Source organism: Mauremys reevesii, linkage group 7 (assembly GCF_016161935.1).
Source record: "Mauremys reevesii isolate NIE-2019 linkage group 7, ASM1616193v1, whole genome shotgun sequence".
Lineage (NCBI taxonomy): Eukaryota > Metazoa > Chordata > Testudines > Geoemydidae > Mauremys > Mauremys reevesii.
Window position 1 is genome coordinate 20,269,035 of NC_052629.1, and position 243,176 is coordinate 20,512,210.

The 243,176-nt window shown below is 42.9% G+C and overlaps 3 protein-coding genes across 7 annotated transcripts; 1 reads left to right on the forward strand and 2 right to left on the reverse strand.

The window, feature by feature from the left end:
- Positions 1 to 641: 641 nt before the first annotated feature.
- Positions 642 to 29,454, reverse strand: OAT (ornithine aminotransferase). The gene is made up of 10 exons (XM_039480923.1): positions 29,315 to 29,454; positions 22,221 to 22,447; positions 15,842 to 16,066; positions 15,632 to 15,727; positions 10,097 to 10,224; positions 8,283 to 8,405; positions 6,497 to 6,625; positions 4,882 to 4,995; positions 3,711 to 3,855; positions 642 to 1,651 (listed from the first exon to the last, which is right to left on the reverse strand). The coding sequence occupies exons 2-10, from the start codon at positions 22,417 to 22,419 to the stop codon at positions 1,491 to 1,493; spliced, it is 1,320 nt and encodes a 439-aa protein (XP_039336857.1). The 5' UTR covers positions 22,420 to 22,447; positions 29,315 to 29,454; the 3' UTR covers positions 642 to 1,490.
- Positions 29,455 to 57,615: 28,161 nt separating this feature from the next.
- NKX1-2 (NK1 homeobox 2) lies at positions 57,616 to 60,527 on the reverse strand. The gene is made up of 2 exons (XM_039546523.1): positions 60,393 to 60,527; positions 57,616 to 60,306 (listed from the first exon to the last, which is right to left on the reverse strand). The coding sequence occupies exons 1-2, from the start codon at positions 60,433 to 60,435 to the stop codon at positions 59,660 to 59,662; spliced, it is 690 nt and encodes a 229-aa protein (XP_039402457.1). The 5' UTR covers positions 60,436 to 60,527; the 3' UTR covers positions 57,616 to 59,659.
- Positions 60,528 to 68,667: 8,140 nt separating this feature from the next.
- Positions 68,668 to 238,805, forward strand: LOC120408967 (phospholysine phosphohistidine inorganic pyrophosphate phosphatase). 5 transcript variants are annotated; one of them, XM_039546183.1, is made up of 8 exons: positions 68,668 to 68,883; positions 93,433 to 93,620; positions 101,002 to 101,155; positions 107,126 to 107,189; positions 109,986 to 110,078; positions 124,377 to 124,468; positions 184,822 to 184,899; positions 236,624 to 238,805. In XM_039546183.1, exons 1-8 carry the CDS (start codon positions 68,717 to 68,719, stop codon positions 236,718 to 236,720), a joined length of 933 nt encoding a protein of 310 aa, XP_039402117.1. In that variant the 5' UTR covers positions 68,668 to 68,716; the 3' UTR covers positions 236,721 to 238,805. The 5 variants fall into 5 exon arrangements, with proteins under 5 accessions (XP_039402117.1, XP_039402118.1, XP_039402121.1 ...); XM_039546184.1 differs by lacking the exon at positions 184,822 to 184,899; XM_039546187.1 differs by lacking the exons at positions 184,822 to 184,899; positions 236,624 to 238,805 and adding an exon at positions 147,920 to 147,990.
- The last annotated feature ends 4,371 nt before the right edge of the window (positions 238,806 to 243,176 follow it).

Below are 243,176 nucleotides of genomic sequence, written 5' to 3' on the forward strand. Positions count from 1 at the left end.
CGGCCTTTCTTATGTTCTTATGTTCTTATGTTCTACCATTCGAGTGCAGCTTAGGATAGAACACTGGGAGGAAGATGCCATGGTTGATATGAAATTGGGAGACAATCTTTAGGAGGAAAGCCGGGTAAGGCCTTAGAGAACAGGAACTTAGAGAAACTACTAATACTACTAACTAATAATCTAACTGTATACAACTGATAGTGGGACACTGCTAAAGGCACTTGCAAAAGCAAGAGCGAGGGAAGTTCCAGCTAGCCATCATCGGCGGGTAAGAAGGAACTGAGGGGGGGTTGGGTCGGCAGGGCCCTATATTGGGTGCCATGGAGGCGCAACTCCAGGGGTCACCTACGGATACTGCTAGGGGAAAAATCTTCTGGCTGTCGTGCACGTAGCTCAGAATTGACATGAACAAGCACTCGAAGGAGTATCCTAGTGAAAGATTAGCAGTGACCATCACATGTGCCTGTTTAGTACTATACCCAGCAATTTCCAAAAGGCAGGAAGGGTTAAAAGCACTAGTCCTGAAGGAAAATAAAGCAGAAACCTCCAATGTTAAGATGGCTGCAAACAGATGGGATGTTCATTAATACAAAGGAGTCACTTGGCCACAGCTACAAAGAAAAGCTCTTGTCAGGTTCAAGTTAGGCTAATCCTTTTTTAATGCATTGACAGTTTTAATTGAACATGGACATTTCTTAATACAAGATGTATTTACTGTAATGTAAATAAACATCAAATTATAGGAGAACAGTTTTAGAATGGCAAACCAAGATCTGTACAATGATTAGTTTCACAATCTGTAAAATAGAACACTGATCACATTCTTGAAAACAATTACTGTTGTCATACATTCAAGAGATTTTACATACAGAGTATAAGCTGGTCTGTGACACATTTATCAGTAGAACATCCAGTTTATCAAACCTTTACAGTTAGATGCCTTTTTATAATTGCAAAAGAAGAACAAAAACATTGTGCCATTCTTGATGCTTTGAGGATGGGAGCCAGGATTTCTTGGCGTGACAACCAGTAGTGTCCACAGCAAGAGATTCAGCCCTACATGTACAGCACCAAGTGAGATAAAATGCCAAATACAAACCTTTGTGCAGTTATACGAAAGGGTAATGTTTATTATTAAAATATGCATAAATTACACATTCAACTTTGGCTGAGACCTTTAGCAATTTAACAGATGTCTGCATACAGGCTCCTCTCAAGACGTTTAACTTAAAGCATACAATACATAATTGGTTGAATAGCTTCACTTCTTCATTTGCAAATAGTCACAAGAGATTGGAAACTTCAGAGTCATGATTTACATTCTTCCGATCCATTATAATTTAAGTACCTAAACATAACTAAGTTTTAGAAGTATAAGTCCTTTAAGACATACAGGAGTGGATGTTTGCTTTGAGAGTGGGGTCTTTATAGCACATCTTTCAACTGCATCTGCTAGTTGACCCAAGATGATGTGCTGAAACAACATGTCTTCAGAAAGACAGAATGGTTTTATGAATGATTTCAATGCACTCTCTGATTTCATCCTCCTTGATCACAAGCGGGGGTGCCAGCCTGATGATGTCACCATGTGTGGGTTTGGCGAGAAGTCCATTATCACGAAGCCGCAGACACACTTTCCAGGCATCATAGTCTAAAGCCCAAAAAAATTAAAAAAATTATGCTACAGAATATTAAGTGTCACCATGTTAATCTGTAGTGTGTGGTACCAGACTGCAGCATCTTTGCTGTCTGGCAGTAATTAGATTACATATGCAATGTTCTTTATCTTAGGTGGCCAATCCATTTATGAGCTACTTCCCAGGTAAATGTTAGCCATGCACACATGGGACAGTGGCATATCCATATTTTGTCTCCAGCACAGGTTTTCTGCTATTCTGCTGCTGAGAACTTGACAAGGAAATCAGATACAGATACAAATTTATTCTGGACTACAGTAGCTAGATATAGAACAGACAGGGATGGCGCATCCAAAAGTTCTGTCCTCCACAGAACACATATCCCTTGCTCTGATGAGATTACTATCCATCTAGACCCTTCCCTCCTTCCCAATCACTGTAATTTTTAGGAGCCCAGATGCTAAAATCTAAATATAAACCAAGTGAAGAAAGAGAGAGGAGGTTACAATAAGGTGCATATGATATACTGTCATAAATAAACAGATCAGGGTTAAGGTCTCTTTTCCCTGGAAAGGGTTAACAAGCTCAGTAACCTGAGAAACACCTGACCAGAGGACCAATCAAGGAACAGGATAATTTCAAATCTCTGTGGAGGGAAGCCTTTGTCCGTGTTCTTTGTTTGCTCAGATCTCTCTTTGGATCTAAGAGAGGTCAGTCATGTCTCCAAGTTCTCCTGGAGTAGTTTCTACTATTTAATAGTAAGTATTAATTAGAAAGGCGGATTAGTCTTTTGAGTTGCTTTCTATATTTGCAATTGTGTGTTTGCTAAAGGAAATTCTTTATTCCTGTTTGCTGATATTGCTTTTACTGAGAAAGGGGGGAAGGGGGAATTCTCTCCAGAGATTGATAAGTTTAGACCCTGTGTATTGTTCCAGCTTGGTATCACAGAGACAGTGACTTTTCTTTTTATTCTTTAATAAATTCTTTTCTATTAAGGACTTGGTTGATCTTTCTTTGGGTGGATTCTCAGGGAAAGGGGAGGGGGAGGTATCCCTCTGTAGTTAAATCCCGGTGTCTCTCCTAGGAAAAGGGAGGGGGGAGGAAGCAGGGGAAAATGGTTTATTTCTCCTGGGTGTAAGAACTCCATGGATTTGGGGCTCTTGGAATCCCCTACGATTTTGGGGAAGGACTGTGTCTCAATCCACGTACCTGATTGAGTGGTGGCAGCTTTTACTAGATCTAAACTAGGATTTTAGTTTAGAGGGAAACCAGTGCAGGTCCCCATTTTAGAACCCAACAGCTCTAAGTGGGGGTGAGACCTATGACATATACCTAAATCAGTGCATAATGTCTTTAAACTACCAAGGTAACTGCAGCATCTCTCTGCAGCACTTTACCACAGAAAGCAACAGGACTAGAACCAGCAGAAAAAATGAATGAGAGTATATGAAAACACTACTCTGTATTCTGCACTTTCAGGTGAAACTCAAGGTGTTAGTCCCTGGAAACTGATCTCTTCCCCTCCCAATACCTCATTGTACTCATTTGTGACACTTTACCTCTTTATTCCAGGACTGACAACCTGGGAGTACAGCAGCAATGCATGCTAATAGTGTGCCTTCAACTCTAGAAGCTATTCCCTCTCTTTGTGTGGCTGGGATGGACTTTCAGGGCACAGTGCAAAAGACATCTCCATCTGTTCCATCCAGCTTTGTTTGGGCAATTAGCTGGGAGGGTATTTATTGACCGTGATAAAGATGTGTGATGTCTGTTGCCAGCACTGGTTTGATAGTTTAGCATTTGTTATATCTATGGGAATTTACAATGATTGATGTAACATAAACTAACCAGCTTTCTCTGCTTGAAATTACACGCACTAGAAAGGAAAAGTATCTCTTGTCAGAAACATGCAGTTGTTTGGACACACTGCCACTGGAGAGTAAGATGAGTTAGCCATGATTTGAAACCCAAGGTGCTGTAATTAACTCATCCTCCATTTCACGCAATATCTGCAAGTCAAGTTAAAAACCTGTCACTCGCTTTAGCTTTGCAACTGGTTGAGAGTTTTCTTACCTTTAGTTTGACGGATAACAATAGCATTTAGTAATCCTTTTCCTCTGACACAGGTCACAATGTCTGATGGAGTCTTCATGAGCTCACTCCTTAAAAGGTTGCCCATTGCTTCTGCATTTTCACTTAAGCTTTCTTCTTCAATCACCTAAAAAGAAGTTGAAGCTGAAGATAACCGAAGGGCTTTTTGGTTGTTTCAGTCTCTCTGCTAAGGTGGACTACACCATACTGGTATGTACAAACATGAAATATATTACCCAGTACAGCACTTAGTGTTGGGGTACAAAAAACGGTATCTGCTAGAAAAATCGTGGTGGAGGCTGACCATCCAAGCTGATTACTTGTACATAGGGGTCCTTAATACTTCACAGCAACAAGCTCTGAATTGCTCTGAATTTTTAATCCAAACTCAGCCTTCTTTTGCTTGTTACTTTCATGTGTTGTTTTTTTTAAACCACACACAAGCAGGACACTCTTCGAAGACACAATCTATTAATCCAAAAATTTGCCTGAATCTATATACTGGACAATACTTAAAAAAAAAAAAAAAAAGCTTCATGATTTACCGGGAAACTTACATTAAATAATTATGAAAGCATGGATTCCTTGACATGATATTGTAACAGCATCTGTTTTGAACTCTGACACCACAGATGTTTGAGTAAACAAACTATAGCAGACTCACATCCTTCTACACACTATAATAAAATGACAAAATTTAAAAGCTTTTTTATTAAAAAATGGCATAGGAGAATGTTATTTTATTAACTCCTTATAATGCCATTGAAATATTTGGTCTTCCACTAGACAAAGCTGATATGTAAAGTGTTATCATCCCCAACTTTTTTATACTGGACTATTTAAGAATTTTAAAACAGTAAAATTAATAGAAAGTGGAGGATACATTTCTAACAGTTATTTCAGAATGTGTTTTGTAACAGTCAATATATACAAATTATAGTATCTACCATCAGTTTTCCACTCCTATCTAAACATAAAATTCAGATGGACAGCACCACTAGAAATGTCATTTATTTAGTAAAATTTTGAAGTTGTTATTCTCCATTGTTTATACACATCAACTTTTGCTAAAGTGTATCATTTAAACATAAGCAATCAAAACAAATGTAATATTGTCCCTGGAACGTCAAAATCTTAGCTAGAACCTACATACCTCAAGTGCTGCCATAGCCACACGGCAGGCTAATGGATTTCCTCCATATGTAGATCCATGTTCACCTGGCTTAATGGTCAGCATAATATCATCATCACACAGTACTGCTGATACCTAAAAATTGGGAAGGTCCACCAATTCACATGCATATATGTAATGATCAAAATAACTTTACTCTTAGACCAGACTTTCTTCAGTACCTATGAATTGGTAGTTTTCAGTCTGCACAGTTTGTTACAAATATCCACATTCCTGCACAGATTCCACATCCACAGATCTAAATAGAAGGAAAGGCTGTTTCTAAGCTAACTAAGTTTGGAAGGATTAGATTTATATCAGTAAAACATTGATTTTACCATGCATACACAAACTGATGAAACAGTATTTTAAGTGATAACAGAAATATACAGATAGGCAAAGAAAGAAGAACTCAGCTTGAGAACTCAGAGTTTAATTTAGGGATATTTACTTTGCATATTTTGACATAATGTTGGTAATTTGTGTTTTAATAGTTCTAAAGCTTTAACTTTATGAATGTCAACTGTCATTAAATAATTGTCTAATTCCCCCACTGTCTGATCCTCCCATAATTCCCTGCAACTGTGAAAATTTAAAAATAAAAAGATAAAAAACTGAAAAAAGCTTAAAAAAAAATAGAAAACAAATTCTGCCAAGCCTAAATATAAACCACTTAACTACATAGGTACTGTATAATGTCTTAGTAGATATGAGAAGCATTTTGCATTGTTTAGCATTTTGGGGGGGGGGATTTTAATATTCAGTATTCTGATTAACAGCTCAGATAGAGCTCCAGGCAGCAGTAATGCTTAATTACTGGTTGTAGCTTTCCTACTCAGCAGGAATTTCATTACGTCAGAGCCATTTAAGCCAGTTCACATGAGCATTCTGGACAACTGAAACAAGATGAAGACTAATGCTCACTCAGAAACAAATCTTTAACAGAAGCCATTTTAATGTGTGCATGAAAATTTTCTTCAGCTTTCAAAGTTAATCCAGCTCAGCACAGAAACAGCAATGAAATAGCTCTATGAGAACTGGAGCATAGAATGATGGGTACTCTAACACAGAGAGGAATCCTGCCCTTAACATTTTGATAGTTACAGTTGTTCCCGCTTGTTAGGATAACATTCAACGAGACACAAGCGACATACTGCAGTACTTTGAATGTCAGAACCACAATACCTTAAATCACCACCATAAGAACTAGGATAGTTCATACCGTTTATACTAATTTGGAAGTCAATCCTCCAAAGAACAAGTCTCGGTGGTTGGCTTGGAAGATGATAACAAATGGTCCTGCTCTTTCGGCAGGCATACCATTAGTCCAATCATTAATATATAGTGCTTACTATACTAACAGTTGGACAAGCTACTAACAAATTGTGTATTTCATGAATTTCACCTGTATTTCTAGCAAGTTAGGGTATCTGGTTCAGAGTACCTCATAATTCTGGAAGCAATTATTCCTATATGTACATACATCACCTTCCCCAAGAATGCCACACATCAGATCAATTTTACATTTAATTTGTGACAATATAGTCTCTCCAATATGAGCGGTTAGTTTAAACTGAAACAGTGTTTTGCTACTTACAGGATATAAGCCACCAGAAAGGGCCTTTCCAAGGAGCACCAGGTCAGGTCTCACATTTTCATGGTCAACAGCCAGCATTTTCCCAGTTCTAGCTAAGCCAGTCTGTATTTCATCAGCAATAAACAGAACCTTTGCAAAAATTCAACAATGGATGACAGTTTACTCAGATATCGAATAAAGATTTAGACATACTGATCTTTCAGAAAGTTAACATACAACATAGCAAAGTCACCCCTAGTACCTGAAATACCTGCCAACTAACCTACACTGAGCGCTCTTCTTTTTCCGCCGCAAAACTCCTGAAAACCCATTGTTTCCATGACACACAGACTGTAATGACTGCTCGACTTACTATACGGTAATTTTTACATTAAGACTTCTTTGGGGCAGACAAGAATTCTATTTTGCATTTAGCACATTCCACATTATTTTATATAGAACTTCAGGTGTTATAGCAGTATAACAAGGGGTCATATTTTCCCTCATCATTGGCCTCACTGTACTCCCACTGAAGTCAATTCAGTGACTGCAGTGGGAGCAGAAGCAGGTTACTGCTGAGCACTTTTGACAACCCTAGGTAGTAAGTCTATTGGTCTTGTAATAAAATAAATTACAAACACTACAATCTTAAATTACTTTATCCTAAGATGCAACCTATAGTCACGTTGCCACATGGAAAACACCCATGGTGGAGGAGGAAGATGACGACAGCCTAAGGAGAGAGAAGCATCGACTATGTCTGGAGAAGGAGATAATTGTGGGAAAGATAATTGCAGGAAAGTCTAATTGCTGCTATTATATTTGTCCTCACTTTAAAAAGAGAGGGATTATGAAGCAAATACTCCACTATGAAGAGGATGCACTGTTTGGATTTTTGTACAAAATAGTTGAATAGGGAGAACATAAGACAATCACTGTCAGGCAAAAGACACTAACAGAGGCATGTGGGATATTAATGTTAATTAAGTGCTTTATAGGGACCTAAAGTAGTACTAGCTACATATTAATTTTTTGACCATTCTCTTAGGAGCTTCCGGAGGAAACCAGAATTCCATGTGCATCCTGATCACAAATGATCTTATCTGGATGGCAGGATCTGCAATGGCAGCAGTTGTCTCACTGACTCAATTAACTGAGGAGATAAACAGACAATTCCACTAATTTGAGAGAGTGACACTAGTGATTAGCCTGGCCCATTGTGTTTATATGGAATGCAGATCTGGGGTTGGACGCAGCCATGAGTAGCTTGCCCTAGTGCCAGTGAACTGTGTCAGTTGCATTGCATGGAGAATTAGGAGGTATGCCTCTGGCACCAAGAGACTGAACACAGCTTTTGGCTAGCTAGCATTATTCCTCAACAGCAGCTATATTTCTCTAGGCACAGAATTAATTAAAAAAGGGACAAACTCAAATGCTTTACACTTCCATTTCATCTTGACTACTGTTAATACCATGACACACTTGATTTCACCCAGACACATCATGTTAGATCTAGCCCGCAAATTCGATTCCCATCACTGTGAAATTTAAGAAGTTAATAATTAGATAACACACTACTGAGAAACAAAAGAACTAAGTATTAACTACTGCTGCTCCAAAATACTGTAATGGCTTGTCATGAAGGATCTGAAAAATGCACTGTAGTTAGTCTCATTTATACTGGAAGAAAACAAATGGTTTAACAATACATCAAGGCCTCAACATTGCCTTGCAGGCCAAGATTCTGGTAATTACTCAACTTTGGCAGGATGCATCTTAAATTATTTAGCTAAAATGAATTACTTACATTGTGTATTGTGCAGAGCTCTCGCACTCCTGTTAGATAACCTTCATCAGGGACAACCACACCTGCTTCACCTTGAATTGGTTCAACCATGAAAGCTGCTACATTTGGATCCTGAAGTGCACGCTATGAAGGACGTGTGGATTGGAAGGAGGAAAAAAAATCCATTTACTGAAGTTTAGTCATGGAAATAGATGACTCCCTGTAACAGAACCTAAATCTAACCCCAAATTTTTACCTTAGATAAGCACGTTGGGTCACATTAACAATGTATTTTAACATTTATTGGCATGAAGGACTAAAGGCTAGATTTCAATCATCATGTACCTTGAAAAATTAGTCTGTTTGCATGCATAAGAGATTAGAAGCCTTAAAAGAGGTTGGGCACCCAGACAAGGAGCTTATCAAATCAGTTAAATGTATTAACTTGGTTAACCTCTTGTGAGAACTCTTGAGAGAGAAAAGCAATTGAACAATAGTAGCTCCTGGATCTCCTCTCAAGAATGTAGCCATTCAAGTGCAGCTTTATCATTCCATAGCAGGGTCTGCAGACATGTCAACACACATTCAACCTTAAAAGTTTGAGGAAATTCAGAGACTAAGCATTCATAGAGGGGTTTTGCTACAGCTTTCTCAATAAACTTTCCGCCATAAAGGTAGAGACAAGGTTAGAACTGGCAAGATTTGTCAGCATTAAGAGAAGTTTTCTTAAGCAAAGACCCAAAAATTGCCAGTATGAGATGCTGGCTCCTCAGCCACCCAGAAAGAGACAGTCAGAGCCTCCCTTTAATAACACAACCAATGTATGTTTATTATCAGACAGAATAAGTATGGGTCTAAGTTACAGGCCACATCTCAAAGCACCTCCAGAACCTAAATGAAGTTGACTGAAACCAGATAAATACAGAGCTTCCACCATGAAGGTTGATAGTCGGATCCAATTTTGAATAATCTTATCCTCAAAGCAACTAAAAATACTGAAAAACCTTTGTTTCTGTAAGAATTAAGCGTGTAGTCTCAATAGAGTTAAGAAACAACCATCTTTACCACATCAATCTCCACCTCCTCTCCAAATCACTGGCATCCTTGTTGGCACAGAGACTGAACTAACCTCTCACCCCATAAGAGTTGTCTCCAGATCATGGCTAAAGTATATGAGAAAGGCAGATGGTAGAGCTTGCACTCCCACTGAGCTTTACTTATGCTATGGCTAAGTGGAAGCCTTCAGTCTCCGAGGCTACTAATCCAGCATCCTATTAGCACTAAGATGCACTTATTTATTTGGGCTAACAACAAGCCTGGCCAGTAGCTTGATGGGAAACCTCCCAAGAAAACCCGGAATGTTGCAGGAAGTGGTGTTAGCACTTCAGTTAGGTAAGTAAAACACCACCCCAGCATGGTTTTAGGGGACACTGTGCTATTGGAAGTGACTTACATTCAAATGTCAGGCCTAATCATTTGGCCATTGAAAAGCCGTTTGTCAGAAAAGTAGGTCAGGGAATTGGGACTAATATCAAAGTTTTAGTTTTTGTATTTATTCTGCCTATCCAAATTCCTTCTGCTGTTCAAGATATACATGGTATTCTTCACTCATCTCCTGAGCACTTTACTATTGTGCAATCTACTGCAAGTAGTATAATTCTCCCTTTGGGTTCTAAAATGAAAACTGCAAAAAAACTAAACAAGTACAAAAAGTTATATTTTGTAGTCATAAACATTTGTTCCAAGGGTAAATCATGTTCACTTTCTTTGCATCAGTATTTACACTACAAGGAGAGATTAAGAATGATATTTTAGAGGAAGTTATTGTGAAATACCTCAAGAGCTGGAAGGTCATTGTACGGAATTACTTCAAAACCTGGCATAAATGGTCCAAACCCATCATAACTAGTTGGATCTGTAGAGCTAGAGATAGCAGACATTGTTCTGCCCCAGAAGTTCCCAGCTAGAAGGAGGGGAAAAAATAGATATTGAATACTTGTAAAGGCATTCAACTGTAGCACTTAGCAAACAGAATTATTGTATGTTTTCAGCTATGAGATGGTTAGAATCTTGTAAAGCACCAGTCAGTATTGGTGATGGGGCAGCAACCAGAGTTCAAGCTGGTTGATTTTTATTTTTTTAATGAGTTATTTAATATCTCAGGCCCTTTGCTAATTTATGAGTTTACAAACACACTAAGACTATTTGTCTCCCCATTGCTATATGAAAGGCACCAGAAACAAAAACAAAAAAAAGCCCGATGCCACATCACCCACCAACACCACAAGAGAAAATAGACTATTCAGGAGAAAAATTATTATGCTGCAAGTCCTAGCAAGTGAACAAAAACTGGAAAAGGTTAAAAACATGTTATTAATCTGAGCTGTTACACAGTAACTAGCAGATAAAATATTCAGAAAGAAGACCAGCTTTTAAGTGGATGGTATCCTTTAACATGGCTGCCAGTAAGAGACCAGAGTTAAACTGACTAAATTGACTATAAACAGAAGTGAAATATTAGTACAGTTTCACTGCCCAAGTTAAGAGGAACAGGTATTCAGTAACACAGGTAAAGAATTAAGATATGGGGCCAAGTTCTTCAGTCTTATTGTGCCAGGACAGATAAAGTAAATATTAATCCATTTTTTTAAATCAGATTTTTGTATTATTCTTTTAAAAATAAACCTGTTTAAATCTATAGTAAGGCCTAAACTTACTAGAATCTATTCGTTTCACATATTATATAAGAAATGCTGAATTAATGAGCCCTTAAATTTTAATGAGTTAAAGGGTGCTGCTTTTTAAATTATATACAGAATTGGGGGGGGGGGGGAATATCATTTAACTTTTGAGGCTAACTCAAGCTTTATAAATGCCACATATTGCATTAAGTATACTAACATCACTCTTTACAAAAGGAGCAAACGCTGGCATTTACATTTTTACAAACGTAAGCACTTTACATTTTCTATTGTGCAGAACAGCTTTTACCATAATTACTTGTGGTTTCAATTTACCTAAGCAGGACAGACAGAATATTTTCCTCACCTGTGCTAGTTCTTTCAAAAGTTAAGAAACCAACTGGGAGCTGAAAAAGCAAGAAAGCTTGATTTCCTCTTCCAATTTTTAAATCAAAATCAGGTGGGAAAGGATGAGATCTACTAATTCTAAGAACTCAAAAGACATGGGACAAGATTTACAAAGGTAATTAGGCACTTCAGTGCCTAACCTCGTGGGATTTTCAAAAAGTGCAGAAGCAGGTAAGGAACCTAACTCCCATTAATGTCAATGGGAGTTAGGTACCTAACCTGTTTAGCCCAGGGTGACCAGAAACAATCTGTCAATTCACTAACTATGTATAATGCCTCTTTGGTTTAATAAAACAGTTTTAAAAACAAAATGTTTTTATAAACCTATTTTTCCTATGTACCCAGCACATTTAAGTAGTTTTATTTAACGAATTAAAAAAATGCTGGCGTTATACATTAGCTGAATTCTAATTTCCGTTCCATGCAGCTTGACACAAATCCTGCATTGAAAAAAAAAAATCACTTTGTAAATAATAAGTGCTTCATTCACAATTTTCTAATGTAGCCCCTGCTTGTAAAAATTAATAATCAGAATGTACGTTAAAATATATAATTGCTTTTAAAAGTGTATAGATATAACATATCCTTCTGGTTTGCAAAGAGTATATCAGATTGCAAATCAACATGTTTTCACGGTTATACCAACAAATGAGATTGAACCTTTCTTTACGAAAATAAATAGAAAGTATAAATGAGAAACAAGATTAAAATAGATTATTTAAATCAAGGTTTCCTCCTTGCTGACTTAAATCATAATTAAAAAAAAAATCAGTGACAAAAATTAATCCAATTAATGCCAATTGGCTGGTGCAAAGGGGCCATAAAAATCAGTGGATCTAGCCAGCTGAGGATCATGGGGGAAATCCCCAGGTGCTGTAGAACTCATAAAGCCAGTTCTAGACAGCCTTCCTTCTGGTCCCCAACATAAGGGGCATGGCCAGAACCACCCCTGCACTGCAGCAATACCCAACTGCTGAAGACCCCATGGATGTTACTATAGTGAGCCACACATACGTGATCTGTAACTTTGGTTACTACAACTCACTCATCTAGGATCAAAGCACCACACAACAAAATAAGTTTGAATTGGTACAACATGCCACAATTTGACTACTTAACATCACTCACCCTAGTACTGCTCTCAGGTCCCCTATCCAGTACAAAATCCACCTTAAATAGTCTGCTATGGTGTTCAAAACCCTCAACAGGACTTGCCCTAGCTAGCTGGACATTGCCTCTGCAATCCCTCCACAAAACATACCTCTCACAAAGAGAGGGATTATTTCTATTTTAGATCATTTGCAGGTGCTGAGATATTACAGTGATGGGGAACTATATAAGTATAATATGTCCCTCATGATGGGAAGGTACTTGTTAAACTGCACTATTTAAATACTGTAAGTTAAAAATATATGAAAAAAAACCAATTGTTTACATCCTCCACGCCCTCTGGCATCTGTCTCTTCAGAGGACAATGTATTACTCAACTCCAGACTTTAAACAGCATTTATAAACTTACTTGCATTCAATTAGGCTACAAAAGCATAACTACTGATTAGGGCTAGGCGAATAACAGATTTTTCGGTTCACTGGCAATTCTGAAAAAATAAAAAATAAATGTTTGTTTTGGGTCAAATAAAATGTTTCCTTCAACCAAAATAAAATGTTTTGTTTAGATTTCAAATATTTTAATGATATTTGCGGGGGGGAGGGTGTTAAATAAAATTAAAGGAAATTCTAAAATGGACAGTTGTTTACAAAACATCAGAACAAAATGTTTTGATTTTTACTGGATTTTTTTAATGTTTTTCAACTGAAACAATTTGATGAAATTGACATAGCCTTGCAAAATGTTTGTGCCACTGAATCTGCATTTTTCACCAAAGAAGTTGTGCAAAAAATTTCACCGATCTCTACTAATGATTCAAAGGTTTATGGTTTAAGCACTATGTGCGCCGAGTGCCAGAAGTAGTCTTGTCAGCTGCAGTAGTAGAAATCCATTTTAAAAACGAAATGATAAAAGATAAATATCTAACAAAATCACTGCCTGACATTTTAATAGTGTTTTAAAACAGTGTTCTGTGACCAAAGGGAGCCAAATTTCAGTAATATTAGCTATACAGAAATTAGATTTTTTTTCTAAGCTATGTATGCACTTTTCTCAATCAATCACAAGTAACTTGTCCCTGTTCTGCTTATAGAATGTATTATGCATTAGAAGGTAACATCAGGAAACTCCAGCTCTCAGTATTAACTCAAGGTTCCTGTTAAATTCACTACATAATCAAGACTACAATGCAGCTTTATCGCAGAAATGGCAACTCCTGCCACATCTGGTATGAAAGCCTTATATAGAAGTGGGATCATCCCAACTGCTGAGATTACTATGCTGTCATACAGAAATCTGGGTTTAGCAGCCATTTCAGAAGCCTCTAACTTGCTGGAAGCTGCATGAAAGTGACAGGTAGGCTTTGGAGAGGGTGAGGGCAGCAAATATGGTTTGCACTTTAACACATCAGCAGTGGTATCCAGGGGTTGTGATGCAGCCTCATAAGAGGCTGACTGCCTCCCAGTGAAAACTGCTACCAACCATGCAGCTGATTTTAGAAAAGTAATTTAAAAGGTGTTAAAAAAAAATGCTTTAATTTTATTATAGACATACACTGAAATGTATCTTCCATAATATGGAAAGAAAAACTGAAGACTTTCTACCTTCCAGGACCTGAGTTCATAGTTCTTTTGCCCCTGCAACAGATGACATCACATCACATCACAAGCATCTAATAACAAAACAGGGAACTATATTCATTGTCTTATTGATACATGCAGTATCAACTTTTGCCACAAAAACCGTATTCTGAACTCTGAATGGAAGGCAAGGAAGAATTAATTTTCAACTCCTGCTTTTAAAAAAATACTTCTATTAAGACAATATATGTTATCTATATTACATTAATCTTTTAAAAATAGATAGATTTAAGATAGTAAAGCTTAATCTATTTCACAACAACCTACAACTGACCCATGTCAGAGGGTAGATGGTCGTCTGAAGGGGTCAAGAGCACAGCATACCTCTGACGGGTGCCATAAGGGGGAATAAGTATCAGAGGGGTAGCAGTGTTAGTCTGTATCCACAAAAACAATGAGGAGTCTAGTTGGGAGTGGACAACATTCACCCTGACTAAACTGGCCTTCAACATTGGTTCTCCACTTGTAAGGTAACTTCCTTCTCTTCATGTGCCAATATATATATTTATGCCCGTATCTGTAATTTTCATTCCATGCATCTGAAGAAGTGGGTTTTTTACCCACAAAAGCTTACCCCCAAATAAATCTGTTAGTCTTTAAGATGCCACCAGACTCCTCGTTGTTTTTATAAGGGGGAATAAGGCAACTCAGGTTCACTTGGGACTTATTAACTCATTGAGTAACTGGGAGGCAGTTAATTCAGAGGGAAGCACCTAGGCATGATAAAAGGAAATCTACACCTACTGCAGGGAGCTAGGAGAACAGACGCTCCTAGGAGAGGAACAGTTCCCAGAGTGCAGGAAGAGAAACCTCCTATAGAGAAGGCTTCTTGGGGGGCAAAAGGTGAGAGGGGCTCACCAGCAACGAGATAATGCTCCTGGATGGAAGAGTTTCCAGAAAAGGACTATGAATGTTAGATCTCAGAGAAAGCTGGCTCCCATGAACCATTTCACGAGGCAACAGCAGAAGCCCCAGTTTAAAGGAATTATATTCTGTCTTTGAGGTTCAGTTGCTGTGGGGAACCTTGACCCAAGAAGAGAGACCCTTCCCAGCTTGCATCAAGAAGCCCCTGACTCCAGAAGAGGGTTCTGGGTGAAAAAGGCCTTGCAGGTAAGGGACCTTTGAACATAACTGGGATGGACAGACTATGATTGATTTAGCCCCTCCTCCCTCCAGCTGAAGATGCTGAGGAGGAGGCCTATTCATGTAATGTTCTGCCTTTGAGGCAGACCCCTGAAGGGCGCTGTCCAATATACAAGCTTCAGTGGACAAATTAAAACCTTCACTTGGGAAAACTGAGGCAGAGACGTAACAGCAGCACTGCACTGGGCTGCCAGGGGCATTCGGGGTAAAGGCCGCCATTAAAACCCAATTCAGTGAAAGAGAGAGATTGGGACATTAAAAATACTGTGACGTAATTATCATACCCTAGAAGACAACAGTGTTTTAGCCTATGCTTGGGGTTCTATAATGATGGGGAAATCTTCTCTTCTCCCCCAAAGAACAAGCTCTTATGATGTTAATTTCACATACCTGCAAAAATAATCTTTGCTTTGTATTTTGGAATTCCCTTCACGGTATATGCCCATTTGCGAGCCAGTTTACAGGCAGTTTCTCCAGCTTCCACACCTAAAATAAAGAGCCACATATGTGCAATTTGCCCACTTGTAATTTTTGGTCCTTTACAAGAGTAACTCTTATACTTGTAAGGGGTAAAACAGAGACGGGAGGAGAATACTTTACCTGTGTTCATTGGAAGAACTTTGCTGTAGTTGAACATTTTGGTGATATACTCTTCATATTCACCAAGTACATCATTGTAGAATGCCCTAGAGGTAAGGGTCAGTTTCTCAGCTTGAGATTTCAGAGATTCCACAATCTTTGGATGACAGTGACCTTGATTGACAGCACTGTATGCACTCAAGAAATCAAAATATTTTCTGCCTTCTACATCCCACATATAAATACCTAGAAAAGTTTAGGTTAGATGAGTACATGAGAAAAATGAGGCCACGGGTAAATAATAACAGTACAAGCTACAGTTACAAAACAAAATGACCGGGGGGTCTGGTATATATGGTATTCTGGCAAATCCTTAAAATATGAATGCATGGGGGGGGGGGGGAGAAAAGTGTCAGCCATACGAGCTCCTTGACTGGTAGTCAATATCTTCACAGGCCACAGACTATGGGTGTCAGACTATTGCAGCACATAACCAATGCCCCAAGCAGCACTCAAAGGCAGAAGCACTTCCATAGTGGAGCTGTTGCTCCATGAAGCTAGATAGGATCACACGAATACTCATTTCTACTCATATCCCTCATTCCCCCATGTTGGAGTCCTGGAACGATAGAGAGGATTAACCTTGGAAGAGGAGTTAAATATAAGAATAGTGATAGTCTTGATAATGGGATCCTGCAATTTTTCCATAAGAACTGGAGGCTGACAGTTTTCAAGTGACCTATCAAAATCTGTTAGGCATGGGTAAGCAAACTGACCACCACATAAACTTAGTGGAACAACAGTTAAAGTGAAGAAATTATACTTTTGAACCTGTGAATCAGACAAATCAATATAGGAAGACCTTGAAACAAGGTTAAAGAGATGGAGAACTTTAAAATAATAGTGCAGTTGATTTCACAAATGGGACCAGTATACAAACACTATCATATGGATCTAACATGCTTCATCATATTCACTGTTAAATTGAAACAGTGTGCATTGATAAGATAACTGAAGGTAAGAAGTTGCTGCAAGTTCTGTTTTTTAAAGGTGAAGAAAAATGTCCATGCAACATCTCCCCAGAAGTTTTTGCTCTTAAACACACCACAACCCAATTAAAAACATCCCCCTTTCAAACACAAATTGATTGTTGTTTCTACATACATATCTTTGGGTACGTCTACACTACCCGCCAGATTGGTGGGTAGCGATTGATCTGTCGGGGATCGATTTATCGCATGTAGTGTAGACGTGATAAATCGATCCCCGATTGCTCTCCTGTCGACTGCTGAACTCCAGCAGTGCGAGAGGTGGAAGCAAAGTCGACAAGGCAGCCGCGGCCATCAATCCAGCGCTGCGAGGACATAAAGTAATTTTAATTCGATCTAGGATACGTCGACTTCAGCTACACTATTCTCGTAGCTGAAGTTGCCTATCTTAGATCGATTCCCCCCCACACCCTCCAGTGTAGACCAGGCCTATGACACAGAACCACTTCAAACGATTTTAAGAATTATGGGAGCCATAGAGAACAGCTGAGTGATTCGGTCATCATACGTGCCAAGTGACACTTGATCAACCAAGGGTACGTATAAGACATTGATTTTTTTGTTTTAAATTACAAGTGAGCTGACAATATTCGTTCTATTTCTCTATGGTGTTTAAGTACAGTGACTTTATTTACTGGAGTTGATTTGTATAGTTTCCTGATTCAGTAACATATTTTGTTTCAATATTATACACTCAAAGCACTCATGGTAAGAGAAAAGAGACTCATGTCCATACAACAGTTATGATGATCTGTGATTAGCCGCAGGTACTCTAAGATATTATAAATCCACCCCCACCCTAGGGTTTTCTTATGATTTTTCACTCCCAGCACTGGGACAGACTAAAGGGCTGTGATCTTCCAGCAGCTTTTCCTTAGCTGCTCGCTGTACCTTACCCAACTGGGAAATTGCTCTCTCCTCCCCTTTCTCGGCTGGGGTGGGGGGTAAGGGGGGTCATTAGCATTTTCACTGACACTCAAGTCTTTAGTAGGATTCCACAAGTGCATCAGGAACAACATTTTGCAAAAGTGGGACCAGGATTGAGGTATCCTCTGTCACCCCTCTCATTATCCCCAAGAGGTCAGTGGTGTGACTGCTCCCCTCCGGGAGATCAATTACACAGTTCCCTCTTAAAACCTGAGCCATTGGTTGGATGCCTGGCTGTACAGAAGCTGACCCACTGTTTCTGTCCTGGGCAACCCCTCCACACCCATGTAATCAGTGAAGAGACATTCTTGTACACCTACTAATTCTTTTTCAGCTTCCCCCTCTGGGCCCCCGTCTAAGGCACACACCTCTGCGCTCTAGAGTGGGGTCTATCCCCTGTTCAGCTGTAAAGAGCTCACAGATAACAGCCTGAATAGTTCTTTCTCTGGCAGGCACTACAACCCCTCCCTTCCTGAGTTGGGTTTGCCTCAAGCTACAGAGTCAATGGAACCCTCACCCACCACAGTGGTTTCTACGATTCCATCACCCACCTCTGGGCGTCCCTCTAGGACACATCTCCCTATGCACCCTAGAGCGAGGTCTGTCCCTTGCTTACCTGCAACCTGCTGGCAGCCTGCAACCTGGACAGTTTCCTCACTGACAGGCAACACGCTCTCCTCCTCAGCCTCCCTCCCCCCAGGAGATGCTACCATTAGCTACTTGGCAGGAGCTGGCCTCAACTACACCCTGTAGAGAGATTAAAGAGACATTCCCCCAGCATTTCCTGAGACTTCACCCTTTCCCTCTAGGGTTCCAGCATAAAATTTCTCCTCGACAGCCCAAGCTACACGGAAGAAATCATTCCCCCAGTAACAAAGCAATTGGGTTATCATTTACCACTGCCACAAACAATACAGCTCCCAAATCCTCAGTTTCGATGTGCACTTTAGCCAAAGGCATGAGGATTTTGTAACCTCCCACTAATAAAAGCTCTGCCATCTGTCCTGGCAATAAGTCACTTTTCTGTACAACATTCCTTCTAACCACAGAAATTTCTGCCCCTGTCTCTTCCCCGCCAAGGTATTCCTTGCCATGAATCGTGACAGGCTTTCTGCTTCATGCCCGGCTGGGCAGAGGCTACTTTTAAAAACCCTGCATGATGAGTAGCCATTGCCTGACGTGCCTCTGTGCTCAGGGTAGCAGCATTTCCATGAATATCTAGCTGCCTGTTCTCTCCTAGTACAGGACATTTATTCCTCAGGTGCTAACTGGAATTACACTGATAGCACCTTCTGGGCTCCTCTGTTTTTACAGGAGATTTGGGACGAGGACTAGAGGAATGGATTTGGGGAGATAAGGGTCCAGCCTCCGATCCACCCTCCTTCTTCCCAGGAGGGAAATGGGAACCCTGCTTCCCATTACGTTTAAACCCCTGTCTGTGGTTTGTTTGCAATAGATGCTTGAATTTGCTCAAATGATCAGCTTAGGTAGCCAGTTCTTCTACCCTTTTCCATTTTTTTGTCCCACAAACACTGCTTTACATCATCTTTACATATACTCAGGAGAACAAGGTCACACATTCCTTCAAAGCTTGTAACACCTTTTTCCCCTTACCCACTTTTCCATCAAATCTTTCATGTGGTTTACATATGCCACATTACTCATCCCAGCACCCCTCTTAAGGCTTCAAAATTTTATTCTGTTTCAGGTGTAATCTGAAACAGTTTCAAAACCATTTCCTCGAATTGGCCATAATCTGAAGCATCTCTAATTGGCATCTTATTGAATAGCTTTACCAGAGCTTTACCCGTCAACTTTGCAACCAAAGTGGGCATCTTTTGGTCCTCAGGAATCTGGTGAAATACACACAGCCTCTCAAAGGTGAAGAAATATTCAGCAATGTCTCATCTCGCTGTATGCGGGACACAACTGTTCCCATTTGTGGATTTTTTGAGAGATGGGACTCACTGGAGCGTGGGTGTTCTGGTTCTGCTTCTCTATCACGTCTGGTTGGTGCTCCTCTCTCTTTTTCCTCCAGGGCTAATTTCTGGATCTTCATTTCTTTGCCAGCCTCTATCTGGTGCAAAGCTTTTTGCTTAGCCTCCTCTGCTTTCATGGCTCTTCGGTGTGCAGCTTCTTGTCCAACGTTCCTGCTTCCATTTCTTTATCTGTAATTGTTTCAATTTCAAGAGTCTTTTGTGTTCTTTTTCTCTCTTCCGCCTGCAATCTGCACAGCTCCAGTTTCTTACTAGTTTCACTTTCACTCATTTTGCTGTTTTTCTGTCCCTATTTCCCTTACCAAAAAAAGAAAACAACAAACTGGTAACCTCCTTTGACTGATCTCTAGCCACCACACTTAAAAATCACCACCAGTGTATGAAGAAGTGCAACTCTCACTCAAGAGCAACAAGCTGCGCAAATGATCCGGCCGACTACACCACTGTGACGGGTTCCCCCGGGGCACCACCTGGAACTGGAGTACCACTTAACCCTCTGACTCACCAGCTTGGCCTCCCCCACACACTCTGCTGCTGTGAGAAGCTGCAAAGCCCTCCAAGCTTGCACTTTCACCAGCATTTACACACCCAGCTGCAGTTACGTGCAGGCTCTCTAACCACCAGCCTCCCAGCATGGGACCCCAGGGCAGTACCATCCTGCCCTGGTCAAATCTGGCTAATATATGGGTTTAATACCTGGTCCGCCTCTCCCTCAATGTGAAGAGGACCATGCACACTTGTGGTAACCAAGCTGAGATTTTCCCCAGACACTTTAGTCAAACACCTATTGGTTTGGATTAAAACATAAAATAAGTTTATTAACTACAAAAAAATAGATTAAGTGATAGCAGCAGATCAAAGCAGATTACCTAATAAACAAAAAAGGCAAACTGATCTTAACATACTAGATAGGTAGGATATAAATTAGCAAATTCTCACCCTGAGTGATAAACAGACTGGCAGATTCTTGAGACACAAGCTGACTTTGCTTTGCAGCTTGGGTTTCCCAGGTTTTCATACACAGGCTAGAAATCCCTTTAGCCTGAGACCATCACTTCCCCCAGTTCAGTCTTTGTTCCTCGGGTGTTTCCAGGTGTATTGTTGTAGTTGTAGGGAAAGTGAGGTACCATCATGATGTCATTTCCCCCTTTTATATCTTCTTCCCACTTGCTGGAGAGCTCTTTTGCTGTGACCTGGGTCAAATAGTCCCCACTGTGTAGTGCTACCTCTGAGAAGTTTCTATTGTACGCAGTTCCTGGGGTAATCCTTGTGCTTGTGTGCATTTCCTCAATTAGCCATTAACACTGTTTGGCCTTTTTACTGTTGTACCTGAAAGGCTGCTTATGGGTGTTTTCAATCTCACAACACAACACATACATAGCCTAACTTCACATATGATGATAGCACATACAATCCAACGAGATACTAATGTCTAGCAGATCAAGACTTTTAGAATGATACCTCACAAGGCACACTTTGTACAAAACATATCCTAATTATAGGAGAGTGGAGAATAAGGGGGGGCCAGGGTGTCTCATATACCATTACATATTTTTGCTAGAGAAAGGAGTAGGAAAACTGTTTAAAGTTCAGGAAACAGATGCAAGGAAACAAGCTCATCTTCAGCAAAAGAAATTCCTTACGTGACAAGAATAAATGAGTCTTTCAAATAAGTTACATTCTAACTTAACTAAAGATGAGGCATTCTTCCAATGAATGCTTTTAAAAAAGACTGAAGGATGCGATTTTTCAAAAGCACAAACTTCACACAGTCAATGGGACTTTTCTCCTAAATCAGTTAAATGCTTCTGAAAATCCCACCCTAAATACCAGCTTTGCAGTGCCAAACCAACTGCCATTGTCAGTTGGTTTAGATTTCATAGCAAGACTCAGTCTAGATATTAAGCAATTATAATGGGGACTGAAATAAGCAATCACATGTAAAACTTTTTGGACAATCAAGGTTTAGATCCTCAGCTTGAATCAAATCAAATAGTTGTTTTATTAGAAGTCATTAGTTACATAATCCCTCATTAGCACCAGAGGGTTTGTCTACACAACACTTAGTTTGCAGCAAGCTGGGGTATAAATCTACCCCACGCTAACCTTCAGTGCACTAAGTGTCCATGTGGATCCTGTTGTACACACTAAGAATTCCATAGTATGGTACGATCTATTTTAGGGTGAAGTGGCAGGGAACACATGTACAATTAGTGCATGGCAGGCTAGTGCTTGGTAGATTTACACCCCAGCTTTCTGCAAACTAAGTGTTTGCTTGTGTAGACAAACCCTAGGTTTCATTAGCTGTCTCAGATGCAACCAAATTATGTGCCAATCTTCAAGTTTTTAAAATCCTGAACATTCCCTAAGAAGTTTTGAAGCATCATACTTTCTTGTGCAGCATAAAGGCAAATCAAGATACAGTACCTCTTCCTTTTTCTAGAGCAACAGGTAGGGGATGATAGTTGTGTGCACCATATTTAGCTTCACGTTCAAATATGTACTCAGAGGATTGCTGTCCCTCGATGTTTTTTTTAGTTGCAACTGATGTCGAAGCACTCACTGAAGCATGAACACCACGACGCAGAACAGCAAAGGTTTGTGAGTGGGCTAGTTTGGAAAACATTTTTGACGTCACGTATGTTGTTACAGACCTGAAAAGAGAAAATTGACACTTAGAACTAACATACTCTACTTGTGGAGGAAATCCTTGCAGGGATTCAAGTGCCTATTCCACCAGGATTATAGAATTTATAACTCTTTTGCAATTTAACTAAGTAAGTTTATACTAGATACCAAGGAATGTAGTACCCACATCAAATCTCTGACAAAACAAGTTTCTTGCTTTCATTTACTATATTTCAGTGGTCTATAGAAAGTTAACATCTATGATTAAGTTCTTGTCTAGGCACAAAAGCTGCAACTACCCTTTCAATGTACTCTTGCAGCAACCTGGACCTAAACTCTGGAGCATGGGACCCAGATTTCTGTGCCATTGCAAAGCAGCTGACTAGAAATTCCGTGGCAGCTTCAGAGAAATTATGAATTGTTTTATTTTCATGTTCATGAAAAAGCAATAATCAGCACCATTTCAATTACAGTAGTATTTTTATTGTATTAATAAATTGAATTTAGTAAGATAAAAATACAATATAAATAAGTGACAAACAATTACATATAAAAATCAATAATTTTTACTTCTATAATTCAGCAGCTGAGGCAAATTTGTATACTTTAAAAACATTAACACAAGATCAGAAATTAAATAAAACTATCCAGAAGTATGCAAAACTTGTGCCCAGTTCTGACCCAAAGCTTAGAGGACAGTACTATCAAGTTTGACAGGAACAGCAAAGAATCCTGTGGCACCTTATAGACTAACAGACGTTTTGCAGCATGAGCTTTCGTGGGTGAATACCCACTTCCATCCGAAGAAGTGGGTATTCACCCACGAAAGCTCATGCTGCAAAACGTCTGTTAGTCTATAAGGTGCCACAGGATTCTTTGCTGCTTCTACAGAACCAGACTAACACGGCTACCCCTCTGAAGTTTGACAGGGGCAAGACAGTTCTACACAAAGTTTAGGTAAGCCTGAGTTTTGGAAGTGAAATTTGTGCCTCCATATAAATTGCCCTGTACTTTCATCATGTGCAGTTTGTCTGTCTGTAAATAAAGGACATAGATTTTTTTAAATCACATCACATAAGAAGTGCAAATGGAACCCTTTGCTTCATTTAGAGGACAAAAATCAGTTGCTAAGATGAAAAGCAGACTCATGGAAGGACTTCACTACAGAAATTCTGATATAGTTACTTGAATAATTAACTATTGAATAGATGCAGCTGGATATGAATGTTTGTCTTACATTCTTATAACTCCCCAGTAAACCCATGACTTCAGATATCTTGTCTCTAATTGTGCAATAGAGAAGCCCATCTAAACTCAAGTCATTTCCTAAACTCAAAAGTCAGAGATAAGAGTTGCTTGGAAACCTGAAGAGATTAGAGCTTGAGGACAAAAATGAAATGGCAAAATAAGACTACTCTGAGAGCACAAGAAGCCTCTCCTAAAACAGAATTTGTTTAAAAATGCAAGCCATTCACACTCCTTTGGCAGTTTTCTGGAGTATGGAATTTTCAATCTTAATAGCATGATTATTTTTTCTGCAGTTAAGATTAAATAGGTGGAAAGTGACATTGTGCCAGATAAAGAACATGTTTATGCAAAACAGAATGAACTTTCTAAAAGAACAATTAATCCATGTTGGAACATGAACCTTGTAATGCTAGCATCAAAGGATAATATCACGGCAGAGTTCACTTATACAACCAGTTTTACAGAAGTTTCCAGAACATTTTCTGTGTTTTCCATGCTTACAGAGTGGACAGATTCGCTGTGCTTTCAGAGGAGAACACAACCATTGTATAATTTCAACAGGAGAGTAGCATAGTACTACTTTTCCATTCAAATTCTGTAAAACATCTGACAAAGGGTACAGCTGAAAATTCCTAGATTCACTTTATGTAGATTTTTCCCACACACCAACCAGGGAGAGAACAATTAAGAGAAAAAATAGGATGTGATGTAAGGAAAAAATAGGGGCTCACTATTTAGTTCTGAGGTGCAATTACAGCTTCCTGTAAATAACAGAAATTAAATACATAGGATAATTTAAGGTATTTAGACACTATGCAAGCCAAAGAAGTTTAAGAACTTACCTACTTAAATTCTATGATGGGTGCCTTGGCAAAGTCCAATTAGTTCTTTCAGATTTCTATTTTGCAACAAAGTTTAACAGAGTCTAGTTTTTTAAAGCTTTTTCTCATGAGTTGAAGAGAACCAGCACTTACAAATTTCAGTTACACTATTGCAACTATAGGACACCAAGATTCCTCTACTACAACACAGTATTGCTGGATAGAATAAAAACTCAGCATTAATTTAGGTCAGTAAAACTGGTATAAGAGTCACATTTCATGTTAAAGTTACAGGTAATTATAAAATGGCGAATCGTTTTTTTTTTTTAAGTTAAACAAGGTGGGCTCCATTGTGTAACAGATTTCCATTTGAAGCTTTCAGCTTCTTCATTAGGGCAAAAGTTTTATCAGAATTAAAGTCTAAGAACAAAAAGGTTTAAAAAAAATGTTCTATTATATAATAAACCTGCTGGGAAACTATTCTTCATTAGGGCACAAGTTTTATCAGAATTAAAGTTTTCCTATTGTGTTTGCTATTTTACATGATATTACAAATCAGAAACTGCCTGAATTTGCAGAGAGCCAATAGTTATAAAGTATGAATTGCCCCATTAATTTCACTGGGGTCTAACTCAGCTGCCGATGAGCAAGAACTGAAACACAAAGGTTCTAACTAACTCAGAAGAGTGATCCAATTAACAAAAGTTGCAACTCTCCTTTCAGTGTATTCTGCAGCAACCTGAACCTAAACTCTGTAGCATGGGACCCTGGTTTCTGAGCCATTCCAAAGCAGCAAACTAGAAATTCTGCAGCAGCTTCAGAGAAGTTATGGATTTTTTCTTTTTAATGAACATGAAAATAAAATAATTAGCACACACTCTTGTATTTTGCTACTTAATTCAGTTTTGGTCTGTCCCAAGATTTTTGATCTTTGACATAACACTACTTCACTGCAGTAGATGTCATGGGAGACACAGGATATTTTGGCAGCTGAGTAGGGGGACAGTTTGGGTTTTTGGCATTTGGAGATATGTGGAAGATGGTGTAAAAAACAAAGAAATTGAGTCTTTGCACTGTGAAAGGGATACATCTGTTTTATTATTTCCTGTTGAATAGGGAGAGAGGTGACACTGTGAGGCTTGAACTCCTTGTTCTTCACCAGATCAACTAGCTCTCTTGCTACATGGCACTACCTCCAAAAAGATGAATAAGCTTTTAAATTGTTTGGGGAAACAGTTGACATGTTTATCTTCAATAGATTTCACAGTTACCCCTTCACTGGGCAGTGGGAAGAGAGGAGAAAAACAGTAAATCAGCCCTCACATTTGGATTTCTCAGTGAATCAAGGGAGATCTCTGGGGCAAGGACAGTGTGGGTTTTTTTGTGCTGCACAGCAGAAAAAGCACATTGTCAAAGCTAATCAAGTGACAGATATTAATAGCAATAGTGGACAAATGCAGGCAGTTCACATTTCAGAGTTTCAAGCTGTCTGTAGACTCAAAAACAAAAGTCTTGATTTATATTCTGGTTCATATTCGAAAAAGTTTTCATAAGGGGTAAAAACATCTTAGATCCTGCTGCACAATTTTAAACAAGGGATGCATTTTGCAGCAAACTCCACAGTCATGAACTCTCAAAGCCTCTTATAAGTAAAGCTAAAGTCCTATTTTTTATTCTTCAAAGAAACTGATGCTATATGTTTTGCTCTTTAAAAAGAATCAATATTTTTCTTTTCAAATAAGAGACTATCTGGAATTTCTCAATTCTAGGCATCTTACCAGCCATTGCCCCTGCTGTTAATTATTAGTTTTTTGTGTTAGCTTTTCAAAACACAGATCATATAAAAAGATTTTACAAACAGAAAGGGCAAAGAGATGACTGAAATGCAGCTCAATTGCATCAGTCAAAATTACATCAGGTTTAACTACTCAAATGTGAGTGGTCCATGACAGCCAAGCCCCTCAACACACCTCCCTAGTAGTGTAGCCAGTGTTACTAAGAGCACAGCTACATTTGGAAAATTTCCAGAATGGCTATTTCAATAAGTTTCCAAGAACGCACAAGCCTTAAGTAAAGACAAGTAGGGAAATTAAGCTGTACATGCCATCTATTAGAAAGCTACCTTTTGGCATTATTAAGGCACTACCAATTTCACAGTCATGAAAAACGTGTCACAGACCATGAAATCAACCCTCCCCTGTGAAATCTGATCGCCCCCTCTGCCGCTCCAGCTGGAGTTTGGCGCAGTTTGGGCTCAGGGCGTTCCCCTCCCCCCCTTCACACACACACGCACACTCAAGCTAGGGCTCAGAGCAGTTCGGGCTTGAGGTTGGCCTGGGCTCAAGGCTTCAGCTCTGAAGCTACAGCCCAGGATCGGGGTGACCTAGTAGGGACTTCTTCCAGGGCTAGGTGACCCATTTTTCCTGGGGGGGGGGCAAATTGGCCAGGGGCCCCTACGTTAATCTGTCCCTGGTGTGGACTAGCAGCTAGGAGCCCCTGGCTGGGGTGCTCCCAGCAGCATGGGGGAGATCCTACCTACCTCCACCACCGGGAACCTCCTCTAACTGCAGAAAGCTGAGAGGGTGCTGCCTTAAGAGCCCAGCTCTAAAGCCAGCACAGAAGTGAGGGTGGCAATCTTGGGACCCACCTACAACTACTTTGCAACACCCCGCCCCAACCTATTTTGGATCAGGACTCCCATGGTTACAAACCCTGAAATTTCAGATGAAAACAGATGAAATCATGAAATTGACCAATTTTAAAACCCTCTGGCCATGAAATTGATCAAAATGGACTGTGAATTTAGTAGGGCCCTAGGCATTATGAGTTAGAGACAACCAGTTTGGGTTCCCTCTTTTACTTTCCTTTAAAGAAGAAAAATGTCAATCAGCAACACAAATGGATTTGAAAGCTGTGGATTTTTTTTAAAGAATCCTCCTTAGAAACCCAGACAATGGGAAGGCAGCAACCCAACAACCACGTGTACCCTGCCCTGACATGAGTATCGTAAACCAGAAGAAAACAAGAACTTGCTAAGAGCTCTGGAAGGTAGAAAAACAGAGTTATGCTGAGGCCACATTAAATATAGTTATTGGGCAAAAGCATTTGATGAAGTGGATGGAGAGCAGTTCCTGGATGTGGATGGAAGACAGACTGCAGAAAACATTTAAAGAATTTCACCCAGTTACAAACAATGTTCATGAGGGAGTTCTCTTGCAATCCTCACATACGAATTGAACTATTGTTCACTGCCCCTTACTAAAGCATCAAAAAATCATCCCAAGTTGTAAGTCTATGTCTTTACATAAGAGTTAACATAATGCAGTGAAATCAATCACATCTTTTCAGTCTATAAAGACTCAGACTACAAAGATCAGACTGACTGGCTGGCTACAAGGCCCAAGCTTTCAGGAGGAACAGCTACCGCTGGTTATTATTTAAACCTTTTCCAAACAAGATTAACTCAAAAAAAATTACATCACATCTGAATGAGGCTCAGAAATATACACCATTAAAGAGACCTAATAAGTGGACCATTTGTGAGAAGGCAAATGTCCCATCCCTCTCCTCTCCGCTAAGAGCTATCAAAGACAAGATAAAGCCAGGACACTGAGGATGTAAACAGCAGGGGAGGCTAATGTTACCGAGTCAAGGGAGAAGGTGACTGATTGCAAGGCCCTGTGTCCTATCTCCTTGGGGAGGAGTAGGTGGGTTGTGGTGTCTCTCTCAATGACATTTTAACTCTCTCCTTCATTCAGTTTCCACCAGCCCCAAATGTCAAATACATGGCCCATTTGATGTATTTATGTGATCCACAGAACAGATTCAGACTATGCAGTTTATAGCCCTCACTGTTAAGAGAGAAGTCTTCCAAATGTAACAGATGCAGTGGTGTCCCTCTGAATCAGCAGACAGCATGAGACAATGAATGTCTCAGAAGGGCAAAGTTTCCCTCCCCCTAATAATCTCACTGGGATATTAATGCTAAAACCCAGGGATGATGCTTCATTATCAATATTTAACTACTGAATTGCTGATCATTTTAGCAGTTAGACTAGGGAAGAGCTCAGGGAACAGTGTGAACTAGGACTTCCTCTGCATATTGTTCCCAGCAGCAAGAACTTAGCAAAGCAAAACAAGGAAGCAAGAGAGAAAGGAGGATGGCGGAAGAAGGGGAACAAAAAGGCAGACGGGGCCCCGCGGTAAAGATTTCAGAGCACTAAGTGTCTGAGGAACCTGCATCCCACTGGCTTTCAGTGAGACCTGCTCCCAAGGGCCAGAATCGCTTCTGGGAACGGGACTGGGGCGCTTGAGTAGGTTTGACCCCTGGGCTGGCCTAGGTGGGGGACAGATTCCCGGGAAGAGTGGACAAGCCCCGGCCCAACAGGGGCGATCACCTCGCCCGCCTTGGCTAGCTCGTGGGGCCAGGGCGGCCACAGCAGCACAAACGGCCACCAGCTACCACAGCGGTACCCGGGCAAGCCCAGATTCGCCCCTGCATCCCCGTGGGATGCGCCCAGCCCCGGAGGAGCCGGATGTGCGTGCAGCACGCACCGTCCGCAGCCCCGGCCCGGCCCAGCCGGTGCGAGCGCCCGGCCCCTCCTGCCCCTGCCGGGACTGGGGCTCACTCCAGCCGGGGCAGAGCCAGGCCCCCGAGGAGAGGATCCGCGGCGGGAGTGGGGGCTGCTGTCAGCCCGCCAGTATCACCGGCCGCCGAGTCCCCGTGGGCTCCGGGCTCAGCCCCCGGCGCGGCCTCCCGCAGGCTGGGACACGTCGCTGCGCCGGGCCCCCTCCCCTGGCGGGAGCCGCCAGCCCCGCACTCACCCCAGGACCGGCACGATGCTGCGTCTCCGCCCGCAGCCCGAGAGAAAGAGGCGGAGGTTTCGCACACGGCAACTGTCACCGCTCTAGCACCCAGCCACGTCACACCGCCGCTAGGGGCTAGCTCCGCCAGCGCCACGCCCATTGGCTACCTCTGCCACGCGTCGCCAATCACTGCCCGCCCAAGCCGCCCTCCCGCCCATGCCCACTGCCCATTGGCTACCGGCGCTCCACCCTCCTTTCGAGGTTCCCGCCCATTTCTTGCTCTGCCGCTCCCCCCACCTTGTAACTGTTCCGAATTCTGCTCCGGCTGCTCCTCAACTGCCTTCCCCGGGGCTCATTCCCTTCCCCCTCCCATCTCCCCGGGCCTTACTCCCGGCCCGCTCCTCAATCCCCCCCCCCCCTTCACCTGGGGCTTCCTCTCCTCCCTGGGCCTTATTCCTGCCCCGCTCGCCCCAGCTCCCCGGGCCTTACTTCCAGCCCGCTCCCCAGCTTCCCCCCACTCACCTGGGGCTCCCTCTCCTCCCCAGCTCCTCCCTGGGCCTTACTTCCGGCCCGCTTCCCCCCTCCACCGCCACCTGGGCCTTATTCCTGCCCCAGCGCCCTGGCCTTACTCCTGCCCCTCTCGCCCCAGCTCCCTGCTTCTCCCCAGGCCTTACTCCTGGCCCACTCCCCAGCTCCCCCCACCCTTCACCTGGGGTTTACTCCCGTCCCCAGCTCCTCCCTGGGCCTTACTTCCTTAACCTCTGATCTCCCTGAGCTTTCCTTCTGCCTCCTCCCCCCCCCCCACACAGTTTTCTCCCTGGGCACGGCCCCCTACCCAGCTCCCACTCTTCTTTACCTGGGGGCTGTCCCCAGCTCCCCCTCTCTTACCTGAGGCTAACTTTCCTCCCTCTCCCCAGCTCCCCATTCTCTTCGCCTCCCCTCACTCAATTTTTGGCTGTCTGCCCTTTCACCACCAATCCCTCTTCTCCAGACTAGTCACCTTATGCAGCCTCTGTCCTTCCATCAACCTCCACTTCTGGCCCTTATACAAAGACCAGAGTGGCAGTGCTGCTTGGCCCTGACCTGACGCACGTAGTCTGCTTTGGCACGTGTCTCTCGTACATCACATGCCAGGAACCCAACTGCAGGATGCATGCAACTGATGAGAGAGACCAGCAGTCACCTGCTGCTCTGTGGGATCATAGAACTAGAGACCGCACTCCAGGTTATTTTCAAATTACTATTTATACATGGCCATCAAGCAGCACAAAAAAATACTATCCCGGGCCCGAGGCTTTTGCAATGAGAGCAACTCAACTAGATTATCCAGTCCCCCTTTCAAATGAAGAATTATTTTTTCCATATTATATACTTCCTAGTCAGTAGGCATGAGTGTGAGTTTGTTAATCAGGCCTTGCATATGGATAATTGAAGTTCTGTGTGCTTGAGGGAATTTTTAGTGTATTTAGAGCCCCATCTACACTACTGTTTTGGTGTTTATGCCAATGGCCCAAGCGGATCTGGAAAGTTTCATCCCCAAAGGCAAAAGGTTGAGATAATTATGAGAAACTGAAAAAAGGCCCATTAGAATGGAAGTCATTAGGAAAACAAATATACACTTTAGCTATAGTCAACCCATGCTGCTGCTCCTTGTGATTCTGTCATATTCTATACACTTAGTCATCTTCTACACATTTTTCTACTAGTTCGTGTTCATTATTTTACTAGGGACAGAAGTTAGAGTTATAGGAAAGTAATTGCCAGGATTATGCTTCTTTCCATTTTTTTCAAAAAGAGTACATTTGCTTTTCCCTAATCTTTTTCTACTTTGTTACCTGTGGCTTTTCATAAATATTTGTCAGTGGTTCAGCAAGTTTGCTACTGAATTCCCTTTCTATCATGTGAATTGTGGTATATTTACATGCAGAATGTATTGACTGTAAAACCTTCCTCCACACTGAGTGATAGATTATTCCCTCTGTTATAGAATTGGGCCTGCAAAAGGCATTTCTGAAGGATGCTTCCATTGCTAGGTCAGACAAGGAGAGGCTGATCCACAGAGACTGCCTTGAGCACGGCCCATACTGTTGCTACTGCCACTGGGGGTGAAACAAACTTTGTTTTCTAGGGTGTGATGAGATGCCACCTTCAAGACTTTGTCCACTAGCAGGCAGGATTGGCAGAAAGGGGAGCCAAGATGGAGACTGTGAGGTTCTAAGCCTCATCCTCCTACAGCCTCCAGCATAAAGGATATGCTGAGAAAGGGGTGGGGTGCAGGAACAAAACACCGCTGAACTCTGACTACTCTTTTCCTGTTGTAATAGTACCCAGGGGCGATGGGCAGCCAAGTGTAAGATTGTAAGTGTAAGGCTATAACTTATGCCTGGGGCTGGGGTGGATACTGGATACCCTCAGAACATGGAGAGATGCCAAATTGGTAAAAAGCCAATTTTGCCACCACCACTAGTCTACTCCCATATTCCCATGCAGAGCATAGCTGAGCCAGAACAAGTGGACCCTTGGTGAAGAAAAATCTTTTAGTGTTTTAGTAAACAATCTTGACTAATGGAGATGCTTCTATTTTAGATAATGAAAAAAAATGATGTGCTGCCAAAATTGTAATAGGAGCTCTGAAAAATGTCATCTGACAATGCATCACCTCTTTGGTGAAGGATGAGTTGTCAGAAGAGGAATAGATTCTCTTTGGTTCTTGAGCTGGTCACACCTCCTCTATGTAAGAGGAATATATGTAGGGGAGCAGGCCAACTATGGCAGGTGTTAAGGGTCAGAAAATGAGCTGGGTGCCACTGGCTCATTTCCCTCAACCTGCCAAGGCCCAAATTTGTGATAAAAACCCAAAATGAGTGACACAAATTAATTCAGGCAGGAAGCAGTGAGAGTCACTCTTGGTGCAAATAACTCTTGCCATAACCTCAGTCCCACGATTTTTATTTCTGATGTAAATTTTCAGCAGTAAAATGAAGGGATACCAGATAAATATGGAAAGTAGGTAACATTGGATCTAAAATGAGTGACATCTTCATAACGAGGGACAGTTGGGAGATATTCTCCCTTGTCAAACTCTCAGCTGGAGCTAGGCAGGAAGGCGGCGGGGGGGAGAGGCAGGTACAACTAGCCATTGGCCTTCCATGACCCTGGTGCTTCACCATGTTAAATTTCACCTATAGACAGCTAGTGAACTGTGAAGTAAGCTTGATAAATATGCTAGTCTTATTCTGAACAAAAAGAGAGACTGGGAAAACTACTGAGAGTAATTACTTTTATCTCCTCATTGTTATCAGAAAAACAAAGTCTAAACAGTGATCTTTTATTGGGGCCTCTTGTTTTTGCTCATAAACTGTCCTTGACAAGTCTGTTGATGCTGGAGAGCAGTACATTTTTCCCACAGAGAAAACACGTTATATGAGGTTGACAGTATAGAGAATTTGCATATCTTTGTGCCTTTGAAAACATTTCTGAATCTTGTCATAGCTTCTTAGTACATTGTTCAAACCCTGGCAGTCAAAGAGAGAGAGCAGCACTGCTAAATTTACAGAACACCCTCAGAGAAACATTTTCCCTATGTACAGTCAGTATTCTGTGGAATGAATGGGAGTGTACCACAAGAGACAATGCTCTTAATAAATATACATATATTTGAGATCAGTTCTGCTAATATTTCTTTGCCTCTTTATGACTTGATGCTGCAAAATGGAGAATGCTCTCATCTGCCACTGAAATAAATGGGAATTAAGGGCTCTTAGTGCTGCAAGACTGGGCCCTTAGTACTAAACTGCAGTACATGTTTCACAACCACATCAGCTGACAGATAAGCATCAATACTTTGCTAACCTAAAATTCCTAACATAATTTCTTAAAGCAGTTATGTTTCAGGGAGCAATCAAACCAGTTTCTTTCTAGTTAAAGCTATGTTCTGAGGTGGTTCTCACACAAAAAAAAGTGACCTGAAAAACAAGGAATGGCACATCTATCCTGTAGGACAATTGTTTACATTTAACAGCTCAAATTCAGCTCTGGTGTAAGCTTGCACCATATCTTGCAATCCTTGCACAAGCAAACTCCCACTGAAATCTGCCTCCAAATTGGACCTGATATTTAGACCTTTGGCATTTTATTACCTCATTAGATATGTTATCTTATCAGCTTATTAGATATGCCTTTATCCTCACTAGAACCGCTTCCAACTCATACAACTAAGATATTGAACGCTATGTTTTACCCAGGTTTTGTTGAATGAGACTCTTATTTAACTTAAGCAACATTAATCTTGCACCAGCCTTTAAATTCGACTCTTCTGAAGGACATTTCTAATTGCTTTAGATTGAGTTGTGTGCATTTTTCAGAGGAAGTGGAGAAATGTGAAAAGGAATGGAACTGGCACAAAAGAACAAGTACCATGTATTCTGTTCTATGAAGAAAGTACCGTATACATTTGAAAAATAAAGGTATGCAAACTAAAACCAGCCAAAAACAACCCTAACTTATGGCCTCAGTCTTGGACTGATTCATACTATCCCTTATCATTGAACCATACTGTCTTGATAATTGACACTATGGGTCTGCCTGCAAGGATATCCATAGCCAAGCAAAACTCCTATGAAGACAGTGGGTGTTTGCCAGTGTAAAGACTGCAGGCCTAAATAGCTCATACACACGTGTTTTGCCACAAAAAGTAGCAATGTCAGAATGGAAAAAAGGGGGTGTATTTTTTTTAAACTTCTTCGCAGTGTCAATGGATCCTGAAATAAGAAAACAAGTCATTCTTTTGCTCCTATGTTCAAATACAAATATAATATGTAGTTGGTCTGATCCAGCCTTCATTGAAGTCAATGGCAAAACTCTAATAGATTTCACTGGGGCAGGATCAAGCCCAGTGTGAGGGAATCACAATCTCAAATTTCAAATGAATATAATTTTATTTAAATGTTTAAAATTCCTGAAAAGATTAGGTAGTTTCAGGTGCTCTGATATTACAGGGATGAGTGAGGTATAAATACATAGACTGATAATAAAACAGAAAGCCTTGAGAGGTTCCACAAATTAAGGTCTAATTTTACATTCCTTGTGCATCCCAAAATCCTCATTATGTCATTGGGCATTTTGGGTGCAAAAGGGTTACAGAATCAGACAAATTGCCTTTCATTGACTTTGCACAATTATTCCCATTATTCATTGAAATCAGGGTTCCACTTTCTAAGACTTCTGCAATACAATATATACACACATGCTTTGCTGCAGCATCACAGAGTCCCTATGCAAAGGCATCACATCATAGCACAATGGCTACAAGCTGTAGTTCATGCAGGAGGTTTCCTCTGCTCAAATTCAGATAGAGATTCTTAAATGTCCTCCAAACTACTTTTTGAAGAGCACAGTACAGATCCCCCAGAATCATTGCTGTCTGGCAACATTTGGGATGGATGACATGCTAGAAATTCCAGTTGAAGTGACTGACCCTTGGAGTAGATATCTCTTAGTACAAACTACATTACAAGATAAAGCCTGAGTTTTAGTTAATATTTACCCCTCAATTAGTTTGAGGCTGCTTGCTTTTCAAAGGTTTTTGGAGATATTGTATCAGTATGTCTCTCTAGCACACGGGTAGTCAATAGTCAGACCGTGGGCCAAATCCAGACCTCCAGATGCTTTTGAACAGACTGCAAAATCTTATTTACTTATTATTATCATTGTTATTGCAGTGTGAAAAATATTTCTCTGGAGTCTGGACCCTGACTATACCTTGACCAAGAAATTTTGACCTTGACAACAAATAATTGAATACCCCCACTCTAGCATCATTATTAGATAATATAGTAGATAATTGAATTCTTAGCATCAAATTAGATAAAGTCACTGTGTCCTCTTCTATATACATTGCTGAATGTCTGAACTTATGATAAATGTTTTTCATTCCTGCTTTATTGATGCCTGATTCCCAAATCTATCATAAATGAGAAGAGAATAGTTATTTTATTCTTATTCTTTAGTGGTTTATTTGCTGATATACATATAATTCTCCTTTGCAGGGTGACTAATATGAAATGTGGAATAATAAACATTTTAAATTGTAGTGTTCAGTTTCTTTTATTTAAAGATAGTTTTAGCTTATCAGGCAAAGACGTAAGAGGTCCTCTCTGTAGGTTTCTGGTATGACCCACCCAGAATATCATATTCCCTTCTGGGAAGCACATTACCAGAGACATATTGACAAATTGGAGAGAGCTCAGAGAAGAGCAACAAAAAGTTCATATTTACCAAGAAAGATTAAAAGAGTTGAATATGTATTGTCTGGCTCAGTTACAAGTAAGTGGGACATAAATTTACCAATATCTGAATGGTGTCAACACCAATAATGGAAAGGAATTATTTAGGAGCGTATATTGAGGTATAATTAAGGGTAGGATGATGAAGTTAAATAACGGAATATTTAGGCTGAATATTTGTAAAACTTCCTGATCAGACAGTTGAATAGACTCCCTCTGGAAGTGATAGACGTCTCATTAATTGGGGCATTTAAAACTAGACAGTACTTAGCACTAGAAAATCTGAAGGGAACAATTCTTCATGGAAAAGGAACTGGACTGAATGTTATATTTAGGGTGTTATGTTTCCTCTAATGTCTACAATTCTACATGTACAGAGGTTTGGTTTAGCTATGTTCCAGCAAGAGTGAATTCTAGGGGTGAGATGTGTGAGCAAAAATAAAACTTCATTATGCTAGCTTCCTCTGTGTGGGATCATATTTCTTTACTAATATAAATAGATAAATCAGACAAATAGATTAGCTGTCTATATCTCTATCTACATGGTTATATGGAAATTAATATATGATCATCCTCACAACAGTAATATGTTTTCCGTTCTCTTGAATTCCCAAACCTACAACAGACTTTGTGAACATACCATATAAATACCACAGAGTCTTTAAAAGCTGGTGTAGAATTACCTTCCCATTACATAAGAAATTGGCCTGGAAATTCCTGAGTATTCCAAGGACTCTGATAAATAGCACCTGCTGACAAAAGAATGAATAATAGAAACTTATGCCCAGAATAAATGACAGAGGATGCAAAATGAAATCATTAGAGTTGCAGATTGTCAGTTCTCCCACTTTTGACCTTTCCTTCATAGAAAAGCATTTAGGCCTGGATCCATACTGGGACTTAAGTGTTGCAACTCTGAGCATCATAATGCCTAACTTCTAGGTGCCTAGAAAATCACAGGAACAATAATGGGATCTACAAAGTCTGAGTTAGGTGCCTAGGCTCTCTATACAATGAATGGGGAGAAAGCAATACCTAAGAATACGATCCACAAAAGCCAACATGGTGGGTAGCTCCTCACTTAAGCTAGCCATCCCAGGACTTTGAGTCACTTTGTTACCCTTTGCCTCCAGCGAGAGGGCATCTTTCTTGTGGTAGCCAGGGGTCTCCTCCCTAACACCACCAGTCTTTCAGTCACTCAAGCACTCTCCTCTGGCCTATGCCAGCCCAAACTTTTCCTTGCAGGCTAACAAGAGGTGCACCAAATCCCTGATTCCCTTTGAATCATTCACCTGAGATATCCAGCCCCTGACACTGGCTACTTATAGAAATTCCAGATCTGTTGCACCCTAAGATGCAGTGTATCCCAGTTTGCCAATTTTAGCTTACACCATCACTAATGTAAACCACACAGCACTTGTGAGCACTTATAATAAAACAAAATAGATGTATTTTAGAAAGAATGAAGATTTAACTAGAAACAAGAGAAAGTGGTGGAAACAAACAGTTATAATACAAAACAAAATCATAAAATGTGAACCTGGGTCGACACTTTTCAATAGTTACCTTTCCTATCTAACAAAGCAGATTTTCCCCCAAAGTTCAGTCTGTTACAGAGCTAGCTGGTTTCTCAGGTACCTGGATTCAAACGTTCATGAAAGCACTCCTGCTCCACAAGGGGTTTTCCTCAGTGAATGGGTACAGAGTACTTTTTGTTCTCTATGTTATTACTGAAAACAGCCTTTTACTTCTGTTCACAGATAAGGTGAACCCTTGTCTTGTAAAGTTTATTTTTATCGTTAAGTGGCTTTAGCCTTGTCTACACTAGGCGTTTAAATCGGTTTTAGGAGCGTAAAACCGATTTAACGCCACAACCGTCCACACTAGGAGGCACCTTATATCGATTTTAATGGCTCTTTAAATCGGTTTCTGTACTCCTCCCCGACGAGAGGAGTAGCGCTAATATCGGGATTAACATATCGGAATAGGGTTAGTGTGGCCGCAAATCGACGGTATTGGCCTCCGGGAGGTATCCCACAGTGCACCACTGACCGCTCTGGACAGCATTCTCAACTCGGATGCACTGGCCAGGTAGACAGGAAAAGCCCCGCGAACTTTTGAAATTCATTTCCTGCTTCCCCAGCGTGGAGAGCTCATCATCACAGGTGACCACGCACAGCTCATCAGCACAGTTAACAATGCAGTCTCCTGAGAATTGAAAAAGAGCCCCAGCATGGACCGCTCGGGAGGTACTGGATCTGATCGCTATATGGGGAGAGGATTCAGTGCTAACAGAACTGCGTTCCAAAAGACGAAATGAAAAAGTATTTGAAAGAATTTCTAAGGCTATGACGGATAAAGGCCACTGCAGGGACTCAGTGCAGTGCAGAGTGAAAGTTAAGGAGCTCAGACAAGCCTACCAGAAAACCAAAGAAGCAAACGGAAGGTCCGGGGCAGGTCGAAAAACATGCCGCTTCTATGCTGAGCTGCATGCAATTTTAGGGGGCTGTGCCACAAGTACCCCACCCCTGACCGTGGATTCCGAGGTGGGGGTTGTAATCTCTGCCATGTCTGAGGATTATGCAGACGGGGAAGATGAAGATGAAGAAGAAGAGGAAGACCTAGCAGAGAGCACACAGCACTCCGTGACCCCCAGCAGCCAGGAGCTTTTTATCACCCTGACGGAATTACCCTGCTCCCAGCCCTCACAAGCAACTATTCCAGACAATGACGCCATGGAAGGGAGCTCTGGTGAGTGTACCTTTGCAAATAGCAAACATTGTTTTTTAAGCAAGCCTTTTTTAATGATTGATTTGCCCTGAGGACTTGGGATGCATTCGCAGACAGTATAGTTACTTAGAAAAGTTTGTTAACATGTCCGGGGATTGAGAGGAAATCCTCCAGGGACATCTCGATGAAGCGCTCCTGTAGGTACTCCAGAAGCCTTTGCAGAAGGTTTCTGGGCAAGGCATCCTTGTTCCGCCCACCATGGTAGGACACTTTACCATGCCATGCATGTAGCAAGTAATCAGGTATCATTGCGTGGCAAAGCATAGCAGCGTATGGTCCCGGTGACTGCTGGCATTCAAGAAGCATCCGCTCTTTATCTTGTTCTGTTATCCTCAGCAAAGTGATATCGTTCAGGATAACCTGGTTAAAAATCAGGAATTTAAGTAAGGGGGGTGGCCATTTTTCTACTGGGTTCGTGTAATGCAGCAGCTTAAAAAAAACACTTTCCTGCACGTAGCAAAGCGGGGGGAGGGGAGGAGTGAAATGCCGATGATCTTTTCTGTTTGGTCACCGGCGATCTTCCCCAAGCTACCAGACACGCAGTGGGTGGCGGGGAGGGGGAAGGTTGTTGATTAGCAGGGAGCTAGCGTGGTATTAGCCATGCGTTGGGGGGGAGGGGTAAATCACTGAGACAGTGGCTTACCATGGCCGCATGCAAGCTGAATTCTGATGCCTGGACCTGTGTCTGTGAGATCTGTAACTCCAGAGCTGCAAGCACTCACTATTAAGATGAAAAATGCGACCTTGTAGGGAAATCACATGTGCTAGGTGAATAGTGATGTTCACTGTGAAACAGTATAACCATTGTTCTGTAAAATGTATCTTTCTAAATATTTATCTCCCTCATGCAGCTGCAAATTTTTCAACCATCCCTCCTCCATCCCAAAGGCTAGCACAGGTAAGGCGGAGGAAAAAGAAGACGTGAGATGAGATGTTCTCGGATATTATGGAAGTTACACGCAATGAAAGAGCTCATCTGAATGAGTGGAAGGACGTGGTTTCAAATTACAGGAAAGAGGCCAGTGAACGTGAGGACAGGAGGGACAACCGAGATGAGAGGTGGCGGCAGGAAGATCAGCGGTGGCGGGATGCAACTCTGGGGCTGCTGCGTGATCAAACTGACATGCTCCGGCGTCTGGTGGAGCTTCAGGAACGGCAGCAGGATCACAGAGTGCCGCTGCAGCCCCTGTGTAACCACCCTCAACCCTCACCATGTTCCATATCCTCCTCACCCAGACGTGTAAGAACGCGTGGGGGGAGGCTCCGTGCACCTGCCCACTCCACCCCCGTGGACAGCCCAACCAGAAGGCTGTCGTTAATATGAAATTTTTTGAATGGCCTTCTCCATCCTTCCTATCCTCCTCCCAAACCACACCCTTACTTCTCTCCCTCTTTTTATAATGAATTAATAAAGAATTCATGATTTTTAAACGAGAGTGACTTTATTTGCATAAGTAAGCTGTACTCGAAGGGGGAGGGTGAGTTGCTTACAGGGAATGAGTCAATCAAGGGGGGTGGGTGTTCATCAACAAACACAGCAGTCACACTGTACCCTGGCCATTGATGAAGCTCGTTTTCAAAGCTTCTCTGATGCGCACCGCTTCCTGGTGTGCTCTTCTAATCTCCCTGGTGTCTGGCTGCGCGTAATCAGCGGCCAGGTGATTTGCCTCAGCCTCCCACCCCGCCATAAAGGTCTCCCCCTTACTCTCACAGAGATTGTGGAGAATACAGCAAGCAGCAATAACATAGGGGACATTGGTTTGGCTGAGGTCTGAGCGAGTCAGTAATGTGCGCCAGCGTGCCTTTAAACGGCCAAATGCACATTCCACCACCATTCTGCACTTGCTCAGCCTGTAATTGAACAGATCCTGACCACTGTCCAGGCTGCCTGTGTATGGCTTCATGAGCCATGGCATCAAGGGGTAGGCTGGGTCCCCCAGGATAACGACAGGCATTTCAACATCCCCAACTGTTATTTTCTGGTCTGGGAAGTAATTCCCTTGCTGCAGCCATTTAAACAGAGTAGTGCTTCTGAATACGCGAGCGTCATGAACCCTCCCTGGCCATCCCACGTGGATGTTTGTGAAACGTCCCTTGTGATCCACCAGTGCTTGCAGCACCATTGAAAAGTACCCCTTCCGGTTTACGTACTGGGTGCCCTGGTGCTGCGGTGCCAAGATAGGGATATGGGTTCCATCTATCGCCCCCCCACAGTTAGGGAATCCCAGTGCAGCAAAGCCATCCACTATGGCCTGCACGTTTCCCAGAGTCACAACCTTTCGTAGCAGCAGCTTAGTGATTGCTTTGGCTACTTGCATCACAGCAGCCCCCACAGTAGATTTTCCAACTCCAAATTGATTCCCAACTGACCGGTAGCTGTCTGGTGTTGCAAGCTTCCACAGGGCTATCGCCACTCGCTTCTCTACTGTGAGGGCTGCTCTCATCTTGGTATTATGGCGTTTCAGGGCAGGGGCAAGCAAGTCACAAAGTTCCATGAAAGTGCCCTTACGCATGCGAAAGTTTCGCAGCCACTGGGAATCGTCCCACACCTGCAACACAATGCGGTCCCACCAGTCAGTGCTTGTTTCCCGGGCCCAAAATCAGCGTTCAATGGATAGAATCTGCCCCATTACCATCAGGATCTCCAAAGCGCCGGGGCCCGCGGTTTGAGAGAATTCTGTGTCTACGTCCTCATCACTGTCATCGCCGCGCTGCCGTATCTGCCTCTTACTCGCCTCGGTTCGAAGGTCCTGGTTCAGCATATACTGCACGAGAGTGCGCGAGGTGTTTAAAACATCCACGATTGCGGTATTGAGCTGAGCAGGGTCCATGCTTGCTGTGCTATGGCGTCTGCACAGTTCACCAAGCAAAAAAGGCGTGAAACGGTTGTCTGCCGCTTTCAGGGAGGGAGGGAGGGGTGAGGCTGTACCCAGAACCACCCGCGAAAATGATTTTTGCCCCATCAGGCACTGGGATCTCAACCCGGAAATGCCAAGGGGCGGGGGAGGCTGCGGGAACTATGGGATAGCTACGGGATAGCTACCCACAGTGCAACGCTCCAGAAATCAACGCTAGCCTCGGACCATGGACGCACACCACCGATTTAATGTGTTTAGTGTGGCCGCGCGCACTCGATTTTATAAAATCTGTTTTACAAAACCGGTTTATGCAAATTCGGAATAGTCCCGTAGTGTAGACGTACCCTTAGATTGTTTATCATTCAAAGTCTTAGTATTGCGCAATTGAGCTTTGCACTGCATCACTGCCCAGCGAGGGCAGTGCGACAATTTCCCCTTGCCTGAGTGGGCCTTCACTGAGACACATTATCTCCTAGTGACTAATTTCTACTCCAAGTCCATAAAGCATACCTTCAGTATAAATATATTATTCCCTAAATATAACCCTTACATAGAGCTAACAATGATTCTGAATCTTGACAAATTAGGAGCTTTCTGTAGATACCTTACAGGATATTAATCCATAATGAGTAACATTTAAGATCTGTGTTTGGTATAGTGAGTTTGTCAGGTCTGAAGTGAGAGTTTTTGCAAAGAACAGGGGACCCTTTGCCAAGGAACCACTGTGTCACAGCTATACCAAGTGCTAAACCCTGTCCTTTTCCCAGAGATTAGCGCCTAGGTCCAGACTGGAGGAGACATGTGTCTCTGCTTGTGATCCATGAACCAAGGCAAGATAGGTGTGTGCCTGCCTATGCTCAGAGGCTGCCTAATTCAACACAAAACAGGCTGGGGGAGTGGAGGAGGTGCCCCTTCATTATAACCTTTAACCCAGCGATTAGAGTATTCACCTGGGATGTAGGAGACTACCTGCTCAAGTTCCCTCTCTGCCTCAGAAGGTGTTTGAACAAGGGATCTTCTGTCTCTCAGGTTCATTCCCTAACAGCTGTACTATGGGAACTATCTGAGGCAATGCAGGACTTCCTCAGTCTCTCCTACTGAAATTGTTCCACTTTAGCTAAGTGATTGAATAATTAAATGTTAATTGAGCTACAGAGAGAGAGTGTGAGTTTGAGAATCTCTCTATAGTCCAGTGGTAAGCACACTCACTTGATAGGGATCAGATCCCTGTTCAAATTCCACCTCCTCATAAGGCAGAAGAGGGACTTGAGTGGGTGGTCTCTCATATCCTCAGTCAGTACCCTAACCATGAGGCTTCAGGTTATAAGGGAGCTTCTTCTCTTCCCGCTCCCAGCTATTTTGTGTGGAATTCGGTCAGCCTGTGAGCACACCAGATTAGGCCCTGCAGGCAAGCTAAGAAGATGAATGCCTATCTTCCCCTGGTTTGTGGATCGCTCTGGGTTTAGGTAACAGATCGGTATTCTCATGCCTAGAATGGGACAGCAGCATGCATGCCCAGATGCAGAAACATAAGTGCCTAGCGAACTATTACTGCAAAAACTTAGGTGCCACATGAGTATAAACGCCTACAGTGTTCTGTAGCTTCTGAGCAGGGGGGTTGTGGATTGCAGTGGTGCCTACAAATGGGATTTAGACACCTAACCCCAGATTCAGGTGCCTAACTACCTTTGTGGATCCAGGCTTTAGAGCCTAATCCTGTATTCCTTGTCCTCCCAGAACTCCCAATAACTTCACTTAATTAAATGTGATCTTGACGGTTACTGACCAGAAAAGATGATCTCTTTACCTGTTCTCCAGACTCCTGAAATCTAATCAAGAGATCTTCTGTAGCTGCCATTAGAGCTCAAATGAAAATAGATATACCTAATCATGTAATAAGAATAAATTGCTTGACAGTTTGATAAGTCTCAGGGCTGAGCACTTGGCAGCTGGAAACACTTTATTTCAGGAGTTGGGAGTATTGATAGTCCAGGCAAGCTTTGTAAACAACTCTACCAAAACACATTGATGCTGAACTGCAGTACCTTGCTCTTTTAATCCTTGGCATCTCTAGATCTGAGACTGCTAGTCTTGCTAAATTGCAGGAGATGTGAATAATCATTACTGTAGTTCAAGATTGAAAAGCGTATATAACTCCTCCCCCAAATCAAACTTTTAGCTCCCCTGAGGTGAAAGGCTAATAAGTTAATCCATAGCACCCCCTAGTCACTTGTCTTCCTATGATAAAAAAACATTTGCTGAACTACTTCACTCAGGACAGAAAAATCGGTGCTAGGTTATCCTGGAATCTCAATGGAAGCCCACAAAATATTCAGTGAATTTTTTGGTGTCTGTGGATTTAATGGTAGCTGTGCATGCTCAGTACCTCTGAAAATCAGGCTATTGGCATATAATTACAATGCTATTTGTTGGTTTTTTTTAATAGACTTTTTGTATACATACTTTCCCTTAAAATTCAATGTTAAAAAAAAATCAACCAAATTGAGATATCGGTAAGTGGAGAGGCATATTGTCAACGGAAGGCAAGATTTGCAGAAAATAGGAAGCACTTGCTAAGAGACTAGGCCCAGATCCAAGTTAGGAGCCTAAATACCTTTGTGGATTTGGGTCCTAGTTACTTCCCAACTGTCACATGGCAGACCCATACAATGGGTAAAAATGGCTGTCATAAATTAACAGTGCCAAATCATGATCATTTGCAAATCAAGTTCAGTATGGCATTTAATTTTGCAGGTAGTCAAAGTAAGACATTTAATTACTTTTTATAAATCCCTACAGCTAACTTTAAGTTTATATTATATTTGTTGCTGTCATATACATAATTGTTCTGTGTTTCAAAGTGACTTCCTTCAGTGTAATTAAATGGAAGGGATTAAATGTCAGGAAAGTGCTGCCAGTCCAACACCTTTCACAAACCCTATATTTACTTTAGAAAAAAAAAGAATGTTTTAAAGACTTTGGCACAAGTATTGGCCTCTAGACATTAAGATGTAACCATAAAACTGATCTATGCTGACTAGACTGCATTTATACATGACTGATATTCATTTTGTAATGTCAGACGCTTTAAGGTTCAGAGACCCCAAATCTGACCTAACCCTTTGATTTTTATTCTTTGCAAACACCGTATATTTCTTTGTGTTTTTAAATAAATGTTTTAAGACTTCTTTTTCTAAAACAATGCCAGCAGAATAACTTTTATTACCAAACCTACAACAACAAACAGTATGTCTACTGGTGGGACAAAATATGTTATTTGTATTCAATTTGTACATTGATCTGGTATCTTTGAAAGTATTAGGTTTATCACAGGCTGATTAGTAAAAAGGCATAAATCTTGAATACCCCTGATCCCTCTGAAGTGATACGACATAATGTTTAAGCTCTATGACAGAGGTTCTAAAACTGGAGGGGTGGATGGGGCGTGGGGGGTGGGGTGCGGAATGTATTGTGGAGGGGCATCAGAAGCTTTAGGGCAGTGGTTTTCAAAGCCAGTCCGCCGCTTGTGCAGGGAAAGCCTGTGGCGGGCCAGGCCGGTTTGTTTACCTGCCGTGTCCACAGGTTTGGCCAATCGCAGCTCCCACTGGCCGTGGTTCACCGCTCCAGGCCAATGGGGGCTGCGGGAAGGGTGGCCAGCACATCCCACTGCTCTATCGCATACTTTAGCTTTATCATATTTGTCATGTGGCACAATTCATACTGTATTAATCTGGACAATCCACCGTTAAAATCAGCCATTCATGGAAGGTTGGCAGCCTCCCTTCTTGTCTCTTTTATCAGTTGAATGCATTGAGAGTAGAATCAGCCTGTGAGTTCTTTTGTGTTTGAGGAGCAAAAAACCTAGAAAAATTTAGTTTAAAACTTGCAAAATACTAACAAGCAGAGGTGGTGCTGCCACAGGCCTCCCATAAATCCAATCCCTCCTCCATATGGTGGTCTTACCCGCACAAATTTAGAGCCCTCTCCTCCCGCTCTGGGTGCAGTGGCCCTCTATGGATTTACAGGACCTTTTCCCAGTGAAAGAGCCTTCACACGGTAAAACCTTAACCTCTATTTATCAGCAATTAATCAACAGAATACATCTGCTAAGGATACAATATTCACCACTCCCAATAAAGCAGATGGATGTCTCCCAATGGCCAGTCAGGATCATATCATCTGGGGCTCCGGCTGCTGCACGGTATGGTCATGCAGGATATGAGAGTTCTAGCAGCTCAGTCCAGAGTTAGGTTCCAACAAGCTTCTCTTCTGTCCTTCATTTTATCGTTAAAATGGGAGTCCTTATCTATACCTTATCTAATTACTTTACTTAAAGCATGACTATGCTATAAATCATAACACCTTAATGGGCTAAAACCATTTTCCTAACAGCAAAACCGCATAATTTCTATGTATCAGCAAAAGCAACTTTTAACAAGAAACTCACTCAGGCACCCATTAAGAAACTTGCAGAAACTCAAGGTTAGCTTGTCCATTCTCCCTTCTATTCCCATGAATCTGTGATTTTACTGTATCTATCCCTGTTAGTAATGCAACAGCTCTAGATAGTATTTTCCCATCTGCCTAAGCCAAGCCTAATTTTTTTTGACAACCTCCCTCAGTTGTCTCAATTTACCTTGCCACTTGTTGGCCAAGAGAGTGTGCAAATTGGTGCACAACTGCTCATCCATTTTAAACAAATTCTCACTCACCCTTCAACAGTCCAAGAAGTCCCACAGTGATGGAGGAACAGCAAAAGTGACAGGCTATAGCCATTGCTAGGAGTCATAGTCGTGAACCTGCATGTGGGAAGGTCAAGACTTCGGCATGGGGTGATGCAGTACTCCAGAAGCATCTTGATTGACTCGGCTGCTCTAGTCAGAGACAGCACAGCCAACTCAATCTGAGGAGGGGATTAGAAAAGGTGCCCTAAAAATTGCTCATCCTGAACAGCCCTCACCATCTTACTACAGCCGGAGGGTGTCTGATCATGTGGTTGAAATTCAAACAAGCCTTGAAAAGTTTCCTTTTGTCTCAATGTTGTGACACAGAATGTTCATACACTCCTTGATTGTCCAAACCAAACTGATCGTGATTGATCAAGAGCTTGACAGAGATTGTATAGACATTATGGTGCTGAGCAAGATGCAACTTGCTGAACAGAGTCATCTGGCTGAGAACAGTGCTGAGTACACTTTTTTTCTGGAAGGGATGCTCACAAAATGAGCCACACAGTGCAGGAGTCAGCTTTTCAATCAGAAAAAATCTTGGCTGTCATTTGGAGAAGCTACCCATAAATGACAGACTGATGAAGCTTCAACTGCCTCTGAGAGGTGGACATTACGCTTCACTGATCAGTGCTTAAGCACCAACAATGGCTAGTTCTGATGAGGATAAGGAGCATGTCACAAGGTTCACTCACCATTAGAGTGCCTCCTCCTGGCTGCTGTGGAAGTTAGCTCCATCCGAGTCTAATACCCCTTTCTGATGCTTGTTCATATGCCCTGCCGCCTCTCTTTCTCTGCGATTCAGAGTACTTTCTTTTTGTGGCTTGATCCTCCAGCCAGGTATCAGAATCTTTCCATACAAGCTGTCTCAGGCAATCTTCCCATTCACTGCCCCAACTGTGCCACTTCCCCACTGGCTGGTAGGGGAACCCAGGCCTGCCCTTTATTCTGGGTTCCAGCACAGGGACCTTCTCCTCAGCAGCTGAGGTCTGCACTGTCTTTAACCTTGCTGCCCTTTCCCTGAGCCTTTTCCTACACCCTCTCCCCTAGGTTTTCTCCTTCCCTCTCTAATGTCCAGAGAATGGCTACAGGCTCCGTCACTGCAGTCCTGTCATGACCAAGACATGGCTGGTCAGACCTAATGGTAGGAGCAGGAGTCAGGCCAAGTCAGGTAACAGGAGGTCAGAGTCCAAGATGGGCCAGAGGGCAAACCAAGAATCAGGAGGCAGGCAGGATCAGCTTACCAGGAGATCAGGGTCAGGTTACAGACAACAATTGAATAGCAAAGTCGAGGACAAACCAGGGTTGGAAACTGGAATCTAGGGTCAATTGCAAGCAGGGTTGGGAGCAGAGAGGCAGGCAGTCTGTGTTGTTGCTCAGACAGCTCCCTGATTTAAGTACTGATACCAGCCAGCCAGTGAGCTTTGAGGGGTGGTACTTCCAGCCATACCCAGCCTCCCAGGGTCATCCTATGGTAGCCTAGCCTAAGCCTCCCCTGGCAATGTAGAGGCATCAGCAGCACAGAACCCCCGTGGTCCCAGTTTCCAGCTGTACAGGTTCTAAGAAGCCCCTTTCTGCTGCTAGCTTCCTGGCTTTATATTAGCCCCACCTGTTCCTTCTCAGCTGGGCTCCATCATCATTCAGGGGTTACTAGGGCTACCTAATTCCCCTCAGCTGTGGCTACTTGGTTAATTGGTTAACTCCTTCTCACCTCATTAACCACTTCTAGGTTAGTGTGGAGTGTGCATACCATCACAGATCAATATTGCTCCAAACTAAATGACCTGATCCGATTGACTCTCTATGAAGACAAGCTGATTATTTTAGGTAACTTTAATGCTCATGTTGGCAGTGATGATTCTGCAGGGTGTGGCAAACATGGCATTGGCAAGATGAACAGGAATGGCCTACTTCACCTAACGACATGTTGAGCACCATCTAGTTATTACAAACACTGCCTTCTGATCCCCCAACAGATACAAAACAATCTGGATGCATCCTTGCTCACATCATTGGCATATGATTGACTATGTGTTGGGCCAACAGTGTGACCTACGATATGTGTGTATAACAAAGCTAATTGTTGGACTATCCATCAGTTTTATTTGATCAAATCTTTCTTTCTCTTTTCAGCTCAAAATATGTAAAAAACAGTTAGTTAAATGCGTATTGCCCAGCTGAAAGATCTGACAGTCACCGAACAATTTTCACCATAGCTAACTATTGTATTAGAAACTTTTCTAATGATCATTGATGACATATCTACTGAATGGTTATCCCTGTATGACACTTTCTATAACACTGTTGTGGACTGTGATGGGTATTGCGATGGGGTGTACTCCCCACACTGGCCCTGAGAGGGTAAATTAGGCCCAATTAACCTATAGGTGGCTCCTAGAGGAGGAGTCATGGAGCAGGGATTAATTAATCAGACATAAAGCTCAGCTGTACAGGAACAGAAGGGGCCTGTATAAAGCTAGGTAGCTGGCAACAGAAGGAGGTGGAAAGAAAGTAGTCTGTAGTCACTCCCTGGGAGGAGAGAGGTGTGTTCAGGACTATAGATGGCAGTCCACAGTTACTCCCTGAGAGGTGGGAATTGGGAGGCTGGCAAACCCAGAGAGGGAGGAAGCCAGAAAAAGGCTCAGGGAGAAAGCAGCAAGGTAGGACAGTGCAGGTCTTGGCTGCTGACCAGAGGGCCCATGAGCTGGAACCCAGAGTAGACGTGGGTTCCCTTACCAGCCACTGGAGGAGTAGCACGCTCAGAGCAGTGAAGCAGACTTTAGCAAACTCAGGGAGTTGGTAGGTAAGATCCCATGGGAAGCAAGTCTAAGGGGAAAAACAATTGAAGACTGTTGGTAGTTTTTCAAAGAGACATTATTAAGGGCACAAGAGCAAACTATCCCACTCCGTAGGAAAGATAGGAAGTATGGCAAGAGCCAACCCTGGCTTAACCAGGAGATCTTCAATGATCTAAAACTCAAAAAAGAGTCCTACAAAAAGTGGAAACTCGGCCAGATTACAAATGATGACTATAAACAAATAACACAAGTATGTAGGGACAAAATTAGAAAAGCCAAGACATAAAATGAGATCAAACTAGCTAGAGACATAAAAAGTAATTTTTGATGTGTTCTTTCTCTTTTTTTGACTCTGATCCTACCTCATTTTCACTGGAATTCACTATGTTAGATGTCCAATCACCACCAACCATCTTGGTGAAAACCGAAACAAAGAAGTCATTAAGGACCTCTGCTATTTCCACATTTTCTGTTATTATTCTGTTTCTAGTTAGATGTCTTCAAATCACCAGGGCCTGATGAAATGCATCCTAGAATACTCAATGAGCTGACTGAGGAGATATCTGAGGCATTAGCAATTATCTTTGAAAAGTCATGGAAGACGGGAGACATTCCAGAAGACTGGAAAGGGCAAATATAGTGCCCATCTATAAAAAGGGAAATAAGGACAACCCGGGGAATTACAGACCAGTCAGCTTAACTTATGTACCCAGAAAGATAATGGAGCAAATAATTAAGCAATCAATTTGCAAACACTTAGAAGATAATATGGTGATAAATAACCAGTCAGCATGGATTTGTCAAGAACAAATAATGTCAAACCAACCTGATAGCTTTCTTTGACAGGGTGAACAAGCCTTGTGGATAGCGGGGAAGCGGTAGATGTGATATAGCTTGACTTTAGTAAGGCTTTTGATACTGTCTCTCATGACCTTCTCATAAACAAACTAGGGAAATACAACCTAGATGGAGCTACTATACGGTGGGTGCATAACTGGTTGGAAAATCATTCCCAGAAAGTACTTATCAGTGTTTCACAGTCATGCTGAAAGGGCATAACGAGTGGGGTGCCGCAGGGATCAGTTCTGGGTCTGGTTCTGTTCAATATCTTCATCAATGATTTAGATAATGGCATAGAGAGCACACTTATAAAGTTTGCGGAAGATACCAAGCTGGGAGAGGTTGCAAGTGCTTTGGAGGATATGATTAAAATTCAAAATGATCTGGACAACCTGGAGAAATGGTCTGAAGTAAATAGGATGACATTAATTGAAGACAAATGCAAAGTACTCCACTTAGGAATGAACAATCAGTTGCACACATACAAAATGGGAAATGACTGCCTAGGAAGGAGTACTGTGGAAAAGGATTTGGGGATCATAGTGGATTACAAGCTAAATATGAGTTAATGGTGTAACGCTGTTGCAAAAAAAGCAAACATCATTCTGGGATGTATTAGCAGGAGTATTGTAAGAAAGACACAAGAAGTAATTCTTCTGCTGTACTCCGCGCTGATTAGTCCTCAACTGGAGTATTGTGTCCAGTTCTGGGCACCACATTTCAGGAAAGATGTGGACAAATTGGAGAAGGTCTGGAGAAGAGCAACAAAAACTATTAAAGGTCTAGAAAACATGACCTATGAGGGGAAGATTGAAAAAGTTGGGTTTGTTTAGTCTGGAGAAGAGAAGACTGAGAGGGGACATGATAACAGTTTTCAAGAACATAAAAGATTGTTACAAGGTGGAGGGAGCAAAATTGTTGTTCTTAACCTCTGAGGATAGGACAAGAAGCAATGGGCTTAAATTGCAGCAAGGGAGGTTTAGATTGGACATTAGGAAAAACTTCATAACTGTCAGAGTGGTTAAGCACTGGAATAAATCGCCTAGGGAGGTTGTGGACTCTCCATCATTGGGGATTTTTAAGAGCAGGTTGGACAAACAGCTGTCAGGGATGGTCTAGATAATACTTAGTCCTGCCTTGAGTGCAGGGGACTGGACTAGATGACCTCTCGAGATCCCTTCCAGTTCTATGATTCTAAGGGAAGACCGCCATTTTGTATAGTGGGACATTGATTACAGCCCCCACCCCCCTCCCCGCCAGAAGAGGGAACCACATAATGACCTGGCTTGAGAGTTGAGTCACGAAGAGGAGGCTGCAGTTCCTGGAGCGAGAGGGGTCTGCAGAGAGAGAGGATGATGGAAGAGACACCACCAGAGGAGGGCACAATACCTGGCCGGAGCTAATCCCCAGGATGGCCAAGAGCAGGTGCCACTAGCAGTGAGTGCACCCTGTGACAGGTATACAAAACACTGTCATGCAGACTGATTCAATTATAATGATATTGAAATATCAGATCTCCTTGATGTCAAGCACAAACACATGCCACACTCTTAACTGACCCACTCTCTGAGTTAAAAAAAGGCTGTATAGAAGGCAGGTTGCAGCACACTCCAATGCAAATGCCACCAAATGCAAAATATGTGGTTTGACCATAAAGTGGATGAACTACAGGTTCTTGCTGATAAACATGACTCCAAAAGTTTCTATCATGCGGTCAAAAATGTGTACAGCCCCACCCAGTCTGCATCTGTCCTGATACCACTAACAAGTGCTGATGGGGTGTCAATATTGGCTCAGAGTACGTCTACAAAGAGACAGAAGACCTGTGCCATGGCTGTAGCTGTCCCAGGTCAGCTGACTCCAGCTTGTGGGGCTCAGGCTCTGGGGCTAAAAATTTCTATGTAGATGTTTGGGCTTGGGCTCCAGCCTGAGCCAGAGCATCTACACTGGGATTTTTCAATCCGAGAGTCCAAGCCCCACGAGCCCAAGTCAGCTGACCCAGGCCAGCCACAAGTTTTGTATCTTTGTGTAGACATGGCCACAGTGGCCAGTGTAGTAACTGTTCTTCTTCCCGGATTGGGCTATAGAGTCATGCCAAGACCTATTAGTACAAACTGTGATTGGCAACCTCAATCGAGGTGACTAACACCATGTGTCTGCATATATAGATAAAAGATATCATGACAGCCACAATGAAACACATATGAGTAAAGCACAAGAGGTGTACAAAGTCACCTACCGAAAGGCTGAAACACACCAATATCATACAGTTTGTAAATCAGTTGCAACCATCAACATCTTCCCAGCAAAACTTGTATTGAATGTAATGCCAGAAATAGGCTCTGGTATGTGGCAGCTCCCAAGTCAGTGAGGAACCATAAAGCTCTATTTAAAATGACTGGAGCTGATATGCAGTCATATTCTGTAGTGGAAAACAAAGAATTTGTCCAGCTTCTAAAGATGTTGCAGCCCTAGAATCTGCTTTTCTCTAGGAAGATTTTACTAACCAAAAATGTTACCAGATGTCTGCTAGTTCTAAAGCTGCTAAAAAACAGATTTTTTTTTTCATTCCTGGCCAATACATAGACCCAAAACAACATTACCCAATCATTCCTGGGTGACCCGACTTCTTAGCAGATTGATGAGGCATTTAATAGATCAGCTCTTATGATTTGTAAGGCCTTTGACCCAAGTGTCTTTATTTTCATCACTTTTCTGAACATGCTATAAAACTGGCAGATTGCCAAAGATAGCATCCAAATAGCTTTATTAAATAATGGGGTAAACACAAAAATGTTTTTTAGCAATTGTAGTGTGATGTTGCCTCTGGTGTTATCTGGACTGGTGATCTGCTAGGCCACTCCAATCCTTGACTCTGGGAGCCAGCCCTACCCTGCTCTGCTGTGAGAACCCCCACTCCTGGGCTGTTCACACACAGCCTCCGACATGTAAGCTGCTCCTTGGACTGTGCAACCAAATGACACTGGCAAATATCTCCGGTCCCAGACACAACCCTAGAAACCTCCGCCTTGCAGTGTCCAGTTATGCCCACTGGACGCTGCAAGCTTATATAAGTTTGTCAATTTAACAAAGAAATTGATATGTACCAGGCTTGTTATCCCAAGGGGAGTTTCTGACACACTTCAAACCAAACGAACTGCTTCAGGTAGAATAAACAAACAGATTTATTAACTATAAAGATAAATGTTAAGTGATTATAAGTCAAAGCATAACAAGTCAGAGTGGTTACCAAAATAAAATAAAATATAAGCATGCAACCCTAAACTCTCAACCCTATTAGACAGGGCAGCAACTAGATTAAGCAGTTTTTCTCACCCCACTGGATATTGCAGTCCTTAATATATAGGTTTGTTCCTTAAACCTGGGCCAATCTCCTGTGTTGGAGTCTTGTCTTCTCAGTATCTTGGCTGCTTGCAGCATAGGTGGGGGCAGGAGAAGGGCCCAGTATGTGTCCACTCTGTCTGTTTTATACTCTCAGTATCAAAAGTCACTGGACTCTATGCTATATTTATGAGATTTTTACAAAATAAAAGTATAAAACTACACTTAAACTAAGATTTCTAATGCATCCTTAACTATGTTGTTGTGACCAGCTCTAGCATAATTCTGTAGGTCATAGGGTTAAATAGAATAGATTTTATAAGGGGATGGTTGCTTGTATGACCAACAATAACATTTTAGTTACGTCTATAATGAGAAGGGTAAACAAGTTTAATGATTCATGATGGGTGATGATCACTATGTGGGTCAGGAAAGAAATCCACCCTGCGTCCCCCCCAGACAGCACAGTACAGATTTGTTAAGTGCACTGTAGTGCTTTGGTTGTCTTCTTATGAAGTATCAGATATCAGCCACTGCTGGAGACATGATACCAGATTAGATGGCCCAGAGTCTGATCTGCAGTGGCAAATCCCATGTTGTTATTCTAGAATTAGAATGAAGTGAGTGCAGGCAAGAATGTGTGTGTGTTTGCAGGACCCACTGAGAAGTTACCCGCTGTTCAGTCAGTCTGAACTCTCAGTTGCTCATGCATGAATACGGCTGACATTATTATGGGAGTCAGGGAAGGATCTGATGGGAATGAGAGAGACTAATTTCCTTATATTTACTAGAACATTTTTCATTTAAAACCGTTGTAATTTAAGAGAGATTTGTTCTTTGTATTTTACATGTGGGACACAATTGTAGTTCACATAATCTAACATTTATGTTAATCTGTTGGTAAAGCCAATTTTTGCCTGAGATTATTGTAAAACTACATATTCATAGTGGTCATGCCTTGCCCTAGAGATAATGGATCCTCAGTGGAACATTTACAAAAGCGATAAAGGCCTATATTTAGAATAACATAATCCGGACAATCTAATGTTTGAATGATGGAGGAATTGCTAACAATTTAGTTCTCAGCATCGGGTTTGGAATCATAGCTTTGGAAAGTGGCACGTTATCATATCTAGAGCTGACTGACAAAGAGATCGTCCTCAGGGGCAGCTGACCCATGGACAAAAGAGAAAATAAAGAGTAATGTCTGGACCACTTTGTACCATTTAGCCAGACTATCACTTGATGGATTGTGATCAATGCTGCATAATATGCAGTAATGTTGCTCTTCACTGCTACTCATCATTCTTTCAACATTGTATGGTACACAAGAACTAATATAAAGTTGAGGATGTGTTTGACTTTTTTTTTTTTTTTGTAAAGTAGCACTAAAGCTATGACTCCAGAGCTACTGCCTTTGCTATAAAGATAAGTGTTTTCCTGGCTAAGATAGAGGGTGGAAAAAGTCATTTGGTCAGCTTTTCTCTCCCTAATTGGCATACATAAGAATTAAGTATTAAGATTTTCTGGGAAACTAGAGTAATTTAGCCAAACAGAGAGACAAAATATTTTACAAACCCCGGTGCCTTAAAAAGGCACATGAATGTCAATGCTGAAAACTCAAAGGAGGAAATGAGTGCCCTACCATTCCTTTTATTTTAATATGTAATGTTCTTACACACTTTGTCATAATATTTCCTTATTAAAGTGGAAAACTGATCATATTATAAATAGCAAGACATAGTGTGGGCAGATGTTTTGTAAGCTTTTCAGTATGATTCTAATACACCTTAAGTGCTGACCAGCAGCACCATTACTATTTTCATCCTGGGAGTCTGTTGATCAGACTCTCAAACATAAAGAAAGTAGTCTGCCTCTGCACCCTGGCTCCCGGTCAGTGGTGCAGCCCGGGTGCAGAGGCAGGCTTCCCTCTTGTCCTGGCTCCACAGACTGCACTGGGCTCCAGAAGCGGCCAGCAGCAGGTCCAGCTCCTAGGCAGAGGCACGCAAGCGGCTCCGCACGGCTCTCACCTGCAGGCACTCCCCCCCGCCCCCAGCTCCCATTGGCTGGGAACCGGCCAATGGGAGTGTGGAACCTCTGCTCCAGGCAGGGGCAGTGCATGGAGCCCCGTGGCCCCCCCCCACCTAGGAGCCAGACCTGCTGCTGGCCACTTCTGGGGTGCAGCGCGGTGTCAAAACAGGTACGGACTAGCCTGACTTAGCCAGACAGCACTGCCAACAGGACTTTTAACGGCCCGGTTGGTGATGCTGACCAGAGCCGCAGCAACCCAGTTCAGGGTCGTTACCCACAGTTTGAAAACCACTGATTTAGGCCATTGTACATATGACATCCTGCAATTTGTACACTAAGTCGAATCAGCCTATAGTCAGCAATCCCTATGTCATGGTGTGCTCCCTGCTTTCCCTCAAACTTCTGCAGCCTTGTGATCCAGGAATTGCCCAGAATCCATACACTGGCAACCCTGACAGCACACGTATTTTTTTACCCTTAGTGGTCAAGATATGGTCCGTGCTGTCAGTGCCAAACCTACGCACTATACGATTTTGGAAACACTATGCTAATCTGGCCCAAGGTTAGGAAGTAGCCACTTCCTACCCACCCCCAGGAGCTAGTAAAATACAGATTTTTCTCAACCAATCCAAGGCTTGCCTACTCTCTTGCCTCATTGCCCAACTCCCCCCCACACACAGCCACAATCCTTCCCCCATCACCCAAACCCCAACACAAAGTTCTCTGTCTCCAGCTCCACCCCAGCTGATATAACAACAATTTTGGTTAGACCAGCTGCTGATTATTCTGCTGTGTTCACAGTAAACATCCCCATAAAATAAAAACATGTTATATTATAACAGAGACAATTTGCAGTAAGCAACATGAGTTATTAAATTTTTATTGCACATGTGTACAAAGGTTCGAACTAGAAAGGTCAGTGGTGGGGAGTTCCCCAGGAGAATAACATTGGCACATTTCTTCGAACTACCCAGGGAAACATAAAGTGGCTGTATAAAAACCCTCTCACATTCTTTTCTTTTTTGTGGCATGCACACTGTGTTCCTTTCAGACTGCATATCTACACAAGCTAAGAAATAAACATGTTGTTAAATACTGTTCTCAGTGTGGATCCCAAAAAGATTTAGTGGGTGCCATGCACTACTTTGGGGGAAAATTGACCTATTGAGACAATGTTGACCTGCATCACTGCAACAGATTGGATCTCTAGCTCTGTGCAAAAACAAACAAAAAAAAACCTAGAAACTTTTTTAAAAATAGCGTATATCTCTGCAACTCCTAAATCAAATGACCTCAAATTTGGCTCTCTAACCCTTTTCTGCACTCCCACCAGGCATAGCAAATTTCAAGAAAATCCATGCAAGCAATTGAATTTTAGATCACTTAGAAGCATGATACTGCTACGTCCACAGGTTCAGCTGATCATGGCTCCCACTGGCTGCGGTTCTCCGCTCCAGGCCAATGGGGGCTGCGGGAAGCGCAGGCTGAGGGATGTGCTGGCCACCGCTTCCCGCAGCTCCCATTGGCCTGGAGCAGCGAACCTGCGGAACCTGCCCCCGTTGGCCAGTGGGAGCCGCGATAGGCCGAACCTGCAGATGCGACAGTAAACATACCAGCCCGGACCGCCAGGGGCTTTCCCTGCACAAGCGGGGGACCGGCTTTGAGAAGCACTGGTTTGGAGGACCATGTTGAGACCACCATATTCCTTTTAATTAATACCCAAGTCATTTGAACCCAGGCCTCTAGACATTAACTGCTATGGCATTAATCCACCCTGCCTCCTAATGTATGAAGCAACTGACTGCTGTTTAACACCATAAAAGACAGCAGCAGCAGCTTTGGAGATATGTCAGACAGTTATAATGATCCCACCTCCTCCCAGTTATACCCTATTTACCTTAAAGATATAATTTTGCTGTAACCTAGCATAGTTTATTTCTAGTGTAGCTATTACCTGAAAGAATCAAACAATCTAGTGTTGGGTTTATCTACCATCTAATCTATCTAGACCTATATAGATATGATAGTTTAAAAGACATTGTGTAATATTTGTTTTATAAAAAATGTGTTCTATGCGAAAAGAGCTGCAAAATCAATTTTAGTTAGTCCACTTAGTGGCTTGACAAAAGCACAGGAAGCAGCTATTCATAACACCTGGGTATAAGAGTGTTTTTCAGATACTTGCTCCCCAGGAAGCTGCAAGTTATGCAGGCCATGGAGGTGATTTGCTTAAAAACAGGTGTCCACTTTACCATCGCCTCTTACCGGTCTTCAGTCTATTTATGAAGAAGCCTTGTCAGGGATGGTATAGATAATACTTAGTCCTGCCTTGAATGCAGGGGACTGGACTAGAGGATCTCTCGAGGTCCCTGCCAGTTCTATGATTGGTGGGTACAGTAAGAGGAGGCTGGTCCACTGACCTTCTGGTAAGAGAATAAATGCAGTAACTCAATCTGGCCGCTAGAGGGTTCATGGGTTTTACAGAACTGAAAATGATGGCTTAGGAACCAAGGAGTTTTAGGATTCTCCCTGGGGTCATGTCCAGGTTAGTTTTGCAAGGCATTATCTAGTTTGGACCCTGGGGGGGAAAAAGACCCACAAAGAAAAATAATTTCATCTGAGAATTATTAAGAACAATTACACAAAGTATAATTTTTAAAACTGCTTTATTTAGACAAACACACCTATAGATAGATAGGACTTACCAGCTACCTTTTTGGTTGGAAAGCCAATGTGCACTTTAAGCATCATGACACTGAAGAGATACGTTCTTGAACAACATGTTGCAATAATTTGTGCAAACTGCATGAGACAGATTTTTGTGAACCAATTACTTCCTGGCAGTTCAGGGATGGATAAGCCCCCAGCTAATATTCTTTTTCGTTGTGGTGCTTGTAATGATGAAGATGAAATGTGATTTCTCTCACAAATCCTTTAAAAAAATCAGATTTCTCTGTTATGGAAAAGAGTGCACTACACACTGGAAGCTCTGCACTTTAAATATTTTCTACCACAACCACCCCTTTTCAAAATGAGAATGTAATACTTTTCTCTGATGTATGGTTTCTACCTCATTTGGCATTAATGCTGTGTTATTAAAAGAATAATTGCAGAAAAAAAGCTCTTTTGATCTAAGGCCTAATCCAAAACCCACCAAAGTCAGTGGGAATGAAAGGTAGAGAGGTAGCAGGTATATCCCCAATAATTGGATACTTCCTCATGTGTCAGCCAGGTTTCCCACACCCTGCCTGACAATTACAGAACTAAGGTTTCAAGCAGCAGTAAGCAGTAGTACTTTCCTATTCCCACTAGCAAACTCTCTTCATTAATTTCTTGGGATGCCAGACACCTGGCTTTCAATTTTCGAGCCCAATGCAGCACCCTTGAAGTCAATAGGAGTTTTAACATGATTGTAAAGGTTACAGCGATTGGCCCTTTATAAGGTTGTATTACCCACCTGAAACAGGTAACTGATCTCCAGAGATAAAAGTGGGGCTTAGGGGCATCTTTAGTTCTTCTCAGGCTCATTCATATAAAAGCAACAGTAACTAGTGGCAAAGTTTCTGAGTTTTCAGGTTATGGGGTATGCCCTGCCAAGCCAAATTACAAAGAGGAATGTTTTAAAGGAAACTTCAGGAGAGAAACCTGGGAGAATTAGTGTTAGGTACAGTAAATATAAAGAGGGTTATCTTTTCCATCTCTTACGCCTATGATTACATCTCAAATATGCTAATAAAATCCAGTGGTTACCCCACCCCCACTCCCAAGAAAACATGCTTCTGTGAAGACTAGAAAAAATCAACTTCTTACACTTTAAATTACCATGCAACCATCAGAAATGTACATTTGAACTCTGGCGCCTAATGAGGAAAAATATTTAATGATATATGTATGTATAAATATTTGGACCACTTAATGTCTGCATCTGAATGTTCCACCTGTTTGGTTTGTCACAATTATTTATCTATGTATATTAGGACCTTTATTCTTGTTTATCCAAAGGTCTAGCGCAGCACAAGTGTGAAGTATAATCTAAGAAATCAACCATTACATGCCACAAACTACACTTGAACTCAAATATGCCTTTACAGAAGCGCGGCTGCTCTGCTCATAGATATCCATCAATTTAAAGGGATTAACGGGAGGGAGCCCGATCCTGGCTCCCACGGAAGCCAATGGCAAAACTCCCATTCGTCGCGGTGGGACCAAGATCGGGAGTAAACTATGCTGGAGAAGGATGCGTTAACATACCAAACACGTGGGAAGATGGCAAACCTGAGCGTAGTGCAATGCACGTTTTATTAAAGTTCTCCAGTTTCCAAAGTCCATGTTGCATACGGGCAGTCTCCCCTCGGTTCTGACTGCGCGTTCCCATAGGCAGCAACCACCGGACCGCTGCTGTCTGAACTGGAAACCTTCACCGACAGAGCGCGGGTGCCCTGCCAGTCGCCCTGCGTCCCTCTGCCATTGCTTCCAGCCGTGGGCGAGGGGGAGCCGGATAAGGGGCGGGCGGGACACTCCCTGCGATGGCAAAGGCGCTGTCTGTTCCTGCGGCGGGTGTTCACGGCTAAGGGGCTGAGATCCCCCCGGGAGGGCAGGGCAGGGGAGCGCGGGGGTTGTGAACGCCCTTGGCACACCCAGGTGCTGCCCCCAGCCCAGGGGCGCGGAGGCTGGAGCTTGGCGGGCGGGCTCTTTAGAGGTGCGGGGTGTAGAAGGGGGCCAGGTAGGCCGGGCTGAGGAAGGGCGCCGCGGCCAGGGGCAGGGGAGCAGCCGCTGGGAAGAGGACATTGGCGGCCGGGTAGGAGGGGAAAGTCTGGAAGGCCAGTGGGGCGCTGGGGCCCGGCGGGCTGGGGCTGCCGCCGCCTGCTCCGCATGGGGGCGCCGCGGCGCTGGCTGCGGGCGGCACCGCCCCGTCCGCCCCGGGGTTCTGCTTCTTCCACTTGGTCCGTCTGTTCTGGAACCAGATTTTGACCTGGGTCTCGGTCAGGCTGAGCGACAGCGCCAGGTTGAGGCGCTCGCACACCGACAGGTAGCGGGTGGCCCTGAACTTGGTCTCCAGCGCCACCAGCTGCTCGTACGTAAAGGCCGTCCGGGCCCGCCGGGGCTTGGCGCAGCTCGGCTCGGCGCGGCGCCGCTTGCAGGCTCGCGGGGAGCCGGGATCGTCTGTCTCCTCCGGATCGGGCGAGCCGGGGAAGTCGTGCAAGCGCGGTGGGGCTGCTGCTGCGGGCTGGCTCCGGTCCGGTCCCGGGGCCGGCTCCGGCTCCGGCTCCGGCTCCTCCCCCTCGCACGCGGAGCCCTCCAGGGTGGACGCCGCCTCGCTCTCTCCCTTGGCGTTGGCATCTAAGGGAAAGAAGGGGGCTGATCAGAGTGACAGAACGAGCCCTTCCCCTGCCACATCCCTGCGCCTGCCGCTGATCCGAGCTGACCTGCGCCAGCGCTCCCCTCCCGCCAGCTGCGCTCCGCACGCATCTGTGTCACCGGGGGCACGCGCGGCTGGGGCAGGCGCCTGCTGCCGGCTGATGTCAATTCCACGTTTGTTTATTAAACTCAGCTTGCAAAAGACACCCCTCCCCTTCTGCCCCCGGAATGAGCCATTTAAAGGGGCTCTTCTTTCCGATCCGGCTTTAGAGCGGGAGAAAACTTGGGATTTGCTTCCCTCCTAAAACATTGTTTAAAAATCAGATTTTTTTAAAAAATGATCATTTGCCCTTTAAGAAAAACGTGACTGTCTAATATGATAAATCCTTTATGTGCTCCAAGCTGTGCGAAACTCGTTTGTGTGCGGCGGTATGGATCTCTGGCCAATTAAATAAGTTATTAAAGTCCCCTTTAAAGAGACCAAAATCCCCTCCCCCTTTCCATCTGCTCTTCCCCGCCGTGCTAATAGAGTTTCAGATTTGTGAGGGGCGGATCGATAGATGTCATCTATTAAAGGTAAGTTTTAATCGAACAATATTAGGATCAGGCAGGGGGAAAGAGGTTTGAAGTTGGCACTGCAAGCTGTGGGAAGGAGATATGCAGGAGTCAGTAATAGGATATCGATCAACGGGGAGCTAAGGCATCCTCTTGTGGGGACGATTTGAACAATTATCCAGCCTGGCTGTCCCAGTGCCAATCAGGGCCAGCCAACAAGCTGGAGTCGAAAACAATTGCATCTAACTTTTGGTTTCCCATCAGACCTGGGGGCGCTGCAGTATAAGCGGTGACCCAAGCAGGGTCACGGCTCAAGGAAATCTGCACCTAATGACCCTTCTCCCAAAGCAGTTTTCCATGGCAGCTTCTTAAAGGTGACATGTACCCCCACACCAGGAGCGGCTTACCGCTGCTGCCTGCCCTGCCTTGGGAAACAGTCTGCGGAAGGGGTTAATAAATATCTCCGTGTCCATCGCTGACACAGGCTGCATGAGCCAATTTTGACTTATGCTCATCAGCAATGTATTGCTGTCCCGTGGGAGTCCTGGCTCTGCTCCCATTCTAATTCAGGTGCTCAAATAGTTCAGCATCAAAACAAGACAGTCAACTCGCTTTTTTTTAATCAGGTTTTAAACAAAATACAGACCCATTCTGTTGCCTGTTCCATGATCTCTTCCTGCGCACCAGCTAAACACCTCGCAAACACGCTAAAACGTAGTCCTCATTGCTTTTAATCCAATTTGTTTTAGCATGCGCGCACAATTTATGGAACCGACCCCCTTTCAGCTGATAGACAGGACACTGTTTCCTATTAATTTGTTTGAAAATAACCATGCAGATTGAATGCATTCCTACCATATGCCTCTAGTGTATCCCTGCTGCTCCTTTGATTCGCGGTATCCTTTTCTACTTCAACTCTGCCAAAACTTTTCTCTGGCTCTCCTGAATGCGAGATGCTGCCCCGGCTCTGTGCAGCAGGGTTGCTTTTCCTGGTAAATTTCTGGGGATCCAGGATGTCTAAGATGGAGAAGGAGATTTTATGATGGATGGGGGCCACCTTGGCCCCACTGTCCTGACATTCCAGCATTCCCCCCTCAAAGATCCCGAGAGAGTCGTGGTGCCCCCAGACAAATGCACGGACAATTGGCCAACTGCTCGCAGGGAGGAGAGACGTGATGCCAAAGATGCCTTCGGTCGATGCGTGGCTTTCAGTCCTGCTCGCCGCAGGTTAGATCCCCGGGGACGCTGTCGGTAGGAGGAAGAGTCCTGAGGTGTGCAGCTTGCGCTTTGCAGATGTCCTTCTGGAGTGAAGCGGCTCCTCTGCTTCGGTCTAGGAGGAGGATGCAGGCTTGGAAAGCGAAAGGGTTGGAAGTGGGGGTGGGGGCAGAGGAGGGGGCTGCACAGCCATTGGCACTTTCTCTGCTTTCCGGCCAGCCTGGCTGCCCCAGCCACGTGGAGAGAGCAGCGCAGGCTGCCTTCGGAGGGGTCTTTGAAAGCTGCACTAGTGTCATTAAGGCAAGAGCCGCCGGTTGGATCTGACACACGCAGCTTGTGTGTGTGTGTGGTGTGAGCGAGACGCGTCTCCTAGAGTAACGTGTCATGGGGGGGCCGGGTTAACCCCTGCAGAGGGTGGGTTAAAATCCCAGAGGAGCACAGATGTTTGATTTGGGGGAATCTATGGCTCCATTTAGAAATGAATGACGGAGTCAGGTTTTAACCTAGTACTTTGGACATCGCAGTACCAACATGCATAACATGTGCCCTTTCCTTAGAGGCCCCGGGGGAACTGCAACACGTTGTAACAACGTGTATACAAAGTGTAGCGCTGCCGCACCTTCTCAGGTGCAGAAAACCCCATTGCTTCGAAAATCTCCACTCCAGATCTGACCTGGATTCGCAGTATGAGTGGGGAAAGTGCATAGACATTGCAATGCTTTCAACCCTCCGATGGACCATTTCAGGCCCACCAGCCCCCTTGACTGGCCAAAATCGCCCCGACCCTACACACGCCTTTGTCGCAGAAAAGGTTCTAATAGCGAGGTTGTCCTACGGGAGTTTCATTGCACACTGATTTTAAAACCCACTGAAATACGTTGATTCAAAAAATGTATTTTTATTGACAACGGTGCACGGACGGAGACTCTTCATTAAAAGAGAACTCAGTATCCCCAGAGTGCAAGGAATTAAAGGACTTCTAAGCAATCAGTTCACAGGGTAAGTCTCTGCGGTTTGAGGACATATCACACCCCTCGTAGACCGAACAGGTTGCAGCCTGGGACATGACATGACATCTTTTAAAGGCAAATTAGAAGGTTTTTCAAGGACCATCCATCCGGAAATAGCACTGGGAGGCTAATGATCTCCTTTCCCCGCCCCTCCTGCAACCTTCTGACTGCCAACCCCTCTCGATTTTGTTATGGAGCAATAGGTTAGCAATTAATATTGTCTTAGCAGGTATGAAATAGGAAGAGGAGGAGAAACCACCTCATTATAGCTCTAAGCCTCCTATACCCAGCTGGCATTGTAAATGAGCTTTTAAAGCAGCAATGTCCTTTTAGCATTTCTCATTCAAACGGCCACTTCTCCACCCCTTGCCTGCTGCAGTATTCATCCAGGCTCTAAAACACCACAACCAATTTCCCCGCTAAAATCCTCTATAATGCAAACCATCTAATAGCCGGGATTTTACCTTCAGCATTCAGCGAAGGAGGGACTGAATCTGTTTTACAGCCTCAGGAGAAAGTAAAATAAGTCAAATATGAAAACAGACTAATGTAAGAGTGATCCAAGTAGCATCTTTTAAAATTCAAGAATGTTAATAATTAAACAGACAAAACACAGGGCTTAGCTTATTACTATTTAAATATATATTATCTTTATACAGCATGGTCAAATTTTCTTGAGCTATGGCTTCTGTTATTCCAGCATTATTATGTTACTACCTAGCACAGAGTACAGTATAAACCACCTTTAGATCTAAGGGCTTGATCCTGCATTCCTTGTGTATCCAAAGTTCCCAGTGAAGTAAGTGGGAGTTTGCAAAGTATGCAGGATTGAGCCTTCTGTTTTAAAAAGGCCCAGAAAAATATTAAGCACTTATGTGGTTCAAAGATTAAGAATGAGATCTCGCACTCATTGAATTCCTTGAGGGTTGTGGCATTGACATCAGTGACAAAACTATGGGCCTGACCCAAAACCTACTGGAGTAAAAGAGAGTCTTCCCATTAGCCCCAGTGGGTTTGGGATCAGCCCCTATATCACCACACTGCATGAAGGGCAGCATTGGGTCCAAGCTAATTAATCCTCACAGTACCCGTATGGAGTATATATGATTCCTCTTTTATGGATGAGGAAGCTGAGGCACAAGTGAGGTGAGTGAGTTACCTAAGCTCGCACACCAAGTCAGTGGCAGAAATAAATATTTATATGCTACAGTATTGAACAAGAGGTTATAATCATGCTTGCTCTCTCTCTCTCTCTCTCTCGGCAGATTAAGGTGATGGCTTGATTCTCCCCCACCACAGGACAGGAATAACTCTCAATGGAAGTGACTCCTATTCTACAGGAGAATAAAATCCTCTATTTATATATAAAATAGGTAGAGGGCTGGCAAAAGCAGGGCATGCTTCTCTATACCACTCAGCCAGTGTGCCATCCCCCTGGTCTGATGGGACCATGACTAGGGATGGGGGGAGTCCCCATAACCAGTTCAAGCAATCACAGAGCTGTATATTTTTTAAACTTCACACTAACTAAACTGTGTGTACTGTATCTATCAGGTGGATTTTCTTCTCACACTCTGGCATTTGCATTTGACCTGACAAATCAGGATGAACATTGGAAAAAGGAATATTATTTGTGGGTGAAGGATTTGGGGATGGTAATATTAATGTTGTCTGTATTTGGGAATCATCTTGTTAACATGTATTTTGCACTGTAGTATGCCATGGATTCTACCACCCTTATTCATGTTGAGTAGTATCTTACACTGCCAATTGTCCCATTGAAATTAATTATTTTTAGGGTGCTCAGAGCTTCTGTATGGATAAAATTATTGTTAAATCTAAAGAAATAAAACAAAATTCGACAGTACTAAGGTAATGGAATTAAAAGTGGCAGAATCTGACCCCTATTTTCCATTTTGATATCACAGAACCTAAAATAATTGAATAGGAAGAAAGAGAGACAAAAAAGATGAAGACTTGCAGGAATCAAATTACAGAATTATTATTATTATCATCATTTATATTATGGCAGTGCCCAAATGCCACAATTAGTGTGGTGTTCTACTGTGCTGAACACTATACAAACATAAAAAAGACACAATATTTGACTTGAAGGGCTTCCAATCTAAAGATACAAACAGACAAAGGGTAGGGACAAATGAACCTAGTAAAGAATTGGCACTGCTTTGTTAGATACTTAGATTGTATTTTTTTTTTAAATTAGGATAGAGGTAAGGAAGAAGGGAGTAGGAAAAGGAAAGAAGGGGAAGAGTAATAGTCACAGCTTATGGATATCGTTCTTAGTGTGATCAACTAAGGAAAATAGATACCAGACCTATAAATATTTCTTATCAATATGTATGAAACGTGATCCTCTTTAAAACTGAACACGCTAGTCCTAGTAACTGTGGTGTAACGAATTACTTAGAAACAATTATGATGCTATTACAGATGCTGTGATATGTAAATATGTAAATGGCCCATGTATGCATTTACTTAACTTAAAGCACATGCATAGGCCTTTGCAGGATCAGGGCCTTATTTTGGAAGAGAAAATCCAAACCATCTCATATATGTAAGATTACAAAATATAGCCTTGTGGATATATTTTAATATTGTGGCTGTACAATTGTAAAAGGTGAGTTGTAGTAATGGAATTCTTTAAGATACAAATTTTTGAGGTAGCAGATATCTTCACATATTGTCAGTTTAACATACACATGTGCACACACATACACACATATTAGTCTTAACTGTTTGCTTGAAGTTGGTTCGTTTCTCAGCTCAGGCATTAAAATTCAGTCTGAGTGCTGTCTTTAAATTGCTTTGATACTAGGTGGGTTTCAACCCTGACCTGTCCTGATGGCAAGTGATGGCTGTAACAAGCTCTGGATCAATATTCATAGCGGGTGTCCTGGACTGATAACACTATCCAAGACAATGTTCACTATCAGTGTGGACAGCTGAGATATTGCACCATTAGCGATGTTGTTTTAAATAACCTGATCCATTTCTGGGTCTATTTAATTAATTTCACTGTTTAGATATTATCTGTAAGGAGAAGCCAGAGGCTATTCCAGAAGCAGTGATGCAAATCAGTGGTGCCAAGGCTACTCTGCTTTTTTTTTCAAAACAAAGTGGACTATAATTCCAACACAGTTTCTTATATATTATGTGAATTGTGGCAGGCTATTGAAAGTATTAAGAACAAAAACTATCTGCATTGTATCAAGGGGAAAACAATATTATCAGTAAGGCTGGAACACAACTGATAAAATCTTACCCATGATTATAAAATAGTGAGGATTAGTCCAATTCTTTATGTGCAGGCTAGTGTTTTTTCAATTGTTTCTATGAGGTAGTGGGATGTACTATATGTAAAGGCACAAACTTTGTAAGGTACAGCTTAGTCTGTATTTTGGCTGGGTCAAAATGGTCTTGCCAGGCTTTCTGCTACTTTTTTGATCAAGACAGGCTCAGTTAAAATAAATATGCTTTCTATGGGTCCCATTTTATACTTACATCAAATCTCTACTACACTGCGAAAATGTGCATGGTAATATGCCTGTGCTGCAAATGCTCAGCTTAAAAAGCAGTCAGTATAACAAATGGGATCCGAACTGGCAACCCATATTTACACCAAGTCATTCTACTGAATTCAGTGCACAGTGCCTCTGAAAAACAGGCTCCATGTGCCTAAGTCAGGCAAAAACTGAGGCCCCCAAAATTAGAGGGCACTTTTGAAAACTGAGGCCCTAATGTGAAGGTGACCACGTTTTCAAAATCAAAACCCAAGACACTTTTGTGGCAACATTTTCAGGATCATGGAATACTCCCACAAAAGACAAACAAAACTACACTTTTAAAAATAAGTGTGTGCCATTGTTACTAGTGGCAGCGTCTGACTCAACAGTGGCATGCATATTTCTTAGAATGGAGGATTTTTTTCCAGTAAGTTAGTGTCCCAATGAGTTTATCGTGAAACATTGAAGAAGTGTTGTTAACATTTGCTCTGAGCAAAAGAGCAGCTTTCATAGTGTGTACATACTTTGGAATTTTCTCTTTAGTCAAACACTCTTTATCATGCTGACCACTCACTTACTCAACTGTTTTTACTGGTAACCACAGATGCAAATTCTGTTCATTATAGCAATATGTCTATTTTATTCTGTTCTATTCTGGTTCTTCTACCATCCTCATCCCCATAGTATTGGAGCCCCTTCCAGTAGCGCATTAAGCAACATGGCTAATATCTGTCACATGGTTTAATCTTTCTCTTATCAATTTAATGGGCTCTCTTGTATACAATCTCATCCCAGAAGCCAAGGAGTGAATAGGTATGGAGACTGTGACTCAGCTGCCTTCTTTTCCGTGGAGGTGGTCCCTTCACTAGGGAATTGAGGAACAGAGGTAGGGCAATGTGGAGAAGCTTCCACTGCGGCCAGCATTGTGGGGAAACGTAGAGGATGTCAGTTTCCAGGGCTGGCAATCTGCAAGCTTCCATGAAAATAATAAAAGCAAGATAATATTATAAAGAATTTTAAATTGTTTCTCTCCTTGCCCTGCTTGTTTTGCAGACTTTTAAAGTTACAGGCAGAGCACATAGCATCTCCTCCTCGCCCCCCAATATATACTTTGCAAACTCTTGTGCCTCCCACCCCTGTGTATGCTGGGTGCCACACACCATTCCCTCTCCCCCTCAGCCCTCCCCAATGTATGGTGGGTGCCACACCCTGTTCCCCCTCACTCTCCCAATATATGCTGGGTGCCACAGCCCTTTCCCTCCCCCTCCCAATGTATGCTGGGTGCCACATACCATTCCACCACCCCCTCAGCCCCTCCCCAATGTATGCTGGGTGCCACACACCATTCCATCTCCCCCTCAGCCCCTCCAATGTATGATGGGTGCCACACCCCATTTCCCCTTCCAGGGCCGGCTCCAGACTCCAGTGCGCCAAGCGTGTGCTTGGGGCGGCATGCCGCGGGGGGCGCGCTGCCTGTCGCCGGGAGGGCGCAGGTGGCTCCGGTGGACCTCCCGCAGGCATGTCTGCGGGTGCTCCACGGGAGCCACGGGACCAGCAGACCCTCCGCAGGCACGTCTGCGGGAGGTCCACCGGAGCCGCGGGACCGGCGACCGGCAGAGCACCCCCTGCAGCGTGCTGCCGTGCTTGGGGCGGCGAAATTGCTAGAGCCGCCCCTATCCCCTTCCCTCGATGTATGCTGGGTGCCACACCCCATTCCCCTCCCCAACGTATGCTGGGTGCCACACACCACTCTCCTTCCCCCTTACCCCCCCAATGTATGCTGGGTGCCACATCCCATTCCACCCCCCTCAGCCCCTCCCCAACGTATGATGGGTGCCACATCCCGTTCCCCCCATGTATGCAGGGTGCCACACCCCGTTCCACCCCCCCCAACTCCTCTATGTATGCAGGGTGCCACAGCCCGTTCCACCCCGCCCCAACTCCCCCATGTCTGCTAGGTGCCACACCCCGTTCCCCTCCTCCGCACTTTGCCTTCTCCTGCTCAAATTAACACCAATGAAAAACTACATTTCCCAGCGGCCCTCGCGGAAGGAAGCGCTCTGGACTGGGCGGAGTGAAGTTGACCCTATGCACCAGCTGCAAGCCCCAGGCCGGGCTGGGCGCGCTATGGCCGAGTGGGCAAAGCAGCTTGCAGGCATTAAGGGCGTGGTGCTAGATATCAGTGGGGTCTTGTATGACGGTGGAGGAGAAGGAGGCGGGGTGCCCATCCCTGGATCTATAGAAGCTGTGGAAAGGTAAGTGCCAGCAGAGCTAGTGCCCTCCCCTCCCCCCGCCTCCTCGGCACGCTGCGAGGGGCGCCGCCCCCTCCCGCCTTGCAGCTGTGCGGGGCCGCCCACTTCTCGGCGGGCGCCGGGTTCAGCCAGGGGCCGCGGCGTCCTGCCGGGCTCCCTTCTCTCGCTGCTTCCAGCCGCTCCCAGGCAAAGGGTCCAAACTACCGCGGGTTTGGAGCGTGCGATCCTAGCTCTGTGTGCAGGGGAAGGGAAGCAGAGCTGCAGGCCTGGGAGAGAGAGAGCCCTGGATACCATACGCCGTGCCCCATTGCCTGCCACCTCTGCTGGGTGCTATACACCATGCCACGCTTAACCCCCCCCCCCATGTATGCTGGGTGCCACACCCTGTTCCCCTTACCCCTCAGCTCCCTGCAATGTGTGCTAGGTGCCACCTCCCGTTCCAACTCCCCCTCACACCTCTGCCTTAGACTCTGGGTGCCACATACCATTCCACATGGCCTGACGTGTAACCTGGGTACCACACACCATTCTGCATTGCCCCCTGGATGCCATACACCATTTCACATTTCATCCTGCCCTTCATCCCACCCCAAATGTACCCAGGGTTCCAATCACCATTCCACAATTTCACCTCTCCTCCCCCTGACTCCTGGGCCATGTATCCTGAGTACCAAACAGCATTCCACATTTCACTTCTCCCTCATATCATGCATGCTGGGTGCGACACACTATTCCACATTTCACCTACCCCTGCTGCCATGTATACTGGGTGCCACATGCCATCTTACATTGTTTCCCACTACGTATCTCCCCCTGGTATGCTGGTTGTTATACACCATACCCACATGCTCTCCCTTCCATCTGCTATGCATCTTCAGTGCTACACAATGCTCCCTGTATGCTCTCCGCCTCCTGCCATTCACCCTTGTATTGCCTCCTCCCTAGGTCAATCCCCATCTCTTATAAAAGGTGCTGAAAGCATTGAAGGAGTTTAAAACAGTGGTTCTCAAACTTTTGTACTGGTGACCCCTTTCACATAGCAAGCCTCTGGGTGTGACTCCTTATAAATTAAAAACACATTTTTATATATTGAACACCATTATAAATGCTGGAGGCAAAGTGGGGTTTGGGTGGAGGCTGACAGCTTGTGACCCCCTGAGGGGTCCCAACCCCTAGTTTGAGAACCCTGGTTTATAAGATCTTATCTGAAAATCATTCTTGTGCCCTTCATCTTCAAAACAATAAATTGAGTGGTGCTAAATCTCTCTCTGGTGGAATTACTGAGTGAATCCTGCCACATTTGGGACCTGTAATTTCAAGGATCCTGATTTTCCAGAAGTGATGGTTAGATCTCCAAGCCATCCCCACCCAATAAAATTGGTCTTTGGCCTCTGTTGAGTTTTATCCTGTTTGACATATGAGTTTTTCTAAGACTCTAATCCAAAACTCTTTCAAGTGAAAGGGAGGCCTTCCATTGATTTCACTGGGCTTTGGACTGGGCTTTTTTTTAGTTTTGTAAATCCTGGCCCTGTGGCTAGATGGTTTGTCTGCAGAGGAGCAGCCCTCTTCCGACTCTTCTTATCTGTATCCTGAAAGTCTGGGTATGTTTTTAAAGCAAAACTTTAGCATTCTTTTTCTAAAAGAAGCAATTCAAACAGCTTTTCAGGAGGTGCCAGTGTACCTATAGCAACTAGTGCATTGTGCTTTGGTTTTCAGAGATGCTGAGCATTGGCAGTTTACAACTGGCTCTCAACCTTTCCAGACTACTGTACCCTTTTCAGGAGTCTGATCTGTCTTGTGTACCCCGAAGTTTCACCTCACTTAAAAACTATTTGCTTACAAAATCAGACATAAAAATACAAAAGTGTCACAGCACACTATTACTGAAAAATTGCTTGCTTTCTCACTGCTACCATATAATTATAAAATAATTGGATATAATAATAATAATAATAATAAATCAATTGGAATATAAGTATTGTACTTACACTTCAGTGTATAGTATACAGAGCAGTATAAACAAGTCATTGTATGAAATTTTAGTTTGTATTGACTTCACTAGTGCTTTTTATGTAGCCTGCTGTAAAAATAGGCAAATATGTAGATGTTTATGTACTCCTTGGAAGATGCCTGCATACCTCCAGGGGTACACCTATCTCTGGTTGAGAACTACTGGCCTAGTGGATTGAGCACTGGACTATGAATCTAGAGACCTGAGTTCTATTCCTAGTTCTATCACTGGAGTACTAAGTGACCTTGGCCAAGTCATTTTACCTTATAGTGCCCCAATTTCCTCATCAGTAAAATGGAGTTAATTTTGCTTGCCTCCTTTGTGAAGTGCTTTGAAATCAGATGTAAAGTGCTACCAAAGAGCTAGATATTATTTATAATTACTGTTCTGTCATCAGGATATATAGCGTCCAGCCATAGATCTTTTTGCTTGATTATGCTACATGTTCCATGGTATTTAAAGGGTTACATTTTCTTATTTGGCTCAAGTTAGTGGATTTATATCCAAAAATAAAGTAGGATCAGGGTAAAAAAATAGACTTTCCAGACCTCAAATTTGTAGTCTTAAAAGGTGAGTAAGATAGGAAAACAAACATGAAACTTTTGGTTTACCTTGACATTTTTTTAAATGTTTATTCAACCATAAGAGAGTCCATTGAGTTTGAAGCTCTGCTTTCCTAGGGCTCCTAGGAAAAAAAAAATAACCCAACCCCAGAGAAATATAGGCAGGCTAGATTCAGTTTCAACTGATGTTTACCTTAGTCACTATGTATATTAAATCTAAAATTGGAGGACAATACAGATTTGAACTCTAGTATGTTCAATCATTAATCAGTTGAAAAAAATTGCCTGCATTGGTAGGGTACTATCCCAAGTTGATGAACGTAGCAGTCAAATTAGTTTATATTTTGCCCCGAAAAATTCAACCTGAGGCAGAAACCAAGCCTGGGAAATTTCAGCCCAAATGGTGAATAAGCAATTGAAAACAGGATGTTATAATAGAAAGGGCTATTCTTAATGATAGAATTCACGACCTCTGTTATAAACCATGCAAGTCAATACAAAAATTGTTCAAGTTACTGTACTTTCCCGTAATACATACCTATTGTTTAATTAGTGTTTGGGTGCAAGTGAAGCTTAAGCAAACCCAGCAGTGACATGCAAGGAGTTTCTTTTTAATTGAATTTAGGGCTTGCGGAAGATGGCAGGCTGGGAGCCCAAAGATTAATGTTGCCCATTTATACATAGAACAGGTACATCTGAGCTGCATCAGTGCTAGTTTCCTCATGCTTCTCTTCCGGTCTGTCTCAACTCTGTCCTGAGGGATCATCACTTGAGTGGTGATGGGGTAGATCTATCTCCACTCATAGGCAGTCATTGGCCCTTGGTTGAGACAGCTGGCAATGGTGCAAATTATGGGGGTTTTGTTGTGATGTGGATATTGGTTCAGTAGAGATCGTCAGGTCATTTTACACCAGGTCACTGGAGGGTCATCAACAAAGTAGTGACAGGCACCATAACCCATGACTAGCCCCTGCAAGGAAATTTGCAGTTAAAGCTGTCACACTACACAATTGATTCAGCACCATGAGCGCTGGATAGGATGCAGTTTGAACCCCTCTGCACTTGTGGGTTCATCTGCATTAGTAGTGGGATTCACACCTTAGGGAATGCAGGCCACTATATTGAATGAGCACATCTCCTGGGTGCCTTGTCCCTCCTTGGCCAGCACCAATTGCTTCCTGTGCCATACTCTGGGTAGAAGAGATGGGGTTAGCATGAGCAGGTCAGACTTTCTTCTCTAGCTGGGGGAAGAGGGCATATTTTAGTTCTGTTGGTTGAAATCAATGAAGCCCTTCACCTTTAGGGGATCTCTAAACATAAGTCACATGCATTACAACCACAGATACAGCAAAGTGAGTTCATGGCAGGAGAAAATTTAACTTTCGTCTGCTTTGCTCACTTATGTTTGAACATTATGTTTGACCTAATTCTTGTGCTGAATTATCAGTTGGGATTGTAAAGGAGTGAAAATCACTGCCAAAGTTTCAATGGGCTTTGTATGTTTTTTTTAAAAAGTATCAAAACCTGTTCCTCATCCTAGGCCAGAAGGGTGCAAATGGAACCTTTCTGATATGCATTCTATTTCTTTATGCTTTTGCAGAAAATCAAACTTTCTTAGAGTGTCAGCCACTGCAGTGCTAATTGGTCTATCATTAGACCAATTCTAATTCTATCATTAGAATCAAACAACTATTATTAATATTTTGTAAGTGTTGACAATGTGCACAGTGACAGTAGCACTGGTATAAAACACATAACTAAAGTAATTTTCTTCTCTAAGGCGTATGCCCCCCAGGGCCCCTGCAAATATTTATGCACATGCTTTGTTTCAAGCATAGGAATAGTTCAGTTGAGGACAAGTAACTGGGGGAAGATATTGAGTGCAATCAGAGAGGTTATTTTAAGCTCTGTATTTGGCACTGGTGCAACTGCTGCTGGAATACCATGGCCAGTTCTTGTGCTCACAGTTAAAGAAGGATGTTAAATTGGAGATGGTTCAGAGAAGAGAGTTTAGAAGAGAAAGGTACAACACAATCCAGGGGCTGGAAGTTGAAGCCAGACAAATTCAGACTGGAAATAAGGTGTAAACTTTTACCGCTGAGAGTAATTAACCATTGGAAGAGCTTACCAAGGGTCATGGTGGATTTTCCATCACTGACCATGTTTAAATGAGATTGGATATTTCTCTAAAAGAGATGCTCTAGGAAATACTTTGGAGATGTTCTATGGCCTGTGTTGTACAGGAGGTCAGCCTAGATGATAGCAATGCTCCCTTTTGGCCTTGGAATCTGTAAAGCATGAGATATTGGCCACTGCTGGACTTGCTAGATAAGAACCTAGGCATTTCTAGATCCCTTGTTGAGAAATTCTCTTCTGTAGTTTCCTGAATAAAGACCATAGTGGGCTGTTATAACTGGATTAATAAGGAGTTTTAAAAATCAGACTGGTTCTGTTTTCCTTGGTGCCTGTAATGTCTTTATATAAAGAAGAAGGATGGTTTGGTGGCTGGTAACACTAGTGTAAGACTCAGGAGAGCTGAGTTCAATTCCTTGCTCTGCCACACACTTCCTGTGTGGCCATGGCTAAATCATTAGTCATCTGTGCCTCATTTTTCCCCATTAGTGAAACAGGAATAATAGTCCTTCCTTTGTCTATTTAGACTGCGAGCTGTTTGGGGCAGGGACTGTCTTTTACTATGTGTTTGTACACTGCCTAGCACTGGGGCCCTGACCTGGGCTGGTGCTTCTAGGTGATACCACAATAAATATAAACAATAACAATCATATAATTACTGCAGAAAAACAGGTAATTTCTTATAAAACTGGGAAATATTTGATAATATCTCCACCAAGATCCTCCCTATGTCATTGGAGATTTGGTTTTATTTCTTTTAGGTTTTATGTAACCTAAATAAAAAATTATTAAACAGTTTTGTTGCTACGTTTACCGAAACCTCCTGTATGTAGGCAACATAAACTGTAATTTAACTTACAGTAATGTCAGAAATATGTTGGCTGAAATAGCAGTAAAACTCTGGCCTTGGGCACAATGCAAGATGTTAAGAGTTTTCTCTTGATATGCTGGAAATCCGTAAGCCCTTGTTCCTCATTAGAGATCACTACATTTCAGCAGTTAATTTGGTCTGTATGCTTATTTGACCTGGGGGAGGTTGTATAGAGTCTTCAAAGCGAGTTTTGAGATGCTAACTAACTATAGACCCCTGGATGCTCTCTTCAAATAGTCAAACTCATTTGGGTTGGATTTGAAGTGTTACGAAACTGGAAGACAATGTATGACATTCACCCCATGGTGTAAGGACTGCAGAAGGCCCCTGGCACAGCAGAGCTGCTGCAGCAACTGGGGCTGGGTGTGCAGAGGAATCTCTGTCCCCGTGTTTGTATGTTAGCTTTGGCATCGGCTGGGGGAAGTGGTATGACGTGTGGATCTCTGATTCCATGGATCCAGTGGCTACGACTTCCAGGGTAGGAAGTTCAAGGCCGAGGGGAAGCCCCACACCCTGCTCATGAACTGCAGAGTGGCTTCTGTATGGTTCCAAATAGAAAGCCTGTTTGTCCAGATGTATGTGGGGAACGGAGGGTGAATTTCGCCCTGTATACACTGGGTCATTCAGTCTCCTACCATGAGCATAATTTGGGGGGAAGGGTAGCTCAGTGGTTTGAGCATTGGCCTGCTTAAACCTAGGGTTGTGAGTTTAATCCTTGAGGGGGCCATCTGGGGCAAAATCAGTACTTGGTCCTGCTAGTGAAGGCAGGGGGCTGGACTTAATGACTTTTCAGGGTCCCTTCCAGTTCTGAGATAGGTATATCTCCATATATAAAGCCTCTGGCTTTCTGTCTAAACTGGTCTATGGGCTCCACAATGCCTTTAACACACAGCACTGCACTCACAATGGTCATAGGAGCTCCTCGCTGTAGGGCTCATTGTGCCTCAAGCAGGCATGAGGCCTTTTTGAGCTCTAGATGTGTGGCTGCTGGCACTCAGGCCGCTTTGCTCTATGGTACATTGCTTTGCCCTCTTTGGAGAGCTAGTACAACTATGGTTGTTAGCCTCACTCAGGAGGTATGCAAGGACTGAGGCTGTCCCTGGCCCCTGAGATTCTTGCACTTTTTTGCCCATTCCCACTGGTGCACACAGGCCAGTAAGCACCCACAGAAATGAAAGAATGAGCTCACCAGAACGTACAGCTGCTGAACGCCTCTCCCCACCCCAAATGAGCATTGCTATTTCTCACTGTCCTTCAGAGTAATACTTGGTATATATACATCTGCACAGCACCTATGAATCCTCACAATTGTAACATCATTATTATATTGATCTTTGTGCCTCTCTTGCTAGATCTTCATTGTTGATTTCATATAGCTCCTAGGCAGTTTTATACCAAGGAGCAACACAAAAGTGACAGCCATAGTCATGGAGATCTGGTGCAGCAGGAATACGTGCCAAAGAAAAACATTGTTTGTGGCATTCAATATAATTGCTTAAGAATGATCACTTTGCTCAGTAAAGTCCAGAAGCCTTATTTATCTACTTATGAGACAAGAAATTGTTCCAGCTCACATAATTTAAAACCCTTATTGACTCATTATCTCATTACCAACTGGTCATTAACATTGTGTTTGGATGATAGCATAGGTCAGTATGTAGTTTTATGCAAATGTGTTGACACTAAAAGCTGCTATTTTTTAAGAAATTGTTTTAAATCAAGATTTATAAAAAGTCATACATTCAGATGCAAATAAATAGAAACCCTGTAAATAATTCAGATTCATACAATAATTGTTTGGTGTGATGTATGCCTAAATAAATCTCTTAGTAAATATGTATTTTATTCTCTATATGATTCATAAATATATTTTTGATACATAGATACTGCTGAAAGGATGTCTGTGCTCTCATATAATGCAAGTGCTGACGTTCTCTTCAAATGCCTTGCTGTACCATCTTCCGCACACAGTCACAGCACTGAAATCTCATGTAATAGTCTACAGTACACAAGGACAAAACACAAAAGCAACATTTTCATTTGCAGTAGATCTGAGATAGAGGAAGCCATTTTTCCTTCCACTATTACAGCAAGGGTATCCATTTTTAACGCTAATGCATCTCTTTTACAGTTTGTGGTACTGGAATATTTTAGGATTACTCTGGAAGGAAATTGCCAAATCAGAGTCTGAAAATAAAAACCAAAGTAAATGTGTATTCTGCAGGGTAGGCTAAGTTCTGCTCTCAGTTACTTTGCTGGATTACTCCACATTTACACTGGTGTAACCGTGAGCATTGATACCCTCTTCTGCCCAAAATACTTCAGTTGACAAAAACAACAAAAAAACCAACCCACAAACAACCCTGAGACAAATCAACATTACAAAAAAGTAAGTAAATTAATAAAAATCTAAAAAATTAAAAACAAAACTTCAACCCAAAACAGATGTTTCTCCCTGAAAAAGGAGAAACTGCCAGAAACTCCATGAAGACCACTACTATTGATTTTTCTTGAAAGGCACTCAGATACGACAGTGATAGGTGGCAGTATAAAATCCTAAGATAGGTAGAACGATAGGAGAATTTGGCCTGTTATCTGTATTGCAGAAAAGCTTTTTCTTTAGAGACTTTTCAATGAAGTTGGATTGTGATTGTTTATTTTGTTAGTCATTCATGCGAAGCGGCATACATTTGTTGTGTGGGAAAAAATCTGTATAAGTAGGGCTGACTACCACATAGGAAATGTCTCCTCTATGTGTAATAGAAACAACTTGCATAGACCAGAATATCACATTTGTAATGAATCCGAAAATATATCAGCAATTTAAATGACTCCATCAGAATTAACCTTAGCAGCTCCTTTATTCTGTGCCATTATAGTCCTGATTGATTGACACAGCATGAAAATGAGGTTCACTTTTCATGTCGCAAACAGTAAGGAGTTGGTCTGTTCCAAGACAGAAGGTGGTTAAACATCTATAAAACATGCCCATCCTGAGATCTGTTGTTTGCATTTACAGCTGTATGCTCATAGCATGCCTATTAGCATATACATATGAAAAGCACGCAGAGGTTAGACATTTACAACATCCTGTTGTTTGGTCAGTATAGTGCATCTGTTAGCACAACTTTTAACAGGGCTCCTTAAAAGAGCAATGGAAATCTTAGGCATACGGAGGCTGTGGAGCAGCTGGACAGCCATGTTAAAATAAAATGCCTGCAGAGTCTTACAAGGCTAAGATTGTGAGAGAAACAAGCAGAATTGGAATCATAAAACAATTTGGCATGCGTGGGATGGGGGGGTGGAGATAGTGAGTTAGTACATGGAGATCAGTTGCAAGTTTACAAAGAGCCATCTGAAAATGTGTGTGGAACAAGAAATAGAAATTCACGGTTTTAGTCTTAAATCTCCTCACACAATCTGCTGCGGACATTAAGAATGTTGAGAGCATGCTACATCTGAAATGCTTCCAATAGCTGAGGTTGGGTTTGTTGAGAGAGACTTTCAACCAAAGATGTCTAAGCATGTTACAAATATTAATTCATTAATTGTTCCTTAGCTCTGCATTTTCATTTTTTTGTCGGTAAAGCTCAAAGCTCTTTACAAAGGCAGGTACACATCAGTGTCTAAAAAGTGAGGTGCAGAGAGAGATGAAGTTTCGTGCTCATGGTCACAGAGTAGGTCAGTGACAGAGCCAGGAATAGAATCTGGAGAACAGAGCCTCAGCTGGTGTAAATTTGTCATAGCTCCATTGAAATCAGTAGAGCTATGAACATTTGTCCCAGGTGAGGATCTGCCCCCAGTTCTTAGTTCCCTGAGTCCATTGCCCTATCTCAGGGGTCGGCAACCTTTCAGAAGTGGTGTGCCGAGTCTTCATTTATTCACTCTAATTTAAGGTTCTGCGTGCCAGTAATACATGATCATGTTTTTAGAAGGTCTCTTTCTATAAGTCTATAATATATAATTAAACTATTGTTGTATGTAAAGCAAATAAGGTGTTCAAAATGTTTAAGAAGCTTCATTTAAAATTAAATTAAAACGCAGAGCCCCCCGGACTGGTGGCCAGGGCCTGGTAGTGAGAGTGCCACTGAAAATCAGCTTGCGTGCCGCCTTCGGCACGTGTGCCATAGGTTGCCTACCCCTGCCCTATCTACTGGACCATACTTTCATTAAGTTAATCAGTACTGTGTTTGATTATTATTTTGAAGATCCTCCTTTCCTGAAATGTCATATACCCCAAGCAGGTGGATGTTTGCGTCAGTTGAAAGGAGAAAACACTCATGTCTCTCCATTGGAATTTAAATGCAATTGACATTTAGCATCATGAGTTATTTATTATCCAGTGGCATAATTGGCTAGTATGCAAACATCCACCAATAGATTGGTGCCATTTTTTGTCAGTCACTTTTCAGAGTAGAGCCACAGCTTAAGCTGTATGGAGAATTATGCAGCTTGTGAATATGACAAAAAATAAAGCTGATAAATACTGATTGAGTTATTTCTAGTGATAGAGATAATGAGCCAGATTCATCCCTTGTGTAACTCCATTGAAGTAAAGATAAACCAGGCTGAAATGTGCTTTTTTTCATCACAAATATCTATTGAACATTTGAAACTAACATAAAGGAACATTGGGGAGAGAAATAAGGACACGACTGTAAATTCAGATAAAATTCACTGGTTTAGGAGAGCATTCAGGAGAAGGGGCAGAGTGGAAAAATGATAAATATTCTGTTTAAACTATAGAGACTGTTCCACTCAAATAAGGAAGGTTGGCATGCATGAAAAAGGATGTAGGTTCTTGTGTTAGGCATGAAGTGGCTGATTCAAAGCCCATCAGAGTCAGTGAGTGGGAGTTTTTCCATTGATTTCAATGACATATGGATCAGGCCCCTAGTTTAGACATGAACCTGACAGTGTTTAAATTAGATTTGATAAAGGAAAGGATTTTAGAGAGGGTCTTACATAAATGTTACAGCAGTCTACAGTTACTAGTACAATAAATTTGTTAGTCTTTAAGGTGCCACAAGTACTCCTGTTTTTTTTGCGGATACAGACTAACATGGCTGCTACTCTGAAACCTAGTACAATACACTCCATCTTACGCTAATGAGAGTACAGTATTTTGTGCTATTACTATAGAGTACTGTGGTACGTTTAAAGTGGGAGTGAAAGGAAAACAGGTGGGAGTATGGAATTTTTATTTGTGACACAGGCCAAATGAATCCCTAGGATAGCAGTATTGAAGTCAAAATAGTTATCCCAAGGATAAGCCCATCCCTATATCTTTACTGTTAGTAATAAAATAGGTGATTACATCACTGCTCTTTTAATGGAGCACAGATGGCTGAATGATCCACTTTACCTGCCTATTTGAGAGCATAAAAAAGAATTCACTGAATAAAAAGAGGCAAAGTCTTCCTTTCCTTTCCTTTCCTTTCCTTTCCAGAAATACAGTTAATTGTTTACCAACAGATGTCCTTTGTATGCAAGTATAATAATGATTTGACAGTGGAAAAAATATATTAGGTATCATTGGCTCTTATATATGATAATTAGTTGCTTCAAAGACAAATTGTTAACTATCTGTCAGTATGGAACAAAGGCCAGTGTAATATGATTATCTGATTATATTACCCATAAAAATGTTGCGATTAAATTAACACCGTACAGTAGTTACTGCAAATAAACGTATGACCAGAGCTGTTTGTACTAATTAATAATGGTTGAAACCCAAATGTTTGGATGTTTCTTTGGGATAAGAACCCCAGAATTGAGAAGCTTACTAATGGAGGCCTGGTCTATACCTAAAATTTATGCTGACCTAGCTACATCGCTCAGGGAGATGTGGTTAAGCTGAACTAAATCCCGAGAGATGTAGTTAAGTTGAACTAAGTCCTGGAGTTGCCACAACTTGGTCAGTGGAAGAATTCTTCCATCAACCTACCTGACACCTCTTGAGGGGGTGGATTTATAACAGTGATAGAAAAGCTCCTTCTGCCACAGTAGCAAGTATCTACTCTACAGGTTTTACAAGGCACAGCTTCAATGCTGCAGCTGTGCTGCTGTAGCACTTGTGTAGATTCTCATAACAAATTATTTGGTGGCCTCAGAGTGCGGCCACCAACTCTGGCCAGTGGCTGCTCTCACACTTTTTTCTAAAATATTTAATTAGCTTTAGGAAAAAGAAATAAATATGCACATATACACGTCCGTTTATTTCTTGCTAGCTAGTAAGTCTGTTGTGAAAAGTGATATTAACAAACATACAGGTACCACTTTTCACAGCAGACTTTCTCATCCCTGGCAAACCTGGGGTCAAATTAAGCTCTGGAGGAGGCAGCAGGAGGATGGAGCCTGATGCTCCGCGGCTGGAGGACAGGGCCCAGGGACGGAGCCTGAAGCTGCATGGCCGAAGCCTGGAGCCTGCCACAGTGCAACTGGAGCCCATGCTGGAGACCAAAGCCCTTTGGCCAAAGCCTGCCACCCCACCACCTAAGGGCTGAAGCCTAAAGCCTGAGCCCCACCGACCCTGGGAAGATGGGGAACTCACTGGCTGCCTGCTCCTCCAGCGTTGTGCTCCTAGTGTCTCCGGGGGGGGAAAGAGTCCAACCCCTGCTGGTGGTCCCAGCAACCAACACCAAGGTGATGCATCCAAAAGCAACAGGGAGGAGGAGGGGCCGCTGCTTTGCCTCCCTGCTCCCAGTCATAGCCCAGGAGTCTGTGGTCGCAAGAAAAGCCCCTGGTGGCTGCATTTGAGAAACGCTGCACTTCTTGTTACTGCAGGCTAGACTTTCCAATGAGATTTTGGTCCTTCCTGCCTCCAATCAGGTCATCGGAGCCTTGAGAATACCCTTCTAGAGTTTGTTGACACTTTCAGTCCTAAATGACACATGGAAGTGCAGAGATATGTAGAAATGAAGGGGTACTGTGGTCTTTAGAACCTTAATCTCAATAGCTAGCAAAAGCAAAAAGTTCTAGTATTAATTTTTAATTTTTTTCCTGTATTTTTCCCATATATTTTGATACAAAATAATAATGAAACAGAGAACATATAAATATGTTTACATGCAAAGACACATGTGTTTGAATAAAATACAACATATTGCTGAGTCGTAATCTAAAGATCAGCAACCCCTCAGAGGTTAATATGTGGTAAACCCTGGGGCTACTAGTTTTATGCTTTGCATTAACATGATAGAAGAATCTGGAGTAACTATACAAATAGTTTGAATTGACATAATGGCCAAACAAATTTCATACAATTTTTTTTTTGCTTCACATTTCATTTCTATAGGATTTCATTAAGAGAATACGTCTAAAATGAATAATTAATATAGTCTTTTTTATGGCAAAATAATCAGGCAGTTCACCTGTGTTATCTAGTAAGTTGATGTGCTACAAAATTGTATCACTTACATAGATGGAACAGGATTTACAAGACCAGACATTCGTTCAGCAAATCTGGTATTCTGCCTGTGACTGGAGCCAATGCATCAGAGAAAAGCAACCCTCTTCTCCCCTCACCCCCAGCAAACTCCAGAGTTCACCTAGCAAATTGTACAGTGCTGTACAAGGAGGGGGAAGGTTCCTTTCTGACCCCTGTGCTAATCATGTTATGTCCTGAAGCATTAGATTAGCTTCCATTTATGCATTATTGCAAATGCTGGGCCTGATCTTTCAGTCCTTCTCTGGCAACTGTCCCATTGGTATCAATAGCAGTTTTGTCTGAGAAAGCTTCAAATGATTTGGGACCATTGCTTCTTTAATGGGAAGTTATACAACCTTTTAAAAATCTAGATGTGGAATTGCTTGTATTCTGAGTATGTTTGTATCTACTTACGTACCATTTTCTATCATGTATTACATCTTCTTTGGGCGTTTGCTGAGTCCATGTACTGCCTAACGATTTCATGACAAGCATGCTTTTATTTACCAGTACAAAGGGACTCTTTGTTTTTACAGTACCACCAGACAAAATCATTACTTCAACAACTAGAGGAAGGCTAGATGTAAAACGAGCTGTCAGCTACTTTGCTTCAGTTTTTGCCAAGTTTTAAGTATTGTACTCTTGTGATTACATACACACACCTACCCTCCCCACCTTTTGCTTGGCAGTAGGTAATCTTATTCACAGATGTTTGAGGTAGGAATTTTGCCCATTGTGATTTAAGGCAGCTGCAATGAGCTGGTATAGGCCCTGATCCAGTGGTCCCATTGAAATCGATCAGACTATTCACATGCTTGAATTTCAGCATATACTGAAGTGCTTTGCTGAATCAGGGCCTTAATTACATAGCACATCCTCTCGCTGTCAAACTGTAACTTGGGAAAGGCAAAGTCTTCCTCTAGGGTGTGATGGCCTGTAGTCTTTGGCAATTGGATCCTAAGGGCCAGATGCAAAGCTCACTGAAGTCAGTGAGTAGGGTGACCAGATGTCCCGATTTTTATAGGGACAGTCCTGATATTTGGGGCTTTTTTTTGTATGGGCTCATATTACCCCCCACCCTGTCCTGATTTTTCACACTTGCTATCTGGTCACCCTATCAGTGAGAGTCTTTCCGTTGACTTCAGTGGGTTTTGGAACAAGCCTTAAATATGCCACTGTTACTTGGCCACATGTTCATTCTTCGTTTCTGGTTAGTGACTCTTTCCCAGGGCACCAGTATCTCATTATGCCTTGGCCAGATGATCTTCTGTCCACACAATATGCTCAAACCACCTCAGTCTTGCTGACCAAATCTTCTTTGTCTCTGATGCTATTTTTGCCTCTTCTTTGATCACCTTGTGCTTTCATTCACCCATGCCCTGTCACTGTTCTCAGGTACAGCTGCACTCATTAAAAATCACATTCCCTGGTGGCCCAGGTTTCTGCTCCATATAGCAAGGCTGATCTTACACATTCTTGTGCATCACAGTCTTGGCCCAACTCATCCTTGTGCACCTAAATCTGAATCTAGTCTCCCCACTCACCATCTCACTTGCCCAATTTGCTATCCTGCCACCTTTGGGTTCCCTTACTCTTCTGAAGATGATAATTTAGAGGGAATCCAAGGAAGGATCATAAAGGGGATAAAAGAATAGGAGGGAATTGCCTCTGAACAGGAATGAAGGGAGATTAGTGGGTACATCTTAGAGGGAGGACATAAGAAAAGGAGGAAAATATTATTTAAGGTGGCTACGGGTGAACTAGGGTTGCAAGCTTTGGTTGGATGAATTCCTGGAGATTTCATCACGACTTAATTTTTAATTCCTGGAGACTCCAGGACAATCTGGAAGGTTGGCAACCCTAGAGCGAACTAATAGGAGTAATGTTATAAAACTAGGGGATTGTTGAAACGCCATTAACAGAAGCTGTTCAAAAGCAGAATAGATAAAATAGTGGTAAGTTTAGGACAAATTTTCAGAACATAGGTCCCAAAATCCATATTTAGGTATTTAAATAAAAGTCTAAAGTTTAGATGTACATAGGAATTGCCAGACTGGATCAGATCCAAGGTCCAGCTAGTCCAGCATTCTGTCGCTGACAGAATGCCAGTACCAGATGTTTCAGAGACTGACATTTAAGAACTCTGCAGTAGGCAGATATGAAATATTTCTGCACCCTTCTACATCTCTTTCTGCTCTCTGATAGTTAGAGATTGCTATAAGCCCTGAAGCATGAGGTTTAATATCCCCTCCAAAATTTTTGTTGTCATTAATTAATGATGGCAACACTGGATATTCTTAGTATCCCTATAAATATCCAATCAGTGTTGTAAAGTTCTTGCCGTAGAAAGTCATTGAGGCCAATGGTTCCGTAGTTAATCATGTGTTCTGAGAAAAAGTTTCCTTTTATTGATTTTGAATTTTCCACCTTTTAATATAATTGACTGTCCCCTTGTTCTTTTGTTAAAGAGCCAGGGAGAAAATGGGTTCCCCATCCACCTTCTCTGCACCATTCATTATTTTATATGTATACATTTTTATCATATCTCCTTTCGAAGGTAAATAATCCCTGTCTTTTCCATCTCTTCACATGAGCATTTTCCATGCCCCTGAACATTGACTTTAATTGGAGCTGGAAATGTCCAGCATCTCTGAAAATGAGGCTGCTTTTATTTAGATGCTTAAAAATGAATTTAAATGGGCAGATTTCAAACGCCCAAATTACAGTTGGGCACCTAACTCCTGTTGAACGTTGATACAATTTAAGCACCTAAACTGTCATTTGAGACGTTGAAAATCTCCCCCAAAGTGCCTGACTTTGTCAACGCTGGGTGCCTAATTTGGACCTCCATGTATACGATACAATCCTGCACTCTTAGTGGGGATGGGCTAACAGGCCCAGGCCTTAAGCCACATACCATGTTTCATTCTGCAAGTAGACAGTGTCCAGTGACAGTGCTGGAGAAGTGTGGAATGAGTTGCTTCCTTTTAACTCTGAACAAGAAACTTCATTAGAATGATAAAACAGCAAACTCCCTAAATCTACTCTCCCTCCGTCGTTGCTTCACTGGAGAGCTTCCGCGTACCCTTGCGCAGTCTGCTTCTGCCTGGCTTTCTGCTACGTATGTAAAGAAATAGTATTCAGATAGTGACAGGAAAGACATCTACCTTATTTGTAACCATCACTTCTGACTTTTTAAGGCTCATCTTCACCTAGTGACACTTTGTATCATTCTTCAGAGAACATTCCTCTCTCATTTCTATATCATCTGCAGATGCTCACTCACACAGCTTTCTACTGCTGCCTTCCTGTTTATAATACGTTATCTTTATAAGGGGAGCTTAGCTGTTAAATTTGGTGGAGTCCCACTTCTACTTCTCATATTGCTGTCGTTCCACTACTGGTTACTTAATTTCTACTTCTGAAACCGAAGTGCTCATCTCTTAATCTTTCTTATCTTTCAAGTGGAATTTTTCTGTGCTCAGGCAAATTGATTATTCTGCCTGTCCATAGCAGAACTTCATTAAAGTTGCACTTTGGCAAACCGCACTCCCATGCTGAAGATGGATTTCTAACTTTGCAATATATTCAGGGACCGGCAAATGAGATTCTACAGCTGTGCCAAGTGTATTGCCAGCATAGGTGCTGTTATGCTGCTCACAAATACGAGTAAGGGGAGCGCTACATCACCTGGTATTCAGTGATGTCCTAACTGGCTGCAGGTTCTGATGTGTCTAGTGTCAGCACTCACCAGGCCTCAATCCACACTTGGCTTTCCCCACCATTAGTGCAGTTTAACGAGGATCTTATGTGTATTTGTTTGCTGCAATACCCTGATTATTTTCATTGCTTTGTCAGATACTGGCTAAAACAACAAAATGCAGTGGGATTTCCTGCCACTTGTGTAGGCTAAAGCAGTTCTACCCTGTTAGTTCTGTTGTTTTAAAACTCTTTTTTCACTTTTCTTAAAACCAACTAAGTCTCTCCTCCCTTTGACTAATATTATTCACATTCATTTTATTGGTTTATAAGACCTTTTTATTTTGCTTTGCCTCGCCATCTGAGATATATATCTTGAAGCCTATTCCCCGTGTACATATTACATTTTTCCTTCTTATCTTGCAGCAAAGTAAGCTTCCAATGAACTCAGAGTTATGGCAGGAATTAATTTGCCCCAGAAATCTAAATTCCGCTCTCATCCTTTCTGTTTTGAGAGTGCTCTCTGTCGGTTGGTATGTAAATAGCTAGCTAACAGGTAAGGTGCCAGCAGATGGCACTTAAGACTATGTAGTGTAGTCCCTGGGTTTTGTGGAACGGATAAACTTCTTGTATTCACTGCAAATGGCTTATTTCTGGACCTCTTAGCACTTAAAGCTGCCATTCTTCTGATCAGAGACAACACATTCATATACTTGTAATCTTCTGTAAGCCTAGAAGCAGGAGATTCATTGCCTTTTTGCATACACTTCATCACACATGTTGCTTTATATATGATGACGTAATGTGATATAACATTAGTGCTATGAAAGTGGTCCAAAATGCTAAAAACAGCCTGGTAGCTAGTTTAAGTGTTTTCCAAAGTTTTCAGCCATTCTTAAAGAGGGAATTGTACTTGATTGGACAGGAGATCTGAGCCCGTCCAGAGGAAAATAACCCAGGTGTTACCTACCCAGAATGGTAGAGCTGATGCAGCATATTCATGATGATAAAGTGCAGCATGTGTTGAGTAAATTTATTTCATTGCTTGGTCACAAGTAGTTGTCTAATATTCATTTTTCCTCTTGTCTCTGAGACAGTCTTTAGATCATTGACCAGTGACTGCCACTTTTTATGTCAATCACACACTGACCATACAAGGGTTAAACACTCCAAAACACATAGGTACTTTGCAAGATATATATTTTTTTATATGATGAGTGGCCAGTTCCAGCTGTGCAAATCTTGTGTAATCAGTATCTATCCAAGTCCTGTTGAACTTATAGAATCTCAGGGTTGGCAGGGACCTCAGCAGGTTCTCAGGAAAACACCCCACACAAGATTGTTACCTTATCTGTGACTGAATTTTTCTGGTTGGGTTCTCCTGTCATCCAATTCATCAACACAGGCTGCTGCCAAATGAGGTAAATGTAGTTTTCAGGTGCTATGTTTGAAATAGCATGAGTTGTGACAGAGGACTGGAGGACGGGATGTCCAAAGTTTTGCCTCTTGACATGTCTGTAACTTGTGAACATGTATCTTTTCTTTATCCTGCCTTTTGCAGAAGAGTGTGAACTTAGAAAGGAATGACAGCTTTGACTCCAGATCCCTCAGCTTTTTTTCCTGATGGTGTCACAACCGTTATATGGTCTAAAAGTACATTTTTTTGTGCTTTATATGCCCAAAGTCTAACCAAGAAAAGGTTGGCAAGGGCAGTTGGTTAAATCTGCACAAGGTCAGTCAGGATGTCTAATAATTGTCCTAACACTTTACCTGTTATGGAACAATAATGAGAGTTTTTTCATTATTTTCGGGTGAGTGAACCTGGCAGATGCTGACAGCCAGCAGATGTGTAAAGTTCGAGGTGATTTGTAAGGGACCAGCTCATCTGACGCACAGTAATTGCATTGTGGGACATTGTCACTCAGAGTCTTGTCCTGTTCTGTCAGAATGAGGTAAAGGTCAGTTCAAAGAACTGGTGTAGTATAAGAGACAGCTCTCAACTGAAATTAAAAAACTGATTTTCATACGTCCTATACACACACACTCACTATACAAGCAAAGTCAGGAGTGTGCCCCGATCTATGATTTAGGGATTAGTTGGGTGAGACTGTGATGAATTTTTGTAGTTTTAGGCAGGTTAAAAAATTCTTCCTACTGTAAGTGTTAAAGGAAAGTCATCCAGCCTCCACCTGTTGGTCTTTAGTTCTTTACTAACCTATCCATTTTTAGTTTCTTGACATGGAGATTTCTTTTGTGACCCGATTCTTTACTTCACAATGATGATTACATTAAAGTCAACTCTTCCTCCTGTCTATTGCCTTCCATTTAAGTATAAACAATATTTGCAAAATTAAGTATGCAGCCTAGAGCTGTGCAAACTCTATTTCATTTCCAGATTGCTTTGAAAAGGCCTTGAGAAATGTTTTTGCATCAGAAATAGGTTATACAGGTTTGCTGTCTTTGAGCTTCCAAGAGGTAAGAACACAGTTTTTTCCCTGTTAAAATTTCACTCTGAACTCACAAGTAAAGTTTTAGTTCCAGGGGTTCCTACACCGAGTTAATCGGAAGCAGAAGAGGGACTAGAGGCCATACTGGAAAATGTAATGTGATTTGGCTTCTGTGACAAGGGAACCACTCACACTCAAAAATCACAAGTGAAAAGCAGGTTTAGAATGTCCATAGATACCTGGCAAGTGCAAAAATCTTCACAAAGCTGCTCAGACAGTTCTTGGGTACAAAATAATTGTTAATGATCCACTTCTTGGTTGTGTACACAGCTTGAACTCAAATCATGGTTGATTTATAATAATTTTTGAGTTTGAATCAAATATTTGTCATGGCAGCGTTACATTTGACATTGCTGGAGCCCTGATCATTTCATTATTCATATTCTAGTTATTTATTATTTGTATTACTGCAGCGCCTCAGAGCCTAGTCATGGACCATTGTGCTAAGTGCTGTACAAACAGAACAAAAAGATTGTACCTGCTCTAAGGAGCTTATTAGCTATGTATCAGGCAAGAGATAGCCAATGGCTATAGACCAGTGGTGCCCAAACTTTTCCTGTCACTACCCCCCTTCTTACCAGTCATGGAGTCTGCCCTCTCCATTACTGTACAGTTGGCTCAACAGAGGAGCTTGGGCTGAAGGTGGAACTGGGGGCAGAACTGGGGATGAGGGAGAACTGGGGCTAGAGGCAGAGCTGGCCTGGGGGTGGAGAGAGAATGAGGGCAGGGCTGGGTTGTGGGCAGAGCAGAGGGTAGAGTGGAGCCGTGACTGGGGCCGGAGGTGAGCTGGGGCAGAGTGGGGGGGCTGAATGGAGCTGTGACTGGGGCTGGGCAGGGGGCAGAGCAGAGCTGGGGCAGCGCAGGGGGCAGAGTGGAACTGGGTGGCACTCCCTGCCCCCACCCCATGGGGGCTGGCCTGGCCCCCGCAGCATACCCCCTGAACATTCCTCCAGGTCTCCCTATGGGGACGTGCCCCACTGTTTGGGGATCACTGCTCTAGACCAATGCGGGAGTACCAGTCTTGACTGGAGCTGGTAGTTGCTCCTGTAATACAAATAAGCATAAATCTATAGTTCCACTACAACTGTGGCAGAAGTGTACTGTTGTATTTTTAATTTTGATAAGGGGAGGGCTAGTATGTTTATACCCGCAGGACATTTTATGAATGGAATTATTCTTTAGCTGATAAGGTTGGATTCTTTTCTAACAAGTTTTGTTGCAAATAATTTGATCTTTTATCCTCCTTTCTACTCTCTCTCCAATACCCACACAGACTTGCTAGCACTAGAGATCACTGTTCACTTGCCCTATAGCAGATTCTAACAACTTTTGACCATTGATAGCTTAACCAATTTAATGACACAGGATTTCTCATTTCCCTTTGCTAATTGAGGGGCAAAGGCTTCAAATATAGTAAGTATTGACTTGCTTCGCATGGCATCTTGTGTTCAATAAATGCAGTTGTTCAATCCCTGTTTTGTAACACTTCCAGGGGTGAAATCCTGACCCCGTTGAAGTGAATAGGAGTTTTGACTTCAGGGGACCAGGATTTCACCCTATGTGTGGAATGACTGTAGAGTCAAGTCCTCTGACAATTACAAAGTTTATAGCTGTGTAAGGGTAATAGGTAGTGGCACAATAGTCTGTCAAAAAGCAATGACTTGTAGGCGCAGTACACATGCACTAAGATGAACATTGAAATATTCCTCCTAATATGTTTGAAAATACGCACCTACCATGACTGAACAACTGCTTAGTACCAGGAGTTTGATCCAGTCCAGAGCGCTCAGTACTAGGGCAGGTCAAAAATTTTCCATCAAAACCGTTCTTCAAGGTTTTCTACAACATAAATTATTTTGTAAAATGTGTCTGCTGTCAGTGGAAAATTTCAGCTTTTCGTTGAAAAGGTTTTGATTGCAAAGTTTTTGATTTTCAGCTGAAATCTGAAAAATGTTGTCTGAAAACCAAAAGATTTCTATTCAGTTTTGATATAGTCTGGCCAGGAAGCTCAGCCTGTAGAAGAGAATGTGTAGACATGAGGTACCTAAACTACAACTCTCATGAGGTGCCCTGGCAGCATTTCCAAATCCAAATGTTCAGTGTTTGATTTTTTTCACCAAAAATTTTAAGAACTATTTTTCATACACATTTTCCACAGGGAAAAACAATTTTTTTTCTGACCAACTCTACTCAATACTTTGCAGAGCTGAGCCCATATTAAGTAGTTACTTACTTCTGTTGACATAAACACTAAGAATCATTGGTACAACCTCAGTTGTTATTTACCATGAAAGACAATGAATATTGATGGTCATCAAAATATGAGGTTGATATTAGCATTGTAAAATATTTCTGAATGACTCCAGTATGGTCATGAGTTTCAGAAGTGTAAGTGTTTTTCCTTCTAACATTCTAAAGAGGAGAAGAGATAGAAAATCCAGGGAAAAAAAACCCTATTATTCACTTCCAGTGAGCTGAACAATAATTTTTGCTGCATATATAATAACCTATCAAGTTGCAGTCATTTGCAATAAAATTTGATTGTTTAACGTTGTTCTAGAACTCATTTTATTGACCTTCGAGGAAATAAACAGTAGATTTTTATTCATCACATGGTTGTTTCAGCCAGTCATGAGCCATGATTTTTTCCAAGGATGGGACAATACAATTTACATTTAAATTAAATTGTTTTAACTGTAAAACACTCCCTAAAGTTTTGTTGTGTATATATAAAACAGACTGCACCTGAAATCATGTTTAGAATAACAGATGTGAAATACTGTCATCTAGCTGTCACACCAATTGTTCATTGTTCTGAGAAGGTCACATCATAATTCATTAACCATAATTATTCCCTGGATACACCCTGCACTTCTTCACTCAATTGCTTCATTAACTTGTGAGTTAATCTCACATTCACTGCTCTAATCAATGAAGATATATTTATAATGTATAAGTGAATGCTATTAGTTACAATATATTAACTGCCTAATTTAAAATAGAAAAGCTATCTTTGTGAAGGGCAATTAACCACTAAGTGTAATTGATAATTCACATACCTATGATTAGGAAAGACAAATAATAAGAAAGAAAAATGAATCACCTGTGTTATTGAAGAAGACATTGCCAGACACTGTAAATGTGTAGAGGGGCGCCCTACATTAGGATCAGATTTCTAAGAATTCTTTCTGATGGAAGATTCTTCACCAAATATATTTTATCAAACTAGTTTTGTTGTTTACACCATGCTACTATGAACTTCATTGGGGAAAGAATCCACACATTTTGTCATCTTGAGAGGAGAAGCAGAGCAGAATGATCTTTCCTTACAGAAAACTATTGTTGCTTCTTACAACATTTTAATAAGAATTTATAAAATTAGTTCCAAACTATCAAACACTGGTGCTTAAGGTTAGGCCTCTAAATCCATATTAACTTCAGTCCTTTTGGCCAAGATTTTTTAAATCAACTAATGATGGGGTGTGACTCCATTTCTCAGTGCCTTACAAGGGCCTGATTTTCAGAAAGTCCTCAGTGCTTGTCCTCTGAGAATAGGCCTTTTTGTGGCATTTCAGGTTGGGCAATGAAAACTTGAGGTACCCGTAATCACTAAATTGCTTTGGGAAAATCTTGGCCTTTATGTCATGGCACAGGATAGAGTCATGAAATAATTGTCAATATGACTGTAATTAAGCATAATAACAATAACTAGCTCTGATATTGCACCTTTCATCTGTAGATCTCAGAGTGCTATACAAACAAAGGTACCATCATCCCTGTTTTACATAGGGGGAAACCTTGCAGAAGATCCCACAGCAGTGAGCCAGGAATAGAACTTTTGTTTCTTGCCTCCCAGTTCAGCACTCTAACCACTGTTAGTTCAGCACTACCTCCCCTTTCTCTAGGGAGCCAGACGTGCTTTACAAACATTGATTAAACCAATATTTCTGTGCGATAGTCAAGCATTATCATTTATCGCCATTTCATGGATGGGTATATTGAAGTACATGGAGATTACGATCACCATTTTCAAGTTTGAGTGCCTAAAATAAATCCATATAAAGGTACCTAACAAACAGAGCCCTGTTTTTCAGAGTTGCTCAGCACCCGGATTCCCAATGAAGTCAACAAACAACAGCACAGATGTTTTGTTTGGGGACGAGATTAAATTGTGGCTGCTACAGCACTCATGCACATGTTGATATGTGCACCGCTCTTGCAACATGAGGAACTGGCCTGGCTGTACTTTGTGACTATACAAGTGCAAAATATTATTGTTTTACTATATAACAGGATAACTCTCCTGCACTATAATTCAGTAGTCATATAATAGGGTTGATCGTTGGAACAGAAGTTCAGTAAGTGGGCAGGTGCAAATCTGAGTTAAAATGCTACTATAGGATATCATGCTAACCTTTGTCATTATGGCTATATAATGCCCTCAGTTAATGAGTGCAACTCTCTGGACCAAAAGCTGAAAGATACAGAGCTAGATTTACCTCTTCTGCCACACAGAGGGAAAGTGCACTTGAAAGGGTGATTCACCCCCTGGGGAATGGCCAGCATTGCTTGCAGTTCTATTTTATGGCTGTGGCTCTGCTGGTGTAGGTTGTCTATGAGCTGAGCTGAATCAATCTGATTCTAATGTGCCTTGGCCAGACACTTACCTTTTTGTGCTGACCACTTTCTGGACTGGGTTAGTAGGCTCCAGGCCTCATGTGCTGCTTGGACTCCCTGGTGGGTGGGCTGTCCATCATAAGGGGTCCACAGCCTCAAGGTAGCTCAGTGGAAGCTGAAAGTAGACCGCAGGTTTAAATGCTAGATACTACCCTAGATTTACAGGTGCAACAGGAAAGTCACATCCTGTGATCCACAGTCATGCCTGGCCCTAGGACGGTATCTTTACAACGTTTGCAAACTGTCACTAAGTGCAGTAAGTGGGGGGGCGGGGGGGCGGGGTGTTCATAAAGAGGGGGACTACTCCACTCTAGCACCTGGTCTTTTCATGTGTGTTATAATTCTGAGTTCGATTCTGAGCTCCTTGTGGCAGGGCCTTGTCTTCTGATGTGCTTGTAAAGTGCTGTTACTTTTGTTGCACAGGTGTAAAGATCTAGGAGTATTATTAAGCCATTATTATTATTATTATTAGCCATTAAGTGTGACCAGAAGTAGGCCCTTTTAAGTAAATAATAATACTCCTAGATCTTTACCCCTGTCCTTAAAATGTATTCCTCCCTTTCCTTCCCACCCTGGTTATACACGGGTTTTGAAAGTGGTCCCACTTCCTCTCCCTACACCTTACCTGTCTGATTAACATCTCCACTCATTTTACACAACAGGATCAAAGCGTCTGGCCTGAAGTTGCGGTTCTGCACCAATGAAACCCAGGCCACTCGAGGCAAGTTTGTGGCGAAGCTCCAGCGCTTGGGGTTCAACATTTTGGTGAATGAAGTCACTGCCCCGGCACCGGCAGCCTGTCGCATTCTGAAGGAGCGAAACCTGAGGCCGCACCTCCTCGTACATGATGGTGGGACAACACTTCAGTAGACTTTGAGACTAATACAGATTAGCAGCTCAGCATGCAGTGGATTGACAGCCAGTTTGGGTCAGGAGAGATGTCACTTTTACTGAGAAAATTGTGAGGATAAGAACGTCTGGTTGATGTTTTCCTGTCAGGAAAAGCTCTTTAATTCCACTTTCTCCAGTAATGTAGCTGTAGTAAATGTCAGTGATGGGGCCAGATTCAGTTCTCATTTACCCTGATGCCACCCAGTAGATCTGTAAGCAGGTGGAATGACTTAGTCTCAGCAGAAAAGCACAGCCCTCAAGGCCTTTTCTATAAGGGACAATGTTTATAACAAGCAATAAAACAGAGAGAACACAGGCAAATAGAGTGAAGAAAAACCTCACCATCCTGGGTTTGCAGTCGCATCTTCCCAGTGGTATTCTCCCCCTTCGGTCTCGCAAGCGGCCTTTATCTGCGCAAAGGGAGAGGGAGGCTGAGCTGCATGAATCCCTTATTCATCAGGGTGTCCTTGCACCCTGTCACAGGTCCATTGAAACGGTACATAGATCTGCTGGAAGATGGTGAAATTGCATACTGAGTGAGTCTCTGCAATTCCATTCTGCTGGGGATCTTCTGGGGTCCTGCCTACAGAAGCTGAATTTCACCCTCATAGTGTATTATGGGCAAAATTCTTCGGTTGCATAGATACTTCTCCCATTGAATTCAATGGAAGATGCACCTGTGTGCCTGGGCTAATCAGACTTTGCGTATAGGTGCCCACAGGTAAGCAGGCACTGTGTGCTGATTTACTCCCCCTCTGGAGTAGCTATGCAGGCAGTGGAGTGGGGAATGATAGAGCCTTGGCTCTGACTCCCCAAAATGCCACCAGTGCTGCTGACCATACATAGTGGAGTTTCACAATTTGCTCCTGATTTAGGCCAACAGAAGTTTACTACACAGCGCCTCCTGGAGCTACTCCTGGGATGGGGCAATATATGCACCACCTTACTCAGGGATGTGCCAGAAGGCACAGTGTAGCCCTGATTTTGCAAAACAGCTGCATAAGCAGGCCCTACGTCCCTACTTGGCTGTCCCTGATGAGCTCACGTTGTGTTCCTCTGGAACAAAACTGGGATTTCATAAAACAGAGAGATCAGTTTATCAGGACTGCAAAAGTTAGCTCTTTCCCGGGAGGATGGGGAATAAAATCCCAGGGCCTTTGAAAATTAAAATAGAAGAGCTTATGGTCTTGGCCTACTCTTTTTGTTAGAAATGACAGGAATGAATGAATGATGTGTGATTTATTAAAATAATATGCTCAGTTTCTGTGGGTGTCAATATCAATAAGCTGACTGTGTTTAAGAGACAGCAGATTCTTCTGTGTGTGAAAATCAAATGGCATCTGATAGGATGTTTTGATTATTAATAGAGACTGGTCAGAAGCTGGAATCAATGGAGGGTTTTCTGGAGGAAAATGGAAGGAGCAGAATTTCACTCCTCACCTCCCAGGCAGCAGGAAAGCAGCATAACCGAGGAAACCTCCTTTATCAAAACACCCATCTCTAGAGTCTCTGTCTTGTTCATTCTCTCCTACAGGTCGCTGTAGGAGAGAATGCAGGCAGAAGCCCAGCAGCAGAGTGGGGGCTATCCTGTTTATTGCGCTCAGTGCAGCATGTATAATTACCTGCCCTGTGGGTGGTTGGCATATGTGTGCAGTCGGTGCAAGGAGCTCCTGACCCTCAGTGAATGCATATGGGCTTTGGAGGCCAGGGTGGCAGAACTGGAGGAGCTAAGGGAGGCAGAGAGGCATGTTGATGAGGCTTTCCGGGACACTGTAGATTTGTACCACCTCCGGTCAGACAGCCCCTGCGCTGTTGAGGATGAAAGGCTCAGGGAAGGAGAGCAGTCAACAGGAACAGAGGGAAACCTTCCCATAGTTGGGACCCTCCTTCCAGATGATGTTGGGGTATCCTCTCGCACTGAGGTTACCTCTCCGGGGAAGGGAACTCCAGTCATTAGGGAAAGGCAGGTGTTAGTAATGGGAGATTCGATCATTAGAAACATAGATAGCTGGGTTTGTGATGACCAGGAGAACCAGATGGTGTCTTGCCTGCCTGGTGCGAAGGTTGTGGATTTCTCGAGGCATCTAGATAGACTTATGTGTAGTGCTGGGGAGGAGCCGGTGGCCGTGGTACATGTAGGTACCAATGGCATAGGGAAGGTAGGAGAGACGTCCTGGAGGGCAAATTTAGGCTGCTAGGAAAGAGACTGAAATCCAGGACCTCTATGGTGGCATCCTCAGAAATGCTTCCAGTTCCACACGTGGGGCCAGGTAGGCAGGCAGATCTTCAGAGTCTCAATGCGTGGATGAGATGATGGTGTAGAGAGGAGGAGTTTAGATTTATTAGGAATTGGAGAAACTTTTGGGATAGGGGGAGCCTATGCAGGAAGGATGGGCTCCACCTAAACCAAAGTGGAACCAGACTGCTGGCACTTAACATTAAAAGGCTTGCAGAGCAGTTTTTAAACTAAGAGATGGGGGAAAGCTGATTGGTGCAGAGGAGCACGTGGATCGGACAGAGACTTCTCTTAGAGGAGAATCTATTGACAAAGATTCTCTAGGTTTTTAGTCAGGAGGAGAAGATGGAAGAGGATAAAGTATGGGCCAGATCAGTCGAGAAACATTCACATAAAAAAGAATCTGAAAAGAGCAGACAAATAAATAGTGACAAGTTTTTAAAGTGCTTGTACACAAATGCTAGAAGTCTAAATAATAAGATGGGTGAACTAGAGTGCCTTGTGTTAAAGGAGGATATTGATATAATAGGCATCACAGAAACCTGGTGGAGTGAGGACAATCAATGGGACACAATCATTCCGGGGTACAAAATATATTGGAAGGACAGAACAGGTCGTGTGGGGGGGAGGGGGAATGAGAGTGGCACTATATGTAAAAGAAACTGTAGAATCAAATGAAGTAAAAATCTTAAATGAATCCACATGTTCCATAGAATCTCTATGGATAGTAATTCCATGCTCCAATAAGAATAGAACAGTAGGGATCTATTATCGACCACCTGACCAGGACAGTGATAGTGACAATGAAATGCTCAGGGAGATTAGAGATGCTCTCAAAATAAAGAACTCAGTAATAGTGGGGGATTTCAACTATCCCCATATCAGCTGGGTACATGTCACCTCAGGACAAAATGCAGAGACAAAATTTCTTGATACTTTAAATGACTGGGGAGCAGCTAGTACAGGAACCCACAAGGGGAGAGGCAATTCTTGATTTAGTCCTAAGTGGAGCATAGGATCTGGTCCAGGCGGTAACTATAACAGGACTGCTTGGAAGTAGTGAGCATAATATAATAACATTTAACATTCCTGTGGTGGGAAGAACACCTCAACAGCCCAACACTGTGGCATTTAATTACAGAAAGGGGAACTATGCAAAAATGGGGAGGTTAGTTAAACAGAAATTAAAAGGTACAGTGACTAGAGTGAAATCCCTGCAAGCTGCATGAACACTTTTTAAAGACACCACAATAGAGGCCCAACTTAAATGTGTACCCCAAATTAAAAAACACAGTAAAAGAACTAAAAAAGAGCCACAGTAGCTTAACAACTATGTAAAAGAAGCAGTGAGAGATTAAAAGACATCTTTTAAAAAGTGGAAGTCAAATCCTAGTGAGGTAAATAGAAAGGAGCATAAACACTGCCAAATTAAGTGTAAAAATATAATAAGGAAAATCAAAAAGGAATTTGAAGAACAACTAGCCAAAAACTCAAAAGGTAATAACAAAATGTTTTTAAGTACATCAGAAGCAGGAAGCCTGCTAAACAACCAGTGGGGACCCTGGATGATCGAGATACAAAAGGAGCGCTTAAAGACAATAAAGTAATTCGGAGAAACTACATGAATTCTTTGCTTCGGTCTTCACGGCTGAGGATGTTAGGGAGATTCTCAAACCTGAGCCATCCTTTGTGGTGACAAATCTGAGGAATTGTCACAGATTGAAGTGTCACTAGAGGAGGTTTTGGAATTAATTGATAAACTTAACAGTAACAAGTCACCGGGACTAGATGGTATTCACCCAAGAGTTCTGAAATAACTCAAATGTGAAATTGCAGAACTATTAACTATGGTTTGTAACCTGTCCTTTAAATCAGCTTCTGTACCCAATGACTGGAAGATAGCTAATGTAATGCCAATATTTAAAAAGGGCTCTAGAGGTGATCCCAGCAATTACAGATCAGTAAGTCTAACATCAGTACTGGGCAAATTAGTTGAAACAATAGTAAAGAATAAAATTGTCAGACACATAGAAGAACATAAATTGTTGGGCAAAAGTCAGCATGGTTTCTGTAAAGGAAAATCATGTCTTACTAATCTATTAGAGTATCAGGGGGGTAACCGTGTTAGTCTGGATCTGTAAAAAGCGACAGAGTCCTGTGACCCGGTTAGGTCCTGTGATGGTGTTGCTGGTGTAAATATGTGGGCAGAGTTGGCATCGAGGTTTGTTGCATGGATTGGTTCCTGAGTTAGAGTTACTGTGGTGTGGTGTGTAGTTGCTGGTGAGAATATGCTTAAGGTTGACGGGTTGTCTGTGGGCGAGGACTGGCCTACCTCCCAAGGCCTGTGAAAGCGAGGGATCGTTGTCCAGGATGGGTTGTAGATCACTGATGATGTGTTGGAGAGGTTTTAGCTGAGGACTGTAGGTGATGGCCAGTGGAGTTCTGTTGGTTTCTTTCTTGGGCTTGTCTTGCAGCAGGAGGCTTCTGGGTACACATCTGTTGATTTGTTTCCTTATTTCCTCATGAGGGTATCGTAGTTTTGCGAATGCTTGGTGAAAATCTTGTAGGTGTTGGTCTCTGTCTGAGGGGTTGGAGCAAATGCGGTTGTACCTCAGCGCTTGGCTGTAGACTATGGATCGTGTGGTGTGTCCGGGATGGAAGCTGGAGGCATGAAGGTAGGCATAGCAGTTGGTTGGGTTTCGGTATAGGGTGTTGTTAACATGACCGTCACTTATTTGTACTGTGGTGTCTAGGAAGTGGACCTCCCATGTAGATTGGTCCAGGCTGAGGTTGATGGTGGGGTGGAAGCTGTTGAAATCGAGGTGGAATTCTTCCAGCGTCTCCTTCCCATGGGTCCAGATGATGAAGATGTCATCAATGTAGCATAGGTAGAGAAGGGGCGTGAGTGGACGAGAGCTGAGGAAGTGTTGTTCCAGGTCAGCCATAAAAATGTTGGCATATTGTGGGGCCATGCGGGTGCCCATAGCAGTGCCACTGGTCTGGAGGTATATATTGTCACCAAATTTGAAATAATTGTGCGTGAGGATAAAGTCACAGAGCTCAGCAACCAGTTGTGCTGTGGCATCATCAGGGATACTGTTCCTGACAGCTTGTATACCCCAGCTTGTCAGGAACAGTATCTCTGATGATGCCACAGCACAATTGGTTGCTGAGCTCTGGATAGTTCTCTGAAGACATCCACGCTGTGTGCAGCGGCAGTTAAAGAAGCAAACAGGATGTTAGGAATCATTAAAAAAGGAATAGAAAATAAGATGGAGAATATTTTATTGCCCTTATATAAATCCATGGTATGCCCACATCTTGAATACTGCGTACAAATGTGGTCTCCTCATCTCAAAAAAGATATATTGGCATTAGAAACGGTTCAGAGAAGGGCAACTAAAATGATTAGGGGTTTGGAACTGGTCCCATATGAGGAGAAATTAAAGAGGCTAGGACTTTTCAGCTTGGAAAAGAGGAGACTAAGGGGGGATATGATAGAGGTATATAAAATCATGAGTGGTGTGGAGAAAGTGAATAAGGAAAAGTTATTTACTTGTTCCTATAATATAGGAACTAGGGGCCACCAATTGAAATTAATGGGCAGCAGGTTTAAAACAAATAAAAGGAGGTTCTTCTTCACACAGCACACATTGAACCTGTGGAACTCCTTGCCTGAGGAGGTTGTGAAGGCTAGGACTGTAACAGGGTTTAAAAGAGAACTAGATAAATTCATGGAGGTGAAGTCCATTAATGGCTATTAGCCAGGATGGGTAAGGAATGGTGTCCCTAGCCTGTGTTTGTCAGAGGGTGGAGATAGATGGCAGGAGAGAGATCACTTGATCATTACCTGTTAGGTTCACTCCCTCTGGGGCACCTGGCGTTGGCCACCATCGGTAGACAGGATATTGGGCTGGATGGACCTTTGGTCTGACCCAGTATGGCCATTCTTATGTTCTTATGTGCTCTAACCATGCAATCATGCTGCCTTCCCTTAGAAAGAGGACAATGGGTTACCATATTCTCATGGTCTCCAAAAAGGACACTCTCAGGGCCTGTTGTGGGAGATCTAGCTTTGATTTCCAGCCTCACATCCTTGATTGTGGAGAAGAAGGGGTCTGATGGGACAAAGAACATCTCATTTCATTCAATAGTAACCTTCTAGTCAATTAAGGAGAGTTATAAACAGGTTCCTAGGGAAACTGAACCTCTCTAGTCTTTCTCAGTAAGAAATAGGGTTTGATTCAAAGCCTAGTGAAGTCAATGAGAGTATTTCTGTTAACATCATGGGCTTTGGATGAGGTCCAGAGTCCTCGAGCCAGATGGTAAGTGGTATTTAAGGAAGGGAAGACATGGAAAGATCCTCAGGGAAATTACAGGATGAAGTGGAAATCCCAGGGAAGGAAAAAGGACACCAGTAAGGTTATTAGGCTGTTAGGTCAGTTTATCTTGAAATTTGGAAGGTGTCATTTTGGGGAATGCAGAGATGTGCTGTGTTTTGTTATTGATCCAAACTCCTTTCCAAAATATAACTAAAATGCTGATCTTCAGCTCTGTGTCCGAGTCATTCTAAACAACTGGTGCATGCCTGCCATCTCCTATTCATGCATCCCAGTCTCAAAAAAACAAATGCCTGTAATTTTGTTACATTTTGGGGATCTATAGTACTTCAGTTCTAGAAATAAATACGTAATTGGAGCCCAGAAACTGAGACCTTGCAGATGGGAAACCACTGTTGAGGTACAGGAAGGCTGTTTTTTTGCCTTGAACCTCTTGATGATATTGATGTTTTCTCTGGGTTCCCTTATTGTATCATAGTCAAGAAATACAGTATGATATTTTGCTAACCTTCTCCCCATGTCTCCTTTTCCTCCCCTTCCTTTCTATGCCATGTTGTGGAGGGAAGGTGCACATGGTCCAGAATCCACTGCTACTCGAAACTAAAAGGGGACTGACATGTAGATATTAACTTGGCATTCATAGTTTTGCCTGTCAGGCAATGAATGGATGAGAGAGACAAAACTAGAAGAAAACCAGCAATTCCAATTGTTTCTTACAAGATGTGGGATTTGTGTTTTATTTTGGGTTATTTTTTTCTCTTTAGATCTGGTCCCTGAATTTGATCAGCTTGATAAAACAAACCCAAACTGTGTGGTAATTGGAGATGCAGCAGACAATTTTTCCTACAAAAATCTCAACGAAGCTTTCAGAGTTCTGATTGGACTGGAGAATCCTATTCTCATATCTCTGGGAAGAGGGTGAGTTAAGCACTGTTAGTTAGTACACCTAGGGCTGTATATTTTGCTAGCGTTCCCAGTCTGTTTGTACATACCTGTCGCCAGACCTCATGAATCCCATTGCTCTCTTCTGCTGACTCAGTGACAGAGATTTTCAAAGCCAACTGGGGGATGTAGCCACACAATTCACATGTGTATGGGACCGGAGCATAGATGGTCTGGCCTAGAGGTCACAGCTGGGCTGGGGCTGCACATCGGGGATAGTAGTTGTTGAGCAGAAGTTGGAGGAATTGCAAAAGCCAAGTTCAGTAAGCAAGAGTCAGGATCAGATACCGGAGGTTAGACATAGTACCAGGCTGGAGTCAGGAGGCAAGGGTCAGAGTCAGGCTGGGATTAGAGACCAGAGATCAGGAGACAAGGCAAAGTCTGCAGTCGCAGCAGGCCAAAATCTATGCGGTTGCCCAGGCAACTGCTTGGGGCAATCCCTAGGGTTAAATATGGCACTTGGCCAATCAGAGGGCCACAGGGTACCGTCACTTTGGCTCCCTTGGGTAGTATTTCCTGTGGCACCTACTCTACACCATACTCCCTGGTGGCACTGTGGGAGCATCTGCTATCCTAGGCTCTGCAGACCCAGGTTCTAGTCTATGGATCTGTACATTAATCCTCCTCTTTGGGGCAACAGGTCCGGTTTATCCAGATGGTCTTGATGAAACCTTTTTACCAGGTCAGGGGCAAGGCCATGGGCAGCAAGTTCCAAGGAGCGTTCTTCAGGACCATAGCCCTCCCAATTGATTAGGTAATACCAGTCTCCCCCTCTGCAGCATTCCTAAAGAATGGCTTTGATGCTGGGGCTCTACCATGAGCTATGAGAACCATGTAAATGAGAAGTTGGTTTCAGTACAGTAGCTTGAAAGTCATTGGCTGTTGGAGGTTGGAGGCTAAACAATATTTGCCTATTAATATAGATTGACTCTTCAGTAATGCTCTTGGTGTAGAGGAGGCTCATTGGTATGGCACAGGTTCCACAGCATGGCAAGTGTTTGTTATAAGCACAGCTTTCAGCTTATACAGAAGGAGCTATTCTCAGAGGCCCAGTTCCAGCTAATCACTGAAGCCCATATTTAAAGTTTAGCATGGGTTTAAGTTGCTGTGCTGTAACAGAGTAAGAAGGAGCAACACACACTTCACAGAGGGAACTAAAGATCTTAGAGTCTAAGAGAACACTTGGAAGGAATCATAATGAGTCTTGCCTTTTACGTTGGAAGTGATGTATGGCACCTAAATAATGAACAACAGTATAGCAATGGTAATAGTCTTTAATTATACTTACAAGATAATTAAAAAAAATTATTTCTGACTCAGCAGTGTGCTTGTGATGGGTATAGAATCAACAGCACAGGGGGCGCAGGACAGGTTAAGCATGGGAAGTGTCCTTGAGGGACCAATTCTAGGAATAAGAGGTTAGTTTAGTCTTCATATCCCTTTAATCCTTGGCTTCTCTCCTGAGATTGTCAGAATGTGAAAAATAGTGTCAGCAAAATTAGAGCTTAAAAATCTTGATGATGATACCTCATTTTGTCATGTGGGTTGATAGGCCTTTTGTTGGCCAAGTAGTGGTGGTGATGATGATGATGGGCGATCACTTGTTACCAAGTATGATCATCTTCCATGGGAGTTATGGGTCCTCAGGTGGCTAATAAGGCCAGTCCTTGAACCACAAGTTCTATTACATTGAGGGCAGATGTTTTCAGGCTCAGCAGAAGGCTGTTGACCATGACTGGAGAACAGTCTGTCCTTCCACCTGCGCCTCTTGTCCTCTTCGGCTTGGCCAAGTAGTAGCATTCAACTACCAGGTACTATTTTTAGTACTGTCCTGGTGTTATGACTGATACTGAATCATGAACAAAGATTTTATATATATGCACCCCTTTAGAGTGTGGGGCAATTTCAGGGCCTATGCAAATTTGGGACACAAACAGACATACATTAATGTTGCGAAAGCTGTATAAAGGTGGACATATATTCTGAACCAAGTGATGGAGATGAAAAGTCCAGTGGCCAGAGCTGTCCCTTGGGAAGGATGAATCGGGACGACCGCTCCAGGCCCTGCGCTTTGAGGGGCCCTGTGGGCTGGTGTGATTGGCCAGCACGGTCAGCCCCAGAAGAAACGAATCCATCACTTCCACCCCAGGCCCTGCACGCCCCACCCAGGGACGGCCCTGCCAGTGGCATGTTACTGCAAAGAAAACAGTGTGTTTAAAAGTTAGTTAACTGGAAGTTAAGCTGAAGACTGTAAGGCATGGGGGAGAAAACACTTCTCTAACAGAATGGCTGTAAAATCTGACTCAATTGGTATCCAAAGAGATTAGTAATCTGCACCCTGCAAATTACCAGTGTACCCTTGGGTTCTGAGCAGTTTGAGCACCCTGCTATAAATTATGTGATTGATTCCAATTCTTATGCTAATCTTACATATGTTATGCGCCTGTGTAACTCTATTGATGAAGTTACTCCCAGTTTGCACCTGCATGATTCAGAAATCACACTCACTGTCTGTGTGCTTAAAATTGAAAGAGAACTAGGTGGCAACCAATAATTCAACCAATATAGTAACAGTGGGAGAGCCTCGGGCCTATTACAGTTTACACAAACTGAGGATAGAGCCCAGGCCTGCTCCGAATGAAATCAGTGGCAGTTTTGCTATTGGTTTTAATGGGATGGAGAACTGTCCCAGAAGAGGAGATAAATGTTGCATTGTGATTTAATTGTCACGAAAAAGATCATGAAATTGTATTTTGGCTTTCCCACTTTTTAAAAGCTGCTGTATTTAATACTGTCAAAATCTGAACATGAATTACATATAATTTTATCTTGAAAATAACAAAGTTCCAGACCCTGCAGAGTAGGGGAAAAAAAATCCAAAATGCACTTCATGATCCAAGAAAACAAATCAAATGACCACACTTAAAAAAGAATTAGCTCACAAGTTATTTTTAAAAGCCTTTACTTGTTTTTACATTGCACGTGATTTAATTTTTCTTTTTTACAGGACAGGCAAATTGCATGCCATCATGACTAAGTATGAGCTGCCAGCGTTTATACCAAGACAAAGCAAATAACAGTGTTTAATTTTGCCCTAAGTATGGTCAAGTTATGCCAAAGCTGTTAAGATTATTTAGTACGTTTATATTTTCTTATTACAATGGTAATTCGCATTAGCACAGATCTTTAAAGTTTTCCTGATCAGGCTGCAGACAAAATGACTGAAAAAAATGTACGATGAGCAGTCAGATAAGATTTTATGCTTTATCCTTCTGCCATTTTCGATTATTCAGCACAGCCTCTCTTTAAAATGGCCACTTGACCTTTGCTAGAACAGCCATTAACCTTCTATAGTCTAGCGTAAACAGCTTAATTTTCTGACAGTGGCATGACAGAAGAAATTACAAAGCCAATTCCCACTCTCGGTCCAAAACAGATGCTAAATGTAAATCACTCCATTTTCAGGAGGAGGGCATTCTGCTTCAGTGACTCTGACACTCTTGCTTTCTAGAGAACGAACCAAAACTTTAGAAGAAATCAGTCGGGTTGCTTCAAGGTGTTCTGGTTTTTTTTTAATTACTCTAATTCCATACGTGAATAGTAAGAGCAGTTCGTTGATGCTTTTTACGTGGCTCTTCAGATCGCTGACCCTATTCTTGACATCATTTGTGCCACTGTCTCTCGTACAACCTCTGTTTTCAGGGTCTGGAAACCCATCTAGCAGGCTATCTAGCTCAGCAATTTCTATAGCACCTCTGTCTGCAGTGTCCATGTGCTTGGTCATAAAAAATAGGCTCCAGATGAAATTTGAGCTCACAGAATTTGAATATAGGATATTTTTTAAAAGAAAACTTTAATAAAAAAATTGGTCAGCCTGTTCTTAATTTAAGGCAACACAAATAAATAAATACACATGGAATTCAAAGGCTTTATCACTTTCATGTTGCAGATCTATAACATAGGGTGATTCCGTTTTATATTTGGAAGGACAGTGTTATTTGCAATCAGCTGGTTATTTGATGTACAAAAGTGATGACATTGCTAGTTCTCAATCTTTATCTTTCTGTTTATTCTTCTGAGTAAAAAGCTGTAGGGACTTTTCACCCATATTGAAGAATCCGCAGAGAAAATGTGTCAAGGGGTATCCGCACAGTGGATTTAGCTGCTCCTGGGCAGCCATGAATCTGCACTCCAACAGGTCAATAATCCACAAACTAAGAAGATTTTTCCATTTCCATTATGGTCTATTGAGCCCTTGAGATAAGAAGTTGTCACTACAGCTTCTGGGGCCAAGAATGAACATTTAAAAAAAACCACAACCCTATGTTGCACAACAGACAAGAATAGCTCCTTCAGGGCCACTGGTATTTATCTCTATTTTGGTTTAGCATTAATAACCTGCTCTTTAAAAACTCAAAAATAACTATGACTAAATCAGCTTTTTGAAAAGCTTCACCTCCCGAGTAGGACTTTTCCAGCACGAATAAAACAGGTTGCCAAATGTAACCCAAAGTATTGTGTCCTAGGTGCTGGAACAGACGGTGCTCCCCTTGTCCCAAAACACAGTCAACACACACAATGGAAGATTGTGTGTGTGTGAGCATGGCTTTATTAAAAAAGATATCTCAGTATAACACTTAGGCAGGCACCAAGATTTTCAGAGCCACTAATGATTTTGGGTGCTCAGCTTGAGGCAGCTGATTCAGAGGATAGGTGCTCTGCAATTTTTGAAAATGAGGTCCCTTTCAAACATCTCAAGTTGGGCACCCAAAACAACTTTGAAGACCTTGGCCATAAATGCCAGTGTAAGCCTTCTCTCCAGATTGCTTCTCAACTTCCATCTTAGAACTTCTCAGCTCCAACCCTTTGTTCACAGGACCACTCAAGAGAAAAATCTACATGCACTTCCCTTCTATCCAGGGTGGAGTTAACAGACTACACCTGCTGCAGTGAATCAGCAAGATTCCCCACTAGCATCTCCCTGCAATACTCATTTAAACTTTGCAGGAAACACATGGCAAAAGTGTATGTGTTTGTACCGTGACTACCACTATCGGGCTCTGAATCTGTTTGAGGCCATTGCCTGCTACCACAGTATAAATAATAACAGCAAACTAATGTTTTAACATTTGTTAACGGATGCATGAAAAAATGTAGTCATTAATATATTATGCAATATTTCTCCATGTATTGTTTGTGTGTAAGTGGCGTATCCTGTGCCTTGTACAATATAGTCCCAATACTGTGCAGCACTTGCCAAAGTTAATGGCAAAACTGATTGATTTCATTGGGAGGAGGTGTAGACCCTGTGTCTTAAAAACTGTAGCCAGTTAGAACCAGAGAATTATGATGGGCCTGATATAAGCAATTGCAACTCCGTTGAAGTCAATGCTAACAATTTGGCAGTTCATCTGTTCATAAAGAGATTAAATTCTAAGAAAAACGAGTCAAGAAAAGAGAGGCGCTCTTAAACTGGTTGTGTTATTTTGAACCAAGAGTGCCCTTGGCCAGGATACCCCAGAACTAATGTCCCCGTTTTCTTCATGTGAGAGCAATGGGTTAGCGATTAGCAATTAGGGAGTGGTAACACAGCTGTCATCCTTTGTGAGAAACACTAATACACAGCAGTGGGAACCACTTTAAATCGAAGCATGGGGCCAAATTCAACCCTGGCATAGGATGGTTGAACTTCATTGGAGTCGGTGGAATTGTGTGACATATGCAGGTCTGAATTTGATCTTGGGATCTGGTTAGGTCTCCCCACTAGCAGTGCACCGTTGAGTAGCGGACAGACTGCATAGTACAATTCAATGTAAATTAAGGCTCCAGAATTCCTAATTACTTATCTTCTAGTCCCAGCCATACACACATTTGTATAGGCACAGAATTAATAGACTATAGTTTTTTATGTTCAGTTGCCAACATCTTTATCACTTCCATTTCCAGGCGCTATTATAAAGAAACCGATGGTCTGAAACTTGATGTTGGAGTGTATATGAAGGCATTAGAGGTATTTTATAGCTTGCATTATGTTTACCTGCTCTGTGCACCTTGCTCAAAATAACTGATAGCACATATTTCTATCTTCTGTAATTCTTTTTGCTCATAAATGACTATAAATTAACTACATTGCCACGCATGTGAATGGGTGAACTCATTCTGCTTGGCTCTGACACCATCCTTATGTATTCAAAAGTTTCAGCTTGAACTTTAATATTGTTGGGCTCCTGTATGGGAAGGAGAGACAGTGGAAAAAGGAGTCAAAGAGGAAAAATATAATGAAAAAATTCAGTGAAGAATGGGGCAGAGAGAATTACTGTTACAGAGGCTAGATATCCCAACCAGGATTGGTGCCCCTTTATGCAAGGCTTTGAACTAAGAATACACATGGTAAGACACTCCTTTTTCGTAAGAGCTTACAGTCTAAGGCTCTGATTCAGCATATGAGTAATGCCATTGATTATAATTAGATGACTCATGCATGAAACTATGCGTGTGCTGAAGTCATAGTAGGAATGGGGACTATTAGATAAGTCAGGCTGAAGATGAGTGAAGGGAAGAATTATTATGTCCCATTTACTGAGGCCAGGTTTACACTACACACTTTCTTTGGTGTAACTACATTGCTCAGGGGTTTGAAAATAACTACATCCCTTAGCAGAGGTGAAAGTAAGCCGGTACAGAGTACCGGTAAAAAAAGGTGCAGTAGTATACCGGCAAATAAGTGGAGCATTCAGTGCTGGCTTACTTTCACCTCTTTAGGCTGCATAAGAAAAAGTTCAAACTCAAAGCTAACAAAAGCTTGGAAAGGGAAAACTCATTGTCACATTCGTTTGTTGTTTCTCTCCATCTTTTCCAGCCAGGCTGCCCGACGCGGCTAGGCTCCGTGTTTTCCCGAACCCTGCACTCAGTAGGGGCTCCCCTCTAGCTTGTAGCAGGGAGCAGGGGGACTGGCTGAGGGAGAAGCCTCCCCAGGTAGCCTGCTGCCTGCATAAGAACAGTTTAAATGGAGCTGTTCACTCTGCGGTCTGAACCATAGGATTCGGGGCTATTTCTGGCATCCTTGTTAATTTCACTCACGGTTGTTGGGTGGGTGGGGGGGGGTGTGTGACCAAAGCTGGGGCAGTTCTTTTCTGCCCCCTGGATAAGGCGATCTTCAATAATATAATACACAAAAAATACAGTCAAAATCAGGAACCATTTCCAAGTTCAAATCTATCCCATTCCCTCCCCAGCAGAGGATCATGGTTGTGATGTCCAATCTGCTTGCAGATCCTCTTTGAAACGTTACTGTTTAAAAAAAAAAAAAAAGGCACATGGAAAACATGGTGGGAAGATGTGTTCCGCTGATCGGGGTTTATTTTGGGCAAAGCAATTTTGGTAAAACAACTAAAGATTCATAGGGAAAGCAAATAGCCTGATAGACAAAACCACAAAGGGATTGGAGGGGAAAACTGGATATTCAGGGAAATTATTGTGCCTCCTTTGAAAGAAATAGTAGTTTTCATTCCACCCACTTTATATATTGAATTAAACACCTGAAATGTCCTTAGGACATAGGGGCACAGATCTCTTTTTGTTGTGTAGTGTCCCACAGAGTGCCAGGATGAAATTGACAAAACTTTCTTTAAGTATCTTGTATATTTCCCCCAACAACCTTGAATGAAATTAACAAGGATGCCAGAAATAGCCCCTAATCCCCACCAGGGGGTGAACAGCTAGATTTAAACTGTTCTTATGCAGGCAGCAGGCTACCTGGGGAGGCTTCTCCCTCAGCCATTCCCCGTGCTCCCTGCTACAAGCTAGAGGGGAGCCCCTGCAGCCCCTGCTGAGTGTGGGGGTCGAGGGAACGTGGAGCCTAGCCACGTCGGGCAGCCTGGCTGGAGGAGGAGGGAGGACAAGGAGAAGGAATGGGGACCCATACCGGTAAGAGCTGTATTTTACTTTCACCTCTGCCCCATAGTGACATAGTTATACCAAACTTAACTCCCTGTGTAGACAGCGCTGCTCTCCCACCGATATAACTACTGCCTCTCACTGAGATGGAATTATTAAGCTGACAGGAGAGCTCTCTTCTGTCGGTTTAGAGCATCTTCACCAGAAGCGCTAGAGCAGCACAGCTTCACTGATGCAAGTTTGTAGTGTAGACCTGCCCTGAGGCTCAGAGAGGAATTAAAAATAAATTCAGAGCAACTATGGAGAAAGGAGCAAAGTGGGAGGGACGGGAAGCATTCTAATGGAAAAATAAAGAGCATATGTATATACAATGCAAATGCAGTGAACTCATTTTTGCCAATGTAGCTTTTGGGGAGGGTAGCCTGCCCATAATAAACAGTGCAGGCTTCCTGTTAGCTAGGAACACCTTATTTATTACAACATGGGTATATAACTACAGCTAAATAAGGCTTTCAACCTTAAAAATGGGCTATATGGTTCACAAAACCTCCATATCCTTGAAATTCACCCACAATTCCTGAACACACGTTTGTCAGCAAAGCACATCATTGCTGTAACAATGAATTTTTGTGACTCCAGTGTGAGCAAGATTAGAATTAGAAGACTACTTTCATGTTGGAAAATGTGCCCAGTTATTAATTCTAGACATTTCCAGAAGGCTTTTTCTCCTAACAGAGAACAATCAACACTCCTATTATCCAAATCCTCTGTTACCTTCATCTACTAATCCATACGTTATTGAAAGGAATCAGTCAGTAATCACATACTCTTTCATACAATCTACAGAGAATGTGAAGTTGAACAAATCCTTTTCTAATCTATACAATATTATTTCTGTCCTTTTTCTTAGTATGCTTGTGATGTTCAAGCCGAGGTGGTGGGAAAGCCGGCAAAAATGTTTTTCCAATCAGCCTTGGCAGAAATGGAAGTTGAGCCACAGCAGGTAAGATTTCTTGTGCAACATTCACTAGATGTGCTGCGTAGTGATTGTCACCTGAATAAAAAAATACATTTCTGGGGCACCATCTGGCAATCTTTTCTCAGTCAAAACTTTCATTGAAACCAATGGAAGGATTGATGGAGTGTGGACTTCAGGATTGGGCCCACACTGGCAAATGGAAAGTGCTTTGTTCAATGGCCATTCTAAAATTTTACATTATATTTACATTATACATATATTTATTCCCATGAAGTCTTAGAAAAGATCTGACAAAGAATCTTTAAAATAACAAGGGCCAGAAATTTTTTCTTTACAAACCCACCAATCTAATTAGACAGAAGAGTCTGACCTCATCCACTAGGTCAAATGTAGTATACATATCTGAGTGCAGTGACCTGCTGTATTTCTTCTCCGCTGCATGTTCTTCTCAATCACCTAGTAGAGGTACTGTAATGCAGGAAATTCACTCCTGAAATATGCAACATCATTTTTCCATATTTTCTCCTCTTCTTGTGATCCTTCGTGCCCTTCCATTACTTCCCTCTTCCTATCACTCTGTATCATGTCCTGTACCATACATCTTTCCTCTCCCTAATTATCCCTTCATCCTCCTCTCCCTTTTCAATTGTTCTGTCCTTCCTTCCTTACCATACCCTCTTTTTCTCCTTTCCACCATCTTGGAGTATTTCAGGAGGAAGGACTATTACTTAAGTTAAAGGAAACAACAACACAAAAAAGAACAGAAGTAGAGTCTCCACAAGAGACTCTCTTCAATTTGTCCACATCTTTCCTAAAGTGTGGTGCCTAGAATGAACATAAGAACGGCCATACCGGGTCAGACCAAAGGTCCATCTAGCCCAGTATCCTGTCTTCCGACAGTGGCCAATGCCAGGTGCCCCAGAGGGCATGAGCAGAACAGGTAATCACCAAGTGATCCATCCCATCACCTCAGAATAATATTAGCCTTTTTCTCAACTGCATCACACTGTTGACTCATATTCCATTCGTGATCCACTTTAACCCACAGATCCTTTTCAGCAGTATTACCACCTAGCCAGTTATTCCCCATTTTGTAGTTGTGCATTTGATTTTTCCTTCCTAACTGAAGTATTTTGCACTTACCTTTTATTGAATTTCATCGTGTTGAATTCAGACCAACTCTCCAATTTGTCAAGGTCATTTTTAATTCTAATCCTGTCCTTCAGAGTGCTTGGAATCTCTCTGACCTTGGTAGCATCTGCAAATTTTATAAGCATATTCTTCACACCACTGTCTGAGTCATTAATGAGACTATTGAATAGTACTAGAACCAGGCCTGACCCCTGCAGTACCCCACTAGATACATCCTCCCAGTTTGACATCAAGCCATTGATAATTACTCTTTCAGTATGGTCTTTCATCCAGAAGTGCACCCACTTTATAGTAATTTCATCTAGACCACATTTCCTTAATATGCTTATGAGAATGTCATGTGGGACTATGTCAAAAGCCGTACTAAAATCAAGATATAGCACATCTACTACTTCCACCTTATCCACTAGGCCAGTAATCTGGTCAAAGAAGGCAGTTAGATTGGTTTGGTATGATTTCTTCTTGACAAATCCATGCTGGCTATTAATCCTATTATCCTCTAGGTTCTTAGAAATTGATAGTTTAATAATTTTGTTCCAGTATCTTTCTAGATATAGAAGTTAAGCTGACTGGTCTATAATTTCTGGGGTCCTCTTTGTTCCCCCTTTTAAAGATAGATACTATGTTTGCCCTCGTCAAGTTATCTGGGACATCACCTGTCCTCTATGATAATTGCTAATTTTCTGAGATTGCTTCAGCTAGTTCCTTATGTACCCTAGGATGAATTTCATCAGAACATACCAACTTGAATATATTCAACTTACCTAAATATTTTTTAACCTGTGCTTTCTCTATTTTGGCTTGTGTTTCTTCCCCTGTGGTGGTGTCATTAATTGTGTTGATGATCTGGTTACTATTAGCCTTTTTAGTGAAGACTGCAGCAAAATAGGCATTAAACACTTCAGCCTTCTTGATGTTATGGTTAGCCCTCTTTTCCTGCTAAGTAGAGGAGCGACACTTTCCTTCATCTTTTTCATGCTCCTAATGTATTTCAGGAACCAGTTCTTATTGCCTTTCGTTGTGCCTTGCTAGGTAGAACTCATTTTTTGCCTTAGCCTTCCTGACTTTGTACTTCCCTTTTGTGGTTCCCTTTCACCTCTTGATTCACAACTAATTCCTCCCTGTTGGTGAGAATCAAGTCTAAAATGACTGTTCTCTTGGTTATTTCCTCCAGATTATGGAACAAAAAGTTGTCCCCAATATATTCCAAGAATTTATTGGAAATTTTGAGTTCTGCTGTAGTACTTTTCCAACAGATCTCTGGGTAGTTAAAGCCCCCCATTACTACCAGGTCTTATGTTTTGGATATTTCTGTTATTTATTCTAGAAATGGCTCATTTATCTCCTCTTCCTGATTTGGAGGTCTGTAATACACCCCTGCCATCAAGTCATGCCTCTTATCTTTTCCCAGAGACTTTCAGCTCTCTCACCTCCTTCTGGACGTCAGAACAAGTGTATAAATTCTTGATGTATAATGCAACACCTCCTCTTTTTTTTTTTTAGTCCTTCCCATCCTTCCTGAAGAAGCTATACCCCTCTGTACCAGTATTCCAGTTATGAGACTTATCCCACCCTGATGCCAATTAAGTCATAATTTAGTTTATGGACTAATACTGCCAGTTCTCCCTCATACTTCTTGCCTTTGTGTATAAACGTTTAAAATGTTGAGCAGATTTCCCCACCGATTTACCTCTTCTTGCTCCCATGACCCTATTGTAATTTTCCACATTTCTCCCTTCAACCCTCTGTTAAGTTTGCCTTTTATTATACTTACCTGTGGGCTTTTGTCACCTGCCCCCTTTGAACCTAGTTTAAAGCCCTTCTCACTAGGTTGGTGAGTTGGTGGGCAAAGATGCTCTCCCTCTTCTTGGTCAGGTTGACCCCATCTCTTCCCAGCAGAGCATCTTCCCGGAACAGCATCCCATGGTCGAGGAAGCTGAAGCCCTCCCATCGACACTATTTGCTCAGTCATGCGTTCATCTCCAGCATGTGTGTGTTCCTGCCAGAGCCCTTGCCTGGAGAAACTGGAGAAAAGCCTGTTGAGTCTTTGGGTTAAGTTTAGAAGCAAGAGCAACAAGATTGAAGTCGTAGTGGGCGTGTGCTATAGACCACCGGCCCAGGAGGATGAGGTAGATGAGGCTTTCTTTGGACAATTAACTGAAGTTTCCAGAGCACAGGCCTTCAATGGGGGACTTCAATCACCCTGACATCTGCTGGGAGAGCAATACAGCAGTGCACAGACAATCCAGGAAGTTTTTGGAGTGTTGGGGACAACTTCCTGGTGCAAGTGCTGGAGGAACCAACCAGGGGCTGTTCTCCTCTTGACCTGCTGCTCACAAACAGGGAAGAATTGGTAGGGGAAGTAGAAGTGGGTGGCAACCTGGGCAGCAGTGACCATGAGATAGTTGAGTTCAGGATCTCACAAAAGGAAGAAAGGAGAGTAACAAAATATGGACTCTGGACTTCAGAAAAGCAGACTTTGACATCCTTAGGGAACGGATGGGCAGGATTCCCTGGGAGGTGAATACGAGGGGGAAAGGAGTCCAGGAAAGCTGGCTATATTTTAAAGAAGCCTTACTGAGGGTGCAGGAACAAACCATCCCGATGTGCAGAAAGAATAGTAAATATGGCAGGTGACCAGCTTGGTTTAACAGTGAAATCTTCGGTTAGCTTAAACACAAAAAGAAAGCTTTCAAGAAGTGGAAACTTGGTCAGATGACTAGAGAGGAGTATAAAAATATTGCTCGAGCATGCAGGGGTGTAATCAAGAAGGCCAAAACACAACTGGAATTGCAGCTAGCAAGGGATGTGAAGGGTAACAAGAAGGGTTTCTACAGGGTTGTTAGCAACAAGAAAAAGGTCAGGGAAAGTGTGGGACCTTTAATGAATGGGGAACCTAGTGACGGATGATGTGGAAAAAGCTGAAGTACTTTTGCCTCTGTCTTCACAGACAAGGTCAGCTCCCACACTGCTGTCCTGGGCAACACAGTATGGGGAGGAGGTGAGCAGCCCTCAGTGGTGAAAGAACAGGTTAAGGACTATTTAGAAAAGCTGGTTATGCACAAGTCCATGGCTCCAGATCTAATGCACCTGAGGATGCTGAGTGACTTGGCTGATGTGATTGCACAGCCATTGCCATTATCTTTGAAAACTCGTGGTGATCGGGGGAGGTCCCGGACAATTGGAAAAAGGCAAATATAGTGCCTGTCTTTAAAAAAGGGAAGAAGGAGAATCCGGGGAACTACAGACTGGTCAGCCTGACCTCAGTCCCTGGAAAAATCATGGTGCATGTCCTCAAGGAATCCATTTTGAAGCACTTGGAGGAGAGGAAGGTGATCAGGAACAGTCAACATGGATTCACTAAGGGAAAGTCATGCCTAACCAACCTGATTGCCTTCTATGATGACTGGCTCTGTTGATATAGGGAAAGCAGTGGATATGATATATCTTGACTTTAGCAAAGCTTTTGATACGGTCTCCCACAGTATTCTTGCCAGCAAGTTTAAAAAGTATGGATTGGATGAATGGACTGTAAGGTGGTTAGAAAGCTGGCTGGATTGTCAGGCTCAATGGGTAGCGATCAACAGCTCAATGTCTAGTTGGCAGCCGGTATCAAGTGGAGTGCCACAGGGGTCAGTCCTAGGCCGGTTTTGTTCAACATCTTTATTAATGATCTGGATGATGGGATAGATTGCACCCTCAGCAAGTTCGCGGATGACACTAAGCTGGGAGGAGAGGTAGATATGCTGGAGGGTAGGGTTAGGATGAGAAGCTGGATATGAGTCAGCAGTGTGCCCTTGTTGCCAAGAAGGCTAACGGCATATTAAGTTGCATTAGTAGGAGCATTGCCAGCAGATTGAGGGAAGTGATTATTCCCCTTTAATCAGCACTGGTGAGGCCACATCCGGAGTACTGCATCCAGTTTTGGGCCCCCCACTGCAGAAAAGATGTGGACAAATTGGAGAGAGTCCAGTGGAGGGCAACTAAAATGATTAGGGGGCTGGGGCACATGACTTATGAGGGGAGGCTGAGGGAATTGGGCTTATTTAGTCTGCAGAAGAGAAGAGTGAGTGGGGATTTGATAGCAGCCTTTAGCTGCCTGAAGGGGGGTTCCAAAGAGGATGGAGCTCGGCTCTTCTCAGTGGTGGCAGATAACAGAATAAGGAGCAATGGTCTCAAGTTGCAGTGGGGGAGATCTAGGTTGGCTGTTAGGGAAAAACTATTTCACTAGGAGGGTGGTGAAGCACTGGAATGGGTTCACAGCACCCTACACAGCCTCCTATGCAGCCTCCTCTTGGGTGCAGTGGCCATGAGCCTTCCACCTTTGGGGTAGGTAGCCCCCTCAGTCACTGGGGTCTGCTCCTCAACTTCCTGTTGCCAGTACAGCATACTGGTTCGTCACCACAATAGACATGGGTGGTGGGTGGAGCACTGTCTAATGCCCAAGGTGGCCAGCAGCCAGTCTCCTCCCTTTAAAACAGCCATTCCTCCTTCCTTCTCTGGTGCTGCTGTAGTCCTCTGTAGACAGGTAACATCCTCTGTCCCAGATGTTTACAGATGCATCCTGTTGATGAGGTCCTCATGCTCCTGGATGCTATGCAGATGAAGCATCTCCTCCTGCAGCTCTTTTACCTGCTTCCTAAGGGAAACACCTCTCATACCAGGTGATTCCCTCTGCCTGGGTTTCATCATCAGAGACATGCAGGCCACATTCCCAGCAAGTCAAGACCAGGGCCTGGGTAGACACCTCCACGGTGTGTGTGTCTAAATAGAATGTTTTTAATATATTCAATATATATATTATGTATATGTTTTCATGTATAAAAAGTATGTGTGTGTATTAAATAACTGAAAGAAATTATATTATAGGCAGAGCTGGTAGTGCCACCTATAGTTTAAGTTGCTTGACACTTTTCACTGCAGAAAAGTAGTATGTATGCAGAAAAATAGATTGTAGCATAATGCATATGCACAAGGGGGCCAAATCAAACTTGTTTGGGTAGCATTTATTCTGGCATCTCCTAACTTGACTTTGCAAGTGTAAGAGTGTGTGTGTGTGTGTGTGTGCGCGCGCGCACATGTAAAAATACACTGTTCTTACAATACAATTGGTTCCTTAATGATCTATTATGTGATATTTTTCTCTCTCCTAAATGTGCTATGTCTATACCTATGACAGCAAAATAAGGAGCAGTTTAATTGCTTCTACCATTATAAAATACTCAGTAATAATTTATTCCATTTCTGAAATCCATTTAAATGTCAAATCAGCAGTACCACACAATCATTAAATCATTTTAGATGAATTGTGTTTTATAAAACATATTACAATTTTCTATTACCTTTTTTTAAATGAATAATTTTTTTTTATAATACTGTTTCACTACAGTAATGGTAGATTGTGGCAACGTTTAAAATTGTCAGGCTGCTTTAATCAATAATCACCAGTCATTTCCCTTGATGACTGCTTCTTACTGAGACCCTGACTTTGCCTTCTACTGCTGAGATGTTTTCAACTTGCACTTGGAGTAGAAGGAACTCCCTAAAGTCCAATTTTCATTGTAATCTTTCCTCAGTGGTGTAGAAATAACAGATTGATGGTATTACTTTAGTAGATTGGAAATTTAAATCTCTAAGAGGTAGCCAGAGCCTTCTTATGATTCAGTAGTATGACAAAGAATAACACATCTTAAAGGTTATTGAAATACGTAATTCAAATGTTTTAAGGCTGATGAAACTATGGATGATTGACAGCTTTACAATAAAACCTAAATAATGTTAAGGTTCTAGAAGTATTATATAATCACAGAAAGTTCTGCCTGTAGCAAATTTTATTTTTTTAATGGGAATTATGGCACGTCATACCAGGGTACATAAACTACAGGTAGTTAACAAATTCCTGATTCTGTTACCTGCAAACCCGGGAATTAGGTCACTCCAGGAGTGGTAGACGGTGTCTACTTCTGTATTTGTACTTTCTGTATTCATTTGGGATGGGCTTGCACCTCTGGGGGTTGGGAGAGATTTGTAATGGCACAAATAGGAGTTAGGCACTCAACTTCCATTGAAAGATCAATTCAAATATAACTGCCCGTTGGGCATTTGGAAAACTGCCCCAGTGTCTCAGCGTATTTATCTCTACCTTATCTACCTTATTGTACAATATCTTCCAGGTCAGAATTCACATTTGATGCCCTTTGCATGTTTGGTTGCTCAGCAAGTAGGTCCCAGATGAACACATTATTTTAAAATGAATTGGAATCTCAAAGCCTAGATGATTATCAGGCTGAGGGGAAAGAGGAGAAAAGTAAATACACAAAGTTTCTCTTATAAAGGATTTTAATACATTAGTTAATATTTTGCATATAGACTTCTATTGCTGTATATCCCATTCATATTTAACATGATTATGGCTATTAAGCCTGTAGAAAAAATCTGCTTATGCAAAAATACTTTTTATCTTGGAGGTTACACTGTATTAAAATTCTATTGAAGTTGGCATAGATATTTCGGTGGCATCTTATCCATTTACTTTCTCCATGCACTTCACTTCACTTCACTTCAAAGTACAGCATGTGAGCTTGGCTTATTTGTATAAAAACACAAAGCTATTGTTTTGTTTAGCATAGATGTTTTGGCTGTGTCATTCATCTTCTTAATGTGTCATTTCTTCGCCTTCAAAATTAGTGTGCGTGTGTGTGTGCGCGCGCAACCCTGGCTAAACTCCACTATTCACAGACCAGGTACAGCAAGAGAAAGTTTCCACATTCTGCCTACCAGTGCTCCATAAGCCTTACTAGCATGGACTACTTTTGGGGGTGAGAAGATAGTTCAGTCCACGTGTGTTCAGACGGCCAATAAGATTGCCAGTTGTAATGGTGATATCTCTGATATGGCCATATGTCCACTAGGGATTACTCTGTGGCTGCCAGATGTCATTGAGCACTGTTTTCTCATCACTAGTGATTGAGGTTGGATTTGAACCAGCATCCTGGAGATAAAGGGCTATTTAAAAAATATATAATGACCAATCTCCCTGAGCCATCCATCACCCCCTTAAAGAGTAATTTTTAGAGAATATGCATTCTTTCACAAAATATATATGAACCCTCTTTCATTGCTTGCATTTTATAGGATGTGGAAAAATATATATTACAACTCCTTCCAATTTTTGATGGATCGGGTTAATACTGTCATGGTTTTCTGACAGCCTTAGTACATTTTGTCTTTTTTGGTGAATTTTAAAAAGAAATAACTTCCACATGCTCACTGAACAGACTAATACCTGTTTTCCCTTTGTAAAATGTGATCATAAATGGGGATCTTTTAATTCTTGCTTTCAGTGGGTGTGTGACCTTTCCGTTCTCTCTCTCTCTCCCTCCATATTACAGTCAGAGAGGAAGTTAAACCTAGGTTTGACAGGTAGAATTTTTTTATTTCCCTTGACAGTGCACCTCTTGACCTCTATCTTCTTGCCAATGATTTTTTAAAATCCTAAATGATTTGGGAATAATTGCTCCTCCTTTAGTGATTATTGCCCTTCACCGATAGTAAATCTATGAAATCCCCAGAGGCTGGAGTACATTTTTGTATGCGTATGTCACAAGCTGGCCTGGATAGGCATCAGTGCTCATGTGCAGCTGCACTTTCTGAGCTGACTGTCTTCTTGCATGAAAACTTGCCTATGTAGAATATAATACACCACTAGTGAGCAACCTTCTCAGCTACTCACAAGTGCTCAGAAACCCCTTGGGACCAGGGCCGCCCAGAGGGGGGGCAAGTGGGGCAATTTGCCCCGGGCCCTGCAGGGGCCCCCACGAGAGTTTTTTGGGGGCCCAGGAGTGGGGTCCTTCACTCGCTCCGGGGGCCCCGGAAAACTCTCGCGGGGCCTGGACCCCCGGAGCTTCTTCCTCTCCTGGTCTTCGCTGGCGGCGGCTCCTTCCACTCCGGGGCGGAAGGACCCCCACCCCCGAATTACCGCTGAAGCGGGACCCGCCGCCAAAGCGCAGCCGGGTCTTTGGCGGTAATTCAGCAGCGGGGGGCCCTTCCATTCCGGGACCCGCCGCCGAAGTGCCCCGAAGACCCGGCTGCGCTTTGGTGGCGGGTCCCGCTTCGGCGGTAATTCGGCGGCAGAGGCACCCTGCCGCGGGTCTTTGGGGCACTTCGGCGGCAGGTCCTGGAGCAGAAGGACCTCTCCGCCACCAAATTACGGCTGAAGCGAGGGCCCCCCACCGCTGAAGACCCCAGGCCCCCGGAATCCTCTGGGCGACCCTGCTTGGGACTGCCAACTGATGTGCTGAGACTACCTCCGAGCCCGTTTTCCCTGGCAGCTTGGGACTTCAGTGCCCTGCGTGCTCTGAGCCAGACACACTAGCCTGCTACAAACACAGACCCAGCTCTGAGCAACATCCCCCAAAAGTTGCAGGCTTAACTGAAAACAGCTTAAGAAGTGCTCCTGTCTCCAACACTCAGATACCCAGCTCCCAATGGGGTCCAAACCCCAAATAAATCCGTTTTACCCTGTATAAAGCGTATACAGGATAAACTTATAAATTGTTCACCCTCTGTAACACTGATAGAGAGGTATGCACAACTGTTTGCCCCCCCTAAGGTATTAATACATACTCTGGGTTAATTAATAAGTAAAAAGTGATTTTATTAAATACAAAAAGTAGGATTTAAGTGGCTCCAACTAATAACAGAGAGAACAAAGTGAATTACCAAGCAAAGTAAAATAAAACATGCAAGTCTAAACCTAATACAGTAAGTAAGTGATCATAGATGAAATCTCACCCTCAGAGATGTTCCACTAAGCTTTTTTTACAGACTAGCCTCCTTCTAGTCTATGTCCAGCAATCCCTCACACCCCTGTAGTTACTGTCCTTTGTTCCAGTTTCTTTCAGGTAGCCCTTGGGGATGGAGAGGCTATTTCTTGAGCCAGCTGAAGACAAAAATTGAAGGGTCTCCCAGGGGCTTAAATAGACTTTCTCTTGTGGGTGGAGACCTCCTCCTCTCTCCTATGCAAAATCCAGCTCCAAGATGGAGTTTTGGAGTCACATGGGCAAGTCACATGTCCATGCATGACTCAATTTTTACAGGCAGCAGCCATTGCCCACATGCTATCTTGAATGTCTCCAGGAAGACTTCTTATGTGGATTGGAGTCTTCCAAGATTCCTTGTCAGTTATGTGTTTCTTGACTGGGCACTTAATTTGACATTCCTTTCTCAAGAAGCTGACCAAATGATTTACTAAGGCTACATAAACTCAGACAAGTACACAGCCAATATTCATAACTTCGAATACAAAAATGACACAGGCATACAAATAGGATGAATATATTCAGTAGATCATAACCTTTGCAGAGATATGTTACATGGCATATATAGCATAAAACATATTCCAGTTATGTCATTCATATATATACATTTGTAAGCATATTTCCATAAAGAATTATGGGGTGCAACATCACACCCATATTCATGGTTTCCCTTTTTCAAAGGAAATCCCCTTTTAGGGTTTTAGAGCTGGAGTGAAGACCTGTTTCCTTAAGAATTCATGTCCTCTTAGGGTATGTCTACACTGCTGCAATTAAACACCTGTAGGTGGCCTATGCCAGCTGACTCGGGCAAAGGGGTTGTTTAATTGCAATGTAGAAGTTCAGGCTTGGGCGGGAGTCCAGGCTCTAGGTCCAGGACCCTGTGAGGTGGGAGGGCCCCAGGGCTAGGGCTGCAGCCCAACTCTGAACATCCACACTGCAATTAAACAGTCTCTTAGCCTGAGTCTGTTGGCATGGGCCAGCCATGGGTGTCTAATTGCAGTGTAGACATGCCCTTACAGTCCCCAAAACCAAGGCCACATAGACCCGTGCTCTTGTGGAAGGCAGCTCTGCACTGAGTCTGAGGATGGTCATGCTGGCAATAGAGTCCTGCTGCCATGTAGGAGACAAGAAACTCATACATATTATCTCCCTGAAGCCCCCACTGACTCTCCATGGATTCTGCCCCCTTTCTCTTTCCCATTCAGGGGTCAGGGAGGCACCAATAGCCATGGAGAGATGCCTGAAGGGAGGGAGAGGAGTTTGTTGACGAGGGGGATAATTTAGAAGCTACTGAAGCCGATGCTTGTGGGTGAGAGATGACTGGAGGGAAAGCAAGAGGCTCTACTCCGGCCCCTTTTCCCAATGCCTGTGGAAGTAAGTGTGTGTGTGTGGGGGGGGGGGCGCGAATGGCCCCCATTCGCAGCTGATAGCATTCTGGAGCTCCGGTGCTAGAGCAGGAGCAAGATGGCTCTTTGGCTGCCTTGCTATTTCCCCAGCTGGCACTTCAGTGGGGAATCCCCCTTTGCTTTACATTGAAATATCAAGGGAGGAGCTGCCTCCTTCCTCACTCCAGTTCCCAGTGCTCCTTGATGTCGAGGAAGTGGAGAGGCTGCAGAAAATAGCCACAAAAATGGTGTGAGGGCTGGACAAAATGCCCATACAGTGAGAGACTTAAAAAACTCAATCTGTTTATCTTATCAAAAAGAAGATTGAGCGGTGCCTTAATCACAGTATACAAGTACCTTCATGGGCAGAAAACACTGGGTACTAGAGTGGGTACTCATCAGCCTAGTCAAGAAACGCATCACAAGAGCCAGTCACTGGAAGCTGAAGCCAGACAAATTCAAATTAGAAATCAGGCACGAACTTTTAACTGTCACTTGTAGTAAAAGTGATTAAACCGTTGGAACAAACTACCAAGGGAAAGGGTGGATTCTTCATCTCTTAAAACCGGATGTCTTTCTAGAAGACATGCTTTAGTCAAACATAAGTTACTGGGCTCAATGCAGGAGTAAATTGGTGAAACTTAATGGCGTGGGGTGTACATATAAGAGATTAAGTTAGTTGATCTGATGGCCCCATCCGGCCTTAAACTCTTTGAAACAATGGAGCAGACACGGAATAGCACCATGAATGCTACAAATTGAAAATTTTAATAGATATAAGGTATGGTGATGGAGGGCCAGATCATGTCATCCCTTTTGTCCTTAAATTCTGTGAATCTGTGGAAATGGTTCCTTCCCTCCCCAGCATCAGACCCAACACGCTATGGCAACCAAATTTTCTGTAACTTCAGTTTGGGCGTCTTCATTTGTGCTCTATATAAACAGCAGCAGGGAGGGCTGTGATAACAGCGTGACTGTATAGTGCAGAGGCTCTTAAATTTGGCCCTCATTATGGGTACACTTGATGCCCATGCTGCTATGTGGCTGCATCGTATATTAAAAAGATGTGTTTCAAGGAACAGGCTAGGAAAGAAGAGGTTTTAATATTAGCTAGAAGTGGTAACTGGAATGATGCCTAAAATAGAAAGATTCTGTGTGTTTTATTTTCATAAAGCTGTTGCACACCACCCACACAAACACACAAAAACAAGTCAGAAATCCCCCTAGAATATGGTTACTAGAGAAGCCAGCCCCGATTTGTGGTGTACGTGACTCATTCCCATGACCTCTCTGACAAGGGCCTATTTATCAGCCCAACTCAGATGGAAAAATGCTGGGCTGGCTTTCTATGCATGCTCAGTGGAGTCCCCTTGGTGCTATTCTTGGCAACACCATTGCCATCTAAGGCAATTCTGGTCCAGTTATAAATGTGCCTTTTAACCTACAAAGGCCCATATGTGGAACACAGACCGGTAATGAGGGACACAAGAAAAAACATAGGGCAGAGTGCTTAAAATGTGAGACCAGTTTATATAGTATAAAAATGAATACTGTATGTAACCCCTGTGTAACAAGTCTATATTTCTATTGGGCCAGTGTTAGAATAATTGAGATAGCAAGTTTATGTGGAAGAGAAGTACATTTAGGCAAAAAATGAGTACTCTTCCTAACAATGAGAGAGAGTTGTGAGGTATAATTATTGTGGAAGCCTGGTAGTACTTTAGGTAAGGTTGCAAGTTAAGCAGCTAAGGTAGGAAACTTGCAGCTAAGATAACTTGGTCATGTAACTAGTTAATACATTTTCAAACACAACTGGCTCTGTCTATAGTAGGTGCACAGTCATGTTTGAAAACTGGTAGCTAAAACATGTTGTTTGTCATGTTTTTGAACAAGACACATTTTTCCAGTCTACCCTATAATGCACTTGGTAGCCCTATAATGTAAACTGCCTTTATTTATCTTGGGTGCAATCCAGAATTCACTGAGAGATTTGGGTCATGAGAGAATGCTGAGTCATAATTTGGGGCTGACCTTTTCTGTGATTGCTCGGATATTATTATTTTTCTTTTTGGGGGAACTTTGAGATAAAGCAATCAGCCATTTTTAAATCCAAGGGCGGGGAAGGCAGGGTGACAGCAAAGACTTGAAACGTGTCACTTACGACTCTAGTGCCCAGTTTGGTGTGAAACAAATGGATTTTGATTTAACAATGATATCACCATGTGAAAATTGTGTGTATTGAGCATGCACAATACATATTTTCATTAAGCTTATAGGTGTGCACTTAGACACACATCCTCTAAGCAGAGCACAGAGACTTTTCTCAGTAAATTTTGCTTTATAACCGACATATTCTAGTTTGCTTATATTTCACTTACATAGACAGTAACTGATTATGATGCAATCATTGCTACACACGTATGGAAAATGCTATGTATTTTTGAATAACATGACATTGGACTGCACTACGATGCATGTCTTTCTAAATTTCCATATTTCCCATACTGTGATTTGAGAATAAATGTTCCCAAGTTATATTTTTCATAGATTTGCAAACAGTTTGATCAGACTTTATAGTATAACTTCTAAGGAAATGTTTAAAACTTAATATTATCATAACTGCCATCGCCATAACATAAAAACATGTTTGGTAGGAATGTAAGATTAACTTTATGAATTTCTACATTGTTTTTGTACTGTGCCTAATCATTTTTGACTCTTCTGATTTGATTTCAAATTGTGTTGATGGCTACTGTTCAGCTGTATAGCCAGCAGAGGTGCAGTGTGAATTATATTCAATGTAGGATGACTTTTAATCAATATGATGACAATATTATCTTGTTTAATTTGTCTGATGGCAGTATTAAACATCAAATCAAGCAATTTATTATGTCAAGAAAGATGAAGGATGGCAGAAATAAAATTCACTTGACACCAGTTTTGTCTGTATTTCATTGCTGTGACAGGCCATCATGATTGGAGATGATATTGTGAATGATGTAGGAGGCGCCCAGCAGTGCGGTATGAGAGCTCTACAAGTACGGACAGGGAAGTACAGGTCAGTGCACATTATATACCTTACACTCCACATGACTAATCACGGAAAGAGGGAATATAACGGCAGAGTATGATTTGTTGTATTTACGTTTGTCCTCAGGTACAGATTGCTCAAGTTTTCTTATGACACCTTGATTTAAAAGGGAAGGAGGAATTATGGCATTGCACCCAATGCTGTTTCAGAATAGTGCTGCAAAATGAGCATGCCAGACCTGATTTTCAGGGAGGCCTCTACCAGCTCTCCTCTGGTGGTTGTACAATTTTGCCATCAGCCTGTGCAACCACTTTTTCAGCACAAACCTCTGCCTACACTATTGTTAGATTCTGGCAGGCATTAGAATTTCCACAAGCAAAAAACCCTTTGGACAAAATTGTGTGTGCACAAGTGGAAGCTGGGACCTGGCGATCAGACCCACAGTAATTGATTATTTAAAAAAAAAATTCCTTTATAGCACACAGATTACTGATAAAACTTGCTTGTGTGTGAACAAATGAGTCGTCTGCGGTACACACAACAGCCCTTGTTTCTTTGATAAAGTCTGCCTTATGTTTTATTGCTGTAAGTGAAAATGTTTGATGGGCTGTGTGAATTACTCTACACTTGTTTTTGATATTCTCAAATTGCACCATTGTTACTAAAGACAAGGACCCCCTGTCTGCTTGGCTGAATTCCACCACAACAAGTAATCCAAGGGCAAAATTCAAGGGGCCAATCCTACTAGCTGCTGAGTTCCTTGTGCAAGATGCTGAGAGCCCTCAACTTTCAGTGAGGCCAAGATCACAAAATCCAACGTAATATTATCTCTTTTGTATTTTTTGGCAAGTTTCTGAATATTTCACGTCTACCCCACCCAAGGTGCTATCTGTTGGACGTATGCTCTCTGCAATCACAGGGCACCTCCATATGTGTATCCATATCTCTTGGCGTTTATACCACATGCATCACTGAGACATTTGGAATATGGTGGATATTCTCTCACTGAACACCCTGTTTGCCCACTGGTCGATGAGGGCAGGCTTTTACAAATGGATCACACTCAATTTTATGGACCCTGAGTGTATTTTCTTCTGCTAGGCCCACCTGTGTATCTGGGCTGGGCTCCCTTTCCCTCGCTGGATGATCCAAGAAGTCCTTTCTGTTACATATCCCAAAGGACGCTCGACTTGGAAATGCTGATGCAGTAACATGAGTGATTGTTAGAGGAGGGATCTTGGGAATGATCTTTCTTCCAGAGATAAGTAAGCAGGAGGGACAGATGAGCTAGGACCCCTATGAAGTTAGTTTTCAAGGGAGCATGTCCCTCGGTCTCCACTTGGTTTGGATTAGCAAAGACACAGATACAGACCTTTGAAGCCAAAATAGTACATGCTCTCCCAATCAATCATAGAATCTCAGGGTTGGAAGGGACCTCAGGAGGTCCTCTAGTCCAACCCCCTGCTCAAAGCTCAAAATTCTTATGACAGTTTGTGAGAAATGAGTAATTTTAAGGTATCTGTAGTTAGAAGCAGGTACAGTGTATTTTTATACTCACATTTTTAAACATTAGTAAATAAAATCTCAAAATCAATTATCTATCCATTTCAATAAATCCCTGTATTAAACATTTTTTGTTTTGTACTACCGGGGTTATTGATCCCATTAATTTCCATAGGGGAGTTTTTCAAAGGGACTTGTTCTTAACAGCTCGTCTCTCATTGATATTGATGGCGATCAGCATGCACCACTTTGAAAATCTACATCTTAAAGTCACACAATCAGTTTAGGGGTTTGTTTCCTGACAAGAGAAATAAATTAGGATTGAAAAGTTCTGAGAACTTCAGGAGTGCTCAGCACCCCACAGGAGACCCTGGAATACAGCCCTTTAAACAGCTGAAAATAAGAGTGGGAATGTTGTTTTTTCATGTCAGAAAGATATTTGCTTCTATGAACTACGATCCACATAAATTCCAGCTGCAGGAGAATGATCAATTATTCTGGATAGAAGAGAATTTTCCCCTCTGTCCTTATTTAAATTTTACATTAAAATGTGTGTTTGCTGCTATCCAAAATCATATACCTCTATAGGGGTATGAAAAATAGTGGCATCCCATTGTGAATTGAACCCCTGGTGCTATTCCAATTGCTGTATGTAGCAGCCACCAATAAAATCAAACAATATGTCTTGTATACAAATAGAGATGAGAGACACTGATTTATTAAGAAATACTATTTTAATGTACATGGAAAATAAATAAGAACACAATAGGAATCATCACAAAAAAACAAATATTGAATGAAAATTAATAGGCAAGAAATTCTGAAAAATAAAAGAGCAAAATTATTCTGTGGTTGATTTAAAGACCAATTCCTAATACAGATTAAAAACTAATGGTGTGACATTATGCCTGGATTCCATAATTGCACATAGATATATCTTTTGTACACAGACCCCTGTGTGCTACACTCAAGTATACCTCTGGGTGGCACCATTAGTACATATACTTCAATACTTGATGTGACTAACAGTCTTTCCATGAAAGCTAAGACTAATTTTGCAAAATCAGCATACACCATGAATGCTCCACTAGGATGTTATAGTGCAGATGCTGGGTGTCAGCACAGTCGGCTTTCTGGAAATTTCACCCATGAAAAGTCTGCAACTCACCATACTTGAGTTCATTGTGGGTGTCCGTGTCAAACCCCCTTTATGCCTGTTGTCCAGAAGCAGCTTTCTCCCATTTGAGCCAGGAGGTTGCTGGCTGCCCACAACAAAATGGAGGCAGTCAGGCCCAAAAGCTTGTGTTCTGTGGGATAAAGAGCAAATGGGAGGAATTATGGATGGGAACTGTTCCAGTCGTGTTTCCCAACATACCAATGCATAAATGGGGATTAGCCTGTTCTCACAAGTTACCATATATATATATGGCAGTTTACTCTAGCATGCTGTAAGCTGAGTAGTTCCACTATACCGTGCCCCAAGTCCCACTGTATGCTTACCCCTGAAGCACAGACATTCTGATTTCAGTTACACTGATTTCAGGGCACCTCCACTGATTTCAGTAGGGTCCTTCTGATTTACACTGGAGTACTGCAGATCAGATTCTGCCCTAAGTAATCCAGTTCTGCCTTCAGTAATGTGTGCAGCTCTGTTGAATCCAGAAGGAGTTATGTCATCATGTGTAAATGTAGGCAGGACTGATCCACTGTTACCACTTATCACCTTTATTGAACGTTATAAACTTTTTTTTTTACTTTAGAGGCAACAAATGATCCCAGGGCTTAGTTTATTGAAGAAGCGAAGCTATTTACCCACTGCTGTGATAAACCCTGATATTGGAGCATCCTACATAAAAGTTTAAATAGTGAAAAAATTGAAAACCCCACATCATCATCGTCATGTTCCTATTACGCCTCTGGCGTTTAGGGCAGTGACGAAGCTCCTTCACTCCTGTCTGTTTCTGGCAAGTCTTTCAATGGTTCCCCAGCTGTGCCTCAGTTTTTTCAGCTCCGCTTCCACAGCTCTTCGCCATGTTGTTTTCAGGCAGCCTTGTTTCCACTTGCCTTCAGGTGTCCATCTTATTGCTACTCTGGTGATGGAATCGGTTTCCATCCAAAGCACATGACTGATCCATCTCCAATGCCTCCTGGCAATGAGATGGTGCTCAGATCCTCTTGGCAGCACTGTGTCAATAGATCTTGGTTTGAGATTGTTCTGGGCCAAGAGATATGGACGATTTTTCTGAGGCAGGTTGTATGGAATGAAGACAATTTGGACATGTCATACTTTCTCATTCCCCAGCATTCTGCACTATAAAGTAGTGTTGATAAATCTTGTTTGGTTTTGGTGTTGTATTTTGATGATTTCCAGACTGTATTTAAGCTCCTGAAGGTATTTCTGGCTTTATTGATTTTGTTCTGGATGTCCTGGCTTGTTCCACCATCCTGGCTAATGGTGCTGCCCAAGTATGTGAATGTTTCTACATTGGTGCGAACACGATCCTCTATCCATACTGGTGACGGTGAGGCAGTATTAAATGTCATGATATCTGTCTTATTGCAGTTGATTTTTCAGTCCAATTTGCTGGCTGAATGTGTTGAGTCAAGTTGTTTTTTCTTGTATATGGTGTTGGGTATGTGATAGGAGAGCGACATCATCTGCAAAGTCCAGGTCTTCAAGAGATGAGAAGAGTGTCCATTTAATGCCTCTTGGCATGTCTTCTGTTGTACGTCTCTGTGACGTTGCACTCCATATGCTTTATGGAACTATGCTTATGAATATGATGTAACTTGAATATGCTTTACGCTAAATACCCCTTGTATGGTGTCATTAGAAAGCTTGTAATCTACTAAGTGTGTTCATCCTATTTGTTTGCATGTATTTCTTCTATATCTGGAGTTAGACGAATAAGATATAAACTTGTATCACTGATGTAAACATCTTAAGTGGAGGCCATTAAGGGTGCTCCAGAAACAATCAGTTGTAAATGGTCAAAGTTACTTGAAAGCCTTCCTGTGTATGTGTGGGCCATCACATAGGGAATGGACAGTAGGGATCTTACAGTGACATGTGACCATGTCATCTGATAATGAAATCCATCTTAAATCTGGTACCTTTCCATTTGGAAGGAGGGATGGGAACCCAGAGAGACAAAAGATTCCCGCCTTGTGCCAAAGCTATAAAAGGAGTGGAGCAGGACAAAAGGGGCTGCCAGTTATGAGACAACCTCTGTTTACCACCTTAGATGTCTGCTGGATCTAACAAAGACTGTACCGGGGAAAGGTTTGGGCCCAGACTAGGAAGGAGTCTAGTCTGTGAAAGAAGCTTATTGGAACGTCTTTGAGGGTGAGATATTACCTGTAATCAGTTTCTTCATATATTAGGCTTAGACTTGCGTGTTTTGTTTTATTTTGCTTTGTGACTTACTTTATTCTGGATGTTATTACTTGAAACCACTTAAATTCTACTTTTTAAACTTAATAAAATCACCTTTGTTTATTAATAAACCCAGAGTAAGTGATTAATATCTGGGGGCGCTGTGCTTATCTCTCTATCAGTGATATAGAGGGCGAACAATTTACAAATTTACCCTGTATAAGCGTTATACAGAGTAAAATGGATTTATTTGAGGGTTTGGATCCCATTGGGAGCGGGTGTCTGGGTGCTGGAGACAGGTAACCTGCTGAGCTGTTTTTAGTTAAAGTTTGTGGCTTTGGGGGTGTGGCCCAGACCCTGGGTCTGTGTTGCAGCAGGCTAACGTGTCTGGCTCAACAAGGCAGGATTCTGGAGTCCCAAGCTCCAAACGAGCTCAGAGTTAATTTCAGCACATCAGGTGGCAGCCCCAAGGGGATCTCTGTGACCGAACCTGTCACAACCACATTACCCAGTCGATGGCAATGTTGAAGAGGATTGCAGACATGACACACTGTTGATATACTCCTGTTTTGACTTCAAAACTGAGCTCAATGTGATCAACACTGCATGTATAGTTGAAATAGAAGCTTTTGATGACATTGAATTCCATATGCCCGCAGAATGCGCCATAGGCTTGTCCTGTGAATGCTATCAAAAGCCTTCTCAAAGTCTATGAAAATTATGTAGAGTTGCCATTGCCATTCTAAGCACTGTTCTATTACGTTTCATAGAGTGAAGATCTGCTCTGTGCATCCACGCCCTTTCCGAACACCAGCTTGCTCTTTTCTGAGAATGCTATCAACTGCCTCTGATATACGCTGGACTATGATCTTACACAATACTTTGCTTGGCATAGATATAAGTGTGATACCGCACCAGTTATTACAACCCCACATTGGGGCCAGGAAACTGAGTTTCAAACTGAAATTTCATGTTAGTTGGTCTTTCAAAGGGTGAGGTTTGTGCTTTGGTGCTGAGTTACTATGGCGATGGGTGTCATATCAGAACTTAGATAGAGAAATTGGCTTTGTGAAAGGCATAGAAAAGCAGTAGGTGACTCGAGATCCATGGGGATCTTGGGATAATTGTGGAGGCTGAAGGCATCTGCATGGAGACCTGGTGCTTCCAAGTATTTGCATGGGCTGCTCCCTATTGCATAGCATCACTGCCATTCCAGGAGCTATGCTCCCATGGGGGCCTCAACGGAAGCTGTTCCCAAGGTGAGGTTTAGAGTGAGGAGGGTTACCATGAAAGAATGATGACAAGATCAGCATCCTCTTACTCAAGGGATGGATGTCCTAGTAAGTGCCTCTCTCTTGGTTCTGCCCCTTCTGGATCTTCAAAGCTTAAAGCGCTCAGTGTACCTGTGGTGGGGCTTCCTGAGAACAGGGAGACCCACTGTTTCCTGCACTCCTGCATGTTCCAACTCCAGTCAATCTGATCAGCCTCCTCAGTATTAGAACTGACTCTCAAGCTCCAAATGCTGAACTTCTACCCAGTAACCAAACCAGACGCAGAGCAAGACGCTCTGTAAAACATAACAAATTCCATCTGCAATATTTAGCTGTAATTTCTGTTTTCTCAGGTCTGAGGAGAGTGATGATGGGAAAGGACCAGGGTGATGACTGGGAGGAATTCTTTTGAGTTAATGCCAGTCACTATGTTTTCTAAGGTGTAGGAGGAAGTCTTGATTGGTTGAGTGGTTCCGTTTTATACATGTGCCAAGCGATGCTATGATGGGCCCATTGTTATCAGCTGTGAATCCCAAATGTAAAGTGATGGTCCAACATGGTGGCATCTGGATTTTCACAGCATGGAAGTCAGATGGTGTATTTGTTGAATCTGACCCTCCCTTAAGCAGTTTATATGAGCACCCATGTGAAATTTCCATAGCAGAGTCTTTAAGTTGAATGTGCGTGCAGTGTAATGAGGAACTCATACCCTGTGGAGAAAATGGATATGTGCTAACTCCACTTACAGCTAGTTGGCATCAACATCAAACCAGTATTTCCAAGATAACTATTGATTCTGCAGTGCTGCTTATTATCCTGATTCTTCTTTGTAGTGAGCAAGTTAGAGCAGAGCCAGAAATGTACCCAGAGGCATTTCAAACTCTCTCGCTCTCTCTCTCGCTCTCTCTCTGAATAAAGTCAGAAGCAGCTTTCAGATGTATCAACATGTCAAATGTGCAGGTGATTCTTGGCCGTGTGGAGGAATTACTGAGTAGCTTTTTGTTTACAGTGATGGCTTTTAAATAGTGGACTCTGGCTGAAATAGCCCAAACTACAGTGATATTCGCTGTCCTTAAGCTTTTATTATGTATGAAATGTTGTAAACGTTTAACTGTTTGGCAGAGGTTTGAGTGAGAATTTCTGTGCAGGAATTTTGCACAGCCGTGGAATGAAATGTTCACACAAGCTACATTGAAATGGCATCAGTGGGGAAGGAGACTGATGTAGTCCACGAAGACCTAGCTCATTGTATCATTCAGCTAGGAGTCCTTAAGGTTCCCTTTGGCATTCATCCTTGTACCCACCAGCAGACTGCTGACAGATGACTGCAGTATCATTTCCCAAATACAGTATAGAACTACTCTGTGCAATACACTGGAAACAAAGTAAGCATGGTGTGCAGTGTTACTCTTGCACTGCAGCTGATTTAGCCTTTGTGAGCTAGAGTGCAATGCTGGCCATGGAGCTTCAGTCTTGCAGTAACTGGTGGTATCACCATTAATGGAGGTCCTGGAGCATTTACATTATCGAGCACCATTTTCAGGGGTTCAGGATCGGGCAGCACAGCTTCATTCCAGGTTGAAACTGGCCACTCAGTTCTCAAGGGCTTAGCCCCCAGAGCAAATTTAGCTGTCGTAATATTAAACAAAAAATTAGTCAAGCTGGGTTTATTAGATTACTGTCTCCCTCAATATTTTTCTTCTTCTCAATTTCCAAACACATAGCAGTTCTAGAGGCTTATTAGCAGTCCCTAGCACCAGAGGATATTAAAAAAGTGATAACAGGCCCACAATTGCTATAACCTCACAGTCTTGTTCACTGAGTCACTGTATCACTGACCACAGCCAACCAACCATTAGCGTGCTCTCATTTTATGGGTTGTGATGCAGGGCGGTGGAACCCACTTACAGGAAACAAGTCTATAGAGAAACTCCACTTACAGTGAAGCAGAGAGAAAACACTGAGTCATTACGCACTAGATAATACTTAGTCCTGCCATGAGTGCAGGGGACTGGACTAGATGACCTCTCGAGCTCCTTCCCAGTCCTATGATTCTCTGATTTCCAGACTTGTTGATAAACTTCCAGTCCTCATATAAGTCCTCATAACCTCATTGAAATTCATGGAAAGGCTCCATGGCCATGTCTGTGTAAGGGGAAAAGATGTATTCTAACACATTAGCTAAAACATGTTAACTAAATGCATTAAAAAACTAGTGTAGACAAGGTAAATGTAATTTTAACACATGCTGGTTGAGGTAAATCCTTGAACAGTTGACGTGTTAAAACAACATCTTGCCTCAGCTACACTAGAATTTTAACTTGTTAGTTAACGTGTTAACACACCTTTTTCTTCTAGTGAAGGTGAGGCCCCATTTGGATCAGTTCCATAGTGAACTTTCACTCAGTTTACTGTGAGATTACACCCTCTTGGACTGCAGCAACGATCACCTATGGGATAGATATTTATTGGTGAGTTCCAAGAGTATTATCCCCTCCCGCATCCTCCTCAGCTTTGAATGAGCAGAGGAGGAGAAGACGAAAAGTTGCTACTTTGATATGGGGGTGAGGTGTTGGGGTTGGAGGGAGCAGTAAGGAGAGCTCTTCAACTCCTGACTTTGCTGCAGTTACTTTCATTTGAGAATGAAAATGGACTTTTCCAGAGCCCCTTCCTCCCACTAACTTCCAGAGCTGCATGAAATGGCATGTGGTAAAGTGAGGGCCTGCCTTTACCACTCCTGGTGTGGGAGAAGGAATTTTCTTCCCCCATCCCCCCTCTCCAGTTATAATTAGAGTTAAGTTTATAACGCAGTGTTTGGTTTCAGGGCAAAACCCGCACTAAATAGCTAACAAACACACAACGTGTGTTAGGTTTGCACCAGAAGTGATGCATGATATTATTATTAATTCATTTGTCCTGCGGTAGTTCTTTGAGACCCTCGTAAGGGACTGAGGTCCAATTGTGTTAGGTGCTGTACATATGTGTTCTAAAAAGACAATCCTACACCAAAGAGATTATAATCTAAGCATACAATGAGACAAGAGACAGCAAGAGATTAACAAATGGAACATGGAGGGGGAGACAAGGTAGCAATGAAATGATGGTATTTGGTATAATAAGCAGCAGTCCCATCACACCTGCTCCCTAGCCATTGATCAACTAACTTCTGCTTAGCAGCCCCAATTTAATAAACAGTCAGAGTTCAAGGATTTACACCAGGGAACAATGTTCATCTCATGAATGGCAAAGAAGCAAGCGACTGTGTCAGTTTCAGCTCTACCACTCCCATCCTTCCCCTTCCACATAGGAGCTGTTTAACAGCGATTATAGTGGTTTTAAAGGTTGTCGTTCCTTCTGCCCGGTGGCTGCTTAACAGTGGGATCAGAGGAGAAAAAAAATGACTCCAAAGGTCACTCAGAAACAACCAATAGGCCAAGGCATATGGGAGGACAGGGGGCTGACGTGCAATGGTTGCATGGAACTAGATTGCTTAAAAACCATCTATTCTGAAAAGCATCCCAGCCACAATGACCATTTTGTTTCTGTTCTGTTTTGTTCCTGTACTGTATCCCACCCAAATGTACCTCTTTAGCATAAACTCTTTCAGGCAGGGGCTAGGTGCTGTGCTTGTATTATATAGTGCTGTTTTTGCTACTACATAAATAACAATAGAGCCCTCGGGCAACTTTAGATTCCCAAACGTGTGGCCAAACTAGTTTATATTTCTCCCCTCCCTACAAATGCATAATTCATGACATGACAGGAATTCTAGTGGTAGCTGAAATGGACATGCATAATAAGCGGCATTTTGTTCAGCGCTCTCCAAAGTTTCTCATGGAGTGTGTTCATCCCACTGCACAATACACTGTGTAGAAAGAGAGCCCCATTGCATCCCCAAAGAATAACCTACTCCAGGCAGCACATTGAGCAGCCTCTCCGCCTCATTATGGATGGGTGAAGGTCTAACTGCTACCATAACACAAATCTTTCCCTTCTGTGCAAGATTTAGTAATTCAGCCTTATAAGACAATACAGGAAATAGCCCTTTTTTTGGTAGGAGTATGGGAAGTAGCCTTTTCTCAGTGCTAACGTAGTGTTGCAGTAGAAAAATTCCACAGCAAAGTAGTCATGGGGGGTTAATCAAACGTTACATGGTTTCTCAACTCTTGTCATTTGCAGTGTGCCAAAAATATGAGCTAGCTCAACATTTGACAGCAGTGATGAATGTCATTACCAATAGCTAAATATTTTGTTTCTGTAAAAATGCTAATGAGTGTGTCGAAATGTGCTTCAGAAGTAGCAGCGCAGAGACAGCTGCGCAATTGTGGTTTCACTAGAGATTTCCTTTAAGACTCGGGTTCCTGCTCTCTGTGTTTTTCTTTCTACGTTAAATGTCATATCTGGCTTGTTTGGTTTGTGTGATAATTGAGCAATGGCTTTCGGTAAATGGCATAGGGAAGGAGAGGTCTGATTTAGACTTGGATAGTCTGATAAAACCAAAGCATTTATTTTGTAAAAAATGGGCTAACTTCATCCAGTAGTTTAACTCCATTGAAACAAGCAACTCGGTACCTAAAACTTTAATCTTTCTTCTGGTTTATGCTCTTCTTATTTATTTGTCTTATGGTAGCACCTACAAGCCCCAGTCCTGGACCAGGACCCCAGCGTGCTAGGTACCGTACAAACACAGAACAAATAATGGTCCCTGCCCCAAACTGCTTACAATCTAAGCAAACCACTTGCAGTAAAATTCAAACAATCTAAAGTAATTGTGATGGCTAATTTTGGTTGCTGAATAACATTGGACATCTATTCCAGCTGATGGGCAGATACCACAGTGGACTTATCTAATGAAGAGAGTCCTCTCTCTGGCGACTGGATTTGTATCATGTACATGTATTGCACTTCAGACTCAAATTAGGATCCTAAGTTTTCATAAACATCTCTGTTAGGGTACCCTAAAGGGAGCTTCCATTTGACCAGCCATTTGGAGCTATGTTAAGGTAGAAACCATTGGCCTGTTTTACAAACTGTTATAGCCTGGTAGCATTGATAGAGAGCCCAGTATTCAAATGTGGGGACCTGAGTGAGTCCACCCACAACCAAATTTGTGGTCCCCAAACTGGCACTTAGCCTGCCCAAATGTTGAACTGAGTTTAGGCACCTACATTTGAAAACTAGGCTCAGTCTTTGGGCAGGTCTATACTTACCTGCCGGGTCGACGCGTAGCGTTCGACTTCTTGGAGTTCGAACTATCGCGTCTAATCTAGACGCGATAGTTCGAACTCTGAACGTGCTCCCGTCGACTCCGGAACTCCACCACCGCGAACGGCGGTGGCGGAGTCGACGGGGGAGCCACGGACTTCGATCCCGTGGCGTCTGGACGGGTGAGTACTTCGAACTAAGGTAGTTCGACTTCAGCTACGCTATTCGCGTAGCTGAAGTCGCGTACCTTAGTTCGACCACCCACCCTAGTGTAGACCAGGCCTTAGAGCCAAAGTCACTGGTGTAACAGAGTAAAAGTTGGTTTTGTGTGTGTGTAAAAGATCTGCAGGCAACGATGACTGACTAATATTTCATGCTTACTATGGATGGGTGAAGGCCATGAGTGGCCCTGCCAGCAGCCTCTCGCCTCACTTCCCCATCTTGGTTCCTCAGATAAACTCAGTGCAGCTGTGGGAGTATATTAATAGCCCTTTTATGGTGTTAATCTATTACCAAAAATCCCACTACCATCAGAATCCCCCCAGCACAGTCCAAACAGTACATTAGTCCCAACAGTCCAGCACCCAGTGCGGCTCCAGGGTGTCTCACCCCTCCTCACCCAACTCTCATGTTTGACTCTGGGGTCTCTCATCATACCTTGCCCCGGGCCCTCTATCTGGAGTGCTTCTTCATCCTGTTTCCTTCCCAGCTGTGGGTCCAGTTTCCTGGAGACATCAGTGGGCCTACTCCTCCATCATTCCCCAGCCTTCTCAGAGAGCCAGCAGGCATCTTCCTGTGCCACTTTCAGCCTTCAGGTCTCTGGCTGGGCTTTCTGGCCAGGGGAATTGTGATCCCCTGACCGCCTTCAGCTTTCATTTACTTGCTTGGGCTCCACTGCTCACTAGGGAACTCTCACTGCTTCCCCATTCAGGGGCATCCCTTCCCTGAAGCTCTCAGCCCAGCTCTACCCTGCTTCTGAGCGCCTGCTCTGGGTTCTGGGTTCTCGCTCAGGACTCTGTACTCTCATTTGTAACTCCCAGTGGCAGTCTTGCCCTCCTCGTTGCAGCAAACTAAGGCAAACCTGGACTGGACCAGGAGCACTGGGCCTAATTTCATTTAAGGGGCCAGCTACGCTGTTACACTTGCAAAGAGCCCCTTCTAAAGCAGACCTGAGGGTGCTGATGGGGACAAGGGAAGGGAGAATGTTTACATTAAAACTGCCTCTCCAGTACCTGGCTTGAGTAACGCTTCATGTCCTTTCAGAGGCTTTACACCCTTACGCAGACAGATCAACAGACAGTTAAAAAGAAGATTAATAATCGAATGGTGGGTTAAGTCTACTGTAACTGCCATTAAATTACAGTCACTTCGGACACCAACACCTCTTTTGCTTGGCATGGCAAGAATGACAAATAATTGGGAAAAATGGAGTTGGTTGGAGGAACAGAGATCTCCTACTTCACCCCACCCCCCCATTTAGTGTAATACGTTTGATGGGAACTGAAGATAGTCTGCAGCTGCCGCTCTCTGTTGTGACCCAGGCGCACGTGTTGCACCGTAACAATTACAATGGTTGGTCATCATGGTTTCCATCCATCGCCAAGCAACTGCATTTAGTTATACCTCAAACCGTGTTCTTTTTGATTTGCCAGAAGATTAGCTAATTCAGAATGTATGGCCAGCACTTTTGAATGAGCTCTTCATGATACGCATTGGTGACTATCGTTTACGTTCAACCCATTTGCTTCCCTAAAAATCACAGTTGGTTTGCTGACATATAAAGCAGAGGACTGAGCCCCAGCTGACTAGACATTGGGACACATTACACACACAGTTACACATTGTAACTGCTTCCAGATTGTCTCATCTTTAGACATTACCTTCCATTTCACTGACCCTGTGTGTTTCTAATGGGAGGACAAACTGGGTGAGGTAGTATCTTTTATTGGATCATAAGAACATAAGAACAGCCATACTTGGTCAGACCAAAGGTCCATCTAGACTAGTATCATATCGTCTGACAGTGGCCAATGCCAGGGAATGAATAGAGCTGGTAATCCTCAGGTGGGGGGAGGGATAGCTCAGTGGTTTGAGCATTGGCTTGTTAAACCCAAAGTTGTGAGTTCAATCCTTGAGGGGGGCCATTTAGGGAAGTGGGGTTTAAAAAAAACTGTCTGGGGATTTGTCCTGCTTTGAGTAGGGGGTTGGACTAGATGATCTTCTGAGGTCCCTTTCAACCCTGATTTAAAAAAAAAAGTGATCTATTCCCAGCTTCTGGCAAATAGAGGCTAGGGACATCATTCCTGGCTAATAGCCATTGATGGACCTATCCTCCATGAATTTATCTAGTTCTTTTTTGAATCCTGTTATAGTCTTGGCCTTCACAACATAAGTGGTCATATACCTAAGTTACCTTCCAATGACTATACATCTAAGTTATCTGAAATTAGACTCTTACATGAAAGAGTTTTACCCTCTCAAGTAAACTGAATTGGTTCTGTTCTTCTTCAAGTGCTTGCTCATGTCCATTCCATTGTAGGTGACTCCCAAGCAGTACCTCCGGAGGCAGGTAGGAGTATATGGACGTGTTGATTGCAACACAACTCTGCCAAATCTAGTGTCATCCCTGGCTTGCTGATTGATGGCATAATGCGTCATGAAGGTAAGTACTGACGACCACATTGTGGCTCTGCCGATGCCTTGGATGGGGACATGAGCCAGGAAAGTGGCTGACGACACCTGAGCTCGCAGTTACTATTGGGGGCATCACCCCTGCCAGTTCGTAGCAGGTACAGATGCAGGTGATGATCCAGGACAAAATCCTCTGGGACCACACTGGGAAGTCCTTCATTCTGTCAGCAACCGCCATAAAGAGTTGAATTGATCTGCGGAAAGGCTTAAAAAGTACACTCCAGGTAGAAAGCCAGGGCACACCTGACGTCTGGGGTGTGCAGATGCCTATCCCCATTGGATGCGTGCAGCTTTGGAGAGAACACCTGGAGGATGATGTCCTGGTTGACATGGAAGTGTGACACCACCTTTGGCAGGAAGGCAGGGTGGAGACGCAACTGGACTTTATCCTTGTAGAACACCGTGTTCAGAGGCTCCAACATAGTTTTAATCTCAGAGACTCGCCTCGTCGTTGTAATAGCTACAAGGAATGTGACCTTCCATGCCAGGTGGGAGGGAAACTGAAAGGAAAACCGGATCACGTACCGGAGGTGTTTGAGGAACCTGATCATCATCTTATGTGAGAATACTGATCTACCCTGGAGGTGCAGATGGAATGCTGATATGGCCGCCAAGTGCACCTTAGTCGATAAAAAGACAAGCCGTTGTTGCTTTAAATTCAGGAAGTAGTCTGGGATGGATTATAAAGAGGCACTTATAGGGGAGAGATTCTGCTCCGAAGCCCAGCAGGAGAAGCGCTTCCACTTTGCGAGGTAGATAGCTCTAATGGAGAGAAGGAAGGCATCCGTTAGTGAGCTGCTGTCAAGGCTTTGTAGCAAGCAGAATTGGTGGCATTTTCTGTTCTGTCTTGTGGTGAACAGGTCCACTTGGGAAGCTCCCCACCTTTGAAAGAGCATCCAGGCAACCTTGAGTGGAGGGACCACTTGTGGTGAGAGAAGAAGGACCTGCTGAGTTGATCTTCCAGCATGTTCCAAACACCGGGAGGTGGGAGACTTCTAGGTGGATAGCATGCTGGATGCAAAAGTCCCACAGGTGAAGAGCTTCCTGAGACAGGACTGACGACCAGGCTGCTCCTTGTCTGTTGACATGCAACATGGAGGCCGTGTTGTCTGTCAGTACCTGCACCACTCAACCACAGATGGGGAAGGAACACCTTGCATGCCAGGTGGACGGCCCTGAGCTCTCTGACGTTTATGTGAAGCGACAGCTCCTCCCGTGACCATAGTCCTTGAGTTTTGAGGGCACCAAGGTGTGCTCCCCAGCCGAGGTCAGACGCATCCAACACCAGCAATACTGTGGGACATGGAGCCGCAAATGGAACCCCTTCCATCCCGGATTTTGATTGCACCACCATTGGAGGGATGTGAGTACTCGGGGCGGAATCGTGAGTAGCCTGTCCAGGGGATGTCTGGCTGGGGGACAGACCGATGACAACCACATTTTGAAGGGGCCTCAGCCTCGGGCTTGCATGCTGGACTATGTAGGGACATGCAGCCATGTGGCCTAGGAATTTGATACAGACCCAGCTGTGGTGAGCAGGTGTGCGGTGACTTGGGCAGTAGGGTCAATATCAAGTGAGTAAACTCTGCAAGATTTTGATGGCATCGGATCTCTTTAAGCCCCAAGCTCAGGCTCTGCAGTGTACAGTGCCGCCAACCTGGTCCTAAAAGAGGCCCCCCCTGAAAGCTGCCAATTTCCAGTTTATATCTGACACAATGCGTTTCCCACGGTGTGAATTTCCAGAGCGCTGCCTGGAACATAAAACCCACCAGCAGAAGACTCTACAGTGCCAGATCAAATCCAAACTGTTATTTTGGGTTTACAGTCACAGTTGATAGATGGTGGGAGCTTGAAGTGTTTCTCTTCACCATGTGAACTCTCCGAATGCTGCGCTGAGCAAAGCAGCTGCAGCCTTCCTTTAAAAGAGGCTCCTGTGCTGTGGAGCTCTGTAACCTGCTACAAAGTGAAGCTTTGTTTGAACTCTGACAGACATTTGCAGTTGAATAATATTAACTGCTCTGCTCAGCCATTGGCTGCCGGAGACTGAAATCAGGCCTAAAAATAGGAGAATGTTTGAAGTGTCTGACCCTGAAGGGAAGAATTTTCACTCATAACCCAACCTGGCGCCCACCCAAGATGACATCATCTGGAGGGGAAGCTGGAAAAGATTTCAGAATGATGCTTTCCGTGAAGGAGCTCTAAATGGTTGTGTCAGCTAATCATCATGCAACACATTTGCAACAATCATGAATCAACAAAAGAAGGAAAGAGGGAATGAAGGAGAGAAGAGACAGAGACAGAAGGGGGAGATGGAAGAAATGTGTTAGAAAAAGGAGCATCCTTTATGCTTATTTCAAGGGAAATGATATGAACTATCAGAGGTGGAGTCAAGCCCACTCTGCAGTTCCATTGCTCCACTCCAATTGGGAAAAGAGACCATAAAGCTAAGAATTCCTGTAGTGTGTGGGAATCATCTGCTGGTGCAGAGTTAATAACTGGTAATGTGCTCCTGCATCCCCTAGCATATGGGTGGGAGCGTCGCGGGGTGTCTGCTGTGATCTCTGCCCAGCTTGACACCACCTCAGGTGGTGTCACGAGTCACCACAACTTAAAGCAACCTAGAGCCTGCCCAGAGTTTGCCAGGGATCGGGGGAGCACAAAGATGACTTCAAGCCACTTTGCTCCTCCTCAGCTGTGCCAAGCAGAGCTCTGGTGCAGCTGGGCATCTAGCTCTAGCTCTTGATTCCAAGGTATACGCAAAACTTTTCTTACTCCTTGCTTTGGTCATTCTTTGTAAATGTCTTTAAGTGAACCTAGTGTTCAGAAAAAGAGTCGGCTAGAGAACCCTGGAGACCGAAAACTCACAGCACAGGCAGGGCAAGCGTACCAGCATTGAGCTTACTAGTATGCTTCACTCACGGCAGCACTCTTAGGGAGTGAGAAGTTGGTTCCTTTTCCTTGCCCATGCAAGCTTTGGCATCTCAGCTGAGAATGCCTCCCTCCTCCCCGTCAGCTTTTGTAACTTGTCCATTAGCAAATGGACTGAGCTCCTCCCAGCTTGTTTCACCAAGCATCTGTCAGATGCTAATGACCTTCACTTGCTACTAACCAGGGCCAGATTCAAACCAGTAACCTGAAGGTGAAAAGTTCTGTGTTTTATTACCAACCCTCAGAACCATCCAGACTCTAGTTGTCTGTCTGTTAGAGTGTAACATGGAAACCCCCACACCGCGCCTTTCCTAGGGTTGATACTGACTCTTTACCTTCCCTTTCTAATTTTCCCTCTTAGAAAGTGAACACTCCACTCTTCTTCCCAGTGGCTCCTGGAAAAATAAACAAGAGCCCCTGTTTGAGGGTAATACACTGGGCAGTACTATGTAGCACTGAGAAAACATTATGGGTGCTCTCCCTCTAGCCCTTATTGGTAGAGAGGAAGGATTTCCATATGGTTAGGGCTCTCATCTAGGGTCTTGGGAGACCTAGGTTCAAGTCCTTGCTCTGTCAAAGACTTCTTGTGTGACCTTGGGCAAGTCACTTAACCTTTCTGTGCATCAGTTCCCCATCTGTAAAAGGAGGATAACAGCGCTTCCCTACCTCACAGAGGTTTTGTGAGGATAGAAATGTAAAAGACTGTGAGCTGCTCAGGTTCTGTGGGCCATAGAAGTACCTAAGATAGCTAGATACTGGTCATCTGGGAACCTCAGTCCATAGACTTCTGTGCTCTGATATTTGAGTCAGGAGAGAAACTCTGCTATCTCAGACTATCAGACTCTCATTCAAAATCTGTGTTCCAGTAGCATGAATGGACCCTGATTTGCTCATTTAAATCTGACCCAATTGTTTCCTGAACCTATTTCTCCAGATTTGTGTAGCCTCATTTTTTGTAACAGTAGCATACAAAGCGGTGAGTGAGCACTTTCCTCTGAAATCAGTGTGCCAGGCTCAGAGACTTCTTCCCATGCCATTCCAGGAATCTTTTGTGTTTTTTCCCTAACAAGAAAGCCTTTACTCTGTCTGCCAGGGACCACTGAACAGACTATAGTGCATTTTGTGGAGCCTTGGAAATGGAGGTAGGCCACCTATTTAATTAGGAGTCTCCACTAGCCATTTTTCCTTACACCGTCTAAATTCTCATTACATATTTATAGTGTTATTACAACAAGAATACCCAAAGCACAGGCCAAAAATCAGATGCTGCACAGAGCCTGAATGTGGCTGAAAGCTGCCCTCTCCTTTTAAACACAAGATAAGAGCAAATTTTGATCAAATGCAGGTTTTTATTGTTGGTCTTTTCAAACAGGCAAATTCTTGTCATATGCCTATCTGCCAGTGAAACCAAGTACTCTTCACTTCATCAGTTCCCTGTTAGGATTTAACTGGCTGATCACGAGAACATTCCTGGTGCATATTGACCCTGGGAGGTGTCTCAGGGATATCTGACTGGCCTTGGTTGAGCTACTCGTGAAGGCAGATGTGCTATTCCATGGAGAGTCAGGAGTTGACTCCACATGGTCCATTCTAACTAGTCCACAAGGGGTGCCAAGAGAACCAGGGAACTGAGGAAAGGTGTTTTTTTAACAGTTGGCTCTTTGAGAGCCAAGACAGAAGTGGAGGAGTGGAAGGGGGCTGGTGCTCGGGACATTTGATGCAGCAGATCAGTGGGTGATGAATACTGGAGTTGAGTGATGGTCATCAGTTTCACTTCTAAGGGTATCTGTGAGCTTTTCCTCTGGTTTTGCTTCATGCTTCCCACCTCGAGGCTTTGGCTTTGAGTTTCTGGGTTTAAACAAACCCCAAATCTCAAAGTGAAGCTTAGTCAAAACCTCCGTGTTTCATCTGGTTTTTGTGTTAAACCAATCCTGTGAAGCTGCTCTCTTTAATAGAGAGAGAATTTCTTTACTAGCAAGTGAATTGTGGGATTTTTTTAAAAGCTTTTGTTCCTCAATATATTTTACTATGACAGTGTAAAATGAATAATTGTGTGAAAGGCCGGGATGTAAACCTTAACAGCTGAAATAAATCCAGTGCAATACAGTAATGCTTGTTACTTCTGCCGCAGGTCAGCTGGCTCAAGTGCAGACCTCTAGTTTCATTGGGCATTAATGGAACTGACATCAGTGAATGAAGTTCACATCATCGATGAGCTGGATCTTATTCTTGTAGACTTAGCTTTTATTTCCCCTGATGTTTTAGATGTTCCAGGAGTCATCCTATTTCCTTGCAATCTTCTATTCATGTCATTTTAAAACAGCCTCCAAATAGGAAGAGTTCACCTTTACTAAACCAGACCAACTTTTGATTCACGCAATCTGTCTCGTGAAACTGTTGACATGACTAATATCCCTTTGTTCAACAATCTCCCGTGTCTCCATTTCATCAAACAATTCTTTATGCATATTGCATCCAAAAATTACACTAAAAGAATATTAAGTTTGCCCATGTGACATACATTCATTCCGCTCCTTTGTGCGGTATGCATTATGAGACAGTCTTTAATTAGATGGTCCTGACCTATACTGATTTTCCCCAGAACTCCCGCCTCATTCAGAGCACAGGATGAATGGTACTCACTGAATGGTTAGCTATTCAATTTTTTTTTATCGTCGCCTTTCTTTGTGTCACTCCAGGGTTTATTTACTACACACCCTCCAAACCCTCTGAATACAGAATTATTAATTTCCTTCTGAGCTTTTTTTATGGTGCTCTCATCACAGTAATATAATTCTTTGCAAACATTTAATGCATTTATTTAAACAACATCCCTGTGAGGTGAAGTGGTGTATTATCCTCATAAAAGTGGGGAACTGAAGCATGGAGATTAAAGCCAAAATTGTCAGAAGTGCCAAGGGACTTCAGGTACCACAGTGAGACACCTAGGACCTGATTTTTCAGAGTATGTAGCACTATATAGCACTTTGTATACCCAACACCCATCTCCCATTGACTTCAGTTACAGCTGTCAATGCAAATCAGGCCCCACATATCTCAAGCTGGGCACCCAGGAAATGGGTGGAAAAGTTTGGTTTAAGTAACTTGACTAGAATCACAATGAAACTCTGTGGCAAAGGCAGGGATCGCATCCAGTTCCCCAGGACAGCATTCAACGGCCTTAACCACAAGACCATCCTTTCTTTTCCTGTAATTCCCTGCCTCATTCACTACATACTTTTCAACTTCTGCAACAGATAAGGCAGGGGTCCTGTGGAAAAAATAGAATGTGATCATGTAATTAAAGACTATGTAATAATGCATGTGCTGAGCAGTTTCTAGGTTAATCAGATGGACACAGTAAGGTTCTTGCGGGACTTCATGGAGTCTGGTTATAGAAATCTCTGCTTGCTGGTGGAGAGGATTGAGAAGACTGGTGTTTGTAAACATTGTTCTGGTTATGGTGGAAAAGCTTTATCAAAGAAAGAGCTTGCTGCATGACCAAAGGTGGCCAGAATCAGAGTGAGTGTGATCTCTTTTGAACATGTGTGTGTTAGTACATACACTGCTATAGAGATACACGCACTTCTGGGGAGGAGAAAGGTAATTGGCTGGGCACCACCAGTGGGGCAAGAGGACAAATTTTGGCCAAGAATCTTGAGGCAAATCCTACTTGTACTAAATGGGCACAAATGGTTTAGCTGAAGGAAAAACTGGTATGAATTTAAATGAGCCTAATTTAAGTGGCTTTTCCCATGAACGGTGTTAAGCTGGCAATCACATAGCCTGGGCTAAACAAAATTATTTGTGCAATTGCAATCTTTTATGTTTGCATGGCAGTTTTTTCTTACAATAGTATCTACTGGCTATTGATAGGATTTTATGGTATATTAATATTACATATGTGTTATAGGATATTATTTTGTGTTCAGAAATATAGGGCCAAATCCTCAGCTGATGTTAAATAGGTGAACCGAACTGGATTTCAGTGGAGCTATGCTGCTACACACCTGCTATTGGTGTGGCCCATTGGGTGTCTGGAAATAGCTAAGCAAGTGTAGGGGGAAAAATATTTCTCCTCCCAGCTGGAACACATTGCATACGTCAGGACAAGGAGATGCATTTGTGAGACTGAATGCTCCATTTATCAGTGTATGAGCTGTTGAAAGACAGACTATATCCTAGATAATTATAACTAAGGTTAGCCTTCTTAGGAATGGAAAAGTAGTGACAATCCCAGGTTTCCCAAATCCCCCAGAATGTGCTGTCTGTTTATCTAACACCCTGGACGTGTGTTCCAGTGACTGAGGGTCAGCTAGATTTATGTAGGTACGGTTTAGCAATCTAAATACTTCAGAGTTTGTCCACAGAGTCTGTAGGCTGCTCTGGGTATTTTCATTGTCACTGCTCACAAAGGCCGTGGGAACGCAGAATGCAGTGGAAGGACTCAGATTGTACAGTCAGAAAAATAAGACTGAATGTTGAGTAACCCAAAGCAGGCCCCTTCCACTTGTTTTAGTAGGAAGTACCAGTCCTGTCTGAGCAGCTTGAACTGAAAGCCCAGTTTGACTCTCCCATGGGAAGGGATTGGGCATGGGGGGGAAACTGCTCACATTTCCCCTCCAGCAGCCTCCTGTGATTCCTGAATTAGAGAAGGATTCTCTGTGATTTCCTTATGGCAACCCACATTTATCACTTGTATCATCCTGCAAAGTCTATCAATCTGAAACCCTTTACTAGAAGGAGGGACAATAGTGGGTTCTTGTATTTACTTACTGGAAGGCAAATAGCTTCAGTATGCTACACAGTCCGTGTTCGTTCTAAAAAAGGGAAGTGGCTGTCAAGCACCAGCTTTAAAAAAAACCCAAAATGAGCCAGAATGACAGAGCTGCTGCAGTGGGAGTCCTTCTGCCAGCATCACTGAATGTTAAAGGAAAATGCCCCCGGGTTGTTCCGCCCAGCAGTGAAGCACTTCTGTGCCTCATGCTTTGTTTGGTTTAGTTTATTTTTTATACATTTTTAACTGCCTGGCATTTCTGAGCTTGTTCTTGATGTAGTGTGTTTGCCAACCATCTGTAGTCAGAAGAAGACACTTCCCTCCATAGTATTATTTTTCTTCCAGGTCCCTTCTGAAACCCTCGTCTAGTCCAGTGGTTCTTAAACTGTGGGTCAGGACCCCAAAGTGGGTTGTGACCCTATTTTAAGTGGGTCTCCAGGACTGACTTAGACTTGGTGGGGCCCAGGGCCGAAGCCTGAGCCCTACCTCCAGGGGCCAAAGCCCAAGGGCTTCAGCCCTGGAGCCGGAGCTCAAGTTACAGGCCCCTGCCTGGGGCTGAAGCCCTTGGGCTTCATCTTTGCCCCCCCCTTCCCCCTGCTTTGGCTTTGGCCCTTCCACGTGGGGCGGTGGGGCTCAGGGGGGCACAGGCTTCGGTCCCCCGTCCTGTGGTCATGTAGTAATTTTTGTTGTCAGAAGGGGGTCATGGTGCAATGAAGTTTGAGAACCCCTGATTTAGTCCATTTAAACAGTATATCCTTGATTTCCATCTCACTTGGAAATATAACAGTTACAGATTTAAAAAACAAAACAAAGGTGAAACACTCACCCCATTACAGTCAGTGGCAAAACTCCCATTGACTTCAGTGAAGCCCAGATTTCACCCCAAGTGTTTTGGAAGCAGTACAGGCCCCTTTTGTGTCCCGACTGCTAAACCAGTATTGATGTTTGCAGTGTAGCTGTAGCCACACCAGTCCCAGGATAGTAGAGAGACAAAGCGGGTGAGGTAATAACTTTTATTGGGCCAGCTTCTGCTGGTGAGAGAGACAAGCTTGTCTCTCTCATCAACAGAAATTGGTCCAATACAAGATATTTACTCACCCACCGTGTTTCTCTAAACCAGTATTGAATCAGTTTGGAAACCAGTTTACAGCCTCTTGCACTGGACTCTCACACTGTCCATGCTTGACAAACAGATGCCTGCCTTTAGCGCTTCTGCTTCCATTTAAGTCATGAAGATCTTGGTCAGTGAGGGTAGGATTGGGAATTAGACTCAGAATGTTTCGTGGTTTATTAGTGGATATGAATGCTTCTCACTTTGTGAACTTTGACATTGTTAGACTGAGCAAGGAGTGAGTGCACTTTTGCGAGACAGAGACGGCATTGCACATGCTGTAAATATAACTGGTTGAGAAAACGTTGGGACTGAAACATAAAATACAATTTGCATGAAACTGTTAGTGCTGCCTGGTCTCTGCTCCCAGTGCTGAATGATGATGCATTTTATACCAGTTTAGCTCCAAATTCAGCCATGGTGAAAGCAGCTGAGCACAAACCTCCATTAAAAGCAAGTAAGAGCTGAATTCAGGGAAATCTAGAGGTTTAATGTGTCATTAAATTCACTGAACAATGTTAGCAAAGACAAAGAGATTATACAAGCAGTTAAGGAAGGGGAAATGTCGGGTGGGTAGAGCAGGAGATTGAGAGTGATTTCTGTTTTGTACTCCTAGCTCTGCCACAGATTTGCCATGTGACCCAGGATAAGACACTTCAGTTTCTTCAGCTGTTGATAGGAATAATAATCACCTACCTTTGTGAAGCAGCTGGAAACCCTTCATTGACAAGCTGTGTATGAGCCTAGCCCAACTCCCATTTAAATCAATGGGACTCTTTCCATATGAGTGTTGAAGCAGGTCCTATAAGCCTCAAGTATGTGTCTGTCTTTGGGTTTTGTATTATTATTTTGCCCTTTAAAATACAACAGATCCCTGTTCCAAGAAGTGGAGATTGGTAATAAAAGCATGACCTGGAATTCGGGTATAAAAAAACGGCTGAAATATTCTCAGCGTCTTGTCTCTGGAGAGTGTTTTTCATCTTAAGTAACCAAAGGATTTCTCAGAAGTTGCTTTGAGAGGCTTCTTGGAAAGTGTTGGGAAGCACGTTGCTGAAGATGCTACATAGTCTGTTGACAGAAGAGAGAGGGAGGGTAGTAACCTACTTGCTTTTATATCAGAAGAGTGTCAGAGCTTGTGTTCCAGCTATAGCATATGTAATTTAGCCCAAAAGTGCTGCTTCTGGCATGCTGCTCCCACGCACTTATGTACTAATATGATGGTTTTCAGGGGCTTGTCCCTGCCAGAGCACAGCCTGTTATAAAAGACAGTTAAGAGGGAGCAATGGGGTTCTCCATATAAAATGTTTTAAACCATACCCACGCAGAGTAGCGCAGAGCACAGTTTCATCCAGGCAGATGCTTCCTGGATTAAAATGAACAAACAACTGGACCTGATGGATACTCAAATAAACGGCTTTACTGTTCTCAGTTTATAATAACACCAGGTATTATTCCAATTAACATTGCTTCTTGTTTGCTTGACTCTGGGCTTGACTCAGCTATAAGCCCCACAAGATAGCTTTGAATGTTATGCAGAATCAAACAGGACTTTACATAAATACGCCACGTTCAAACTGAGATTGCTGACAAGCCTAGATTAAAATCTCAGTCCTGGGCCCAGATGCCTAAATTTGTGTTGCCAAGTTTAGTAGAGATGGGCATGAGCCACAGGATCAGAAGCAGATCAGAACGTGCCCAGTGTTGGGGCTTTGACTTTGGCCTTCTGCTCCAGTCCTTATGCTGTATTCTTCCCGATATCAGAGGATGCACAGCATCATGCATATATTGGAGGGTAAAATTGATCTTGCAGTTTGTATTGTTTCTCATTTTTATTATGATCATTGTCAGAGAATGGAAATATGCTGCATCTTTTGTCAGTTAAAGAGACAGTGTCAGGTACCTTCAAACCTCTGACTTACCTTAAATGGTTGTGATCTTGTGGGGAATATCCCTTGTATTCTGAATGGCACTTTTGAAAAAAGGGAAATTTATTAATAAAACTGTAATCTTTCTATTCCAGTAGGTCCTAGAGGCCTCAACTAGGTCCGACCCCCATTGTGCTAGGCACTGTACAAACGTATAGTAACTGACAATCGCTGCTCCAGAGAGCTGAGTCTAAAAGACAAGGTGTAACAGGTGGATGAGACAAAGAAGTTGGGGGCAGGGGGATGGGTGAGGGATAGGGTAGCAGAACTAATAGGATGCTTTAGAACTGAGTATTTGTGTCTATACTTCTTAGCCAGTTAGTACAGTAATCACAGCACCCCACTGCCTAGCTGTTATCGGGTGGAAAAGAGATGTCAGTCATGCCCATTGCTGCCACATTGTTCTGACAGACCCCTGCACTGGCTGTGCAATATCAGCTATTTAACAAAAACTAGGGTGCTGGACAAAGCAAAAGAACAAGTAATAAATTTTGAGCTATTTGAAACTAAGTCAGAGCTCAGAAGTTGAGAGTCCATCTATTCCTTAAAAAAAAGAACAGGAGGACTTGTGGCACCTTAGAGACTAACAAATTTATTTGAGCATAAGCTTTCGTGGGCTACAGCCCACTTCATCGGGTGCATAGGATGGAACATATAGTAAGGAGATATATATACACATACAGAGAACATGAAAAGGTGGGAGTTGTCCTACCAACTCTAAGAGGCTAATTAGGCTTGAATAGAGACTGGGAATGGCTGAATCTATTTCCCCGTGTTAAGTATTTTCACACCTGTCTGTAATGGGCTATCTTGATTATCACTACAAAAGTTTTTTCTCTTAATTATCCTCTTAGAGTTGGTAGGACAGCTCCCATCTTTGCATGTTCTCTGTATGTGTATATATCTCCTTACTATATGTTCCATTCTATGCACCCGATGAAGTGGGCTGTAGCCCATGAAAGCTTATGCTCAAATAAATGTGTTAGTCTCTAAGGTGCCACAAGTACTCCTGTTCTTTTTGCAGATACAGACTAACGCAGCTGCTACTCTGAAACCTGTCATCTATTCCTTGTCTCTGACCCTGATCCCTTCCCTGTTTCTGACCCCAGCGTTTTCCCCCTTCCCCTCCTTCACTCTCTTGCCTCTCCCCACTCTCTGCCAGATCCCCCTTTTCCTCTCTGCGCTCAGTGTAGTTGACACAAACCGCACTGCAGGGCTTTCAGCATCTGGTCACAGGGCCCTGCAAATCTGCCATCTCTTTCCGCTAAGCTCCAAGCTATTTCCAGAGTAATTCTATTGTACCTCTCGGGCCTCTTGGAAAAAAGGAATCAGATCATTATGCTCACTGGGGTTCAGATCTCACAGGGGAAGGGAGAGACCAACCTGGCATATAGCTCCCTCAAAGGCATTTCTGAGCAAAAAAAGCCAAGGGCAAAAGTTTCAATGCAGCAATGGCAGGCCAATGCCCAGCAGAGTTTTGAAGGACAGATGGCCAGATTGGAAGGTGAGCAGGTAGACGGATTTTGGAAAGGGACCGGGGACACTGGCTTTGTGGCTAGGTAGAGACTTGGAATCCAAACCTAAGTTCTCAACAGTCCCAGCCTGCAATCCAGGGCCCAGACATGTTTCTAGCAAGACCCATTTCCAAAGCTGGGCACGCGTAATGAGTGATGATGGTGCCCCAGCTAAGGCATAAACAAAAAATGCCATGCTTGTTTTAGCTCTGTGCTTGCTGAATGTAAAAAGAACAGAGCCCTCTGAGAAAGAGTCCAGAAAGAAATCTGGTCTTAGAGCTTTTTTCAAGGGCATTGCAAACAGTGGAGACATAAAACAACCTATATACAAAAGTAATTGACAGTGTCCTTTTCACTTCTGCCTGACCTTTTCAGTGGTCTGTAATTTGATTACCTGGCTGTTCCTGGTCTCCCTTTCACAGCCTTGGCAACCTGGGAGATAGAATTGATGTGGCCAGCCAGTCGAAAAGTAAAAGATAGCAAAAAGTGAAAGCAAAATAACATGCTGTTGTCTTTCCTAAAAAAAAATCTCTGTATTGAGTGTTACTACTGCCATGTGTCTTGTAACTGGAAGGTGTATGGATTCCATATTCACTGCAATCTTAACCAGTTAAGAAACAACTTAAATCCCATCTGATGTCATCTGGAAACAAATGAAATTGGGAACTGCTGTCTTCATAGAAAACTCCCGTAGGATTAATAGGAAACAAATCAATAAGTTACTATGACAGTTACTCTGCAGGAAAGTTGGAGATATTCCTATAGAAAATGTATAAGAAACATGTCTGTATGAATCCTATAGAGTTCTGTAGAATTTAATCAACCTGGTTTGTTTGTATGGAGATTACTCTACATAGAACCAATCCAGATCTCTGTAGAAAATGTATAGGACATATGAGAGGTAGCATAGACTATTGGACAGGGGTTAGTGTGGCCTAGTGGACAAAATACATGGAATATTTCCTTTTTTCTCTCTTTTACCCTTTCTCTGCATCTGTATCCCAGACACATAAGGTGTTTCTCCCTCCTTTTCTCTTTTTACCTTCCTATTTTTTCTAAGTTTTCTATTTTTTTTTCTGTATCTGGTTTCCTTCCCTCTTGTTCTTATTTTGAGTACTCTGCTGGCAGTTGGGAAGAGAAAATTGAATTTGATCAGGCTCCTGTGCAGCGGTGTTTTACTCTCAGCCCCTGCAGAGGTGTGAAATTGAGCAGGACCATAGACACAATACAGATTCTAATAAGTTTCCTAATGCTGCTGACAGCCACTATAGGGGAAACCTACCACACACGAACATTCTGCTGGTAGTAGATTGGGCAGAATTATTTTGTAGAGTTCAGCCAATGCAAGAGAATCTCTTCACTCACCAGCCAATGAGTATCCTTGGTGTAGATAAGTGTTTCACCACAAGGATGCTTGTTGTCACCACTTCTCTTTCTTCTCGTCATCGATTGGATTATGAAGACATCCACTTACAAGCGTAGGAATGGAATTCAATGGTCATTGTGGACCCAGCTTGATGACCTGGACTTTGCCGATGACCTTGCACTCCTTTCGCACAGTAAACAGCAGATGCAAGAGAAGACCAACGTAGTGGCAGCCACGTCATCACAGGTTGGCCTCAACATCCACAAGGACAAGACCAAGATCCTTAGGATCAATTCCATCAGCAACGACCCAGTCACACTGAATGGAAGCCCCCTGGAAGAAGTGCAGTCCTTCACCTACCTAGGTAGCATCATCGACCAGCAGGGTGGCACAGACGCAGACATCAAAGTAAGGATTGGTAAGGCAAGAGCAGCCTTCTTACAGCTCAAGAACATCTGGAGCTCCAGAGAGCTGTCTTTGGCAATAAAGATTCGACTGTTCAACTCCAACGTGAAATCAGTCTTACTGTATGGAGCTGAAACCTGGAGGACAACCAAAACAACCACCAGGAAGATCCAGACCTTCATTAATAGCTGCCTCAGAAGGATTCTCCAGATCCGCTGGCCAGACACCATCAGTAACATCCACCTCTTGGAGAGGACCCATCAACTCCCAGCAGAGGAAGAAATTAGAAGGAGAAGGTGGGGCTGGATAGGACATACACTACGCAAGCAGCCAACCAACATCACCAGACAGGCACTGCAGTGGAACCCCCAAGGCAAGCGGAAAAGAGGCCGCCCAAGAAATACCTGGCGACGCGACCTTCAGGTTGATAGCAAAAAAATGGGCTATACCTGGAACCAGCTAGAGCGAATGGCCCAGGATAGAAGACTATGGAGATCTGTTGTTGGCGGCCCATACCCCGGTTGGGGTGACGGGCATGAATGAATGAATGAGATAAGTGTTTCCCAAACGTGGGACGCCGCTTGTGTAGGGAAAGGCCCTGGCGGGCCGGGCCGGTTTGTTTACCTGCCGCGTCCACAGGTCTGGCCGATCACGGCTCCCACTAGCCGTGGTTCACCACTCCAGGCCAATGGGAGCTTCTGGAAGCGGCGCAGGACAAGGGACATACTGGCCGCCACTTCCAGCAGCTCTCATTGGCCTGGAGCGGCAAACCGCAGCCAGTGGGAGCCACGATCAGCCAGCTGCAGATGTGGCAGGTAATAAAACCGGCCCAGCCCACCAGGGATTTTCCCTAAACAAGCGGCGTCCCAAGTTTGGGAAATACTGGTGTAGATTAATCCAGGCTCTGAAATTACAGTAGGAAACAGTCACATAAATCTCAAATGAATTCCTAATTTTCAGCACCATGGCAATGTTTCTGTCTCCATATAACTGATTTTCTCAGGCATATTCGTTAATCCCTTTGGATAGTCTCTGTACAAGTCACATACCTGAGCTGCACACTATCTAGCAATAAAAAACATCCCCTATATACAGTAAAGGCACCCCACAGGGTTTGATTATTTACTTGAGTAGTGATATGGTCAAATGTGGCCTTTTTATTTGGCCAATTAAAGTCACACTGACAACTTAAAAATTGTTTCTGTCTGAAAAATTTCTACTTGCTGTTGTTAGAAGTAACACGTACAGTTAGTACAACTATAAGAGATTAGAGAGAAAAAAGTTACCCTTTCTCTAAGTTTTCAGCTTGCTTACTTCATGCACTTGACAGCCCTTGGTTTATATTCGGTTTCACTGCATCCCCTGAATAGTCAGTTATTTTCCTCTTTCGAGTTTGTTTGGGTCTTTCACACAGCAACAGGAAAGTGAAAAACATTTTTGAAAAATAGTACAGTGTAATTATGTAATTTGAGGCCCTGATTCAGCAAGATACTTAAGCACATTCCTAACTTTAAGAGTGTGGGTATTCCCATTGAAGTCAAGGACTTTAGGCAAGCAGTCCCATTCACCTCAGTGGTAATACTAACTTTAAGTACTTTAAAGTGAGGCATGTGCTTAAGTACCTTGCTGACTGAGGGCCTAAAGGAACAGAGCGCAAGCTAAATTCTCCTGTGTGATGAATGGGCCCAATGTCTCCACAAACACATATGATGAGAGTTCAGTGCAGAAGAACTGGTTGGTTTCATAGGACAGTGTTGGAGAAGTGTGCGCTATATTGATGCTGATGTGTCTGACGTCCAGAGAACTGCTGACTCTACATCCAGTGCCAGCGCATGCACTGTTGATGAGAGAAATGGTAGGGGTTCAGGGAAGAAGTTCAGTGTCTGTACCCAAAATATGGAACTGTTGGTGCAAAAGGAGGCTAAATGTTACCACCTGCCATATGCCACGGGAGTCTTGAAGAGAGAATCCTAAGAAAAGAGTAGAGGTATAGAATAAGGTTGTTAATTCCCCTCTTAAAGTAGCCAGAACTGTGAAAGGGACATCTGCAATGTTCTTGGAGTTGTTTTACAGGTTTCTGCATAATGTAGCCTAAGATAGCCTAGCATGTCACAGAGTAGCTGAATGGTCTTAGTTGGGGCATCTCACGATATACTTTAAAACTATGCGTAGTGTGACATATGTCAATTTCCTGCAATATCCTTGGGAGACCTTATTGAATTAAATTTAAGTCTCTTTGGGTCCATTGCACTAAATGAATGGTTAAGATATTATTGTGGGCCAGGATTGTATGTAACCACACAAGGGGGGAGATGTGACAGATGTGAGACCTGGGAATTCAAAGGACTATACTGAACAATGTGCCTGACAAGAATGGGCTTTTGCAACAAAAAAGCATCAAGTGGTTTTCCTGGGGAATATCAAGGGGGAGGTGAATGCAAAGTTCCCAAATCAAGTTATGCAAAAACCCAGCCTTTTGAAGCTACATCCCGAGGAGTGAGCCATTGTCTGTTGATCACTTGTTCCATGAGGCCAAGATCTAAGGCCCACATTCTATAAAGGAAATACTGAACTATTCGTGGTTTTTCTGGTTCTGAATCTAAGACAGTTGTGAACATGTAACTATGCGGAAAACCCAGTTGTGGGTTTTGAAGGCCTGACATCTACTGACACCCAAAGCTGGAGTTGGGATGGCCTCTGTTAAGTTTTTAACATGCTTGTAGATTCTTTTATTGTTTTTAATATGTTTTCTCTGTAATACTTTTACTTTAAGAATAAATGTGCTGCTTATAAGGAATTGTATGGTAACTGTAATTGCTAGCAATTACATCGCATTCAGAGAGAAAGCAAAACACAGACACTAGCCTGTTTAGCCCATCTAGGTTGCTGGAGATACCACAGTGTAGGCAGGGAACTATGAAGCCTGGAAAAACCCTGGTCAGGAAGGAGAGAGATGTGGATCTCTGCCAGAGACTGGATGGCTGAGGAGTTAGGAGCCTAAAAGTGGGTGCCCTCAAGGGACCATGGAGGGGGAATAAGGTATAATTGCCTTGAACTGTGACACTCAGCACTTGAAAAAGTTAATTGTGTCAATACCTCAGGAGGCTGAAATTTAAATAAGCAGAGAACTTGTTCTTGCACTGATCAGAATACATCTGTTAGGAGTAGTAAAAAGCAAACTGATGGGGAAGAGAAGCTAGTCATTGCTAAAGGCTTAGTTGCCACAGAATACTCCATCCTTATGTAAAAGTTCTAGAGGTGGACTTCAGCCATAAGATCCAGAGTCCACCATAGCTCAAAGGAAAGCATGATGATTTTGGATCCAGGGTTTTGGTTTGGTCCATTTTAAAGGCAGGCATCAGAGATGAAATCCAGATCCATGACAGTCCAGTGGCTGGGAAATTATTTCTCATCTGGAGACTTTCTAATTGCACAAAACCGAACCGAACACCCTTGCCCTGCCCTGCCCCTTTCTCCGAGGCCCCAGCCCGCTCACTCTATCCCCCCATCCCTCCGTCGCTCGCTCTCCCCCACCCTCCCTCACTCGCTCATTTTCACCGGGCTGGGGAGGGTCCCTTTTTGACCGGGTGTTCCTGTTGAAAACCGGACACCTGGCAACCCTAAGTTCAGACCCAACTCTAAAATAAACATATACATTTAAAATCCCACCTATTACTGATGATGCTGACACTTGGCATAAATTAGCAATTACCAGAGTTGTGGCTGGCAACATTACACCCATCCTAGGGCACTTCTTTTGCTACTGTGAATTAGTTTTGATCAGCTGTTTTGCTCCCCTTTCCTGGTCCCCTCTTTGGACAGGTTCATCCTCCTACAACTTCAGGCTGATTTGTGTCTTTGCACAAAAAGTAATCCGTGTTGATACATATTAAGTTGGTTAGGTAGTGGGAGAGCCCCATTACACTAGGGAGCTATGTGCTGTAACTGACAAAAGTCAGTCCTTAACAAGGCTTGTAGGGGGGAAGTAGCTAAGTGACTTAGGAGTACATCTCATTGACTTCTGATGGGTCCTATGCTCCGGAGTCACCTAGGTGCCTTGAAAATCCCACCCACATTGTTTAAGCAGACTCTAATTGTCTATTTTTTTTCTTTTATAACTTTACTTATAAGATGTAGGACATACATCAGTGATCCAGTGCAGCACTTTCTGCCATGTTATCCATGCATGTATCCATGAAATTATTCTACATTAATAACTCATTTAGTTACAAGTGGTATAGTCCTTCAAAATGTGACCTTCCCTCAATCACTTGCTTGTCATGGACCCAAATGTCCATTAGGTGGCAGCAAACACAGGATATTTCACTACAACTGTAGGCTTCCTACTAGGAAGTAATGAGTAATGTTTTTCAGTATGGTTGTAGCCGGGTAGGTCCCAAGATATTAGAGAGACAAGGTGGATGAGGTAATATCTTTTATTGGACCAATAAAAGGTATTACCTCACCCACCTTGTCTCTCTAGTGTTTTTCATGAATTCACATTTCACAGGGGCATTAGAGAAGCAGAATATCAGTGCTAATCCTCAGGCCTCGGATTTTAGTCACCTTCATAGAAAATGAGCTGGGTTGGAGACTACTGGAGATTCAGGAGCACATCAGCTCAACAAGGTGGTGTAATCAGAAGCACCAGTTCATAAGAAGTCCATTTAAATTGTTTTTCTTGGTTAAATATTAATATTATTTGTAAATTAGAGAAAAAACAGTCCATCTTCCCCCCCAGCCCCCACGTGTGTGTGCCACAATACTGAAAAGAAGATATAAGACTATATGTATGGTCCTTCCTGGCTCTCACAGTGTAGGTCTACTTTTAAAAAGAGAGTGACATTCATTTGTTTGTTCTAGGTTAAATAATATCTTATTTTAATATAGGGGTCACATTTTCTAAGCTGAGGCTATATCAGCTCTTTCATTCTGAGCCCCTGATCAACCCCTTGCTAATTTCTCCAGCAGGAGACATATTTTCATGCTGAGGTCTGAGGCACAGGTGCTAACCCCAAAATCACTCACCTTGGTTAGTTTTTTGCACATATCTGACTATTTATTAGCATTTTGCAAAGATAGTGTGAGCCACTTTGATGTGGACTGATATTTACTTTATTTTAAAAATGAATGTAATAAATTTAACATTGGCTTCTGAACAGTTGAGGCAGCTGCTCTTTTCAAACTCCTGAGTTTAGGTGCCATGGAATCAGTAGAGCAATTCTCCCAAGTTGAGTGTTTTCAGTGGCTCTGGGTAGACATGCAGAGTTTGAAAACTCCATCACTAGAACTGAGTTATTTTTGTCCCCTAAATGGAAACATATTCAAAATTAGACTCAATTTTAGCAGAAATGCAGTCCATAGGAGCTATTGAGTGCTGAGCACTTTTGAAAATCAGGCAGGTGCCTAAGTCAGGATGTAGATTACTATCTTTAGGCTCCTATTTTTGAAAATCTGGGCCATATTTATTTTAAATCTAATAACTACATCACAAATGCATTCCTTTTAGTAATTGCACAGCCCACATGAGGAGTATTTAAACTGCATCCCAGGGCTTGGAATTAATCAACAAACCAATACATTTGAGCAGGGGTTTTGTTTGATTGATTTAATTATTAAAATGAATGAGCTGGAATTTTATTCTATTAGATTTGTCTTCTGCTCCGTTTGTGAGTTCAAGGAAAAGCTAGTTTCCTTTGATTGCTAGTCCAAAAAAAATATGCATACATTGGGCCTAATTCTATATTCCTCATGCATTCAAAGCCCGCTTTGACTTCAATGGATGTACAAGGAATGTAAGGTTGGGCCCATTATGTGGTGGTTGGGGGAGGCAGTCCCTGGGCAGGGAGAGAATTGGCCATACAGCAATTAAGCCAGTCATGGATCTCCTGTGGTTTCGGCAGTCAGCACAAGCTTCCTTAGATGAAAGGGTCTCTTAGAAAAGTACAAGTGAGGAGGTGGCAGGCAGTTTTATTTGATATGAATGTGCAATCTTAGGGTACAAAGCATGCTTCAGTGTTACATGCTTGATCTATACACGGAAACCTGTTAGAAAAGAAGATGACATTGGAGAGGAGTGCCGGTGAGTTCCATTTGAGAGTGTATGGAGAAATTCGCTCTCCGATGTTTAAAAAGATTACATGCTCAGCTTCAGCCTGAATATTCATACACTCCCAGCTTTGAAGATTTACAAGCCTGAGAATTAATCATTCTTGTAATTATTTTATTCCAATTAAACTGGGGTGAATATCATATAATGACATTCTTCAATCCTGGAAGGCAAACAAATAGATTCAGAAACACTCCATGGATGGTCTGGTTATTCTTTCCTAATGTGTGATCTATAGCGATTTCATTTAAAAAGAAGTGAAGAGGTTTGGAAAATTATTTCAGTAATTTCCATCCAAGACCTACCAAGTCATAGAGAACAGAGCCCAGCAATTCATTGTAGCACTGCACTGAGAACTGACAGGTTATCTCCATTAATGCTAATGGGAGTTTCACTCTGAAACCCCCTTGCTAGAGATGAGAAGAAGAGACCCTTTGGAGTGTAGCTCACTCCAGAGTTTTTCTGATGATCCATCTGCTCCGGTCACCTAGAATGTATTGTCTTTTTCCGTATGACCCATTCTGGATAGAGGAGATGATTCTTGATAGCTGTTAACTTCAGATCACAGCTTGGAGTTTAGCCCACAGTTTTATAACATGGATGCCTAGAATGAGGCACCTGCACCTAATTGCCTGATTTTCAGAGGGGCTAGGACCTCATGGCTTCCCATTGGCTTCATTGGCAACTTACACCTTAGAAAATCAAAGCACTTAATTAGGTGACAGAATGTGGATTTAGGTGTCTAACCTTAGGCCCCCAAATTTGAAAATATTGGCCTCATAGATCCACACATCAACTACTATTGATGCTACTGTGAATTATTAATTATATGGAAAGCAGAGTTCTTGAGCACTTCGGGCTGAGCGTACTGAACGCGACCCTGAGAACTCAACATACCACTGTGTTGCTTTTTGATTTTTCCATTAACATTTAATACCCAGGTGAGGTCAAGATGTGAAAAAATAATGAAGGCACTTTCTCAGAAGCCATATACATTTGCTACACAAAGCCCATGTGTTGTTTGTTTTCCCAGATTTGTGAAATTTAATTTACACTGACTGTAGCAGCTAGAATAAGAGGAAAAACTTTGGACCAAATCCTCAAGCAGGTGTGAGTGGCTGTAACTCCACTGAAGTCAATGGAACTATGCCAGTTTACACCAGCATGGGGTCTGGTGCTTTGTCTTTATAGCCTAAATCTTGGTTAAGGTCTGATTATGGAAGCCTCGGTGCCAATAACCTCCTTTAGCACCTGAATTTAGCTATTTGCACCTACTCGTCAGGTCTCCTAAGGTCCTGTCAACTTTTATGTTCTTAACAGCACTTCTGACTATTCTTTTAAGAATAGTCCCACAAATGCAATTACTTCCCCCCCCCCCCCCGCAACAGCACTGAAGTGAAAAATGTGCACAAATGAATGAATCATTTACACTTGACAAAGCTCCCATCTAGGAACAGTTCTATAGCTACTCACTGATAAAGTCCTAAAAGATACTCCAATGCCATACGCTAATCACATCACTACACATGACAACTGATCTTGCGGTAGAAAATGGCTCTGCATAGTCTTTTACAGCAGACAACTCTTGCAAGCTAAACCTAGAGTTGATATCTGTTTGAAGGACTTAGATTTAAATTAGTCTAGGATCAAAAGTAAATGTTCTTTTCTTGTCTCTAGAACTGCCATCATAGAGAGATTGTTCGATTTTATACCACACGCCAAATTAATGTCAATATGTAAGACTTGTAGTTAAGTTCTGGGATTTTTCCATTTTGTGACCAAACAGCTCTCACTTAAAAGCTTTTTGAAATGTTGTGATGTCTTGCTAATCTAAGGATTTTAATGCAAGAGTCAGTGGATCATGCCTCCGGTACCTTTGATTATTTCTATCCTGGTTTATAATATTGTAAGGTTATTAAGTGGGTTTCCTGTTGGATCAATGGAAAGCACAACTTTTAGTTGTCTGAGAGACCTGGGTTTCAAAGCTAGCCAGGATGGTGAAGAGCCTCCCCCATGTCAGGATGGCAGATGATGGGTGAAGTGGATATTCAGATGTTTTCTCCTATTATTGACTAGCGCTACAGCTGGCTGAAAATTGTAAAAAAAAAAAAAAAAAAAATTTTGAGCAATCATGTTTTCAAATTTTTTAAATAAAAAAATGCAGGGAGGAGAGGGGGAATGTCAAGAAAATTTCCCATGAAATGTTTGTCCCTTTTACTTTGACTTGTTCTAGTAGTAGGGGTTAGGTGATTCCTTAAGCAACAAGTGCAGAGTGGCACTGTTCCATTACAACTTTTTACCAAACAGCTAGTATGTTTCTTGAAGAAGGAAAACCAGAGAATAATATTATATATCCTTTAGAAAGGTCTAGTGGGCATAAAATTGACACAGCTGATTTAGAAGCCTCTAAATAATTGTTTTTTTACAATATACAGTCAACACTTCGAGTTTTCTTCATCACCCAGCACTCTTTGAGTGTTAACATACTGTCCAGAAGACACACAACAGAATAGTTGTTTTCCTGAGGTGAGTTTGTAAGACAGTGCAAGCCTACAACCATTAATACTGGAGTGCCAGAGAATAAAGTGTTTGTCCTACATCAAACAGCACTGCCATGCTTGGATCCATGCTTAGAATAGATGCAAAAATGCAATAATCTTTTGAGTCATTAAGAAAACATGATTTGCAATTATGTGTATGTAACATCAAAGATATGGAGATAACAAAGTGCTGTCAAAGAGATGCAACTGATACTGAGCTTTCGTAGGAAAAAAAAATCTTGGTGAGGATAATGCATTTGTTTAAGAGATTAACCCTTCTTGGAATTTCAAGATGGCAAATGAAAAGCTTGCTCTCCAGAGAAGATTCACCTGAGATTCTCAGATTGTTGTGCTCTTTTTAGGCCTTTGACTGTAATTCTTGATGTCCTTGGGAACCTGAAGCTTTAGGGAAAGTATTGATTTGATACCCACCACGGCCAGGACTATCTGGGAATGATGACAGTACTAACCTCTGGTCTTCATTACTGCCTGCCAGCTTCCTGCTGATGAAAAGCAGTGCTGGGAAAAGTCATTCTCGAGGAGAAGCAAATTAGTGATGCTCTCAACAAAGGCTGGGCTGGGAATTGAGGAGGGAGAAGGAACACTAGATTTAGGTTTAGAAGATAGAATCCAGATGTCAAATCTAGCCCATGGTTTAAGCAGATGCAATTTCATTGACTTCACTGAGGATACACCCACTTTCACCAAGGCTGACTTTGGCCTGAAATGTTAGGATTAAATGGATACTTCAGATAGACTGATACTGCCAGCAGTGTGCTCTTCTGCAGTGGTCAATGAGAACAATTTCCTTTCCAGAAAATGATGAACATGACATTCACTTTACTAATTCTTGGAATTCACTCTTCTCAATACATATCAATACAAAGAAACCTGAAAACAGGCCGTATTTTCCTTGACCTCCTTGCAGTGTATGATATGATCTGGCACATGGGTCTACTTGTTAAAATATCAAGAGTCCTCCCAGAATGGGTTACTGATGCCATTGAACTGCTACTCCAAGACAGACGGTTCAGGGTGTATGTGGGAGAAAAAAGTGCTTGGGGGAAAACAGATGAACGGGTTACCCCCAGGGTCTGTTCTACCTCAACCTTGTTCAAGGTTGGGAGGGATAGCTCAGTGGTTTGAGCATTGGCCTGCTAAACCCAGGGTTGTGAGTTCAATCCTTGAGGGGGCCACTTAGGGATCTGGGGCAAAAATTGGTCCTGCTAGTGAAGGCAGGGGGCTGGACTCAATGACCTTTCAAGGTCCCTTCCAGTTCTAGGAGATTGGTATATCTCCAATTATTACCTTTACCTATAATTTAATACATTCAGTGACCTGCCACCAACCCAGTCATAGAAGTTCATCTATGCAGTGGACATTTACTGCGGGCTACAGGCTTGGACTTTTTCTGAGTTGGAGAAGACCCTGAGTGATGACGCTGCAAAGCTGACTGACTTCTGCAAGACATGGCGCCTTCAGCCAAGCACCAGCAAGGCAGTCTATAGCACCTTCCACCTCCACCATACCAATGCTAAGAGGGAATTAAACATCATAATTAGGGCTGTCAATTAATTGCAGTTAACTCACATGATTAACTCAAAAATTGAATCACGATCAAAAAAATGAATTGTGATTAATCACACTGTTAAACAATAGAATACCAGTTAAAATTTATTAGATATTTTGGCTGTTTTTCTACATTTTCAAATATATCGATTTCAATTACAACACAGAATACAAAGTGTACAATGCTCACTTCATATTTTTTATTACAAATATTTGCACTGTAAAAATGATAATAAAAATAGTATTTTTCAGTTCACCTCATACAAGTACTATAGTGCAATCTCTTTATTGTGAAAGCACAACTTACAAATGTAGGGTTTTTTTTGTTACATAACTGCACTCAAAAACAAACCAATGTAAAACTTTAGAACTTACAAGGCCATTCAGTCCTACTTCTTGTTCAGCCAATTGCTAAGAGAAACAAGTTTGTTTACATTTATGGGAGATAATGCTGCCCACTTCTTAATTACAATGTCATCTTAAAGTGAGAATTGGCATTCGCATGGCACTGTCGTAGCTGGCGTCGCAAGATCTTTACATGCTAAATGCGCTTCATATGCCTCTTCATACTTCGGCCGTCGTTCTAGAGGACATGCTTCCATGCTGATGATGCTTGTTAAAAAAAATGTGCTAATTAAATTTGTGACTGAACTCTTTGTGGGGAGAATTGTATGTCTCCTGCTCTGTTTTACCTGCATTTTGCCATATATTTCATGTTATAGCAGTCTCGGATGATGACCCAGTACATGTTCATTTTAAGAACACTTTCACTGCAAATTTGATAAAATGCAAAGACGATACCAATGTGACATTTCTAAAGATAGGTACAGCACTTGACCCAAAATTTAAGAATCTGAAGTGCCTTCCAAAATCTGAGAGGGATGAGGTGTAGAGCATGCTTTCAGAAGTCTTAAAAGAGCAACACTTTAATGTGGAAACTACAGAACCCGAACCACCAAAACAGAAAATCAACCTTCTGCTGTTGGTATCTGACTCAGATGATGAAAACGAACATGCATCAGTACACACTGCTTTAGATCGTTATTGAGCAGAACCTGTCATCAGCATGGATGTCCTCTGGAATGGTGGTTGAAGCATCAAGGGACATATGAATCTTTGGCGCATCTGGCATGTAAATATCTTGCGACACCAGCTACAATAGTGCCATGCAAATGCCCATTCTCACTTTCAGGTGACATTGTAACCAAGAAGCAGGCAGCATTATCTTCTGCAAATGTAAACAAACTTGTTTGTCTAAGTCAGGCCTGCACAACATACGGCCCGCGGGCCGCATGCGGCCCACAGAGCCTCACTGTGTGGCCCGCCGGGGGATTCTAAATCCCCCCCCCCACGGCGCTCTGCAGGCAGTCCAGAGCCCTTTGAATCCCAGCCACGGCTGGGAATCAGAGGGCTCTGTGCTGCCCGCAGGGGCAGGGAGCCCAGAGCCCTTTAAATCCCAGCCGCAGCCGGGAATCAGAGGGCTCTGGGCTGCCTGATGCAGCGGGGAACCCAGAGCCCTTTACATCCCAGCCGTGGCCGGGAATCAGAGGGCTCTGCGCTGCCCGCAGAGGCAGGGAGCCCAGAGCCCTTTAAATCTCAGCCGTGGCCGGGATTCGAAGGGCTCTGCGCTGCCTGCTGCGGCCAGGAGCCCAGAGTTCTTTAAATCCCAGCCGCGGCCGGGAATCAGAGGGCTCTGGGCTGCCGGCAGCCGCAGGGAGCCCAGAGCCTTTTAAATCCCAGCCGCGGCCAGGAATCAGAGGGCTCTGCGCTGCCCGCAGGGGCAGGGAGCCCAGAGCCCTTTGAATCCCAGCCCCTGGCCGCTGATTGCCGCCTCCCCAGACCCCTGCCCCAACTGCCCCCCAGGACCCCCACCCCCTATCTAAGCACCACTGCTCCTTGTCCCCCGTTTACCCCCTCCCGAGACCCCGGCCCCGAACTGCCCCTTGGGACCCCAGCCCCTATCTAAGCTTCCCTTCTCCTTGTCCCCAACTGCCCCCTCCTGAGACCTCACCCAACTTCCCCCCAGGACCCCACCCCCTACCTGTCCCCTGATAAACCTACTGGACTCCCATGTCTATCCAATTGCTGTCTGTCCCAACTGCCCCTCCGAACCTCTGCTCCATCCAACGCCCCCTGCTCCCTGTCCCTTGACTGCCCCCCGGAACCCCCTACCCCTTCTCCAACCCCCAAACCGCTTACTGTGCCACTCAGACCAGCGTGTCTGGCTCCCTGCAGCTCCAGACAGTTGCTGCCATGCTCCCCCATGGAGCCCACAGCCCTCTCCCACCCCCAGCACCTGCCTTCCAGATTTGAACACCTCAAAATTCAGGAGTGCTCAAGCTCCGTTTGGGCAGCTTTTACTTCATTTCTCCCAAATCAAATATACTGATCCACTGTAACTTGCTGTAGAAAAAGTAGGATAAAATTGAGCAAGAAATGCTTATTAGGACTGGAATTGCTGTTTTCAACAGCCATTGCCTTTTTGTTTGTTTGAAAGGAAGACAGTGATATTGCATTGGCAAATTCCCCATAGAAAGTAAGAGTGGAACAAAAGAATAATATAGGCACCTCAACTTTTCCTCATTTATGGAGGACAGTCTTATAATATGCATCCAGATATCCTCCAATCACACAGGCTGAAAATTGTTCCACTTTACTGCAGCTCTGTAACCATATGGGTACCAATCCTGTCTGTGTTTCGTGCACATCCAAAATTCCGGCTGAATGACCCGCCCTGGGAGCGAGTTACCAGTGACCCAGGGCTGGGGCGGCAGGAGGTGTTGGGGGGGGGCACTGGTTGAGGGGAGCCAGGGCTGGGGCAGCAGCAGGGTGGAGGGAGGGCACTGGTGGGGAGGAAAGGGGGAAGCCCAGCGCTGGGGTGGCAGGGGGTGTGTGTGGGTGGGAGGAGAGCCCAGGACTGGGGCAGCAGGAGGGTACAGGGGGAGCCCAGGGCTGGGAAGGGGGACAGCCAAATTTTTTTTTGCTTGGGGCAGCAAAAAACCTAGAGCCAGCCCTGCCAGGTTCCCCCAGCCGCCGGAGCCCCGGGCCCTTTAATTTGACCCTGAGGGCTCCCAGCCTCCTCTTTAGCTGGGAGCCCCTGGTTGATTTAAAATAAAGTATCACCTCCCTACCCCCAACCTTCCTTTTTGGCCCACAGCTGTTTTGGTGGGGCGGCGCTGGGGAAGGAGGGTTTGTTTCCGCAGGGCTGGGCGGCCCTGGGGCGGGGTGTTTCCTCGGGCTGGGAGGTTTCGGCCCTCAGATGTTTTCTTTGGAGGAATGTGGCCCTCACCGCTTTACGAGTTGTGCAGGCCTGGTCTAAGTGATTAGCTGGACAAGAAGTAGGACCGATTGGACTTGTAGGCTCTAAAGTTATACATTGTTTTAATTTTGAATGCAAGGGGGTTTTGTACATAATTCTAAATTTGTAAATTCAATTTTCATGATAAAGAGATGAAGAGATATAGTACTTGCATGAGGTGAATTGAAAAATACTATTTCTTTTGTTTTTTTACAGTGTAAATATTTGTAATAAAAATAAATATAAAGTGAGCACTGTACACTTTTTATTCTGTGCTGTAATTAAAATAAATATATTTGAAAATGTAGAAAACATCCAAAAATATTTAAATAAATGGTATTCTGTTGTTTAACGGCGCGATTAATCACAATTAATTTTTTTAATTGCTTGACAGCCTTAATCATAATGAATGGCCAGAAGCTGAAGCATGAAGCATACCCAGTTTACTTAGACATGACCCTTGATCTAACACTGATGTACAAAAGCCACCTCAGCAAGATAGCAGTGAAGGTCACGACACACAATAACCTTTTCAGCAAACTGGCAGGTTCTTCATGGGGAGTGGATGCTCCAACCCTAAGTACCTCTGCCCTTGCCATCTTGTACTTAAGAGCGGAATACTGTGCGCCAATATGGAGTCAGTCAGGACACACCAAATTTGTTGACATGCAACTCAACAATGTGCATCATCAGGAATTCTCCAGCTGATTCATCTTCCATGGCTTCCAGTTCTGAGCCACATTACTCCCCCGTACATCAGGAGGCTGATTGCAGCTGGCAAGCTGCTTGAGAAGTACATGCCAACCCAACTTGCCCTTGTTCAACAATCTTTTTAACTCACCAGCTACATGTCTTTCATCATGACACCCACTGCGGTCGAGGCTGTCATGCCAGGACACAACAGCGAAGTCTCTGTGGCGGGAAGGCTGGTATTTAACATCAGCCACCAATCAATTCCTTGTCACAGATCTTATGCTCGCCCACCTGCCTTTGACCTGCCATGTTGTCAGTGGGCCTTTCTTAACCGATTCCAGACTGGGCAAGGCTTCTGTGCAGCCAACCTGTACCGTTGGGATCTTTGAGACAATCCAAACTGTGGCTAAAGTGCAGCTCAAACAATGATACATGTTGTCAAGGAGTGCCCACTAACCCAGTGGTCCCCAAACTATGGGGTGTGCCCCCCTCCCAGGAGGGCACAGAGAAACATTCAGGGGTGCACAGTGGAGCCTGGGCCAGCCCCCCACAGAGGACAGGAAGGGAGTGCTATCCTGCTCTGCTTCACCCCCAGCCCAGCTCTGGGCCCAGCCGCAGCTCTGCTCCCCCCACAGCTCAGCTCCACTTCCCACCCAGCTCCGGCCTCAACCGCAGCCCGGCTCCCCCTACAGCCACAGCTCAGCTCCGCTCCGGCCCCAGCCACAGCTTTGCCCCCAGCCCAGCTCCGGGCCTAGCCCCCAGCCCCGCTCTGCCCTCATTCCCTCTCCACCCCCATGCCAGCTCCACCTCTAGCCCCACCTCCTCTGCCATGCCCAGTTCTGCCCTGAGCTCTGCCATCAGCCCAGGCTCCGCTGCTGAGCCAACTGTGCAATAATGGAGAGGGGGCATGGGCAGATTTCATTTCTGGTAAGGGAGGGGGCATGACAGGAAATGTTTGGGCACCACCGTGCTAACCAAATTCAACAGTAGGCTCCAAGAGCTTCACTGGGCCACTAAGAAAGCTATTGTGTGGCTCGGACTCATCTGCTGTGCCTTTTGGTGGCAGGATTCATGGCATTTTATTGGTACAGCCCCAAGCCCAGACACACTTCCAGATGGGAGGTGGTTTCAAGAGTGTTTATTTGCACAGCAGAATAATACACCTGAGGAAATGTATTCCTCATGAGGCAGCTTATGAGAGTAAAACAAGCAGGGCTTGGCTCTACATGCACTGAGGAAAGAATAAATGAATCCTCTTTCTTGGGCTGTGCAATTCGCTATTTATAATCGTGCAACAAACCTTTATACTGTAGCTTTCAAACAGCAACAGCTGCTTGCAAAAGAAAAAGGCTCTTTATCATTTGACATGTGACCGGAAGCTTAATCCCAAAACCACTACAAATCCAATCCAATGGAAGTGCTAAAAGCAGCCCATTCTTTTGCAAAAGCCAAGGGATGCTATCATACAGTAGTTCCATTTTATCCTGTCTGTTTCAGCCTTTATTCCTGCATATTCTTACGGTAACAGGGTTACAGCGTGTAGACATTATAGCAGTACCAGAAGGGCTCATCTTTATGCCAAGATCCACATTTGGCCTGGAAAAGAGGTTTTCAGGTCACAGTTGTGGTTAGGCTACTGTCCTGTAATTTCAGAGGACCCAGTCTGGTTCCCATTGCATTTTATAGGAGTTTGGCCATTGTCTTTAATGAATGGTGAGGCAGACCGTGAATGTTTTCTGCTTGCTTGCCTTCTTCAGTGAACACAGCATATCACATGTCTCAACGGCGATGATGAGGTTCTGTAGTGTGATATGAAATCAAGAAAGCCACATGCAGCGGGGAATGCTGGCAGCATGATGCTTCTTTCTACCCAAATTCTGGAAAGGTCATTTGCATTTCAGAATTTTCAGATTAACACACGTTTCCTTAATAATTGTGACAGTGAAATCGATTTAAGGCTATCAACCGACTCTTATGTGAGCTATGCATTTCATGATTGCATGCTCAAAATTCATTGAGCATCAGCAATTGTCAGAACTGCAGGGACAGCTAGGGACAAGGCTATACCGTAATTACATACCAGATAATAGATTGTCTCTGTGATTCAGCTGCTTGCATGTGTTACAAAATCTCAGAAGGGTTGTCGTAATGGGAGAGTGGGGGTGGAATTACCAGATTTGCTTAATTTTAAATAAACTTATTGATTTTATAAAAAAGCACCAAAACATGCTCCAGTTTCATAAATGAACCACCTGTCATTGTTGAAAAGATGAGTTTGTATTATGTTTTAGATGAGGTTAGTTGCTTTTATGGTGCATATACCTGGGTAGACTCAGTATATTTCAGTGTAAGAAGTATGTTTCTTTTTCTTTCATTTTGTATGTATATTTATTTATTGTTCCAGTGGGTTAAAAAAGATTACCCTGGCCCTAGGTAACCCAATTCAGCTAACCACTTTTGTATGTGCTTCAGTTCATCCTTATTCAGCAAAGCACTTCAGCATGTGTTTAACAGGACTTAAACCTGTCCCTGAAGTTAAGCATGTGCTTAAGTGCTTTGTTGAAAAACATTGATTTGTTGAATCAGAGCCTACGTACTTATACAATACTAAAAGTACAAAAACTTCACTAAGGCCCAGATCCTCAAAGGTATTTTGGTACCTAACTCTCATTAATTTCAATAGGAAATAGGTGCCTAGATACCTTTGAGGAGCTGAGCCTAAATAACCATAATACAAAACAGATCGTTCTGCCCATAATCAAGTCACAACAGAATCCATCAATAGCACGAAAACTCAATTAGCAATTAAGAACCCCACTTTAAATAACAATGCCCCACAGTTGGACACCACAGAATGCTCACCCTACTTATCCAGGAAAAGCCCAAGGAACCAGATGAGCCTTGCAGCAAGAGAATTATTGAACACACCTCACCACCCGTACTGTGCTTCCCCTGGATGCATACTCTAAAAAGAAGGCAAATGTAGCCACAAGGACAGTGTATTTTGAATATCTTCTATTATTGCGCTCATTAAAAAAACCCAAGAGGGGCCTCTTTATCTCAAAACACAATTGCATGAAAATTAGCAGGGCCGGTGAAGTAGCATGTGTGTTATCTTCTTTTTAACACTGCTTTACCTCTCCTCATCTCAACATGTAAATCCTATTGCTAAAGAGATTTACTGCCCGGCCCCTCAGGAACAACATCTGTGGATTTTAAAGGAATGTATAGCTTACATTTTTCTTGTTAAATCATATCACTTTTATTCAGATTGTTTTACTCCTTCTTGCCCCTCTGATAGGGTGTCTGCAGACTTTCCTATTACTGCTTGATGTCAGGTGGTGCTATATATAGGCTCAGACATATTTGAGGCCTCTCTTTGCCTATCTGGGAGGACAATTAATCAGACAGAAAGAGAGATGTAGAACACAGATCCATTATTAAGCAGACACTACCTCTCCCTCTTGATGGTGTGCTTTGCACTGCTTCCTTATTTCTCTGCCTTCTCTGAGTGTGAACTCAATGGCAGGGCTCCAGCTGGGTGGGTATGTAACACACACATCCTTGAGAATATTTTCTCCAGGTAGCATCTTCATTTGTGGCTGCTTCTGGGAGTGATTCTTTGGTGAGCCCACTGCTGGTAATGTGGAGTGTAAGGTAGAAACTCCGGGCAGCACTGTCTGGTTTAAAATCTTTGATGTTTGTTTTTTAAATACGGGACAGAGCAGTCAGGACCTTAATCCCTCATTCATCTCCCAGCTTCCAGTCCTCATTTTGAATGAATACCAAGCTAGTTTGCCCAACCTGTCCATATAGCTATAACCGTTGTCGTTTCCCCTCATTTCCCCCACTGACACCTTTCCCCTCCCTGTTCTTTTTCAGACTTTCTGTAATATGGAACCTAACTGTGTACGCATTCATCTAATAGGTGGTATCACACCAAGTACATTATGGAATCTATGCTGATTAGCACTGCGCTTCTCTGTTGAAGCAGCCAGTTATTCTCATTGCTTTCCTAACTGATGCTTGATTCTGAGATTTTAAATTTCTATCCATTATCATTCCAGAGTCTAACTCCTGATCAACATGCAATCTTTTACAGCATGTAGCCATCCATGTTGCTCCATTTGATTGAGGCATAATCCTCTTTAACCTAGTCCTCATCTCTCCACCAATCGGCATAGTCCATTATTTATCTGGGCATGGCTACTCTGTCTGCATCCTTTTGGCTCCAGGTTCCATCCTCTTCAGTACTGACTGGCCGTGTCACTTCCTTATTCTGTGAAAACGTGTACGCCTTGTAGCACATTCTCTCCTCCAGGCTCTTGGTAATCTAATAGGAATATGATTGGGCCTAACACTAATCCCTGCAGCTTTCCATTTGTCAACTGCTTCATCTCTGTGCTGAATCAATTTACTATCCCACTGCTTTCTGACCATGTGTTCTAGTCAGTTCATTTTAGGACCAAATCCAGTTTTCCCTACTCATCCAAGTGGGTCCATTGACTTGTTAAGTCAGGGAAGCGGGAATTGGTCCTTTACATCCCATTCAGAATTTCATCATCAGTGTCCTACTCCCCGCATCCTTACGTACTCCTCTCATTTGGGTAGGCAGAGTCCAGCAGCTGGAGCTACTAGGTGAAGAAGGCCAGTTATAAAATGGTGTCAAAAATGACCACGTCTCAAGGGGAACCCACTAATGAGATTGGCTTTACTAAAGACCGGCTCATCCAATATAGCAAGACTGTTTATACTGAGATTATCCTGTGACTAAATAAACTGCAGATGAGTTTATGCTGTCATGACACTGTCATATGGGGGCTTAACTCAGATGGACAGTAACAAGTTGAGAAAGATGGAGGGTGAGGTTCATTCCTGGCCTTCTTATTCATATGGTGGTCAGATGAAGAGAGGTGACTGGAATATTTTTTCTGAGAAATAAATGCTAAAACTTGTGTAAAACATTTAAAGGAAGAGCATAAGATTGTGGTTATGGGCATCATCAGGGACAGATGCATTAGCAAGATCAGACTTGTTGCAACGGGTCTGTGTGGTATCTTACAAGAAGACAAGGTGATAGCCAGTTGCATCAATATCTAAGCGTTCCAGTCATACATAGTATGTAACTTGAATGTCAGCCCTTCTGAAGGGGGTTCTGTAACAGGGGACAAAGGTGTGCTGGGAGTGTGAGTAAGGCCATGAGCATAGTGCATGACAACTCCAGCACTGCAGAGCCAAGATTCAGTTACTCAAGCTGTTTTACAATGAGACACTGAAACCTTCTCTGATGACTGTGGCTAGGGCTGGGGGGAATGGTTTTAGGCACGTGGCTTTTCACGACAGAACATGGGAATTAATGAAATGGTTGGGTTTCATGGATAAACCTGAACTTAACAGCAGTGTTCTGGGGACTGGTTCAGATGTAGTCCATGCTACCGCTGTACGCCCTTCAGTCGCTTGGTCTGTTCCAAGAATGGCTGCAGTGTGCCCAGAGTCAAGTATTTTTATGACAGGAAGTCTTCAGTTCAGGCTGGTTATAAGTGCCATCTCATTTGCTAGTTTAGTGGCTTTCATGACACCTCCGAACCTAACCACAAGCTCTTCCTGAATTCATGCTTCTTCCTCACTCGCCAGCATTTTGAACATTCATTACTACTACCCTAGTTCTCAGAAAGAGCGGTGCTGGTTTGTACAAAGTCCGGAAGGGAGTTGCACCGTCCCTTTGCTGCTACAGTTGTCTTTCCAGGGAAAGCTGCATTATTGAGTTGCTTCCTCAGACTGTGCACTAACAGTCCCTGAACCTTTTTATTGAAATATTTTACACGTATAAAGTGCATGCTGTTTGACTCTACAAGTGTCTAGCTTTGAGGTTTCCACCAACCACACACACGCCTTTCCCCCACCCCACTCCACCCTCCCATACACACACAGAAGGGAGAGAAAGAAGAAAGGCTTTGCATTGTGCCTTAAGGATGTGCAAACACAGGCACTCTCAGATGGATGGTGGAAATGAATTCCCAAATTCAGACCCTTCCACTGAGAATGTCTTGCTCCCAGCCCCCAGTTAAGTCCAGCAACTGTTAGTTTGGCTTTAAAAAGTTTGATTAAACTAGGTCACTTCCTTTCAGTGCTGCAAAGAGTTAGCGCTGGCTGGAATCATGCACCGTGCAGGCAACAGCTGCACATCCTTCTCATTGCTTCGCTAATGCACCTCAGTCCTGACCTTCAATAGCCCTGCTATTCCAGTCCTATCCCCTTCTGATCAGTGGTTTACTGTTCTGATCAGTACAGTACTTTGCTCGTCTGATCAGAGCTATACTTAACTGCTACTTATCTGTCAAATGCTAAATGCATTCTCCCTATGGCTAGTGGCAAGAATACATGCTATGCTCTCTATCACTATCTAAATACAGCGCAGGCTAATGAGGAGTTTCCTCCTCTATATGGTATCTGGAGGAACCAACCGTTGAGCAGCAATCAGTACTGCTCCTATTTCAATCCTGTGCAAAAATGCATTTTTAATCAGTACATCAGTTGATTCAGGAATATTAGCCTTCCTCATCTTTTCACTGACCTGCTGTATTTTGAGGAAGTCAGCACTCCTATATCAAGGTCACAGGCATATGGCATGAGAGTTATAGTCCAAATCAAATTCCAGCTCCCTTTTAAGAGCACCAGAAAATCTTACCTGGATATACCATTTTAAATAGTATCTTTTCAACTTCGATAGAAAATACTAACTAAATGCTGGCGGCCTTAGAGAACACATCAATATTTTTTAACAGTGTGACCCTAAACAACTATTAAATCTCCTTCTGATTCCTAATATATAAGCTACGCATTTTGGGTTTAATTAGAACATGGTTGTAATCCATACTTCAGTTAAAATAATTCTACTTATAAACCTAATACAATCAAAAGATCAACCAGTCATTAATTAATTAAGCCCACTGTAATTAACATTTACAGAAAACTTTTAATTGCATGCATATCCTTTACATAGGCCTTCACAGATGATAATGAGAGGGTTAAGGCTATGCTATCTTTATGCCACTTACTCATAAATCAGGTTATCACTATTGCACCGTAAGAGTCACAAGTTCATGATCAGTTTAACTCACGTTGGTTAAGACACCTTCAAATGCAGCCTATACAAGTAAGATGTGGTAAAAGGTAACATAAGAACATACGAATGGCCGTACTAGGTCAGACCAAAGGTCCATCCAGCCCAGTATCCTGTCTACCGACAGTGGCCAATGCAGCTAAGGTACAGTAGACTGCAGCTAAGTGGCTAACATTTACAGCTGTCTGAGAGAGAAGCCTGCAAAGTAATAAAATTAATCATAATAAGAAATATTTTGCACATATAGAACACTTTTTTATCTGAGGAACTCAAATTGTTTTATAAAGATAATAAATAAAAATAATTAGCGCTTATGTTGCACTTCTCATAAGTAGATCTCAAAGTGCTTTACAAAGGAGGTCAGTACCATTATCCCCATTTTACAGATGGGGAAACTAAGGCTCAAAAAGGAACGTGTCTTGCCCAGTGTCACCCAGCAGACCAGTGGCAGAGCCAAGATGAGTAGGTAAGATTATCTCTTTTTACAGGCAGGAGAACTGGGTCACAGATGGGCTGACTTTCATAGAGCAATGTCATTGGGTTCTGAAGTCCACCTCTAATTTTCCATGCCTACTTACTGCATGCATGTGTGTGAACAGAGGATTTGTTTGCACATGTAGCCAGCTACAGGAGGTGCCAACCTAGCGATCTCTGTATACAGATCCTTGATTTGGGCACCTACGTGCAACAAGTAGACGTACAAATGGGGGCTCCACTTTTCAAACAACAGGCCCAGAGAGGAGAAGTGACTTGGCCAAAGTCACACCATAATTTTCCCTTTCCTCCGATGGTCATAAAGCCCTTTGGCCACGTGGTCGATCAGCAGCCCCTCTGTGACTAAGTGAATACGATTATCTCCCTTGCACATGTGGGGAGACTTAAGCCCAGAGGGATTAATGAGGTGTTTTACCTTCTCTATCCCTCCCTCCTTTACAATGCTGAACATTTGCTAAGTATATTGGTTAAACTGAGGCCTTTTCCTGGATGAGACTGCAGGAGTCTCTTTAGAATCCCACCTAGGAGCATAAGGGCTTTGCTGCATTTGACCAGGGGAGATATGCATGCTGGTCCCTCAGTGGATGATAGAGGTCTAGGGCCAGGCTTAAACCCACTGGTATCTTCAGCTGTGTGCTCCCCGCTTTCTGCTTACATCCCTCTCTGGTGCCTCTTCCTCAGTTGTGCCCTGGAGGCCTGTGAGTTCTTCATCCCCTTAATTTCTCCACAGCTAAAAGGAGACTCCAGAGCTGCCAGTGTTTCCCTGAAATCTCCTTTTCCATTCCCCGCTCCTCCTTGGTGTCAAAGCATAACCCACATTAGAAGAGCTTAGGCCTTTGTCCCCCTTTAATGATTGGTCTAAATAACAGATGGATGAGTCTGCTACAGCTGCCAGCTAGGGGACTTAGTCCTTTAGCTCAAACAGTAGAAGTTCATGAGTATCTTGGGTTTAAACTGCATCAACAGACCAAGTGGGGTTGATTACACTGCCATTTGCAAATAGGCAGCCCGTGGCAATCCAGTCATCAGCAGGTTCCTTGTTGTTCCAGCTGTCAGGAACCAGGCTATGGAGTGGCCAATGGAAAAAAAAATACAAGGAGCATAATTTGTTATTGGGATTGCACTTGCAGTCACAAAAACTGTGCGTACAAAAGTTACGGGAACATGCGGTTACCATGATCGTTGATAGCATGATATGTGCACTAATGTATGCGCAGTTCTAAAAATCCAGCCCTAAGTGTTATGCATAATGTCTTCCATCGCGTCAGTGGCAGACTGGACGTAGTATTGTAGTACTGGTTGTTTTGTTGCAGTAAACTTTCCGTTTTAGCATTACAATAGAAGCCCTAAATGATTTTTCAAAATTGTGTTGGTCTACAAATAACAATGAATAGTCCTTTGTACATGGTAACTGAGTAAAGATGCTTTCCCGTCCCTATGAAAAATCTGCACCCTTCCCTAAAGGGTCAGAATTATATTCCTTTTTCCATATGTGGACTGCATAATTCACTGTAATTTCATTATCTTTGTGCACTCAGAGGTAAGCCACATGGCTCATCTGTAAGTGGAGAAGATAAGAGGCTATACCAGCATGAATTTTTCCTAATAAGATTACACTATGATAATAGGCTACTAGAATAATTTAGCTCTTAATGATTTTGTTCTCTCTTGCTTTCAAATGATCAAGGGCAACATGCATTATAGGCGCAGAGGCATTTTTTAATTATGCAGTAGTAAGTGTATTTTTTATATCATGACCTTAATTATTCAAAGGGGTAATACTTGCTCAGTGTAACCGTTTTCTAAAGGTGTGTGGGTGCATGCGCACATACGACGAGTATGTCTACACTGCAGTTAGAACCCCGAAGCTGGCCTGTGCCAGCTGACTCAGGCTTGCCGGGCACGGGCTGCAGGGCTGTTTAACTGCAGTGTAGACTTCTGGACTGGAGGACCCTCCCACTTCGCAGGGTCCTAGAGCCCAGGCACCAGACATATAGGCCCTTGGAGCTGCAGTTGCAACTAGGTTGCAACCATTTCACACCCACGTGGAGATCCCAAGAGCACAGCCTGTGGACTTGGGCTGCAGGTTGAGACCAGGATTTGGTTTTTAAAGGTCAATGCAAGTCATTAGAATAGGGTTAAGTGCTTGCATCCACCCTCAGGAGCAGGATATTTCTGGCGTGTGGTTGCAAGGCCTTCTCTCCCTTTGGCATTAATTCCCGTAGAGGAGCGCTTTGGCTTAACAAGCACCGTTCATCAGCTGCTCTTCTGGAATCCATTCAATCCTGAACTTTTATGTAGGAACTGGCTTTTTATTTAGGATTTACAAGGTTTTATTCCTACAGCTAAATGAGAGCCCAGAGGTCTTAAAAAGCCAAATTATATCCAACCTGAAAACAACTCTGGCTACATACTTTTACATGCTTTTTCAACAAATTAGGGGTCCTCTGCTAAATGTGATTCCAGAAGAGGCTTGGAAGGAATGCCCAGTTCTGTCTTCTTGGTCTTTCTTTGGGGCAGTTCCTGGTGCCTTTACACTGGAAGGGAACATTACAAAGAAAAAGGATTTAGCTTTACTTTTATGAATGATTTAAACTATGATTAAGTGTGTTTCCTGTGGCCAGATTCTGACCCCCTTGTGCATGGTGAGTAGCCCTTTCCTCTACAGCTAGTCTCTGTGAAGTGAATAAGGTATAATTCAGGGTGAGTAAAGGGGTCAGAATCTGGCCTTTCACTACTGTTCTTCCACTGTACCTGTTAATTTGCATAGGGTACTGCAAGAATCCTTCACTTCTGAGACAGGAAGCTTGATCCCAGTGTGATCCAAATGATAATATTTCAGTGTGCACACACACACATCCACACACTGTATTGTGTTATGTTATATGGCTGACTGCTGCCTCCTCCCCAGATGTGGGTGCATTCCAGTAATGCTGTATAGATGTATATATTTATATATTCAGTACAGATGAAGTAACGTGTGTGGTGAAATTCGTGTACTGAATGTGTTTCTAAAATCACGGGGAGTGTTGGATGCTACAGGGATGCAGGATTTGTCTCATTAGCAGTAAAATATTGCCTGAGGATTAAAACCTGTTTTGAGATTGTGCTGCTTCTGGCAGTATCACAGGAAGTGTTTTACCCCTCAGGCATTATTGTACTGGTATTGCCTTACGAGCCCACTGAGGGCTATGTAAACACCAAGTCTGAAGTCGGGGTGGGGGAGAGCCAGTTTGGAGTTATCAGCCCCTCTCCCCTTTCTCGCCAACAAAGCGGATGTTTCCAGAGCACAAAATCTATTTTGTTTTCACACATGGAGAATTCAAATGTGGCTCAGCAGATTTTCCCCATAAAATTTAACTTTGGGCTTTGAACAAACACAACAATTTCCATCCCAGAGGAGAAACTTCTGAGAAAACAATGAGTGCCTCAGGCTAGGGGCTGAGCAGAGGCTGCCTGCCTCAGCCTGAACTCCATAGTAACCATTCTAGTGATCACCTCTTTGAGTCTTCTGTGAGCCACTCTCTGGAAAGCAAACGTTTTAATTGAAGCCAGCTTACTAGTCATGGGCTTTTAAAATAGAACTGCTGCTAAAACGTCCAGCGAGCCAATATCAAGATTAATTTATGTGTAGATAGAAGAAACATTTTTACATGGTCACCAAATGTTGGAAAAGACAAAAATTAACAGGCCTTCCCTTAATCCTGATTAAGCTGGCAGTTGGAAGATATTGATCAACATGTTCTCAGCAAACTGTCCATCTCTAATTCACTCAGTAAACAAGTTCTCTATGCCAGGGTTACATTAACCCCTTGAAAACCTGGGAATAGTTGAGGCTCAGCCCCGTGGATTATACACTTGCGTTAAATACACCTCTACCTTGATAGAACGCTGTCCTCGGGAGCCATAAAATCTTACCGCGGTATAGGTGAAACCGCGTTCTATCAAACTTGCTTTGATCTGCCGGAGCGCGCAACCCCGCCCCCCGAGAGCGCTGCTTTACCACATTATATCCGAATTTGTGTTATATCGGGTCGCCTTATATCGGGGTAGAGGTGTACTGCTGTATCAGAAAGGATTTGCCATAAGTGGAACCACCCTAGGTATGCCAGTTTTCCAGTCTACAAAGGTAATAATACAGAGAAGGAAGCATCATCCAGGCAGGAGCCTGGGTTCAATTCCCTGCTCTATGGCAGACTCCCTGTGACCTTGAGTAATTCATGTAGCCTCTTTGTGCCTCAGTTTCCCCCCCCCCCCGGTAAAAGAGGGGAATAGCACTGTTCTTTCTCACAGGAATGCTGTGTGGATAAATGCCTTCAAGACTGTGAGGTGCTCAGATCTCTGGTGATAGGGGCCATATAAGTACAGTAGATAGATATTGTCTGCAGTGAGAGTAACTAAATTAATGGGATGGTGCTAAATCTTATCGAGCGTGCTTTTTGGTACTTTAAGAGCATTTCCAGTTTCTAGGCAAAACAGAGAGTATTGGAATCTCTTTCTGCCCAAGTAGGTCAGTGATCCTAGGAAATGACCACACTTCCAGCTGCATAAGCAGCTAATAAATGTTAGATTTGAAACAGATCAGGCTGCTTTTCATATAATAATAATAAAGGCTACATTTAGAAAGCTGTCCTGTATACAGTAGTTTAGCTATGACTGATTTTAAAGCTTATTCAAAGCACTGCAGCTAAACTAAGAGCAATTCTTTAGTTGCAGATGTCACATAAATTTAAAAAGAAATCACTGGAGAGTAATATAGGTCTGTATTTAGTACTTGTAAATCAGAGAGAACACAAAACTAGCTCCAGTGCTCTCTATATGATCCCACTTAAGCAGGACAGGAGAACTGCCCAGGGGAATGGCTAGAGAGACAAGGTGGGCGAAGTAATATCTTTCACTGGGGATATTGGCTGTTCTCTCAGAACTGGCAGTCAGGTAGGTCTAGTTGAGGGTTGCAGTAGAGCAGTTGACCTTAGGCCTGGTCAGGGGTGAAAGTGAGCCAGTACCTCCCCCCTACCCCCCGCATCAGCAGCCCTGCTGGTACGAAAGCGTTTTAACGTTGCTGCCCCCCTCCTCTGTTGGTGGCCCTGCTGGTAGGACCGCCGATGGCAACATTAAAGCACTGTCGTGACTAAGGACCCTGCAGCACTTTAACGTCCCTGCCCCTTTTGCCCCCCCTCGGCCGCCAACGGACAAAGGGAGCAGCTGCCCCAGGGCTGGTGATTTAAAAGAGCCTGGGGCTCCGGACGCCGCTACCGCAGCAGCGGCGTCCGGAGCCCCGGGCCCTTTAAATCACCATTAGAGCCCCGGGCAGTGGGGCCAGGTGGCCTGGAAGGGCTGGCTGGGGGATGCTGACCCCCAGCTCCGCCCCTTCCACCCAAGGTCCTGCCCCGTACCAGTAAGTGTCTGGAGTTACTTTCACCCCTGGGCCTGGTCCACACCTAAAACTTAGATTAATCTAGCTATTGCTCAAGCCTGTGAAACATTTCATGCCCTGTGCAATGTAATTAGGTCAGCCTAACCCTCACTGTAGGTGCAGCGAGATTGATTGAAGAATTCTTCCGTCAACCTCGCTACCGCCTCTCAAGGAGCTGGATTTACTATGGCAAAGGCAAAACACCTTCCGTCGCTGTAGTAAGTGACTACACTACAGTGCTACAGAACTCTTCTGTTGACCTTGCTGCATCTACAGTTGGGGTTAGGTTGAACTAAGTTTAAGTATAGACCAGGCCTTAGAGTCATGCCCAACTTCTGCATGAACAGACTGTCCCTCTCTAGCCTAAGGTCTCAAACAGATTTCCCCCGCACCCCCACAAAAAAGTCTGCAGGACTCCCTGAGCAAAGCTCCCAGGCTTTTTCTGCGCTTCTGCACATTATGTGCATGCTGTCACGTGTTGCACTGTCTAATCCTGAACATTAATAAGAAAACTAATTTATAGGTAGTTTTGTTTGAGAGAAATCTAGGGCCTTATCCAAAGCCTACTGAAGTCAAAGAAAAGCCTCTAAGTGATTTCAATGGGCTTTGCACCAGGCCCCAGTTTTCCTGATGTTTAAGAATCCTGCCTGCATTACTGCTGGTGGTTTTCACACATTTTTCCTCTTGATGTGTACATTCTCTGGACAGATGGCTGGTGCGAAACATCCTAATGTGCCAGCCCCACCTGTTTTATCATGTTCTGTCACTTAAAGTAATAAACTATAAAGCAGTTTCCAGGCAGCAGAAAGGAGGAGGTTGCTCAGCTCTCCTGACATCCCAGCTCAGGAGTTTTATTATCCTCACCAAACACATGTTCCGTATTAGAGACCATGCATTCTTAATGCAAACACTGCCAGGGTGTTTCCAAACAAAACACATTGCTCTGCATTAGTCTTGCCTTAAACATTGATAAGGCCCTTGCATTTGGTGAAACTCTAGTTGTTGTTGTTGGGTTTTGTTTGTTTTTGTCTTCAGTGCCCAGGTTAGCATTGAGCGGGACTGAAAAATACTTGCTACTTTCTTCAGCCTTTGAAGAAGTAAGTAGTACAGCTAAGAGTTGACCTGCATCAACTCAGCTAAGCAGGGGAACAGCACTCTGAAAGGAGCCCTATGTGTTGTGTAGCTTCTGATTTATGAGCCAAGTTGTTTGTAAGCAATATATCATTTGCTTTTCAAGCCAGTCTTCAAAGGGTTGTGGGTTATTTTGTTTGTTTGCCCGGACTGGGTATTATTTTTACATTGCTGGACTTCCTGCCAGGATGATAACTTTGGCATTTTAGCCTTTTCACAGAGCAGTTAGGAGGGGGCTGGGTGACTCGGGGGACCAGTAATAGAATAATCTTAATAATAGTAATAACACTTGGTGCTTCTAGTGTCTCTCATGCAAGGATCTCAAACAGCTTTACAAGCAGAAGGGTGAAATTCACTCCTCTACAGAAGACCCATTTAAGCCCTCAAAATAGGCAGTAAGTGGTGCTTAGCACTTGTGACATCCCTCTGCTGGGATACATTTCACCCATTAATGAAGGAACTCTCATGACATCTGCATGAAGTAGTGTCAGCTCTGGATCTCATTCTTCCTTCTTCTCATGGCTAACTGGCTTTCCCCCTGCCCTGATTAGATCTGAGCACACGTGTATCGTATGTGTCATGTCAGCTAGGACATTTTCACATGTCTGCATTTGTATTTGTTTGCACCCACGCACACCCACGTGCAGGCTGACTCATGTACTAGTTTTTAGTAGAATGCTGGTTGCTCCATGTCCTTCACATCCCAGCATCTCACAGTTCATACAACTAGCTTTCTCACATGCATTCACATGTTTTCATCACCCCCATGCTGACTCATGGAAAACTAACATGTGATTCATGACAACACCCTCATTTAGCCCCTACTGATTGCAGCCAGAACTGGAGAGCACTGCAGAAGGGGTTGCCCCCAGTGAATGCTCGAGGAGAAGTACTGTTTCCTGTTCTGCAATCTGTCTCTCACAAGAGGTCCCTTCCTGGGGAGATTTCACTACTGCAGTGACTTACAACATACCTAGTCCTATACTTGGCAGAAGTTCATCTAGGGAAATACAACTCCTGTTGTTACAGTGCATTAAGCAATTTGTTACATTTCTAGAGCATGTATCCTTTCTCTTCCCTGTCACTGAGGCAGCATCTTTCCTTCTGGTAGTATTGTAATGTCTAGCTCCCATATAGTGTTTTTCATCAGTAGAAAGGAGGTCAGTATCAGTATCCCCATTTTACAGTGGGGGAAATTGAGGCACAGGGAAGCAAAGTGACTTGCCCAAGATCACCCAGCAGGCCAGTGGCAAAGCCAGGACTAGAACCCAGATTTCTTGAGTCTCAATCCAGTGCCTACCTACTAGGCTGCACTGCCTGCCCTCTCACTGCTTACCTCTTTCAAGTGTCTTGGGTATCACCAGATATTGTGATACTTTGGAGTGGCAAAGTTTCATCATATCCTAGGCACCTATATTTACACACATGGGCCTTCTCAGGTATGTGACAGATTTTTATGAAATGTCCACTATATGTTGTAAAGATAATCACTATTATAATATTGTCCCTGGGTAAACAGACTGACTTCATGTTTTTCCATTATCTTTATTTCTTGAAATGTTCATTTGAAGGTAGATCTACACAGCAGCTGACATTCAGCCCATATTTGTATTCTCCCCTCCCCCAACTCCACATGATTAGTTCTTGTTGGAGGAAGTCTTTTTGAGACTAATTAACCTTCTTTCCAAAGTATACTGTCCCTGGCCAAAGAAGATTAATTTATTTTCTGCCTTACATTTGCAGGTTAAGGAGACACGACTCTCACATTTCTCTTTTAACATTAATTCTGCTCTAAATCAAATATGAAATATTGATAGATTAAAGCTTGTCTGCAGCAGGTAAGTTGAATTATCCCCATTTTATGGAGGGGGAAATGAAGGCACATAAAAGTGAAGTGTCTCATCAAAGGTGACAGAGTTCAGATTGTAACTCAGGTTACGTCTATACTGCAAAGTCCTCTTCAGACAGGACTACATGAACTAGGTACCTTTTAGTTCACACCAGCAGCGTCCACATGGGGGCAGACAGAGTGCTGCGCAACCTTTTGGTGCATGCTGCAGTTCACATACTTGTAGTCCTCACTGCAGCACTGTCAGTACTGCTACTCCCTGCTCTCAGCAACAAACAATATTACTTTTCAGTTTTAAGTCACTAGTTCAAATCCATGCTCATTCAGGCCCCGATCCTGCAAGCTGCTGAACAGCTGCAGGGTGCTGAGCTCTGGGTGTCAATAGCTGGCAGGGCCAGGCCCCAACTCGGTAGTGACCAAACACACTTACTCTCTGTTGATCATTGAGTTTGGTGGAGTCAGTCCATTTCCTGTGAATATGTGCCCCAGTCACAGAAACCACAGCTCTGCTGGCCAGATTCAGATGCTAATACTGCCATTCCCCATGCTATATGATATGTCTTCCGCAGACAAGATTCAAGATACTTTAAACGGAGTTTTCTTAATGTTAGCTTTTAGTTGAAGGGTTAATCTATTCTATTTGCAAGCCATTTCATTTTCAGCAATGCTATTTATTGACCACAGTGTTTTCCCATTTAGCAATATTCTTTCAAGTGGAATGAAAATTACCTTGCTGGGTTTGTTATGACAGCGAGCCAGAACATATACCTCCACTTCAATGGTATATTGTCACTCACCATCACCTTTAAAGCATGCTGCCTTGCGGATGAACAAGATTTTAGGTGTTAATCCAAGTCCGATCTTGGCACCTTCCTTCATCTCCTTTGTGCTGATCTGGTGGCCTAAATATTCCTCTTGCTCTATGCCCCCTGCTCCTGGCTGCCCCCAGCACAAAGGGTGTTCCAGGAGAAGGGGCTATGGCCAAAACATTCTGCATGCTGGCAATGCAGAACAGCTCCTAGTAGGCCCCAGCTGCTCAGGAACACTTGAAGGAAAGAGAAGACTCCTGTGCTCTCAGTCACTAGGAGCTCTGCTTGTGAGGCATTAGTTATCTGCAAGGCTGGCATTCTGATCCTAGTTGACTAGACTGAAGATCTCCCACATCCTTGTACCTTCTCCATCCTTCGGGCTGCAGCTAGTATTACTGCTACTGTACAGTTAGCACCTCCCCTTTTTCAGTTAAAACTCCCTGTTGCAAGCCACATTTGGAAAAAAACTTGAGTGCAAATAACTCTTCTACTCAAAAGCAAGAACAGCAGAAAACTCACCTGCCTTCACACTGGCAGATTCCTTCAGGGATGACTTCCTCTTTCTCCAGCTATAAGACGGGCCTTTCTTATAGGAGCACCATCTCTTTCTTACCCGCTTCAGTATAGCAAACCTACCCCCTCTTCCATGGGTGCTGAGGGACATCTGGCTACAGAACCCACAAAGAGAGGAGGGATGGGTTTGAAATAGTGAGCATCACTTGCCTGGAGATGAGTTCTTCAAGGCCTCATGGTTTTACATAATCCAGGGCTGGGCAGAGCTGGAAGGGGGTCAGAAAATCATCTGTTGCACAGAACCTCTGGTCCTGCTACCCGACCCCAACTCCATGGGGGTGAAAGGGTCATAAAAACTGTTTGAGCCTCCATGGAGCAGCCCCATCCCACTGTACAGCCAGTGGGGAATATTCTTCATCCCCGGTGCCCAGCCAAGGTACTCGAGCAGACCACTGGATTTATGCTTCTAAGCATGCAGTTCACAACAACCAGACTTGCAGTTTGGACATTACAAGGCACTGAATCAGGAGGTTGTATTTCATGTTAAACTAAGTTTTGGTATCCTCCAAGTTTACGCTAAGCAGGTTCTCTTGCATTTGTTTTCCATATTTGGTGCATCATTTGGACAGACCAATGAATAGGCAGATTGGTGGGTATTATTAAATGCTGCAGCCTGATCAGTGTGAGATTCTTTTTCTCTGGCTCTTTTGATTCCTAAGAGCATGTGCCAGAGGCCCCTCATTGTTCAGTTATTTATTCACAGCATCTTCTCAACTTTGATGGAGAATCTGTTTCTATATCTCGTGGAACTGGAGACCTGGAATGTTTCTTGCACCAATTGGTGAGTTCGTTGATAGTGAAAGAGACCTAACACTACTGAGGGTAGAAGGTGAATTATGGCGAATGATTCTGTTAGATAATAAATAGGCAGCTACATCTGATTCAGAAGTCAGTGCATTATTTCTGTTTGCTGTACTCTTTTGTAACGTAATTGACACTACTGATCTCCATTCTGCCTTGGGCAACACGTGTCATAGCAATTAAGAGAAAGCAGCCTTGTCTTTGTTGTATATACTGTGCATGCTTTCTCTTCCTGCAGACTCTGTGTGACTGATGTAAGGACAGAGAATGTTCAGCAGAAAGGACTATTAGAAATGTAGCCTACATGATGATGGTGAAGGGGGAACTGCTGAATAATTTATTTTAACTGAAAAAAGCTTGAAAATTAGCTGAAGTTAAGACACAGTTTTAACTCTTTACAAGGTAGTTATTTGTTGCGATTCATTTATTAAGGCAACTAAAGCAGTGGTCTGTCTGAGCAGCCAGCAGATATCCATTATCAGCAAAACTGCCCATCTACAGATAATAATCCTAACACTTCACAGCAATATTCTAAATTACTACTCAGCTATGATAATGCCGTCCAAGTGGGACAAAGGTAAATTTTGGTCTAAAATGAGCAACATAGTTAGATAAAAATATTTAGCCCTTAAATAGCATTTTTCATTCGTAAATCCCTAAGTGCTTTCCGAAGTCAAGTAGTGTCTCATTTGACACTCTGTGAACCTGAGTTATGGAATAGCTGATCTGTACCCAGTCACAGTCAGTCCGTGGTAGAGCCAGGGGTAAAAAACAGATCTTCTGACTTTGTCTAGTACTCTGTCCACTAGGCTCCCCTGTCTGTGTCAATACAGCGGTTAGATGCCAATCATAGGCGGATCATGTCAGGGACAGTTTATTGACAGTTCTGACTTCCCTTTTCCATACAACTTTAAATTAAACTTTTTGTGACAGAAGAGGATAAGATACATTCCTGTGCAAACAAACAAACAAATCTGCATTGAATCTGGCGGTAGTGCAGGAAGGAATAAGCTCTCAGGGATAGCCCAGAATCTAAGGCTTTGTCAGTTTTATTCTTGGCAGCAGTGTTAAAAAGGTCAAAACCATCTTTTGATGGTTGTCTAAGACCCTTTTTCCTTCCTGCTTTGTTTATATAGGAAACATATACACACAGGACTAAATTCTGCCCCCACTGCAATGGTTAAGTTCTCACAGAAGTCAAAGGGAATTCCTCCCAGGTAGAAGAAATCAGAATTTCGCCCATATACTGTGTACTGTAGAAAAATATGCAAATTGCATTGTTGTAGCCATATCGCATGGTCCCTGAATTATTATTGCTGTTTCCTTTTATTGTGGTGGTTCTAACAGGCCCCAACCAAAATTTTTAGGCACTGTACATGAAGAACTTAAAATCTAAATAGATAAACAAAGAGTGAGAGAAAAGAATCATCCGTTATCCCTATTTTACAGATGTGGACCTGATACCGTTGAAGTCAGTGCTAAAACTCGCAGTGTCTTCAATAGGACAAGGAGAGATTAAGTGACTTGCCCAAAGTCACACAGGAAATCTGTGGCAGAGGCAGTCCTTTGTTTCCCTGGATTTGTCTCTGTGTAGCTGTCGAAACCTAAGGAGCCCACCAATTCTACCTGCTTCATACCACTCTTGTCTTCTGACTGGATGAGTCTCCACTGGAACTCACCATAACTAGCTTCTCAAGCTACTAGAGTAGCTTCTGTTCAAAGCTGTGAGGTGCTACCTTCCCCGCAGGACTGAGCATGTTCTTGGATCAGTGCTCCCTGCCCATAACGGACTGCGGAGATAGAGCAACTTTTTTTTTTAAAAGCAAACGGTTAGTTGGATTGAGTGTCCCCTAATGGTTTCTAATGCCAGTCTCTTGGTCCAGCCAGTCCCAGTCTCTTCCCCTCCCCCAACTCCACGTGCAGTTGCAGTATTTCCCTCACAGTTGGCTCCCACGAACCCGCCTTCATTTCCCTCAGTGGCTCCATTCCCTGTCTTCTTTCCTGTCAGTCCCAGCCTCCATTCCCCACTCCTGCTTTCCAGTCTTGGTCTCCTTGCCCAGCCAGTCACCGCCTTTCCTCCCCCCCAGCTTCCCGTCCCAGGCTCTTTAACCAATCAGCTCCCAGTGTCCTGCTACTCCCAGTCAAGTTTCTCTTCCCCGACACTCCAGTCCCAGTTTCACTAGGCTCTTTCTCCCCATCTTCTCCTTTCCCTCCCTCTCGGTCTGTCTCTTGTCCCCTCTGCTTTCAAATCAGATGTCTTGTTCTTGTATGCTGCCTGGGCGTTTTCCTGGGGGGCAGGTAAGTGAGAGCACAGGAGAGAGAGGCTCAGTTCCAGTGCCCAGCCCCAGCCTGGCCCACAATAGCCAGTACAGGGAAAGTCCAGCTTCCCCCTTGTAGCCCTGGACTGGAGCCTAGTGCATGTTCAGTCTGGTCAGCACTAGGAGTTGTGAGGGGATGGAGCCTCAATGAGGATGGAATCTTTGGAGATTTTAGCTGCTAAACTCTTAAGTCTCTACTGAGCATGTGCAAACTGAGATTTTTTTAAAGGCTTATAATTTGGCTAAATTTGGGTGGATTTTCACAGGAACAGCAAAAGATACATACCTAAAATAAAGAAACATCCAGGCCAAACTTCATGTTCCTTTTTCAAAGCCTGAGGTCACTAACATTTCTTAAAGAAAAGGTTATCAGGATTTTTTAACATGGGCAACACAACATATTTTTTCCTAGCCTTGTTCTTGGAAACAACTAAACCAAAAAATCAGCCTCATTCAGACACCCGGCATGGAAAATTTCTGCATGGTTATGTGCATGGTTGCATATGAAGAAGTGGGGTTTTACCCACAAAAGCTTATGCCCAAATAAATCTGTTAGTCTTTAAGGTGCCACCGGACTCCTCGTTGTTTTTGCATGGTTATATTTTGGCAAAGTTATAAGCAATTGTAAATACGATCCTATAATGGGAAGCATCTGGCAACCCTTAACAGTAGACAGTTCAGCCAGCCACACCTAGGAAAATCTGTTGTTTTGTAAGAAACCAGAGTCATCAAAAAGAAAATGAGAATTTTGTCTTGGGAGATGAAAATAGTCATCAATTTGTGCCAAAAAAAGAGTTTAGATGATCCACAAGCCATGGAATCAGCTGAAGTCAGATAGCTTGATGGAAACCACAAAGTTAATGATCGCAGCAATATTAATACTTTTCTACATAAATAAATAGCAAGAAACTACAGTAAAAGTTAATTATAGAGATGGGAACCAGGAGGAAAGACAAGCTAGAGTCATTGGGTCAAATCTATCCATTGACTGCAGAGGCAATAAAGAAGGAATAAATTTGTTCTATTGAGATGAATTGTCTTCCTCTTTTATATATCATTTTAAGGGGAAAGATGTGAAATCTGTTCATCTAGAAAGAAACAGCCATCCATAATTAACAGATATGCTCTCTCGGTGTGTGTAATCATTACAGTGTTTTCAGAATCTTATTTACAACAGCCCAATATCCGTTGGGGAATAAATTCCTTGTTTATTTTATATTAGCAATTCCAGTACGTACTAATGATATAATACAACAGTTACTGTATTACTTGTTTCCGTACTCCATTTCTTTGGATTAATAACTAAATTCCAGATTTTTAAATCAGTGATACGTGCATGCCAAAATATTATTACTTCACATTTCTTGGTGACATGGTTCTACAAATGTGGACAAACCAAGTAAGAAAACTAGGGGTCACCACTGGAGGATTTTGATCCAAATTGGGTGTCCATGCACTAAGTTAATGCCTCAAAGATGCACACAGCAATAGTAACGTTATGACTGTATATAAAAATCTAGGGTCTGATCCTGCAGTCCCTCCTGGGCCAAATCCTTAAGTCCTTCCCTAGCTTTCACTCAATTCTTGCTCAGGCAAAACATTATCAACCAAGGGAGGAAGCTGAACTGTAGGAGCTATCACAGGGTAACACCTGAATAAGGATTTCAGTATGCGGCCCATTGACTTTAATGTGAGGGTAGCCCGATTAAGGAATACAGGACCGAACTCTTAGGTGGATAAAAATACAACAATTCACTGTAGAATGCTTTAGTGTTCCAGATGGTTGGCGAGAATGTTCTACTTTGTGCTTCTAGCTCTGGTTAAGTGGCGATTGCAGATATTTTGCAGTCATGGTAATATAAACAAAAGAGCTTGTTTAATAGTAGAGTAACACTTAAAAAAAAAAAGTGTTAGTCCTAACAGGGATTAGCCATTTCCAAATTCCCCGCCGTATTCAGACATGGTGTTCACAATCATTTTGTTCTCCACGTTCCCCGTGTTTTGACTGGTAGCTTCCAAGGATCACATCATACGTGATTTTGTTACTTAATATATTATGTACATATTCAAAAAATGATTGACTAAGTAAGCCTGAAATCTAGGTTGCAACCAGAAAATAAATATTATAAAGTCAGTAGAAAAGGGGTTCCTGTGTGTAGTAAAAGAGGTAGAAATGACCCTGATGAAGTCACTGAATGATTTTCAAGAGAAACTGTGATGAGCAGTACTAAATGGAAATTGGATCTTCGTGTTTGATTTTAAGTCTTGATGCTGTAATGTATGTGAAATATGAGTATATACACATGCATCAAACTGGCTCTCTCAGTTCCTAATCATCCTCTTTACAACACTACAGACAGGCTCAAAGACACATTAAAACGTTAGAAACATAAAAATGGCACCTTCTTATTATCTATTCCCTGTAGGCAACAGCCTGGGATCGGTCCTGCTTGTTGAACACATCTTGGTGTCAGGTGGGAAAGTCAATGGGATTTGTGCTCTGAAATAACGTATACACTTGAAAATCCCACTTATCAACTGGATTCTGCACAAGGACTGAGAGGAGATCATAGCTCTCTGTGTCACAAGTACTCATATTACTAACAGACACCAAGTTTTACTCCTTAGCACTGCTGAATCAGGGAAAGCGAGCTGCATTCTGTCCTGACTTATGCATTGTCACCAGAATTGTCAGCTGAGGTCTGATTGCAGAATCTTTGTTACTGGTGATGGTGCACAAAACAGACTGATTTTCACAGGCCAGGCTGAGTTTCCATCACTAGAAAAACAATCAGCTTCTGACGCATAGCCTGATTCTGCCTGATTTGGAAATCTTGGAGAGAGGAAACTTGGAACCCCCACCACCACTCAGGTTCTAGAAATTTTCTCCTAGAGATGGTGCTGCCTACAGCACAGATTTAAAAAGCTCCATTATTATAGTGTATTTGTTAGGCCTTCCACTCTGAGTTCTGCTCTGACACGTTTTAATCGAGCCTGGATGACTCCAAGGTTTCCATCTGTTTCTCATTTACTGAAGAATATTATTACTGTAGGGAACATAAATATCATCAATAATAATGTTGCCTTTTGGGAAACACAGAATTCAAAAAGTTTTGATTCAAATATTAAATCACTGAACTTGGGCTCAATCACTGCAAAGTCAGGAACTAGCCAATCAAATTCTCATAGAATTTGACCAGCTCCTCAGCGGGTGTAAATCAGCCCAGCACCTACCCTGGGCTGGTGTAAATTGATATATTATTATTTATTAGTATTGTTGTAGCACCTAGGAGCACTGCCCCTAGTCATGGACCAGGTGTTAATTGCTTTGCAAATATAGAACAATGAGATGATCTCTGCCCAAAAGATCTTACAGTCGTAGCTGTCCACCCTCAGCCAGAGTAAATCAACATAGCTACATAGATTTATATCAACTGAGGATCTGGCCAGTTGTTTTAAATCTTAGTGTCTGCCGAGAGAGATGAGGTTGCTAAACGGAACATGAACTGATGAAACCTACCCAGGCATTTAGAACCTGTATCTGATCTTAATGTGTGAGATAGTGCAAAATTTGCATGCTTAAAAATAATAAAGCAACCTTGACATAGTGGCTGATCAGCTTAAGGGTTGGAAAAAGTCATAACAAGAAGAAGGCCACAGGTCTTCAGCAGGGTGCCCTATGAAGTAGAAAAACTAGTCTACTGTGGAAGCACCAAGATGCAATCTGAGGAGCAGCAGGAGAGAGAGGACCTATTCAAACAGTTCTTCACCTCCTGCATTCCACTGCTCCCCACTCTTTCCCATCAAACCCCTCTCCCAGCAGCCCTCCACCAAAGGAAGGTCAAACCAGGTGGTGGGAAAACAAATAGTCTTGACACCTTGTTCTCTAGGCCAATTGCTTTTGTTCATATAATCACTTTGGAGGTATGGGCCACCTACTTTACCACTAGAGTGTTGTGGGGAGCTCTCTCTTCCCTTACTGGCACTGTGTTGTGGAAAGGTCTCTTTTCTCCCTCAGTGACCATAACATCTCGGTGGCCTCCTTCCTTCTCCCTCCAAGTGTTGTGTAGTGAGATGTCACCAAGTAATAGTTACTATGGGGTTTCTTTCCTTCCTTGCTCAGGTATCTGAGGGCCCTCCTTTCTTCTCACTTCTTGGGGCCTTCTTGCCCCCATTACTGTGTTTTCTGTGAGGTTCCTTCCTTCCCTCCAACACTGTTGTGTGGTGAAGTCTGCTTTAACCCTTCCCCGCTTCACACACACATTGCTGTTCTGTTATGCACCTTCCTCCTTCCCCTCCCCATTGCTGTTGTGTATAGTGGTCTTCTTTTCCAAAGGGCCTCTTCCCTCATCTCTCTGACTGACCTCTGGAATGGTGATGCCCTTCAGGCCTCACCCCTGCTGGACCGATGTTCGTAACCTTCCGCACAGAACATTTATTATTTACGCAGAAGAGTTTCCTTACATGTACTTCAGCTTTAATGCAGTTCATATAGTGTTATTCAGTTTTCCATATTGTTCTGAGTTCTGTGTTCTTTAAACAAATACATTCTTACAAAAACATTTGTAAAAGATTATATTATTTACTGCTCTTGTAGGAATGTATCCGTGGGTGGCATAATAATAGTAATATAATAACATACAAGAATCACTTCCCACACTGTTGAAATGCAGCCAGCTCTGGTGCTGTCGAGTAGTTCACAGCAACACTACATAATCATATGGATTGAAAGTGAAAAATAGAACTTTATCCAGTTGACTTGCATAGGGAATCTAATTGAATAAGCAAGCAGGTTATTTTTGTAATAATCATTTCATAAATTCTTTGCACAGTACTTTTCATCTAAAAAGCTCCAAAACCATTTTACAAGCTTTGCATTTAAGGTCACTTCACCCCTCACTGAAATGCAGCTACCTCTGAGGTAGAATGTAGCAACTTTTGCAATGCTGCATAACAACAATATACAACTGTTTAGGCCTGTAAGTGAAATTGCAGGGGTTATAAAATTATCATGTCCATACATTCCAGCTGTTAACCATATGATCAGTCATCCCCTTCAGCCATATTTAAATCTACTCTCTTCTAAGCACCACCTACGTCTGTCTACCTCTGAAAGTTAGATTTTCCCCCCTTGCTGAATTACATGTACAATGCACACCTTGTGCTGTGAGTAAAAGATCTATTGAAAAAACATTACCCAACTGAGCAAGTATGTGCCTAGGATTAGGCACCATAATGAATGTAAGCACTAAAAAGTGTCTCAGACCACTATACTGTACCATAACTGTGTCCTATTTCCTTTATTCTTGTTTGGGAAGATGGACATTAAATCCAGTGTGGAGTGTGTTTTGTTCCACTCCCCTGCGCTAAAAAAAAGGAGAAATAGAGACAAGTCCTTTACTGAAATGTTATAAAAATATTTCAAAGTATGCCAGAGCTAAATATCAGTCTTTAGTGGTACTGAACTTGCCAGGAAATGCTGCTTTAGTGACCCACCAGCATATGTGCAGAAGTGGCAGGTCTGGAAGTAAGTCAGTTTTTAAAAAGAGAAAATATAAGGAAGATGTGCATCCTGCCTCTTTTGAAAGATGAATACCTAATGGTACATTTTGCTTGTAAGAAGCATTCAGATGTATGTTGTCTTTCAGAGAATGATCATGTTACACGCCTTGAGCTTTGCCATAGTAGCAGAGGAAGGGAGAGTACAAAGGTTATGGAAAACAAAACATTAATTTTCTTGACCAGCTGTGTTACAAGCAAAGTTAAGCTTATTTATAACCATGGCATACTGTTCATAAATCAAGCCTGCTATCCAGCAATGCATTTAATGAGAGCTATTAAATTATTTCATGATGTACTCATCATTACCATCTGATAAAAAACAGAACTCCCTCCCAGGACCTGGACTTTCAATTGCAGCTTTTTATATTTATGGAAGGAGGTGGAGGGGAAACAACTCCTAAATAGTGTCACGTATGTTCAGAGGTCTGTAGACAGAACACTATGTACGGGAGAAGTGATAGTCCTGGTAGAATCAGGCTTGAATTTTCTCAGCTCTCAGTGAGAATGATGGGTCAGTAAAATGAATAAGTATTTGGTTGTATATAAATCCCTTTCATATTCAAAATGCTTGATTCTTATCTCACTTTCAGCAGTATAAATCAGGAGGGACTCTGTTGAGGTCAGTGTAGTTACACTGGTATAAGAGAGACTGGAATCAAGCCCAAGGTATACAAAAGAAGCTGAAAAGTTGAAAGCAGTCCACTCATGAGCTATGCACATTGTTTATGCTTGAAAAACAGGAAGCATATGCTATTTGAATTAAAGTCAAAGGGACAGATTCTTATCTCAGATGCACTGGTGTAAATCCAAAGGAGCTCCATTGACTTCATCATCAATAAAGTCAAGGGATTTCTTTCAGATTTACACTGGCATAAGTGAGACTGGAATCTGGCCGTGAGTTCACATTCGTTGCCTCTCCTGTACACACAAGCACAAACTACATGAACCAGTGGGACCACGTGGTCAGGAATACAGTCCATGAAGAACATAACAGTTTGCCAATCTGTATACCCTATGCTGCAGCTCAGCTTTTAATAGTGTAATATGGTTCAGTAATGGAATAGTTTAGAGTCCATAGTCATTTGGATTTCTGCCAGCTTTCCAAATAAGAGAAGTCATTGCCAGTTGCTGCACAGAATTTTGCAAGAACCCCTTTGTCAAGGGCATATTGAAGCACTGAAATCATGGGGCAGATAATTTATGTGAGAAAGATTTATACTAAATCAATGGTAAGGTCATTGTTGCCCAGAGGCTTACCCCTGTATAAGTGCTTAATTGCTAATCAGAGACTGAATTTAGCAATTTTCATTATCTGATACTTTCCATCTCTGTCAATAAAACTGGAGAGGTTTATGTTTTATAACTGAGATGTTTCTTTTACCCAAATTTGTGGGAAGCTCTAGAACTCGGTCATTTCTCGTGATGCCATTTCAGTATTATAAACAGTGGCTGTTATTTAGTTCCAGTCCTGCGACTCTGAACGTGGGGGGAGGGGGTAATTCATTCTTTTGGAACGTGGACCAGATTCTGATCTCAGTTATTCTGAGTTTACAGCAGTGTATCACCACTGACCTTAATGGTGTTCCTGCAGGTTTACACCAGGGTAACTGGGGTCAGAATCTGGCCCTGTGATTCTGCAACCCTCTCCAATTTGAAAGTTCTCTTGCATGTAACTGCTCCAGTGACCTGCTCCACTGTTTTGAATTGGTTCATTATTCTCAGTTTCTCAAGTCTGTATTTTGTCAATGGTAACTTGAGGGCATCCGCAGTTTGAGGTTGTGTGCGAGCTCGTGAGCCACTTTAAATTGTTTGATTTCATGTTCCAAGGCCAAAGGTTTTCAATGGAAAGTTTTTTTCCTCATCTAGATAGTATGGGTATAGTATATAGTCAGTGGGCATTTCATTATTGTAACTTAGAAGAGATTTTGACCTTACAGATGCTGTTGACCGTCTTTAGCAAGGATTTATTGCATATGGTTTACGAGGAAGTTACTGTAGTTAAATGTTTGATTTATTTCTTCTTAAGTTTATTTGTTTATAAGGCTCCTATCATGTGGTTTGTTTGTTTCTCTGTTCCTTCTGCTTACAGAGGAGTGTGAATTTACAGCTGGAGGGAGTTTGTTTGTTTTGCATTATAACAATCATTTGTGGGGAAAGATTTTATGGTAAAGGCATGTCTTCTGTTTGAACACCTTCAGGCTTGGGTATAGTCTGTTTTCTTCCAGCAAGTAATTCCATGGTTAGGATTCCACAACATAGAACGCTCTTCCCCATATGCCTGATAATGTAACCCTGTGACTCTCTAACTACATCAGGGAATTGTGCTGTCTTGAAGGGTTGTGATGGTCTCTGAAGTAGCCAGGTCCCAAACCATTAAAAGCTTGGTGGAGTTCTTCTTGAGTTGTCAGAGCAAACACTCTGCAAGGTGAATGGGATAATTCACACTTCTCAGAGCTATTGTTTCAGGGTGTCTGAACACTTTGAAAGACATGAATGTGTCAGTTTATACATGATTTGCGTTTTTGAGGTTTTCTTTGTAAACTAAAACATAAGGAAACATTTTTTTAATCAAAGCTTAAATTCTGATGCACAAGTCCATGGCAAGGAAATTCTACTGCTGCAGGAACTCAGGTTTATGATCAACAGTGCTGAAGGCTGCAGAGATCTAGCTTTTTCAGCATAGAGGTTTGTTTCCTGTCCAAGATTAAAAAGTATAGTGTAACAGTATCAGCAAGCCCATTTTTGTGTCATGGGCTCCTTTGACACCTGCTTGTGCAGGATCCAAGATGTTGGCAGAGGGTAGATGCTGGTAGAGCTTGGAAGCTATTGTCTTCTTGAGGACTTTGGCAGGAAGAGGGGAGTTGGCAATTGTGTGTGTGGGGGGGTCTCTGGCTAGGTGATTTGGCATTAAGTGTAAGAGTTCTTCAGGATTGGTTGGTCTACTACATTTTTAGAGGATCAGTAGCTTGTCTTCTTTGAAGGAAGCATTAAAATGTTCTCTGTCATCGTGGGGGTTAGGTTTTGTTTGCAAGACTTCAGAAGCCAAAAGGGCCAGGAGTAGTTCTCCCAGAACATGGGAGGGACATTCTTCAGATGTGTCAGGGTTTTTCTCTGGGACATTAGTTTGAATTCCATCAAGCCAGGTGGGAGGTTGGATGTGTGTTTCTGATATTGGTGTGGTTACCACTTTCTCAGCAAGGCCTCCTTTGATTTTTGTCTGTGAAGTAGGATAGGAGGTCTTTCAGAGGGCAGGACTTGCTCATGTGTACATGTATTAGTTGACTTCAGGTCAATTAGCCAATTTCCACAGAATAGTTCTGCTTTGGTTTAGGTGATGCAATTGTGTGTTTGAGAAGATTCCTTTAGCATCCCTTATGACTGCAGCCTGTGTATGCAGGTGAGCTGTTCATGTGCTGTAGCAATGTAGCTTATGTGCCTAGGCACTCGAGTCCCATGCTTTCATGATTCAGTCTCCATAGTTTGTCAGAGAATCATGGTGAGCTGCCAGAATGTGTGGGTGAAGAGGTAACCTGGCGACTGCCTCATCATTGGTTTGGGTATGCAGCTGGTTCTAGTGTTCCACAAACTTATCAATGCCTGAGTCTTCAGGTGGGTGGTTTTCCCCGCCAAGGTCTTCTGGAAGGTTTCCGAACTTTGGGAGTAAAGTGGTTTGGTTGGTTCAGTGACAGGGTGAGGAGGTGGTGTTCTACCTAGGGGGATGGTTATGGATCCACAATCAAGGACCTGGGCCCCATTCTGTGAGGTGCTGTACTGACACACAACAAGAATACAGTGCCTGTCCCAGAGAGTTCACAGTCTAGATATAGGACCAGATGCAACAGGTGAATGAAACAGGCAAACAGAGGTGTGGAGGAAAGACAAGGTAAGAGAAAGTGAGCCTAGTTATCAGCAGCTGGCAGCATTCTGCACACATCGTGGCAGAAGTGAGAGTGGTGTGTTGTCTTTGCTTCTGGGCTCTAGCCCCCAACTGAAGATAAGGACTAGTGTGGAAATAACGTATTTCTTTGCCGTTTTCACTGCTTATTGAGTTGTGCATGAAGCAGGGAATAGAACATGTAGGAAAAAAAATGAGAATGAGGGAAGAAAACTGATTGGACTTGGTCATAAATAAAATCTCCCCATCTTTTACTGAATGGAGCAGTGCTTGAGAAATGCACCCACCAAAACAAACAAACAGACAAAAACCTAACTGAATGTAAAGTATATAATTGCTTGTAGCTATAATCACTCCAAAGTATCATATTCTCTTCAGCGTGCATGGGTTGAAAATGCTCTTCAGCATAACAGTGCCACTGTAGTTTAGGGTCTGTCAGCATTTCCATTATAACCCCCAGTTTTCAGATTAACGATTTAGTCACACGCACAAAAAAGTACTCTGGGCAGAAACACAAATGCACGCTCAGCTCAGGATTCTAGACAACACTTATTCTTAAAGAGTTAAAAATCTATCACCTTATTTACAAAAAAAATAGTGTAAGAATTTAGAACTCCTGAAAGGAGGGTTGACAGCCCTGGAGGCCGCGGTCCTAACCTTAACCACACAAGAGGTGTAGCACAGGTGGGAGCAATGCAGTCTTCCCTGCAAAAGTGCATCAACTGTGACCTGTAGGGACTGTCATTAGGGAGGAAAAGGTAGAGCAGCCGCCATACCAAAGTGGTGTCTCTGATGATGCTGCCATTAAGGGTGGCTAATTGTGAAGGGGTCATATATCTACATGGCACTAGACTGAGAACACCTACAGCCAGTACATGGTCAGTGCTGATGCAGGCTGGAGTTGAACTAATGATCAAGCAATGAGAACCTGTTAATCCACTTATCATTCCACTGACCCTCTTATGCCATCAATTTTAAAGAAACACTATTGGTAGGTTTATACACCAATATAGTTACATTTCTATGGTCCAATGGGGAGCACTCTCTAGATTCTACAAATCTTTATTTAGGGTAGGATTTTGTTTTTGGTTGGTTACCAGAATTATTTTATGTACCACTGAAATAAAGTCACCTCTAGGGTGGAACACAGTAAATGCTCAATAGCACACAGCAAAGGACAGGAGATTTAAGATTTCCAGCTAAAATGCGGGAGATTAGGGAGGAAGAATGCAACTATACAAATTGAATTTTGGCCCCACACTTGCAAAAGGTGCTGCAGGATATTCAATGACCACCAGTGATCAGGATGTTAGTTTTGTATCTCATCTGAAAGGAATCATCTACAGCTTCATGTTACCCCTAACAGTGTTGAGTTATTCCTAAGCATTAATTTAGGGCTTGTCTTCACTAGCAAATAATAATTTTAAGTGGGGTAAAGTTAGCTTGATTCACTCTAGCATTCACCATGACAAGCTGTTGTCTACATTGATTTCTGGCCCTTGTTAGTTACCCTGACTCCTCAAGGTCAACTTCTAATGCAGCCTAACTTGCAAGTGAAGACAAGCCTTTAGAGAGGAGAATGTCATCTGCTGATCCACCAGTGCCATCTCATCCTCCCCCTGGGCTGTCTTCATTGGACACCATTAACAAGTTTTAGAATGCTAAACTAAAGGAAAGAGAACTGAATCACTGTAAAGACATTCAGAGCACTTCAAGGGTCTGATTAAAATACACAAAAGCCAAGAAATTAGGAATTCTTTTTGAAGCCAGTTCTCATCTAATGCAGCCATGCCAGAGTATTGCTGAGATCCCCAAACAGTGGGAATCTTAAGGTACAGATTGTCTTACAATTTTTATGCACAAACATGAGTTAAGATCATTTCAGTCTTAACTCTGTTTCCTTGCATTATTGCACTTCTGTGAGGGTATGTCTACACTACGGGATTATTCCGATTTTACAGAAACTGGTTTTTAAAACAGATTGTATAAAGTTGGGTGCACGCGGCCACACTAAGCACATTAATTCGGCGGTGTGCGTCCATGTACCGAGGCTAGCGTCGATTTCCAGAGCGTTGCACTGTGGGTAGCTATCCCGTAGCTATCCCATAGTTTCCGCAGTCTCCCCCGCCCATTGGAATTCTGGGTTGAGAATTCCCAATATATGATGGGGCAAAAACTATGTCGCGGGTGATTCTGCGTAAATGTCGTCACTCAATCCTTCCTCTGTGAAAGCAATGGCAGACAATCATTTTGCGCCCTTTTTCACCTGGATTGCCCTGGCAGACGCCATAGCATGGCAACCATGGAGCCTGTTTTGCCTTTTGTTACTGTCACCGTATGTGTACTGGATGCTGCTGACACAGGCGGTACTGCAGTGCTACACAGCAGCATTCATTTGCCTTTGCAAGGTAGCAGAGATGATTACCATCCCTATTGCACCGTCTGCCATTGTAAATTGGCGATGAGATGATGGTTATCAATCCTTTTGAACCGTCTGCTGCTGTCATGGGGTGCTCCTGACTGGCCTCGCTGAGGTCGGCCGGGGGCGCATGGACAAAAATGGGATTGACTCCCTGGGTCATTCCCTTCTTTATGTTTTGTCTAAAAATAGAGTCAGTCCTGCCTAGAATATGGGGCAAGTGTACTAGAGAACCAGAGAGCACAGCCGCTCCGTGTCAGAGCCCCAGAGATCCCGCAGAAATGATGAGCTTCATGCCATTCTAGGGGGTGCCCCTGCAACAACCCCACCCGTTGCTTCCCTCCTCCCCCAACCCTCCTGGGCTACCGTGGCAGTGTCCCCCATTTGTGTGATGAAGTAATAAAGAATGCAGGAATAAGAAACACTGACTTTTTAGTGAGATAAAATGAGGAGGAGGCAGCCTCCAGCTGCTATGATAGTCCAGGCAGTACAGAATCTTTTCTTTAGACATGAAAGGGGCGGGGGCTGATGGAGCTCAGCCCCCAGTTGCTATGATGAAGACAGTTAGCAAGCCTTCTGTACCATCTGCCGGGAATGACCAGGAGTCATTCCCATTTTTACCCAGGCGCCCCCGGCCGACCTCACCGAGGCCAGCCAGGAGCACTCACAGGCTGATGATGATGATGGATAGCAGTCATATTGTACAGTCTGCCACCGGGAAGGGGATGCTGGTGTTCAGCGCTGCAGCACCCTGTCTACCAGCAGCATGCAGTAGACATAGGGTGACACTGAAAAAAGGCGAGAAACAATTGTTTTCCCCTTTTCTTTCGGGGCGGGGGGGAAGGGTGTAAATTGACGACATACACCCTGAAACACCCGGGAAAATGTTTTTGACCCTTCAGGCATTTGGAGCTCAGCCAAGAATGCAAATGCTTTTCGGAGACTGCGGGGACTGTGGGATAGCTGAAGTCCTCAGTACCCCCTCCCTCCGTCCATGAGTGTCCATTTGATTCTTTAGCTTTCCGTTACGCTTCTCACGCAGCACTGTGCTGAATCCCTGCTGTGGCCTCTGTCTATCATAGCCTGGAGATTTTTTTCAAATGCTTTGACATTTCGTCTTCTGTAACGGAGCTCTGATAGAACAGATTTGTCTCCCCATACAGCGATCAGATCCAGTATCTCCCGTACGGTCCATGCTGGAGCTCTTTTTGGATTTGGGACTGCATCGCCACCCGTGCTGATCAAAGCTCCACGCTGGGCAAACAGGAAATGAAATTCAAAAGTTTGCGGGGCTTTTCCTGTCTTCCTGGCCAGTGCATCCGAGTTCAGATTGCTTTCCAGAGCGGTCACAGTGGTGCACTGTGGGATACCACCCCGAGGCCAAGACCGTCGATTTGCGGCCACACTAACCCTAATCCAATATGGCAATACCGATTTCAGCGCTACTCCTGTCGTCAAGGGGGAGTACAGAAAGCGGTTTAAAGAGCCCTTTATATCGATATAAAGGGCCTCATTGTGTGGACGGGTGCAGGGTTAAATCGGTTTAATGCTGCTAAATTCGGTTTAAACACGTAGTGTAGACCAGGCCTGAGACTGCCAGATCTTTAATATTCTCTGAACAGTGTGTGGTTGTTTCTATAGCATAGAAAGTTGTAGTTTGAAACAATATTTGATGGTCCTGTGTCTCTGCACAGAACTCCTAATGAGCTTCACTCACATTCTCTTTAGTTCTTCACAGTCTTGAGGTGCTGTTCCCTCAACATTCTCAATAAAGTTATCTCAGCTGTTGACTTTTGTGCTTGCTCTTTCACCCAGTGACTCTCACAGGGTCTCATTCAGTCACACAGCCCATAAAAATAACAAACTCTGTGACTTTGGTCACAGCCATCGCAGAATCAGAAGCCATGAGGTCATTGTCAGGGTTCCTTCCCCACTCTGAACTCTGGGGTACAGATGTGGGGACCCGCATGAAAAACCCTGTAACGGGTCGGACTCACCCCCGCGGCGCCTCCTGCTGGTCGTCCTTGGGAATTAGCTCAGTCCAGCGTTCGGAGCGCCCTCTGCAGGCCAGTGATCCACCTGTCTTCTCCTGGCCCCCGTGTCCCTCCCAGGACCCCGGTGCCCCTTTAACTGGTCTCCCCCTCCCAGGGGAACCCCCACCCTACTATCCCCACTTTGCCTCAGAATTGGCCACTGCCAGTCATTCTCTAGCCCCACGTCCTGGGGCAGACTGCAGTATCAGCCTATTCATCACTGGCAAGGAGGGTTTGGACCTACTGCCTTGGCCTACTCCTGGGCTGCCCCCTGCAACCCCCAGTACCTTTTAGCCCTCTGCTAGGCCGCAGCCTGGGGCTTTCCAGGCTGGAGCTCCCCAGCTCCTCAGCCTGTCCCCAGCCCTGCTCCCCTCAGGTACTCTATCTCAGCTCCCTGCAGCCAGGCCCATATCCTTCTGAATACAGAGAGAGACTGTGTTCCTTCTGGCTTCCCTGGCCTTCTTATAAGGCCCTGCAGCTCAGTTTAGGGCGTGGCCCCAGCTGCAGCCACTTCCCCAATCAGCCCAGCCTAAAGCCCCTTCCCAGGGCTGTTTTAAAGCCCCAAAAGGGCAGGAGCGGGTAGCCACCCCACTACAGACCCCCCTAAGATTATTTTTACCATCTTAGGTTAAAAACTTTTCCAAGGCACAAATTCCACCTTGTCCTTGAACAATATGCTGCTACCACCAACTGATTTAGACAAAGAATCCAGGAAAGGACCACTTGGAGTCCTATTCCCCCAAAATATTTCTCCAAGCCCTGCACCCCCTTTCCTGGGTAAGGCTTGAGAATAATATCCTCACCAATTGGTACAGGTGAACATAGACCCAAACTCTTGGATCTTAAGAACAATGAAAAATCTATCAGGTTCTTAAAAGAAGAATTTATTTAAAGATAAAAGAATCACCTCTGTAAAATCAGGATGGAAGACAATTTTACAGGGTAACAAAAGATTCAAAACACAGAGGATTTCCCCTCTAGGCAAAACTTTAAAGTTACCAAAACAGGGATAAACCTCCCTCTTAGCACAGAGAAATTTGACAAGCTAAACCAAAAGATACTCTAATGCATTTCATTGCTATTACTTACTAGTTCTGTAATATTAGATGTATCATTTCAGTGGGAGCTGAATTACTTGCTTGGTCTCTCCCTTTGTCTCCAGAGAGAACACCCACACAGCACAAAGCAAAGCCTTCCCCCACCCCCACCCCGATTTGAAAGTATCTTCTTTCCCCATCGGTCCTTCTGGTCAGGTGCCAACCAGGTTATCTGAGCGTCTTAACCCTTTACAGGTAAGGAGGGATTTTATGCTACCCTTAGCTGTATGTTTACGACAGTCATACAAGATCGACTCGGATTCTTATACATCATCCACTTGTATGAAATCAGATGCTACTTGTTCTTTTTTGGGGGAGATCAGTTTTAATTCTGTTGTTGATTGGGGTGTCAGGTGAAGAAAGGCAAGACCCAATGAGGAATTACTGGTTATGATAACTAGTGGGGTTAGAAAAGAGATGGGGATGTTATACTCTAATTTGAGGTCTCTTTATATGGGAGCCGTAGGTTGGGGAGTGATCTGGAATGGCCTCATCGTGCTGATAAAAATATGTGGGGAGGGATGGGGCTGGCTCCATCCCTTCCAGGCAGGTGCCTTTGGTCTCCTCTACTTGGTGTGGTTAGCACATCAGGAGAACTCAGTACCCTTCACAGCAGGAAAGATGTTCTCCCCAGATTTTCTATCAAGTCCATCAGTTGCTAAGGTCAGCAGTGTTAATTTGTAAAGGTTGGTTTGGGAACTCGTGCCAATGACCACTTACTTGGGTTGCGAAAATACAGCTGCAGCCTTCTTTCCCAATAATGATGGGTTTATTAAGTACATAGAAAGTAGAGCAGGGGGAAGGTATGAGAGCATGTTTATGTTCATGTTCTTTTTCAATGGTATTTTCTTGTCTAATTAAATGAAGAAAAAAGAAAACATTATTAACACTGAGTGGGACAACTGAGCACCCACTGAGCATCCAACTGAGCTTGTCCATCCGCCTAAAGTCTCGATCAAAGAGACCACTGTCAGGCCTCAGAAGCTAGTTCAGTCTCCCACGTCCATTCACTTTTCAATGGCCTTTCTGCGGAGTCTGCCAATAAAGGTGCCAATGATTCTGATGGCTTTAGTGTTTACTGAGATCTGGACAGAGACCCCCAACTCATTTCATGTACTGCCTGCCATCCAAGCAGATAATAATGACGAAGCCTGAATTAGAACTATTGACCTAAAGGGTAAACATTCTGTACCTTGTGCCAATCTATGAATTATCCAGTTCCTCAAAATGTCTAGCCCTTGAAATTTTGCCTTACAGCATTTGAGCCACAGTGGCTCTTGCAAAACGCAGTCCACAGGACGAATAAGGCACTGAACCAAAGTTTACCGTGTAAATAGATTGGAATTCAGGGCATATCTGCCCATTAGTTTTGTGTCTACAACAAACTGCAAGTGCAAATAGTAGCTGTTGAAAACTGAACTCCTGTTTGTGCCTGAGCCCCAGCTGGAAATCAGCCCCTTAAAGTACAGAGATATTTTTAAGTGTACACCATAGTATTATAAACTTGTTTTACCAAATTTCCATCATGTTTGAGCACCATGATTTGAAACTGAACTCCATCTTAAATGGTGTTGGGTTTGCAATCCATCTAGCAGAGACTATGGGAAAAGGAGCAGAGAGAGAGAGATGGCGGGAGAAAAACTCTGACAATATAAATGTAGATTCTATACTGTATACAGATTAGCTTCTTGCATCATCTTAGCATTGATTTTGGTGTTTTTTTCATTGAAACACTCTTGGGACAGAAGAAAAAGGTAGTCAAATATAGGAAACCAGAACCCCCAAAGCAGTCTAGAGGTTGCAACATCTTCACATTCTCATGGTGATTAGGGGGGTTATTTTCAGATAGAGATATACTTGGTTTTACCACAGTTGACTGTAAAGTAAGGTTTCAATTTCTTTAAATAGCAGAGGGTCGTGTGGGCAGCTGCTGCTGTTGCTGCTAGATCTGTGGGTTTGAAGAGTTGCACAGTGTGTGGGTATTCACCTCTCTACATTTTTGGATGCTGAATCAATATTTTGTTAGGTTTCACAGCAGAAGTAGACTTAAGAGATCAGCATTTTTCCTTCATACTAATATTCCTCAGTCTACACTAGATTTGAGTTAGGCCTCCTCCTTGGGACTCACCCATGACTCTGACTTACAAAAACCTTTCAGATGTGGTCATACAAAGCAACAGAGCTAATCAGTTAAACACTTTAATGTGTAGGAGATCAGGGCTTGGACTTTGAGAGGATGGGTTCCAGGTTTCATGGAATGGAAATACAAGCTTCTTTCCTGCAGATTTTAGTGAGAGGTGATGGTCATCATGGAGGCAGCTGAAGATATTTTAAAAGCTTTAAGATCTTAAAAAGCAGTTGCCAATGGGGAATTATCATCAAATGGAGGTGTTTCTACTGGAGTCTGCAGGGATTAGTACTAGGCCTGGCGGTATTAAACATTTTCATCAATGATCATAGAATCATAGAGATGGAGGGCTGGAAGGAACCTTGAGAGATCATCTAATCCAACTCATGCCCCAAGAACACTCACACCTGTCAATCCTCTGTTCTCAAGAGTAAACATGCCCAGTTTTTTAACCTTCCCTCATAGGTCAAGTTTTTTAAACCTTTTATCACTTTTGTTACTCTCCTCCGGACTCTTTCCAGTTTGTCCACATCTTTCCTAAAGTGTGGTTCCCATAACTAGACACAGGACTGCAGCTGAGGCCCCACCAGTGTCCAATAGAACACAATTACCTCCCAAGTCTTAGATATCACACTCCTGTTAGTACAGTCCAGCATGATATTAGCCTTTTTTTGCAACTGCATCACATTGTTGACTCATACTCAGTTTGTGATCCAATATAACCCCAGATACTTTTTAGCAGTACTACCACCTAGCCACTTATTCCCCATTTTGTAGCTGTGCATTTCATTTTTTCTTCCTAAGTGTGGTGCTTTGCACTTGTCGTTATTGAATTTCATCTTATTCATTACACAGCAGTTCCCCAATTTATCAAGGTCATTTTGAATTCTAATCCTGTGCTCCAAAGTGCTTGCAGCCCCTCCCAGCTTGGTGTCATCTGAAAAATTTATAAGCCTACTCTCCAATCCAGGTAAAGAATGAAAATATTGAATAGTAGCAACCCAGAACTGACTGCTGCAGGTCCCCACTACATACATCCCCCGAGTTTGTAACTGACCCACTGATAACTACTCTTTCAACCAGTTTTGCATCCCCGACTTCCTTAAATACCCTGGGATGAATTTCATCAGGCCCTGACACCTTAAATACATCTAACTTATCTGAATAGTCTTTAACCTGTTCTTTCCCTGTTTTGGTTTGTGTTCCTCTCCCCTTGTCATTAATATTAATTGTGTTGAGTCATCTGGTCATCATTAACCTTTTTAACGAAGATTGAAGCAAAATAGGCATTGAACACTTCACCCTTTTTGATGTCATGAGTTACTAACTTTCTTTCCCCACTAAGTAGAGGACCTACACTTCCCTTCATCTTTCTCTTGCTCCTAACATATTTCAAGAATCAGTTCTTGTAGCCTTTCATTTTCCCTTACTAGTTGTAATTCATTTTGTGCCTTAGCCTTTCTGATTTTGTACTCCTCCTTTGCAATCTGTCGTTCTTTTCACTTTTTGTAGGAATCCTTTTTGATTTTCACATCATTAAAGAGCTCCTAATGGAGCCATATTGCCCTTTCAGTATTCTTCCGATTTTTCCTTCACATCAGGATAGTTTACAGTTGTGTCTTTAATATTGTCTCCTTGAGAAACTGCCAGCCTTCTTGAACTCCTTCTTCCCTCAGGACTGCATTTGCATTTATCAGAAAAGAAAAAGCAAGGACAGTATTTAAGACATGAAAAGAAAAGTCTTAGGGCCTGTAGCAGGGTTGTCTGTTCAGTCAGTAGGCCTACTAGTCAGGGTTTGCTGCCTCAGTCTCTCTTTTAGATCAATATGTCTTGAACCCACTGAATGGGTTTCAGAGAGAGACTAGGGGCTTGAACCCACTGAATGGGTTTCAGAGAGAGACTAGGGGCTTGAACCCACTGAATGGGTTTCAGAGAGAGACTAGGGGCTTACCAACCTGGTCGGTAAGCCCCTAGTCTCTCTCTTTTCCCTAGGAGCATTCCCAGCAGTGCATGAGGGGCAGAATTTTCCTGGCTCAGTACTGCTGCAGCCCTTCCCCTTGGCCTCAGTGTGTGGGGTTTGTAAACCCCATCACGGGGTCTGATTCTCATTCACACTCCTTTACATTGCCCTGGCAGCGTAAATGTAATTTACACACATTTCCAGGCCTTTTTGCACAGCCAGATCTGTGTAAGAGGCCTTAGTGTAAATGAGAATCAGCCCTTTAGTACTGTATCTAGAGCAGTTCTTGCCCTGTACTGTACCAGTTATTTCATAAACGCTATAGGAGGCTGAAAAGCCTCCAAATGTCAAGGTGATTAACAGACCCAGGCAGAGAGAAAAGTCAAACATTCTGCGCCCTTCAGAGAAATCTTATCAAGCTGCTGAAGGACAAGGGGAGGGCCAAGCAACACATTCCCCATTGGCTAATCAATGCCTAAAGTATGCATCACATTACAATGGGGCAACAGTTAAGATTGAGACTAACTTACTATCTAACAGCTGATTTTTCTTAAGCACTGTAAAATCTACATGCTTACTCAGATTGCCTAGGAATTCATGTTCCTGAAACAAAGAGATGGCTTAGTAGGTCCCAAATGGCAGTGCTCCAGACTGTTTCAGTACCACCCGCAGCAGTCTTCTCCCAGACCTTCAGACTTTCAGAGGTGATCTAGACATCAAAAAAGTGGACCACCTCTGTCTGCTGCAACACCATCTGCTCCTCCCTCTAAGAAATGCTTTTGATATCTTGGCTGAGGGCTTTAAGCAACTTACTTTCCCAGATCATTTGCTGTATGACTCCACCATCCACACCACCTTTGGAGACTGACTATCCTACTTTCCTCCTGCCTGCAACATATTACTTCAGACAAATGGATCTTGGAGGGGATTGATGTGGGATATTCCATTCACTTCCACTCCATTCTCCCTGCCCTCCATCCATGTTCCTCTTCAAGGACACCACACAAAGAACTCTGAAGACAAGAGGTCTGGTCCCTCTTGCTCTTGGGAGCAATGCAACCAGTTCCCCCAGAATTTGTCAGAAGAGGACTCTATTCCAACTATTTCCTAGTCCCTGAGAGGGACAGAGGATAGAGAGTGATCTTCGACCTCTTAGGAAGGATCTCCTGTCACAGAACTGCTCCATCCCAACGCCTTCTCCTTGAACTTGAGAGCATGGTTCCTAGATGGTTCTCCAGCATGAGGCAAACCTGTTCAGATAAGATCCAGTCAGTTCTCTTATCTAGCAGGAAACCTAGAACTCACAAAACTTACCTTCAGAAGTAGAATTGCTTCTATTCTTGGTGTTCTCTTCACTCTTCTCATGCATCAGAAGTTCCGCTCTCCAAAAATCCTAGACTACTTGTTGGATTTAAAGACTTGAGGTCTGTCAGTGACCTCAGTCAGAGTACATTTGGCTGTTATCACAGCCTTCCACTTGCACATCGAGGGCTTCTCAGTTTTTGCCCACTCTACAATGGTTAAATTCCTCAAGGGGGAGGGGCTGGGGGCTGGCCTCCCGGGCCAGGAGCTCGGGGGCCGGGCAGGACAGTCCCGCAGGCCGGAGTTTGCCCACCTCTGATCTAAAGTATACATCAGCCAGAACCCAATTAGTGGAAAAACTGCCGCAGAGAGTTAGATACTGCAAGTAAATCCTGAGGTCATTATATATAAGACTTTCCAGAATAGCTGTCACTATTTCAGCATCTCCATAACAATGAAGGGTGGTATTATCACAGTGAATGCTAATATTGTACTGATACTTGATAGCAGGGAGTCCGGTCTGATGATGCAGCGCAGGATGTGGGGGAAGACCTTTCCCATCCCAGTGCAGAGCTGAGAGCAGGGAATTCCCATGTTGTTGTAAGGTCACTTCTATTAGCCGGTGAGGCCTGAGTATGAGCACTGTAAAAGAACCCATCAATATTTTTAAAAATAATAGACATTATCTTACAGCAATTCTCCAGTTCTTCTGCATTACTCTATATTCAAGCAGCTCTTCATTGCCTGTGTCCCATCCAGGGCTTTTCAAGTTAGCAGCTTCTTGATTGTTCTTTTTAGTGTAGTTAAAATACTTTTAAAATGCTGTGCTGTGCAATTTGTTATTAATAGCTGCATGGTACCTATGAAGCACATATTTCTGGAGTATCTTGGCTTTAAGTATTATTATACCCTTTAACACACAGGCAAAGTGAGGCACAGAGACAAAACTTTATGCCCAAAGTCACATAGAAAATCAGTAGCACAGATGGAATCAGAACCCAGTAAATCTGATTCCTGCTTTCCAGCTCCAAGCAACTGAGCACGTTCCCCCATAGCAATTATTTATTTCAATTAGAGTGTCTAACTGCAGTTTTCTGTTTAAAATCATATATTGTAGTGGCTGTGGTGGTGATTATTTACTTGCATAATGGTAACACTTACATGTCCCTTAATTTTTGTGAGACTTGTTCTCACTTTTTCCCTGGAGACTTCATTCTCCATTAAAGTTTTGGATTTTAAAGACTTGATCCTGAGAGGTTCTGAGCACCCTCCACTCCCTGGTACAGAGTGGCTCAACTCCCAGTGAGTTCACCGAGGCAATAATCGCTGCTCAGCGCCTCCCATGAGGTACAATGCACCTTAGGAACCGGAGCCCTAAGTATTTGTAGCTCAGCATTAACTGTGGGAAGAAAAAATGTATTGAGCTGAGCAAATCTAGTTGAAAGGATCATACACAATGCTGTTCTGGAACATTAACAATGTAAATGCTGTTTTCATTAGGATTAGTTTTGTTTTGACATTGACAGGATCTTTACTGTGAAGTGTAACTAGTGTTAACATGTGTCACTCCTCTCATCAACACTTCCTGCACCAAGCCAATGCACTAGCAATGTAAGTGAACTTTGTCGTTGCATTTTTTTCTTCTCCTGAGCGCTCTAGCTCTAGAGCCAGATGCTTTTGGTCCATATAATCGCTGACGCTAGGACAGAAGGAGGTTTGTGGATATGCATTTCAATGCCAGAGACAAGTGTTAATAATAATCAGTAGATAAAGGGAGGCTTTAATCCATAGCACTGCAGCCACCCACCATTATTGTCACTGAAATAACAGCTCAGGGCATCATGACCTATTGCAAGATCTTCGTGGGAAATGGCTGAGTATTAAATTGGCTCATTTCGACGGTGTGTGGTTTACACACAAGGAGGAGTTTTCAGCAGAGGTTCAGAAGTGCCCAGATACTGGGCCAAATCCGCAGCGGGTGTAAATCAACATGGCTCCATGAAGCCAGTGCAGCCAGACCAATTCACAACAGCTGAGGATCCGGCCCTCTGAATCTAAACACTGAGCACTGTGGAAAAATCTCACTGTTCAGCCTCCTGAATTGCAATTTTAAGTCCTGATCCTTCAAGATGACTGGTTCAGATGTACCCTTGGGCCCACCTTGGGCCAATATGAGACTCCATGCAGGCTTAGAGATCAGCTTGTAGGATTGGGACTCAAACAAGAACCTAAGTCTTCTCTGCTCCTTTGCGGGGGGGAGGAGGGAGGGGAATGAAATGTCTTAGGTTAGCCCAAAAATGTGTTTTAAAAAATAATAAGCTTACTTGCCTTTGAATAGCAATTTAGTTGGATCTTGCCACAGATTATTTTTTTTTATTGTTTCTTTGCTTACGGCAAGAAGGTGAAGCAATAGTTCATAATGTTCTCACAGAAATATCTGCTCTTGGCACAAGCGGTTGCTTCAGGGATAGTCTTTAGCATTTCTTACCAATAGGTGTCACTGTGATCAATAGAAACTGCTATCAAGAGATTCATGAACATATTTAAGTACAGTATTAAAGAACAAGGTCATCACAAGTGTGCCTAAATTAGATGCTATCCTAATCTCTGCACAGTAAAATCAGTGTTGTTTAAAAGCATGCAGGAAAGGGGAGGCACGTGCGTGTGTGTGTGTGTGTACACACGCGGACATACACACTCGTAAATTCTGACTCCCTTTGCTATCATGAATTCAAATCTACAAGATTCAGAGAGAGGAAAATAATAGCTAATATATTTTTAAAACCTCTAAAAATGACTCCCCTTTTCTCCATATAGAAACCTCACAACTGTAAAGTCCGATATTTCTGGATTTTCCCTGGCTGCAAGCAAATGCTCTGAATCTCACTGGAAAGCTGGGGCTGGTTGGGGACTCCACTTTCCACTGGTGTAAATCTCCTATATCTGTGTGAAGCTGCTTAGAGGTTTGGACTGTTAGAAGTAGGCCTGGCAGGGATGGATTAGGGTTTGGCACTCCTGGTTTGTAATGTCACCAGAGACCTTCAGCAAAAATGTAGATCATACCTATCTCACCAGAACCACAAGATAGAAATGCCCTTAATATATGTGTAATAAAATAGCAAGTCTAATGGCTCCGGACATCATCCTGCTGCACTATAGCAAATTGAGAGTTTCAGAGAATGCATCATGTCCCACAGTGATATATTAGATCATTACAGGACATGCCCTGCCCTTTAACCCCATATAGCATAGTTATTAAACTAAAAAAATACACAGCAGTAAAAATATTTAAAGCATTTTATAGGAGGCTGTCACCAAGCATGTGTGGAATGGGTGCACCAACAAATATTCATGAACATTGATTGCATCCCCCAAATCTGCATATCTGTGTGAAAATTGGGTAATTGCAGCCCAGGCTGCTAGTTTCACCTGGGTTGAATATATGAATTTCCTGCTTGCCTTTACAAAATGGGAGTGTCAGATGCACTTTTTCCAAGTATTCCCATTGCACTCACCTGCTGTGAATTAATTCTTTCCATCCAGCTTGAGCCACCAAATGCGATCTATATTTGGAAATTATCATATGAACCCGGTTCTTCTTCTGTGCCATTAGTGAAGATAATAATTTATAGTGGGGAAGCAATAGGCAATTAACTCAAGCCTCTTACGTTGCTGAGCGTTAATGTACTGTGCTATAAGTTAAAATATTTCATTTAACTTTTCTTTTAATGAGGTTGAGAACTGTCTCTTTATGATCTAATAAGTCCTTTACCCATAAGGACTTAAGTGTTCTTTTTTATTTTTTTAAATACCAAACCAGCATTTAAAGCTACTGTTTAATCATAAACCAGGAATAAAACAGCACAGAAGATTGATTAGGCTTCTACAGATTTCTCTTTGCCAGTCTTGCAGATCCCTGTAATGTATTACTTTTCCACTTTTTGTAACTAGGCCTAACCACCATAGGAATCCATGAAAGGATTCAGCAAAGTGTATTAATGGTGCTGTTTCACTCTAATTATAAAGGTATCCTTGGAGACTTGCTATTTGTAGTGCTATAGGTAATAAATAAAAAGGGTATTGTTAAATGTGCTACAAAAATTCATCCCATTCCAAGCAAAGTCAGGTTGTAACAGCACCTACATTGTCCCTGGCTAAGGACAGTGCTATGGAACTTCGAGGTTCCTAAGGACTCCACCTCACTCAAAGTGAATGAGAAGGGAGGAAAAAAAGCCCCAGCAAAAGTGCTCAGATAAAAGCAGAACTCACAAACTCAAGAGGGTGAAGCAATCGGAAAGCTGATGTTCCCATTTTCTTTTTCCCCTCCATATAAAAAGTATAAAACTTTTTCATCCATTTAATATTTTAGAAAAGAAAATAAATTTACAAACCTCAGTCAGATCCCGTGAGGTTCTGAGCACAAACCCTTACAGGTGTTATGGGGAGGGTGCAAAATGTCCTGCTGAACTACGACTAGTGCTTTTTGGACCTTTATTAGAAATGCAAGTGTACACTCTGGCATGACACACACACACACACACACTGTTTTTGATCTCACTTGGGAGAGATCAGGCATCCAGGAACCATAATTTACCTATACTGGAAAAAACTCACATCATCCATCATATTGAACTTGGTGAAGACATTCCAAAGAGAACCATTCCTCATGTGAGTCATCCTCTTGATTTACAGCTGTTGTGTGCATGTTGTGTCAGTTCTAGGAGCTATACAGATCCCTTTAGAACCCTTTTAGCCTCACAAAGGTAGTGCTATCAGGATATCAGAATGAAATGATTACTATTGTTTATTTTACAGCCATGCCTACAGGCTGCATTCAGGGACCAGGACCCTAGTGTGCCCAGTTCAGTACAAACAAGTTGTAAAACAATAGCCCTAAAGAGCATAATATTTCAAATGTCAAGGCTTGGGTGGCTGAATAATACACCTATTACCAATCATCCACAATAAACTACCATTGAAGTATTGATCTGGTATTACATAGCATAACATATAGGAGCCATTTGGAAGGATTATTATTATTTGTGATAAACTATGTTATTTATGGAAGTCTCTAAGGGCCAACCAAGAACTTTGTGCTAGACACTGTCCATAGAATAGCAAACAGTTTCTGCCCTGAAGAGCTTACAGTCTAGATCCCCTGGAACTTAATCTAATCAGCCTGAACATCTTTGAGATTTCTCATCGCTCTGACCTGAGTATATGCTAGTAATTCTTTCATATTTAGGATTACATACAACATACTGAGTGTGAAATCCCAACTGACCTCAATGGGGCCAGGATTTCAGCAAAACTCCCATTGACTTCAGTGGAGCTAGGAGTTCACCCTGAATCTGCAAGGACTGAACATGTGCTGTAGATCGCAATGGGAAAGGATATGCTAATAACCTTCATATAAGGAGCTCTAATGCCAAGCTGAGAGGAAGGGCAATTAATTACCTCCTAGGCATCTTTGCGTGTTCTAATGGTCTAAGCAGAGGGCTCAGAGCCAGGAATGCCTGTGTTCTAATCCTTATGCTGACACTAACTCCCTGGGCACGTCCAGACTAGGAAAATAGGTTGTGTTTAAAAACGTGTTAGGTAACATGCTTTCAGTAATGTGTTTTTAAACACAAGGGTAGACAGGGTTTGACATCTTTGAAAATATGTTAGCTAGTTGTTGTCAACCCTAGTCTGTCTCCGTTGGGGTCAAGTGGGAGCAGAGCCAGACAGAGAATCAGAGAGCCATAACTAGTTCTCTGATCGGGTCCTGTTTCTCTGCTGCACTGGGCAGATCTTTTCTCATTTCCTTCTAGGTTTGTTAAGAACTTGAGATCCTTGGATGTAGTATGCTACATAAATGCAGTGTTTTCAGGCAAAGTGTTCTCTCTCTTTGAACAGGTTCACTCCTTTATAGGCATTGATAAGGGAGCACAGTTTTTATCTGTCTCTGGTGGGGTAGATGATCCTAAGATTTCTGTTGTTGATTGCTGGACCCTTTTTTCCCCCTGTGAGCTGCCTAATGAAGTGCTGAATAGAATAGGCTTGATTTATATCTGTCTTAGGAGCTTACTGCCCAAACAGGCCCTCTGTAGTAGCTCAGAGACTGCAGGCACACAACACAATACTAGCTTCATTACCTGCTCAGCTGCCAGACAGGCCTGTTTTTCTCATCGCAGACACAAAACAGAAAACACAGCTGCTGATTGGGACTGTCAGTTGGAGCAGTGATGAAAAGTCTGTAGAATAGCACTGTGGAGTGCTATCTTTGGGAATTTATGCAATAGGATGCCCTGATGAAGCACACAAGGGCTTTTCCCTTCGCCAGATTATATAACATCAGGTGGGGTAGCCGTACAAGAACTGGCAATAATCCCTGGAAAATTAGGACTGGCCCAAAGAAATAAGGATGGGTGACAAACGTCACTGTTCCAAACAATGGAACCTGAGTTTTATTAGAAAACATGAACAGGCAAATGCAGGCATGAAAAATGGTGTGTGTGTGTTTTTATATATATATATATATATGTTGCAATAGCATCTTAAGGTCAGCTTCATTGCAATAGGCACTGTACAACTATATAGAAAATGACAGTCTTTGCCCCAAAGAGTTTACACTCTCTAATCCAAGAGGCGCTGTATGAATACATTAGGCCAGAGGTGCCAGAACCGGGGGCAACAGAGGGCCACGGCCCCATCACTTTTAAAAGGTCTTGGGAGGAAGAGGCAGTGTGGGAGCAGGGTCTTGGGGGGAATGGGCAGCATGGGGGGGTGGGACCTCAGGGAGAAGGGACGGGGCGGGGCCACGGTTCAGGCACTGGTGGCTCCACACACACTTTTAGGGAGCTTCTGCCACTCCTGAATTAGGCAATGTAGATTTGAAGAAATTGGTCTGTGAAACCGGTTCATGGGAATCTTGACAATCAACATTCATGTTTATTGGTAATTCTCTCGGGGTTTTGTTGTTTTTTTTCCAAGCAAAACTGTTTTGCTTGCCTGGTGCTACAGAAGTTGAAGGTGGGACCAGGTGCGCATTAGCAGCAGGCAAGGTACAGTAGAGAAGGCATTGTACGTCTGGGTTACAGAGCTGCTCAATAAACACCATAATTTGCAGTGTTTACAGTGAAATAGATGCTTTCGAAGTGGCAGAAACCCCTGATTTAAATGGAGTTACTCTGAGCGGTTCCTTTAGTGATGAGCAATGCACCAGCTCAAAGCTAGACTGTGGGTTTGTACCAGTTAGTTTGAAAGCCCATTGCCCTTCATTTTACAAGTTATTTGCATGTTCCCAAGTGGTTAAAACAGCTGGGCTTCTATGGATATGTCTGCACTGCAATTGAAAATCCGCAGTTGGCCGAGCCGATTTGGGTTTAGGGGCTCAGGCTAATTGCGGTGTAGACATTCAGGCTTGGGCTGACACCTAGGCTCTGTGACCCTGTGAGGTAGGAGGGTCCGAGAGCTTGGGCTGCAGCCCGAGCCTTAACGTCTACACCGCAGTTAAATAGCCCCTTAGCCAGAGCCCTACAAGGCCAAGTCAGCTGGCATAGGCCAGCCGTGGGGTCTAGTTGCAGTGTAGAGATACCCTATGCCGGCTTTTTTGGCTCACCCATTTATGTTATTCTTCCCCCAGAGACCCTGTGCATAGTGGGGTTGATGCATTGCTGCTGTTATATTCCACCCCCAAATATATCAAAAAATTGGTGACTTCTCATTGCCCCTTGGGCGGAGTTTGTTCCACTGTGTATTTAATGTAGAATTCAATGGCAGAACTCTTTCTGGAACACATACAGTACTGCACTGTCACTGTACAGCAGAGTCATCCAGTCCAGTCCACATTTCAGACTCAGCCAGTAGCATTGGACAATGTGGTTCATGGCTGCCTCCGTCTTTAATATGGAGGTATGACCTTGGAGATATATAATGCAATTCCCTCTCTTGATGCAAGCAGCCATGTTGAGCAAGGTTATGGAGTTATATTAAGATTTTAACCAAGCCTGCCATGCAGAAAGTCTGCAGGGAAATAATAATAATATAGGCAGGTGAGAAAAAAGAGTGTGCCAGGTAGTTTTGATCAAATTCTATATAAATGTGGGCATCCAAAGAACTTTGTAAAATGACTAGCTGATAGCCTAGTCTGGATTCTAGCAGGTGGTGTTTCTCTGGTTAGGTCTCCAGCATCAAGAAAGAGTGGAGCTTTGCACGCTGATACATTTAGGCTGAGATTTCCAGAGCCACCTATGGTGCTTGGGTGCCCAATTCTTGTTTGTTCTAATCCAGGTTCTTGAGGCATTTTTGCAAACCTCAACCTTAGTCTCCTTTTAGTAAATACGAGGCCTCAGTCCCACAAACTGATCTACAAGGACAGACTCTTGCATGGAGTCCCAGTAAACAGAAAGGGACTCCTCGTGGGAACACAGATCACTTTGCAGGAGGAGAGCCATATTTAGCTATCCAGGGCTCCCAGGACTGTACAATATGAACACACCCCAAGCTCAACAGTAGGTCAGAAAGACAACTAGCAGACCTCCAAACCCACCAAAGTTAACATATCCCACTTCCCTCTAGTCAATAGTCTTACACCGCCAGGAAATCCTGGGGAAATAGATGAGCTTTGCAGCATGCCCAGGAACTCACTAGCCTAGGCTGAGATGGTGCATAAGTTTCATAGACAAAGACCTATCACTGAAAATGCACTGCTACCAGAGCCCCACCTGTTTAAACAAGTGACTGTTAACCTGGGAATTCCAACAGGTAGGATACAAGGAAAGGGGTGATTCTAATCTACTATCTGTAGTAAATTACTAATCATTTTCACTGGGTCTTATTTTCATTAGAATTGGTCGGAACACATTCTGATGGAACCATTTTCTGCTGGAAATTGCAGTTCTGTGAAAACTGAATCGCTTCACAAAACTGTCAATTTTTGCAACATTTTTGGGGGGGGGAATGTTTTGACATTTCAGAACAAACACTTCAATTTTTTGTTTGGAAGCAAGGTTTCATTTCAAAAAAATTAATTTATGCAGTATGTTTTATAATATACAATTTTAAAAAGTCAGAATTGAAACAGTGTTCTGATTATTGTGAAACTAAAACATTTTCAGAATTTTCCTTAATGGAGAATTTCTAAGTTTTCAGATTTCATTCCGACTGTAAACAAAGCCAGATTTTTAAATCTCAAAATCCTTAGCAAAATGGAATTGTCGTCCTTTGGCCAGTCCTAATTAAAACCTGAAAACAGAAATCTGCTCATGAAATTTTCTGGACCTTGAGAATAAGTTTCTTTTTAAAGAGCTGCTTGTGGCCTCTACGGTTTGTCTTTCCTTTTGATGAATGATTTTCCTGTTCATCTAATAGGTAATTGCATCGCCCTCTGCCCCATCGCCAATAAACCAAACCACATTTTATTGCAGAGATGTAAGCATGTGAAAATGTACCTCTTGAACAGAGCACTGAATACAGTTTGACTATGCAGGGGCTGAGTCTTACTATTAAAAATATAGATAGGGATTGAGAGAGATCAGACAAAAAGCCAGCAGGAAAGAAAAAAGAAAGAACCTATCGTTCCTGTTCATTAGGTCAAGGAACTTCTTGTGATCTACATTCCTGCACAATTGGCTTGTCTGGGCTAAGTGATTCCAAAAGCTGCTTTAATTTTCCAACTCAGAAACATTTAACTTTTTTAGACTCCCATCTGAAAAAGATTTTAAGGTGATAAAGTGCTGGTTCCTAGCCATGAATAGGGCATCACTTCATTTGAGATGGGAAATTTATTACACAGATGTCATTCTTCTTTAGTTTTGGTTTCCTGGGAGTCTCACTGCATTTCTGGTAGGCGCATCCCTAATTAAAAGCAAGAACATATGATTCACCAGAAATTGTCCAAAGAGAAGTATTATTTTCACTAAAGAGTTTACCTGGAAAACAGCCTTTAAATGCTACCTGGTATTGTAGCGACAGGCATCTTGTTGCTAGAAGATCACATTATCAGTGGTTGTAGAATTTATGAGAGTTACACCTGGGATTAAATTGGTCCAATATTTTTGATCACCAAACAAGAACCCTAAATAAATACATCTTTCTCCCACTGCTTGAAAAAGACTGTCCTCCCAGGTCCATAGGCATTTGTAGTTAAATTTCTATGCAGTGCTTTGCAAATGCAAGAATCAACATTAATTTCCTTGATTTACTATATTGTGAATTTATTTAATGTATTAGAAGGATGAAGTGAAATATTCTCTTAGGTGTTTTTCAAAAAGTGTCTAAAGGAGTGAGATGCCCAAATTCCATTGAGTTTCAATATGATTTGAGTGCCTAATGCCCTTAGGCAAATCCCAGCCCCAGAAGTTAATCTTTTCCACTGCAGTGTGTTAGTGAGTCCATAATCTGTTCAGGGCTAATGCAGTAGTTGTGTGTAAGATGCATGTTTGTGTACATGCATATTTGTGTCTGTGCCCACAAATCATTTCTTGAGAATTTTAAAATGATTTCTTAATTGATTGAATAAGATCACATGGCAAAGGCACATAGTTCATCAATAATTAATCCAAGCAGGCAACGGACAGTCTCCTGATGCTTGCAAATGCCATACTATACTGGAGAGTTTGGCAAATCTGTGGCAGTTCTTTCTCAGATTTTTCTCAGCAAAGAGCACGTGTGACTTTTGAGGGGTAGGGAGGAGACTTTTGTTTTTATTGAAAACATCTGTGCAGAACCCTGCATGAACCCATATTTAAGAAATGAAGTTGTTCTGATTACACAGCATGGGAACCATTTCAACTACACAAACATACATGGCAACTGTTCATACCAAAGGCCACATTTCTGCTGTACACTTCCAGAGTATAATAGCATGAACTGAATATAAAAACCCAAGTGACTCGGCAGAGAAGACACAAAAGGATTTACAGCCAATAGAAATGCAATGTTCTACTTCAGAATGCAGGGAACCATTCCTCTAAGAGGAAATAACAGACCCTCAGAGGTCATCAAAGGGATTGAAAGGGTCCATTAAATGATATAATAGCTTTCACATTTCATTGTAGCCGGGCATAGATTTCACCATTCTTATTTGAAATGTAAGTTCAGAAATATTGCTCTGAGTGTCTGGCAATAACCCTCCTGTCAACAATAATGGACAAACTTAACAAAGTAGCATCCTCTGTAAATTAAATGCTGCCAGGATCACTCTACAAGCAATGCCAAGCGAGTGTATACCAATAGAGAAGGTTCTAAATTGCCCCTAATGAGCAATGGAATCCTAGCAAAACCTCACAAATATGCCTTTCACTTGCACTTCCAGCGCATGAGTCCTCTGGTTACTGATGTTTCTAGCATTTCATGCAAGCAAGCACATTTTAAATCTCTCTTTTGGAGTCTCAAATGTTCTGTGGGATGCCTGAACTTGGATTATGTTCAGAGCAGCATCCTGTCCAAGATGCACAAAATTGAATACATAGTGTATAGTTCAGTAACCTCAGGTCACTGCTCCATAACCTCTTAGGACCAAATGCAGGCCTGGTGTAAGCAAGTGCAACTCCTTAAAGGCCTGTGTAGTTGCACCCTCTTCCCCTAGGTGCTTCAGTAGAATTACCCTTATTTACATGAACTGAGAATAATAATAATTCCTAGCTTTTATATAACACTTTTCATCAGTGGATCTCAAAGTGCTTTACAAAGGAATTCAGTATTATTGCCCCCATTTTACAGATGGGAAAACTGAGGCACAGGATGGTAAGTAACTAGGCCAAGGTCACCCAGCTCATGGTAGAGCCAGGCATAGAACCCAGGCATGTCCTCTTGAGTCCCAGTCCAGTGTTCTGACCACTAGGCCACACTCTGAATGTGGCCCTTAGTCTGCCTGAAACTTGACACATCTTAAGTTATCATCAAGGAAACAGCTGTGAACCCTCCGGTAACATACCAGTATATTAACATGTGCAATTTCCAGTTCAACTAGCTCCCAAACTTGACAGAATCTACAAAGTATGTGAAAACTGGGCCTCTCCTTGTACAGTCATCACCACTTAACACTTACCAGCAGTTCCCTCCCAGCTGTGTGCTGTTTTAAGTACACAGCAAAACGATAGTACCTGCAGGGCAACTATTCACAGATATTGACTTTTAATGGCTACCATTGTGCAACATTCTTAACATTGGGTTGCTTGTTTGACCAAATGAAATTGCACACTCTGAGGGCTAAATTTTCAGAGGCAAAAAAAGAAAAAAAAATCTGCCTGTGTTACACACAGTGAGGCAAATTCCATATATCCCCTGCTGGGGCAATCCCAATGTGAAGGAGCCCCCAGCAGACAGAGCTGGCTGAGCCAGCTCCTACATCACCATCCTCACAGGCTTTGCTTCAGGGGGCATGGCAGGGCTGTAGAGGGACTCAGAGAGGACAGGAAGGAAGGAACCTTGATAATTGGCACAAATTAGAGTAGCCCCCAGGTCTGTCCAGATGAGCCCCTTCATGCCTGAAGAGCCCCATTGATTTCAGAGGAGCTCCATGAAGGAGCAGGGATCCAGCCATGTGGTGCTTTTGGTAGCAGCAGGCCTTAGTGAACAGGTTTTGTGAGATTGTTCTATGCACAGAGAGCATTGTGGATAAAGGCATGGAGATAGGCATGAGAGAAGAAAACAAAGGGTGGATACTGTCATTGGCGCAGTGAGGGGGTACAGGGCAGCCTACCAAATGTGAACTGGGCTGGTGGTTTCAGCTGAGTGCCTGGACCTCGGAGATGTATGTCACCATGACGCTACTATCAGAACTGGCACTAATTGCCACCTGTTGGCAGTCTCAACAGAGAGGCCAAAGACTGAATGGACATGGCAACCGTTCTGCTTTCTCAGCCATGGCAGTGGTCCCTACAAGGCTGAGGCACTTTGAGGGTGTTGAGAAGCTTTCTTTACTACTCTCCATGCTGTATTCCTAGGCCATGGAAAGAGAGGGCGTCAATCTGCAAAGCTCTTAATCTGGCATCTTCACATGCGCTACATTTCCTGAAAGAAAAAATAAATAGTGGCAGGAGGGTATCAATTCCTCATGTCACCCACTTCCTCAGAATTGTGTATTTATAGACTGTTTGGTACAGTAACTACAGAAGTCTAAAACATAGGAGAATTGGGACTACTAAGGCGTAAATTACTACCAGCATGAATGAGAGAGGGGGAATCTGCCCCTAAATATATGTAGCCAGCTGTGTGCTTACTGCAGTTATACAATACTTGTGTTTAAAGACTGTCACATCAGCATTCTGACATGCACAGATGGGAAATACATTATCCATGGTTCTCAGTTGCATAATAGCATTCTGTAGCGTGCTGTCTTCAGGGCAGCTTTTGGACTACATGCTACAGATCTCTGCTGTGAGCGGCTGAACACTATCAGGCCGGTGAAAATCACTGATAGTCATGTTCTCACAGGACTATACATTTACATGATGCAGATAAATTCATGGCCCTGCAAATGTACAGCCACAAAAATTCACCCAGCTGAGGGCTGAACATTCAGAATGAATTAGCACAGGTGGAGACAGGGTTAAGAACATAAGAACATAAGAAAGGCCGTACCGGGTCAGACCAAAGGTCCATCTAGCCCACTATCTGTCTACCGACAGTGGCCAATGCCAGGTGCCCCTGAGGGAGTGAACCTAACAGGCAATGATCAAGTGATCTCTCTCCTGCCATCCATCTCCATCCTCTGACGAACAGAGGCTAGGGACACCATTCTTACCCATTCTGGCTAATAGCCATTTATGGACTTAGCCACCATGAATTTATCCAGTCCCCTTTTAAACATTGTTATAGTCCTAGCCTTCACAACCTCCTCAGGTAAGGAGTTCCACAAGTTGACTGTGCGCTGCGTGAAGAAGAACTTCCTTTTATTTGTTTTAAACCTGCTGCCAAATTTCATTTGGTGACCCCTAGTTCTTGTATTATGGGAATAAGTAAATAACTTTTCCTTATCCACTTTCTCAACATCACTCATGATTTTATATATCTCTATCATGTCCCCCCTTAGTCTCCTCTTTTCCAAACTGAAGAGTCCTAGCCTCTTTAATCTTTCCTCATATGGGACCCTCTCTAAACCCCTAATCATTTTAGTTGCTCTTTTCTGAACCTTTTCTAGTGCTAGAATATCTTTTTTGAGGTGAGGAGACCACATCTGTACACAGTATTCGAGATGTGGGCGTACCATGGATTTATATAAGGGCAATAATATATTCTCAGTCTTATTCTCTATCCCCTTTTTAATTATTCCTAACATCCTGTTTGCTTTTTTGACCGCCTCTGCACACTGCGTGGACATCTTCAGAGAACTATCCACGATAACTCCAAGATCTTTTTCCTGACTCGTTGTAGCTAAATTAGCCCCCATCATATTGTATGTATAGTTGGGGTTATTTTTTCCAATGTGCATTACTTTACATTTATCCACATTAAATTTCATTTGCCATTTTGTTGCCCAATCACTTAGTTTTGTGAGATCTTTTTGAAGTTCTTCACAATCTGCTTTGGTCTTAAATATCTTGAGTAGTTTAGTGTCATCTGCAAACTTTGCCACCTCACTGTTTACCCCTTTCTCCAGATCATTTATGAATAAATTGAATAGGATTGGTCCTAGGACTGACCCTTGGGGAACACCACTAGTTACCCCTCTCCATTCTGAGAATTTACCATTAATTCCTACCCTTTGTTCCCTGTCCTTTAACCAGTTCTCAATCCATGAAAGGACCTTTCCTTTATCCCATGACAGCTTAATTTACGTAAGAGCCTTTGGTGAGGACCTTGTCAAAGGCTTTCTGGAAATCTAAGTACACTATGTCCACGGATCCCCTTGTCCACATGTTTGTTGACCCCTTCAAAGAACTCTAATAGATTAGTAAGACACGATTTCCCTTTACAGAAACCATGTTGACTATTGCTCAAGAGTTTATGTTTTTCTATGTGTCTGACAATTTTATTCTTTACTATTGTTTCAACTAATTTGCCCGGTACCGACGTTAGACTTACCGGTCTGTAATTGCCAGGATCACCCCTAGAGCCCTTTTTAAATATTGGCGTTACATTAGCTAACTTCCAGTCATTGGGTACCGAAGCCGATTTAAAGGACAGGTTACAAACCTTGGTTAATAGTTCCGCAACTTCACATTTGAGTTCTTTCAGAACTCTTGGGTGAATGCCATCTGGTCCTGGTGACTTGTTAATGTTGAGTTTATCAATTAATTCCAAAACCTCCTCTAGTGACACTTCAATCTGTGACAGTTCCTCAGATTTGTCACCTACAAAAGCCAGCTCAGGTTTGGGAATCTCCCTAACATCCTCAGCCGTGAAGACTGAAGCAAAGAATCCATTTAGTTTCTCCGCAATGACTTTATCATCTTTAAGCGCTCCTTTTGTATTTTCATCGTCAAGGGGCCCCACTGGTTGTTTAGCAGGCTTCCTGCTTCTGATGTACTTAAAAAACATTTTGTTATTACCTTTGGAGTTTTTGGCTAGCCGTTCTTCAAACTCCTCTTTGGCTTTTCTTATTACACTCTTGCACTTAAGTTGGCAGTGTTTGTGCTCCTTTCTATTTGCCTCACTGGGATTTGACTTCCACTTTTAAAGTCTTTTTATCTCTCTCTGCTTCTTTTACATGGTTGTTAAGCCACGGTGGCTCTTTTTTAGTTCTTTTACTGTTTTTCTTAATTTGGGGTATACATTGAAGTTGGGCCTCTATTATGGTGTCTTTAAAAAGGGCCCACGCAACTTGCAGGGATTTCACTTTAGTCACTGTACCTTTTAACTTTTGTCTAACTAACCCCCTCATTTTTGTATAGTTCCCCCTTTTGAAATTAAAGGCCACAGTGTTGGGCAGTTGAGATGTTCTTCCCACCACAGGGATGTTGAATGCTATTGTATTATGGTCACTATTTCCAAGCGGTCCTGCTATAGTTACCTCTTGGACCAGCTCCTGCGCTCCACTCAGGATTAAATCTAGAGTCGCCTCTCCCCTTGTGGGTTCCCGTACCAGCTGCTCCATGAAGCAGTCATTTAAAGTATCGAGAAATTTTATCTCTGCATTTCGTCCTGAAGTGAAATGTTCCCAGTCAATATGGGGATAATTGAAATCCCCCATTATTATTGGGTTCTTAATTTTGATAGCCTCTCTAATTTCCCTTAGCATTTCATCATCACTATTACTGTCCTGGTCAGGTGGTCGATAATAGATCCCTACTGTTATATTTTTACTAGAGCATGAAATTTCTATCCATAGAGACTCTATGGAACCTGTGGATTCGCTTAAGATTTTTACTTCATTTGAATCTACACTTTCTTTAACATATAGTGCCACTCCTCCCCCTGTTTGGCCTGTTCTGTCCTTCCGATATATTTTGTACCCCGGAATGGACCTGAACCAATGTCCATTTAAGACAATGGAAAAATTCCCATTGACTTCAGTGGGCTTGAGATCAGGCTCTGAGGGCCAGATTGTGCCCACCCCAACTCATGGTGAGTAGTCCTTTACTTAATTAGTAGTCCCATTGGAATGAATTAAACTACTAGTGGAGGAAGGGACTGCTCAACATGAGTAAGGGTGGCAGAATATGGCCCTTAGGGTCTGATCCCACACCCACTGTAGTCACTGAGTACGTCTACACTGCAAAAAAAAAGCTCCACGGCAGCAAGTCTCAGAGCCTGGGTCAGTCAACTTGCACTACGGGGCTAAAAATAGAATCATAGAATATCAGGGTTGGAAGGGACCTCAGGAAGTCATCTAGTCCAACCCCCTGCTCAAAGCAGGACCAATCCCCAACTAAATCATTCCAGCCAGGGCTTTGTCAATCTGGGCCTTAAAAACCTCTAAGGAAGGAGATTCCACCACCTCCCTGGGTACCCATTCCAGTGCTTCACCAACCTCCTAGTGAAAAAGTTGTTCTTAATATCAAACCTAAACCTCCCCCATTGCAGCTTGAGACCATTACTCCTTGTTCTGTCATCTGCCACCGCTGAGAACAGAGAATAGCAGCATAGACGTTTCCACAGGGCTAAAAGTAGCAGCATAGACGTTCCCGCTGATGCCAGAGCCTGAGATACGAGACCCTCCCCCCCACACCAGGATTCAGAGCCCAAGCTCCAGCCTGAGCCTGAATGTCTGTATTGCTATTTTTAGCCCATAGCACAAGTCCTACAGGTCTTTTTGCTGTATAGATGTACCCAGTGGAATTCTTACCATTTTCGTGAATGGGCATTGGATCAGGCCCTTAGTGGCCTGAGATGAGAGAGACTATTCTGTGTCTTGTTTCCTGTTCTCTGTCTGAGTTCCCGCTGCTAGTCAGGGATGTACTAACTCATTCAGTGTGCAGCACTGGACATACATTAATTGAGAATATTAAGATGGAAGCAGTAAATTGTCTAAGAAAATTGATAGGATTTCGAATTAGATTTATTTTGCCTAACAGCTTTCTTTTCTTTTCACTTGTCCTTATTCTTTGTAAAAGACCAACTTACTCTGTTTTAGAAATGAAAGCGCGCACACTGGTGAATTTTACAGGAATCAAAGATGCAAGAAACCTGCTGTAGTATATGTAACATTTTGAAGGTACATAGCTCTTTTCATCAAAGGGTCTCAAAGTACTTCATAGAATCATAGAAGATTAGGATTGGAAGAGACCTCAGCAGGTCGTCTGGTCCAATCCCCTGCTCAAAGCAGGACCAACACCAACTAAATCATCCCAGTCAGGGCTTTGTCAAGCCGGGCCTTAAAAACTTCTAAGGATGGAGATTCCACCACCTCCCTAGGTGAACTTTATGAACATTAATTAACTGGGATTTATCCCAAATCTGATGCACTCAGATAAACGGATAAATCTGATATACTCTGATACACTTTCTCTCTGGTTTTGAGCAAGTCCATTAACCTTTCTGTCTGGTGATATTTGTTTACTGTCTCTCAGGGATGTTATCAGGATGGATGAATTAAGTACTTAAAGTGTGTAAAGTGCTTTGAAGACAAAACTCCCGTATAGGTGCTTAAGGCATTATCACCTCATTTTATTATATTTATGTAAGCCTTACAACACCCATTGGGAGACTGGGAAGGTGTTTTGATCCCTGTTTCACAGGGTGGTAAGCTGAGTCACAAAGAGGTGAAGTTACTTGTCAGAAATCAAACAGTGATTCAGGAGTAAAGCAAGAAATGGAACCTGAGTCCTGATTTCCAGTCCCCTGCTCTACCTACTGGAAACACTCCTTCCTCTCCTGTGTCACATTGCCCTCCTTCTTGCTAATGCTTACAACATCATCTTGTGTTTTCAGTGTTCCTTAGATTTTCAGAAACAATCTCCATTGAGATTAGTTTTCTGATTTATCTTGCCTGTGCTCTGCTTTCCGCCTTTATTTCCAATAAGACCTGCTTGACCCTCCTTCCTCATCCCCAAACAGTTTTTATCACCATCTCCTCTCCCTTTTGCTGTGTTTTTTACATTATTCCTGAGGGAAAGCCCTGCACTTTAATCCACTCCATTTGAAGGGTACGGTTGTGCCCGAAGCAATCTGTGAATACAAATGGGCAGTGGCCACAGCAGCATGTCTTCTGTAAGGGCATTCTGCATGGTCAGAGAAACCTCTGAAGGATTCCTATCGCTTTCATAGCTGTCAGCTTCCGTTCCCCTCTTGCTGCACACTAGATGGAAAAAATCAGGCTGCCTCCTTTCAGTGTTACTGAGTCAGGGGCATGGGAAGATGAAGTGGCTCTCAGATGTGGTAGGAAGCAGAGAGGGTAGGAGAACGGCTACTAAATTGGGACAGCAGGTAATCCTTTGGCTGAGAGGAACCCTAATATGCAGTGGGCAGGGTAGAGGGAGGGCATGAGGAACCCATACATTCTAGCTTGGCACCAGTATGTTGTATCATGACTTAGCCCTGTTAGCTCTTTTTTCATCGTTTGCTTCAAATTGCTGTGAAATACCTGCACTTCCCAGGTGTTGGAGGGACTTGGCCTGCCTCCCAAACAACTAAATTGCACTCAAGGATCTTTTAATAATATAGGTCTTAAATTTCATGTAGATGGAACATAAGCATGATTCTCTCCCCACTGATTTTAGTCTTAGCAATTACATAAACTGCTTTTAATTTCCTCATGTTCTCTTATATGTTCATCAAGGAACTGGACAGACCCAAGGTCCAGCACAGTCATTAAAACCTGGCATCCCAAACCTGTCTGTCTACCCTCGCCCCACATCCTGAGGGAAAACAAAGGAGCTGCAACATTGATAGCATTCTAACCTTGCTTCTATGCTGCCTGCCATCCAGGACTATGGCTCTGGGTTTGTTCACAAGTGTGTATGTCCATGTCTCACCACCCTGTGCTGCATCCTGGTGAATAGGCGGAGCACTGAAATATAATCCTGCTCTCTCAAATACTCCAATTCAGAGCGAAGGATTTCAGTATACCTCAGCACCCTTCCTGCCCACAGGGCTAAAGCAAAGGGAGGTGTGACATGCATGCGTGTGTTCGGACACTGAAACACAGCCACTCAGTTCTAATTTTAGACCTACCAGCATTGACCTCATTTATTTTAAACAAATATTATCTCTAAAGTTTTATACATGAGGACACCCCCTTTAGCATCACCATGCAGCCAGCTGGCTAGGAAGCAAACAAATGAGCATAGTGCTTCAGGTTTCAGAATGGTAGCCATGTTAGTCTGTATCAGCAAAAACAATGAGGAGTCCTTGTGGCACCTTAGAGCTTAACAAATTTATTTGGGCACAAGCTTTCATGTGCTAGCGCCCACTTCATCAGATGCATGGAGTGGAAAATACAGGAGCAGGTATAAATACATGAAAGGATGAGGGTTGCCTTACCAAGTGTGAGGTCGGTCTAACGAGATAACTCTATTAACAGCAGGATACCAAGGAAGGAAAAATAACTTTTGAAGGGATAATGAGAATGGCCCATTACAGACAGTTGGCAAGAAGGTGTGTGAGTAACAGTAGGAAGAAATTAGTATTGGGGAAATTAGGTTTAGGTTTTGTAATGACCCAACCACTCCCAGTCTTTATTCAGGGCTAATCTGATGGTATTCAGTTTGCAAATTAATTCCAGTTCTGCTGTTTCACGTTGGAGTCTGTTTTTGAAGTTTTTTTTGTTGAAGAATTACCACTTTCAGGTCTGTTACTGAGTGACCAGAGAGATTGAAGTGTTCTCTTACTGGTTTTTGAATGTTATGATTCCTGATGTCAGATTTGTGTCCATTTATTCTTTTGCATAGAGACTGTCTGGTTTGGGCAGAGGGGCATTGCTGGCACATGATGGCATATATCACATTGGTAGACGTGCCGGTGAACGAGCCCCTGATGGTGTGGCTGATGTGGTTAGGTCCTATGATGGTGTCCCTTGAATAGATATGTGGACAGAGTTGGCTGCAGGGTTTGGTTCCTGGGTTGGTGTTTTTGTTGTGTGTGCAAAAAAAAAAAGTTATTTTTCCTCCCTCAGTATCCTGCTGTTAATAGATTTACCTCATTAGACTGACCTCACACTTGGTAAGGCAACCCCCATCCTTTCATATATTTATGCCTGCTCCTGTATTTTCCACTCCATGCATCTGTTGAAGTGGGTTCTGGCCCACGAAAGCTTATGCCCAAATAAATTTGTTAGTCTCTAAGGTGCCACAAGGACTCCTCATTGATAGTGCTTCAGTTTAACTTGTTCAGCATGCCTATGTTTAAAAAGTGAACTTATTTGCCTCAGAAAATGCATTCCAACTAGGCAGGAAAGCAGAGATCTAGGTAACTAGTTCCTAAGATTTGTCCCGTTTTTGATTTACAGGAGAAAATACTTCCCTAACCCCTCAGTCCATTTGTTTTCCTGCCTTTTGATGGTTTGTTTCCTGAAGAAACACTCTACCTAGTCTGTTTTTCTGCTCTGTTAAAACTGTGGCCGTTTCACATGATATGGAACGATTAAAAGGCAAACCCACAGATTTCCCCTAGATGTTAGCAAACAATTCGGCTGTTAATTTAACCTGTTTATGGATTCTTGCATGTAAATTAGATGCAATTAAACACAATTAAGCTACGTGTGCTGTTCTGGGAGGTAAGAGAAGCGAGATGGAGGTTGCTAGGAATCTGTGACATAGATGACTTCTTGTACAGGCTTGTTTTCTGTTGCTCTTGCAAGTGCATTTACCAGAAATAGAGAGTGCAGTGAAGTAGTTGCCAGTACCACATACACAGAGGGTGTCATTATTATATTCCTTATTGTTAGATCTTTTTGTGGAAGCGTTTCGTAATCTCTGATTAAAAAATCTTGCCTAAATAATAATAGAAAAGAGAAGAAAGCATATAATAGAGACGGGCCCAAGCCTTTTCTTGGTTATTATTTGTATTATGATAGAGTGTGCGGTTCCACCTAAAGTGGAAACCCCATTGTGGTAGGCAGTGTGCAATTCTAGAGTAAGAGACAGTACCCTGCCCCAACAAGCTTACAGTTAGACTAGGCAAGACAGGGAAAGGATGGCAAACTGAGGCACTTTGAGATTCACTGACTTGCCCAAAGTCACAGGAATTTTTTAGCAGTCAGTAATTGAATCCAGCTCTCCTGAGTCCCAGTCTAGTGTGTCAGCCACCAGGATGTCCTTCCTCTCTTCAGAGGGAGTTCTGCACATCAGTTTGAACCTGGATGCAGATCATTGCACAGATCTGATTATGTAGTTCCCTAAAGCTCGGAGGTGCTAGATTTGGAGTTTTGGTCCCAGCCCATTATAGAGATAATGGTAAGCTACAAAGCTGAGAATCAGATCCAAACCTCTTCAAAGTTGGGTGCTCAGTTCTGTGGTTTTGGTGCTGGCTCATCTCAAATTATAATGTCAAAGAAACATACTCTACAGACATTTACTAACGATGCCTCGACGTGCTGTCCATCATAGTGATTTATTTGGATGTGCAGTGCTGAACTAATTAAATTACCCAGGTTGGACTAAAAAAAGAGTTTCTCTTGTAGCACTCAGTAAAATTATTGCCTCTGTCTAAAGAGACTAGCAAAGGGTAACAGTATCTGTTTACATTGCTAATAAAGAAAATCCTGTTAAACTGTGTCTGATGCCATTTACGGGTTCAGTAAGAGTCCCTGAAGAACACATTGCCAAGAGAAACGGTTTTAGACTCTTTAATCTAATTTTATGTGGGGGGAGTGTATCCTGTTTAATTAGCGAGTAAGTGGGAACTGTGCTGTGACACAAAGAGATTCCCCTGTATAAACGCAAGGAGGTTGTGTGGAATGATGTTTAGCGCTCTTACACGATGCTGTATTGCAGAAAAGGTCAGTGACAGGGGGACACATATTGTTACAGATTAGATTTGCCATATGACTTCAGCATTGTACACTGGAATGCAAGATCATTTGTCATGTTCAAATTAAGATGTGTACCTTTCTTTGGCCCTGCATGCTGTTTTCCTTCACACCCCTATTTTTAAGGAACTGTGCAAGTAGATACTTTTAATCCATCATGTCAATCATGTGTTGGTTGGTTACCATCTGCTCCTATTCTCTGAAGTCAAGTTTCTGCTGGTCTAGTTGAGCTTGATCTGAATAATCTAACTATTTTCATCCCTGTGGCCATGGCAATCCATGTCAACTGTCTCAGTTTACACCCTCGTGTGTTAAGCCTTTTATATTTTATCCCCATAGTGCTTCAGCTCAGCTGTTCCCATTTTGTTCTCTGGATGTTTGTTAAAGAGTAATACAAGCAAAGTACTTGAAAAAGACATTCCAACCAGCATGTTAGTTTCTCTAGTGCAGAGTTGTATGATCTCCTTGTATTGAGTGTGAAGTAACCCATTTGTACTTATACAGGGGTTTTGCTATCAACTTCTCAAACTAACTGCATGATCTAATAAGAACATTCTGGTTAACGTACATTCTAAGACTTGGGGTCCTTTCTGATAAATGGTTCCTTATGATTATGTGTTTAGGGGTTCACGCCCACCAAAACCAGACACTCACCTGGAACCACACATACAGAGGTACACATTAGCAGATCCTAAAGTGATAATGGACAAGAATCATTTTGGGGGGTGGGGGAAGTAGTTACACTGAAAGTGTCCATTGCATATGAATAGTCCATTATCCTGTCCCCCAAAACATCCTCTTAAATGTATAATATCTCATATGTATATAGCTGTATTCATTTCAGAGACTCCCAAAGCACATTACATACTAATGTGCAAATAATACCTGGATCACTTCGCTCACCACAGCTATGCATTGTGGTGATGACCTGAGGTCAGAGACTCAAAGTGCATTCCTCACTCCCACCAAAGGAAAAGCCCACGAGGGTAGAGACACTGTCAGCTTACTTTCTGTGTGAAGATCTATAAATATGGATTCAAAGAAAGATCCTTGATCTCTGGACTGTTCGGATTCTAACAAGGCAAAATGACTGCATGAGAAGACAGAGATCCCCAGAGTTATTCTGGGTAGCCCTGAGAGACTTTTAGGAAACTGGCAGATTACTACATCTCTGTCACCATTTGGAATTATAGGCTGTGACTCTGCTGGGGGGGGGGTGGGGATGGATCTACGACTTCAGCTACATGAATAGCATATAGAGAAGAAAGTATCTTAGATCCATTAGATCCATTTATCCATTTACTTATGGCGGCGGGCGCGCGCGCGGCGTCGCTCCTCCTCTCGACTCTCGCGCTACCGCTCGCTGGTGTGGGAGGGAGAGTTTGAGCGTGTGGTTCGGATCGATGAGACTTGGGGGGGCTCTTCTTGAACACAGAGAAGAAAGTAATCTAAATTAACTTTTAAAGTGGATTAGTTAAGCCACATTAAACCCCCGTGTGGATTCTCTTATTCAGAATGGAAGTGGCCTTAATTTGATTCAGTTTAATTCACTGCCAAAGTGACTTAGGGCCACATTTCAAAGGTATTTAAGTAGCTAAAGATGTAGGTAGTCAGTGAGACATAAGCTCTTAAGGGCTAGATTTTGAAAGGTGTCTGTGCGCCGACAGAGGCAGATAGCTACCTAGTGGGATTTCCAGAAGTGCCTGAGCAGGTTCAGCACATAACTCCTATTGAAACTCAATGGGAGTTAGGCACCTAATTCACATAAGTGCTTTTGTACATTCCATTTGGTGCCTATCTGCTTCTCTTGGCACCTAAATACTTTTGTAAATCTGGCTCTGCCAACATCACTTTTGAAAATGGAACTTGGGCTCCTAAATCACTTACACGCTTTTGAAAATGTTACCCTTGTCATGAGCTTTTTAGTGCTATTGTTTAAGATGCCATTGGACAGAAAACTACAATGGCCAATATTAAACTAGGGAAAAACCATGATGGTGTGCTTGGCTTTTGAGATCTACAAGGCAGTCTGCAAGCTGGAGAAAATAGCCAGCTTGTGTGTTGGTGTCAACAGTACTAGAAATTTCCCATTTTACAGTTAGCAGAAGGGGATAGAGCTGGACTGTTTGTTCAAGATTCCTTGTTCTGCTTCACTAGGGAGTCATGGTGCAATAATACGAATATAAATTACTATTTTATTTATTAGTTTCCCCTCACGTAACAAAGGCCACCATGCAGCAACTTCAAAAGCACAATGAAACAAAACAAGCAGAATCCCAAAATGTTAAACCAGTTGAAATTAAATAAACCCTCTGAACCTGATGTTGCTGTTATTGCTATTTGTTATCATTTTTCACTTGTATTGAGGAGCTCTAGTCACAGACCTGGACCCTGTTGTGCCAGGTGCTGTATAAACACAGAACAAAGAGACAGCCCCGACCCAAAGAGATTATTATTTATTGCTATTATTGTAGCACCTTGGCACTCTAGTCGTGGGCCAGGACCCTGTTGTGCTAGGTGCTGTACAGACACAGCAAAGCACATAAGCACATGCTTAACTTCAAGCACCTGCTTACATCCCATTGACTTCAATGGGAATGTCTCCTGAATAAGGGTTACTTGTCCATCTAGCTGTGTTTTATTTTATACAGTGCAAGTAACATATTGCAAAGATCTCTCCTAACCAAAGTTTGTATTGTACAGAAAGTCAATTGCCATCCTGAGGTCACACCCAGAATGGATAACAAATAGATCATTTTAGTCCTGTCTGCAAAACAGAATAGAAATGGTCAGGCTGGGATAAATGGGAAGGGTGCTGCAGATGTGGACAGGGAGTACATTAACAGAGCTGTCTGGGAAAGCTTGCAGTGCTCCGGCGTATGTTGTGCTCGATCACACCTTTTCCAGACATTGCTTTCAGAGTCCATCATAGGCACTGACAGTCACCTGATATTAAATCATGCCTCTTGTTAATTTTTCCACCCCTAAAAGGTTTTCCTCAAGCAAATCAGCACATGTGAAATCACACTGTGTAGTGGAAGGTCCCCAGCTGTGCAACTCTCTCATTCTGGCAATCTAGTAATCTCTGTAATGTGTCCACATGGTACTTGGATAGGTGTACAAAATAAATACATTACCTGGGACTAGAGTGTTGAAAGCAAACCCTGTCATCTGAGAGCTAGACTGACCAAGTAAAAACAGTCTGACCTTCTCAACCGCTTGCTGCTTGTGTCAGAAACACAATTGCATCTTGAACACATAGTCTAGTAACTTGTACATATTCTTTTGTTTGCTGAATATAATTAGCTTTTATGAAATAATAAATGATTGACCAACATAATGACTTAGCAGTCAATTAATTCAGAAACCATTTGTGCAGTTTTTCTAAAGAGATGCAATAATTTTAGAGTATTGTTAGTCTATTTCAACCACTTCCTAGCAAACAGCACATTAGTGGTTTTCTAGCATTGCTAATAGTATGAGACTTATCTTGGGTAGCTTTAGCTGTCTGAGGTACCCAACCTCACCTTGAAAATTCTTCAGAATTGGAGAAGTCGCCTATGGACTGAGTTTCAATCATCTTGGGTGGTACTGCAATGTATTTGTACACCAGGGACATCTTTAAATTCGTTAACCCTGAACAATAGCATATCTGCAATTAGTATTACAGTATTCAGGCTGCAAGCCTAGCTTGCCTTCCTCCAGCGCGCGCACACACACACACACACACACACCATTACCTTGATCAGTCAAGTGTACAGAACCTTATGTTACAGATAGAAGCTGCCGTCATCATCATCACTATTATTATTGCACCATGACACTGTAACAAAGCAGAACTAGGAGACCAAAGCACTGAGTCATGCACTAATCTTCTACATTTTAGATCAGATATTTCTGTTACAGTTGATACCAAAGTACAATCTGCTTCATGTGGCCATTTCCTTTGTTTTGCAGGTTGCTTTGTCGATCTCACAAACAAAACCAAATAGCAAAGTAATATTTTTTCCCATAGCTGCATGTTTGTAACCTTCTGACAAATCAGCAAAGAATCCTGTGGCACCTTATAGACTAACAGACGTTTTGCAGCATGAGCTTTCGTGGGTGAATACCCACTTCTTCGGATGCAAGACTTGCATCCGAAGAAGTGGGTATTCACCCACGAAAGCTCATGCTGCAAAACGTCTGTTAGTCTATAAGGCGCCACAGGATTCTTTGCTGCTTCTACAGAACCAGACTAACATGGCTACCCCTCTGATACTTCTGACAAATGAAATCTCAGCCAGCACGGGCTGCTGAAAGAGGCTATTCCTAGCTCCTTTGTAAGGAATTCATGTACTCAAATACTCTGAGAACTTCTGAAAAATGAACAGCAAGGAAGGGCTCCAGGGAGCCCTAGTTCAAAAACTGAAAAATAATTTGGGACTTGTACTGACAAGTCCCCACCAAATTCTTCACATCGTAAATAATAATAATCTCCATGGCTACCAGATATTCGATGGGAAATGCATCTTCCTCCATTAAGACAATAACCCTCACTAAATAAAGTCTTGCCCTTTACAGAAGAAAATAGGGAACTGAGAGGGAAGGTAGCTGGACAACTAAGCTCTCGTCTCTTTTCAAGGGTCTCGGAGGGAAGCCATTAAGAATAAAATCCACATATTTTCTGATTCATAACTCAGCCCAACAGGCATAATGTTGACACATTCGGGTTAAACCCTTAGTCCCCCACCAACTGAAATTACATAGAGCCCGCTCATTTTTCCAGGCCAAGAATGAATTCTTTTCTGTAATAGTAAACTGAAATGCTCATAAACTTTATAAAATCAGAGGCATGTAATGAAACATGGATGCTCAAACTCTTCTAAAAGCTCTTGCTGATATAGATAAAATGCTATGTAATATACAATGCATTCATTTTGGCTAATTAGTTAATTATGTAGACCACCATCCATACAAGGTATCACAGAATATTCCCCAGACAAATCATCTGTCCATGCAGATTTGTGGAAGATATGTAGGATATAATATAACACACACCTAAGATCTGTAGAGATGGTGGGAAAAAGAGAGGGAAACGAATATGAAGGCAAAACTTCAGGAAGAATGATCGAGCTTGGGGAAAATGTCAGAGTTAGCACATAGGATAAGTTAGATTTGTCCCAGGCTCTGCCACTGGCCTAGTGGCTCACCTTGGGCAAGTCACTTTGCCTCTCGGTGACTCTGTTTCCCCATCTGTAACATAGGGGTGATGGTACTGACCTCCTTTGTAAAGTGCTTTTAGAGCTGCGGATTGAAAACTTTCTATTTAAGAGCCAATTATTATTGCTGTTTATTATTAGAGTGAGGACTTGGTGTCATCTTCAGCCAGAGAAGAAAGATGGGGCTTTCTCATGGGATTTGAAGAACATCACATGAGATTAATTAGGTGCAGAGAGGGAGTGGAGCTAATGCAGATGATAGTGGAAGCATAGGGAAAGATTTACCTCCCAGCCGCAATAAAGAGAAAGAGAGTGGGGACAGTTTGGCATTTCTCCTCAGAGGAAGAATTCTGTGATCTTAGGGGGAGTGACTCCACCTCTCTGTGCCTTAGTCTGTTTAGAATGTAAGTTCTCCATCCTTTGTCTGTTTAGAATGTAAGTTCTTCAGGGCATGGACTGTCTCCCACTCTGTTTGTACAGTGCCTAGCACAATGCAACCTCATTTTGGTTGGGGCCAGTAGGTCCTGCCATAATACAAATAATTATAGTAACAGTAAAACATATTCAGAAGTAAACCAGGCTGAGATTGACTTATTTATCCGCCATAATGGAGGGACACTAAAGAAAACTAATAGCTTGCGGACACCCTCAAACTAGAGCTAAGCAAATAACAGATTTTTCAGTTTTCTGGCAATTCTAACAAATCAAAACATTAAAATTGTTTCCGGTCAACCTGAAAACAGTTTTTTTCAAAACGTTCCGTGAATCAAAAAGTAAAAAACATCTTTTGGGTGAAACAGAACATTTCATTTCATTTAATTTTCAAGCTTTTGTTACAATTTTAATTTAAAAAAAATAAAAGGAAAGGAAATTTGGAAACAAAATATCATTTGGAATAGAAAAATCAATGTTTTGTTTCAAAAACGTCAAAACAAATATGTTTTAATATTTTTCAGAGGTTAGGGGGTTATTTTTATGTTTTTTTTCAATCAAAACAATTTGGTGAATTTAACACAAAATTGCAAAATATTTTGGTGTCACAGAAGCTGCATTTTTTGCAGAAAAATGTTTTTGTAGAAAAATTTCGCCCACCTCTACATTAGATCTGACATTTAGATCTGTGTCTAGAGTCACTGAGAGGCATCCTTGGTAATTATCACAATTAAGCGGGTTTGGCATTTATCGGAGAAATGATTGAGTAGATTCTACCTTAGTTTTAATGATAGACAAGTGTCATCCAACAAATATCCCAAACCCGATGTGTGTCAGTGGCAATATTATGAAGGTTTCATGGGAGTACTTACCAGACAAATGGATAATTGCATTGTAACAAAACTTAACATCTGCCCTTCTCTTCATGTATTTCTGAGAAACCATAATTCATTTTTATGTGCCTGTTTATGGAACGTCCACTCCCACTTTTACCAGTTTCACCCTACTCTCTCCTCTGCAGGCCTTGTGATGAGCAACACCCTGAAGTGAAGGCAGATGGATACGTGAACAATCTCGCGGAAGCAGTGGACATTATTGTGAAACAGTTGCACAAGTGATCGTGCTGTAGAAGATACCGATTTAAAGGCACAAAGAAGTTGGACTTGACATCTGAAGCCTAGCATACAGCTCACACACCGGGCTACCTCTTCCCCTGTTTAATTCATTTCCCTCTCTTCACCTAATTTCTACACATATGCAAATAACCATAGGAAACCAGTAATGCTAATAGTTTGTCGTTAACTGCCTGATTTTCAAAGCTTCTCATTTCTAGGTACTAAAATGAAATGCCTTAATGATTAAAAACGTTAAACCTAACAGGTGCTTATGACTTCCGTGAATCGTCTGATTTTCTAGCACCCGCACATTCCCTTGACTGCCATGTAGCCATGCAGTAGGAAGAACAGATCAAATTAACTGACACAAGTGGCTCTTGCACCACTTGGGCCGGACTCTGTCCCTGCCTAGGGAGCAGTAGGTTGCCCCCGCATGGGGGAATCCCCAGGCAGCATAGGTCAGGCTATGTTTGTAGATGAGTCCAGAACTTTGTGTGTAAGATGCGTGAGCACACCAGTCCCAAGGTGAAGTTTTGGGGGAACCCCCTCGTCTTGTAATGACATCCTTGATTTCCACCTGGCTGGATGTAACCATCTGCTTAGAGCAGCGTCTTGTTTGAGATTTCTCAGCGTAGTGAGTGGTGGCTTTGAAGCTGCTCAGGGCAGCGGTCGGGGCCTGGTATCAGTGAGATTTTCAGAAATGCTCAGCATTGGCCCAACTCCACCACAACTGAAGTCCAACTACAAGGTCTAGGGGCCACTTAAGTCCTGCTTCACATGGGTGTCCCACATTTGAACTGTCACCATCTAGTCACACTGTTTTAGTCTTCAACTGCTAAAAATAGCCTCCGATGCTTAAATGTTGTTTTATGGCTGCTGGATGCCAGGCTTAATGATCTGGTGTTCGGTTCCCAGATTTAAAAAGCCAAGTAATGACTTTGCCCTGCATTGCTATTGCTTGGAAATCTTACTTGTAACAGGAAGACAGTGAAATCGTCTGTGAATTAAATAGCACGCTGCTGCCTACATTGACTGCTTTATATTTTGCCCTTGTGGTTTTCAGCCATTACTAATCACTGAAGCAAATTAAATCTTGTGAATGTGCTAGGACTAATCCTGCAAGGTGCTGAGCACCCTCAACTCCTGTGGAGGCCAGTGGGAGATGAGAACACCCAGAACCTTGTGGGATTAGACCCTGATACATAGCACCTAGCCACATGGGGCCAAATTCACCCCCGTGCAGCACCACGGACTTCACAGAAGCTACCCCAGGGGTGAATTCAGCCCAAAAAATTAGTGCCTGGGTAAAATGAACTCTCACGACAAAAACCCTTGTGGTTACAGAAGAGAAAAATGCTTTATAAAGTAACAACAGAAAAAGGTGTGTACTATAGAAATAGTGTACTTTAGTGTGTACTATAGAAATAGATCAAACTGTGTCTGTGGATAGAGTGAGGAAGGGGGAAGGTGACATCACCCCCATTGCATGGTCTATATAAGGGACAACCACAATTACAATCTCTGTGCTCCACTGGCACCATCAGGGACACAGTCCAGCTAAGGGGGATGAGGCAGGACTAGAGTCATGGCACAGCCCCCTACATCTGTCTCCAGAGTGGAACCAGTGCACCAGGAAAGCATGCAGCACCTGCTGCAGACTGTAAAAGCAGGAGCTCTCCTCCTGTGTGCCGGGGAACTCAGGGCAGGATTCCTCCCCGGCTCAGCCTCTGGGGCCAGGTGGCTCTCCTTCATCTTGGCTGGTGCATCTTGCACAGCCTAGCCCAGGGTTAGTGCGACATCTCTCTGGGTTCTCACTGCCCAAGATTGCGATGATGTCATCGTGGAAAGGCTGATAAGGGAATTTTCCCATGTCTGGCAGTTTATTCAGGCTTCATGTTCAGATTTCCCCTTTTTATGCGTTTGTCAAACCTTTAATTGCATTTCTCTACATATTGACAGTTGTCTGGCACTGCAGTGGTTTAGATTCTGGAGATAAATACAGTTATTACAAATTGAGGAATAACATGATTGACATGGGGTCTTTTGGTGGCTGTCTTCATTAGAGAACTGACTTACTGAATTAATAAACCCAAGTACTGTGATTCTGACTCTTTCGTTGTTTTCAGCCAACCAAGTCGTCCTTTATGCATCTATGGCAATTTCTTAAGGATTCTCTAAGAATAGGATTACAGGAAGAGATACTATGTGGTGCATTCCCAACTATTTGTGCCTGCAAACTTAAGTTCATTAAGGGCCCCTGCACACCATGTTACATAGGTGATTCACTGCTGATGCCAGAGGTAATCTGAATTCACTGGATGGCAGGATGATATTGTTATAGAGGTACTGTGGAAAAAATGCTTTAAAATGCAACAGAACAAGAATATCTTTGGCAAAGATGAGGATGGGAAACAGACTTCAGCAAAAGTCCTGAAGCATCGAAGTTCCTGTACACAAATAGCTCGAGGAAAATAAGAACATGAACAGCTGGTTTTCTACCTGTCAAACTGGGTGGAAACAGCTGCCAAAAAGGACAAACTAAAAGAGAGAAAATATAAGATCCTTGTCCTATCATTCCAGTGACTACAAGTGAGAACATTACTGTATTCGGTCATATCACACTGATTCTTTCCAATCATTTATGGGGAGATTTTTCAAAGGCCCAAAGCATGTGCTATGAGAGGGAATGTGGCTTAGTGGATAGAGCACTGGACTGGGACTCAGGAGAGCATGTTACAAAGGCAAGACACATTAAGTGAACTTTACAGATTTGGAGGCAGAGGCACAGAGAGGTTAAGTGATTTTCCCAAGGTCACACAGTCAGGAGCAAAACTGGGACTAGAACCCAGGGCTCTTAGTCGAGTTCAGCTGTGCTAACCACTAGGCCACACTGTCTCCCTTAAGCCCACATACATGGATTCTAACAGTGGGTTTTCTTTTTTCAGAGTTTTACCTTTAAAGTCTCCTCAAGATCATTTCACAGCGGAAAATTTGGGGGTTGAGAGTGGTCATCAAGATTTTGAGGCTTGTTTCTTTTACTGAAGGACTTGCAACCTGGTGTTAACGTGACTGGGCCCTGAGAACGGAGTAGAATTTTTTCTATCAATCCTTATCAGACAGACAACTTGGGGTAAAATGAGTAAAAGCAAGTGAAGGCAATGAAAGAAATTATGAGTTAAAGAAAAAGCTAAGAGAGGGTTAAAAATGTACACAGAGACTAGTGCTGGCATTTTCAATAGTAAAGCATGGTTTCAAAGCATTTGCTTTCAGCCTAGATCCACACCAAGAGAGAGTTTCAAACTCAAGCTTATAATGGGGGGGAGGGAGGAAATGTTGGGGTGAAAGAGCTAAAGGGAAAATGCCCTAACTTAAGAACAGATAGTTTGTTATGTGGGATTTCCCTTCCTGTCAAAATATCCTCTGCTGGTAATGTGCAAGGGGACAACAGACATACCACAGTGAGATCTCTGCCAACAGGAGACTAGAAGGTCTCCAGAAAGCCCTGGCTACTAAAAGATAATGGTCATTGAGAAGTTAACTCAACTGTGATCAAAACTGTCCTTGTTACCAGAGGACCCAGTCCCTTTAGGAAATTTACTGTTGCGTGTCTGCTAGTTAAATAAATGCTATTGGCCTCTAGTATTATGGAAACTCTTCCATTCCTTAGGGAGGGGGTTCTAGGGTTGTACAGATACACAGAGTTGTATTTATTTCCCATTCCCCTCTAGATAAAGCAGTACTGGCCACATTAAAATGCTTGCTGCCTCTTTTCTCCAAGAATGTGCTCGTGAGAGCAGTTTAGGTGAGATCAAAAGGAGTTGGAAGTGGAAGTGAGAAGATTTTTGTCTCCCCTAAATGTACAGATAGTACCTCCCAACAGCAAGTGACCGGCATGGCATCGCACACAGATCTATTATACAGCTGCCTTGGGTTGTGTCTATATATATGTAAAAGATCAGTCCCTTAGGAACTCAACTGAAGGGCCTGTGAACTGCCCCTTTAAAAAAGCTGCAACCAGCCAAAATCCCTAATCAGTCTGTCAGTCACCCAGCTGTGAACCAGTGGGTGCAGTCAACAAAGGGAGCCTTCAGGTGCATAAGAAGCTGCACTCAGGAAGTTATGGGCCTTTTTATAGGGTAGGGAGTGTTTAGTACTGGGAGAGACAGGACTGTTCTGCTACCCTATGGCAAATTCCTTACCTGGCCTATTATTTACAGAGATGCCTCCCTTTTGGTGGAAGATGAGACTTTGTGGAGCCATCTTTTTTATCTAGGTCATTGTGGCATAATTTCCCAAGGGTAGTGGTAGAAACCTCATTGCTTGAGACATTTAAAACTAGCCTGGACAAACCACTAGTAAATCTGCTCCTTGGAGTGCTATGCACTGTTAGATGGGAAAGGACTAGCTGAATAACAGGTCTCTTCTAGCTCCAATTTTGATAAACTCTTCATATAATACACAATATGAAGCTTTAGCCATCTGCACACACAGTGCAGCAATGTTATCCAAAGCTCTTATAAGAGCCTTAATAATGGAAGAAAACATCCGCAAGCTCTAATGCACCAGAAAAGAACCTAGTGGTCAGTGGGGAGGCGATAGACAGCAATGGGGGGAGCTTGGTGGTTGTAAAATGGTGGGGTCTGGAGGAATAAGCAGAAGATTGGGAGTCAGGTCATCACCTTGAGAGCTAATCTGAGCTCTCCCACTGACTCTGTGTGGCCTTGGCCAAGTCACTTCACCTTTCTGACAGTTTCATCATTTATCAAAAACAGAGTAACACTTAAGTACCTGCCTCATGGGGTGTTGTGAGGGTTAAGGAGTAGACCAAGCACTATAAAAATGCTAACTCCTATGGTGTGTTACCCACATTGTCTATATTAACTAAAGTGGTTTGACCAAATACAACTTAGTGCTAAAATGCTGCACCACAACCTTTTCTCAACACTAGTCCCAGAACCTATCATGCAGGTATGGCCCCTTCTTTGCCATATTGGAGAAGGTGACAAACAGAAGAATGAGTGAAAATAGTTAGAAACTCTGGAAAGCCACCAAACTTAGCACAGTCTTGTACAAATACATGTTCAGACACAGTGGAAGGACACAGCTATTATAGGGCCAGGGGATGTGTGGGGTTATGACTAATGTAATCACATTCAAATCAGTTCGGCTCAACAAGTTAGCAAAACCAATCGAGTATGCCCTTGCTTCCTTCCTAGACTGTTTCTTGTTCATCTTCATTCAAGAACAGTGGCTCTAACTACCAAAGAAGTGGTTTAAATTCTTTAAAGTTTTAGCATGTGAACAACCTGTAACAGAAAAGGTCATTAATGTAGGTAACAAACACTAATGAGGCATTGGCAACTAAGGAGTAGCAAATGCAGGCAGCTGGTGGGATTGGAGTGTCTTTGGGTGGGGGATGTGAGCAGAAGGAAAAGGTTAGTTCTCTTCCTGCTACCAAAATCTGACCCAAGCATTTCAGTTCTCCCAGGTGCTGTCATTTGTGCCTTAAATCTCCGGAGTCAGTAGGGGCAGACTTACTGTGTAATACCAGCTGAGCCTTGGGCTCTACTCCTCTTCCAGCCATCACTGTAAAATATTTGATTTTAAGCTATGTTGTGTTAATCTACTGGTGTTATTCCCTCTGTAGGTTGCCACGTTTGCTGTGGATCTGAAAGTCAAGACTTAGCAGAGGAGACTGTGAATATGCTCTATACATGGTCTCCATTCTTGCACTATGGGGAGGGTTATACCTTTCTGCTGGGGAAATTGCCCTGGCTATAAATGGTGCTAAAGTTTCACTGTAACATCATTACTGTCACTTCCTCATGACCTTCAGAATGGGGCTAGGGCTGCTTTTATAACTGAATGGTAATGCTCCTGCCATATTCTAAATGAGTATCTCTGTGTTATCTATTGCTATTCAGTCTCACTGCATTTACATGCCTTTCATCAAAGTCTCACTCAGGCTCCTGGGAAAGCGGCCACTGATTTTCAGGAGAGTGAGTTACAGTTCTCTTTAACTGTGGATCAAAGAAAACAGAGTTGTGTAACACAAACCAATCCAGATCATGGTAGGAAGTGGAGCGCCCAGAGCATATCTTGGATAACTAAAATAGGTGTATACTGTAGTGTGGAGTTAAAAAGATTTTGCAGTTGCATTAATCAGCTCCTCTACCTCCTCAGGAAGGCGCAGGACTATTTTATCAATAGGGCTTTTCAATCACCTTTGTTTCTTTTGCAGTATTTATTTCTATGCTCACCTCCAATTCTCTTGGATACCAAACACCCACACCACACCCTAACTACTGTAGCTACCTGAACCCTATGACCCGTATCTGTTTGATAAATTTCTCCGTGGGAGATATACTGGAGATAGCACAGTGTATGTTGCAGTAAATGTCATGTTAAGGGCACTCCAAGTCAAATGCCTCTCTCTGCAGCCCAGCTGAATCTACGCAG

Excerpts from the sequence above, each read along its gene's own strand:
- OAT (XM_039480923.1), bottom strand. The coding sequence starts at position 22,419 with ATGTTTTCCAAACTAGCCCACTCACAAACCTTTGCTGTTCTGCGTCGT. Across the intron at positions 15,728-15,841 it reads AGTTCTTCCAATGAACACAG|GTGTGGAAGCTGGAGAAACT; the intron begins GTAAAGTATTCT and ends TCTTTATTTTAG. Across the intron at positions 8,406-10,096 it reads ATGACCTTCCAGCTCTTGAG|CGTGCACTTCAGGATCCAAA; the intron begins GTATTTCACAAT and ends CGTCCTTCATAG.
- NKX1-2 (XM_039546523.1), bottom strand. The coding sequence starts at position 60,435 with ATGCGTGCGGAGCGCAGCTGGCGGGAGGGGAGCGCTGGCGCAG. Across the intron at positions 60,307-60,392 it reads GGAGGGGAGCGCTGGCGCAG|ATGCCAACGCCAAGGGAGAG; the intron begins GTCAGCTCGGAT and ends TCTTTCCCTTAG.
- LOC120408967 (XM_039546183.1), top strand. The coding sequence starts at position 68,717 with ATGCACCAGCTGCAAGCCCCAGGCCGGGCTGGGCGCGCTATGGCCGAG. Across the intron at positions 101,156-107,125 it reads CTCATATCTCTGGGAAGAGG|GCGCTATTATAAAGAAACCG; the intron begins GTGAGTTAAGCA and ends TTCCATTTCCAG. Across the intron at positions 184,900-236,623 it reads AATGTTTCTTGCACCAATTG|GCCTTGTGATGAGCAACACC; the intron begins GTGAGTTCGTTG and ends TCTCCTCTGCAG.